General features: G+C 38.3%; 7 protein-coding genes across 22 annotated transcripts; 4 read left to right on the top strand and 3 right to left on the bottom strand.

The window, feature by feature from the left end:
- Nucleotides 1-30,330: 30,330 nt before the first annotated feature.
- GASK1B (golgi associated kinase 1B) lies at nucleotides 30,331-46,222 on the bottom strand. Its single transcript, XM_005148928.3, has 5 exons — nucleotides 45,997-46,222; nucleotides 44,123-45,404; nucleotides 38,604-38,818; nucleotides 34,810-35,036; nucleotides 30,331-34,531 (listed from the first exon to the last, which is right to left on the bottom strand). The coding sequence occupies exons 2-5, from the start codon at nucleotides 45,126-45,128 to the stop codon at nucleotides 34,324-34,326; spliced, it is 1,656 nt and encodes a 551-aa protein (XP_005148985.3). The 5' UTR covers nucleotides 45,129-45,404; nucleotides 45,997-46,222; the 3' UTR covers nucleotides 30,331-34,323.
- Nucleotides 46,223-50,739: 4,517 nt separating this feature from the next.
- Nucleotides 50,740-83,529, top strand: TMEM144 (transmembrane protein 144). Of its 5 annotated transcripts, none has more exons than XM_034064983.1 (14): nucleotides 50,740-50,814; nucleotides 54,301-54,356; nucleotides 54,541-54,737; nucleotides 55,899-56,021; nucleotides 56,410-56,509; nucleotides 57,060-57,140; nucleotides 59,052-59,133; nucleotides 60,266-60,339; nucleotides 61,246-61,364; nucleotides 62,753-62,872; nucleotides 63,343-63,440; nucleotides 65,476-65,529; nucleotides 66,651-66,751; nucleotides 83,478-83,529. In XM_034064983.1, exons 3-13 carry the CDS (start codon nucleotides 54,599-54,601, stop codon nucleotides 66,732-66,734), a joined length of 1,074 nt encoding a protein of 357 aa, XP_033920874.1. In that variant the 5' UTR covers nucleotides 50,740-50,814; nucleotides 54,301-54,356; nucleotides 54,541-54,598; the 3' UTR covers nucleotides 66,735-66,751; nucleotides 83,478-83,529. The 5 variants fall into 5 exon arrangements, with proteins under 5 accessions (XP_033920874.1, XP_033920873.1, XP_033920871.1 ...); XM_034064982.1 differs by lacking the exon at nucleotides 83,478-83,529 and adding an exon at nucleotides 68,572-71,373; XM_034064980.1 differs by lacking the exon at nucleotides 83,478-83,529 and having other exon boundaries at nucleotides 66,651-67,693.
- Nucleotides 83,530-144,031: 60,502 nt separating this feature from the next.
- Nucleotides 144,032-174,856, top strand: RXFP1 (relaxin family peptide receptor 1). 3 transcript variants are annotated; one of them, XM_013128998.3, is made up of 17 exons: nucleotides 144,032-144,172; nucleotides 155,571-155,675; nucleotides 156,510-156,615; nucleotides 157,961-158,032; nucleotides 159,439-159,510; nucleotides 160,455-160,526; nucleotides 161,298-161,369; nucleotides 162,017-162,091; nucleotides 162,362-162,433; nucleotides 163,341-163,412; nucleotides 164,157-164,228; nucleotides 165,378-165,449; nucleotides 167,984-168,055; nucleotides 168,291-168,520; nucleotides 169,833-170,243; nucleotides 170,731-170,949; nucleotides 173,101-174,856. In XM_013128998.3, exons 1-17 carry the CDS (start codon nucleotides 144,061-144,063, stop codon nucleotides 173,391-173,393), a joined length of 2,199 nt encoding a protein of 732 aa, XP_012984452.2. In that variant the 5' UTR covers nucleotides 144,032-144,060; the 3' UTR covers nucleotides 173,394-174,856. The 3 variants fall into 3 exon arrangements, with proteins under 3 accessions (XP_012984452.2, XP_012984453.2, XP_012984454.3); XM_013128999.3 differs by lacking the exon at nucleotides 155,571-155,675 and having other exon boundaries at nucleotides 144,061-144,172; XM_013129000.3 differs by lacking the exons at nucleotides 164,157-164,228; nucleotides 165,378-165,449 and having other exon boundaries at nucleotides 144,062-144,172.
- Nucleotides 174,857-175,320: 464 nt separating this feature from the next.
- On the bottom strand, nucleotides 175,321-176,655 carry C7H4orf46 (chromosome 7 C4orf46 homolog). Its single transcript, XM_031048743.1, has 2 exons — nucleotides 176,524-176,655; nucleotides 175,321-176,416 (listed from the first exon to the last, which is right to left on the bottom strand). The coding sequence occupies exons 1-2, from the start codon at nucleotides 176,638-176,640 to the stop codon at nucleotides 176,261-176,263; spliced, it is 273 nt and encodes a 90-aa protein (XP_030904603.1). The 5' UTR covers nucleotides 176,641-176,655; the 3' UTR covers nucleotides 175,321-176,260.
- Nucleotides 176,656-176,856: 201 nt separating this feature from the next.
- ETFDH (electron transfer flavoprotein dehydrogenase) lies at nucleotides 176,857-197,657 on the top strand. Of its 3 annotated transcripts, none has more exons than XM_031048740.2 (13): nucleotides 176,857-176,878; nucleotides 178,683-178,829; nucleotides 179,613-179,842; nucleotides 180,595-180,676; nucleotides 180,943-181,061; nucleotides 181,362-181,439; nucleotides 185,503-185,649; nucleotides 187,364-187,504; nucleotides 189,450-189,593; nucleotides 193,932-194,100; nucleotides 195,634-195,816; nucleotides 196,187-196,408; nucleotides 196,715-197,657. In XM_031048740.2, exons 3-13 carry the CDS (start codon nucleotides 179,621-179,623, stop codon nucleotides 196,876-196,878), a joined length of 1,671 nt encoding a protein of 556 aa, XP_030904600.1. In that variant the 5' UTR covers nucleotides 176,857-176,878; nucleotides 178,683-178,829; nucleotides 179,613-179,620; the 3' UTR covers nucleotides 196,879-197,657. The 3 variants fall into 3 exon arrangements, with proteins under 3 accessions (XP_030904600.1, XP_030904599.1, XP_005148982.1); XM_031048739.2 differs by lacking the exon at nucleotides 176,857-176,878 and adding an exon at nucleotides 177,007-177,086; XM_005148925.4 differs by lacking the exon at nucleotides 176,857-176,878 and adding an exon at nucleotides 177,007-177,086 and having other exon boundaries at nucleotides 178,680-178,829.
- On the bottom strand, nucleotides 197,646-211,759 carry PPID (peptidylprolyl isomerase D). 3 transcript variants are annotated; one of them, XM_031048742.2, is made up of 10 exons: nucleotides 211,472-211,756; nucleotides 209,710-209,850; nucleotides 209,164-209,270; nucleotides 206,291-206,479; nucleotides 205,106-205,228; nucleotides 203,389-203,495; nucleotides 200,905-201,046; nucleotides 198,545-198,631; nucleotides 198,418-198,460; nucleotides 197,646-197,881 (listed from the first exon to the last, which is right to left on the bottom strand). In XM_031048742.2, the coding sequence occupies exons 1-10, from the start codon at nucleotides 211,554-211,556 to the stop codon at nucleotides 197,790-197,792; spliced, it is 1,116 nt and encodes a 371-aa protein (XP_030904602.1). In that variant the 5' UTR covers nucleotides 211,557-211,756; the 3' UTR covers nucleotides 197,646-197,789. The 3 variants fall into 3 exon arrangements, with proteins under 3 accessions (XP_030904602.1, XP_005148983.1, XP_030904601.1); XM_005148926.3 differs by having other exon boundaries at nucleotides 197,646-197,878; nucleotides 211,472-211,750; XM_031048741.2 differs by having other exon boundaries at nucleotides 197,646-197,878; nucleotides 198,418-198,631; nucleotides 211,472-211,759.
- Nucleotides 211,760-219,246: 7,487 nt separating this feature from the next.
- On the top strand, nucleotides 219,247-270,404 carry FNIP2 (folliculin interacting protein 2). Of its 6 annotated transcripts, XR_004080549.2 has the most exons (19): nucleotides 236,278-236,500; nucleotides 241,526-241,652; nucleotides 244,999-245,133; nucleotides 246,155-246,255; nucleotides 246,338-246,409; nucleotides 247,076-247,176; nucleotides 247,326-247,415; nucleotides 248,551-248,622; nucleotides 249,221-249,350; nucleotides 252,718-252,919; nucleotides 253,486-253,574; nucleotides 254,440-254,586; nucleotides 254,704-254,873; nucleotides 258,195-259,512; nucleotides 260,228-260,384; nucleotides 261,481-261,681; nucleotides 265,307-265,422; nucleotides 266,610-267,048; nucleotides 268,036-270,404. XR_004080549.2 is itself a non-coding variant. In XM_034064630.1 (18 exons), the coding sequence occupies exons 1-18, from the start codon at nucleotides 219,256-219,258 to the stop codon at nucleotides 266,686-266,688; spliced, it is 3,402 nt and encodes a 1,133-aa protein (XP_033920521.1). In that variant the 5' UTR covers nucleotides 219,247-219,255; the 3' UTR covers nucleotides 266,689-270,404. The 6 variants fall into 6 exon arrangements, 5 of the variants coding, with proteins under 5 accessions (XP_033920521.1, XP_033920522.1, XP_012984466.2 ...); XM_034064630.1 differs by lacking the exon at nucleotides 236,278-236,500 and adding an exon at nucleotides 219,247-219,350 and having other exon boundaries at nucleotides 266,610-270,404; XM_013129012.3 differs by having other exon boundaries at nucleotides 266,610-270,404.
- Nucleotides 270,405-288,358: the final 17,954 nt, after the last annotated feature.

Here is a 288,358-nt window from a genome sequence, read left to right as displayed (position 1 = left end):
GAAATATTAGGTGAATGTCACTGTGTTCTACTGCTTTTGTCCCAAGTATATTTCTAAGTCTGTGAGAGATTTTAGCAAAGGACTGTGCCTCCAGTCTTCCTAGAAAAGTATCTTTAAGCATCTTTTTTTTTCCAAGGTTAAGTTTCCTAATGTGCCAGTTCTATTTCTAGCCCCAGGGCAGCAGTGGCTTTGTCAGTCAAGCATTAACTGAAAATCTACTAATGAAGTGAGACAGTCAAAATGCAGCACCATTTTATTGCTATCCAAGTTCTGTTCATTGTTACATCTATTGCTTCAGGACATTTTACTCAAAGCCACAAGCACAACTGCATTGGTTTACTAGAGACCCTCAGGCATTACAGGCAGACTTGCATACTGTGCATATAAATATAATACAGCCTAGGGGGCTATTTTAGACTGGGCATTGGAGTAAGTCATAAAGAATTAACTGAAACTGAGCCAGTGTGTCATGAACATGAATACACTGCTATGTTTGACGTGAGGCATGACCATTGCAGAAGTTCATACACAATCGTTTACTATGTTTCTTAAAGCTTAATGTGTTGCCCCATGTCACAAGAAGGGAAGAAAATGCATACCACAACTACATCAGACTTTCAGTTAAACACCAGTTGACTAACACAAAGAAATCAGTGATGGAGGAATGGCATTATGGAGCATGAACAAGCCACTGGTGTAGAAGGTGAATATCTATGCATGCCGTCCAGAGAACTGCTTTAGAAATAAAGATATGCTACAAGCAACAAGAAAGGAAGGTACACATGCAAAAAAGATCCTACAAAAATAGTTTCATGCAGTGACTGAACTGAATAGTTTTCAGAGAAAGATGCACTGTGGATTATAATGGTATGGTTAAAGTAGTAAGTAAAGTTTTTTTTTCATTACATAACTAAGTAATTTCATATTAATTCTAACAGAGAATGTGAATATTTGCCACCTCTTTCTGTTTGTATTATACTACCCTATGTTGTTTGTTGTCTAGACACAGGGTGCCTGATACTCAAATGAAGGCAACAGAAGTAAAGCAGAAACTCATAGTTTCTCTCCATCTCTCTTTTATGTAAGTTCTGTCTTGTGATTCCAATAAAAATAGATGAGAGAATTTAGCACCTATTCAGACAAATACTAAACTAATAAAAAATTCAAACCAATTAGAAAATCTGATGGGCACATTCACAGGAAAAAGAAGGCTGAAGTGAGAGCAGAGTGGACTAAAAAAATTTGTCTTTGATCTGTATCTTCAAGATGAAGCTCTGATAGGAGTTTGGAAACTTTAATTTTCACCCAACACAAGTCTGAAAATGACATTACTATTAAATTGCACAGCATATTTCAGGTCTGTTTATTCTGACAATGCTGGAATGTTTTGTTCTACCCTTCTTTTGTGTCACATCCTTATGTGACTCAGGGAGAAGGGTCCACTCCTTTTCTTTACCTCTGTCAAAGATAGGAGGTTTTAACCTTCATGAGTGGACGTATCTGCTGACAAATCCTATGCCAAATTGTCCAGCCCTAAATAGTGAACCTGCAACATTATGAAAATGACATAACTACAGTAATTCAACTAAACTATTTCCAATTTATATGAGCCACAGACAAGAATTCAGTGCCTTGATTTCACTGTTTCTTTCCTGACTTCAGCTCTCTTGAATTACAGAAACCCAAACACAATCAAAGCAATCCTATGCCAATATGTGTCCTATATGTCCAGAAGTCTAGATCCTCCTTGTCTATGTGGAACTGATATAAAAAATTATTATCGTATAGTAAATCAAGGACAGTAGCATGCGTAGCAAATGAAGTGCACAAAAAAAGACATTAAAAAAGTGCAATTTCATTTAACCCATTATCTGCAGCTCAGTATTGTACTTTGCAAGATTGAGAGAGAGGATTCATAGTGGTGGATTCATGCCAACTTTCATGCTCACATAAACAGAGTGAGCTATTCAAAACTAAAAATTGCCTTACTGAATTCAGCATGGATTTAACAGCAAATTCCTACTCCTCCCTCCATCTTTATTTTTCTCATAGTTAGAAGTTATATTCTGAAGTGTGCTTTGTGCACAGATCATTCCTTTCACACACTGCAACCAGTGCAATGCTTATAAAAATATTATCCTTGTGATTTTAGCCTGATAAAGGCCAATTAAGGTTTGACACACAATCTTCCTCTGAAAGCATCATAAATTTTTATCTCAGACACTAAATTCTGTTTACTCTAATCAAAACCTGGAAGACAAAAAGGTTTTCTCAACTTGAAATTGGCACTTCCTACTCATTCCTCAAAAATGCCATCATTTTGCCTTTCTTCCTGCAGATTACCTTGAGGTTACATTAGAATGATAAAAGAAATGGCTAAGCATTTCAAATGAGAAAAATAGGAAGCATATGGCAAGAGTGGCTCTAGATAAAAAAACACTAAGAAGTGCCTATAAAGTCACTGGATCCTCACTTGACCTGCTCTAAAAATATTTACTAACATTAAAAGCTATTTCCACTTTTGTAAAAGGACAGCTCAGTGTAGCAAAAATAACTTGCTATTCATAGAAGCAGGGCCAGGGAAGTAGCCACTTTGTTCAGTTATATGCAGAACTGAATGGGGGAGAAAAGCCTTTTCACAGAACAAGCAAGGTTTTCTACTAATCTAAATCTGCTAATGCTTTGGATAAGCCCATTAGCTCTAGTTTTCCTTATCCCTCCAGTCTTTCTTTACTGGCAGGTATACTTTGAGGTAACAGGTGGTTCTCATTTTCTCCTGGGACTTTGTCTAGGGCTGTTCCTACAATAGCCAAGGCTGTCCGGCAGGCAGATCCCCACCTCCCGCATCTACTATCCAGTCCCATACCAGATCCTGTGGTTCATCTCACTTTATAATTTTTTCAACCAAGTGCAAGATTTCATAGTTCAGTGCAGTAAAATTTCAAACTGTCTTTCATAGCCTATGATAACACTTGGTTTACTTGAGAAGGCTATCCTTTGTCCAATGTTTACAGCAGTAAATTTAAAAAGAAGTATTTAGAAAATGGCATTCTTATTTGCAGTCAGTTGTTGACTTCAGCAAATGCTAGTATTCTCCACAAAAGAATCCAGAATTAGAGTGAAAATAGACATAATCTCCTAATAGGGTCTCATTTCTGTGTATTCCAGAAGACTTCAGCAAGCTGTTAGCTAGCAGCTTTGAAGAAAACACTGCTGAACACAAACACATCTATTGTAATATTACAGCTATTCTAATTGTAGGAACAAAGCTTTGTGTTTTCTGTGCAATCACACAGTTCATAGGTTGAGCAGATAATTCAGTTCTAGAAAGATTGCTTGATTTCAGGAGTTCTGAAACTGTTCTGAAGTCATGAATATGCAGAAAGATCCAAAATTTATTAAGAAATCCTGTCTTCATGGTTGTAAAGGGTTAACAACATTTAAACACTTGATCTCAAAAAATTAGATGTCTTTCTTAATATAGTCTCAAATGCTTCTCTGTAATAATTAGTACAGTAAGTTTTCTTCTGGGTGTGGATATGAAGCTGAGCCAGCTTTCCTCTTTTGTTAGCTTTTAAGGTCCAGTTATGACTGAACTCATAACCTATATTTACTGTTCTAATTTAAGAAGCCAGATTTCTGAAACACTGAAAAATATAGAAACTTTTCCGTTCAAGGAAAAAAAAAAAAAAAAACAAAGAAGGATCAGTGGAACTATCAAATGCTTAGGAAAAAAAGAAAGAGAAGCCATGTAGCTAGGTGTCTGAAAATAATATAGGAGACTAACTTAGGCCCCTCAGGTTTTCTAAGTTTATTTTAGGCCTTTTTTTAAAAAAAGGCCATAATCACGACCAATGAATCCCCCAATCATGTCAGATATTTCCCAAACATCCAGTCTTAAAGGAAGAATATATTTCATTAACTTCAAAATTTTCTTTTATCCTTAACCTTCATTCAGTGTTGATGAGCAATATTTATTTGGTTTTTTAAGCTTGTTGTTATTACTTTAAGTGACTTTTAGGACACACTTCTACCAGACATTGCACTCTAAAGCAATGGACTTTAAACTGCTTAAAGAACTGTTGTGGTTTAAGCCCAGCCAGTAACTCAGAACCATGCAGCCGCAAGCTCACTCCCCTCCTTTTTCCTCCCCGTCCTCATGATACTATGAAAAACTACTTAACAAGAAGACTGAAATATTTGTGCATGTAGTAAAATAAACCATGAGCAAATAGATTCCAGCTCTGTTTTATATGGTAATTTTTCTCTTAATGAGTAGGAGTTATTTCAGGTATATGTTATTTAGAACCTAGGGACTTATAAATTCAAGTATCTTAAAAACTGTAGTGACAGAAAAAGCATTGAGATATCATTCCTCTATAGAGAGCTAACAAAAACCGAATTTCTAACTCTGCAGGTTCCTAATATCCCAGGAGACTTTCTTCATTAGCAGTGACATTAATTTTCCAGCAGCTGTGGTAGAATAGGTAAAACATTTGTCTTCAAAATCTCATCACTGTGGTTCTAGTGAAGCATTCTCTGATGGCCATTTGTTTGAACCTCTAGTACACGATTGGTCATGACAAGTAGCTTTTTAATCAGAAGTAAATTATAGCAGTGACACCACTTAGCTCTTGTGTGTCACTGCTGCCCCTTTCACCTCTTCCCACAGCTACTACTATTCCTGTAGTTTTCTTTGGCATTCACAAGAGACATTTCGTTACTTTCTGTTCTTTAGTCCCTAGTCTGGGAAACACTCTCATTTCCATTGCATGAGTATAGAACAAATTACCAGCAGACAGGCAGGTATCATTAGCAACAGCCTACATCTACAGGTTGAAATTTATACTTTTATATAGATTGTGCGATGGTTTAAGGTCAAAAAAATATTATTTTGGCAATTCTTACTGCCGAGGAAAAGTTTGTATTCTAACTTCTCAGAGCACCTTTCATTGAATCACGGAAAAATTCTTAAATTAGGTAAAACTGCAGCTGCTACAATGGTATTTTTTCAGTCCAAGAGGTGTGTTCAACAAATAGATGAATGAGCTTATAAAAGAAGAATTTTTCCTGTTTCTTTTAAGCTTGTTCATTTAATATGTGCTATGTAATTCACATCAGAGAAAGTGGAAAAAACTGCCCATCTGCCATAGACTAGACATGCAAAATCTGAGCTGGCATACAGAAATATAGCATATGTATACCAAACTCGGTCCTATAATAATAATCCCTTAAAAACTTAATTAGAAACCAACTACATTATTTAACCAACTATTCTAAGAAATTAAGGGGAGTTACTGTTATTTCAGAAGATCTTTAAATTGTATTTCCTATAAAAACTGCCTTACTGATCCATGATATATATCCGCCTAATGTAATGCCACAACTTCACTCGCATGTACTTGATGCTTGGGAAAAAAGCATAGAAAACTATTATATTCAAAATAATCTTGGTATACCCTTCTGTTTTCCAAATGGCAATGATTTAAGGGCTTCTTGCATGAGAGGCAGCATCCAGAACACTGTTTCCCAAAGAGCCCACCCTACTATTCAAACTCATCTAACCCTTCAGCCACTTGTGTCTATTACCCAGGCATAAAAGAGAATAGTGATAGGAAAAGTGAGGGCAGTACAGGACAGCTTCACAGTGAGATAGAGCTGAAGCTGACAGGAGTTACGGGGGAGGCACAGGAGCACTTCACTGATGTGAGAATTGAGAGCTAAACAAAGTCTCTTTAGCCATTAGTCTTTGCTCCCTGCCAGCCTGACTTCACAGCTGGTCTATCTGCTGTACATGTATGGTATGTTGCAGGCAGAGAGGAGCTATCAAAGCCCACTGAGTCAAGTGTTACGCTGCTATAAACACACAAATAACAGGATTTAGGACTCCTGCTGAGGCGCCCACAGCCCAGATGGAAGCTGGTGCTGCACCAGGGAACTGCCTGCCACCTGTATGGGCCCGGCACCACCATCACTAGGCCACCCGTGTCCTTATCCCACCCATGCCCTCCACCACCCGCAGCCCTGACAACCTATGTCCCTGTGCCACCTGTCTCTGTATCCCACCCGTGGCCCTCTGGCACTCTCACCCCTGACAACCGGGGTCCCTGTGCCCCCCGTGCCCCTGACAAGGAGTGTCCTTATCCCACGTGTGTCCTTATCCCACCTGTTCCCAGGGCCACCCATGTCTTCATCCCAGCTGTTTCCCGGGGCCACTGGTGTCCTTATCCCACCTATTTCCCGGGACCACCCGTGTCCTCATCTGACCTGTTTCCCGGGGCCACCCGTGTCCCTATCCCACCCCCATCTTACTCCCTCGCTCACCCCAGGCCGTTGCCGCTGGTTGGGGTGCTCCCACCCTGGCAGAACACTCTGCTGTCCCTTTCCCTACTACTATTAACTAAGTTTCTGCTCTCAACAACATAAAGAAAAGCAGCACAATATAACTCAATTAGGAAAAGTTTTACAACCTATGAGAGAGATTTTTATTCTTAAAAGTCTTGTTTTTTGAAAGTCTGTGAATGGTCACTAAATGAATACGTTTAAAACCCTTATGTTAAGTGATGCTAATTCTAAAAATTTATTTAGTTAAAAACCATAATTAAAAGTCATATATTGCAATTCTGAAATCAACTGATAATATAAATAGCTGAAGTCTATGACCTTACTTCTTTTTTCCTTGATCTTATGGGATACTGGACAGTAGACTATTCCCCTGATTAAAGCTATGCAATTAGAAAGATTTAGAAAAATGTAGGTGATAAAGAGTTACCAATGTTTACCAGATATATATATTAATATTTGCTCTCAACTTGTACTTTTTAATTTGATTTCATGTTTTCTTAAAAGACAGGCTATTGTAGAAACGTCAAAATTGTTCAGTGTCATGGTAACATGCTTTTATGTAGGGTTACATTTAACAGTCCTAATGTTACACTATTCTCTCTATCTGTTAATTATTGCACATAATGCTTTTCATGTAAGGATATAGCTCAGTCATCTCTAAAATGGGTATGTGAGCTGATCACCTCAGAGGTGCAGTTTCAAGTTGAATTACTGAATGTGGCAATGCAATACAGGCCGACAGCTATGAATTTACTGTTATAGTAATTGTTAAGCCGTGCCAAACAAAAGGGCAGGAAAGGTGTTTTGAAAGTGCTCAGTTACCCCCAAGAGTGGTTGGCTTCTCAGAAGTGCTTAGTCATTATCTCAATAGCTGCTGAAAGGAATGGTAGAGTCCATGAACTCCAAATGAATTCCCTCTAAAATCAGATTAGTAAAACCACTAGTGTTATCCTCTAGTGTTATCAGTACTGTAATGTCAGACAACTTGGTGCTTGCCAGACTCAGGCAGTAATTGCATCTTATGAAGCATAATCACAGTGTTGATTCTTAGCAAAGACTTGACAAGTTTTATGGCTTTCAAAGTTATATCTCCACAAGGCTTCCTTTGATAAGGAGTTAAAGTATGTGCCCCTAACAAGATACTAGCGCAAAATTATGTCCCATAACAATATAAAACTTTCATGTTTTCTCTCTCAGTTTTTAATAGGGATCAAAAATAATGATATAGTAAGTTACATTTTTATTGGTCTGCATATTTCCTCATAGGATGTGTAGGCTGTTATGCAATTATTTTGGTCTGAATATCATGTGTGGGAATAGTACTGCTGGGACTTACTGCAAAGCAGCCTGTTTATAACTGTTGAATCATTTTACATAGTCAGTGATAATAAACTGTAACTGATAGAAACCATTTATAATCTTAGCTAAATATGTTATTTTACCAGACACAAATACATATAAATAATTATGTATTTATAAAGAAAGTTAATAAAACCCCATTATTATAAACCCCTGCATCTTTAATGCTTTCCATCTTTTCTAGCAGTATAAAAACTTTCTCGGAGTTTTTTCAGACTGTTTGGTTTTGAAGTCCATTATGTTATTTTATCTTTTAGCACCAAAGAATAAGTTGCACTGTGAAGTAGGTTCCATACTATATGCTTTTTTTGTCTCTAAAGCAAAATCTTTTAATATTTAATTCTTTCAGGTTCCATATATTCCTATAAGCACAACCACAATACATTACCAACAAACACACATTACATAAATTTGTCTACAGGAATGAATGTATTTTGCCTACTTTCTAAACCAGTCAAAATAGTAAGTTCAAAATTTTCAGTGGATGTGAAGTTATTGCTGTTTTGAAGTAATGTTTTACATTTATGACAATGTATGATGTTTCTTGTCTTAAAACTACAGCAGGTTTTTCCTAGCTTTGTGTGTCCTTTCCATGACTTGTTAATTAATGCACAATAAGAAATCTGAAAATACATAACAGTTTAAGCCTGGCCTTGCATACAGGATGGCTTCCTCTGAAGCTCTAATCATAAGTGTCACATTGCTGTTCTCAGAGCAGTAGTTATAGAAGTAGTTATAGATGCAAGTCTCCAGAACTGTAGCAAATATTTTTTCAACTCAAATATAGCAAAGGTTTGCAGGACTTTATATATGATTGGAAGCAGATCTACTCTTCTGGTTTGCTGAGTTGCTATCAGCATTCACTTCATGTCCCTTTGAGTTTACATGCCGTTTAGCAAGCATAACCAATGTGCAGGACTTCAGAGACAGCAAAATTGTTGATATATAGTATTTTGCAAAAATATTAATGATGGCTGAGCTTCAAAAATTTATTGAAAACAGTGCACTATGGTGCTTCAAGCAATCAAATTGCAAGTATAAAATACACATAGCAGCACAACATAGGGCGTATAATTCTAGATCTAGTCTTGCTTTCAGAATGTCATGATATATTTTACCTCTCTGTGTCTTTATTCTGCTAATTTTATTCAGCTAACAGAGCAGACACAGGCTGAGTATTAAGTCTTTTTACCTATGGGACACATTTTGCTCTCTGTAAAATGTGACTGTTGTATGGCTATTCTTATTTAAACATTGGCTGTGTTCCCTTTTACATTTACTTTCCCTGTTTATGTGTGCTGCATGTGACAACCAGGCTTCATTTTGTCATAAATATCTACGTGCTACAGCAATAAGAAATGTAAACAATCTAAACTTTCTAAAAAAATACTCTATTTCCTTATTTCATGAAAATTACATCTGACTATTTAAAAGTTAATTAACTATGAAGATGATGCTCAAATTTTTGCTGCAAATAGAAAAAAACAAGTCAGTTACATGATCAGTAAACATAGCCAAAGAATTTGCTATTGTGATGATAACCAACATAACATGAAATATTTTTTGTTCTAAACACTAGCTCTGAAACTATGTCCACATGTTGAGTAGGAGTATTTGAAAATTTGAGTTGAAATGGTTGAACTTTTTTAGGTGATCTTTCCTTCTTTTTCTACTCTAAGGCAACAATTTTATTGAAATACTATTTCATGTACATATTTACAAAATACAAGATATTGGTTTTCCATGTTGCATTTTTTTTAATAAGAAAGAAACCTCTATTTAATATAAAGACACTTTAAAAAAATCAGAAAATAAATAAACATTGGTTTGGATAAGAGACAACTCCTGTCAAACCGAATTGATTTGGGTTTTCGGCTTGGGTTTGGGTTTTTTTTTTTTTGAGGAGGTCATAGAAGCAATTCTCTTAATTTTGAGTCAATTTTCTACTTGATCAGTGATATGAACAGTCAGCTTTTTGCATAGCGCCCTTCTATGCCAGGTGTCAATTTGCCAGTATGATACTAATGCTGTTTAAACAAAGCTGGTTTTGTTTCATCACCAGAAGCTGAGCCAGTGAGTTGTAATGATGGGAACTGGAAAATGCATCAGAGTAACTAATCAGGGACTTAACTAAATGCATAAATCTACCATATTTCATCATGAGTTTTTAATGTGCAGCATTTCAAGGAAAAAATAATGTTATTTCTGTGACCCATTAATAAATTTTATGGCCAGTTTAACTGTGGCCAGCAAGGAACTGTTTTTTCCTCTATAACAAATGGTAAGAAGTGTGAACACATAATTAAAGCAGCTTAGAGTACTGTGATTTTCTAGAAAATCAGCCAAACTGGTACAGCTGTCAGTGGCAAACTCTTTTTACTTCATTTAATAAGCTTTTAGTTGCTGGATCAGGTCCAGTCTCACAAAACATTGGACTTTGGCAGACATGTTTCTTAGTCATAAAGACAAACTCTGGTACCTCAAACACTTACAGTTTGCTAGCTAGATGGTGAAGCAACCAACAGATGTGATCCACACTGGCAGCAAAGCATTTTGTTTGCTGAATCAGGGCAATAAAATTCCATCAAGTTATATACAAAACTACAGCAGTAATTTAGAAAAACATAAGCATGAGAGCGATTCCTCTAGACAGTTTAATGGTGGGAATAGCTAAGCATCATACTGTCTAAGATGTCTTCCTTTTCAAGCTTCAGATTTGGTATTACATTCAGCTACAGCCAGGTGGTAAATACTTGCTTCTGGCAGTTCTTGTTTGGGTTAAATGATTTCACAACTGACAACAGCTGATTGAAAACACCTTGGGATCCCTCAACACACTCTCAAGTACTTTAACTTAGATTGTGAAAGTCTATAATACTCTGCTGTCTGAAATACAGGGCAACTGTAAAGCAAGACAAGAAAGATTAACAGGTGGTTTAGGGATTGCTGCAGAGAAGAGTCTCAGAAGCTCATATCTCAGAAGGTGAGCAGAGCAATCCTCCTGGTGGATGGGTTTCATCTGAGTACCCAAGAGAACCTTCCAGCCTTCAAGCTGTCATGAATGATAAGAGCTATGAGAGACACTTTTGTAACCTACCCTTTTAACATGAGAGACAGAGTGCCCTTTCAATCTTGTGTAAAACACGCAGCCTTCTTAAAAAGGTGTGTTAGAAGATGAATCTTCTTACTTGCTGTTCGTATGAAAATCTATTTATGCCTTTGATTATTCTCTTGTCTAACTCCATGTAACACTACAGGCTTGGGGGAGAGTAGTTGGAAAGCTTCTTGGTGAAAAAGGATCTGGAAGTTTTGGTCAACCACCAGACGAATATCAGCCAGCAGTGTACCCAGGTGGCCAAGAATGCCAACAGCATCCTGGCCTGCATCAGAAATAGTGTAGCCAGCAGGACTAGATCATCCCCCTGTACTTGGCACTGGTGAGGTAACACATCAGATACTGTGTTCAGTTCTGGGCCCCTGTCATGGTTTAAGCCCAGTTGGTAACCCAGAAAAACCACAGACCTGTTGGCTCACTCGCACACCTGCCTTCCCCTGCTCTCAGAGGGATGGGGGGGAGAATCGAAAGAATGTAACTTCCATGGATTGACATAAGACCAGTCCAGTAACTAAGGTATAACATAGATCACTATTGCTACCCCCAGTAATAATAATGATGAGGGAAATAACAAGGGAAGAGAATACAACCGCTCACCACCTGCCAACCGATACCCTGCCCGATCCGAGCAGTGATCTAACCGTTTTGGCTAACTGTCCCCAGTTTACAGCCTGGGCATGATGTGTTGTGGTATGGAATACCTCTCTGGTTAGTTTGGGTCAGGAGTCCTATCTCTGCTTCCTCCTGGCTTCCCCTCCTCCCTGGTAGAGCATGGGACACAGAATGTCCTTGATCAGAGTAAACATTACTGAGCACCAATTAAAAACATCGGTGTTATCAGTGCTGTTCCCAGGCTGAAAGTCAAAACCACAGCACTGCACCAGCTATTAAGAAGGAACCCAGGACAGCCCCTCACTACATGAAAGATACTGAGGTGCTGGAGCAGGTCCAGAGAAGGGCAATGAAGCTGGTGAAGGGTCTGGAGAACAAATCTGATGAGAAGTGGCTGAAGAATTTCATGTAATCTGGAGAAAAGGAGGCAAAGGGGAGACTATTGGTGTCTCCAACTACCAGAAAGAAGGTTGTAGCAAGGTGGATCTTGATCTCATCTCCAAAGTAACAAGTAATAGGACAAGAGGTAACAGCCCCAAATTGTGCTGAGGGTTAGCAAGCATTGCAAGAAGCTTCCCAGGGAAGTGGTGGAGTCATTATCCCTAGATAGGATGCAGGAAGAAAAATCCTAATGGAACAGGATACGGGTGCTAGTTAATCACCAAATCCCCATGTTACAGTTTATCACTAGATTTTGACCCATTGCTTGTCATTTTTAGGGCTGTGGCATCTTGTTAGGCAGTCTCGTTTCAGACCCATAAACCTGTAAAAATTTAGACCTTTCTAGTGTCACAAGTAAGCCCAGTCAGTGAATAATAGCACTGCTGTATCTGAGTCAACTGATCTGATTATTTGTGTGGCTTAGCAGGGATTTCAGACTTTCATAGTTGCTTAGACAAGGCAACACCTTTTTAGTATGCTAAAATTTCACATGATTATTACAGCTCAGGCTGAAATGTTGCCAGTTTATATTTGCCATCACATATTTGCAATTCATCTAACACTTCTGTGTTTCTGTCCTCCTCATCCTAATCACTACTTTTATAATATATGTTACTGTTCTCCCTAAGGCTCAAAACACATTCAACTCTATGGTCAGTACAACTGTGAGATATCTGTCATGACAGTTAGAGATTAAATATATACACAGTTCTTTGACAGGTTTAGATCTCTTTTATGAGAATTTAGGGTTTATTGTGTCCCCACATAATCTGCAGCAGTTACAGAAATGGTTCAACAGCATCTGTAGTCCCTTCTGACTTTGTCCCTCACTATGCTCTTATGCAGGAAGAAAAGTGGTGCCTGTTTTTTCCTCTACTGTACAATGTAGAGGTAAGACCTAATACTGTAATAAATAAACACCAATTGGAATTGCTGTCCCCTATCTTTCTCAACTGAAATTCTTGCTCTCAACAAAAGTTTCCTGTGATGGAAGAAGGCAAGGGGGTTACTATGGCATTCACCATGGGTACCACATGGATGCTGCCTGCCTCCACCTGGACATGCATGTCACAGGACCCAAAAGCCAGGTCCCAGCTTCCAGCTCTGATGGGGCCTGGAAATATTGTGAATTAGCTCCCAGCCCCAGTCTTGGCACTTGGCAGAGGCCAGTACCGGCTCCTGCTTCAGCTCTGGTTAGGCAGTGACAGAAAATGGGACCTGGACAAGTTTCTGTCAACAACCGAGCTAATGTGGTAGGTGTGCTGTGATATGAGAAGCACTGCCTTTACTGTCAGGTATTGTTTTACTTGCTCACTACCACTGCCGCCATCCTGTTCTCTCTAGTTACATTCTTATGAACATAGAGGTTCACTATCTCCCAGTTCGTAGGCTGTGATCAATTATCCTGTCCTCATTGTGCTTAGCTAAGGAATGCTGCTCTGGGATATTTTTGGTTTTTCCTTCTTACTTCACACCCTAACCTTCCACTTGGTTTTGCTGCTTCTTCCTGAAACCTTTCCAACTTATCAGTGCCTTTCCTCTAATGTAATGCTCTAAACTCCATGTGATTCTTTAAATTTAAATTTAGTCAAATAGTCAAAATTTAGTCAAACCCAGAGAAACACAGACCCTTTCTTGTTTAATCAGCTGGAATTCTGATATAAGCACCTCAGAAAGGATTTGCAACTATCTTTTGCAGCAGTTATAGTGTTTTGCAAAATCAGTTCAACTTTGGCATTCTCCCTCAGATTTAGGCTTTGTTCTTCACTTTTCATTAACATAATTCTTTTCTTGAGAAATCTTAAAACCCATGCAAAACTCCCATTTCCTCTAGAGATTTGACTTTAAAAATGCATAACTGTCATAAATACATGAGTCTATTTCTTCTCCATATATCAGCATTATATTCTGTTAATACTTGTCAGTCTTAGATTTCGTGCTTTTTCCCTTTCTTCATTTCTATTTTCATTGCTTCCGATAGTAATTTACATTTTTATTGATTAGTTTATTTTATATCTTAATTTAGATCACCCATTACCAAATCCATTACATGTGAGAATTAACATTAAATTACTGAATAGGAAAATTTGGGAAGAATATAAAGAATGCATAAATTTTCTCTTCATTTGCCTTGCAGTTTTCAGAAGGGAAAATCTAAGGAAGGAATTCTCAAAATAAGGACTTTTAAGAACAGGCTTACACTTCAACTCTAGATATATTATTTCTGGATTTGTTCTTGAGTTATTTAGGATTTGTGAAAAAAAAACCCAGAAGATTAAGCAATACAATTATCAATCTTTTCCTATGCTCCAATAGCGACTAATCAGCTGGTTTTTGTAATAGTAACAACTTTAAAGCCATAGCAGAAAATGGAAGTGAATATTGCAGGTGAGCACCTAGAAGGGGAATGAGATTCAGTAAAAGATAATTTCTTCCTTGGCAGCAGCACTGCTGCATGTAAGTACCAGCAGTAGGAAATAGAGAAATAGAGAATTGAGTAGAATGAAAATGGTAGAGATTCACATGTATTTATTGTTTCCCTTGGCTCAAAAGGGCACTCAAAGATGGGAAACCAATGCTGAGATATTCCACCAACTCATCACCCCAACATTTACATTACATAAAAAATGCTGAAGTGAGTATGTTATGAACAACTGTAGGTCACTAAAGGCATTAATAAGTATTGACATATTTATTTTGATTAGAAAATAACTAATAGCTTGGGTATCCCAGCATTATTTTTCATGTCTTGAATCTGTCCATAGAGGTGGAAAAGCTAACATACATTTGGTCTTGCCTGTGTGGGAATTTTTTAAATTATGAGATGACTTTATGTCAAAAATTAAGGCAGAAAAACCACACGGCTTTAACTGCCAGATTTTGTTCTAGCCCATCCTGTGACATTTCAATAGGAGCTTTAGTATGCACAGCTGTGCATCTTGGCTCCAGTTGTAATTATGCTTGTATAACTGACAAACTCTCTCTTGCAGGCAAAATCTTGGGTTTCCTAGATTTGATGCATGGTGAATATCCTGAAACCGTGACCCTAAAAAGTCTTGCCTAAAGAGTGTTTTAAACCATCTACTGGGACACATTAAATGACGTGCATCAACACATTAAATAATAGTGCATTCTTATCATTCCAATCAAACCAAAATAATTAAGTGATTAGCCTTCCAATTTTGCAGTTGCACCCTTCTTACAAGACCAAAAGAACCATGCCTGCTTGGATGAGCAATGACAAAGGAAAAAAACTCTCTTAATTTTCTCTGGCAATGAATGCCTCTATGTACTCCTGCTATACTTTCAATATACATCCTTCAGCTTATCTGGGATCTCCAGTGTATCATACATATTTCACTAGACCAGCTACTGCTCTACAACTTTTAAAATTCCAGCATAAAGAAAATGTTAATCATCAGTCTTAATTTTCCCGTAATTTTTTCTTCCCTGTGAGCAAGCCATTACATTATGTCTGATTATTAGGAACAAGGAACAAACATTTCCCCTCTGTGAAGAACAGGAAACAATGTTTGGAGAACAATCAAGTCAATTCTCCATGGAAAATAAAATGTAGCAGCAGGGGAGAGGCTTGACCCTTTTCCAATTAGAAAAAAGAAATACATTTTAATCTGAAGAAGAAGAAATCAGCTTATGTATTCACCCAATCTGACCTGTTTTCTAAAGATGTATTTCATTGTAAAGTATATTTAAATAATCATACATAACCATGAAAAGGAGCCAAAACACTAGTTTTAGACTTAAGTATTTGCTTTTATCTTGTGAAAATATTGTTTGTATCTGCCTGCCATTGTAAATTATGTTTTCAGCTGAACATGAAAAAATGTGCAAGATACATGGAGCACACATGAACATGTACTGCCACCTGCTTGCAGCTGTAGTTTACATGGGGGAGTTAGCCTGGGAAATAACATCAGCAAGGCAAAGCAACTGCTCCGACTGCAGTCCAGCTGAGGTCTTGTAAACATCAACAGTTCTCTTCTCTGATTGGAGTTTTTGATTTTGTTCTGTATTTTGTCCAATAATTATTAAAAATCAGGGAAAAAAAGAAGAAACAAATGTGCATGGTGCTGGCACATGCAGTGGTGCATTGACTTCCTTAATTTGACAGCAGTTTAGTTCACATATGTATGTATGCCTTCTCTCACCTGCCTCATCCTACCGCATTGCATACTCCAGATTTCTGCATCATTGTATACTTCTTCCATTTGGACTAATAATTAATTCTTCAGTGTTGGGCAGTATGTAATTTTGTTGCCACAGCAGCTAAGGAGTCACAATACAGTTCCCAGTTTGGCCCAAAGGGAGGAAGTAATTGATGCCAATTTTTAACTGATGAACAATACTTGCCTGTGTGTCAGCTCAGACATGTGGTTTGTGCATCTGGGAACTAAACACAAGGTTTAAATGTTCCCACTTGCACCCCACACAGCAGAAATGTGATGGAAATTTTTCTCCTTGCAGTGCTGTGCAACAGCTGCACTGACCGCCTCAAGACTGCCATTAAATCCCTGAGTCGGCACTCCCTCTCTGGCCCCACAAGTGCCATGAGAATACTGACATCTCAGTGCAGATTTACCAGTTATATGCAGCAATGCCATTGCCAGAGGTGATGGGTTTAGTACTAATTTTGTCCTGTTGAGCAGTATTTCTCAACTTACTGACCAACAACAGAACCTCAAGGAAGGGAGACTTTTTTTCCCCTTTTTAAAAACATATTTCTAGATGTTCTGGCTAGCAAAAGAAAAAAAAAGAGCTTGAAAAAAATGAAAAATATGTAGTTGTTGGAGAACAAAAAACAGGAGGCCAGAGGAAATAAGCTGATGTTAATTTGTCATACTTTTAAATTCACTGTTTTTCATCTGAACTCACTTCCATAGAAGAAATCATGTTTTTTTAGACATGTGAGTCCTGTGTCACTGAAATATCAAATGCTCCTTGCAGTCCCTCTGCGCACTGTAAGCTTACACATTTCTACCACTGAGCTCCCAGCCTTCATGTCTAAAACCAAGACAATGAAAATGGGCAACAAGATCAGAAGTGCTTATTCTAAGGAAAGAAAAACACATTGCAAAGGAAAATGCAATGAGTGGTGCCTGTCAGGTACAAATTCCTACTTGGAGTTCACAGGACAGTGAGGAAACAATGTTCTTTAAAAGGATGACACTTAAAAGTTACCATGAGCTTATAACCTAGGAAACTCATTGCCATTAGACATTACAGAGCTTAGAATACACCAAGAAAAAGACTACTTCATATAGGTGAGTTCAAAAACTGACATGAACAAAGACACAGAAGCTGGGGAGAATTTGACCTGGTAAGCAGAAGAGTATGAAGCAGTACCTGCAGCATGTAATGATTATTGTTTTTTTTTCCCACAGAAGATAATGCTCCACTGGGGCTTCCCAAAGCACTCAGCCACCATCTGACATCAGGCTGAGAGCTTGTGGATTAATATGCATAGGATAAACCTTCTGGCACATTTCTTTAAAATTACCGGTTGCATTGTAGCTGTGTTTCAGATTTTACTCCCTCTAGAACCAGACAGTCTGTCAAATGCATTCAGCAAATGATATATTTACTGAATTCCGTGATGTATTAGAAAGCTATGATTCAAAGGAACATTTTCAATGGTTCATTCAGCTCTGGTCAAGGATCTGCCATACAGGCTGCTGTTGATTGAATTTGCAAATCCTCCTACAAATGCAGCAAAATACCAAGGCATCAGAAGAACAAGTTAACTTTATAAATCTCAATAACCTTTTCCCCTTGATTAAAACAATGTTTCTATTGTTTTATTTGCAAAAATTCCTCATGGTATATAACGACCTTTAGTCCTAACATATCACTGTACTACCACAGAGATCCTAACTTTTGCAGTTTGCTGGCAAAATTACGCAATTCATCTTGCAAACCCAGAACTTCCCAAAACATTTTTCATCTCAGAAATCTGGTGTCTGGGGGCTACTATATAAAACGTAAAGAGCAAATTCTGTTGGTAGTTGTGTCACATTGAGCACAGAGCAAAAGACTGATAGCCGTATCTTAGAGATTTAGCTATACACTTATTGTAAACTGTGAGAATATTCTGGCAAGTTATAAACAGTATTCATTAATCACAAAACCAGATTAATTTCCCTTTTTGCATTCTATCCAGGTTTTAATGCATATTATGGACTGAATTCACATACTTTTGGGGTCTTTTCCATTTTAACTCATTGAATTTGTACAGTTAGACTTAAACAAAACACAAGTTGGAAATTGTACACTCTTTCATGTCTCTGTACTCATAAGAAATTATATATTATCTCAAAAGTTAACTTTCATTTTCATTGGTACAGGAAAAGCATTTCTAAATTAGCCTCACAGTAAAATAATCACTGTCACTCTGTTTTATGCTGTGAGGATTTATTGCTGGGTTTGTAACCCCTTCCAACCAGTATAAGACTTGAATACTCCTGGTAAGTGTCAAATATATTTTCCCTTTTTGTACAGTACAAAATTAGGGCTATCTATGGACCTGTATAACAGGCAACCCCCAGTCAAATCAATAGTAAAATGCTTGTGAGATCAGTTTTAGTCTGACAATGAGCCTGGCACCACAGGCTGGTCAGAGCCTGTTAAATTTGGCACCAATTCACAACAGAATTTGTCATAGGAACATGTCATAAAAGTTCTTAAAAGGAGAAACAATGTTTGCATTTCGTGTGCTAGAGGATTGAAGGCTGATTGAGGTTAGTAAAATCCAAAAAGAGAGCTGCTTTGGTCCCAGCCCTTGCTGGTACTGTTATGAGTGGTTGCATATATGGCAACATTGCAATTAGCAAGCATACCCCAGAGACAAGTGTGCTTCAGGACTCCAGGCATAATGGTGAGAGCTTGTACAAAACTCTCAGTTGCGGCTGGAGGAGAGAAGGCTGTATTCTACAGAAGCTGCACAGAACTGAAAAGCTGAATTTCACAGCAAAGCCGCAGGCCTGAATGACAAGCTGGCTACTGATGTCCACAGTGACAGGGGAGCTGTCTGGGGCATTTGAGAAAAAAGATTAAAATCTTCATTAAACTAGCTGCTGGCAAGAAATCCCTGAGATGGTTATCAGGCAGAGGCCAGTCAAAACAAACCGGAGGCTTCATATTTCAAGGCAGTTTAAAAAATACAGACAATGAGGAACTGTTTGAAACAATGGTAACGTTTCAAATTCTTTTTATAGTTTGTCTTGAATTTTTCCCAGAAGAACACTATCTTGGTGTGAAAAGTGGCATGCAAAAGTGAAATCCTCACGCATTTCTGCATTTTCAAACCATATAAAAGGGTACTGAATTAACATATATATTTGGTACAAACTTCTAAGAATAATCATCTCTATAAGGCTTATATTAAACATATATTGATTGCTTCAGACATCTGTCATTTCAATCATTATGCTGTTTACTATTTACTCATTGTCATGACTGAAAATCCTATAGCAAGAGCATGACTTTACCTTAGAAGCCTTTTAGTTACAGTTTCTTCTACCATTTTTTTTTTTGGCTTTTCCTGTCTTTCCCCAGTTTAGCTTTACTTCACTCCTACATCCCAGCCCTTCAGGGCCAGATCAAGGGAGGAAAACCTGTTTATACAGGGCAGTTGGAGAGGAAGTGGAGATGGAGACAGTAAGGCTCAACTAAAAGGGGAAACAGAGCTTTGTCTTCTAAATTAAAAAATTGCACTTTAGATTTACCTTAAAGGAATTGCACCTCCAAGTCCATAGGTAGCCATGACTACCAAACGCAAACTGCTGTACCCCCCTCTTGCACCAGTGCACACATCCTTGGACCTCCCATCTGCTCCTCTTCAATGAACCTGAGTGCCCCTCGATTGCTCTGTTGTGTGCCAACAGAAACATATATTTTTGTTCTCTCGCCCTAAACTAGCTTTCATTGGAGAAAAATTTGACTTTAAGCTATACTGTGCCTATGCTATACTATATAAATGCTGTGCCTGGCCTTGCACCTACCTTGTGACCAAGTGGACTTGCGTCATGGTCAGCACGCTGTTGGCTGAAGTTGGTTTCACAGGATCTGTTCTGTCCTTCCTGGCTAGGGATGGGGGGGACTGCGCTCACCCCTGGGGCCAGCCTCAGCTGCTAGCTTGCCTCCATTCCCTCAGGCCCCTGAGATAAATGGCTAGGGACAATCTAATCCTCCAGTGTCACTCCTCATCACTTTTCCCACTCTTAGGAAAATGATTATTTCTCTATGGCTAGTGCTGGGGACCTGACTTTCAATGTGATACATTCAGCTGTCTTGTGTTCAAATACTCTTGTTCCTATCTTTTGTTTCATTTTTGAGCTAGCTCTATGACAAGCAGCCCAGCCCGGATAAACAATCCCATACATCATCTTCATCTTAAAAAAGACAATTGTTTCCCAGTTCCTCTGTTGCTGGATGGTTACACAGATGGTGTGAACATCCTTCTGCATGAAGATTCAGGCTCTGGCATAGTTTGTCTCACAATTGCATGTTCACTGTCCCACGATGTCTCTTTCATTTACACTAAATTGTTTAGTGGCTTTACAAAGTCTTGCCTTCAGTGCCTCCTTCAATTCCCAGAAGAGCAAGAGGCTCAGAGGAAGCATTTTCAAGGAGATGCTTTATGGTACTCATTTTCCAGTGGCTGACATAACTTTCCATGCTCCATTAAGACAACCTTGTATACTAAGAAAGCCTCAGAAATGGAAAATTGTGTCTTACAGTAATTTAGAAACCAGCACCCCCAAAAAACAAGATTAATTCCTATAGGATATGTGCTGGCACAGCTCCAAGCAGCTGGGCTTGCACAAAGCAGCTCTTTTTTCTTTAATAGATTCTGGTGAAGTTTTGTCCCTGTCTGTAAAAATTGCTTGTATTATTCTGAAAATAGAAGCAATTGAGCTTTCCCTGACTTAGTCTGGAGGAAACATAAAAAAGCTCATTTTGTTCCAAAACCTAATGAATTTATTCTCTCAAAGTTCATCAAAAAAACTTTGTTGAAAATGATTTGGGAAAGCAAATGAGCCTGCTGTTACTTACCATCCACTGCCTGGCTGTCACCCATTCTGCTTCCCAGGGAGTATTCTGGAAGTTTACTATGTGTGACAATTGCACAACAGTATCCAAACCAGACATAGGATTTCCTAATGTTCTCCAGTTTCATGCTGGAGAATTACTAAAACCAAATATTTGTATGGGTTTCTGGGGTACAAGGCTAGGTTCACAGAACCATCACATTGCTTTTGCAACTGCTAGAATACGTGCAAGGCTGTCATGTACCCTAAACAAGGATGCTCATCTTGCATGGGAGTTTTGTTTTACACCAAGCATTAAAGTGTTCTGGTTTTTTCCATCCGTCATATTTCATAAATTCTGTGCTATGTAATAGAAATGTCTTGGATGTGTGAGAAATTTTACACAATTGAATTTCTGAACTCAATCAAAGCTCCAGAAAACAGGTCAATTTAAAAGGAGATAGTTCTGTGTATCTGTAGATAAACCACCTGACAGAAAAAATGCCTGCAACTCTGATGTTGGGCCTTAAAACTGAAATTGCTGGCTCCTGAAACACACTTTTGTCTGTTCTCAGAGCTACAATAAAAATAATCACTACAAGAGAATAGCTGCCTGTAGAGATACAGGAGAAGAAACCCACAGAAAAGTAGGAGACAAAGGGAAATGTGTGTTAACAAGAGCCAGTGGAAGCACACAGGGCTTCGTTAACAGCCTTCTGGTCCCTTAGGGACACTGTTTTGCAACCAAACACCCCTGCCTGAGACAACCAGCTGGCAAGTGTCACCCCTTCCAGACTTAGTTCCAAATCAGAATGGCCTAATTAAAGATTATTCTTTTTAATTAATAACTGCTTTACATATCTGAGAGAATGACCCAAAACATTCTCATATTTTCACAAGTAAATTGAAGCTGTCTAATTGGATTGAAGTTCCAAGGATTGCAGGTCTGGACAGCCTGTGATGACAGTTTTAAAGCTTATTTGAAGCTGTGTTGTCAGACACAGGGCTATTGTCATCACCCAGTTGATCAGCTTTCAAATCTGTTATCTGATTCTAAGTTATCTGTAACTCAAAAAATAAAATAGGAAATATTTATCAATAGTAACTTTATGTTTGTGTGAAATCTTTCAATTTGAGTTTAAAAAAATCTGTCACCCTCACAAGATGAAAAGTCAAAGGGAATCCAACTGGTTTAGTATGTCATACTTTTACTTTAAAGTATATGTAAAATGATAAGTAGTGGAGGTTCATTTCAAAGCGTTTCATTGCATCATTTTGTAACTAATTCATTAATTTGATGCAGCATCTGAGACTATGTCTTCAGTGGAAGAGAAATCAAGCAACCATATGAATGAGCCCAGAAAAAGGTATTATGAGGAGGCAGCATCAGGGTCAGGGCTCACTTTTGCCCCTTGCAACATTTGTTGTTTGTTATACCAGGCAGAAATAACTCCCATTTTATGGCTAAGTTCTGCTCTCAGGATTCATTGTGATGCTCACACACACATTGTCAGTATAGCTTTTGTAACAAACAGGAAGATTTTGACCACTCTGAAAAAAGTTGAGTTCAGAGTTTCTCAACATCTCTGTGTTGTAGGAAAATTCACCCACAGAAAACTGAGCTTTTGCCAAGAAAACTGCCTAGTTTCTATATCTGTTTTATTCATTCATCTTTTTCTTTATTATATGTAGACTCAGTTTGCTGCATTATTTTAAGCTTCTCTTTTGACTTTGGCTCTGATTGACTTTTTGGAGCAAATTTCCTAATGATCTTACTCTACTTTGGAAATCAGAGATCAAACACACCATGCTGGGGATCACAGATTAGCCTGACTCTCACGTGAGCATTCACTATCACAAGCCTGAGCCAATGGTTACCACATTCCCCGGGACTACTGCCATTAGTGTTCAGGGAATGTTCTACTAGATTTTAAAAGAGGAATGACCTTAAGGTAAAATGGCAGCATCCAAAGAGTTTAGATATCCTGTTTTAGCTGGAAATGTATTTTGTATTTCTGACATAAATATTCTGCTATGCTGGATGCATACTATTTTGCACCTAAAAACTGCAGCATTATGTGGAATGTAGCATGTACAGTTTAGCAGCTTTTGAACTGATTAGGAAACCTGAAAAAGCAGAGACCTTTCCTTAGACAAAAAATTATATTACATATTTTTATAAACTCAAAAGTGAATGATTTGCCAGAAAGCATTAATGTCCTTCCGCATGAACCATATTAGCAATTTTTACTTTATCATATCCTTCTACACAGGAGGCTGCTAAATTGGTTTAGATGAAAAACAATTCTAAATTGTATACGCAAAATGTGTGGAACAATATTTGTATTGTTTGTTAAATGAAAAGTATCATTAATATAACATGAACCACAAGTAATAACTTCATGTATGGATAAGAATATAAGGTGTTTATTTCCTTGGGTTCTTGCAAGACCCTCAGAGAGCATTCACAGCATGCCTCTGAGGGGTACATTCTGTATCTGGAGCTAATGGAAAGCTGTGTCACACCATGTCAAATTTAGCAATTCACTGTTATCCGTTGTGCTTCTGAAAAATCATTACTTAGAAAGTATAGAATATATCTTGGGATCATTAAACATGCTGAAAAACCTTACGTTAAAGTTATTGTAAAGAGCTCTCTGCTAAAAAGCACCAGTATAAAAGAGAACGAGAACCTCATTAGGAGCACATAAAGAACTAATGTGGATCATTCAAAGTTTCCATTCTTGTGAAATTATGCCCAGGGGTGTATTTAAAGATTGTTAGTATTTAGGGAGGAGCTGAGTAAACTGAGAGAGAACCCAGATACAACTTCACATTACCTAATCTTCCATTAGCTATCTTCTTTACAAATTGCATGGCTAGCCTCTTCTTTGTCCATGATTCGCAATGTGAGAAATTGCCACAAAACACAGCATGCTGACTGGACAATTTCCTAATGTTGCCAGAAGGAAATGCTGAAAACTGGATGTGTACATGCAAGGTGAAGGAAATCACCTATTTTTATGGGAATTAACAGCTGCAAGCTTGGTAAAAGTGGTACTTTTCCAAAGGATCCTAATGGTTAGAGCACACTTGTGAATTGAGAAGTACCTGGACTGAAATCCTCCACTGTTAAATAGTATTTGAATGTAGGTAACCTTTCTACAGGGCAATAAATCATTACAGTTGGGAAGCAACCACTACAATAGGTTTTTTGAAATGGATATTTCTGAATTTCTTCTGTGGACCCCATTCCAACTAGCACTCAGAAAATTCACTAGAAAACTCTTCAGGTCAGAGCAGATCCCTGACATCTGGAGGAACCAAGTTCTGGTCTCAGCAACGTTCATCATCCCTAGGAAAGAGATGCACTAGTTCAATTGGGCTTTAAGCACAACTCATTATAAAGACCAACGGTTTAGGTTTACAAGAATAGGAAAAGGTTTTTTTCTCCACTGAAGTTGCATGCTTCATTTCTGTCCAGAATGCTTGAACAGATCTTGGTGATATCTGTATGCCAAGTAAGAAATAGGAAACAAAGCCTGGGAATATGACATGTAATTACAGAAGTTTCTCTGGAGCTGGAGGTTCAGGTTTGAACCTTACAGGATACAACCTTTGCTGCCATTAATGTCAATAAGGACTTTGCTATGGAGGCGAAACATGAGACTGAGACAAAATCTAGCAAAGCTAACCATATACTGTGTTGCAACACAATCCTATGGTTGCTTCAAGAACTGAGATTGCTAGAGTGGCCCCATGGGAGGTAGTCTGGGGGAGAGGAGATTAGAGCCAGCTATGTGAGAAAGTGTGGCCTCCCTTTATCTAGATCCCACAGTGAAAGTCATCCAAAGTGCAGGACTTTTCCAGGATTTTGTCATCAGAGGTTGGCAGGGAGGATGGCAACTTACAAAAGCCTTTGTTCAAGGAAATTCGTCCTCTTAAACACTCATCCAGTCCTTAGAAAGTAGGCTAGCCATGATATTGAGCTTCATAAGTTGTTTTTGCAAAACTGAATGAATATCAGATCATGTTTTCAGACCTACACTTCTGGAGCATGCTTTTCTCTGATGATTTGCAGTCTGTCCTTACAAGACATATTTGCACAGTTTTTGGCAGGACTTCTTCCCCATCCAAGAGGGAAAACGGTTTATTTGTCCTTGCTAATTACGCTATTACCTATGCTTAAAATCAGGGAAAGTGCATAGGCTGAAAACTTGACCCTAAACTATATGTAGGAGGCAGGGTGCCAAGAAGTACTGAAACACATGTAAGTTCTGTTTTCTTAGCAGGAAAGGCAGCAATTGTGAAAGCTCCAGTAAATCAATACTGGGTGGTAAAGCTGACAGCAGAAAATCAAAGGAATCTTAGCACTAAAGCAACAGTGTAACAAAAAAATATGTGTCAGCTCTCCATGGCCATGCAGATTATCCTCAGATAAGACTGACAGAGGTGAAGAATTCTTTCCCAGTATGCTGTTGACACTGCGTAAGCTTTACTCTGTTGTTCTTTGCTTTTTGGATCTCTTGCTCGGAACACAAACACTAACAAGTTGACAAAAGCTGTATTTGCACATTATAGCTACTTGCAAACTAGCATTTCAAGTTCAAGTTTAGACATGAGCATGTAAAGCAAAATGAAGTGGAAAGCTGTGATTTTAATGGGGATTTAATCTCTTGTATTCTTTGAGCTTTTGTAGCTCTCAGAATATATCAACACTTCTGTCACATGAGTTGCCTTATTGGCTTAGTTCATGCTGATAACAAGCAAGCAAGCATTCAAGTATGACTAGGGCTGGGGCATCTCTCCTAAGAAGACAGGCTGAGAGAGTTGGGCTTGCTCGACCTGGAGAAGAGAAGGCTCCAGGTTGTCCAGGGAGCAGCCTTCCAGTACCTAAATGGGTAGCTACAAGAAATCTAGAGAGGGACTTTTTACGAGGGATGGAGTGATAGGACAAGGGTGAATGACTTTAAAGTGAAGAAGGGAAATTTCAGATTAGATATAAGGAAGAAGTTCTTTACTCTCAGGGTGGTGAGACATTGGAACAAGGTGCCCAGAGAAGCTGTGGATGCCCCATCCCTGGAAATGTTCAAGGCCAGGCTGGATGGGCCTTTGAGCAACCTGGTCTTGTGAAAGGTGTTCCTGCCCATGGCAGAGGATTTTTAAGGTCCCTTTCAACCTCAACCATGTATGGTTCTATGATACTATGACTAGAAGCATAGGTTTTGTTGGTATTTTGCACTCCTTCTAGCAGCAAGTACTGTAAGCACTATGCAACAAGGTATAAATCCTATGAATCAGCCCAGGCCCCAGCTCCCACCCCCAGTGCAGTGACTTTTGCAGCTAGACAGAAAAATCCTCACACCTCACTTAGAAAGCAACTCTAGAAAGCAACAGCTCAGGTAGCTGGCAGTGAGCTGACTATGGAAGAATCCCCAAGTCAGCATTTCCTCTCAAGAAGGCCAGAAAAAAGCAGAACAGCACTCAAACAGAACCATAACTTCTCATAATACAACTTTTTCAAGTCTGATTATTAAGAACATGACACACTGCATTTTTAGTGTATGTATTAGGAATTTTTAATTTCCCCTTCCCTTTTATGCTACAAAGCCTTCTATCCCCTGTAATGGAAATCTTGTAGTTAAAAGTGCAACAGGAACTGAATAACTGCAAAAGAAACTGACAGCAGAAAAGGAGCCCACAGCAGGAGGAATGGGCTAGCTGAGATCCCCTGCAATAGTGATCAGTCAAGATGGAGCCAGCTGTAATTTGTGGATTACCCATGTGATAAAAGGTTTCATATTCTCTCACACCAGACTCACCACAGCTTATCTCTCACCTGTGCCCCCTTTTCAGAATTTCAGCTAGATACACTCTAATAATGATACACATGAAATAAATTAGGAGATTCTATCCAGGCATTTACGTAGCCAAGCTGCAACTGCAATTTTGGATAGTAGCAGTGTCTGCTATAATAGGAATATTATATGGAAGGAAAAGATATGATAAGAAAAAAAGAAGTTGCTTTTGTATTTGAAATCTGAAAGATGACTGGTACTGATGCTTCACATGACTGAACATCACCAAGGGAGAAAAAAAATATGTATTTATTGGCTGCAAAAGAGGCTTACATCCTGTAGCAACCAGGTGCAAAATAAAAACTGCAGGTGCAGTATTAGCGGTTTTCATCTAAGTGGTTTAGCTCCAGAAGGAGGAAAGGTTAAGCCTATTACATCAGCAAGATTTGAGTGTCCTGAGTATTCAAACTTAAAGAGCTCTCTTGAATTCACTAACCTTCATATTATAGGCCAGTGACAGCTGCGATTATGGGATTGTCCATGTGATCACAAAAAAAGGTAGCAGAATGAGTGAACGAGAGTTTGGGGAGAGATCTGTTACAGCCATGCGGGCCTGGGCACCCTGTCTAAGATAAAGAATCTCAGATGCTTTTCTCACACAGTGAGAGTTTTTTAAACCTAGGTCTTGTCATATTTAACAAGATGAATCTTTTTGTCTTCCTTCAGCATGATGTTTTTTATAAGGCAGGTCTAGCTTCTGTTTGGGTATCACCGGTTTATGGTGACTATGCCACAGCTGCCTACACAGTATGCTTCAGTCAGTTTCATGTTTAACATTTTGACTGCATATTTCTTTCTCAGGAGACTTAAGGTAGGAAAAACCCTAGGCTACCAGAAAAGACCATGTCTTAAGTATGTGATATATCCATGTATATCTGAAAATTAAGATGTATGACCTGCAGTTGTTTCAGAATTCCCAGAGTAGCGCATCTCACTGGACTGCCAGCTTTTACCATCTGTCAGACACAGTTCTCACAGCTCATAAGGCTGGGTTTCACACTGGTGCTATTTTCCTTAACAGTTAATAAATTCCATCCAAATCTCAAAGTGTTTCTCATAGCCAGCTGAAAAATACCTCTGATAAGCCATGCTTGTACAGCTTAACAGACCTCAATGGAATGCCATGCCAGCTTTTCCATGGAAGGAAATACAGATAATGTTCCTCAACAGTGAACGCTGAAACCAAATGATTAAATAAGAAGTAAATGTACTGCAGAAGGCTAAAAGGAAATAGCTACTGGAACTGAAGTAATTTTTAGAGAAAGCCACTTATTTCAAGATCTGATTCAGTTAAATTATGGCATTGGTAAACCCAGTACCAAATACAGGTAAGACAATGCATCGCACTGGAGAAAAAACGTTTCTGCATTTTTTCTGCATTTTGTCTTTTCCAAAAGAACAAAATGCAATTGACTGCTTTTGGAAAACCGTTCTTGGGCATTAGATTATTGCCATCTGCTTTCTTTCTTTTCTTTCGTTGATGACAACGCAGACTCACCATACCAAGCATCTCTATTCTTACAAGTTATTATATATATTCTAACTAGGGAAAAGGTCTAAACATCTTACAACATTGTACCTGGTTGAATAGCCTTCAGGTACAAGAAAACATGGAATTCCCCTCTGGGTCCCACCAGTGGGCTACTTAGCCCAGTAATACTGTGGCAACTTGAGGTGAGCACATGAGCTTGGGGCAGTATATGTGACCCCTTCCCCTTATATTCCCCAGCATCTAGAACTGTTGTATTAAAAATTTTAGAGAATGAGAGCTTACCTAATTCTTACAAAATCCATATGTAAACTTTCTGTCCTTCAATCTGTCTAATTCCCTTTGAACCTCCTGGTACTATCAGTTTCTACAGTCCCTCATGGCAGCAACTTCCAGAAGCTCAATACCGCTATGTGAAGAACTTTCTTTTATCTGCTTAAAAGTGATACTAGTTTCACTGGGTGCTCCACATCTCTGGTGTTGCAAGATTTGCTGAATAACACTTTTTGTATTCACCTCATCCATCATCTTCATGATTTTGCAAACCTAAACTATAGGCCCCTCCAGCTTTCTCATCTTCAGACTGAAGAAATCTCTTCTCAAAAGACAGCTGTTTCAGAACACTTCAGTTTCTCTTCTCCCTACTGACTCTAACTTCAGTTTATACGTCTTGAGATGTAGAGACGAGGCTGCACACACAATCCAAGATTTAAAACCTCTCCAATGTTTTAAACAGTGACAAACTAAAGCCTTTATATTAACCCATACCAAATCTCATCTGCTGGGTTGGACCTACTCAGTTTCATGAGGTTCTTGCATGCCAAGTTCTATACCCGTGCTATAAGCTTAGCTTGTGCTAAGCAACTCTCCTTATTTGTCCCTCTCCTAAGGTCACCTTTTGGTCTTAGGGTTCAGTGCTCTGATCTCTGAGAATATGGATTAACCTAACTGACTTAAACTGTATTATCTGGAAAGGGGATAATTCAGTGGAATTGTAATGAATATACACAAATATATCTGATAGAATTTAGCCTGAAGTATTTAGTAATGTGCAAAAATAAATCATGTTTTTAATAAAACAAACTAAATTACTTTGTGTGGGAAAGAGAATGTTTAAAAATGTTTCAACATTTCTGTGTTTCCCATTAGTCTCTCTTGGATCATGGAAAAAATGTAAACTTCAGAGACCAGAAGTTCTTGAGCTACTTTATCTCTGTGCAAGTTTCTATTTGATGTGGAGTTCAGTGTCTTTCTCCTATTCCTGTACTTGCTCATGGGCTGTTATAACATTTACCAGTCATTGACCAATACTTTTGTTCTGGCATCATAAATGGGCATGGCCTTTTCTGCTCAGTGTTTGTGTAAGCAGGCATTGTCAGAATGGCTAAAGAAGGCAGTAAATGCTAGTGCTGCCACAACCAGAAGCTCCACAGCTACAGTGTATCAGTTTAGTAAGAAAGAGTTACAAGTCTTGTGAGTACACAGCTAGAAAATATTTCCACAGGAAGACCTTCATAACCTGGTTTGGACTGTGTCTCTGAGGAAACAGTTTCTAGGCCATAGCTCTTTATAAACAGCACCTAATGACCCACATATTACATTAGTATGTATTACAGTTTTATTAAAGCAACTTACAGGTCTGAACTGACAATCTGGTGAAAATAACTATTTTATTTTGTATATTCCTGGACATTATATGGCAATAGCAGCAGATATTAAAATAATTAATTACTTGTGATAATGCTTTTACTGTTACTCATAAAGAGACAACTAAATTGACTTCAAAATTCCAAAAGAAAGTGGAAATTCAGTATCTAATATAAAAATCAATAAAAATATCTCAGTTGATAACACTCTGGCAGTTTAACTCAGATAAAAACATATTGCTGTTTTTCTCTACAATTGTTAAGTAGAAAACTTTCAAGATTATAGAAATATCTTAGCAAGGGAAGAGTTAATTCTTTCAGAACGAAAGTTTCATTCGTAATAATGTTGTGTTTAAACTTCAACTTGTGTACACCCAAAATTGGACTTACAAATACAATTCTACAAGTAAACGGGAAATTGTATGAACAACTTTTTATTAGCCAAACTGACCATTTTATAGAAACAAGCCAAGGTATATATACATACACACGTATGTTTGTGTTCACATACATGCACTTGCATTAATGTGTTCCCAGAATTGCTACTGGAATCTTGTCCCTTAATGTACCCTAAATCTGTATTTGCTCATTTGAAACCATGGAATTTATCTTTTCTAACATAGTGCATTAAAGAATACACACCAAAAAAAGAAGGAAACTGCTCTGACAGTGCTCCACAAAAGTTTTCATGTCCTCAGCTTCTGAAACATTCAAGATTATTAAGTTGCTGGCAGGCTCCTGAGGAATTCTAAAGCATCTGTGCCTGTGCTACTTATTTTAAGCTCTGTCTTCCACTGTTATGAAATCAGCAAACTCTCTTGACTTTCTTAGTAATTCCATTTCATGTGGTTCTGGCTTTCAGGCAGACTCAAGAATGACATAACTGTCTTTTCCTACCCACAGGTTTTGGACTGTTGCCGTTGGTTACACCCTTCTGAGTAATGTGCAACATGAATCTTTGTCTGATCCCTTATGCCCATAAATGGAAGACAGCCCAGCAAAGATGGCTAAAACACAGTTTCTTGGCTTTCTGTCAGTCACCACTATAGGTAGAATAAGGCTTCTTTGGGTTTTTTCCTGTTGGTTAATATTACTTAGGCTACAGCGCAGGAATGTCAGTCCAACGTCACACTGCTTTAAAAGGAAGTGGACTGATTTCCCAATGAACTTTACTCCTGTTACTGAAGGGAGAGCAGATATCTTTAATGTAGTAGCAGGAAATAGACAAGCTCTGCAAAGTGTTCCTTTTGTATAAATTTGTCATTTTGAACTCATAACCACTATCGCAATCACACTTTGTGTTATTAACAATACTGGATTCAAGTACCAAGCTCCACGGCAACAGGATAAACACTATGGAGAAAAGGCACTTTCTGGAGTTCGTTATCAATGCTAGAGAATTAGAAGCAATTTACAGTCCAGTTCCACTGCCCAATCTCACAAAGCCTCTCTTGACTTCCCTGAAGACTAAAAGAGTGTTTGTATGCATAAAAAATACAGTCCATCAACACAGCACAGAAAGCAGAACCTCCAGCTGCACACAGGGCAACACTAAGATGCTATTGTAAGCTGAAAGAAGGATACAGAACTTTTTGCCCTAGACCCAAATTCAGACACTCAGAGAAAGTATTCCCTCACCCTTAGTAAGTGTCATGTGTGCATCGCAGTCTGCCTTGGCCATTCGCTCTGGACTCACTGGTGCCTACAGCAGCTCCGAGAAGATGGTGCCTTTATGTGCCTTTCTGATCCATATTGGGCAGCACAGGGATATGCACCTATCCTTCTCCTTGTACTTTTTATGTAAGTCTAGATATTGTTTTGCCCTGTGAATTAGCTTTAACAAGAACTTGATCTGTATGCCTCTGCCACCAAAAATGTCTAGTAAAAATTATCATTCATTCCCTAAGGACACTCATTTGCAGGATTTGTCTTCAGAATATCTTCTCTTTACAGTTACACTTTTCATGCTTGGTCAAATTTTCAAGTGCTGCACAGCATCATGGCTATTTGAACTTCTTAAACTCAGGACTACCGGGAGACATTGCTCCAGGGCAGCTTCAGGGAAATTACTTACTAGCTGGCAATTACATTGCTGCTTTAAGAGCTGGCACTGAACTGCCAGGCAAAAAAAAGAGGATGTATCATGCTGAAGGAAACGATAGCCTATGCCCAGAAGAAATGGAGAAGAATGCATCAAGTAATCACCATAAAAATAAATTACCTGACCTGAAAAGATAAAGAAGTCCTGATTTTTTTCTCTTCTTGGGCAATGAGTCAATTCTGGAAAAAAGTACAACTGGGCAGTGTGAGGCAATGACTTGGCATCAGGATGTGCAGTCTAAAGACAGGGAGAATCTAGAAGGCAAAGCTCCCATGGCACGTTTTTCATGATCAGGTGCATTCTTGTATTCTCACTTAGCCCTCAGCAGAGTTCAAAGCAGCTGAGAGTCATGCCTTTCTTTTACTCCCAGCAGCATATAATAATCCATTTGAACAGGTATCTAGCAGAAAGAAAACCGATAGGCTAAAGAATGAGATAAATTGATCATAATGATCATTAAAAAGTGAAATTTACTGCAACACCAATTCCATGTGAAATGGATCCTGCTGATTATTTCTTTTTCTAGACTCTGTTCACAGTGCAAGCTATAGTAATACTTTTGTTTCTCTGATAGAAATTGCCTGGCTAATAAATTACAATATTTTAAGAAAGGGATAACATGAAAATCCTATAAAACTCTACTTTGGTGCTATTAAGAAGTCCAAGGCACTCTAAAACATGTGCTCTCAAGGCAATAGTTAAGTTCTAGGAATTTTTTACAAATATATCTGCCTTTGCTGACAGAACAAAATAAAAGATTAATTAGATGGCCATGCTGTTAAAATTTTACTAAATATTTTAACTCTGCTTTTATACTGAGATCTGTTTCTTCTAGTAATGCAATTATTGTTAATACCTCTTCTGATACTAAGAAAAAAAATCTGTTTCAGCTGCAGTGGAACTGTAGTTACTTAAAATTCACCCATCCACATTAACATTGACACAAAGCATTTTAGTTTCTCATTGATATCATTACACAAGCACTTTTAAAAAGTATTTTAAAATTTTATACACCCTGTATTTTTTTACTATACATAAAGAAAAAATAGCTATGAAAGTATTCAACTTCTGGCATTATCTTATGGCAAGAAGATAATAGATATTTCTCTAGAAAGATGGTATGAGTATTTCTAAATAGATAGGTAAAAGGTATATGTCATGACAGACTATATCAGTTTGCATTTTATTTCTGGAGTAGATGAAGGTTAAGAATCCAAAGTGCTTATCCAGCCTTCCCTAACTAGTTTACCTGCAGCGATACTTGGGGTGTATAGTTAGAATTATCCCCCTGCAGTGGTCAATCTTAATGGAAAACCAGACCCTGAACTTCTGGCTAGAGATGAGTAAGCAGCACAAATGCTTTCTGTGCTGAGTTTAACAACTCTCACATCCTTAGTAGGTCTGCTTTTTCATAATAGTCTAAAAAAATAAGACAAGAATTCTGCAAAATGCACACTTATTTAGCACCAGATTCACACAAGGCTAAAGATGAACTTCTTTTTTAAAACTAATGGTAATAGAGGACAATTATGTCAGTTAATCAATAGACAACTAATCAATAGGCAGAATATCCACCTATACATCCAAACAACCTGTACTGAAAATAGTACACTATAACAAGCAACTCATGACAAATTGTACTCCATACTGGACAGGTAAAAGCTTTCTCAAATTAATTATTGTTGTTAAAGCCATGTTCTTACTGTTTTAAATTTCTCACCTGTCCAGTGCAAACACTCCTACAATTAAAATAGTCAAATTTAGTCCTCAGATTTCAAAGATCAAAATAAAATAAAACAAAATAAGCCTTTGGATATTTTGGCATTTTAATATTTATAATAAAAAAAACCAAATTCCTGTACTAGATATGTTTCAGCAAGATGAGACAGTTTTCATCAATGTATTAAGTGCTTAAAAATATCTGCTCCCATTCAAATTTGCAATAATACTGACTTGAATGAGGAAAGTAAGAGTAATTCAGTTTAATGTAATGAAAATCCCTTTGTTAATTTTCAAGCCGTTTAACAGAAGAAGTGTTCATGGTACCTACATACTATTATTACATTATTTATTTTACCAGTTGGTTATTTTTCATTTCATTTCACTGGTGACAGAAGAACCTGCACTGAGTTGAGTTGTAGCTGACATTTAAATGTTGCTCTAAAACCATGTAAGATTTCTTATTTAAAAATAAACTTCAAAGTTTGGGGGAAGAAAAATTAAATAATCTTATGAATTAAATTAATTTTACTGTCAGGTTTTGGTTCATACAAATTTTTTTAAAGACTCTCAGACAGAAACAAGACTGCTTCAATCATTCATGGGCAATATTTTGGCTCCATGTGCATTTATATAAGTAAGAAGAATTTTGGACCTTCTTTCTACTACATCAATAAGCTTTTCAATCCCATTTCTGCCTCCTTGGCTCTCCCAGTATATTTTGTCAAGGAACAAGGACTGTAGCAGCTTCTCACGTAAACGCTGGCTCCTCAGCACTGAAACTGCAGATTCAGGGAATCTGGAAAAACACAAAAGAAATTCATCACCTTTGCCATCACTATGAATTGTAATATTTATGTTATGGTTTAGAAATCAATTCTATGAATATAGACTGTGTCTCAGCTAAAAGTCCATATACATGTTAATTGTATCTTTTACAGCAGTGGGATTACACATACACTTTTAGACACACTCTGTAAATGTCTTAGGCCAATGATATCTATTTCAGTAACTTAGTGTGTCCTGCTCAAAGTGGGAAGAAAATATCAATCTTTTTACAAAATTAATAAAACTTACTCATTGATTCCTTGCAGTATTTTGAAGTCAAGATTGTCCTCGTTTCTGTCAAAGAAACCCTTATTGTCTATAAAGACCAAGTGCCTCTGGTCATGGTGTCTCTGAACTATGTGTGTAAGGTGAACAGCATCTTGATCACTACATTTCAGCTTCAGTCCTTGCTGCATGCAGGAATCCTCCCTGAGAGGTTTGAATCCACAGCAGTTTCTGTCTAGTCGACTATAGATCTAAAACAAAGTACAGCAGAGTGCCAAGTGAAAACAATATCAAAGTATTTGGGGCAAAGTGTCACTGTGAGATACTGCTCACTAACACAGCTGACAGGAAAACAAGCTTAGGATAAGTATAATTAAAGTCAGCAGTGAAATGGTATGAAGACCTGGTCCCCGTACTTCATGTATTGTCAGAAGAGCTTTCTCAGACTGTATTTCATCCATGCTATAGTCATGATTTCTGCCAGTAGAAATTCTTTGGAAATAGTGGAACAATACCACTGCATAACTAGAATAAAAAGATGGTGAATACAATCCCAATTTTTCAGAAGGCTGCAGTTCTTTTATGTTTTCTCTACTGGAGAACAATAGAAATAGCACAGCCTGACACACACACACACACAGAGTATCCATTTTGTGGGACCTAACAGACTAATAGTATGCAAAATAATTGAAAATATTAGTAAGGGGCACAGCAAATCACCAGAAGCTACAAAACACAAGATGAGTACATTTATAGTCACAGAGCAGACTCCCTGAGTTACTGTGGTATATACTTTAATGACATGAAAATCTAGGCTATTTTTTCCTATATGAACCCTCACTTATTCATTGCACAGCACTTAACAGGAAGAAATACATCTGGTCTAACTTTAGCGGTGTAAATGTTAAGCATCTCTTCTGACTTAGTTGTTTATGTTCCCTTTCATAAACAATGACAAGAGCAAGGCACCCCCCAGAGCAAAAGATGCCATTTTAGGATAATCATCTAATGCAGGAAGAATAAATCACTCCTTGAAAGTGCTTCTACCCTTGTTGACAAGACAGGAGTAAATACGCAACATTGCCAGGCCCTGAGCACACAGATAGGCCTTAATTGCCCTAAGCAGCTTCACCTGGGATCTACACACACACACCACACACCCCTTTTCTGATGGGCCCAGGAGTCCCATTTAAGTTCAGGCCTGGAACTGCAACCTTTCTTTGAGCCCTTGAGAGAGGTGGTGTCTGCTGTTTGTCCTGCTACCTGATGCTACTGTATTGCTGCTTGTTTCTTGTTGCTGCTTGATTCCTGTTTCTTCGCATTGGAGCCGGCTTGCGGCTCTGTCTGTGGCTTACGCTTACTCGGCTATCAATGGACCTGCAGCTTCCTTCCCTGTTGGGTTGCCTCTCCTGCTGCTGACCCTGCCTGTCCTGCCTGCAGTGGGGCTGTTCCAGGCTCCAGCTCCTGCTGGCAGGTGCTTGCAAAGTGGAAGCCTGGACAGTGCATCTAAGTCTTAATGAGCAGCTTAGCAAAGGTAAATAATTATTTCTGTCCTTGTTTGTTGTATGCAAACTCTTCAAACTGGTCTAAGCATAAAAGCATTAGTCTTCACATAAGACCTCTAAAATTATACTTTTACATTTGTGACCAGCAAAGGCTCTTCTGCTGATGTAGAACTATACCGTGTGTTGAAAAGGCCTCTTAATTTTCTTCCTCAAATGAAAGTCTGCAAGTTAGTTTGCTTTTTCTTAAGTATCTAGTGCTATTGGCACCAGTCTTGTTAGAAATGTTGGTTTTCAGAAGTGAAAATCATGATGAAACAGATTTCTCTTCCTCTTTCTCCTTCCATGAGCAGTATTTAGCATCTGCAGGTACCAGAGCCCTGCTTGCTTGCAGTGTTCTAGCTCATGTGATCTCATTCAACTCATCTAAAGGCTCTGCCAAAAGTGAAGGAGAGCCTCTCTAGATGCATTTTTGATGTATAGCCCTAATCCAGTTGCACCACACTTTACATGCATTAAATAGATGAGGAAACCATATTATTACAGTCATTTTACAGTATTTTGCATCATTCCTGTGTTAAGACAGAATGATGGGAACTCTGGAATTGATGCTGCAACCTTAATATTTTACCATTGCTTTTTGTTATATACTTATGTACATGAGAGGCTCAAACCCCCAAAATTAAAGGAGCCATTTTATTTTTAATGATCTTATTTTACTTGAGTTATTGCAGAAGGCAAGTAAAAGTCAGCTATAAGCATTTTTTAGCCTGCTCCCATGTTTGTGGTATTTGAAATCAGAGATTAGGAACACCTATCACAGGTACCAAACTTGTTCTTCTGAGGGAATTAGATTTAACAGAGAATACTTTCCATCATTCTTATTTCTGAATGGCTCATGAAGCACAGAATTCATTTTTTTTTCCTCAAACTTAGAACCCCTTCTTGGCATTTTTTGGTTTAGAGTCTTCATGTTTTATTGCTGATAAACTTTAAAGTTAAATCTGAAAGAACCCAGATAAAATTTTAGTCTTTAAGAAGCATAAGATCCACTTTCACTCACTTTCTGGTATGCACGTTCTTGTCTGGTATGCAGCTGCAGGTATGCATTACTCTGATAGCAGCTACTATTACAAGTGTAATTTTTTTGTCAGGTAAAGCTCAATCCTGTTGTATATTATTTTAACTGAATGTTCCTTCTGGATAATAGGAGGTTTATTATGAATAATAAAAACTTGTCTTAGAAGACTCTAAAATTAAAATCAACGCAGAACTTGAGAGAATCTTTAAACTGTTCAATAAGAAGACAATGGCATGAAAACATTGGCACAATCTGTATTATTCCTATAGGGGTATTACTATGTTTAGTATCAGAGTAATCCACATATGACTTTATACTTGTTTCTAAGAATTATTTGCTCATAGTGGGACTAAAGATGGAGTCATTAGATGAGTGATAATATATTTTTAGAGAAGACCTAAATGTTCTGGTTAACATAACGAGTCTGCAGAAATTTACCTAGTGCTAGCTGAAGTTTTAAATAAACCAGCAAGTGTTGCAGGAGGCTCAGCCACCTGGATCTGTCTTAGCAGGTAAGGACAATTGGAAGTAGTGCCATATCTCAGGAAGCCATAAAATTAGCTTCCAACCAGGTGTTCAGTTCAATCCTTATTACAGGGAGTGTATTAATACTCTGCTAATTGCTGTAACTGTAGCCACCATGATCCTACAGGACAGAGCCCTAGCTGGGTCTTATCTGGAGAGCTAATGATTACGTGCAATACCTAAGTAAAGAACAGCAGCCATATCATTAATCACTTGATGCTCTACTCTTTCCTTAGTCACTGGCTCTATTTTTAAAAGGAAGGAAAATTAGCTGCTATAGCTATTATCTTGATCCAGATTTCAGCTGATCAAAACCCTTTAAATGACCTCAGGGGACTGGAAGGGGCAGGAAGCACTACTTGGTTGAAAGAGGCTTACAGTGGTGAACATAGTCACAAACTACATTTGGGGAGACTAAGGAGTCAAGAAGAAACAGTATGCCTGCCTCAAGGTGAAGTAAACCAAAGCAAAGTAAAGCAAAGACAAAAGCTTTTGCTTCCTTTTTTTAAGAAAGTGAGTCAGTCAAGCCCCTGATCTCATTCCCTGATTATAAATCTAATTTTGGATATTTAAATCATAAGAAACAAATGAAAAAAAAAAAGTTCAAATGGTACAAATACCTCTCTTCTTCACTGGAAAAAAAAAAATAGTCTCCTATGTGTGCTCATATGACTTTTGAGGCAGATAGTTGCATTCAGTAAATATTTTACCTGCAGAAGAAAATCAAAGAGTGCCATCTTGGACCATTCATGATGATGAATTTCAGTACAGCCCCACTCAGCTTTTGGAACTTTACCATTCTGCCAGCATTTCTGCTTCAATAGCTGCTGATATTGCCCCCACGTTAATCTCACTGAAGAATGGGTACTGTTATCTATTGGACTCAGTGAGGAATCCCAGAGAATAACAGGACAGGCTTGACCATCTGAAAACAGAAAAACAGACCATCAGTATAGTGCAATACTGTCAGTCTTACTCGATCATTCCTTAGACGTTGCTCAAGACCAGCAACTATACTATATTACAGATGTGGCAGGAAAAATGGCCACAGACTAATAACTTGACATCCTTTGGTTAATGTGGTCTTATACTAGATCTAAAAGCAGATACCACAGTAATGGAAGAACTATAGACATGAATGCCTTCAGCATTCATATGGGAGGCTTTCTCTGTTTGAAGCAAGAGACAAAAGTACAAAGTCATATATTAAACCAAACTATTAAAAAGCTTATAGATAAGCTTATCTCACTGTGAGATAATGATGCAATTTTTCTCTGTTTCCAGTGAACTGATGATGATTTTTAAGAGTTGAAAACAAATGTCAAAGTATTTTTAATGCACAATGCACACAGAAACACTACAGGAACAAGCCTCAGTAAAAAAAATAAAATTGAGCTTTCGCAGTGTAAGGACTGATAAATATGTTTCATGCAATATTAAAAAGAAACACTGAGCAATCCTGAAAACCAGGCTTCTTCCACTGAGGTGCCTTAATAAATATTTAGGAAATTAATTTGTGAAATCTTACCTATTTCCTGACTTTGGCTCCATCACTTACAATGAAGATTACTTTAGCCAAGTCAGGCGAGCTATCAGCTAAGCTACTTTTCCAAGCCAGCTGAAGAAAGTCTACATAAACACTGGGAGTTGTCACAAGAAAAAGGGACAGCTTTCTACAGGATCAAGTCTGAGCAAATAACAGCTTATGTAGCTATTCATGAATTCTTCCACAAACCAAATGCATAAATGGTCTTCTAACAAAACAAACATCTCCTGTCTACGCAAAAGGGACATGATAAACAATAGTAATATAAATACTTAAAAAAATATGAATAATCTTGCCAGTTTCCATTAAGATACAAAAACATTTTTAAGACTGAGGTTAAATACAGGAAATGTTTGCATTTCGGAGGAAATGGGAACAGAAAAGATGAGCCAAAATAAAATCTTTCAACTCTGTAACATAAGCTGAATTACAGGAATATGAAACAGCAGCTTCAGTAAAGAGCAGTGACTCAAATTTTTGACACTTGCAGGAAAAACATAAAGGTGCTGAACTAAATCAGATAAGAGGTCTGATTCGTAGCTGCATGAATTGGCACGACACCACTGAAATCAGTGGAGCTTTTCTGATTCAAACCTCATGAAGTCAACTGAATGGTGAAAAGTAAGGGCTGGCTAAGAATTAAAGCTTCCAGACTGATACAGCCAAAACTGAGGAGGCTGAGTACACTTCAGATTAAGTTCATAATAAATGTCCATAATAAATGTGTTCTGCTTGTGCTTCTTTCCTAATCAGCTTTATATACAAACTCAAGGGGCTACTGCATTTCTGTTGCTGCAGCTGCATCTCACTGAATCTTGCCCTAAGATGACTTCATTTTATTTTCATCTGCCACTTTATATCTATATATCTGCTTCATTATCTAAAGATGATCTGCAAAATTGTATGGGAAAGTTTTTTCAAAACTTGTATTGGAACCAGCCTCCCAGTAATTCTTATACATTTTTAAACATAAAAATATTTCTAAAAATGTCTTAGGCCCTTGCTCAGGGTATTCTATGTTGAATAAGGTAACACAGATGAAGCCTCAAACTGCTGAGACTAGACTGCCTCAAATTACTCAAACTGGTTCAGGTGCAGTTAAGTAATGCATCACTGCATGGCGGCTTCAACATAAGCATCATGGTAGATATCCACCCCACATCAGTTTCAAAATAGTCAAATTTCAAACGTGCCCATGAGAACATCTCTAAGAAGAGCAAATCTTTCATGAGGTACTTTAAGTCCTTTCTCAAACTCCTCATTGTTCACAGTAAAGCAGTACAGCTTACCACTGCCACATTTGAAAGCAGCAGTCTTGTTGGTCATGTATCAGCAGGAGAGGAAAACAGTGTGTGGAAAGATGAGAGGGACTGACATACAGAGGGGGAAGGAGGGTAGTTGTCAGCGTGCAGTAGTTGAGGCCCTCTGTAAGTGGCACAACAAAACTGCACAGCAATAGCTATGTATTTTATACCAAAAGCTGAATAAAAAGCTCAGCCTTGTTGCTATTATACAAGGAGCCAAAGTCCTACCCCTACAGCTGCCTGGTGCAAAACAGACATAGACAAGTTCAAGCCTGCTTTACTGCAGTTGTAGCTCAAGCCCTTACACTGGTGTCATCCTACCCTGCAAATGCTGTTGTTGAGCTAGGGGCAGTACATGCAAACTAATTCTGGTGAGGCTATGGCACCAAGCAAAGTCACATATATGTCTTCTGTTCCTCAGGTTAGGGTGATAAAATAATGAAGATTCTAGATCCTGCAGTATTAACATGACCATCCTAAAACTCAAACACACAAGGGTCAACCTCCATTTTCTCCACATTAGACACAGTTTTATAGAATCATATAATGGTTAGGGTAAGGAAAGGACCTTAAGCTCATCCAGTTCCAACCCCCCCTGCAATGGACAGGGATGCCTCACCCTAGACCATGTTGTCCAAGGTCCTGTCCAGCCTTGCCTTGAACACTATCTGGGATGGAGCATTCACCATTTCTTTGGACAACCTGTTTCAGTACCTCACCACCCTCACAGTAAAGAACTTCTTCCTTATATCTAACCTGAACTCCTGTTTAATTTTGAACCCATTGTCCCTCATCCTATATGATTATTTCTTGTTAGTTTATAGGTTTATCTCTCTTTGTTTATAGGTGTTTTGGAGCTCTTGACATTTTTCACACCTTGTAAGTAGCAACTGGAGTAACAACTGCTTGGGTATGCCCAGGATCATGCTCTCCTAGACTATAATACTGCCCAGAGGTTTTATGTTTGGCCAATTAATTTACGTGAGGGAAAAAATCTTTACAATGATGGTGGTAAAACACTGGCACAGGTTACCCAGAGAGGTGATGTATGAACCATCCCTGAAGACATTCAAGGCCAGGCTGGATGTGGTTCTGGGCAACCTGATCTAGATGAAGATGTCCGTGTTCATTGCAAGGGGGTTGGGCTAGATGGCCTTTGAAGGTCCATTCCAACCCAAACTATTCTGTGATTGCAAAAATATGAGAGAATTATACCTGATGGAATAAAAGATAACATACAAAAATTTGGTTAGCACTTAAGAGGGTTTACAGCCAGGGAACTGAAGGGCAGCAGACAGAGTACTTGCACACAGTACTTTGCTAGACTTCATAAAAAGAAAAAATCAGTAGGGGATTTGTGAGAATAGGGGAAACAGAAGCTGCACAGGGATTTGCTAAGCAGTTCTTTGAAACTGCTTTTGACAAAATGAATGACAGTTTTGAAAAGCCCATTTTTTTAAGATTTTAATGCTACATCAAACATGTCCTGTTAGATCACATCACAACTGAGGCAAGCTAAAGGGATGTGTAGTGAAGAGAGATGTCAGCCCAGAAATTGTATACGTTTATACACACATGCACAGTCTCTTAATCCTGCACTGCTTTCAACTGCATGTGAATAACCATGATTCACAAAAGCTGCCCTGTAAAAAACTTTACAGTGCCCACCTAATCTTAACTTAAATGCCTGTGGCTTATAAAAATGAGCTCCCTAATTGTTCATACTATTTTAAAGAATATATTTTTGCTCATTTGCTCAACACAGATGTTTTCCAGATTATGCCAAACATAAGCATGTAAATAGAAATGAGTGCAAGTAGACATTAGGCATCTGAGCTCCAGCATATTTCCAGGCCAAAGGAATGGTGAGAGACAAGGTACAGTAACTGTTCTGAATGCTCTGCTCACCCTTTAGCTGGAAAAAATGAAGTGAGACAAAAATAACATTACTTCTCTTCATCACCTAGCAACACTCTTCTCGCTACAGGAACATAGCCAGTTATGAGAAAAAGCAAATTAAAGAGGGCAGAATGACACTCTGTCCCAGACAGTCCAAAGCATACTGTAAGGTGACAGACACTGAGCAACACAATGCACAATTAGCCTAATAGCAGTTTTCAGAGGCTTGCAGTCTGTCATCTCTGCAGCCACACTATGCAGAGTTCCTTCAACTGAACTCTCCTAATGCCTTATGACAGCCCTGTAGCAATAAATCTTGTTCCTAAAAATAAACTACGCATAATGTATCTTCCATTCTCTGGAAGTATGAATAATATTCAGAAACCTTCAAACTGTTTTCCTAGAGATTCATTCACGTTATTGTACAGGCTGCCAAAGGGATGATCTACAAAGCAGGAAAAAACTGGAGATCACTGGGTCATCTTCCTGCTGTCAGACTTCAGAAAGGCATTCTTTATTTTTTTTTTAAGCAGACTGATACAAAAGTATTGGTATAAGCAAGACTCAGCAGTAAGAAGTTAACAGAAAAAATATAACCAGCCACTTTAGCAATGATTCATTAAAATGCAACGTACTCCTTTTGGATTGTGATCTGTGACTTACAAAAATAGCAGTTAGGCTGAAGACATGTTTAACAAGATAACAATTTTAGAAGTTACATTACATGTCTGAAATCCACCTTTAATTTCACTAAAGGTTAAAAATCAAATTTCCAACTGAAAACTTTATGTCAATCATGTAACAGGCATATTGAGAGTATTATTGTATACATTTCTTTGCATTACATACAGATGTGACACGTAACAGCAGAATTCACTGAAATGTAAGTTTGGTTTAGGGAGAGGGAAGAACTTTTAAAAACTTTTTAAGCTCCCAGAGGCATTAGTATCAAGTCTCTGCAGGAAGGTCCCCTACCTCTCTGAGTAGGTTACCTGACTAAATACAAACCCCCTTTCCTACCACCTGTTTGAGATGAATTCTTGTGCTTGCCTTCAACAATATTTCATTAAAGCCAATTCTAAGCAATGAGAAAACTTAAAACCAGAAATATCCACTGAATCACAGGTTTTTCTGTTGTGTTTTTTTTCACCAGTTTCTCTCCAGGCAGCCTGTACATCATGCAATCTGCAGATGACTCCCTCTAGTTTTTTTTCTCATTCCAGACTCTCGTGGAAGGGAAACTGCTACTGCCCTCAGCAGCTAAAGGTATTTGATCTAAACATTCAGGTTCTGCATCCTTTGGACAGAATAACTGCACTGCAGAAATTGCACACAGACACCAGCTTCATTTCCCTATAATGATGGGGTTAGTACTCAGGCTCACAGGAGTTAAAGGTCACAGCTGTGGCCCCATGGTTAATGCAAGAGAAGGAAACCTCAGCAGCCCACCTGCAAGCTGAAAACCACAGGAATGTGTTACCTTGGAAGAACTCTGATCTCCTGCTTACAGAAGGTAAGCTCCTGTTTAGCCCCAAGATCCTATCCAAATGAAAGGCAAACACCTCGCTCATGTCGAGGGGTCTTTTGATGATGCCACAGTGTCCCTGATTACAAGCAGTTCCTGTGGTGCTGGTACCTCCTGCAAATACTGCTAGGACTGCTTTGTGAGAAGATACTTCTTGAATGCTTCCTATCCGAGAATCTGCTAGCATGCGCATGTTTAGAATGTCATCTTTACTCAGCCAAGGGGGAGAGCTCTCGCTGTAAATCCTGATATTGCTTTCCTCAGGCTGGGGTTGTGCCTTTATAGCTTCAGAATTCCCTCCAGGTCTCCAGTGACTCTTCTCCCTTATTGCCATTCCTTTATGCCTGTGTTCGTCCCTGTGCTTTCTTGCTTCCAGGGCTACTGGTGCTCGCATTGTGGCAGCAGAATGCATGGCCTTCCCTGGCTGTTGGGCAAAGGCCTCTTCCCAGCCAGTAAAAGTGGCTTTTGGAAGGTGCTGCCCATAGGACAAAGGAGTTGCATGTTTCTTCCTGCGCTTTGGCTTCACTGTGCCTCTGATGTTGGCAGGCTTGCTGCGCTTGGACCGCAAGGTGATATAAACTACATTGGGTGGCAGCAAGGTCCCATTGCCACCAAGCTGGGGTTCCTGGAAATTGGGCGGTGACAGGGTGCCATCCAGTGGGATGCCCAGAAAAGGAGTTTGGGCTGCATCTTGGAGACTTCTGGAACTGATCTTTTGGTGTCTTCCTTTGTGCTGGGGTAAAATGTGACCCACTTGACTGACGAGGAATCCCAGGTAGATCACGCATGCAGTGCCCACTAGCAGGTTCCTCCTCGTCCTTGGGCGCCTGCAAGTCCAGAGCCTCAGCAACCATGCAGGGCACAGGCAGCAAATAAACAAGTTTTTGATTTTACTTGGCTGATCAAAGGTGGTCATTTCTCTAGTGAATCCACATGGTGAAAACAGCATAAAGTCTTCCATACACTCCAGCCAGAATGATGATGCATTATTTCCCTTCCCCAATTTCTATTTCTCCTTTTCCAAATAGCTTCCAGCATGGGTGATGGACAGAGGCTACTGATATGCCTGGGAAAGTGTTTAGCACTAAGGATGCTGACACTCCACCTTCTCAAGCTGCTGAATTCTTATCAGCCACCACAGGGGAAGTGACTGGCTTCAGAGAATGAATGGAGCTGGCTGCGTAAGCAAAGTTTACTGACTTGTAGCATAAAAGATCTGAACTATCTTCTTTGCAAACTGCAAAAAAAGAAAACAGCAGTATTTCATTACCCACACATGGCATCTTTGGTTCTGTATTTTTAAGAGACAGAAGTTTTAAATGAGACAGTATGCTGACAGAAATATGTCAGGATACATCTTTCACTTTCTCATTAAAGTATAATTAAACACCAAAATCATTAATTAGAGGCTCAATTTCTAGTCTCAGCTAGCTGTTTTCAAGCATTAGAAGAAAAGCTTGTCAAACCCAGATTATCATCTTTTTCTTACAAGACAAAGCCTTCACTAAACCTCATGTTAGGGAAATGCTATAAATTATACAATATTATCCACCAGTAACTGTAGTAGTTAAATATGTACACAGTAATTTAAAAACACATTAGTAGTGCCAAATTTCCCTAGTTGAATATGAATATAGTTCACATAATTCATAAACAATTCAAAATTTATTAAATATGAAAGATGGTTAATTCTTGCTCTTGTGAAGCATAAACAGGATCTAGCTATAGTTTTTTTGAATAAAATGACAGGAACATATATCCTTTCAAAGAAACAAAGGTAGAATAAGTGCATGTTGTATATATAGCTACAAAAATATAAAATCTCTTACCTATTCAGCTTGACACATCCTTTGTTCTGGAAAACTCCTGAAGTTAATATAAGTAACTTAGTCAAAGCTGGCGTTCTCAAAGTATTCTTAACACATATTTCAGTTTTAAGTATAGTTCTCATCTAGGTCTTTCATTGCTGCAAGCTACATACTTTTTGGAAGCTAACTGTACTGAGAGGTGGTTTGCATATGAACTGCTATAAACTTATATGAACTCAGTGTTATTTAAAAAAAAAGAAAAAAAAAAGCAACAAACAAAACCAAGCCCCAGCAACTTCTATTTTCAATTCTGTAATGAAAAGTCCTGTGAAGTATGTGCCTTCCAGAAGTGCATTCCATCCATTTCTAACTCCTGAGGGCCCTCTAGTGCACTACACGCAAATGTACTGCACAAATTCCCACTTTCCACGCTTGGTTGTTTTGGGTGGGTTTTTTTTTTTTTAATTTAAAATAAATCCCCTGCCCCCTGAATTTTAGAACTGTTGGTAATCATATCTTCTTGTGATGAGAAATGAAAAACCGATAGTGGATTTTAAGGTGCTATTAAACATGCTATTAAACGGCTCAGGAGTGTTTCCTACTCATGCTTTCCAAAATGAGGCATAGCATAGTCACTACACAGCTGGAAAAGTTGAGGCAGAGAGAAGTTAAGAGCTTGTGCAGAGTTAAGCAGCGAGACACTGGCAAAGCTCAGACTTCTGCCTCCTTGAATAGTCTTAGTGCAAAATAATATAATGTATATGTTCTCTGAAATTTAAGCTGAAAGAAAATATTCCCTTCTCAATTAATACTAAAGAGAATAGACAGTTAAAGAGTTGGTTTATGTTTTAGATTGGTCCAATATGAATTTATAAAACCTCGTGATTGGATTTTTTCACTGGATATCACTTTACTTTTAGTAAAAATATGTACTACTGAGTTCAGACTCCTGCAACTGCGCCTGTTACCAGGGAAAGAGCCTTCATATCTTTATGCTTTTTTCAAATCTGAGGAATAGAGATTGTAAGAAATCCCTCTGGCCACTTAAGTGGTTTGTTGGGTTTTTTTCTTAGCTCAAATTTGAAGGGACATATCCCAAACAAAGATTAAGTGAAAATGCTCCAGACAAGTGCTAGCAATAAAGTCAGTAAAGATGTGGCTATTGCTGCTTAACGTTTTTATACTTTAAAGAACTTGCCAAAGATGAACATTATTAGATCAGCCTTAGATGCTTGAGGGTCCCTTTGAAAGATGAAGGGACATATTGAGAGCTACAAAATTTGCAGCCCAAACAGACACTGTACATGGCTCTCAGCGAGAACAGCCTTCTACACCCTTTTTAATATCAGTACAAAGTGAGTGCAAAATACCAGCAAAATCATATGGCTAAACCCAAGGTAAATACAGGTAACTGGTTATTGCAGCCTGAGAGCAGAATTTCATTCATTGCATGTGTTTACACACACTCACAAACAAACTGGTTTTAAATGTCCAAGACAGGCTCCCCTCCTTCAAGGATCAATAATGATTTTGACAGCAAATAATTCAGCATGAAGTTTTTACTCCACTATACTTCTTCTAAATGTCTTAGAATTAGTTTATTTTTTTTTATTTTACTTTGTATTGCCAGTGGCACAGAGTTGCTCGAGTTGGAAATGTATCCCACTGCAATAGCTGTTTTCAAACATCCAGTTCTTTCATGTAGACAGCATCATAACCTGTTCATTAAAATCAAGCAGTGCCAAAATAGCATCCATTCCTGTTACTAACTGCTTTCCTTTGCTATGACATTTTTCTTAAAAAAAACTTTGGAACCTATATAATCTTTCTACTGCAACTCTTTAATGATTACCTTTAAATTAGAGGAAATTATAAAAGGATATGGAGAAATCTTATTCACTCCTCATTTGATTTGTAGCCTTGAAATCAAAATGTGGTGTACCCACAGATGTACAGTGTTGATTGCTCAGGGGATTTTGAGGCTTTCTAAGTGTGATAATGGCAATGACATTTCCTTTATTTTTTCATGTTCAGAAGGGAGAACTCATTCCTTAAATGCTGCACCAGTATATTGTCTGGAATGGATGGTGGTAGTAATTCAACAAAATAGGATTCATTATCTTCTAATGTAGCAGATATTTGCCTCTAATTTGGGTTCTTTAAAAGATAACATATCAAGAGATGTTCCTTATTTCAGCTCTTGTGGTGTACTGCTCCAGTGTCCTACTAGTTTTCACAAAATAATTAAGGCTGGAATGGTTATGGACTTATGTGGAAACTCAACATTTCTTTGTTTTTCAGGAAAGAAAAAGAAAATGTTTATTGTTCAGGTGGGTAGTATTCTTCTTTCTGGAACCATTACTAACCCAGTGCTGCAGCAGGGCACTAACGGGCATTACTGAGCTGAAAGGGTTTTTCCTCTGTGGTCAGAAATATTTAGGACCCTTTTTTTAAAGAATAGACTGAAGAACACTAGTTTTCTGACCAAATTTTGACCTAGGTTATTGCACTTTGCCTACCCATACTTAAGCCTGTAATGTCAGTAGGATTCTGTATTTATTCCTTGCTCTAAACTCTATCTCTGGTATTGCCATCTGCATCCATTAAACACAACTCATGCTATTTCTTTCTATACACATATTCTGTGCCCAGTGTTATCCTTTCCTTATGTTAGGAACATGGGAATATCAAGTCCTGTGTTCCGAAACATAAATCATCCTCTCCTGTGCAATCTCCTATAGCCTTTCACCTTTGCATCCTTCATAATCCTACCAAGCACAGCTTCTTACTTCTTGTCTGAATTATTATTCATACTCATTTTTTACAACTTTTTTCATTGGTGACCTTCCTTTAATCCAGATTAAATACAGCCTTTAGGGACAGTGAATACAACAACTGGAGAACTAAAGAGAGAAAACAATTTATAACAACACAGTGATGCATAATTATTAATACAAAAAAGCTACATAGAAGTATGTTGTCTCCAGAATGCCAGAATGGTGTCAGTTTTTACAAGTATCAGGTTTGAATTTTAAATACATCTCCTATTTCTGCATCTAACCCTTTCTTCCTGCTCCACTCGCTCAGTTCAGTTTTAAGAGATACAGGATTTAAAGATACTTATTTTTTTCTTTTGTTTTTTCAAGATGTCTCCATGTGGTTATTCCCACTGCAGTTATGTCTGCAGAAGTTGCTGAAATTCAGAAAAGAACAAAATATTGTTTGTGCTGGTTTGTACAGCATTTTGCAACAAAAGACTCTCTTTAAGTGGACACTTGTTATATTCATAGAAAGCTCTGAAACATGAATGTGGCCATTTTCCATTTTAGTAAATACTGTGCATTCATGGTCCTCCTTTCCCTCATACTTTTCAATTCCAGTAACCTATGATTCCAGTAAAACCAAACAGCACGAATGAGTCAGAATCTCCCCATATTTGAGGTGTTTCACTTGAACCATCAGTGTCATGTCAACTGTTGCATTAATGACAAAAACAGTGCTCCAAAACCAGCACGGTTTGAAGAAGTTGCAAGGAATAGATGAACAGCAAGGAATGGGTGAGTGTTAGTTCAAGTGGAGCGGAGACAGTAACTAGAAGCCATTGACAATGACTCCTCTGAGATTCATTCTTCCAAATGAAACCAGAGGCAGGATTTTTGGAAAACGTTTTATTCAATATCAGGATTCTTCAGAAGCCAAAGGTCATCACCCCTCTGTCCCTGGACACCTGGAAGAATGTCATTTTGGGTTAGGCTCCTTATTACACATACTCTTGTTTTCTTTGTGAAGGTAGTTCAATGTAAAAAATTAATGTCTTTCTTTTTCTGAATAAAATAATGTAACACAAAGACACACATTGCCTTTATAATAATACTTCTTTCTCCCCAGACTACATTTGTGATTATCATATGGGATGTTGTTCCTCTTGGATGCATTACAGCTAAATTGTTTCCGTAGAGATGTTCTGCAGTTCATCTCTCTAAATGTTACATGGGCAGACATTTACATTAAAATGATTGATAAACGGTGTACTCCTAGCTTTACTGAATCCATGGGACTGAGAATTTACAATCTGGAGAAAAAAACCCGTATGTCCTTATTATGGATAATGAAGATTTGATTTGCAAAAGATGAAGCATTACTTTAGAAGGCTTGTGCTGTGCTCATAAGGAGATGAATTTGTGCTGCCATCTGGAAACTGTACACCAAGAAGACAGAGAGAAATGTTTGCTTTCTGACTAAACATGCTGACTAACAGTCTGCGCTTTAACTGGTCCGGGCCAAATCCTTACAGGGAAATCGGCAAAAATCTCTTTTGACATCATGCAAACCATGAGAGCAGCTCCCAGCGGGCGGGGAGGCCTCCGGGGCGAGGGAGGAGGCGCAAAGCGGACACCCGTTCCCCTCGGGCAGCAGTCCTGCCTTCAAACTGCGCCCGTGCTCTTCGGCCAAAAGCAGGGCACGCAGCACGGTAGCAGCGGCAGCTTGTTAAGTACACAGGTGCACTTCCACTGAGCATAAACAGCGGTCTCATCGGCCGCGTTTCAGCTCGGGGAGGCGTAAAGAAGCTCTTATCACGCCTTATTTACCCAAATTTAACATTCCTCTTAGTGTTTCCCCCTCCGCCAGATGGGCAGCCGGTGCCCCGGGAGAGGCCCTGCGCCCCGCTGGGCTGCCACAGTACGGGATCGCCGCCGCCACGGCTCACAGCCGCAGGGCATCGGCGGACGGGACGGCTCCGGAAGACCGCCTCACCCTCTGCCGGCTCGCCTCCACCCGCTCCGGCCCTGGGAGCGATAGGGAAGAGGCGGGCCGAGGACAGGGGCGGTACAGCGGGCGGTGAGGCCCGGGCGGGAGGCCGGAGCTCGGGGGGAGGCCTGGGGGAGACCTTGGCGGTAGCGCGGCACGGAGCTGGCACGGAGCTGGGCGGGCAGCAGCGGGGGCCGGGGTTCAGCGGCAGGCTCAGGCAAGGGAGTAGGCGGTGCGGGCCCATTGGTGGCCGCCTTCCTGCTGGCTGCGGGAGCGGAGCGGTGAGACAGGCCGCGGCGGCCAGGAAAGGTGTCCACGTTGGGTTGGGGCTCTCGAGGTTTCGGTCGGGGCGCGCTGCTGAGCAGTTGGCCTCCCCAGGACCTGGTGCTGCCTTTAGCGGCAGCCTCGGCCTGTCCCGCCTGCCTGGCCTGCTTACTGCCTGGGCCTGCCCTGCGGAGCCAGCCCTGGGCGTGTTGGCGTCTGTAGAAGCAACATCCGCTCGGCTGCATGTTTGTGCTTGTTTCTTTTACTGAAAATATTGCCCAAAGAATGGCCTTCAAATGCATTCATCTTAGGGAAGTGAAGAAATGTTTCTTGAGCAGCTAGCAAGGCGTTGTAGTGTCAGTTGAGGATGGCGCTCTGAGCCACCTGTGACTGATGGAAGTCTGCTAAAATAAAGATGAAAGTATCCACCCATGGTGGCAAACAGATGATAGGAGAAACATACAAATAAATAGTGTGACATGCAGCCTCTAAAAATACCTTTCAATCTGTGTAAACAATTTCTTTAGTATCTTGACAACAGCTTGGATTTGTCTTGTGACAGTTCTCAAGGGTGGGCTTCTTGATTTCATGCTCATCTGTGGAGATGGCAGCAATGTGTTGCTGTGAGTGTTGTAATTTGTTGTGTCTCTGTGCAAAGGGAGAAAATGGTGTCATATTCCTGAGGAAACAGGGAAAATACAGAGTACAATCTTCCAGTAAGATAAACCAGTGAAGTCAGTAATATAGGGACAACATGTGCCAAACAAATTAGATTGTATTTCCCCTGCAGCTTGAATTGCCTTTCAGTAAGGGCTACCTAGCAAAAAGAACCCTTCAATAACAGCAGCAATTCCAGTTGTCTCTGCTTGAGTTGCAGGTACAACTGCTATGTTGTAGTATCTTGGCAGCTTAAGGAAGTGCTGCTGGTTTGGCGTTTGGTAGCTTGTATGCGTTGGAGGCATGTATGCTGCAAGTCCACCTGGCAGTAACATAGGATTGTAGAGAAGAGGCCTTTAGTGATCTCTGAAGCTCTGTGATGTGCAAAGTGTGTGCAGAGATGAGCAGAAAAAGTCAATGCTGTATGCCAATTCATTGTTTGCTCTTGACACAGGAACATACAATTGTAGAATAACTCAGCTTGAATGGGACCTCTGGAGTTCATCTACTTCAACTCCATGCTCAGAGCAATGGTATCAACAGTTAGTGCAAGTTGCTTCAGGCCTTGTCTGGTTGAGCTGTTTCTTGAAGGCTTTAAAATGGAGTTGAAAGCCATGTCTGAAATTTAGACAAATTTGGAGTTAAATACCCCAGAGTCTGGAAAGTTACAGTTTTAAACAGTCTGAATGAAGCATGCTCTTCCATAGTTAGTTGGAAGTTGTGTTTCCGTTTTTGGTGTCATGATGTTGGGTCTCCAGTTATGCAACAATCTTTGGTGTGCACAACATAGCCATTTTTGGAAGATAAAGGGCAAGCAGAAAAATGTATTGCCCCTCAACATCCAGATTTTCTTTTAGTAGATACAGAACTGAAATACTTTAAAAGTAACATTTCTTTGTCATTAACAAAAATCAAAAAGGCTGAAAAAACACTTTAAATTAGAAAGGTTCTTAGTATATTTCCTGTATAGTAACTTGTTTATTTAAAGGCTAAAGTACTGAGTCCAGTGTTCATAGAGATGCAGGGTAATCAGATTTATTTCTATGTTCTTAACAGCATGAAGTTCTTCCCATTCAAAACCCACCTTTTGTGCCTTACTTACCTCTAAATGAATTGAATTTATTCACTCAGTGAAGCAAGGCTGATGGAATGAAGATAGTTGATGTAAACCATTATCTTTCTTAATCCATTTGTGTAGTATCACAGTGTTTCTTAGCCCGTGAAGTCAGTCTTTGAAGAAATCACAGCACTATTATTTGCACTGCTTAGTGTCTACAGGTCCTAGATAAAACATACTTTATAGAGAAGTCTTAAACACAGTGAAAACTTCCTGGACAAGCCTATCCTCTAAGTAAGCAGGAAAGATGAAGAGAGAAGGAAAAAATAAGATAAATGAGAATACCTGTGCTGTTGTACTTTCCAGATTTCTAAATGTCATCTGTGTTTTTCTTAAATACTCAAAAATATACTGATATCCTTTAACAGGAAAAAATTATAGAAACTAAATGGTTATATTAGTTATGGGATTGAACTTTTCACCTGCTAATGCAAATAAATAATTTCAGCTGACACTGATGGCCCTGTATAAAAAGCACAACATCAGCAGATGCACTTCTCAGTGTCTAAAGACTGCAGAGAAGGTAACACTGGAGGGTAAAGCAAGATGAAAGGATGTGCAGCAGCTCGACTCTTCCTTTTGTGCAGTGAGTGTAGTCACAGCATCCTTTACAAGACTTGGCAAAATTTCTGCCATCCTATTTCAGATTTTTTTCCTCCAGACAGTAACTAGTTCACCTACACTGGGGAATGTCAAACTGCATTAAGATGCCATTTGAGTCAGTATAAATAGCATTACTTCAACAACAGGATTGCATGTATTTTTCTATAAATATGCCCCTTTATACTCACAGCATATTAAGTATACTGCTGCCATTTGAAGGTAAATTTCCAAATGCTTTTCTTACATTTAGTCTTTTACATGTGTCTTAAGATTCAGTATGCAAAGATCATATTGTTATAGTTGTCCTTAGAGCCACTTTTTCTGTGAAAGTCACAATCTGTATCTAAAGTATGTATGTAGTACTTCTGTTGAGTGTAACCTCAAGATGAATCTCCCATTCAAAGAAAAGGAGAGGTATTACGGGATTAAAAAAAGTCTTTGCCATTCCTATTATAGTTATCTGGAATGAACTAAGAAACTTTAGAGGCAGCTTATTTTGTTACCCACAGAAAAAAAATGAACCTTTATTCCCATTTCGTATCAGCTACAGCAATCCCTGTGGTTATCTGATGATCCTATATTACTCCCACTGTGGCATTTATAGAATCTCTGTGCCAGTTCCTGACACCCAGGAAGCAGGGCTGCATGTTGCTGTAGCTTCTGCCAATTGAGATTTTGTCTAACCCCTGCTTTTTCACTCATTTCAGTGTGATCCCCTGTTTTGGCTACAGGAGTAAGGAATATTCTGGTACCGTATCTCACTGAAGTGTCAGGTCTCTCAGATTCAAGTCCTCATAACCTTTGAGTGCATCTGTACATTGGTATTGTGTGGTTTTAGACATGCTTTTCTGTGAAGCTGATTATGAAACACACGATAGTGATAATATGTGTTTGTGCATCTGTTCTTATGTTACTTTCTTCATGGTTTATGGCAGCTTTCGGTGGGATTCTACCATATACTTCCCTGTTCTGACCAGCTTCTGAGAGATTGGTAAGTAGGGTCCTTTAAGTTTCAGATTTCTGAACTAGATTGGTATTACAGAGTAATAGAATGGTTTAGGTTGGAAGGGAACTTAAAGATCATCAAGTTCAGCCCTCCCTGCCATGGGCAAGGACATCTTCTACTAGACCAGGTTGCTTAATACTCCACATGTTTAATTCCACTCTGATTTCAGAATCTGCCAGGTCCCTCAGCAAGACAGCTTCACAAAGAGAGGCACCTTCAGAACAAAGATGAACATTGGGAAATCTTACAGTACCTTTAACGTCAGCAATGGAACAGATCTAGCTATTGGCTTTACCTCATCCACAGTAGCTGTCCTTCTATTTGGGACAAACTTTGTGCCTGTTAAGAAATTTGATACTGGGGATGGTAAGCTTACTTATATTCTTTTATTGGTTTTGGTATTTTTGCTAATAGGAATAATATTTTGCCAGCAAATACCAGAGTTTTTGTAGTTAGATTTATAAACAACCTTAATGTTTTAATTTTCTTTGTTATTATTGTGGTATAAAGCAATAATGTAATGGTTTAGGATGTGGCAAATCTTTAGGAGAGCCTTTTTATGTGTTACGCACTTCGAGAGTGATTATGTGTATTTCATGAACATTTCACTATGAAAATTTAAATTTCATTTTTCCTACCCTTGTGGGGGTTCTCAAATAAATATGTTATTTATATTGTAAAAGTTTTTGAACTTCAGAGTATTGCCTTTCCATTGGGGACCTAACATAAAATCCATCAGAAATTGAAATTTCAATTTGATCTGGTGAGTCAGTGAGAGGAAACAATCACTTCTATTTCCTAATTGGAATTTTAACACTTTACTGGGTTTGTGTTGTATTTACATGTTTATGTGATGCATAGTCAATTAATAGATCCCTAGATTAATAAATCTGCCATTGTGTTACTGCAATAATAGTATCTGCATTACAGGCTGCATATAACCTCTTTCTCTTCTTTATGCCAATATAGTCCTAACAAGGTAAGGCTAGACTTCAAAAGTCTTTGCTCAGCTGGTATAAAATCAGCTGATCTGCCTTGCTGACTCTTAGAGAATCTACAAAGGTAGAAAAGATTGGTCCAGAGTTTTTGTCATTCTCAGTGTCTTGGATTAGTGGAAGAACCTGAGCCCTGAGCTCTGAAGGAGTTTTGTCCTGTGCAGTCATCTGTGCTACTTGCTACTAGGGTGGTGAGAGAAGTTTGCAGTAATTGAATATCCTCTTTGTCAGAAACCTGTCAAAAGTGTTTGAGAATCAGGGTTTGTTTAAACTTTATCCCGCAAAATATTTTTTGCAGCTGCATGTAAAGAATGCATGGTAAGGAAAAGATTGAAAGATGACAGAATTATAACATCACATCCTAAAATGTATCTTTTGAATACCTTGTAACATGGTTCCCTGAAATTCACAAAGGGGGTGGGCATCTTTCACATTTTTCTGTACTATTTTATCTAAAGTATAGAATAGTAAGAGATTCACACATGCATTATTCTACAAGTTCTCTTTTGTGTGCATTTGATTTTTTCCATAGGCATGTTCTTCCAGTGGATTCTCTGTGCCTCTATATGGATAGTTTCTTTGGTGGTCAATTTAATCCAGAATTGTCCACGGTTCTGGCCTCTGGCTATGGTTGGCGGTTTTGTGTGGGCTACAGGTAAGGATAAAGAAGTTCTGTTTCTTGAAACCCAAAGTAATCCTAACTCTTTGCAGAAAAACAGTGATAAAAATTTGTCTATATATAAAGTAATAGTTGCTTGGTAGCTATTTGGCCTTTTAAAGTTTTTCTGCTACTGGAGCTGTATCCTTATAGAAAACATTATTTTATTATGCTTATTTTATACAGCAAATTCACACAAAAATAACTTTTTAAATGGCATTAATGAAAAAAACATGTTTAATATATTTATTTTTATAAAATACTATTTCCTACCACCTTTGGTTGCCTAAATTTGTCTTCTGAATAGTCACAGAATCTAAAGAAAAAATATACAAGATTACAGTCTAGTTTTTCACTGATGTGAATTTTGCTTTTTCTATTTCAGGCAATGTTACAGTTGTCCCTATTGTTAAAACTATTGGCTTAGCTCTTGGTCTTTTGATATGGGCTTCTTTTAATTTGCTGACAGGTTGGGCAAGTTCAAGGTAAGTTAGTTTAAATCTCAAGTCATACATAATTAATATTGCCAGTTCATCATTGAAAATGATGAACACTATCAGTGTTCACTATGCAGTGAAAACACTATCACCAGTGAAGAGGATTTATTGTACATACAAGATCTTTTTTCATCTCAATGGAAAGTACACAGATTAACTATTTTATCTTTTTGTGTTTCCTCTGTCTCATTAGGAAGATGAATGCCCAGTGATGTTCACTAACATAATTGAGGGAATAAATAATGTATTTGTTAAATGCAAAACTAGTACACTGCTTGCATTTTTTGTTCTACAGCATGGACTGATAATATAAATAAACTTCAATTTTTAAATATATTTTTAAAAATCAATGTAAATTAAATTTAGTTTAAAGATTATTTTTGTGAAGTAGATGTAGCCAACAAGCCAGTCGAAGCACTGATCTGTTATTGAAAATATAAACTTAAGCAGAATTATTTATATGAGTAAAGATTTCCAAGAGTGGGTTATAATTTATTTGTATGCAGTCAAGGCAACTAAGTGAAACTGATTGTTTCAGGTTTGGTTGGTTTGGAATTGACCCAGAAGAAGTATCAAGACCAATCTTAAATTATATTGGAGCTGGGCTTTCACTATTAAGGTAAAAATCTATTCTTATAATACCTATAATGTAATATATATATTTAATAACCATAGGGACAATTTAACTAGAGGGTACATGTTTTGAAGTATTTCTTGGAAACTGATTTACTGCAGAATTTATGAGCTAGCCATACCTAGGTGGTCAGAATAGAAACATGTATAATACCCATTACAGTGGTGAAATGGTTGTTCATAAACACAGAAAAATACATTTTTATGCTGGGAGGCATGTTCAAGGCAAAGTAGTGATATGCTGATTATCTCCCTAGCAAAGCAGTTCAAATGGTGCACTTTCCCCAAATTCTGCAAGAGGAAATACTGACTAGAAGAATCTTGGTGAGGAAACTCCTTTGAGATTTCTGATCTGACTTCACTTAAAGGTACAAATCCTTCCCTCTGAACTGCAGAATATGCAACAGGACCCCTTCCCAGTTCCTTTAAGGTCCATGAGAAGCCAGAGGCTTTGTATTATTTCTTGTCCTTAATAGCTCCCTGTCTTGTAACTGTTAAACCACACTTACAGCAACCCCCAAACAGTGTCTTCCTTTAGTATCTTCCGAAAGGCCTTCTACACTTATTTTCTGTTTATATTATTTGTATGAGTGCACATGTTGGTCCAAACACATAGAAAAGATGGTCTTTGATATGTAGCAGCGTTCTTGCTTTCTGCCTGGGTGGCCAGGAGGGTCTTTCCAGGAACATAACGGTGGTCCTAAATCCAAGGGGCAATAGGCTTGCCGTAAGCATGCTAAGCAGTAGCTGAATGTCATGCCTTTAAGAAAAGTGTGTTAAGAACATGGAGATGATGGAGCCATTCTTGATTGCTAGGAGAGAGCCAGTGCCTTAGATTAATGAATTTTGCTTCTGTTCTTCCTCTTTTCTAAGAGCTGCAGCTATTTACCCATTACTGTTAAATGTAGCACGTGATTTTGTGAGGTACTTAGAAAATAGTAGCAGTACTGTTATTCCTGCTTGATGAGTTCATGCAGCTCACCACCTGCTTCCTTCCTGTTTCTGAGATATCATGGAGAAGCAATCAACAGGGAAAAAGATCATGACCAAACACGTTTTCCTGGCAAGCTGCACAATGCCTGTGTATGTTGCTCTGCAGAGTTCAAAAGCATGTATTTCATTTTAGCCTCCTGTGTGGAGCCTGTATATGGTTTTCTAGTCCCTCTGGAGGAAGCTGACATCTTTTTATACCTACCCTTATTCCTTAATAGGAGATGAATCATTCTTCAAATGGAGACATTCTCTTTACAGTTATGAGAAGGAATTTGTGTATCATTAAAATATCTTTCATAAAAATAAAAAACAGATCCTGTACATTCCGATTACATGTATTTACCTGCAAGCAGTAAAGTTACCCTTTCTTCTTTATTTTACTCAGTGCACTGGAGCACGACTGAGCAATACCTCTTCTCCTTCCACATATGCATGAGGCCCTGTAGGAGCAGTATTTCCTCACTCACATAGGACAGACAACTGAAAACTAACTTTTTTCCTTGAGCAGAAAGCCAATGCCGTGCAGGTCTAAGCTGTTCCATACAGAATTTTCAGGCAGATGTTCCATTCTATGTGTGGTTTAGTACAAAAAGACAGTGTTAACTAAAGCAACATTGTTAACCTGTGGTTTTAACTACACACTGTAGAAAGGAGACATTTCAATCCTGTTATGTAGAAGAGAGATCTGTGAAGTGATACAAAGACTAATCTATTTATTTGCTTTTGCTTGAGTTGCTTGTTAAGACTATTAAAAGCAATTGCATTTTTAAAATATATTGAAGTGATTCTAAGGCAATAATGAAAATAAAGTAGTATGCCTCCAAATACAGCTTTTGTCTCTGGACTACTTGTTATGTCCTTAGGAGCTGACCTGGTATTTATTGGTCTGTTTTTCTCTTCTAAGTGCTGTCATATTTCTTTTTATAAAAACTGAAGTCCAGAGTTCTTCGACTTCATTAGAAAGCACGCCTTTACTGAGAGAAAGTGTAAGTACTCTACAGTTGTTATTTTACAGCAGTGAAAATACATATCCATTTAAAAACAAAAAAAATGCTTAATGTTAACCAGATTGGTTAACATTTATGGTAGACTACATGAAATTACATAATTATGTATTGATTCCAACCCTAACTATTGTATGATTATATTTAATTTGAAAATCTTGTATATACAACAAAATGTGATCAACAGAGAAGGTTTTTTCAAGTGTTTTTCTCTATTGTGAGGTGTAAAAGACATAGAAGTCCCTTTTCATTATGACAGACAGTATATAAAAGACAGAGTGTGTTACTTTCCTATCTGAGAAGAGGAAGCAAGTTTAATTGAAACTTAACTACACAGCTGGGAGGGTACTTAGATGAAAGGCAACAATGTATAACTGTTATCCACCAAATTTTTGCCATGTTATTGAGCCAGGAGAATGTCTAGGAGAATTCTCAGTATCAGCTGTGGCACAGATCGGAGGTCAATGAGGGATGCCACATTGGCAACAGAAGATGGAGAACAATAGGTTCCTAGTACCATTGTCCTTTACTCTTGTAGGTCAGTATTCAGTTGCTACCTGAAGAGAGAGTCTCTCAAAGTTTTCTAGCTGTGCTTGATGCTCACTAGAGGTTCAAGTCTACCAGACAAATCATAGAAGACAGGCCAATTACAGGATTAGAATAAAATGGTGTTGCAATTTCTTTATGGTGCAGATGTGCCTTAATTTCCCTGTTTGCAAACAGTCCTGATACTCTGATAGTAACACCAGAGCTATCAACATGAGGCAAACCCATATTATAAATAAAATCTAGATTAAATAATTTATCAAAGTTAAGAAAGGACAAGTTCTGAAAGTCAAATCTACCCGCATACAGATTAAAACAAAATGATAGTGAGTGCTCTGTTATGTAGTAAATCCAAAGTGCATATCCAACCTTACAGACTTCAACATAGGTAGATCTAATTATTAGTTGTTTTATTAAAAGAAAATAATTCTACTTTCTTCAGAGTACTTCTGTAAATTCCTTTTGTTTCTGTTTTCTTTTTATTAGAGAAAAACTGTTCTGCTTAACACAATGTTTGAGATTATTTATTTTAAACTAAACTTGTGTGAAACCTCTTGGCTTTTTGCAGTCCATTAATGTTCCTGAAGATGCCTCTGATGATTCGTGGGTGAACAGACTTTCTCCAGCAAAAAAGAGGCTTGTGTAAGTTATTAACAGTTCTCTTACTGATACAGCCAGGTAGCCAGAGAAAGTAACTGAAGACAGCATTAAGAGCAGAATTTTCATTTTGTGGTTTTTCTAGCACAGTCATGCACTAATAAATTACAGGTTTTAAGGTACCAGTATAGTGTGCATACCTACGTATGAATAGCTGCACAACTAATTAGATTGTTTCCTTTGTACTGTTGAGTGTGCTTTACCTTACCAATTAAGTATCAGTTACTACTGTAAAAGAACAAATATTTGGCAAAGTAAATATCAATAGCAACTAAGTAATTATAGAGCTACTTTTTATCACCTGGTTGATTAGCACTCCAGCACAGAAGGAGCCTATGCAAATAGCATGATTCCAGGTGTGGTGTCCAAGTGAATACATCTGGAGAAGGCATGGTGGTGTGGTAGGGAGACAGAAGTGCTTCAAGGAAGAAGCAGCAGCTAGCGAGAGGCCAGCGTGTAAAATGGAAACAGTCAAGAATGCAATAATATGGGGATTAAAGAGGCAGTGAACCTCAAGAGTTATGAAGAATATATAGACTGAAACAGTGAAGCTTGGGGTGGGAGCATTTTAATTTGTTTGTTTTCTCCTAGGTTTGCTTTCAGGAAATCCTAGGTGCCTTTTTTTTTGGTCCTTAATCTATACTGCAGACTTTTGGGGCAGGAATTGTCTGTGTTACATGGCCACAAAGCATTGGAAAACTAAGTTACTGTGTTGAGCCATTTCTGCAGTAGAAAATAAAAATACGCTAAAATGTATTATTTTTATGGTGTTGCTAGCAATTTTCATATCCTACACAGTCTTTAACTGCAATACTTGATTTGTCTTAAATGTGTTACTTACTTTTCTAATTAACACTTGGCTATTTTTTCCAAATTTTGTTCTTTTTAAAGAGGATGTAGCCTAGCTGTAGTAGCTGGAATACTATATGGTTCCAGTTTTGTACCAGTACTTTACATCAAGGATCATGGAAGAAGAAATGCAACTGTATACGCAGGAGCCAGTCAATTTGGTAAAGGCTTATAGATTACTTCTACTTTATTTTCAGTCTGTTGTGTTCTCCTGCTTTTTCAAAGGTATAAAGTGAAATTCTTGATAAGCTTGAAAATAGGCTGTACAGCATACCAGTTTTGCATTGTCACGTATTGTCATAGTCACAGTATTAGCACTCTCATTGCACTGTTAAAAACAGTGAGAAACAGCCCAGAAGATACCATGCTTCACTCATAGCTATGTTCCAGAAGGTATTAAATACCAGCAATCTCAAAATGCAAAGTTTGTATGCCTGGAGCATGAGGCAAACAAGGGCACAAGCTTTCCAGTTACCAAATTAGTACACCAGTAAAGGAAGAGAAGAGGGTTGATCATAACTCATGCAGAGAAGAGATATATAGCAATATAAGTAATTAAAACCTTGTAGGTTTTGAAACAGAAACCTTTTTACATAAGCTTAATTGCCAATTTCAAACATTTCCACAGACATTTTTTTCTTAATATTTAGTGTATCATCTTATCAGGTAATACCAGCTGCAGTTTAAGAGCAACATATTGCGGAGAAGTCATAATACTGCCATTAAGAAATTGTTTGTTATGTCACTTACAATTTCTCTTGAATACTGGCAGCCTGTATATTCCCCAGCTAGACATAACAGATGTTAACATTACTATAGCTGCCTGTCCTGTTGAGAATTTACAACTCCAAGGAGACAGCAATCACCTTGCTACATATAATCATAGAATGGTTTGGATTGGAAGGGACCTTAAAGGTCATCTAGTTCCAACCCCCCTGCCATGGGCTGGAACACCTTCCACTACATCAGGTTGCTCAGAAACAATCTCTTTATCACATATGAGGTCCATAAAGGATTATTGTTATTGATTATAGTGACCGAAATTGTGATGCGTTCTTCAAGATAACAAAAAGACAAAACTCTGCCGTGTCTAGATTCCACAGTGTGTGCAGTTGTCTTGCACTTAAATATACAGTAAAGAAATAAGGCTGTATACAGGAGTACAAATTTAGATGGTCAGGAGAGGATGCAGTTATGTAAAATCCCTTCCCCCAGTTTTCTAGCCTCACCTGAGTATTTTCTTAAGGTTTTAATAAAATTATTCAGTACTTTGACTTACAGATTTCCAAAAATAACAACTCACAGAAATATAAAAGCCTGTAATAAATGTTAAGGTTAACACAGCAGTTAATTCACATTTAATATATATGTAATTGACCACATCCATCCAGTCAGCCTCGCAGCTATGTTGGTCACAATCACAACTGAATTTGAGTTGTTAGAAGTAGCACCATACGGGTTTTTTATCTATGTGAATGCTGTCAGTGAAATTAGTTAAAATTAATAACTGATGGTTTAGACTAATGTAATTTCATGATTTCTCTTTTAGATTTGGATTATGTTTTTGCACACTTCAGTGGAATATTTCTTACAAGTACTGTCTACTTTTTGATCTACTGTGCAGTCAGGAAAAATAAACCTAATGTTTATCCCCAAGCCATTTTGCCAGGTAGGACTGGTTTTCAAATTACAAATTAAGTTCAGTTACTTGTGACTGTTTTCAGTAGTCAGTTTAAGCCATGTGTTGGAATTGTAGTTTACCTTTCAAGTCTCTTCATTTGACCTTTGTCTCTTTTGAAAGATCACTTCTATTTGTTTAATTAAAAAGTTAGGAAACAATGATAAATTTTGTTCTAATCTGAAACTGGAGCAAATGACATTGCAGATTTTCAAAACCTGACTGCCAGAGTGGAGAGCACATTGCCCAGAAAAATATGAACTTTAATTAATTTGCTACTTCAGTTGATGCAGCTGATTTTGTCTCTTGAGCTTTGGTTTAGATTATCAGAGCCAGCTTGTTAACGTAGTTAAAAAAAATACATACATGCTTTTTCTGTACTATGCTATAAATATAAATGTTCCACAAATTGCTGTCTATACCTTGCTGTGCATGTTTTTGATTGGGATTTGTTTTTCTAGGGTTTGTCTCTGGTGTGCTTTGGGCAGTAGCCAATTGCTGCTGGTTCATAGCCAATCATTATCTCAGTGCTGTGGTCAGTTTTCCAATAATTACTGCAGTAAGTATATAAAAAATAAAATCTGTGACTAGAATTAAAAGTGAAAGAGGTTTTTTTTTCCATCACATTTGTGGAATTAAGTTGAAATTATGACATGTCTAGAGCATTTTAATTAAGAGTATATGTTACGTGTTCTGCTTGTCTGTGCCAGCCTTTGGGTTTTTAGGAACATACATGACTGTGACAAGCACCATATTGGTCAGTGCCAAGCATAAAAAAGACCTAGAAGAAAAGAAAGTGTGAGTCTTCACGGTATGTAAAAGTCAAAGCTGTGAAACCAGAACTATATCAGAACTATAAATAGTAAACTGAACTGATTTAAAAAGAAAGTATTTTATGCTTTCATCCCAAGAAGTAAATTCTGTTCTTGATGTTTTCATTTGTGAATTTTATCCTCTAGCAATCATTTTCCTTAATTAAGTCAGCTCTTTTTTCTTTTTGCAGTTCTTGAACAAACAGAACAGATTATGTATTGCTGAAAATAAGGTTCTTATGCAAATGAGGGAAAAATAGGTTGGCCCATTTTGTCTGGTTTAATCCTGTGTATGATACTCTACCTTTAAAGCACTGTTAATTTCCAGAGGTTGCATAAATTCCATCACTAGGTAAAAATAAACTTTGTATTTACTTTCTTGCCAGTCTACTAGATGGTGATGCAAAGGTGGATAACTTCTGGCAAATGAGAGTTCATAAATATCAAAGTTTACTGAACAGCAGTTATTTTGGAAACAAACTAATGAAACATTTATGGGGATTAAGCTTTGCCTCAAGATGCAGTAAATCAGAATAAACTCTGCAGTATGCAATATAAAAAAGAGACTTGGGATCTTTCTAATTAGAAATTGAAGGATTTGTGGAAAGCAGCTTAAGTAACTTAGTTATCAGCATGCCTAAAGGGCAAGGATATAAAATCACAAAATGAAAATTTAAGGACAGCACTGATGAGAAACTGCCTATCGGGACCACAGGTTCAGAATTGCTGCTTTCCTTCACCCTAGAGAAAATTTCAGACAGCTATTCATCACATGCCTTTAACAGTCTGTTTCATTTTAAAAATGCATTCCTCTTGCAATGTACATTATTTAGGAAATGAAATAACACCTTAGCTATTATTCAAGTAATAGTTGGCAATTTTACTAAGAAACAGCACCCACAAATACATTCAACATGAGACACTGTTTCCTGCTTGCCTAAATCTGTGTCCTGTCAGCTGTACTGAACATGGAGGGAAGATCACTATCCAGATATCTGTCAAGTGGTTCCGAAAACAGCTCTAATGGGAAGCATTAATAGAGCCAGTTTTTGCTTCATAGTCAGATAACATTTTCTCATCCGTCATGAAAATTCCAGTCATTACTCCCACAGGGGGAAAACTATATTACCCGGAGTGCTTGGAAATTATCATGTATCACTGTTTGCTGTTAGCTGGGAAATCTGTGCAACAGTATCACAGATAATCAGTAGTTTTCCTGACCCATCTATCTGGCTGGCTTTGTGCTTTGTCTAGATGCCTGCTATACAGGAAACACATTTATGTTTCAGTCTCTTGATATCATACTGTGTGATAAAATCAAACGTTGTCCAGCCAGTTACTCATGCTAATAAAGGAAATGTTAGGAATATCCATGGTACCTACCAATAAACCTGAATGGTCCTTAGAAATGTGGTAACATTGTCAACTCTAATTTGGGCTTAAGTGTGTCATATTTGGAGTCTACGAAAAGAGTATGTAACAGCCAGTGCAGACTCTACGGCATAATTTAGAAATAAATTGTGCCTTCTTGGGGGTGGGGGGAGGGGGAAATAAAATAAATAAATAAAGTCTCTTGCCTCTTTAGCCCTTCTTGAAGATTTTACTGTGTCTTACTTCGTAAAGATTGCAGTGATACTTATGCTTTTGCCATGAGCGCCATAATTATGTGGAATGTAAAGGACTGAATTTGTTACCCAGACACATTTACCCACCCTGAGAACAATAATGAGAAGATGGTGCATTTCATGATGTTTTAATATACAACTGAATCTTATTCTTTAGGGTCCTGGTCTTGTTGCTTCAATGTGGGGAGTCCTTGTATTTAAAGAAATCAAGGTAATCTTACTACGTCTCTTACCTAATTCTTTCTTGCTTTGTCTTTATCTCTAGGAACAGTATGAATCACTATACACCTCTATCTCTTAGATTTCTTCTCCTTACAAGTATTTCAGTATGAAGCTGAAAGTCATATCATGCAATATTAAGGTTTCCAAGAAAGCTGAAAAATTGAGCAATCTTTACAGGAATGAAAATTTAAATCCCATAACTGTATGAGCTGCAGTGGGAGTAAATGAAGACTGTATCAGGGCCAGGAGGCAGGATGCCAAGCACAGCCTGAAAACAGTATTTAGTATGAGCCAGTTTTTTCAGTGGGGCAGGGGAATGAGTAGCTGTCCTAGTAATCACATAGACAAGTAGATTAGACTTTTTGGGTCAGGTTTACAAAAGAACTGAAAAATGACGCAGTTAGCTGGCATTGCTAATTACAGTATAATGTAGAGACCCTAAACCAATGCAGCAGTGGCTGCCTAGAAAGAGCTAACTTACTGGATGTTAACATACATGGCAGATATAATTTTTCTAGTGGAACATCAAGCACTGAATGCTATCAGTGTAATTCTCAGGTTCCCTTAGCTAATCTCTCCAGGATCCACAGGTACCTAATTTGCCATTAGAGGTCATCTTTCCCAGTATTTTTGGAGACACTGTGAAATATGTTAGGCATCCCTTCATCAGGAACTAGAAAGTCTCTTTTACTCACCCACTGCAGATTAATGTTGCACCACAATAGAAGGCCATCATGTTCATTATCTAAATGTCTGTGATGCACTAAATCTTTCATCTTTTCCACGCATTCTTAGAATAGTGTCTTCATAACTGCTTACTACTTAAAAATAATCTGAAAATAGACAAAGCCCTTTAAAAATACTTTTTAAAATTGCTGAATTAGTCTTGTATTTTACTTTAGTGAACGGCATCATAGATTACTTGTATTAAACTGTTTTGAACAGCAAATATGTTACAAACTTACGAAATTTACCATTTCATGTAATAGATTTATAAATTTTGTCATAAAACGAAACCCTGGTTATTTATTTTACTTGGAGTTTTTTTATGAAGTTGTATCTGTTACAACAGCCTGATATTTTTCTTTTTCTCTCCCTTTGCCTATCCAGGGACTGAAAAACTACATTTTACTCTCAGTAGCATTTTGCATTATTATGGCTGGATCATTCTCCACAGCTTTTTCTAAAGTTTGAAAGGATCTTCTGGACCAGTAGGTGGTGCTGCTGTTTAATATACATAGAAAGACATATTGCTATTGATATATAGCAATACATAATGATTTTCAAAATGAATGTCCAACCTTAACTTACTTCAGGCAAGTGAAAAAGAAAACCTTTGCTCCCATTTGGCATGAATACCTGGAAATATTTACTTCTGCATTTCTTGGATCAGTAGCAATATCAAAGGATTTTAGTAAATAAAGCTAAATGATTTTATAGTTATTTTTTTCCGGTTCAGCTACCATGTCATCATAAATTGCAGTTCACTGTTGTTATGGTGGATAAATGGATTTTAATTCTTAGTCTATAATTATGTATTTGCAAGCTGATTTGTTTTATTATAATGTCTGTCTTAATGACTTGAATATAAAATACATCTTGAAATATTCTTTATGGAACTGATAAACATGAAGATATGAAGCATTTTTTAACTTAGAAGCATTATTCTTTAAAGTAATCAGTTCACATAAAGATGTTACTTCCAATCACTTCAGAATTTTGAAGGAAATGTAGGGAAAAAATAAATCACTTGCGTTTGCTGCTAAACTGTTTTGCTGCAAGAAATTATGTAGAAGTCAGGACCAGGTACAAAGTTTGGGTTTTTTTGGTAGCAACTAAACATTGCATTTCTGTGTTGAAATATTATGTGGTCCAAATAACTTCGGGCATTTTGTGAATACTTACTTTCTATGCAGCATATTGAAATCTTAAAAATTATGTATGGCAATATTTATTATATCAAAGCATTATGTTAAAACTAGCCAATCTGCACCATAAAGAAGATTCCCTATGAGAAATGTTGCATACTCTGTCCCATGACAGCAACTGCTTAGTTTCTTACTCATGGCAGCTAAGATCATTTATGCAAAGCATGTTGTCTGAACCTTCCCATAGTCTTTCCTTGAGTATATTAAACAACCCCAGCTCCTGCAGTCTTCCCTTGTTTGTAACGTGCTGATCATTTTTCTTGCTCTTTCCTGAACTCTCACTAAGTATCTGTCTAGAAATATTAGACATGGCAGTCAGACTACAGTCTTAGAAATAAAACGAGCAGCAGCAGCAAGATTTTTCTGTTTTCATCCAATTTGCAAGCTCTGTTCATGGTTACACATCATAGTATGACACTTGCTGTCACAGCTTGGTATTGTTAACGTGTTCGGTTTGCAATCATAATTTCTCCTCTCTCCCTTACACTCTTCTTTGTCTACAATTTATCAGATTTGATCTCGGAACTGTTACTTAGCCTGATTTTTTCTACTCTATAGTTATTCCTACCCACGTGTCAGAACTTGGTGTCTGATAGGGTTTTTTCCCCCTTAAGGCATTCCTCTAGTTTTGCTCTGTATGTTAACCCTATCCTCCAACAAGTTGGCAGCATTTTCCAGGCAGATGTCATCTCAAAATTTAGTAAATATACTCTCTAATTACTGTAAATAATTTATGAAAATGCTGCATGATACTGGCCTTCTCTTACTTTTTGATACCTAATGTAATACTTCTTTTCACTCTGTCAGGGAACAATTAACTACTCCTTTGAGAACAATTTTCCTGTCTTGCAGTGGTTTTATTTACACTGCATTCTCCCAGCTTTTATGGAACACTTGTTCAAGTCAAGATAGATGACATGTATTACCTTAATCCCTGATATCCAGGTCAGACACAAGTCCTTCTGACAGATTCGTGACTGTTACTTGCCTAGCCCTTATTTTATTGACTCAAATATGAGTAATTTGTTCCCATGTTTGTGAAATAACTTCAGTTAAATTGGATATTTATATTTCCCCTGGGTCTGTTTCCCTTCTTCTTAAAGATCACAAGAACTTCTATATTCCTGCAATGTACTCCATGCCAGAAAATTGCTGATAAGCAAAGAATTAACAAAACCAAAATACAGTGTTCTCAGGCTCCTCTACTTTGCAGGTAGGTTTTAATATGGCAGTTCTTATTCCTATATCACCAATTGCAGTTTGTTAACACTGTGATCTGTGTAAGATTGAAGGAACTGTAACTCACTGGTTTGCTAAAATAATTACAGTGCAATGCAGTATTTATAAAGATAGTGTGATTACAGCACCAGTCCACTTTGATACACCAGTCAATTGCTCAGCAAGGATCATCTGTTTAGTTTACTATTGTATGCAGGTCACCTTCCACATTTGGTTAAAGTCTGCAAGTACAGTCCACATTATTCAACGAGGTATTCTCTCACTAGTTTATGGTAAGCAAATTACTAATGCCATCATGTTGGAAGATGTGGAGCCAGAACTCTCAGGGAGGAGTACCATGTCTGCATGGGCTTGGACAGTGAACTAGCCTATTCACACTACCAGGGTAGAAAGCTAACTTCTAAGGAGCACCACAGATCTCTCAGGCCACAGACACCTTCAGATCACCTTCAAGGGAGAACAGGAATAAGCAGAAACAAAAGGTCAGGCAATGAAAAGATACAAGAATGCATGGCACGAGTAATAACTGAGCTAAAGCATCAGGAAAACAAAGACACGTTGTCTGGTAGAGCAAAGCCCTGAATGGAAATTGAAGCAGGAAACCAGACAAAGCTGAGTGAAGATGTTATGAAGTTGGGTGTATCACAGCAGAAATATATATGGTATCATCTTTTAGTTGTCTTCCAACAGCTGGGCAAGCCACAGTACTCACTGAAGAATCAGTGCAGAGGGGCTGTCATGCAATTGCTGGTTGCTCTGCAACAACTGTGATGGTAATCTGCATCTCCAGCTGTGTGAGGAATAAAGCAGGATCACTGAAGCCTAGATACTGTGGGACCTAGTTTATCCCTAACCTTGGTCAGCTGCTTCCCATCCTGTGCTACAAGGAAGTGCAATAGGCCTTGGCTACTACTGCTTTTTGGTGCTGTTGGTATCCCAAGTGAATGCTTCTTGGGTTTTTCAGAATTTTAGTGCACAGCTTACAGTGATAGGACAAGCAGGCCACTTGTGATAGTGAAAATGTTATGACAGGTTAGCAAGCAGAAAAATTTGTCCTGGTAGTACCTGGTTTTACTTCCCTCAGTTCAGATTCTGTCTTGCTCACTGCATTTGTTGTGGTTTGAGATAAATCTGAAAATGGACAATGAAACTGAGGCTGCACCCATTCCCTATTAAAGGAGTGGCTCTGTCACATGCTGTCATGTTCAAAAACTGAAGTTGATCTCTACCTTGGCAGTAGAGATACATCTATGTTTCAGGCTTAAAGTGTTTCATATGCTTCAGTTTGCTTTAACTGAAGAGTCTTTTCTAATATTATCTTGAGTTTCTACTATCTGTCTTGAGGGGTGCTTCTGAATTAATGGCTGTTATGGCCCCAGCATGATTACAGGGAACAGTTGAATCTTCCAGGGTGGGAGCACATTTACCTTTCCTGGTTTCTTTACATGGTCATTGGCTTTCTGAAATAAACGGGAACACTGAACTGACCATAGCAATTGCCACATAAATGTATGTAGTTTGATGCAGTTCTCCAGTCTAAATTGTAAAGATACCCAATGTGCTGAATTGCTGAATGCTAATTCTTGTTTGTGAAGGCTCAAGTATGACTTGTATTAAATGCTTTCTTAGATAGCTGCTAAGAAAAATCTCAAGACAAATCCTATCAGATTTGTCTTGATAACAGAAAAAAAAAAAAACCCAAGGCCACCTCTTGCAGCTCTTTTCTGTGGTAATTCATCAGGATATATGGTTTATATGTGTTTCGTGTTCAATATGTATTTATTCCAAAATATTTTCTCATTATGTTCATTTGGCATACATTGGATAACTATTCCACTCATTTCTGAGATTTTCTTCAAGTTTTGAGTTTGAAGTAACACTGGTATTTCTTTCATGTTAAAATGCTGTATTAACAGACATCTGTTTATAGAGCTTTTTATACAAAACAGTCTGGAAGCCACTGAGTTGAGTTAGAGAGAAATCTACAGCTAATAAATTATCATGACTCTGTTTATATCAGTGTGGTTTTGCATCAGTGTAAGAACTGACCAGAATAATTCTTTTTTTTTCTGGGGGGGAGAAGGTACAGGAAAAGGGGTTAATTCTTCTTGTATCTATAACTGAAGGAAAAAACAAATGTAGCACCAAGGTGAAAGAATCACATTTCTTGGAGAAAATTATACTTCAAATATTTGATTGTGCTTGTTTAGAAACCTCTAAGAACATATTTGAGCTTGCTTAAGATTTTTTTTTCTGGCAATACTTAGAGGCAAACTACCTTTAAAACAGAGGTAGCCTGGGAATTTCTAAGTAAGATTTTTGTGCAGTGTTGGGAACTGAGTGTCACCTTTTCTAGACATCCCTTACCTGCTCATTATCAGTTCATTTTCTGAGGTTCACGCAGTGCCCTTCTCCCACATTTTTATTCCTTCATGTTCTTAGTAAAAAATATTTTTATCTGGAAAAATAACTGAAATGCATTCACTCATGTGTCTTCAAATGTAAACAGTGAAAACTGGCTTCTTTTAATCCTTACAGAAAGTTTTATATTTTACCTATAATATAATGTTCTTCCTCAACTGATACTCAATGTTGATTAAATGCTTGTTCACCAGTCTGACCTGATCCGTGAGCTTTCTTGCATCTGACATGAAAATAAAATGACAGCCAAGATGATGCATGATAGCAATTCCTGTCTTTTTTGTCTTTTATTTATTTTTATACTTACCTTACTTTCGAAGAGAAGACCAAAGTTTAATATCTGTTCCATAATTACTGAATGCCTAATGAATTCCATTCTCCTTTAGCTGTATATAGTGCTGATAGGTAGTGACTGTGTATTTTAGCTGATATACTTGAGGTGATTTTAAAAATCTAAGATACATTTTCTCTTTAATGTAAACACCAAACAGTTTTTGTGCCTCTTACTGTACCAAAGGACCTGCTTGAGAGTCTAACCTGAGAGAAGGAATAAGACTCAAAGGAAACAGGAAGTGCTTTTGTCCTACTAGTATCCGTGATTGAGGCAATTGGACACCACTGGTCATTTTCAGATTGTGTAAATAACTCCTAATGATCTTAGGGTTTGGTATTTCTACAGGAACCAATACATTAGTGACATAAATTACACATGGATATACATTAGTTGTTTCCCATATCCTAGTATTTTCATGCAGTGGATCTTCTAAAAACATTTCCTGTAGAACTAAGAGATAAACCACACAGGCCCCAGGGCCAAAGCAGGGAAAGGGTGCAGACAGAGAGGATCTTCACCTGACTAGTTAAATTTGCTGATGACACCAAGCTGTGTGGTTCTGTTGATACGCTAGAGGGAAGGAATGCCATCCAGAGGGACCTTGACACACTTGTGAGGTGGGCTGATGCCAACCTCATGAAGTTTAACCATGACAAGTGCAAGCTCCTACACCTGGGTCAGAGCAATCCCAGGCACAGCTACAGGTTGGACAGAGAAGAAGTTCAGAGCAGCCCTACAGAGAAGGACTTGGGGGTGTTAGTCAATGAGAAAATGAACATGAGCCGGCTTCAGTGTGCACTCACAGCCCAGAAAGCCAACTGTATCCTGGGCTGCATCAAAAGGAGCGTGACCAGCAGGTCAAAGGAGGTGATCCTGCCCCTCTGCTCTGCTCTCGTGAGACCTCACTTGGGAGTATTGTGTGCAGTTCTGGTGTCCTCAACATAAAAAAGACATGGTGCTTTAGAACAAGTCCAGAGGAGGGCCACGAGGATGATCAGGGGACTGGAGCACCTTCCATATGAAGACAGGCTGAGAAAGTTGGGGCTGTTCAGCCTGGAGAAGAGAAGGCTGCGTGGAGACCTCTTAGCAGCCTTCCAGTATCCTAAGGGGGCCTACAGGGGTGCTGGGGAGGGACTATTCATTAGGGACTGTAGTGACAGGACAAGGGGTAATGGGTTGAAACTTAAACAGCAGAGGTTTAGACTTGATATAAGGAAGAAATTCTTTACTGTTAGGGTGGTAAGATACTGGAATGGGTTGCCCAGGGAGGTTAGTGAATGCTCCATCCCTGGCAGTGTTCAAGGCCAGGTTGGATGAAGCCTTGGGTGATATGGTTTAGTGTGAGGTGTCCCTGCCCATGGCAGGGGGGTTGGAACTAGATGATCTTGAGGTCCTTTCCAATCCTAACTATTCTATGATTCTATGAAATGGAAGAACTGGTGGCAGTAATGTTCCAGTACTGTTTGGTCTGCTGCAGTGAAGGAAATAACCGTGTCCCACTACTCCAACCTGCTCTGAGACCATAGGCAAGCCTCAAAGGACATTGTTGTCACCATTCATGGACCAGTGAAAAAAATACAGCCTCTAACTTGATGAGTCATTTTTGCTTTTCCTCATTTGTGGATGGAGAGTGGGGAGAGGAGCACTTGTTTGAAGCTGCAGAATGATAGCTGCTCCCACTTGTATTTACACATCTGAGTTTTGATCGTAGCTGAGGAAGAGTCCCAGGAATGCAAAGGTTACAGGTGCTTCACAGATCCAGCTTAGGAGAAGAGCTGATCCAGTACTTAATGGAGTAGAAATATTTCACATGAAGCAATGCCTTGACTCTGCCGTTCATTTTCCAATTGATTTGGTGAACAACTGAAAGCTTGAAGCTTGTATAAAACTGTATCATGGCTTGTGTTCTTGAAGCATACTGTGCTCATCAAGTTCAAAGGAAATAGTTTAGACTCTTGGCTTGTTGTGAGTGCTCCAGATGTACTTGCAGGGAGCATGCATAACCTCATCTTCAACTTCTGCTTCTGATGTTTGTGTCTAGCATTTTTAAGTGAAGTAGTTGAAATTTAGTTCATACAAGATGCTACAAATCCATACAAAAGCTGCTATTTCTAGCTAACTAAAGCTGTATATGATTAAAAAATGTTCTTATTTGAATATTTTTAGAGGTTGGCAGCATTTCATATTATGCAATGTTTATAATAGGAGAAACAAGATATTTTTTAAAACTTGTGACTCTAGCAATGTGCATTGTATTTTCTTGGCTTTCAAGAGGCTAGTCACCACAAACCTTTCTTTTTGCACTCTTCTAACTTTGCAGATGTTGAAGTAAAACGCTTGCCTTTTTTTCTTTTCCACTAATTATACTTGCTATAGTTTAGTGCCTGATACAGTCTTAATTTAGTGAGCAACAATCCATTCAATGAAGCAATAGTGGTTTTCACAAAAAGGAGGGTAAGTTGAACTAGGTACATATATTAATGCGTGTACAGTCTTATGTCTTTGGTGATATCAAGCCATGCTATTTTTTAGCAGATCATACTTTTTGTTTTAAATTACTTTTATTCAGCAATTGCCAGTCTTGCTGCATCCCCTGCATCTCCTTTGCTTAAGGGAAATAGTGGTATGTACCATCAAGATGGGCTGATTCAGCAACAGACTTCTGCCACTGAATCAGGATTTCACTTGTGTTTCTCATAAAGTGTGTCATATTAGTTTAAGATGCTGCCACTGCCCAACTGTTTCCTACTAACAGACACCTCACAGCAAAACCAGTGGATAAGATTATGAGGGGTTTTGTGTACTTATGGGCAAAAAATCAGGTAGATTAAGTTGCTGTGAAAAGGTCACCTAACACAATTCTGGGAGCTGTGAATAGCACCTTAGTTTTTCGCACATTAAGAAGAGTATGTCTTTGCTAATTCTTATCTGATTGTTGTGACAGAACTGCCCTAAAACTGTTCCCTAAAACTGTTTTTTTGTTTTCATTTGGTGACAAGATTTACGTTTACTTTTTACCTGAAGATAAACACTTTGCAAACATCTGTAAATATACTATGCCCTGCTTGGCTTGCAAATGTACTAGCTGCTTGTCCTATTTAGCATAATTTCCTTGCCTTTATAGATAGCATCTTGAATTTATTAGAAATTCAAAATCTTTGTTGCTGTAAACACAATTATTGGCTATGCCTTAGACAATATTTAATATGCAATGACATACTGCTGCTTAGGGCTGCTTAAGGATGTGATGTGTAAAGTTTGGTGGCCTCTTTCCATCAGTGTGATAACTGGAGCTGAAAATGCAAGAAAATATCTCTTCTCTGAGCCTCCATGAAAAATGCCCTGACCAGGATCTGGAGAACTCTTAACATTTCTTTCATAAGGGAGAACCAAAGCAGCATGGTTGGACTCCAGCAAATGTATCTTTATTCGGCTAGAATACATAAAGAGTTGCTAAACCATGAAATTGCTTCTGAAAATTTAAAACTGAGAAAATACTTCAGCAAAACTGTCCCCTCTGTCCAACATTAACTTGTTTTGTCTCGGTATGTGTTGCTCAAAGCATTACCTTTTGGATTATTGACAATTTGCTGACAGAAAATTATTGAGAATATCAAACTTTAGGGCTGCCATCAAAGCGTTGCAAAGAATGTCACAGGTCCAAGTGACTGAGTTGTGTGTATATAAAGGTGTGTCAATGTCTGTGTATAGACATACAGAGATAGATACACTCTAAATTAGATGCTCATGATTAAGAAGGTTCTAGGAATTGTTGCAAGTAGCTGTCTGAAAATGTCAACACGGTCATCAGGAGCAGTTGAAAAAATGTTAGTGTTCAAAGTTACTAAACAGTAAATGGAGAAATGTCACTGCCAGTGTACAGCTTCAGTTCACTGATCTCCAAAATTCATGTATAATAGATTTTTAAAAGTCATACAACATAGTCTTCCCTTGTACACAGTAATTCCATATTTAAATAGAAAAGGACTCCTCAGCCTGAATTATAGAACCAAAATGTGAAACTAAATGCCAATACATTAATAATATGAAATACATAATTAAGGAATGATTAGTCACTATAGGTTATGATGTAAGAACATTTGAATACACTGGAAAGTTATTAGATGAGGTTTGAAATACTAACGAAAATTATTTTTCCAAAGAAAACATAATCTGCATTTTGAAACTTCCTCTCTGAAGATGTAGTATACATTAGTATTATAAATAAATCTGTGACTACAGCTGATCAGAATGGACCTCTGGCTTAAGCCTTAAAGCCACCCTAATAGAAACTTTTTATGCCCAGTCATAATCACTCAAAGACTAATATTTGCAGACTGCAGCTACTCCATATACAGAAGACTTGATACTGATTTAATTAAGACAGTCATATCTTTAGTATAAAGATATGATATCTTTATACTGTACTTAATTATAAATACTTATCTTTATAATATAAAATGTTTCCTTTGACCAAGAACATTAAATTTAAAGTAATATTTTTACTAAAACCTTTGAAATATCCATTCTGACACAGAACCTCACACAACCAGAGACTGATTCTAACAGATGTGTGTAACTAAGACTGTACAGTGCCTAATAAAAGTTACACTGATGACATTGCATCTGATGCGGCTTCTGTCCTGCTGCTTTGCTGTGCAGTAAGGAATTCCTCCATGGAATCCACATGTGATATAGTGGCAGAAGTGAGGAACACTTTTGATTAGGGGTAATTGTATTTTTTCTGCAACTTCTGTCAAAATTTGTTATGCTGGTTTGTATTAATTGCGATGGTAAGCACGAGGAAGAGTATAAGTCAAAAGGCAAAACTCCAGAAAGTAATAAAAGAGAAAATATTAAAGAGAAATTATTAAGAAAATCTGAAGGAAAAAGCTAGTAGAAATGTGATGAGAAATATAAGCAGAGCATTCATATAGGACTTCAAATAGAAGGACAATGAGCTTTTAATTAAGATATGGGAGACAGGCATTAATTCAAGAAGTATGGATGACAGATCAGACCAAGAGGAAGATGTTAATATTCAGTACACTTGTAATAATAAAATTTAAAAACAACAAAGTTACAATAACAGTTTCTGATTACCCAAGGTGAGGGGACTGTCCTGGTTTGAGCAGTAGCAGTCATTTTTCTCCTTCTTGGTAGCTGGTGCAGTGCTGTGTTTTGACTTTCAGGCTGAGAATGTTTGCTGATAGCAAGCATGTTTTGAGTTACTGCTCAAATGTTTGGTTTGTTCAAGGCCTTTTTCTGAGCTCATGTTCTGCCAGGGAGGAGGGGGGCCTGGGAGGAAGGAGAGGCAGGACACCTGACCCAGGCTAGCCAATGAGGTATTCCATAACATAGCATGTCATAACCAGGATGTAACTGAGAGAGACCCGGAAGGGCTGGAGCTCTGGAGGGATGGAGGAGGTATCAGTCGGTGCTTGGTCGGGCAGGGTGGGGTGAGTTATGGGTCGGTGGCTGGTGAGGTGTTGTATTCTCTTCACTTGTTATTGGCTTTATCATTATTGTTTGTAGTAGTAGTAGCAGGAGTGATTTGTGTTATGCCTTAGTTATTAAACCGTTCTTATCTCAATCCGTGGGGGCTACATTCATTGGATTCTCCTTCCTAACTCTCCGGGAGTTTGGGGAGCGAAGGGGGGGAGTGAATGAATGAGCTGTGTGTGGACTTGATTTAAACCAGTTCAGCATATCAGCTTGAACCTGACACGTTGAATTGATTAGGCTTCTAATTTAGGAATTGTGTCATTTTATCATAACTGGGCTCAGCAGCTCTGAATCTGTTTCTTCTAGCTTTACACAGTGAAATACAGGATGCTGAAAAGAGAAGAACCTTTGTGCATTTCTGCTGTCTGAGAATGCTTTCAGACATTGTGATGTGTCACCAGCATAATTTTTTTTCCTAGTTACTAAAATAATAATTCCATTATTTATCCTTGTGCCTATTCTGGGGGAAAAAAAAAAAAAAAAAAAAAAAAAAAGAAAGAAAATGGACTCGGCACAAATTTCCATTGTGTTTTAGAATCTTCATTTAGAAATCTGTGGGCACTAAGGCTGGCTAATGGTGTTTGACCCTGTTAGAGAAAGGACACAACAGGAAAGAAAAATAGTGGTTTAGCCCTCTATGGCTACGTGTATGACTATTAGGAGCAGAATTAATTGGTTTGGAAAACATGTTCTTGTATGCAACAGAAAATAGTAATTTGAGGACTCTTTTCCTGGTACAGTTCTTAACAAATAGTACTGAACTGATCCATATACCATCAATTATTACTAAGGCAGTATCTCATGCAGCTCTCCTAACATTATCAGAGAAAAAGTAGTTATGGGGGAGGAAATACTTCTGTTGCTGGTGCTGTGATCTCAACTGCTCCTTTTATAAAGGTAGAGAAAGCTGTGCATGAGGAAAGTGAAAGAACTGGCCTGTTTGCCAACTTACCTTATCTTTTAACTCAGGCTCTACTACTTCTGTATAAATTTTGTACTTCTGTACCTGCTGAAGCCATTCTCAGATTTTTAAATACTTAAGTCCAGGCCCACAGTCAGTTCCTGGAAACAGCAGGTACGTGCCTGTGGACCACACTGATACCAGTAGGAAGGGATTAGCTTTTTTTTCCAGAATTTTGTCTTCCACTTTAAAATCAGATTTAAAAGCATGTCCCTCAGGTGGAGAAGTTTCACAAGAGGAGCCCTGATCTGAATAAGCTGTGTGACAGCCACACCAGTGGATGAAATTGCAGCCTTTTGACAGTCTGTCCACAGAGACGTTAATAAGGGAGACTAAGATGTGCCAGTCTTGACTGGACAAAATGTATATACCTGACCTGTTCCTGCAGTGTGAACTGGACTGGGAAAAGGAAAAATTATCTTTTAAGAAAGGATGCATTCAAAGCAACTTGACTGACAAGAAGCAAGAGCTCAGTAATTTTAAATAATAACTGTGGTTTGGTCAGGAAAAGATAAAAACTCTCTCAATAGCAGAGCTGCTTTAAATTATTAGGTAAAATATTCATGTCCATGGCAGGGGGGTTGGAGCTAGATGATCTTAAGGTTCTTTCCAACCCAAACCATTCTGTGATTCTATGATTTAATTAGAGCAACAGTGTTTCTGTGGATGGGGACAGAAAGAGATGCTGGCCTGGGAATGGGCAGCTATGAACACTTCTCAGAGCATCCATTCAGAAAAGGTCAAGCCTCAGTGGGCCCTGTCTCCTGGTGGTCGGTTTCCATGTTTCTCTGTGGTTACCACAACAACATAATTGTTTTGCTGTGGTTCACTAGGGAAACAGGTGACTTGCTGTCAGTAAATCCCAGTTATTCAACTTTTATTCTTTTATGTGTTAACATCCTCTCTTTCTTTTGATTATTAGAATGCTTTTTAAATTAAATTGACAAAATAAACATTAAATGCACACTTTCATTTAATTGCGCAGAGGAATACAGTAAGCAAGAAACCCAAAAATGGATCTCAGACAACATCTTTGGATTACTCTTCAAGAATATGAAGGAAATTCCCACCTCATAATTATTATAGGTTATTTGCAACAGTTATTTTCAGATCTTTATTATGCAAAGTAGAGGCTTGTCCTTTTGATGTTGGTAATATATCCTGAAGATGAACTTTTTTTCTATTCTACCACTGTATTTCCCTCTTCTCCTTTTTTAATAATTTCTCCAGGCCTTGGCTTTCTAGAGTATTAGTTTTAATTTTTTAGCCTCTGAAGTTCAGAGCTGTCATAAGCCTCTAGGTATCTCTACTCTTTCTTACCTGGAAGGTCAAGTCAGTATGCCAACAGCATGCTGGTTGTCAACTCAACCAAGAGGAGCTCAAATGAACCGTATGTTAAATCTCATCTACTGATCTACGCATGGCACTATACAGATACAGATGAACCAACAAACCAATCTGATTTTAAATTGCCATCATCAGAAAAAAAAAGTAGTCATATCTTTGAGCCTTCTACCGTCTCACTTTTTGCAGTTAGTATTGCTTACTATACAAGAGTTTAATAATTTCTGCTATGAAATGCAGTAAGAATGAAAAGACTTCTGAATAAAATCTTCATATTTTAGCAAAAATCTCAGAAACTAGTGGTTACCATAGCATGCTGAGACTTTGGGATCATTTTATGTCTTTTTTCCTTCTTTCCTCTCCTTGCTTTTTTAGAGTGCCAGCAAATGTTGGCACAAGCATTAGTCCCAGTCATTGCAACCTACTTCAGTTTAACACTTCTCCTTTATTGACAGGTTAATAGAACAGCCTTATACTGCTGTGGGGTGCAGAACATTGTGGTCCTTCTCCAATTGAATTATGCCAGCAGAAGTCCTTAAAATTGAAAAGCTGGACCAGCAAAACTGTTTTTCTCAGCAGAGCTTACGTAAACCATTTACCACATTGGTACAGTGTAACATCCTTAATGCACTTTCATGTATACCAAGAGTGTTTTGCTACTACAGTACCCCACTATGCTGATGTGGTAAAGCACTACTAAAACTGAATACATTTGAGAACACAAATGCATACCTTAAAAAGCCCTATGCGGACAGAACAATACACTCCATTGTGAATGACTTAAGCAAGAGGCATGTTTCCCCAGCTCTTTTTTTTTGTTGTCCTCATTTTAGCTCACAGAATTTTTATTTGTGGTAGTTCCCTACTAACATTATTGTTGCTATTGCTGTTGTTATTTATATTCATAGTCGTATTTTGAAGGCAAATTTGTTTCTCTAGAGGAGATTTCTGCCAAAGAGATTTTATCAACAGAAGGACTAGCTGCTTTTTCTTCATGCTTTGAAACAAAGTCAGCTTTGAAAAAGTCTTATCACCCACTAAAGATAATGTTGCAGCCTGTTATATCACATTCTGATTATTCAAAGCAGGTTAATTAATCTTCAAATGCATATTTAATCCCACATCCTATGCATTTCAGCACAGCTCCAGCATTAAGTACATTAGTCATTACTTTTCAGTAAAAGGTGAAATGAACAACATATAAGATTTCAGAAATATAAATTTTAATCAAAAATACATTAAAATATATCTTTTGGGATCTGCAAGGCTGAACCTCCAGATGACTGGCTTCATTACAGCATTGCTGAATGTTATTATTACTTGACAGCTGCTCTGTATCTGACATGAATGAGTTACTGATCACAGCTCATGTCAAGCTGACAAGTCTCTACCTAGTAATTACCACCGACTGCCACAAATCTGAAATTTACTTTGGCGATTCAGTCCACAGGACAAAGATCAAACTAAAGGCAGAGAGGAAAGGCAAGCAGGCAGGACAGTGCACGCTGTCTTTCCCTGGGATGTAGCGTCTCTTTCAGGGCCAGTGAGTCAGATTATTTATATTTTTTTTTGTTTAAAATTCACACAGAAACTCTTCAGCAGACAGAGGGTAGATTTAGATCAGACATTAGGAAGAAGTTCTTTACTGTGAAGGTGGTGAGGCATGGGCACAGGTTGCCCAGGGAAGCTGTGGCTGTCCTATCGCTACAAGTGTGCAAGGCCAGGTTGGACGGGACTTTGAGAGGTCTGGTGTAGTGGGAGGTGTCCCTGCCTCTGTCAGAGGAGATGGAACTAGATGGGCTTTAAGGTGCCTTTCAACCCTAACCTAATCCATTCCATTCTATCTCCATTCAATTAACTTTAGCAAAGTACATTGTATTTGATGTCCATTACCAATATATCCATTTATTTAATCCCTTTGCTTTAAACAGGGACATTTCTACTAATGCTTGTCCTTTTGTTGCATCTTATCATCTTTCTGCTATTTTAAAGATATAATATCAGGTCTGTATTTTTAAAAGAACCAATTTATAAACCTTTGGTTTGGGTAGAGCAACTGTTAAAAAAGCATCGGTCTGATTTTAAAAGTAAGTTACAAGGTACTTTCTTTCTCTTTACCATCTTTTTTAAAGTGTAGCAATTTTCTCTGCCACTTTAACTAATAACAGGAGCTTTTGCTTTTCAGCTTGATGACCTTTATAAAAAGTCTGCTTTTGACTACTCCTTATTTTAGTGAAATAACCTCCTAACATCTTTCACAGCAACATGCTATGATGTAGTTCTTTTTGGATTATGATTATTGTAAGAAACTATGAATAGAAAATATCTTACAAGCAAAGCAGTAACTAAGCACGTTTTCTTTGTACAAATATAGTATATTTCAAAATGTTTGTATGTGAAAGTTTTCCTTTAATAAGCATTGTACTACAAATGTATGACGTTGGTGGAAGATGTGCTTGTCCTGAGAACCAGGAAAATATTTAAATTCACCATTTCTTAGCACATCTATTCCTTAACATATGAGAGAAATGAGCTCTCTCCATTGCCAGCTGGAAAAGATTTAATTAGATTAGCAGCCACCTGTAGAGCCAATTAAGCTATTAGTTAGAAATAAGGCACCTGACAAACACAAGGTTTCTTTCTTCTCAAGATTTTATTTATGGTGTAGTGTTGGGGTTAGGAAGATTGTTATTCACATACACCCATTAAAACAGGTTCTTTAGGTTCGGTACTTGGAGATTTCACAAAGCCATCTGATGATTGGTAAGTAATATTTAGAAGATAATAGTAAAGATTTGGGTTATATTGCACCAGTCCTCTTTCATACTTGGAAGACTGAGGTATTTTAGTTCTGATACCATGTCTAAAATATAGCTAAGAACCTTCTGTGTTTTACATACATATTGTGAAGAAGCTGAAAGCTGTCTGTATACCTACAATAAACAAAAAAATCAATGAATTCCCTTACTGACTTCTTACCATTGCTTCAAGAAGAAGTCAGATCTTTCAGGGTACAGCCTGAGAATGCTTTTGGTTATTAAAGCTACTTAATTTGGAAAAGGAGCTGCAGTTACATATTTATGATGTTTTCTTAAAAATAAAGATGAAAGCAAGAAAATCCCTTATCTTTTACTAAAAGAGAATTAGGTTATTAATTATTTATTATAAAGCCATTCTAAACCATGATGCTTGTGAGTCTGCTGAATTTACAGGGACAATCCTCAGAAAGATATAATGGAAGAAAAGCTCAACAAAAAGAGGATGGCCTTTGAGAAGGATGAATTAAACAGAAGTTACAGAAAACGTTTTTGGTTTCAGTCCATGCTGCTTATTTAAGGGGATACATTTGTCGCTCAACATGGTTTTCTTTTTGCAAAACACTCCTTCAGTTTTAAAGAAGCAGGGATTGCTGCTGAGCACAACCAATGTGCTTGTTGTCACAACATTTCTTAATATAGAGCCTTCATTTCAATTCTTTGCCTTTTGTCTAATCATGTACTTTCAAGCGTAAGTACTAGAAAATCTGGATTTTAAAAGCTAACAGCTTTTGTAACTACTGAGATCAAAGTATCAAATAATTTGAGCAGATGCACAAGATTGTATACATAAATCTTGTGCATTATTTGCAAACTCTTTTGGAAATGTTTATTTACATGTTATGGAAAGTCTTGCTGCCCCTTGTTCTAAAATACCTGGTGCTGTTCTCAGATGGGCAAGTGTGAATTTGATAAGATAGTGGTATAATTTAATTAGGTATTGATTTGGACGATCATATCTTATGGTCCCTTGGCAGCATTCCTTCTTGGAAGCAATTTAACCTGCTTGATAAGTTCTGTTCTCTATCATTGCTTGAAAATCTATTCTTTGAAAACAATCAGCTTTCCAAAGTTTAATTGAGGATGAGTCACAAAGCATGCAAATCTTCCTTTGCTCCTATCGGAACACTATCCACCAGGTGTAATTGAATTGTTTTGCATGTGAATCTTCTTATGACACAAGAAACAAATCCCTAGGATCAAGAGGGACCTCAGGCAACATCAATGTGGAAAGAATAAAGTTGACTCTGAGAAGGTAACCTCTAAAGTTGCATAAGAATTTTTACTGCAGCAATAAAATCTTCTGTAAGTGGAATTTGCTAAGCACAGAGGTGTTCAACATCTGGCAGAATTAGACCTTATGTTTATGATCTATTTTTATTTTTACAGGGTAAAGGAGCATTTTTGTTTACAAATCAAAAGCTGGTTGCATCTAGAGGAGGTAAGCATGACTTCAAAACCCAATGTGACCCACTTTGGCAACTAATGGGAGTCACATAAGAACCTTTTTTCTAGGAGTTGGATGTTAGATTTTTCTTGTGTATTTTATTTGTACGTTTATTAACCTTACAGTACCATCCCCCAGTCCTCAGTTGGAAGCTCTTCTGGCACTATGTGGCTGTGTTCAGGAATTGCCTAATAGTACTGAAGTTAGGCTCAACTGAATGCAATAATTAGTTGTTACTATTGTTTGATTCAGGATAAAAGGCTTAGAATTAGAAAGGCATCAACACTATACAGTGTTTAGTCAGTTTTCATGGGTATCTTTAGTTGCTGTAGTACTGTACTGCTGTAGTAGTTGGATAGTTTAAAGAACAGCAAATTGATGTGCTTAATCTGAGAGACCACTTAGTTTCAGCTATACGGTCCTGCCAAAATGAAAGGTGACAAGGAAAACAGAAGTTGTGCATAAAATTAACAGTGAATGAAGAAAATTTTGAACAAATATGAAAAATTGAAAGTTACATTTGCATAGTTATAGAACTACTTATTCTCACCTCTGTATTGGATTTTATGTCTATTAAACTACATAAAAACAATCAAGTCTCAGCAGTTGGAGAGTAACATCACACAAGGTTTTTAAAGTTACAATGGAAATACTGGTACCCACACAGCCAATACGTAAACATTGCCTCTGAGGGTAACCGCAGGCTTCCTCTTCCATTGTTTAGTTCTAGCATACAGGCCTATTTTTCAACAACATCAGTGTTCCTCTACCAGACAATCAGTCAAATATTTCCTTTGCAAAAGCATTTTCATTCTGTCCCTCCTCCTGTTATCAAATGAGTAAACAAGTTTATCTTGTTTGTAGAGAATAAAGGTGCATTCTGTTCTGCTGGTTACCAAGAAATAAGGTACAGAAGAATCCTTCCAGCCATCCCGGTTTTGGATTCAAGCCCAGGAATATGAGAACTGATCCTTGAGCACTGGTTAGATCTCTGCCCTCTGTAGTACTTAAAAGTCAAGTTAACATTCCAGCCAACGGCTATTACTCTAAGACCATACTTTGAATGAATAAGAGGATAAAACACCCGTGCTTCCATCCTGTGTACTGGCTGGAATATTGGCGTGGACTAAGCTGTTGCTATACCATAAGGAGATTGTAGGTTAATGTCAGATAAAAATTCTGGTATCCATACATCTAAGGCAGTATTTTTACCTGTGTGTTTATACATGTATGTAAGAGTCAACATCAAGAAGTTCTTTTTATCCTTCTAAACTCTTGATAACACTACAGATAGAAGACTGTAGTAGTACTATGCAAAGAAAAGCACCAAACTCCAAACTTTTTTCTATATTTTATGCTTTTTGCATTTCCAAAACATAGCACACGCTAATATGAATCTGAGAGTTCTTAGACAAAAGTAATCTGATAACATCTTGCTGTCTTGCACAGCTATCTATATACCTTCTCTTTTTGATGCCAAATGTTTTAATACAGACTTTTCTTAAGATTAGCAAATACAAAGTGTACAGTCTCATCCACTGCCCACCAAATCCTGACATAAGAGTTTAGTTCCATAGGCAACATAAGCAATGCACACTTACTTGCTTTATTATTCTCTGTAGGTAAAGTAGAAAAAGTAAATAATTTTATTAATTTCTGCCTAAAAGCTGTACATAAAGGTGTCATTATTTAAGAATTCTGTGTTACTCAAGGCATTTTAAGTGTGGGAACTTTTTTCAATCACTGATCTCAGCCTTTTTAATCAGTCTCAAGTGATTCAAATTACTCCTACTGGAAGTATACACAGGAGACAGCACTTCACATTTTCAAGGATGTACTCCAGACCATAGGCTCTATACAAGTGCTTCTCAGAAGGCCACCTGGCTCTTTTTTAAGTGTAATAAATATTCAGTTGCTAGCAAAATGTTACTTGGTGCATGCTCTTCCTCTGTGCTAGGTCATCTCTAGCTGAAGGGGGTCACCTTAACATCAACCAACAGTGTGCTCTCCTTGTAGTGCAGTTAGTAAAATGGTCTCCCTGCAAGGAAAAACAAAAAGGCAAGACTCACTGAGATCTTTTCCACTCCCAGAACTTTTTGCTCAGCTTTGGCACAGAAATAAATCAGAAGTGTGCTGTTCCCAGTAACCAGTGGATATTCTAAAGTACTTGTAGAAACTTGGAGGTCTGCTGGGACATCAGTGATGTAGATAGATCTTGTATTTTGCTGTAGCCAGTAGTGAAAATCCTATGTTTTCAGTATTGGAAGATTTGGGTCATTTTGACAGATTTTGACTTAGTCAAAATATATCTTTAACTCAATATATTTCAACATAGTGGCCAAAAAAGTTGCATGGCCAACTGATATAATGTGAAAAAACTGTTTTGACCTTGACCATAATTCTAATCCAATTCATTCTAGTTCAGGAATTATATAAGTCCTTGAGCTATGTGAAGTTATTCTTCACCTCTCTCAGGTGAAATCAGTACACATTTCTTTCAGACTTCTTAAGGCTTTTTCCAGGTTTCCAGATCCTTAATTTGTATTGACAAGAATGGGAAAAATCCAAAAGGCCATGCATTAAAATAGAAGACTGGGACTCCAGTTAAATTTCTACTGATTTGCTTTATGATCCATACAGTATGAATACTGCAACAGATAATGGAGCAAATGTTGTCAGTTCTTTTTCACATCTGCTTTTGCTTACCTTTACCTATAAGCTTTTCACTACATCATGGAGCACCTCTGAAAAGCACTTTATAGTTCAATTACACATCCTTCAGATATGTTGCTTGGAAAGTTTTGTTGGTATGCAAATTCTGGCCTTCCGTAAAGGGAATAAGAAAGATGCAAATTTTAAAATAGCATATATAATGAGAAAACAAATTCTTAATCAGCACTTTAGTACATCAGAGAAATGTTTACTAGGCTAATGATCCAAAGAAGGCTCATTCAGGCCATGCAGGTGCTCAACCAAAGCATAGTTTCACATTTTATCAATATATGCTAAATTAAACCATTATTAAAAAGCACAGTCTTTAACTGATATCTAACCATTCATGTAAAACAAGCAAATATTTTCTTGCTTTCAAGAAACATAACTGAACTTGCCAGATAGGTAAGCTAAGCAGATACACATCTGAGCTAAGCTGCCGGATCTTGTGTCTTATCTGATGCTGGAATTGATCCAGTGCTATTTGCATAACTTTTGATTAATCAGTTATTCCATAAGGGTATAAGCATTCTACAGAATTATTTCTACAGAAAAGATATATTCATTGTTGCCAAAAAAAACCATCAAAAAAGTAGGATTAAAATGTGTTAGACCTAGTAGAGTATTAAATGCTTTAGCCTTCTCTTCATTCTGTATGTATGATACTAACAAAGACATCTCGTTTAGAAGATGAGCCCTTAATACAAGTCTTATTTTTGGTGCAGTTAGAGTATTGATTGCTTTCCTGTTTTCAGGACTAGAGAAGGATCTTTTTAGGAATAATCTGCGAAAACAGTAAGATGCAAAAACATGATAGTAAAAAATAAAAACAAAAGAAACAAACAACCAGTGTTACCTACCAACTATATTGATGGTTAATTAACTAAAAAATGCATTATTTTAAATCTTTCTTCTGATATGTCTAAATTAGCCTCTTCTGCTTCAAGAAAATATGGATGGCACTGTTTGATATCACAGAGGAGAGAATATTGCCACTGGTGTATTGGAGGATAAGGGTGAAAACAAAACCTAAGTTTGCGTATGTCTTGGGGTGTATTCCAATCTGCACAGGTTCTCTCATGAGTGGGCCATTTTTGCATTTTGGTGCTTCCCTGAAGTGCATTTAAGAATGTCCTTAGCGTCCATCATGTGACTATTTAAACATCTCTTCTGAGGAAGGAACAATGTGTTTTAGTTTAGTGGTTTGTGCTTAGGAGTTCTGTTTTTAGGCATTTGGTTTGGTGGTGTTTGTTGTTGATTTTCTTTTGGGAGGAAGATGATTTCCTTTACTGTCTTTGTTATCTTTCTATTATCTTATTCTATGATTCTATGATCTGTTTTTTTTTTTTTGACTTGTTCATTTAGTCATGTATCTGTTGGGCAAACACATCTTTCCTTCTTGTGAGTGGCTTTGCAGCATAGAAGTCAAGTGTAATCTAGTGGTTAAAGGGCAGGGGTATAGAAAGGAAGGAAAATAGAATAGCTGAAATCCTCTTAACCTCCCCCTTTTCAATTAGACCTGCTCTAATATAATGTGAGCATGCTAGAGAATCAGATCAAAGAAATAAGCCTTCCACTGTAACAGAAATTGAGAATGGTTTGATACATCTTTCTTTCCCAGAGGGGATACTTCCTTCTTCAGAACTTCTGAAATTGGATCTCTCATTCTATCACCATTAAGATTTCTCTGGTGCTTTGCATGAAGGTTTTATTTCTTTAATTTTATGAAAACCTTGGAATGTATTTTTACAGTAATGTTTGTTTTTTACCTGCCATCTTTCTCTATGTGTGTATGTAACTTCCTCTGGCATTGCCGAGGTAGAAATCTGAGTGTTTACATAAATGAAGCTGAGTTTAGTTTCAAAATACATAATTAACAAACTTTCAAGGGATAAATATTTAAATTAATTAAAATAATTCAGCATTAAATATCCCCCTGTTTTAAACAAAGCAGCAGTGATGTTGCTTTGCAAATCTTTTTCATTTGGTTGATAGGTTTTGAGGTGTTTTGTGCATTTCTTCTGGATAATTCAGGGTTGCTTTTTCCATTCTATAAAGTAAATTGACAATGTCTTTTCTCCCCACTCTTGACAATGAAAAACAGGGTTGGTTTCCTTACTTTTTACATTTAAACAGCAAAATCTATACTTACAATCACAACTCTAAATGCATCAGCAGTAACTAGAAGTATACAATTTTAACCATGAACGTAAAATATAAGGAAACTCAAGCACATATGTTATAAATTTCACTAAGTGTACTGGAAAAAGAATAGTCACCCAGACTCCTAGTATAAATCAGCATAACTTCATTATTTGCAACAATGCTGGATCAGCCCAGCTCACCTCATAGTATGAGCTCTAAAGTATTTGTTGAGAGTACGCTTTGGCCCCTGTTGGATCAGCGTTTTCAGAATGTATTTTCTAATGTGATAAGAGAGTAACACTGCTTTACACAGGTGTTGATATGTACCCTTTAATGAAAGGAAAACACAGCATTCTCTTAGACTGAGATTTCTAGGAGTTATTATGCCTGAATAACTAAAGGGAGTGAGAGAAAGACATCCAAATTGTAAGCAAACCTGTATTCTGAAAGGCTTTGTTACTGCTAATCTGATGAGAAATGTGAATTATAATGTCCTAGAATTGATTCCTAAATTATATGAATGTCAGCATATAAATATGCAGCTTTGTTGGTCTTAAGGGTTTGACTGCACAGACTAAATTTTTGCAAACACAACAGTAAAATGTAAATCTTCTGAGGGAGGCCTTGCAATACCTAGAAGACAGCTTAATGCTTGTTTGTTTGTTTGTTTTTCCTGGGACTATAAAATTTTACTGTTTGCAAGAGAATTTTCATTTTTGGTGCATAAATAACTGACCATTGTCAGATTCACACAGGAGAGAAACTACAGAGTTCTTTCCTTTCTTTGATCTGAGGTCTGGCTTAAGTCTGCTTAGATCCCATCTCACTTCAATTCATTAGATGGCTGTTTTAAGCAAGCTCATTCTGAAGGTGAGGGCAGGTACAAGTCAGTGATATGGTCGTATCAAACAGTCTCCACAAGCCAGATTTGGAAGGTCATAGCATAGCACTGACTGTGCTGGCTGCCTGCTTCCTTAGGAGTCTTCTAAACTGTGGAAAAACCCAAGAAACAGAATAAAGGATCTTCTGCTTTCTACCTGCCAGTACAGAGATAATTAATCTAGAAAAAACTGTTCTTGATCTGAAATATATGTTGTGGAGAAATCTGGAGAGGGACTTTTTACAGGGACATGCAGTGATAGGGCAAGGGGGAATGGCTTTAAACTGGAAGAGAGTAGATTTAGATTAGATATCAGGAGGAAGAGTTTTACTGCTACAGTGGTGAGGCACTGGCAAAGGTTGCCCAGAGAAGCTGTGACTGCCCCATATGTGGCAGTGTTCAAGGCCAGACTGGACAGAGCTTTGAGCAACCTGGTCTAATGGAAGGTGACCCTGCCCATGGCATGGGGTTGGAACTGGATGATCTTTAAGGTCACTTCCAACACAAACCTTTCTATGATTGTATGCAATTCTTTTCAGTCTATGGATCATTTCAAAAGCATTTGTGAGATATAACTGCTTGATAGTAGGCTTATATTTTCTGTAAATGATTTACAACTTCTCTAGTTAGTACTCCACAAATCAAAAACTGTTGTACACTTCCATAGAGAGGTTTTGGGATGTGTAGAGGGGGAAATCTGCAGCACAAAGCTGTTGTTCACACATGACTTGGGCTGCAGATACACAAACAGATGAGCTATTCTGAACAGCTATGGCAGAACAGTTCAAAAAAATTAACCTAAAGGTTTGAGAATATTGCAAATATTCATCCCTTGAGAAATAAGGATAAAAAAGGAATAAACCAAATATTTTTTCTTTAGGTTATTTTATTCCCTCCCTCTAAGCAGAAGCAAATAATTTATTCTCTAGAGCACTGAAAGGTTAGTCACTTGGAAAAAAAATGAGGATGTGAAGAATAGCTAAATAAATAGAGCTAAAAATGTTAAATGCCTGGGGATAAAGAAAGTAACAAAGCAAATACTTCTCTGTTTTTCAAACTGATGAGTAGTGTGTCTTTGTGAAGACAAGTATATTTGTTTAAATAATACATTACCTTCTGCATAACAGGAATTGTCACTGGATGAAAAGGAAAAAAATCAGACATTGTGAAAAACTGTGACCAATATTCAGCTTTTTAGTGAGCCACTACAATTCAGCAGACTGAGTTCCCCTGCTGCTGGAAGGCACTGTCCTATGCATGCCCAGCAACAGGCAGCACCAGCTAAACTCTTTCCAGAATTGCCAAACTGTGAGAGTCCTACATGAGAGGACACTCAGGAGGTTAATGGTAGAGTGTATTCAAAGGTTATTATACAATGCCATTCCTAACTATCTCACTGGGGTAGGAAAAGTAATTGGATCATTACACAGAGAAATCTGTTTCAAAAATACCATTTCTCTCCATGGCAGCCTTGTCTGGGTCTTTCCTGAAACGTTAAAAGGAATGAGTTTTGAAACTTGCTCAGAAATCCCCAGGGTAGATTTGCATCTGAACATTGCAAAAGTATCAGCTGGAGACATTGAACGTGTAGTATTTTATCTATAACTTCAGGGCAAGGGGCAAATGAAGACTTTTTCGAGGTATATAATAAAATTCCTGTTATGTAATCTCAAATGTCTCTCAAGTAGATTACTGTAGCTGCCTGAACTTTTGGTAGTGCTGGACACTGTAAATCAGTATGAAATTCACACATTTTGGATATGGGGCACAAGAATGAAACAGTATTTTTAAATTCTGGTTGATCATTTCAGGAAGCTGATGCTCAAGTTTCTCTAGCAAAAAAATGCCTAGTATTAGAGCCTTGTGATTTACAATATGCACTTGCTGTTGGTATTGAAAAATCTGGAGATTTGCAAGGCTTTATTTAAAAACAAAAATAAAAAAAAAAGGTTGCTATTTAACCACTTTCTTTGTGCTATTATTTTTGTGCTGCTCTCAGTCTCCATGACTCCCATGGACAAAACACATAAAAATTTGGAGAACTGTGTTTGCAGGAGTGCAGATTTGACCTCTGTGTTCTCCTGCTAATTCTGCCACTTTCTAATCTACAGCTAAATGATTGGAAAAGGCTTCCTGAGTTGTCAATACAAATTTAATGAAAGATGTTCTAAATCATGTTCTAATGATACACTCAAATCTGCTTTATAAGACTTGCTCCTGCTACACGTTGTAGTCTGCTTTCATTCACTTGATTCTTACAAACCACTTAGTATTCCTACAAACCAGTTAGTGTTCCTGCAATCCAAGCTGATTCCAAGACACGCAGAAAGAGAATGGAGGTTTGGCTGCAGGCCACTACATGGCTGACAATGAAGCCATTTGAACAGAAAGATGCTTTTTCACACTGTGCACTTTGTGATGGAAACCAGAATTGTTGCTTAAATGACCTGATCCTTTTCACAATTGGGCCCAATTTGGTTAATTTTGTCAAGCACTGTACATCCTAGGGCAGCGTGTCCTCCTGATTTGGTAAAAGATTTGTCCTACATCTTGGAGGTTTCAGAGCAACATTTTATTAAAATGCATACATTCTGTATAATGTAACAACAGAACTGAGGCCAGTCCTGGCTCCCAAGGAAATTATCTACACTGGCTAAAAGTTATTTTCCCTCTACACTGTGTAACTCTTTCTTTTATTAAACTTATTAAAACCACTTTAAGCTTTGATGTTCTGCAGCTTTTTGGCTGATGTTTTCATCAGATGTTATTCATCCTCCTACAGAATATATTCCTTCAGAGAAGATAGTGACATTACTTAATACTTTATTCTTGTTTAAATGCATTTAGAATGCATCAAAGTGACAGACCTGGAGAGAATAGTCTGCTATCCACTTTAGCCACAGAACAGAAAAAGATAGAAAAGACAAAAACTGGTCTTAGTTTTTGGTAGTACCTGTGAGATAGTGGTTTGTTCTTTATATTCTTGCTTATATATATGCAAGTCCTTCTTACATCATCCTTATCTGGAATCTTGACTGGTGTTCTCTTCTTTTAGCATCCGTTTAATGACGTATTGCTATGAATATCCTTGTATCTATTCTTGCTGTAAAAGCTTATCAGACAAATAGGTTTTGTACAGGCAGGAACCTAATCACAGAGGATGATTCCTTTCATTCTTCTGTGTGCAAGCACGAGGGAGAGGATTCTAAGGAACTGATTTCAAAGTAGTTCCTGGTAAAGAAATCCGATGTTCTGTGAGACAAGGGTTCTACATTGAGCACCAAGTTATTTTTGGAAGCAGTATGAATAGAGTCTGCAAAATTATTTCAATGATAAGATAAAAGTTTAGGCTTCATAGAAAAAACATTTGTCAAATTTTAAGACCATCTTATGAAGAACATCTAAACAGTCTTAATTTTAAAACCAACAAATGCAACTTCTTGCTTTGGAGATATGCATAACATTTCTAGGTTTTATAGTTGTGAGGATGATGTTGCAAATCTCCACATACAGATACAAAGCAATTCATTGTTTCTGCAGACCAAAGGACACAATATTTTTGGTGGAAGACCTCAAATGTGCTGCAGAGGTTTATGGCTGATGAAAGAAATTGGATTTAGGTTGCCAAAGAGCAAGCTGCATGTTTAAGTGTACAAAATACACTGGTCTTATGGTTAGATATCATATTTTCCTTTTCTAAGCCAAAACTGGCTACATGCTTGTTCATTGTCTCTTTTACAACTACAGATAACTAATAGTTAAAATGGGCAGCTATGTACTGTAGCACCTTTTAGAGCATCAGATAGCTTTCAGGTGGGATAGATTTCACAACAGACTTCACTTCTCTTTAAAGCACCATTAGTAATACAGCAGTTTTGTAGGTTTAGACTAGTATTTTCCACTGCCCTCACTACATGAAACAGTGCTGTGTTATCACTACCAAACATATAACAAGTACATCTTGACTACAATCAGTTTTCTCATCTCTGCCATTTCTAACAGATAGAGGGTTCCACAACGTTCTTTCCATCATGTTTAGAAACTTTCTTCTTATATCTGTCCCAAAAATGTGTATGACCATCATAAACTCATTTACTGGTTTATAGTTCTTCTTAAGTGTTTAATCCAGCAGATGTATCTAGAGGCATAAAGTTTATTCCCTTTGGCCTTCATTATTTCAATATTAAATTATCCCAGCTTCTTTTCTGTGCTATTATATGAATAGACTGTGTATCACTTCTGTCTGTCCTAATAGCTGTTGCACTGCCCTAGCCTTGCACTGACATTGCTTCAAAAATTATTGCCCAGAAAGCCAAGTTATTTCAGGTTATTATTTTTAATGTTGTGTTTTCAACATAAGTGAACTTTTAGTGGGGTGTGTGAACTGAGAAGTGTACAACAAAGGATTACCAGTCCTAAACTGGACTCACTAATCTGAATAAGGGGGCAGATCTGAAGGAAGCTGAGTAACGGAAAAGCAGGTAACGCTTCAGGTGCAGTAGAGCTGCTGCTAAACTGTGATGCTGGAGAGAAGCTGTCCTTGGAGGTGGGTGGGTTTGTGTGCATTTGTGTGTGTGTGTGTGTGTGTCAGTCAGAGAGAAGGTATCTAAGTGACCAGAAGCAAAGCCAGAAAACTGAACCAAGGTTGGAGTTTTTTCCAGAGCTGAGCTGTGATCCCAGAAAATATGAACCTCTTACAATGTGTGGAGTGGGTCTATAAAGGTTGTTGAGGGATGGGAGAGTAATGGGACACTGTGGCTATGTGAAATAGCTTTTTAATGTCTAGTATACTTTTAAAAATTGAAGTACACTCAAAACAACACATCTTAGAGGTTCCTGGTGGAGGAGAGAACTGAAAGTGAGCATAAGGAATTAGCTGGTCTTGATCTTTAAGAAGTCAAAATGTGCTGCATTTTTTCTTAAGAATAATTCTAAAAAGAATCAAAACATGTTTGATTGAATCTTAGCCAAATTCTAACTCAGGCTATTAACATCTGCATTTTCCCAGTAACCTTCACTAGAAGAAACAAACTTCCCAATTTGTCCTTAAGATCTTGTGGGCCCTCTTGAATTCTGCCATATAATGTGCCAAAGGCACACTGCTGAGGAATGGCTGATGTAATTAGTCCATGTTGCTTTGAGATGGGGAAGAGATCTTTGGAAGTACAAGCATTATGTAAAATGTTATATGGTATTTTCTTGTCCTCAGGGTAAAAATCTTCCTTAAGGATTATTTATGTCTAGACCATTGATAAATCTACCATTTAATTACCAGTATGTGTTAAATTTTATCATGTTCTAGACTTAGCCTGTTCAGTGGCTGTTTGTATTTCTATCATCTATTTTGACTTATATTCCTATTACAAAAATATAACAAAATTTACATATGGGTGCATACTTTTCTTAATTATGAGAGCTGCTGCTTGTAAACAGAGTGTTTTGGTGGCGTTGAGTAAGATCTAGAGTTCCAACAAACACGGACCACAGATTTGTCTATTTGTATTTTTCATAAGGGTAGACTTCATAGGAGACAGCATTCATGTAACTCTGGAAATGAATACCAGCATCTAAGTAACAAAGCTGGGTATGAATCAGCTGGTTATGCTGACCTAAATTCATAATTAACAACTCTCCATTTACAGAAATTATACTGGGCCTTCATCTTGACTTAGCTCTTCTAAATTGCTCTGTGGGAGTTTTGCTCTGTGGAGCAAAAAACAATTGTAAGCGATAAGGAATTCATGGGGCAAATTCTTAGCCTTCACAAGAGATAATAAATGGATATAAATTGGGGCAAATAGCAAGAAAGTTAGCTAAACCTCTGCCCCTTTCTCCCCTCCAGCAACTGCCCAACTCTTCAGACTCAGTCTTTTTCCTGGCACTGCAACTGAAGGTGCATCTTGGTCTTCTGCAAATGCGTTCTAGATATGGTATGAAATTAGTTAGCATGCTAGAAAAGAAACAGACTGAATGAATGCAAAGCTCGGAAGTGTTGCATGACTTCTGGCAGCTGTTGGACCTGCCCATAAACCATGCAGGCATCTGTGTGATGTCAGCTCTTTCCCTCTGTCAGCAGTGGATGCAGAACACATGGGAGGTGTTTCAGCATCCTTCTGCTTGTTTCTCACAGTCCCAGTTACTGTAGAGTTCATGTTGAGTGTCTCTGTGGAGTATGTACCAGGTGTATTTTCTGATGCTTACCTTTTAGGATGACATTGCCTGGGGATTCTTCTCTACCCACACTGCTGTTTGCTATCTGAGAACACTAACAGCCTCAAACATTTGACCTTTTCTGCTTTTCATTTCTGAAGAGCTAACAACAAATACTTCTCTCATCTAAATACTTCTTTTCCAAGAATCTGTCTTCTTTTTTTCCAACGAAAATAAACTGTCTTACTTTATAAACTGCTCATAATTCTGACTGGTGTTCTTCTGAACTCTATATTTGTCCTTTTCTCTAAGAATATGTTTCAGACTGGATGTTGCCTTAGCCAAGCAAGATCCCACCAGTATCAACTAGAGTAAAAGAATAACCCCTTTCTCATATGCTTATTAATATACCCTGGAGTGTCATGTTGAGATTTGCCTTTTTGGTGACAACTTATCTGCTTTGATTTCTTTGGTTCACTGTAACACCAGAATTATTTTCTGCCCTATGGCTCCTGGTAAATTATCTCCCCCTGCTTCATCTGTTCTTCTGCCTCCTTCTGAACTGTAGCTTTTTGTCGCTGTGGCCTTCCAACAGAGATGACCATTTCTGGGATATCAGTACCTTGTTGGTCATGCTCTTTACAGCTATTAAAAAACCATTGCCCGTTTTCTCTCTAAATGTGCACCTCTTTAGTTATTCAAAGTACTAAATAATGGTAAACATACAAACTCTTCCTCTCATGGGACATCTAAGGGCAAATCATGTTTGCGTTCCTTTAGGATGAGGCACATACAGTAACATTGTCCAAATCTTTCCACTTGCTTACACAATTCTTCGTGACATTCTTATAAAGTCACAAACAGGCTATAGCTACGCTTGCCCCTTTCCATGGCAGGAAGAAAGATGTATGAAACTTCATTAAGACATAATAATGTGTCATGAGTCATAATAATGACATAATACAGAAACAGATATAAATACTTGTAACAATAAACAGGGAGGGGGGAGAAGCTTATTTTAAGAATTGTCTTAGAAGCTTTTTTTTTACTGTGCATTTTTGGTTTTGTGATTTCGTTTTTGTAAGAGTTGGGACATGTGATACTTAAAGTTATTAAGAATTAATGGAAGAAAATCAGATTACTGTGGATAATTTACTCTTTATGCAAACTTGTAGTTCAATATTTAATATCTCCTGTTTTCTGCTAGATTTGCCAATAATTTTGTGAATAATGGTAACACATAAACACATGCTTGCAGCAGAGAGGTTGCACCAAGCAATGCTTTCTTGCTCCCTATGTAGAAATCATTTCTACATTTCCAGGAATGTCTTTTGGACAGCTCACTTATTTTCTTGATAGAGATACAAAAAAGAGTTCTACAGTGTTTTAAGGAGGCCATTATCTGGATAAATTCCTACTGCCTTCGGAATATTAGTAAACTATAAGACCTTACTGATTTTGCATTGGAGTCCATAAACTGTGTGTTGAAGGCTGGTTTGTTCTTGTTCCTCAGTAGTCAACATAAGCAATATTCACTGCAGCAGTGAACGGGGTTAGAGTGACCATCTCTAAATCCATGTAAGTGAAATTGTTATTTATCAGAATTTGTACGAAATTAGCTGTAATTTTTGAGATCATAGCTGAAGGAAAAAAAAATGTGGGTTTATGTCTTCTGTCTTTCTAGAATGATTGTGACTGAAATCAAAAAGTTCAGACTTACATTTGACCAAAGAGGAACAAGCTTAATTTCCTTGAATTAGAAAACTAGAGTTATTTCATTAATTCAGAATACTCATTCTCAAAATCCTTCAAATAAAAACATAACTATTCTTTTACTTAATCCAGTTTTAAAAAAAAAAAGAAAAGAAAAGCTCAAATACCTTAAACTTCACTGCCATTTCTGCTTTAACTGAATTTAATGAGATCTCCCCCTCTATGGAAATTGTATTCCTCCCTCCGTGAAACTAACAAGCAAGAGTTAGCATTTCATCTTGTTTGCTAATCATCAGTCATCAAGCAGTAATTTTTTTCCCTAGCTGCTTAGTTCTAAGTTTCACACTCAATATGCTGAACCTGATAATAAGAAAGTCCAGGTAATTTAATGTTACTTTTATCATTTTTGTGTGGTTGGCAATTTAATAACTAAAATAATCACATAAGAGTTGTTGCATTTAATGTCTCAGCTAAAAACCTTTCCATTCTTTAATAGATTTAGAGGGCAGCATGGTTTCTTGCACTTTGTCAAACTTTTCAGAGCAACACCACTTCATTTTCAAGAATCTTAAACCATGAAAACACCGTCATCTGCTTTCTTTCAAACCATTTTATGGGGTTTTAGCACAGAAGACAGTTTCTTGGAAAACTGAATATGCAGTTTTAGCCTGCTTTATCCTGTGAATGTTAGGGTCTAGTTTGAACTACATTATGCTTAATGGTGACTGTTATCTATTACCTTTGAAGGAGATTTGATCTTCTTGCCCCATATCTACTCTTTCCCCAGAGGGAAGGGCTATAAGGATAGATAGACATAGATAGATTATATTAATGTCCTGCTTATGTGAATTATGTTCAGAATTTTGCTGTGTGTCTACATATTGCATAGTTCATTTGCTTAAGACTAAAAATGTAGTTCCTGTGTCCATTGCCTATCCTGTGTCATGAAATAAAACAGAATTTCCTTCCACAATAAGTAGCTCTTTTATTGTGATTAATTGGTGGCAACAGAGCTGCTACTGTATATTGTGCATTGTTAAATAATAAAATGTTGTTATTAGAGGTTTTAGCATAGTTTCTCCAAAAGCAACATGCTGCATAATCCCATTTGTATAGTAGCTCCCTCACATTCTTGAAACAGAGGAAATACAATGCTATTTTGGTTTATTTCAGCAATTATGCGAGGATCTGAAAGAGTTCTCTGGAAACAGCATTTCCTAAAGGATTTGCTATTCGCAGCAAATCATACTCTCCCCAGCATGTTTTGACATGCCATTGGGTAAACAACCAAATCAGTACATTGTATGAAGATTAAAACCTTAAGCATTTGCTTAACAAATTGTATGGCTCGAGAAGACAGTTTGATCCCTAGCTGTACAGGAGAGCAGTGTTCTGTACAGTAAAACTAATACAAATAGCAAACAGCTAGAGACTGTAATAACAGGTATGTTACGAAATCAGGGAAGCATATGTCATTGTTAAAAGTGACTGGGCAATTTCTACAGCAGCGTGGAGGGTCAGCTCCTCCAAATCAGTGAAGCCAACCTGCTCACCAGACATAGTGCCAACTGTCTGGAAATGCCAACTGCGCTCATCAGTATCTATTTCCTTTTGTCATATACTAAAGGTTGTCAAGAAATTTTTACATAGATCTCAGTTTAATTTAAAAATCACAAATCTGAATACAGTTGTGCTTGATTTACTTTTTTAATTGTTATCCCTTTGTTTCCACATTGAAGATTTCCAAAGCCATTTACACAGAGAACAAAAAGAGGTGTGTTCCTTGTGCTCTGTGCATTGGCATAAGGGAAATTAAGCCACCATCCTTCTTCTTTTTTATGTTCTTTGTGACTGAAATCCATTTTTCTTTTACATCTACATCACAATGGATGTGAGAAACAGGAACTGAAACATAGGCTGCATTTTAAGATCCGTTTGCTACTTTTTATTTTAATGTGTGATTTCTGAATACTTGGACTCTGAGTACTGGAAGGAACAAAAGGAAAGAGCAAAAGGTATTAAGCTGTAAAATTGAGCTAGTGTTCAGTCTGTGATGTTTCCTCAATGGGGTGATGGGGGAGGGAGTGTTCATCTCCTCTTTCTGGTGGCCAGCAACAGGACACAAGGAAATGATCTGAAACTGCATCGGGTGAAGTTCAGATTGGATGTTGGGAAGAGGTTCTTCACTTGAGAAGGTGTTTGGTCAATGAAGCAGGTTCCCCAGGGAAGTGGTCATAACATCAACCCTGCCAGAGTCCAAGGAGTGTTTGGAAGATACTCTCAGGTGGATAATTTACCCTTAGGTAGTCCTGCGATGAGCAGGGTGTTGGACTCCATCAACCTTATAGCTCCCTTTCAAACTGAGGGAGTTGGTGATTCTGAATCTCACAAACAATTTTAAGGCAAAATGAGTGTAAGAGAACCCTAGTAAATTACTAAAAACAGCTGAGAAAGAAAATGTCCCATGTTTCTATCCTAAAATTATAATTCTCTGATTTTGTTTTACAGCTACCATTGCACCAAGGTGGTGGTCATTTAAAAAAAGAAATTCAAAAAGTAATAACTTGCCTATAAATTCTGGGCTGAGCTCTCTCATCAGGAATTCTTCTTTATTTAGACATGTATCCTGGATATAGATTTTTCTATTCCTGAGCATCACTCTTTCACAAAACTATGGCTTTGTAACTCTGCTACAGAACATCCTAAGGATCACTGCTGACAGCATCAGGAGTACAGCGTTTCCCACTGTTATCACCTTGTTGGCACTCAGGATTTGTAAATCAGTTATACATGTCAAGATTGAAGAAAATAAATGATTCATTGATACGCTTTGAGGATAATTTAAGAATTTTATTTATTTATGAAAGTTATATGATTAAATTTTGAGGGATTCAAATATTAATCATTCCTTACTCACAAGGAAAAAAATCATAAAGACATACAAAATATCTGTATATGTGTCCTACATCATTTCCCTTATCAGTTCTGATCATCTGAGACAGCTCAATCATCAGAAGTCTCCTCTCCTATCTGTGACCTGACAGAGACTCCCTTATCTTTCCGCAGCTGCAATCTCTTGTCTGGTTTTACAGCTGCCTGTTGCGAAAATTAAGCCTTACTCTTTCATTCCCTCCCTAAGTATTTGAAACTAACATCTTTCTAAGTATTTAAAAAATTAGATCCTTGAAATAATAGGACTCGAAATCCTAAATTAGCAGGCATCCTATTTGTCCTGTTTCTAAAGAAATACCATTGTTTTCTAAAGTCAGAGTAGACTGGACTGGTTTTCCTAATCCTAGTCATTCTGTTGTTCATATATATCCTTCTGACAAATGCCAGAGCCTTGGTGACCTTTCTCTTTCCCTGGTCTAGAGATGTGATGACAACAAATGATTGACTTGATATGCATTAAGAAAATGTATTCAAAAGGCTAGCAGTTTAATATCCTCAAACAATTGATAAACTGCACATGGGTATTCTTTTTTATTGGGAACTCCTGCATATTAACTGTTTAGTCATTTTTAAAGGGCATTCTGTTATCATGAGGAAAGAAGCAGTTTTATTTTATTCCATGTTTAACTTAATTTTACAGTGAATTATCTTGGAAGAGACAATCAACAGTTCTAAGACCTTGCAAAAGAAAATGACAAAAGATATTAAAATCATGTCTACAGCTTTTTAATGGGTAGATATAAATGTGCTAATCACTCTAGCTCCAAAACCATCAAAGCAAATACACATCAAGTAGTAGAGGTCCATGGGGCCTAGATAAAAATCCTTTTTCAAATATTCTGCTAGTCTATGTATATAAATTTACACTCTTAAATAGGCTTAGATATGCACAAGGAAAATAGATTCAGCTCTAGGTTATTATCATGAAATATTGTGGCACATCTATTAATAGGAAGTAATTTTGATATCTATTTATCTAAAATCAGTACCCAAATATGTCAACTTTAGCACAGCACTAAACTGCATGGTTTAATGTGTGTGGAGGGACTTGTTTTGTTTTTCTTTGCATCTTGGGGTGCTTTTGCAATGTGTAGGTAAATACTGGACTTCAAGAGAGCAGCCCTGAGGAGAAAGACTTGGGGTGTTAGTTGATGAGAGGCTCAACATGAGCCAGCAGTGTGCACTCACAGCCCAGAAAGCCAACAGTATAGTGGGCTGCATTAAAAGAAGTGTGACCAGAAGGTCAAGGGAGGTGATTCTCACCCTCTGCTCTGTTCTGTGACCCCATCTGGAATACTGCAGTCAGCTCTGGGGTCCCCAGCATAATAAGGTCATGGACCTGTTGAAGTGAGTCCAGCCACAGAGATGACCAGGGGCTGGAGCACCTCTCCTACGAAGACAGGCAAAGAGAGATGGGATTGCTCAGCCTGGGGAAGAGAAGGCAGGCTCTGTCAAGACCTTATAGCAGCTTTCCAGTATGTAAAGGGGGCCTTCAAGAGATCTGGAGAGAAACTTTTTACAAGGGCAGGTAGTGATAGTACAAGGGGGAATGGCTTTAAACTGAAGGAGGGTAGGTTTAGATTAGATATTATGAATAAATTCTCTCCTATGAGGGTGGTCAGACACTTGAACAAGTTGCCCAGGGAAATGTTGCTTCCTGGAAGTGTTCAAGGCCAGGCTGGACAGGACTTTGAGCAACCTGGTCTACCAGGAGGTTTCCCTGCCCATGGCAGGGGGGTTTGAAACTAGATGATCTTTAATGTCCCTTCCAACACATACCATCCTATGATTATATCTCAATATTCAGGTTACCTATGACAAATATATGAAAGAGATCCCTCTGCTATGCTCACTTTAACTTTTTTAATTAGCTTTTTTTCTGTGGCATCCTGGTTTGATGAGAATTCCTTCCAACACTAGATCAGCAATGCCTTGATAATCCTACAAATGCATCTGCATTGCAGTAATAGGAAGAATCTTTCTTTGCAGCTAAGTGCTACTTAAAAAATGAGGTTATGCACACTTGAGTTACGCATTATAGTAAACCTGAGGATAATGTATTCATCCACTTCTCACAAGTGCCTTTGAAGAACTTTGATGTAATAAGGATCTAACAGCTTAGTTTTGTTGTCTGTCTTTTGTTCTGTTGTAAATATTCAATCTCTTTATATTTTGTAGTCAGAGTCAAAATTATATGTCTTGTCTTCCAGTCAGAATAGTATTTTTCTACTCTGAATGGAAAAGCTCCCAAATCATCTACAGAATTATTAGCACATGGCTTTTTCAGTAGTGTCTGTAACAACACAGCTGGTTTGGTCATGAGAGCAGCCTCCCCTTCGCTTTCAGGTTTTGATGAAATTTCATGAGAAGACTCTTGGGGAAAGTCTTTTTAATTCAGACGCAGGGAATGTCAGAAGCAAAATAACTTCAGTCAGTCTTGGTGCATGATCTCAAAACCTCACAAAAGTCATCCTCAACGATAAGAAGGAATCATGCTCTGTGGCTAAAGACCAGATTTAAAAAAACTCTTTGCTGTTTTTTTATACCATTTTAAATATTTTGCCTTTGTATTCCTTTTGACAATAAGAAAATGTGGCCTGTAGCTGTTACTGGTTTAATGTGTCTATTGCCAACTAGCAGCTGCTTCTGCATTCTTTCTTATAATGCTATTTGAATACATATATGATTTCCCTTTATTAACTACTCCATTATATATTGTTATTCTATAGGCATTGCAGAGGGGACACTGTTAAGTAGTAATGTCCAAGTAGTACAAGTAATGTCCAAGTAGTATGACATCTCCATGTCCCCTTAAGCCTTAGCCACAGTGCTATGATGTTACAGATTAAAAAAAAAAAAAATCCTAGAATGGAAGCACTGAGAAAAAAAATCCTAAATGTTTCATTTATGATCTGTGATAGATTTCCCACATTCAGGTCCACAGGTTTAGAAGGAAGCTTTTGGGTTATCTGACCAAGACTCATGATGTTGCAGATTACTGCCATAAAATCTATCCCAAACTCAGTGTTTTTTTTCTTAAAATCACTTTGGTCCCCTTATTCATACTTACTGGAAAGCTGTTCTAGAAACATATTGCAGTGATGGATTGGCACCTTCCAAATAACACTGTATTATTTCTCTTTAAACTTTTTTATACCAGTGTGAACCATGTATTTGCATGTGAGTGTGGACTGTTAGCTTAAACTGGTTTTTCCCACTTTCTCAGTCTCTCACAAGGACTTCCATTAGTGAACCAAGTATTCTCAGAAAGTAACACACCTACTTTCTGCCTGTTGTTTATGAGGTGAATAAATAGGTTCCTTTTGCCTCTTTTCTCCTAAGGCAGGTTTCCATTCTGTTGGAAATAGCATTCAGTGAAATGCTATTTGAAACTTGAAATAGCATTCAGTGCATGAGAAGAGCTCTGAACAGCACCACCTATGAGGGTGTTAATATTTTCCTGATACACTAAAAAGTAATATGTCTGAAGAAAAATGATAGATTTTTTTTCAAAGGCTGCACATTTCACTATTGATAGGGAAACTATGTTTCTCCTTTACTTTAAATGTTTAAAGTGTAGACAAGCTAAAATCAGCCGCAGTGGTATCATTGGGTTCACCTGGTTAAACATAGGTTATTGTCTAAAGCCACACAGTTAATGGGTGGGGGGAAAAGAAACTTTTTTCATTTACCCAAATTGAAATAATTCTGCTTTTAAATCTACTGACCAAAGAACTTCATTGTTTTTTGTTTGGACGGAATGACTGTAATTTCAGCCAAATTCAACATGATTTCAGTAGCTGTAGTTTATAGCATGCCTGAAATTGGCCACAGGTTTCTTTTGTGTTTCTGCAAACCTATTGGTCAAGTTAATTTGTTTATATGTTCTGAAATACTGAAACTATTGGTAGAAAAGACAAGAGTTCTGACGGTGATGGGAGCAATGTTCTACTATGACTTTTTTTCCTACAAAACCTTAGCACAAAATAAGTTAGCACTGGTGTTGGGAGGGGAAGGAAAGGGGGAAATCTAGTGAGGTTATGTGATTCTGTTTTCTTACAGAAAAGCCTTTCATAAAGGCAACATAAAACCTGGAAGTTTCATACAACAGAGGAAATGACAACTTCTAATTTGTTCAATTTGTTAAATTTTCAGTTGATGTTTTTTTTAGACCCTAAGCTAAAGCTGCTTTTAGGAACTTTTAGTTATTTTTCATTTTATTTATTATCATCTCTATCTTAAAATTGTTACATTTCAACATGCAGCTTTAATCCACCTATAAATCTCCTGGTCACCTCACATAACTCTGGGCATACAAAGTTATTTTTGTATCTGTACCAGATGTAACAGTGTGTAACAAAACACATTGTGTCTAAAACAAAGATTGTAGGAAGGAAATAGAGCTTAAAAGAAAGTGGAGAATTATTAAAAGCATGAAGTACTGTGAATAAAGATGTGAAGTTTAGGTTCTAGGGGATAGAGGAGTAATTAGTAAAACAACCAAGAGGAAAATATGACAGATATAAGGTGCAGACAGTTGTTTAGGGAGTTCCAGGTTTGGACAAAATAGATGAAAATGCCATCAGGGATGATTTTAGCAAGAAAGTTTCAAAGGTAGGATTGATCTCACACCAACAAAGTTGTTATAATGCAGTGTCATTTTGAAAGAAAATGGGGAAGAAGAGACTAATAGAAAATTTTTCAGTGTAAGTCATAAGCACAACAAACAGCTGAAGAGTAACAGAAGTGGGGCTTTTTCACTTCACAAGGAAGGATCTGGTGATTTACCTTAGTAAGAACAGGTGGAGTGACAAAGACAGCATTACTGATTCTGTGATATTATGCATGAGAAGTAATGGGCACACTTGGAAGATAAAACCACACCTCAAACATTGATTTGAAGAGTCAAGTAGTGTAGGAGAAAACAATTTCAAGGTATAAATAACTCTGAGGCCAAAATGGAATCAACAAAGTATGGACCCTGTGCACAGGAAGAAAAATACCTTCAACCCTGGTGGGTGTGAGAGGAGTGCACCCCTCAAACCAAGCCAGGGGTGCAGGTCCCAGGAAAGGAACAAACAGCAACCAGGTCTTGTAGGTTTCTGGGACAGATGGTTCAGACCCTAAGAGCCTGCAGTTCATGCAGACCTGGGTGAGGGCACTAGCAGCTCTGTTTTCTGTATGTTAGACAAGCCCCTTCACAGAAGGTAAAAGGAAACTAGGGACTGGGGGGAAATACAAGAAAGGCAGGGACATGAAAACAAGAGAGCATGGGAAAGGGACAGCAGAGGAGAATATGTAGGCACTGATAAAAAAAGGGAAATGTTACAGGAAAGAGAAAAATGGTTTAAAAATTAAGGGAGTAGAATAAGGAAAAAAGAGGGTTTAGGAAGTAACAGGTTTCAATGGTAGAGCACGCTATTTCTGTAAATACTCTGAGAACTATAAGAGAGGTAAAAAGAACAGTCTGTATCTGGTGTTTGGGAGTGAGACAGAGCTGAATAAAAGGAAAATTAATCACTCATGAAAAACAAATGTTTTATTGAAAGCACAGAATTATAATAAATGGTTTAATTAAACATTGCTCACTCGGTATCTTGTGCATGCAAGTCATGCACACATCTTCTTTATCTGTAAGCCATTTTGTTAACCAGTTATTAACTTTTGACTGCTAGTTTCTGAGAGGTAATATTAAAAAGGGAATAAGAGACATATCTACCATGTCAGTGCCAATGCTCTTTAAAGCTTAGCTGCTGACATTATAAATTGCAAGCTGGCCAAATGGCAGCTATGTCCATTATTCTTGCTTTTTCCCTCCCTTCTCCCTATCCTTTTTGAGGTTAGCAATCACACAGCAAATAGACACAGCAGAAGGATTTGTTTATGGAGGCCACACTTCCATACCACCTCATTAGTTTCCATTCCTTCTGAGAACGTTCAGTAGGTGCTGTAGAAGGTCAGCATCTTCTAAGAATAGTTCAGTACTAGTCTGGACCCTCTGCTAACTGTTCTGTACCCTTAGTCATCCAACAAACAGCAAACCAGCTTGCTAGAGAGTGCTTTTTATTTTCCCTTGGGAATTAGGGTGAATTTTGGAGTTAATATTGATTTTTACATACCTAAATCCCTTTCAAAATTCTGTGTTGGGGGGGACACACAAAAAGTATAGATTCTAAATCAATTTATTCCTACTGTGCTGGCTTTATCCTGCATTTCAAATCATTGTGCTAAAATGTGGCTGCTGAGGCATGCAGTTTTTAATACGAAGCTTTTCCATATTTTCAATGGGGTCGAGGGAAAAAGAAAATTAAATAGTTATCTTTAAAGTGCACCTTGCACAGAGCCAGTATGTGACCTGAAACCTACTTTAGGGGAATTGATGAATAAAAATTGCATCATTTGGTTAGTACCTATTGCTTATAATAAAAGTCATTGAATTATATAAGGAGATATATGCAAATAAAGTATATAACGACAGCATTTGGTGTGTAGACGTTGTCTTAACATAGTTTTATGATCTGAAATCATAGTATTATGTATTGCCCCATATGCCTAACCAGAAACATGTGAACAGCTCTTTAATACTTGAAGAATTCAGGACTTAAGGAACCCAATAAGCATTAGAATGTGCATTATGCACAAATATTTTCAAATGTTTGTTGCAAGTCCCCATCTTTGTTAGCAGAGACATACTGTGAAGTGCTGACAGGCTAGACTTAGAGGCTGACAGGAAATGAATGCCAGGAGAGAAAGATGTTGCATCTTTTTTTGTCCCAACCATAATAAAGCAATCAGTGAGGATATAATTCTTCAAAATACGATTATGCCTTTTCTCTGGAGTCAGTTAAGTTCATTCAGATGAATCTTTCATTCTAAGCATGCCTTTAATGTGCCTGAATACTTTTGGCTGAGAAGCTTGGTGTTCTGTTCACTCTTGCACCAAAATAAAGCATAAATCATAACTATCTCTTTATATTGGAAGTCTTCATGACTTACAATTACTATATTCTATTAAAAGGTGAAGCAGATGTAAGTGCTAAATGATATTCAAAGTGCCAAATGACATTCAAGTGAGGTATGTCTCAATCAGCACACGTGACAGAGACAGTAGCATGAATCTCACACTGAGATTTCTTGGTTCACTTCACAGACTCATATAGACATCTGACCATCATTATAAAAGTTACCGTAACTGAGGCTGCCATTTTAGTGCACAAGCAAACCCTTTGTTAGTTACAAGGTGGAAGACTTTTGCCTTTCTCAGTCCCAGGAACAAAAACTGCATACTTCAGAGCACTACACATGATTGTGTGATATAGAAGAAACTGGTAAAAAATCTGTTTGTTTCGGTTTGATTTTTTTTTCCCTCTGGATGTAAGAACAAAGGAGAAGGGGGAAATAAATTTTGGAAAATTAAGGATTTTAAGGCTTAGTGTAGATAGGGAAAGGTTCTTGCTTGAAGGATACTTTCTACATGGCTAGTGTGAAGGAGAAAAACATCACTGAAAACAAAGATGAGTTCTATTCAGCTAGATTGGCAAGATGCTAATCCATTTATGCACTGACAAGGAAAATAAAAACCAAGTCCATTATCAACAAAGGAAATATTATGGAAAGAGAAAGATAGAACAAGCTGAGAAAATAAGGTGTCTGTGTAAGCTAATCTTATTGAGTATGGTCTTACAACTGAGAAAGGGATTTCATTGGTTTAGGGGAAGTTTGCACTAATTAAACAGTGTTGCTGTGCACTGAAAATTATAGTGTCCCCCCAGAAGAAAAAAGAGAAAGCTTATGGACAACGCTAAGTGATGCTCATGAGTGCAAGAAAGTTCCTAGCAGGTAGCTAGAAATTCAGGGGGAAATGGAAAGGGCAGGTTTTTTTATCTTGTCTGATTTCAGTCCCTTGAGTTAGTCAGAAAAGGTTCAGAGACATTAAACAGAATTTCTTGGATAAGCAAGTGGAAGGAGCTTTACTGTTCCTGGCCAAACTTCATGCTAATTCTAATAAAAAGTTTGGGGATTGAAAATCTCTGAATGGTTTAGTGAGAAGGTTATGATGACCCATTAAGGAAAAGTTTTGCAAGTCTGTCTGCTCAAATCATTGAACTGTTTATTTCTGTTCTCTTTGCTTTTAATGATATATTAACAAATTATATAGCACTGTGGGATCTGTATTTTTCACATACTACTTCAGTAAAGTGATTTAAGAGAATATCTGAAAGTTCCTGTGTAAATCAATGACCTTCATCTCCTGTGCCTTTATATAAATTAAATTATTAAATAAACAGAATATACTTTGAGATCTGGCAAAACCAAGGATAGGACTAACTTACAGATAGGTAGTTCATAAGTTCAAACCAGAAGTCTTCCTGTTCACATGTTATGATAACAGGCCTTGAACATATAGTGTCTATATGCAAAGTTGCCCATGCCTGAGTTGGGATACAGGAAATCAGTCTACTTTCTTTCTTTCCCTTTGAAGCCATGTTTAGGTATTTCTCATTACTAGTGTTTCATACACTACTAAGCTATATTGCCTGAAAACAAAACTAGTTGAACCATCTAGTACAAACATACATATTGTTGTTATAAAAATAACTGATTTGGGATAATTGTGACCATTCTTTCAATAGGCCAAGATAGTATCTTCTAGAAAAGGTATTCATCATTGCTATTCACCAGTGAGGTATGGGGAGGGTAAATAAAATAACAAATGTGGTTTTGATAGCTACCACTAGACCTATTACAAGCATATCTCTGTGACATAGTGTAGGTGTGTGAAAAAATACTCCTTTGGAAAATACGTGCTCCTTTTATTCTAATCACTTACAAAGAATTACCTTATTAGGTATCTTCTACACTATATAAATTTGTCTAGAAAAATGTAAATATATAAGTATCTTCAAATAGGATTCTGAAACATGGCTCGAATTTTTGTTACCCTAAGCAGATGGTAGAAAAACAGTTGGTGTAACCACCAACCATATGTACAAGGCTTTGAGGTTGATCTTTTTTGTGTACTGATCCTAGTGGCTCTTCCACAAAATGCATGTTACCTCCTGTGCAAGTTTTAGGGAGTAATGTGGGAGATCAACTTTCTTAACTCTGTATGAAACAGCTGTTACTTGCCATCATGAATGCAATAAGCACAATTTGCCTAAGTACCCATGTCAGTATTCCCCATTAAGCCAATGGTGGCTGAGTAATCTTACAGGAGAAAGACTTCTTGAGGATGCAGTTACATTACTATATAAAATGTTAGGTGATAAGTGTAGGTATCTATTAGAGGCAAAATGAAATGCTTTTTGAAGCATCAACCACTATTCAGATATCAGACAAAGAAAATACAGCAGAGTAAACAAAAATTAATATAATTACTTCAGATTTAACAACATTCAAACAAACAGTGCAATTATCAGATGCTCAATATTCCTGGTTCATAATCTTTCATTTTAATTAATCTCTATTACCAGAAGTTACTCTGTTTAAAGTACATTCTGCTGTAAGACACTGTGCATTAAACAGTTATTAAATATCTAAAACTAAGAGATAGCCACTAAAGCACATGAATGATGACAAAGCAGCCATTGTCCAGACAATGCAATACAAAATTATTGCAAGGAATGCCAGGATCACACTGAGGAAATACTGATCAGAAAATTATTTCCTTCAGTCCTTTCCCTCACTGAGAGCTGTCAATATAATTATTCTTCCCCAATGGGTTTGCTTTACATGTAAATGAACAAGAACTGTGCAAAAAGTGTTTTTAAAAGGCCTTGTTTTTTAATGCCTTAACTTTGTATTGAAGTCCTACATGGATTTCAGATTTTGCATCCTTTGTTTTGTGTCTCCTGTGGTCTGAGATTAATTATTTCTATGTCAAGGCAAGGGTGTTGCTGTTATTTGACATACACTTTCAACTAAGCACAAGAATACTCTATTTCAAACCTCTGGCATACTAAACATTTGAAGACAGCTCTTATAGTAGGTGTCCTCTTTCTAGACATTAACCTCACTGCCCAGATTAAAGAAATGCTAAATTAGCTTAATAGCATGGACTTTTACTCAAAACAATAATAAAAAGAAGAGGTAGAGGTTTTAACACTTTACCATAAGTACTGAAATTTTTAGGAACGGAAAAGGAATAGGATCATGAAATTCAAGTAAATTTAAAAAAAAATAAAAAGTTTACATTGATTTGCAAGATAAATTGCATTAAAAGGATATTTTTCTTGCCATTTTTTAATCACTGTGAGATAGATATCTATATCAGATATCCTGTGAAAATGAATTTTTTTAACATTTTTAAAGTGATTAGTATTTAGCATGAGATGCTGATTTTCTTTTTTTTTACCAATGCTAGTTAATATTTTATTTGAGATTTAGCATAACTTTCCATAAACCACATTGTTGGTGTTTTTATTGTGATAACAGGTTCAAACACATTGTATTCTTTATTTATGAAACCAATAAATATTCTGTGCTTCCCTATTTAAAAAAGTGCAACTATATGATTTTATTGATATCTATTTATTTATTTATTTATTTGAGTGCTAAAATCCTGGAACAGTCTTAAAGTGCTTGGGATTTTTTTCTCTCACTTTCTCTAGTGTGAGCAGAGTAGTCATGTAGCCCATGGAGCTACTACCACTATGACCAGCAGCTGAATCACACACAGGGACTTGAATCACAGCCCTCAAGAGAGAATCACAGTGAATTGATTTTTGATCAATAAGAAAATCTATTGAATATGTGGAGGCAGAAAGAAAGTATATTAAATAAGAAGATCCTGTAATCTTGTACCAAAGAGTCTTTTACTGTTTCCTTAAGATAATTATTATTATAACATTTTAAAATAAACCTAAAGGGAAATTCGTTAACTCTTTATAATATTGGATGGCTATAATTCTGGAAAGACAGCAAAACAAAATCAAGAGTTATTTCACATCTCTGCCAGAAACAGAGTATATTTAGCTACATAAGTCTAAGTCCATTAAGTCTGGAAAAATTACGAATGGCTCAAGACACACTGACTGCCCACCTCTGTCAGTGCTGACTGTCCAGTATACCTAAAAGAGAGACAGCATAGTGATTTTTCTTGATGGCTTTTCCTCAGTCTTAGAATTAATTAGCTGAGGAAAATGTTTGCCCAGGACAGTGCTGGCTTTTTTAAAGAGTCCAAAACAAATCTATTTTCCCAGTTCTACCATTTTGTATTATTGCAAATCTATGTGCTAGCTAGAATTTCATGCTGCCAAATCTGATTGCAGGATTGAAGTCATAATTGTTTAACTTTCCTCACAGGAGTATTGCACAAGGTATAATCTTTTTCATTCATGTATCTCTTGCACTTAAATTGTGCGTTCCAGGAAAAGAGAAAAGAAGAAAAAATTCAAATCTCCAGAATCTCCAAAGAACTCACTATAACTTTTTAAGCTAAAATTTTCCATTGCTATGTCACAGTAGTTCATGGCATTTTTCACCTGAAGACGCAAATATTGTTTCAAGCAAACCCTAATACTATTGCTGCGGCAGGTTATTGCGGGAAGCATGTGCCACCAGTTTGAGTCACTCCTTCTTTCCCCTGCTTTTCTTTCTCTTCATTTACACAGGGAAACCCAACAAGGAACTGAATAGCAAACTAACATAAAACACGTGCACCTGCTCAGAGTGGCTTTTGCACAGGTCCTGGAAGACTGTGCATTTGTTGTGAGAAATGGATCATGCCAGGACATATGTTGTGCTGTGGAGGACACACAAAGAGGGACATCTGCCTGGGAGACTCTGCCCCATCTCTTCTCAGGTGGTCACTAAGGTAGTTTTCCCTTTCTCTTTTTCCTTTGGCCTTTGTTTCTCCTCTTCTCTCTCCCCTTCCCCCCTCTCCCCCCCCCCCCCCCCCCCAAAAAAAAGAGATTTTCACCATTAGAGTCTGTGTGCATAATCAGCCACAAACCCTCCAGTTAGCCTTTGTGCACCTAAGCCTGTATAAGAAACAAATAAGAACACATTGTGATTGCTCTAAAAATTCATCTTGACATCCCCTAGGACTAGTCTAACTACAACAGCGCGATACTTTCACTGGCAAGTGGTGTCTTGATATTAAACTAATTTTTTATATTCAGATGTACTCTAAGGATAACATTTTCTTTCCATGAGTTATATTACATCTCTGCTATTTTAACCATCATTTTTTTACTTGTAATGTAGGTACCATGACTAACAGCTAGAAACGCAATGCAAAAAGTGCTTACACAACATGAAAATATGATTGCATACAGTCCCATATATCATGTAAAGCAGCAGATTTCAGGGTAACCAAACATGTTTCTCATACTCTTTACTAATACTTTCTCTCTGAGTCTAAACAAGAATCAAAAGTAAGATTCAAAATACAAACAGTTCGGAGGAACAATATTAAATAAAAATTATGTGTTGCTTTTATCAAAGTACAGAGACTTAACTTTATAAAGTTGATCATTATTTATTATGCTTTTATTATTCTTAATGGAGTGTCTGCAGACTTTCTCACTGAGGGAATGAAACCATACAGATGCAAAAGACTGAGTTGGAAGCAGGTGAAGTTATATGCCCTCAGCAGCCAATTATTCTTGAAAAGCAAATTTAAACCAAAGCATAGTTGTTCCCATGTTTTTATTACATACTGTTAAAATAATTGTGTACGCCCAACTATTTTACAACCCAAACTTGAACAAGTTATACTACTGAATGCATATTTAGAAAAGAGCTTTGAAGATAACTCAGTTGATTTTTTTCCAAGAAGTATGCTTGATTTAGATATAGTTTTGGGCAAGAGTGTGTATGGTTTCCAACACAAGGAGGCTATAATGTATCATACTTGCCAAGCAGGAATTCATTTTTCAGGAAAATGTATCTGGCATGTAAGAAAGGCTGCAATAGGTGGAGAGAAGAAAAAAAAAAAAGAAGAAATGTGATAGGAATGCCAAGATGGTTGTTTTCACAAAATAGGTTAACTCAAGCCAAATTAAAAGCAGTCTGGCAGACTTAATGTGCGACATTAGAAAGAGCATTTGGTGAGTATGAGTAAAAATGTAAACATAGTTAAATTTTACTTTGCACTCTTCAGCAGTCTCCAGTATTTTACAATGGCTGTCTAGAGCTTCTGGGTGTGCATATATAGAAGCTAAATACCCTACCACAGCTCACTATAGTCAGTATATCTTCTCAAAATAAGAAACTTTGAATAATCCTTGTAAATGCCACACTATACACAGAAACATGAGGTTCCTATGACAGATATCTAGATTAGGTGCCTAAAGCTGGAGTATTTGAATTACCTTTCTCAGTTTCATTAATTTGCATTGGCTTTTTTTGAGAGAACGAGCTATTGATACAAGTCACCACAAAGAAGTAATTGTCTGATTCTATACATGAGTAACCAAGCATGCTAAGTCTGCTACCCACATTTTTTGGCTTGGCTGGATTTCTTGCCAGATCAAATTGTCTAGATGAAACATTTAAATTGACCTAGTATCTTTACTTTGGAAAAATCCAGATTTAGAACCCAGTCAGGACTGTAAGACTCAATTTCACCTCTAGTTTCTGTGTAGTGGAGTTAGGAAGCCTTCCAGATTTTGCTGTCTAAATCTTACAGAGCAATTGAGTTTCCCCTTATAGCCTTAGTCAAAGAAATTATGGCAGAGCCACATATAAGCTTCATAGGCATGGTGTGTGAAGAGGTTATTTTATGTTATTTTTGTGCTGGGTCTGAGCCTGAGATCTCTTTAGAAGTGTTTTGTGAGAGCAAGTCCAGCTTTTTTTGATGGTTTCTTGATGAATTTACTATTAAAGTAGACAGTAAGGGTGCAGACATGAAATATATGAAGGAATGTTGAATGTAGTGATTTCTAGCTTAACACTATGCATAAACTCACATTTCTCTAGCAGGACAAACCTAATGGCTGTCCTGTCATCTCTCAAATCAAGAACACTTACTTATCATCTGTGTCCCAAAACTTATACTCAGTTAGGAAGCTGCATGACATTCAGAATCCCAGAACTATGGCCAGACCTGTTGCACTGCCTGCAATTGTTTTTAGACTCCTACTGGGAGAGGAAGACCTGGATCTGTCTACGATAGCATACATTAACTGGCTAAATGCCTCCTCTAAGGGGACCAACAAATGTAGTGACTGTATGAGAAGCTTCATGCAGATGCCATGGAAAATTCTGTTATGAAAACCTCTGAACAGTCCACAACAGTAAAGGTCTGAGGAAACCTAGAATTATGAGTATTGGCAAATGTTTTCTGTATGACTGTGGCATGCTGCTTCTTCCACGGTGTCTGTGTTCCCATCGTAAGTGAGCCTAGGAAACCAGTATCCAATATAATAAAACAGGTTTTATGTCTCAGGGTGGCAAAGGAAATGAGATACACAGCACACAATCACTGTCCATGCCACATGGGGAGATTCAGAATGATCAGCCACTGTGTAACTTGCCATTTTGCTGATCTTGAAATACGGCAAAACACATTGTACTAATATACTTCAAAGCTTTAAAAAGCCTGCTGATTGTATTTTTTATGCCCCTACAGAGAGGGAACTGCTAATCTGTATGGGGCATATTGTATCTGGTTAATTTGGTAGACCATGTTGAAGAGAGGCTCATGTGTTTGCTGAATAAAATTGCAATTTAAATGTAACTCTCTGCTTGTTAGTCTAGAAAAGTAGGGTCTTATTTAATTGGCTTACATTGATTGTTTGCAACTGCTTATTAGTTTAATAGTGTTTTGACAAAACTGTAGCTTTCTGCTTCCTTTCAAATAAATGGAAAGAGAGATTCCTACTAACACAGAATTCTGTTCAATCTCAATTTCCCAACATATGGATGTAAGAAAGATGTGTTTATAACCTCTGAAATTTGCTGTTTTTTTAAACTGTACACAAAAGTGGAGCCTGAAAAATGAAAACATGAAGAGTGACAGAAAAGCATTACTTTATTCGTCTTTATATAGTGCTTGATCTATCTGTATCCCAAGGAAGTACTAATAGTTTTGACCAGAGATGAGAGTGGTGCACCAAAAGAACGAGTGAATGGCAGCCTGCAATATCCCTTACAGGCAATTAAGCATTCATAAAGGGTTATGTGCAACACTTAAGACAAATAGATTAGTTCTATCTGTATAAAGGTTTTGCAAACCTCCTGACCATTGTTAGTATAGTGTTCAAGTAAAAGTTGCCTTGCCAACTTACTAAGCAACTAAATAGTCTACAAATAGTACCTGCCAAAATGGGGGAAGAGAGAAAACAAACATAAAACTGATGAAATAAGTGCCACTTGATTGCTTGGACTTCATCTGGTCTCATTTTAAAGAGCCTCTGCCAAAAAGGAAAGACAAAATCTGACTGGTCTGAACATTGCCACTAGTTTGTCTTAAGAAAAGCTACAATACTCAAGAACTTTGCTGAAAAAATGAGGGTCTGTTGGCTCTTTCCAAGGAAAGGATACACTCCCTTGAAGTCACAAGCTCTGCCTTTACTAGTGCTCAGTAACCCCTTCATTATGGTGTCATTGCACAACCTTTATATTTGAGTTATACACAAAGGAAGACACTTGCTACCTCAGTAGTAGTCTGGTTAATAGGGATTGTAAGAGCTCTTATCATGGTAATTTCTCCTTCAAAGCAAAATTTCAGTCACGCAGTTGACTTGATTGAAGTTGTTTGTTCTATTTTTACATCAGCCTTGCCTGCTGGCTCCACATAAATTACACATTCACACCTAAAGGTGCCCCAATCTTTTCTCCATCTCTTGTTCACACTTTTAATTGGCACCTTTTTTGTATTATTGAATTACAATACCCACTAAGTTATTATGTAGACTGTACTATATTTTAGCTTGTTGTATATGAAATATTCACTTTCATACACTAGGCTGGAGTTCTCCTGAAAAGGATTTTAAAAGTCCACACTAAAAGATATGGAGGTTTTTGGGGTAGCATTATTATGGCTTCATTCCTTGAAATAAAGAAGCAGGGTTCTCCCAAATTCTCAGTGGCATCTACTCAGCATCTTTGCATATATGGGATTCTATATATTATATGTATAATATATGCCATAACTATATATTCCTACTTGACCAATGACATTTCATTTAGGAATGAGCCTGTTGTAATCTAAATAAAATATCCACATCTTAGCTGGAAAGTTGTCAAACTCTGATCAGGTAATAAGCAATAAATGTGTATTCTCTATTCTGAGCTGCAGTCTAGGGCTCCTAAGTGGCATCATGGTCCCAGATAAAATCATACTTCTGCCACTGCTTGCCATGGGGGCAAATGAGACAAATTTTACACATTCTAAATCTACAAGCAATAGCTGTAGGGAAGAGGGAATATAGCATGCATAATTCTACAGAAAATTCCCCAAAATGATCCCAGATTATATGTGTGTTGACTAAAGCACGGTTTATGTATTTTATGTAAAAGGTTTATATATCTTCCTATGGTCATTTATTACACTAATTAATTATCCTTATTATTAGAAAACCATGTATTATTTCTTGTTTGACTTTACTGGCTTTCAGCTCTTAATTGTTGCTTCATACTACATCTTTCTTTGTTATATTAAATAGGCCATTGGTAGCCAGCAAAATTAACTGCGATGGAAAGTCAGATCAAGTTACCTTCTGATCTCTATTTTGACAAACTAGAAAGAATGACTCACTAAAGCCCTTCAATTATTTTTTAGCATGTTCTCAGCATATTTTCCTCATTTTAACACCATTTTACACAAATTTTAATTTATACAAACCATCAGGAAAGTAGGCCAAGTATTTATGCACTTGCTGTTTCCAGAGATAATCATTAACCTCTCCGATTGACACAGCCAGATGTTCAAGGCACTTTAGGGTGAAGATCACTGGGCCAGGACACTAGGAAAATTTTACTTATTTACATATGCCCCAAAATGTTCTTTACCTTCTTGACCTTTTTTGTTGCTTTTATATTGGCCACCTGATCACCTTGAACTTCTGAGTGAAAACATCTAGATAAAGAGCATTTAACACTCTAAAGCGCAATTATACTAAACAGCCTTCACAATACTTTTATCTGTAAGCACAGACCCAGCTCTATCCTTTCTTTTTAAGGAAAGTGTCCAGCAATTTCTTGTTCTTCTTGTTGTCCCTTGCTAGTTGTACTTCATTTTGTCCTTTCAGTTATCTGATTTTGACCAGCATGCCTGAGCTATACCTTTGTACTCGTCTTCAGCAATCTGATTTCATTTCCATTTCCAGTACAGTCCCTCCTTGTATTAGAGGGCAACAAAAAGTTACTGATTAAACCCAGCTGATTCTTTATTACTCTGCCTTTGTTCCCCACAGAATAATATTGTTTACACTTTCATTCTAAACACTGCATCCCTAAGGGGTTGCCAGATTTCTTCAGCTTTTTCTTTTAGATCAGTATTCCAGAAGAGTTCACCTATGAAACCTCTGATTTATGAAGTCTGCTTGTTGAAGCCTGCTATTTTTATTTCCTACTGCACCAGCTTTTGAAGACGAAGTTTTCCTGCAGCTGTATTTTCTCCAAACATGGCAAAAGTTTCAGCCCATTTTTGGTTTTGTTAAATTACATGTGAATGCTATAAAAAAGCAATAACAACTGAGTGCATGTAATAAGCGTACAGGGAACAATGACTGGCAAAAGACAGCAGCTTGTCAAAGTATTTTGTGGTATTTTTTATTCCACCACATCAGGAAATAAACAGGAGAGGGAAACTTGTCCCAAAAGAAAAACTACGTGTCATTGCAGCAGAGTTGCCACATTTAAAAAGTGCATGCAATAGTACACATGGCCAACACTAGACGGACCAAACTAAACTGGAATTGTATGCCAAAAAAACCCCACAACATTCATTTAAAGCAAAATAACATCCCACCTAAAGACTTTTCATGAGCTATGCATGAAGAAAATCTCTCAGAAAAATACTGTCTTGAGTTCTTTTAGTAAAAATTACTCAGGCATATCTTGCTTCATGATGAGCAGATTTGACAGTTAAATGTTTTCCACAGGAAGAGAAAGCGCAGATACCTCATGTAATATCTTGAACCTTCATTTATATGAGCAGTTTTTGAAAACTTGAGAATAAGTGCTAAAATTCTGAATTTCTCTTCCCTGATTACTGTCTTATACATACACACAAAGGCCAGACACAAATTCCTAGAATTTGCAACAATTACCAAGAAAAACCTTCAAAACTGTATTTTATGTTTGACAATCTAGTCCCTCACTCATGTGTACGAATTTTGATTATATAATACTTTATTTCCTTTATCCAAGGTTGATATTAATAAAAATACTTGAGTTTCCCAATCCAAGTCTCATTGCATTTGAGATGTTTCAGAAACTGAAAGTATTTGTAAAGCTAGATACTTAGAGGATAGGAAACTATTCCAAAATTAAAAATGAAAAGAAATTATAAGTGTGAGCCAGACAGTAAGATGGGACTGACTGGCATCCAATAGCAGTGCATTTCTAGAACAGTAGCATGGTGTCTCAAGCTGTTTCCTGTCAAAGTAATAACCTTCATGAGGCTGCAGGATGATTGAACTTAAATCAACTCACATCCCCACCTTCAACACAGAGGTGTTATTATTAGCAGCAAAGAAAATGCTATAACAATTTGTGGTTTATAGAGGGCCATTTCCAAGTGCTGCCTGCATTCCTAGAATCAGATAACAGATAAGATTATCAGTGTAACACTTGCAGATGTCTCACTGGAAAAGAGACCAAAGCATTAAACTAAATGCAGGCCAGAATATAGGGAAAATAATGAACTTTCAATCAGACCTTGAAAAAAATTGTTATATTGTATATTATTCTGAAAATTAACTTCCATATTTAATAATTTTTTACTTGTTTTTTAACCTCTTCTATAAAGAAGTAGAACAAAGAAACAATTTTATATCAAAGATCATGTAGAAATAAATTAATCATCACAAAAGAACTACTTAAAACCTTTCCCTCAGAAACCTTTCTTTTGACAAGTGAAAAGGAGATATTCTCTCCTATTTGTTCTTTTTATGTTGTTCTGAAATATAATTGTTCTTGGCTTAGATGTTTTTGTAATTAAAAGACAGTATGAAACATGTTCTGCAATCTTCTCAGCCATGAAAGAAGAAACTATTGATTTTCAGGAGCTGTGCTCATGGTTCTTAAACATGCTGTAATAACCATACTTAAACCTTCATCTGGATCAGCAGTTACTAATAAGAAACTGATTTGCAGTTTGCTGATGCAAGTAAAAGAAAAATGAGCAAAGTCAATGCAAACATATTGTGCTGCTTATCTCAAGAAATTAACCACTGACCTGGTACCTAGGCATGGTGTGTACTGCACACAGAAAACAGAGAGATGGTATTTGGGCAGTGTACAGGAATGCAGTGTATTGCCCTTGTATTTCCCAGCATCCAGAACTGCTGGACAAGGTGTGTGGAGGCATGCAACCCTGCCTAGACCTTCTGGAGACGACTGGTGGCCGTATTGGCTTTGACATTGCTAATCAACTGCTCCATAGCAAATTGAGTGCCTGCTGGCTAAAGGATTTGTGCTGAAAGAAAATGCTCCGGCCCTAACCAGGCCATGCTAACTGACCAGGACACATGAAACTGCTGGACACAGGATGAGAAACTGTTGGCTTCTCTCTCCCGTCCTAGGGCAGGATGGTCTGTAAGGCACTTCATTCTCCTCAGCATGTCCTAACGGCCACATCAGCAGGGTCCCTGCCTCAGAGGATGTAATTTTCACCTGCTTTCATTTCCCCAAGTCTTTCACATGGCTGTGAAGTCCAAAAGGTTGCAGTGGCAAAAAGGTGGTGACTGTAATTCTACAGTGGTTATAAGCATATAGCATCAGCTATGACAAAATGTATTAATGGAGTTGATAAAATGCAGACAGTAGCCTACATGACAGCCAAAGATGCTGCTTTAAGTTGTGTAGACCCACTTAAACCAGCTTTGCATTAACCAGGGTAAGTATTGCTGCACTGTGGCTTTGGGAAGACATCCCAAAACCCCAACTAGTTTTGCACTTCAAAGTATAACTGTTCTCAGTTCCAGCATTATAAAAATTTAGATGACTTTTAAATCAGGTACATGTTTGTGTGTATTCCCACCACATTTTTAGATCATAGGTTACAAATACTTATTTGAAAGGTGCTAATTTCCAACCTTGTCCTGGAAAAGCACCAATGTACCTCTAGCTCTACTGAATGTTGATGGTTCTTACACTGAATGTCTTCTGCCTAGGTTTTTAGATTTATACCCTATATTACTGGAATTCAATTTTTTATTCTCAGACTATTTCAGCACACAGTTATTGATTTATCTTTTATAATTAAAAAATTAATTGTTTTATATATTGATAAATACAGCTCTATAGCAATCCAACACTACAACCAAGGCATCTAACTGATGCCTGAATAAAGCATGCATAGGTCAGAAATACAATAATTGTTGCTGCTTCGAATTCTACCCATCAGATCCTATTGAATTTTTTTAACATTTGGGGCAATTTTTGTAATTGTCAAAACCAGAATAATAACTGATAATCTGTATTTCCTCAGAGGCTTGAAGATCAAAGCAAATGGGTAGAAATGTAGATAATAAAGAAATGTACATTAAATTGTGTGAGATCAAAACCTGGAAAAATTTACCATATCTCTTTTTTTTAAGCAAGCAATGAGGGCTGAAGCTAAAAAGGGCATCCAATTGTAAAAATAACATAGCATCTATACCAGTAAAATTCACTGCTAAATTGTGTCTTCCAGACCACAGGATTCAGTTTGTTATCTTCAGGTTAAAGCACCTCTAAGTTTCATTTCACTTCAACAGGCTCTAGAAACTAGATTCATCTGCCTGAGCCCTCTGAAGATTTAATTTCAGAGCACACCCATACACCAATATAGTCTCCAGACAAAGCATAATGATTGCCCCTGCTGTTTCTTTAGCATAAGTGTGTGTCAGCACCAAGCAGTACTGATTGTATTGCCTCCTTTCATGTCATAGCCCAGTGTTCAAAGCTTTTGAGCAGAATGTGGAAGATTTCATTCAATTTTCTCATACCTTACAGAGGCACACAAGGGATCAAGAGGAAGAGAATGAACAGTTTCTTTTACTGAAGCTACATTCCTGAGCAAAAAATAATCTGAGATTGAGCCAGAAAGAGAGCACAAGATACAGCATGCTACTGCAATGCTAGTGGTTCAAGCACTTGTCTAGGATTTTTGTTTTATTATTCCTACCACAATGATATTTGCTAGAATTAACATGGAGATCATCCTGGGATAAAATATGGAAACAGCCTAAATGTTGTTTTAAAGTTACCTCACTATCTGTTAAGATTATACAGAATATTCTTAATGGTATCAGTACATTCAAGATCATGAGGAAAAAATATGAAATGGAAAAGAAGATTTTTATAATGTTAGTCAGCCAAACACTGGGGGAAAAAAAGCCCAAATATTTTTACTTGAAATATTGATTTTTTAAAAAACTTATAAAGCCTTTAAAACCTTGTAGACTTGGCAATTTCAGCTGTATTTTTAAATAACATCAGAAAAAAAGAAAAAGGTGTAGATCATAAATTTCTATGGCTTCACCATGCAGTCTGCCCAGTCATTTTGAAAATGTTTTCCCTATTTGAATCACTCCCAGTGCTATAGAGCTGCATGATTAATATTGAAATCAATTCCTCGTTTTAGCTCAAGCTGCTCATAGAAAGACTGATTTATTTCATGCACAATTTAGTTGGAAGAAAGGAAGAAAAGCTTACCTAAATAAAAAACCACACTGCTAATATAAGCTACTTCACCACAGGCTATCAGCTGTTCCCAAAACCAAAATCTTTCCTAGCTCTGTCAAGCAATTTTCATTTTATGCTTCTCAAAAGCTGCAGTATTAGATGCAGATAAATGCTACGTTTTCTTCACTGATTTCATTAAATGTGTATCTGCATAAAAGAAGAAATCTAAATAGCACCAGCAACAATGAACTCAAACCCTCAGTCAGTTTAGGTCCTGGATATTCGCTAACATTAGGAAAATGTTATTTCATTGGTCACTTGTAATTATCTAGAGATGACCTTGGGATTTCTGAATTTCAAAGTTCCCTTCCATGCCTTCTGTTCTGTTCCATGTAGGCTATTGCAAAAACACAAAATTAGAATTGTAAATGAAGGTATTACAAAAAGGCACTGGATTGAAATTCATAGCTGCTTCACAAAAGACAGGTTCATTTTGCAGTTTATTTTCTGCACAACAGTGCGGTGGCAAACTGCAGCTATGATAGTCTACGAATAATATTTCAAATGCATTCTTCATTTCAGTGATTCCTACTTCTGATAGTGTCTTCTCATACTATGTATTTGCCCTTTAATAATCCCTGCTTCCTCATACTATAACTCTCCTCTTCTTCTTTCTTGAACATGAGGGGGAATGTTTGGGATTTGGAGTTTTTGTTTTTCACTATAGCACATGTTTATCCTACATGTCCTACTGGCTGTTCCTTTTCTTGAATCTCAGTTAAACATTTCCTCAATGCAGTTCATATCTTTCAGGGAATGTTGTGAGTTCACATGTAAAGGCGTGGATGAGTAAGCAAGCTGTAAGGAATACAGGAGGCTCTTGGAGTATGTTGAGGATAATTTCTTAAGACAGCCCAACTGTACGACCATTCTGGTATCACACATCTATTTTTCTCTGACTTTGAAGTTGGCTTTGGTTATTCCCTAACACAAAAACTCTCATAGCCAGGTTATTGAAACACCTTGCATCCTCAAAACTTTACAAACTGCATATTTTTAGAGTTGATTCTGTCAAAGTATGACTTAATTGTCAATGATCATATGTTTGGTACCATCTCATGTTAAAATGTGTTGCTAGTGAGCATTTTAGGAACTTCACATCTTCCAGTATTGTATATTTAGCTATTCATATTTGGGAAGTTTGCCTTTTCTTCTAGAAGCTTAGGTGCTGTAAACAAAAATTGCATTCCCCCCGACAGGAAAAAGATAACATGAAAAAAGAGAATGTCATGCTGAAAAAGGAAGGATGTCATATACAATTCCTATGATATTCTCAAATGGTAAAGTAATTTAGCAAAGCTATTAACATCAAATCTATAATCATACACAGTCACAGAAATACTGTTACAGTCATAATCAGTCAAAAGGCAGAAAATGGCTGATTAAGAGAATATATTATTGGCAAAACTTATATGTTTGGTTATTCCAAAAGAAATGCACTGTCTACATTCCAGCAGCAGCTTTGGGTCAGGCACAGTGGTGAGCTTTGATCTGATTTAGTCAAAACACACAGCTGGAACAGATATCTGGAGAAAACTGGGGAAAATAAGGGATGCAGTGAGTAAGTTTGCTCTGACTGAGAGCCTGCCTCCACACCAGCTATAGAACAAGAGCTGCACAGGGTCACCAAAGCACAGCAGCAGAGAATATCTTTTGCATGAACTCTTCAATGAGCTCAGAGCTTTCTAGCTACTGCTGCTTATTCACTATTGTCTGCAGTCAACCTAGTGTCCCATTTGCAAACAACAGAAGTCATGTAAGGGACAGTCAGTCATCCCTGAATCCTTCCTCTGCCTGCCTTTTTCCGGTGGAAAAGTGAAGCTCATTGTGTTCCTCTCTATAGCTACAGCCACAGACCTAGCAAGGCAGTTAGTATCTCTCTGCAGTTGAGAGCTGACACTGAAGCCAAACTTTGTACAATTGCTTTAGCTTAAAACAAGGTTGGCAGAACTGGCTTCTGTTTTGGGATGCTTGGTGGATATATGTATGTACTGAAAAGAAAAATGGCCTGTTCTGTCCCTGTAATAAAGCTCTTCAGGGGAGAATATCTAACTCAGGTAGTTTTTCCCAGCAGAGGAAAGTCTCTCCCATTTCTCCAGGTGCAAATGCCAGTAATCCCAGCTCAACTGCATCTGTGCTGATAAAGAGGGTCTGGAGAGGGAAGTGAGAAGTCAGGAGGCTCTGCAGCAAAGGTGCCTGTGCAGTCAGCCTGGCTTGTTGGGTGAGGTGTCTTGGGCTTTTCAAGTTTGGGGAGGTAAATCCTATTAAATCTGTGTAATGGAGGGGAGTAATCTTTATGGAAAGATTACACCTTACAGTACTGGTTGAGTCTCAAGTGTATGAGATAGAGAAAGGAGCTGCAGTACAGCCTACTGTTTGGAAAGAGCTGCTGTAGGTGAAGTCTTATCTTTCTGTACTTAAGCTGCTTAGATGTTCTTCCATTTTTATGAAGAGGTCTTTTAGTTTGCTCCAAACTCAGGGAACCTAGATGTAGGTGTTAAATAAGAAATATAATCTCCAAATGCAAAAGTAAAATACAGGATTCTTGTTCTTAGTTGTACTGTCTGCAAAGGATAGTGATGGAGCTTTGAAAGCCATGTAAACTAAATACAATTAAGCCAATTATGTTCTTTTCACAGCTAAATCTTTTGGATTGTAGGACTGACATACATAATGGAGGATTTACATTTTAAATTGTATGTTCTCAAGCCTTATCTGTAGATTAATTATTCACATTGCTATAATACAAAATCTAAACTTTGGTCATTAAATGGCTAAAACAGTAACAGAGTCACTTCTTGGGGTGTCGTTTCTAAATATGAACTCTATAGTCTTCATGACTGGATGGCAACATGGGCCTAGCTTTACTTTCAGTGCCTCATTCTGCACTTCTTGTGTTTCACTACGGTAGCAAAACTGCTGAGTCTAGTCAGCATTTACAGGTGAAAAACTTTTTTGTTTAATGTGCAGCTCTTGGTTATAAAATCACCATTGGCATACCTACTGTCTTGTGGGTCTTTGATCTGATACATGACACAAAGATTCCTTGAAACTATTTTTAATTAAACCAAGCAAATTTCCCACATTAGGAAAGAACAGAAATGTCTCTGAGCACTCAGTACATGGAGCACTATGGTAACAAGTAAAGTTTTTATGCATCTATCTGCCCCATGTAGACTAAAACCTTAGAGACACTTTTGCTCACATCTGTGCTGAATCTGCTTGAAGCTTATCAGCTGTAACATGAAGTATGCTAGAATCAGAGTTTAAGGTAAAATACTCCAAGGGAGTAGCTGTAGTCTGTAGGTAAGTAAACTTTTTTTTCAAGTTGAAAAGAAATTCCATCGTTTCTACAGTAGCAGTGATTTACAGCTTAGTCTATGCTTATTCTTAATGGTGATGCATACAACTATGGTTTGGTTACTTCTATGAATTTTCTTTTATTTAACATCTAATGTAAAATATAGAAAAGAACCCACAAGATGCTAAAACTTCACTAACAACACGTATGTGAAAGTGCATCATGGTTGTCATTATTCAACTCTAAGTCCTGTGTAATCAATTTAATTTCTAACACTTTGTAATAGAGGTGACTCTTTTCAACAACATAATAGCCATAATTATTGTGATTTAGAAAACAGTTTGTTAATGTCGACTGTTAGTTTGCAGTGTGGGTGGCACAATGCTGGTTTAATATCTGGGGATGAGAGGTGTCCTCCAGAGATCTGACAAGTAGGTACTCCTTAGGTACTCTTTAGTCTAGCGCTAGATAGCTGTGAAGACAGGAAGTGAAATTGAGACCGTTTATCAGTAACCACTAAAGTCAAATATCACTTTTTGATTGCAGTGAAGTCAGTTTAACTTGCTTATTTCTTGAAACTCAGAGGTAAACGTTTGCATCATAACCCATACTACAGATTTCTGCAGTGTTTTGGTGACTTCAACTGTAGAATTGCTGTAAGTAGAAATACAAGCAAGTGCTGACCATTCTAATGAAGTCAAGCGTCTTCTCAAAGTTATTTGAAACAAAGATGTAACTTTGGTGTGCTATTTCTTTGCTATGTAAGGAATTCCATATAAAGACTATTCTTTTCTTGAAAAGAGAGTTCTAAATCACTGAAATATTGTAGCTTTTTATGGTTTAGGCAGGAAGAAAGTATATATTGCCTTTCTAATGCACAGAAGTGTTTCTTCCCAGAAGTAAAAATACTTTAAAGTAAAGTAAGCCAAAACTATTTTTCAAAAGCTAGTAAAGTCCTGTTTAATGTTTTGTTCCAATAATGAACTTGCCTTTCCTCCTTTTTCTGTTCTGCATTCCAGAGTTCAGCAATGTGTTTGTAACTCTAGCTTCTTGGTTTAAACATAATTACGCTGAGAGGATGGGCATGAAAGTGCTGCTGCTTTTTTATGTATTATTATGAATGTATAAGAAATTTAGAAGATCTCAGTGGGTTTTCCATAGAGCAAGTGTTCACAGCAAAATTAACTTTAATGAATATCCTTGCTGAAGGTCCTTGAAAAAAGAGGAAGGCTGAAAATGATAACTCCCTTTGGGTCGGAGCTTCAGAAAATGTATGTGGGGTTTTTTTTTTTTGTTTATCCTGAGGTAGAAAATCTTTAGCTTTCATAGCGGGTCAGACTTCTTTTTGAAGAAATAGGTTGCTTGTTTTATTATTATCAGGTAAAGGTAGCCTATTCCAAATACATATGTTGTTCCTACATATCGTAAATAGAGGTGAGTGAATCAGAAGCAGAAAGCCACAGAGAAAACTATGCTAAAAATAACCCACAAAATTTCTCTAACACATAAGTTCTACCTCATCCTGCTGTAAAGAGGTAGAGCTTTTATTTTATTTTCTTTGAATGTATATTTCTCTTACCCTTTACATTTTTGGTACAGTTTCTTTTCCTACCTTGGAAGCCCTTTTCAGCTCAGGCATTAGACCTTAGATGTTAGCTTAATTGTTGAATAGTTGTTTGAGGCAAGTGTGGTTTTACTTGATATGCTCCAAAACTAGACCACACCTTATAAAAAAATCTTCTATAGGTCCCCAAATCTATTCTGCCTGTATGTTGCCTAGTTTTGGTGCTGGTACAGTAGATGCCAATATACTTCTTGGGCTTCCATAGATAACAAGCTTGTGGTTTAACCCCTTCTATATTTTTTATTCTTTTTATATTAGAAATCATGAGACTGCCAGTTCATAATATCTATTTTATAGACAACTATTCCAAGCAACAATGTGGACTTTACTTTTGACTATGATATAGATTTTTCCCATTCTCTGAATTCACCATTTCATGTATGTGTCTGTGCATGCACATATTTCCTTAGTCTGAGAGGCTTTCTTCCTTAGGTACCTGACGTAGCTGCTGACACGTTACCAATGCTCCCTGACCCTTGTCATGCTGGCAAGCTGTTGAATCTATCAAGCTTGTGTTCGATTGGCTTTTTGTTTAAAGAAAAAAGATATTAAAATATCTGAAACTTTTTGAGGAGAGGTAAAATTAAGATTCTTGTCTTGAGTTCATCTTAGTTGGCTGACTTATTTTGAAATATATCTTGCTGTGTGGATCAGTGTTAGACTTCACATCATTAAAAAGATTTTTAACCACATGACTGTATATATGATGGAGTATACTATGATCTACTAGTAACAGTAAAGTCAAAGGCCAGAAAGGAATATCTCAAAGTGTTTAAATAAGGAGAAAATCTGTGAAAAATCTTATTCTCATACTGTATATGTTTTGGAACATCCTCTTTTGCTCTTTCAGAATGATTTCTTCAGCATTAGTACTGAAGAAAGGTTAATATGTAAAAATAGTGATATATTGTTATTGGAAATAAGTTAAATTGTGCATTTTTCTGTATTTCAGTAAATGATCAGAATGCTACAGAGAGATTGTGTTTATAAATTTCACTTCCCCTTACTTGAGAAACCACGCTTTTTAATCTGAACTCTAGCATATGTTTAGTTTCAAACATATTTGCCTAAATAAAACTGTACTTTTCAGGCCTCTCATAGTATTGAGACAAGGAAAAAGAAAGGGGGGGAAGTGGGAGCAGAATGGACAGAATGGAGCATTGATGTCAATTCTCAAGACCTAGCTGTGTTTTGTGCAGCAGCAGCTTTCCTTGGGGCAGATCTGTGTCCACACACACAGCCCAGCCTTTGCCTACCGCAGAGTAGACCCCATTCTGTAAGGGAGAGCCTGAGGAGCCAGTGTGATCCAGGAAACTTCCGTATGTGTGTGCCGGAGAGGGGGAGAGAGGGAGACCTAGTGCAAAGGAGAGTAAGGGAGGAAGGCAGGGGAGAGAAGGGAGTTTGCTTCATGCACTGCTGAAGGCTGTCAGAAGCAGACTGTTCGAGCAGCGCGCTGGCTAGTGTGTGATTTAAGGGACAACGTTCACTGACTGCATTCATTGAATTGCTGAAGGACAGATATGACATCCAAATGCTACTTCTATGTGTTCTTGCTTGTTGGTACCAAGGGTAAGTGTACCTGGCTCTTTTTCTTGTTTTGAACATTGCAAAGCAGATAGCTGATAAACTTCAGCTGTGGATCTTTTAAAAACTGGTGTCTCAGTGTTATTTTACAGTTCTTCATGGAATCATTCTTTGATAGAATGAAAGTGTAATGCAGTCTCTCAAGGTTAGTAGCTATGTATAGGGATTAGATTTATTTTTTGTTAATGGTTTGAGAGTTACTATGAACAGTTATGAGCTGAAATTAAAAAACAAGAAACATTTTAAACATTGGATAAATACTTGCTGTAAATATTTAATGAGGGCACATATAGAACTGTCTTGTTTCAGATGCCATGAAATCCACATTTTAGACTCAGTTCAGTAGTTCACAGTGGTACTGTAGCTCTCAAAAAGTGATTGTGGCCAGGTAGCAGGAATTTTTACCCTCTGATTCGGCATGATAGACAATATAGCTTGCAAGATGGAGACTGAACTGAATCTAAGTTTTCCTTCAGGTGCAAATCACTTCTGTGTGGTGGGAGCTACACCTGAGCTTTTGCTTACTTTAGTAATGTTTTTCTCATTTCATCCAAGTATCCTGTCTGTAAGTGCTGCTTTGGACTTGGATACAGCTATCGCTGTGAAGCTGCTGATACTGATCTGTAGGTTGGATTTTTCTGATAGCTATAATTTTCTCTAGTTGCAATTTTATATTAAAATTTGCCTCTTTTTGTGCAATATCAATGTGATAGTGAAATAGCTACCGTTTGCAATAACAAGTGTTTTGTTAAACTAATAGGAGCATAAGGTTGACTTCTGCTACCACCTTCTGTGTTGAGCAGCAGCTTGTTCTCTCTCCTGCTTTAAAATTAAACCTTTTTCGGTTTATGCGTGCTTACTCTGATGCTTAACATAAGATTTGTAAGGGACATTGCCCTCCTGAGGAGTTTGGGAAATAGAGCTTCACTTACAGTTATTTTTACAGTTTCAAATCTTAGTTAAATCTGGGGGAAAACTCTAAGCAGTTCTACGATATTTGGAGGAATATGTAATATGTGAGCTGTAAGTGTAAAAAAACAGTGCTATTAATTAATTTGGAGTTAAGAAGGCTATGATAATGACATCAAGCCTGCCATGAGCAATAATCCAATATTTAAAGGTAGTACTTCAAGGTATGCAAAATAAAAGCTAAAAGATTTCAACAGATTAAGCCTTTCCTATTACTGTTTTTAAACCAAACCAGTAAAATCTTGAAACATTCATACAAGATGTGCAAATCATTGTTGGTATAATTTCTACTGGGTTAAATTCATCTCAGTTGTGGAATTTATGAAACGTATCAAAATACATTAAAGCATATTGCAAAATAGAATGGCATATGAGGACTGTGAATGACTAAAGGCCTTCTAGTATTACAGTTATGATGGCCATTGCCTTTTTAGGTATTCATTGGTTCAACATATGTAGCATGTTATAACATTTACAAGAAAACCATATGGCTCGTCTACATTGGTTAAAGAGAGAAGCAGTGCACTCACAGATTAAAGCACTGGCATTCCTGGAGTCTCTGCTGCCTACTAGTACACTGTTTTCCCCAGAAACTGTTCCTGTTTAGTGCCATTTCTCCTAACCTCAGTCAGTGCACGCTGAATAGCATCGCTGCCTTTCAGAGCTTTAGCCACCAATCTGAAGCATAAACACATCTCCAAGATGGTTGATTTCATCTACACAATTGATTTAACCTTTGTTCAAGTTTTTATGCTAGCTGATATTAAAACAAACACTCCTGGAGTAAGTAGAGCTGTACCTAGAAATTGGGTTTTGTTGCTTATGGACTGCTAGAAGTTCAGCTGCAGTTTTATTTTGGGTGGTGGGGTGTTTTTTGCTGTGGGTTTCATTTCTACAACACTCAGATGCTCCTAATTCTTTAAAAATTAAAATGAGAAATACCTATCATAAAAAAAATTACTCTTGCCTCACCCATCCATACCCATTCAATCTACATCTGCCTGGTTTTCCACTCAACAACTAAAGCTGCACAAAAATAACTCCAGTAGCTCTTTTATTTTACTGTCTTCCTTCACATTCTTGATTAAATCTTTTTATATGAAAACCTTCCCTTCCAAAATCCAAATAATCAAGCTAATCCAAATAATCATGCCTTTACGTAGCAGCAAATCTCAGCAACTACATTACTGCTTCTCGTGTGGATTATATTATTCCAGGTAGAGGGTTTCTTTTGAAACAAAGCAGCATATGTACCATGGTTTCCACCGGTGCAGCAGCATCAACTATAACATGGACAAATGTAAATTTCACACTCTGGTTGTTTAACTGGCAGAATTGGATGGGTAGTCAGGATAAACATCTGCCTGGGTGGCTCACCCCCTTGTGAAGCTAGCAGGACACATAGGCATGTGGCTGGCATTGCACTGGCTGCTGCCACATCTTGTCTTTTAGTAAAATAACCAGATAGTGTATATTTGTGTCGTTAGAGTCACTTTGATTAGCTCTCTGTGGACAAAAACGATTTTGCCTTTCTGGACTTTGGCTAAGTGCCAGACTCTCAAACAATTCATTAATCAATCATTAGGAAAAACAGAACATTTGTATATAAAACTATTCAAACTGAATTCCAACAGAGATTTGGCAGGCTTCTCATGGAAAACAATTGTGACTGCTATTTTAACCCTGTATGTTCTGTGCCCCTACATGAATTTTTCTGGTCCTATTTCTGCTTGTATCTACAGTTCCCCTTCCCTCCTCTTTCTTTTCTTCCCCTTGTATATTTTTTCCTTCCCTTGAGCTCACTTCAAAATGCCAAAGAAAACTGTCTTAAAGCCATTAGAAACTTGCTAGCCCTTCTGGTTCTGCATGCACGTGGCAGCTGTTTCCAAGGCCAAGATGTATTATACTGAATGCTTTCTGCCAAAGGCAGAGCGAAAGAGACCTTCCCGAATTGTTTGAAGTGTAAGTTCATGATTTTGCAGGAAACTGCTCTTGTTTACATAGCTTGTAACAAATTTTAAGATCCCTTCCAGGTTTGCAAATGGGAAAGTTAAATTAAGTCAGCCTTTGCTCAAGCTTAAATTACCATTGTGTAACAATAATTTTTGGTTATTTCTTTTGTTCCATTTAATTTGGGCATTAATCTGACTAGCTTCCCTGTGGCTAGAAGAATAATGTACATCTTGTAAATCTATGCGTACAACAAAAAAATCCTTATAGAAAATCAGGGATGAAGACTAGATTTCCTGAGGAAAATTTCCTTTAATGTCAGTTAGGAGGTAGTGAAAAATCAATGCAAAAATAAACTAAAGCTCTGAAAGGTAGATCATTGTACCTGTTCAGGCTGGGCTTCTTGCAATTGCTGCATGGGCAAAGGTGCTTTCACGCCTCCGTTGGGTGACACCAGGGGCTGTCCAACTGTCTTGACTGTTTATAGCAACTCTACCAGACTTGAACCATTTGCTCTGAAATTTTATATGCAATATGGACTTTAATTCACTCAGAGCAAGAAGACAAAATATACCAAAATAATTTCAGTTTTTCCTAAATTGAGGAATTGGTACTCTGATGATGTTGAAGGATTCTGGGAATCTTATATTAAGCAATGCCTTTTCTTAAAGGCGTACGTATTTCTGCACTTTCCTCCATAAAATCGCTGTGTCTGAGAGAAAGTCCTCTGACAGACCGTCCCACTAGAGCTAATGAGCCTGTTCAAGCCCAGTTGCAGTAGCATAAAAATTAACCTTCTCTAATGGATGCTACTGGATGCTAGAAGCCAGCAGGAATCTCATCAGAGGAACTGTCACCAGTGATCACCTCATCAGTGATCTCAGTGAAGGTTTCCTGGTGGTGCCATGTGTCTCATAGTCTGAAACCATCAAATCAGACTTTGAAGCAAATGAGTCAAGGCATTGAAAGGGACAATGGAGATCAGAAAGGCTATTAGTCTAAGAGGGTAGAGACTGAATAAAGAAATGTGTGAGATGGAGCCAGCAGGCAGCTAAAGGAGGACAAGGAGCTCTGAGAGTGGGGAGTGTCTGAAGAATAAAGTCAGAGGATGATGAGACCAGAACTAGGACCCTATGTGGACAGAAGGGGATGAGAGGGTGGGAAGCAGCTAGTGATTAGGCAAGAAAGGATGGATGTGAGGTAAGCAGTCAGGACAAGGAAAAGATGAAACTGACCAGAAAAAGGAGCTGTGCTTGGTGTGGATGAGCACTATGCTACAAAGCTGGAAGGAAGCTCAAGATTGTCCTGTTGCTTATTGTGTCCTTGCAAAATACCCCCTTCTCCTTAACACCTCTGCCCAATGGATGGTAATTAATGTTATTGGACCACTCTACCTTCTTAGACACTAAAGGTCTGAAGAGCTAAAGGTTCTGAACTAATGATGCAACATGGTGTTGTGAAATGTCAGTAGAAAACTGACTTCCTGTTTTAATAATCTGGGATGTTACTTATACCAAAGAACTTTATTAATTTTGGAAATTCAGTGCTTAGGAATCAAAAAGAAGGATACAATCTTTATTTAACCTATGTGCACATACTACGCTCTCTTCAGGTTATAGCTCCACAAAGACTTGTGCTTTCTATACTGCATTTGAAGAATGAATCAGAAACAGTGAATTATGCTGCCTGTGTGACCCTTTATTCATTTGCTGTGGAAGATAAATTGTGAGTGAAGCTGGGAATTACATAATGATAGCTGTGTGATGAAAGAAACTGAATTCTACTGTGGAAAGCTGATTCCTGTTCCTTTTCCTTGCCCCAGACAGTGATGCTCTAAGTACTTTGGAAATTGATAAGAATTATATGGCAGGTTTTCTAGATTTTTTGGCTTGATCATCCTGATGTGGCAGCGTTCATTTCACAGCTGACACTTGAAATCTGTAAAAGCTGTGCTTTAACTAATCTGTGAAACTGATTCTGAAAGTAGAAACCTAAAATTGCCAGAAACACTCGCCATACATACGTTAATGTCTTGGCTTCCCATCTGAGCAATAATACCGTATTCTAAACTGTAATCTAAGCAATCTGTGAGGATTTAAAAATGAGAAGTCTAATTATTGTATGTTTATGGCTGAATGAATGGGGACTGTAATACTGTAGCTTTTAAGTGGTTAGACCGTAGACTAAGCAGCAGGATGTCAGTAATCCATTAGAAGACTAATCAAAGTGTAGGTAAAATGCCTTTAGTATTGTATAGGGGTGTGATTGCAGGCATGTATGCAGTTTAAAGACCTGTGACAGAATTTTAATATATGATACTAATAACTGGTGTCACACATAAATTAACTTTGTATATGCAGAGGTAATGCATAATATTACGCTCATTGCCTGCTGTGTTGCCCTCAGTGCTCATGGGGGATCCAGCATGCAGTTGACTCATGTGGCAGGGTGACATACAGATACCAGGAAGAATTACTGATGGGAAAACATGGGTTTGAATGAGTCTCTGGAGCGACCAGCTTTGGCCCTGGAAGGGCAAGTTGTCCCCGCGTACATAACGATAGGGGAAGAAGGTGCACAGGCTGTGAAGGGGAAGAGCCCACCAGCAGCTGATCCTGAAGGACTTGTGAATGTGAGATCACTTCACAGAGTTTATCCAGAGAGAATGTTAAATCACTCAGCTCTTTATGTCACAGGTCATTGTGTTCCACCAGTGCACTCTCTACTCCCAAGGCTTTATTTGGTCAAATTTGGTCAAAATGTTCACTCTCAGTCAAGTAATTATATCCTCCAGAGCAGAGCAAGGACCACTGCGGCACTACAAATGGCAGAGGCTGTACAGTGACTGAGACTAAGATGTGAATAGGTTTGTTAAAGCAGGTGAACATTGCATCTTTCTCCTCTGTTCTGAAAAGAAAATAAAAGCACTGACTTGATCTGGGAAATAGGTCTTTTTCCTGTCATAGACCTGATTGTCAGTGCTGTGCTGAACCTGGGGGGAAAGGCACAGTGCTTGGAAAGTTTCTGGTGGTGTTCTTTTAACTAGAATTTTGGTTTTTTTCTGTTTTACTTTGATTTTCAGTTCCTATTAAAAACATATATATATATATATATATATATATATATATATATATGAAATTCAAAAATAGGTGAGATAGCAACAGACCACACCTTCTTTGGAATTAGCTACTAAGAGCACCATCCTTTAATGAAACATTAAGTTCTGGCCACAACTTAGCTAAAGCCAATGTTTGCACTGTATGGGAAAAGTGAATTTTAAAAACATGTCAGATCAAATGCTTTGATTAGCCTGGAGAAGTTAATAGTAATACAGTTGACAAAGATGAAAGTACACTTCCAGATGTCATTTTCTGGTCTTCAATTCCATGTTAAAACATGTGAATTAACTGTCTTACCTAGGAACTGCAGGCACTGGTTTTCAGACACTTTCATTCTGTTCTGGTATTGAAATAACACTGCAAGCTTCTAGTTCTGTTGGTATTTTCTTCATATTTCAAAACCTGTTGTATCATAACATTAGTTTCGGTGTTTCTCACCTCAGTCCTTACAAATTCCTCCTGTGGCTGGTTTGAAAATGTTTTCATTTAGAAATGCTGCTAAATCTTCAGTACAGATTTTTCAGCATCATGCAGAAAGGACACAGCCTCTCTCTTCTTTTAAAATACATATCAGAAATGGGTATTAAATAGTTGGGCTCTTTTACACTCCTAACAGTTGTATGTCACATGATGGTCTTCTTTTTCTTGATATGTTTTTAAAAATAACTATTTTTTCTAATAAGTACTGATTATTTCTCTAGCCTGCTCACCTACACATTTTTAGGTTTTATCATTATTTGTTCTTATTTTAATTTTTTCTTTTTTTAATCATTTACATAGTTGTTGCTTTCACATCATCTTTTAACCAGATTTGTTTCTTGCCCACAGAAATAGTCCTTGTGTTTATGGATGTGCAGTTTTGGAGAATATTACCAATATTTTTAAATTACCAGTTTTAAGTGCTGGGATATGATCTTGTAAGCTACAAAAAAAAATTCTTTTGATATAATTGCCTTTTTAGGAGTTACCTCTTTATTGAAATAAGGTATCACAACAAAATATATAAAGTTAAATGTGAAATTTTAAGATTTGCTCTCTGGACATATCCAGCAACATCCTGTACATTTTATGTAGGGAAGCATTAGGAGCTAAGAATATTTAATGCATCTTCACTGGGTAGGTTATAGGTATTTGCTTATACAGAGCATGGTTTCACCTGTTAACAATGAGAACACAGCGGCAGGCACACGCATCATCATGTGTTGATTTAGCTGGAGTGGGGTAAAAAGGAAGAAAAGGAGGAGCTATAGACAATGTGGAGGCAAAACTCATCAGTAATCCATGCAAATGTACTGTTTAGCTATATCTAAATACAGATAAAAACTTCTGAATATAGTTTCTCACCATCTTTTCTAACTTAGTTGGGAAAACTAATATCCAGGTAACTTACACCTATGTTCCGCTGTGTAACATTTCTTTATATACACTAATAATTTTATAAAATCTGAAAGTTATCATCTTAAAATCTATAACCCTCAATCTGTACACGTTTATATAACCTGAAAAAGAAGCAATAAGCCAGATGTCTCCAATCATGGTTCAACCAGCAAACATTATTCACTCTAGGAAAGTAAAAATCCTATTAGCCTGAGATAATTTCTGTTTTATGGCACTTTAACTGGCATGTCACAATTTATAGCTGTGAGTTATGTTTATTCATAGTAAAATACAGTAGGTATTGGAAAACTTGTGGTGGGTTTTAAATTGAACCAAATATTCAGATGTATTCATTTAAGCACAGTGCCTTCAAACTGATTTTTCACATGATAGTCCCATAAATTCTCAGGGGAAAAAAAAAGACCTCTAAAATACGTTCAGATTATATTACTTCAAAACAGAACAACAGTGGGTTCCATTTTTATAATACTTGAGGACAGATGAATCTCAGAGATCTGTAGAGCAAAGCAACCTCCCAGATGTGAACTTGTATGTCTATGTAAAATTTAAATTCTTGAGAGTTATAAATGGTTCTTGGTAACAAAAGTAAGTGAATAAATAAAATGTATCAAGTAATCGTATCTTGGGCTCACCAAGAAATACTATATTGTTGCAAAATTAATCTTTAGTATGCTTCATGCTTCATTTTATATTATGCTGGCTTAATTACATTGTAAGAATAATCATTAAAATCCTTTCAGTCTTTATTAAAGGCACAGTGTATGAAAAAAAATAGATTGTTTCATATTTCAAATATTAGGTATCCCAAAACAGTTTTTTTCCATTTCTTTCCATGAAGTCTTACATAGAAAAAGCTTACCTGAGAGTATTTTACAAAGATTTATTTAAGATTGTGTTACCTGGGTAAAGAGGACAAATATTGCAGCTTGCTTAGTTCAAGCAATTCAGTAGCAAAATAAGAGACTAAAGAGCAAAAGAAGATGGAGAAAGAGAGAACAAAATCTCCCACTGCCCCTCTTCAGGTTCTTTTCCTCAGCCTTGGGTTGGCCTGCCTGCTCTCAAATCTGTTTTTCTATCAACCACCAGTATTTTGTCTTTTTTTTCCCTGTCACAAGAGCATTCTGAAGTCAGTGTGAAAGAAGATACAGCTAAGTCATGGAACTTGAGGGAGACAGGAAGAGAGTTTTGCCCTTTTTGATCTAAGAAAAGCTAGGCAAAGTGTTACTTTGCTTAATCTTATAGATTGTTTTCTGTTATGAGAAGTTAATGATAATCAAGCAGTTCTTTGCTGTTCTGCTCACTTACAAATGTATTCTCAGAATGTCACAAAAGTAGAATATCAGCAGCTAATTTTACTGTTGCTGTCTGTCTAATTTCACTCCCTTTTCCATTGCAGCTTTTTCTTAGTGCATTGCTACAACTATTTTCTGTCTTATCTCCTAGATTTCTTTTTACTTCCATGCATGAACACAAACTCCTCCCCTCTATATGTTATTGTGTCATGAAAGTGACTTAAATCTGCCTTTTTTTCATGGAAACTTAAGACACATATTACAAATGTCTGTTGTTTGTCAATGTAAATAATTTAGTTCTCACTAATCAGTGTTTCACTTTTGCTTACTTTATATATGGCTGACTGGGTTATGTTGTGCAAAGCATCAAGTCTGAAGTGAACTTCCTTACTGTAAACTCTAATTATTGTCATTTTGTATTTAGCCTCAGAATGCTGGTTATTCAGATGAGATGAATGATTGTTGCTTGAGGGACACTAATTTATTGATAACCAGTTGTCCTTGATACTCTTCGCTAAAGTGCATTTTAAATTATTTGATTGCTCAGAATTAGAAAAAACAAACAACTTCATTAGGTTACTACTAAGCATGTTATGAGACAGAAAAATAAATGTAAGATGCGTGGCAGGTACTACCATATATGAAACTTCTTAACTCTAGGATTATGAAACATAAAAAAATGCCATTCCTAGTGTGTGAAATTTGAGATTTCTTTATTTTTTTTTATTCATGTCTTCAAATCATTAACTTACAAATGTGTTGTTTCAAAGGAGGAAATTAAATTATTATTTTAAACAGAGCTATTTTATCTTTGGGGCTCAAAGAACCAGTCCAAGTGGAGGCTTCAGTGAAGAAGAATCAGCTCCTGTGAGAGGAGTTTTCCATGATTTTAATGGCTAACCAACTACCTTTCTGGGCCTTTCAGGTGGGATTGTACTGACTAGTACTGTGAATTTAGCACCTTTACCTTGGTGCCTTCATTTTTGTTCTGTATCTAATGTTACCAAAACAAAACTCTAGCTTTTCATGTGTCCAGCTTTAGACTTGATATTGCACGGCTTTGAAAAAGAAATCAATGAAATCAAAGGAGTTACACCAGTGCAAAACAACACTAGGACAAAGGAAAGCCTAAGTGATTCTATTTTCTATTGGAAATCATGTCAGAATATAGGGATAAACTCTCCATACTCAGATATTATTTACATTCTGTGTATGTGGGGAGAGGAAAAAAAGGGGAAGAGGGGTGCAAAAAAAGTTTGACTCTGTCCATTAATTTGTATCTTAGACATTTTGCTGAACTATCTTGTAGCGGATCCTCTGGGAATGCACTATAAAAATTGAGTTTCCAGACAAAATTCATTATAGCACATATAGGGGCTTTTTCAAATAGTATTATCTCTTTCAGTTTTTCCTGTTCATCAGAATCTCTTTATTCTAAATTCTGTGTAAGAACAAAAAGACAAATTAGTAAAAGGTGCAAGAGCCAAATACTCTGGCAAGGTGCCACATGACCAGTCTGAGTTGCTCTACTGGTAGTTTCTGGCCCTGAAGTAGATTTATCTGGCAGTTATACAAAGATCTTCCAGCACTATAGCTGGATTAATTAGACTAAATTATCTGTGGCATAACTGATAACTAACCTCAGTAATGTTGTTATGAGATTGGAGTCTATAGTTTCAAAAAGATAGTACACATTTTCTGCTTTGGAAAACACTTCTGAAATCGAAGCTTTGTGAAATCCACAGCAAGACATAAAGGTACAAGGTGAGATTAAGATCCAAGATAATGACAAGATTAGCAAGTCATATACATCTTTTGTGCTAAAATCTTTTGTAGTATATTGTGTTTAATGAAAGCAAACATTTTATATAGTCACTCATAAACTTATGTGTTTACTACACATTGTTAAAACATATAAAATGGTCTACTAAAGAGAAATGTAATGCAAACAGAACTGAAAATATAATTCTGGTTGCAAGAGCAGCATCCAAAATTTAAAAAATCGCTTATGTTTTAGAAATGAAGCTGTTGTAACCATTGGGAATTCTGAATAAATGACACTGTCATTTTCACCCAATAAGATATAGAATAACATAAAAATGCATGTGCTACATAGATATTTAGAAAATGCTACAGGCATCACGGCTGAACAATTAGCGAAGGAGGAAAGGGGCAAACTACTGTAAAGGCAATGTAGTGATAACGGTATAATTATACTCCCATGGGGATCTTGTACAAATGCTTGAATCTTTTAAAACACTGATGCTTTGCCTCAAGGATTAATGTTAACATATCTCTCACCACTAAAGCAAGGTCTATTTCGGGCTACAAGTTTTGTCATAAATTGCTTCAAAGTTCCCTTGTTTAGTGGGGAGAAGCTGAATAATTCAGATAAAAAACCCAGAAAAGTTAACATAAGACTGAACTAAATATTATTAATTTCTAAATATTATTGGACAAATTCAGTCAACAAATTATTTCAAAAAAAGTAAGATCTTTTCAAGATGTTATATCTTTTTGTTTTTTTTTTCCTTTATGTGTTGATTAAAATGCTTCTGATCACAGTCAACCATTTGTCGCTATTCTTTTTAAATCATCAAGTATCTGTCTTTTAAGTTTAAGGAATTCATAGTTATAAACTTATTTTTTAACCTTGTTCTGATAATTTATATTTGAAAATAAAGGTTACAGGCCTGCGAGATCTGCTCCTCTATATTATGGTAAAAGTTTTTCAAAGCCAGTTCATGTGCCCTTCAAATACCTTCTAACAGAAGAGAATTCTTCTTGAATCAACTGTAATCTTAAATTATTCAGGCTAGCACAAAAGTGATGGGCAAAATCGATTTTAACTTTCATGTTTTCTTTGTTGACTCATTTTGTTTTATTTGAAGAAAACATTCTGTTTCCAAGTAAGCATTTCAAATTGATATTTTCATTCTTCTCTTCCTCTAGCCCATTTCTCACTGTGTCTAGAAGTATGGCAAATAAAACAAGTTATGAGAGGGCAGGAAAACTCCCACCACTTCATGCATTTGCATTGGTCTCTCTGAACAAACTAGGGCTTTTGTAGGTAAAATGGTTTTCCATCATGGTAAGTACAGGGTGGATTCTTCAGTGTCAGTTCTCGGTCCTTGTCATCTAAGGACTGTTTCTAAAAGCAACTGGATTTCCTCAGCCTTAGTACTTTTAAGCTGATAACTTTCTTAAAGTAAAGAAAAACATGTTAGCTTATTTGGCTGATGGAATTTGAGAGTCATTTTGGACTCATGACAATGGGTCTTCATGAGATCCAATTTTTGAAAATGTACAAATATTCTCTGGTTTTATGATATACCTTATTTGAACCTATGTGAAATACAGCTGAGGCTGTTGTGACTAGCAAGTACCAAGCAATAAATAATGGTGCTTTGATTAGTTTAATTGCTTATGACTCCATCTAATCAGCCCAGTATTGTTCCCATTACAGAGTCATATTCACTTGTTTTATGGAGTAATGGTTAAATTCATGTTCTTCTAGTGCACATGTCCCTTATTTGGTTTCTCAAACAGCATTTGTGGCCCATCTCTGCTTCCAAAACTTTGTGCCATTTTTCAAAGAATGCACAAAAACACTGAGCTTGATGAGTCAATTTAGTTGGAAGGAAAACCATGTTCTCCTGGGAATATCTTGTTCTTGGCTTTCCCAAATGCATTCCCTCTTTTGATTTCATTTTGAGAGAGCTTACAAAGGGGCTGTCATGTTCTTTCCCCAGTGATTCTGCATTCATGCAAGAGGAAAGAGCCTTACCATCTTATACTAGATGACAACCCAGCTCTTGCTTCTTTAAAAAGGAAAGGAGTGGTAAATTAATCTTGCATTTTAAAGACTAACAGGAAAAAAGTTATCAATTTTCTTCAAGTTAGAGGAAAGATCACAGATGCCTGACTTAGCAATAAATACCTTGAAGCAGCAGGTCTGGACAATCTTAAGAGGTGTATGACGCGAATTCTTGTTTTCTTTTTAAGAATAGGGGGATAAAGGTGCATTTGCATATTGATATGCATATGGAACAAAGACAAAACCTACGGATTAAAAAAGGGGTACTAATTACCGTTTTTCTTCTTCTTGATTTAGCACTGATGTGGAACATCCAGTGACATTACATGATGAAGTAATCATTAATCAATATTTTTTAAACTATTCTATCAGGACATTTAGCTGCTAAAAAATAATGGGCAATGAAACAAGATACTAGAAGACTGGTTCAATTTTTCATACTCAATAACAGGTAGAAAAGTTGACACCTTTAATACTGCATCACAAATATAGTGTGGTAGATCATTATCTTGACATGGTAGACTTCAGTGTCAATAAAGTTTGTATTTGCAGAATAAAAAGCATTGTTATTTGTTGCTCTTGTTGCAGTGCTATCTTTATCCATTTTCCTCACATAAAACACAGTTTTAATTTCCTTAATCTAAAAAAGAATTGTTTTAATATTATCTAGCATTTTACAATGGATTTTATTGTCTTATCTCCTTCTACCTTTGTCAGCTTTGCCAAATATTTCCTCAGAGGGTTGGGGGTTTTCCATTCATAAATCTTCTGTAATCTGCAGGGTCCAAACTTCTGTCTTTTTCTACATAAACAAAGTGATGTTAACAAGTCAATGGACAAAGACCAGTGCTTTCAACTAGGGTGAAGCTGTTAAGTGTTGATGCCTTATCTTCTTTGCCAGGCAGATATTTACATGCCGGTGTAATCCAACATTGCACAAAATGAGTAATGCAGAGATTCAGAACAGATATCATCAAGGCTATAAATTTATAGAGAATTCAAAACATTAAACACAGTAAAGGATTATGTACTGTTTTACAAAGAATTTCTAAACTGTTACATTAAATCAATTAGTTCAGGGATTAATATTATTTGACTAAGTAATAATAATTTCTGGAAAATGCTATGAAAAATCCATTGAATAGTGCTGTAAGAAGAGAAAGGCCATAATTTTAAATTTAAGCTGTAAAAGATCAGCCCCTGTAAGCCCAAAGTTCAGCTCAGTCGGAATACATCTCCAATGCTTAGGGTAAAAAGCTTAACAAAATGTAAGGGACTGTTTGGTGTTTGGGTTTTTTTCTATTTGTGTTTAATTTTTCCAGATTCTTGTCTTTTACCTAGCATTTCAGTAGTTACTCAGGTCATGACAGATAACTGCACTGAAGGGAACTTTAGTGGTCTGTGACATCTGTCTTTTTTGCAGCAAGAGACTTTAGACACCAAGTACTGCACGTATTCTGTTTGCTTAACACTAAGCCTACATAAGACTTTTTTGCTACTTGTTTTTGAGCGGAACAGGTTAAGCATAATGTTCTGAATATAAGAATAGAGCAGCAGAGAGGTTTATGCATGATATCCAAGTGTAAATTCACCCTGGGATTAGAATGTAGCCTTAATTTTGGTTACACAAATAAGAGGGGTAAGGAACTAAGGCAGAAGTCTCAGAAATTGCATGGGTTATACAGTCGTGAATAAAAGCAAATCAACTTTTCAAAATCATCTGGTTATGAAGTTTGTAGAGTATTTCACAAGCTCTAAGACAGCAATGAAACTTATAATATGTATTGCAATTTTTATCTTTTTCTTTTGTGACAGCATCCTTTAAGTCAGATGATAGCTATAAAAATGAGGAAGTAATATTCCTTTTCGGAAGTACTTCAAAATTTGAACTAGCAGGCCCTTGCAGAATGATACTTCACTAGGTAGTCTTACTGAAGCTTTGGGAACATGAAGAACACTAGGTAATGTTCTGTGCTGATGATGCTTTTCTCCATTTCCAATATACTGGAGACTGAACAAATTCAATTGTAGACTAATTTAAAATCCTTTCTATATTATGCTCCTGGGAAGAAATCTGAGTTGGCACCCTGCAGCCAAAGCAGCAGCTCAGCTGCACTTACCCTGGAAAAAGTTGTGGTGGCAGAATTTGTTCCTCAAGTGCATTGGAGGGATGGTAAGGCATCATGTGCCTGCAAACCTGGGTATTTGGATCTGCTGTAGTACTGAGAATTGAGTTCTCCTGCTGCCCCGGCTGTCACTCATCAGCATTCCTATACCTTTCCACTCAGCACTGCTTGAATGAAGTCCCTGTATTCTGTGGAATTACTTCCTATAAAGTGTGGTTTAACAGAACAGCATCTATGTACATAAACTTTAGACTGATAGAGTCTAAACAATATCTCCAAATTTTTTGGACCAAGCTGACAATTCTTCTGAAAGGATTCATAATGGCAATTTCATGTTGTCTTATTTCAGCAAAACTGCATCACAGATTTGAACCTACTTTTCTTGTTCTTTGATCCTTGATCAGTTGACATCTAGTAATTGCTTTAAAATTGGAATACATTTAAAAGCATAGAATTTTGGCTTTGTATAAAAGAGCTTATCCATTTGGTTCTAAAATTGCAGCACAAATTAATATAATCCATATCTGCACTGTTTATCTGGTATGTTGCTACAATAAATTAATTTCTAGTGCAAAGTGAAATTAATCCTTTTAAATAGTGGCCTTAGGTCAGTTGTCTCGTATCATTAGCATATCCATCTTATTGCTAGGACACATAGGGAGTCATTACCTGGTTGCTTTATATCAAAACAAATTTTAATCAGTTGATGATATGAATGGGTTTTGCCAAGAAGTTAACAAGTACTTAATATATTATTGTAATTGCATGCCCAATGGACTAATATGTATTTATCCCTTGATATTTACATTCAAATGCAAATGAGTATTTATAAAAGCGTAATCTGAAAGATCTGTCAACATTAAGAGCACATCTGAAAGTAAGCTTGTTCTTTCTGCTTCTATTTAGTCATCTGTGACTCTTTGGAAGATCATGTTTCTGGAGCTGGGATCATGTGCCCCCTGGGCTACTTTCCATGTGGCAATATCACAAAGTGCTTGCCCCAACAACTTCACTGTAATGGTGAGGATGACTGCGGGAATCGAGCCGATGAAGAAAACTGTGGTACGTGGTTGAGATTTCTTTGTGTCTAGCACCTGCAGTCACTGAAACCCATGTAGTGCTCACACTAACAGAATTGTGGTAGGAATAGGAAGTTAAATGTTTTGCAGAGTATACAACAGGTCTTTGGCATAGCTAATAAAGCCAAACTACAAGCCATTTGCTAGGAAAGAAGGATGAACCACATTTTTGTGTATGGTATCACTTTATCCAGTTTCATCCCTGTCTTGAACTTGTTTGCATGTGTCATTTTGATGTGTACAAATGGATGCATGTAATCTAGCAAACATCTCCACTGAGGAGTGGTAGATGTATGTGCTAACAGAGTTTGTATGAAGCTTAATGAACTTCATGTGGGAAGCATAACTTAGAAGAATTTTCAAGGTTTTTCAGAAAACATCCATGTCCTGATTTGGGAGAAAACAGCAACTGTGTGAGTGTGCTGTGCAAGCTGTGCTGCTACCAGGCTTTGGGGTTTGGAAGTGTCAAAATCTCAGGGAATACACATGGTCAGGTCATGGCTCCCTTCTGTTTCTATCCTTGCCACCACTGGCCCTGCCTGATGGTAGCCAGGAAATCTAACTCATTTGTAACCTTTACCCCTGCTTGCTACCAAGTAGGGCCAGAGCACAGGCTTTGCACTGGCACTTGCCTTTCCATCCTGCTGATTTGTGAGAATGGCCCCAGCACAGCTGTACTTTGTGCTGAGCAGTGTGTCTCACGCAGTTCAGAGGGTGGCATAGACCTGGGATAGCCTGGGAAAGACCTCCCTGTATTTTGTGAGAAGACAGCTTAGCCATTTGGTTGTGAGCTTTGAACACAGGGAGAGAAAATTGGTCCCAGCACTTTTTATTTAGTGGTATTGTCAGCTTACTAACAGCCTGGTTAGTTTCAAAGATACTCTCCAGAGCTACTGAGCCATGGCAGGTGGGGAAACTAGACTTCCTGTTCCTTGGTAGCTTTCCTGTAGACATGGAGGGCAGCCAGAATCATGGTGCCCTTCCTCACGCACTGCTTCCAGCTCCCTGGGGCCAAGCAGGTGAACTGTTTTCCTATCCCAGCTAGGCACATTGCCATCAGAGCTGGGGGTCAGGAGAGGAGAATTCAGCTGTTAAGTGAAACTTCCAAGTATGCTATGTATAACAAAAGGAATTGTCTGAAGGAAGTTTCAAACAAAATATCATATAGGCATTTTTTCACAAGCATTCTCCACAAAGTCAAAGAAGTTTTGAAAATGGTTGTTCTCGTTGTATGTCTGTGAAGTTCATTTTGTACCTGTGTAGCACCTTATTCTTATACCTATCAAATTTCAGCATTTTACTCCATATGAAAGCCACTTTTAATTCTTATCCCATCATATGGACCTGCAGGTTTTTCTAGTTTTATGTCTTTGCTGATGCCACAAACATACTTTCCATTGCCAGTAATCAAAATTCTGAACCAGACTGGTTCTTGTATTCTTCTCCTGTAATTATCCTGTCCTACAGTGACAGAAACTAACAGTGGTGCCCTCTTCTGTTAAAAGTCCAACCACTGTAAATTCGTTTTTTAATCCATGTTTCATTTCTGTATGGTACCAGAAAGTCTATTGTACATGGACTTGCTGAAAGTGTACAGCTTGATCAGATGGCAATTAGGATATTCACAGTTTTGTAATGGGATGTACGAGACAGTACAGCCTGCAGGACAACTCATCTGCGATATTGAATCCTCTTCTGGGTATAGTAATCCAAGAATGAATTAGCCTCAATTTCTAAAAGCCTGAATTACACAAGATGAAGAGTCATTGTATTAACTTACTGGGAATAGCATGCCATCAGTGTTTTTCTCCTGTCTTGACCTCATATTCCATTTAGAAATGCATGCCGTGTATAACATATTAAGGTCATACTCAGCAGTAATGGTTTCTCAAAAACTTGTGTTGCAGTTTGAATAAAGGAAGAGTTGCTTCCTTGCCTGAGAATATGGAATGTCCTGATGAGATTTTTTCCAATGCCCCTGAACTGCAGTAAGCATGGAGATCTTTGTGGGATAGGTCTGTTTAGCTCCCAAGGCAAAGAAACTATCGGCTATTTTTGTTTGCTGCAGTTTCTCAGGACCACGTTAGTATCCTTGCCTTATTGCAACGTTTATATCCGGTTCCTTCCACTCTTTTTTTTTTTTTTAATTTACAACTGGTTTTCAGTATAAATCATTGCTCCAGCTTACAGAAAAGCAATTAAAAATTAAAATATTCTGCTGTAGTAATTGTTGCATGCAGTACCATTGGAAATTTTAATCTTATCCACAAGGTACTCAATTAAGTAGCTCAACTGTTAAATTCTTGCACACTGTCATCTTGCATAATTTGAATAAGAACTCGAAGGCTGCCAGTCTAAAACATTCAACCCAACATGTGTGGGGATGGAAAAAATCACCACAGACCCTGAAAGGAACTGGGAAATGTTAAGGTTTTTCTAATACATGTATCTCAAACAGAGCTTCACCAGCTGCTTTACTTATGATTTCTTAAGTAATGATAAAGCACCACCTTAAACCTACAGAAAAATTCTACAGTGAAGACTTGCACATACCTTATGTACAAACTAATAGCATAATATAAGGAAACAAAGTAAAAATCTGCCATGGACAGTGGTTCTTTCTGTGATGGAAAGGACCATGCTGATGAAGAAGAAAAGATAAAAAACCAAACACTTCTTTTGAAAAAACATAATGCTGCTGTTGTGGGTAGGGGGGAAACAACAACAACAAAAAAAAACACCAGGTACTCTAAACATCAGAAAATCCAAAGTCCAGCTGCTCAATACAAGCCCTTAAGCATACTGAACACTAACAGCAACTGCAATTACTGAAATAACCCTTTTAAGAAACATCAGTGAATGAAACAAGCAGAGAGGCAATCAGTGTAAAAAGCACATGTAGCTCTTCTAAGAGAGTTACTTTATAAAAGCCTTTAAATGCCCTTGAAACAAAAAGTAAATGGCATCAGTACAAAAGAGACCAACATGATAGGAACCTCTGAATGTACTTGTAGAGAGTCACTCCATCTTGTAGCAGTTCTGTCTCTACTTTTTTAATGAGTGAAGTTCTCTCGTTCACCCTTTCACTCCCATAGAGATATTTATTGTGGTAATCTTTGAGAGGATTTGCAGTATTAGTCCTGTTTAGTGTACTTCATGCTCGGTAACAGCAAAAGATGACTAGAAGTATTTCAAACTAAACTACGTCCTCACTGAGGGATGTGTTTTCAGATGTGCTGTAGTCACTGTTCATATCCAACCTAGGCACGTAAAGATTGGCTTCATGGTGCGTTCTTCAAATCTGATTCTTCTTTCACTTCCACCATGCTGGGTTTCCAAAACTAGTAAAATACTGTGTGTGATATCCTGATGAGGAAGAGCTTGAGGCAATGTAAACTGCAGTAAGAGGAGAAGTCTAGCAATTTATCATGGCCAAAGTGATGGGAAGCTTTTTGAACTATCACTAGATAACCTTAAATGTGCATGGAAAATGCAATCTTACTTTTTGAACTTGAAAACATAGTCCATCAAGAGTAGTGTGTGCCTCTGCAAATTTGTCATGAATATGATGTTTTTAAATAAAAATTATTTATTTGAAGTTCCATACTTTGTAATGGAGGCTTACGGGTTTGAGGATTTTCCTTTTTTAGGCTTGAGTGTGGCGGTAAATTTTTCCCTGCTGCTCTGCCCCATGCTCACCCTTTCTGAAGCACCAAGTTCTCAAAAACACTGAGTGCATGGTTGAAGAGTTCAGCCTATATCTCATATTTTACTTGAAGGTTTTTTTTAATCTGTTACCAAAATCAAAATGTATGGGGGAAAAACCCCATATATATACATATAGATATAGATATCATTAATATATATATATATCAATTCCAGCATCCTTCTGTACTCAAGCTCAGTCCTACTGAAGACTGATTTCAAACATAATGGTTTTAGGCTGTTTTTCGAAGGAAGAGCTTTACCTCTTTCTTTACAGCTGCAACACTTGATTCCATAGCTACTTTCTGTTTATAGACAGGAGGTTAGAATATTTGTTTACTTCATTGCTTTTTAAACATGAGCAAGAAGGATAAATACCAGGCATAATCATGCATTCTGCTCACCTAATGCTATGGCAATGTTGACTTGGGAATAGTTCCTAAAACAAGCAGAGTTATTTCTTACATGGAAGACATTGCTGCTACAATGTTAATGTATTCTAACAACTCTCTAGGCAAAGCCCTTTGATGCCCAGTGACATAATAAAAGTGCCAAGTACATATTTCCAAGTACATATTCATGGAAAGAAGCATTTTGGAATCTCTGCTTTGACAATGATGCTTAATGATAAGCAAAGCTAAAACTAACAGTAAATAAAAACATCATTTGATTAATGCAAAACAAAAACAACAAAACAGTAGCATTTATGATGTAGCTTTGCATGGAGTCCACACGTGGTTTGTTATCTTAAACTGCGTGTTTGTTTGGATGAGCAAATTCTGGCAAATGAAAAATTGCAAAAACATATGAAAAGTTAAATCATAACAAAATGTACTCCACAAATTTGGACAGAAGACAAGCAACATTGCCAGTAATCATCTATTTTTCAAAATACCAACTATCTGAGTAGCTTTAGACAAAAATATTCCTTGATCTGCTGCGTAATTAAGTATTTAAGTTGTAAATCTTACACAGAAGCACTTTATTTTTATTTATTTTCAATTCTCTAATATGCCAACAGAACTCAGGGCTGAACTTTTACCCTAGATAAGGGTCAACTTTCTCTGAATATTATTTTCCTAGTATTACATGCAGTGATAAAAGTGTAATGCTACCAGCCTAACAATTTTTTGTGTAATTACCTCTTCTAGATACACCACTGAGTCAGTTATTTTGTAGTCCTATTATGCTAATTACAAAGTTAGGTAAAAATTCAAATGCATTTAAATTTTAAATCTCTGGGAGATTAAATCTTTGTTTTTCTTGAGTAATATTCCAAGATCTCTGTTGAACTGTCCCTAATATTCCAGCCATTCTGTTTGATAGTCAACATGATTTGTTCCTCATAACTGTAAATTAGCTGTATGTTAATATGATAACAGGTCTTGGGGAGAAGCCTTCCAGTAAATTGCAGTGTAGCTTACCTCAAGTTTTATGTTCCAAAGCCACCCATTAGCTCTTGAATTTAGTTTGGTACAAAGTTGTAAGTGGAGAAATATGGAAACAATGAGATCTGAAAAGTCACTCAGCTTTTCTCCTTTCTGGACTTTACATCCTACCTGGACACTTTGAAAGCCTGTTTCTTCTACGTGTTGAAGTCAAAGATTAAGTCCTACTGCTTTTTCTCTAATATATTCAGCACTATGCATCAGCATCCTTTAGTTAAAGGTTCTGAAAATCCCTTGGCTGTAAAGTACAGGTGCACTCATTTCTTTATAAATATGCCTGCTTTCAGATTTTAAAGTTTTTTCCTAACTTCCATTAGTGTTTGATAGTACCCAAACATGCAGTCAAAAATCTATGTGGTTGGTTGATTTATGATGTTCTGTTCTAATTTAAAATGCAAACAATAAGACCAATATGAAACCTTCAGTCACACCACCCAGGCTTTTGACAACAACATGTCTTGTGAAGCAAGGCTGAGCCTGATGAGAATTGACCTCCACTGACTTCACTAAAATCAATGGAAAGGCTTCCGCTGTCTTTAGTGAGCAAAAGTCATAATTTACCTAAATTAGGAAACTAATGAAAAGCTCAGATGTTTTAAAAAAAATCCCCAAAACCACAATGTTTTTTACTCATGTGTTAGCTTTCCAAAATAGTACTGGATATGACTGTTTGGAAGCACTGCTCTAGCAGTGATTTTCTTTCTTTCTCTATATAAGCTGAACAAATCTAGATTGTGATCTCCTACAACTTGTCACAGAAACAGGAGATACAAAACACAGCACCTTCCCATGCAGTCTGTGACATCTAAATCTCAAAAATAAATGTCTTGATTCTTCTTTTTTTAAAACTGAATTGGGAATTGAGTAGATATGGTTTATTCTTTGTTTAAAATTGCAGTTACTGCCATTTCACACTCCTGAACAGCTCTGATGCTCTGTTTCAGAACTGATTCTTGGAATAGGGTCTTCATTTATTACTAGTAAATCTCTAGAGGAAATGGTTATGTGCAAGTAACACAGGTGTAAGTTCATATTTAGGATTGGAAGTATTTAAACATAAGAATTGTTAAAAATGCAAATATCAGAATTCTTATTTATTTCAAAACCAAAGTCAGGTGCATTGAGTCTAATCCCTTGTACTTCTGTAGACCAGATTCATTCACTGTGAATGGGGCATTAAAAAGGTAGTGACTACTGTTACATATTTGACTACCACTCTACTTACTAGCAATAATAAACAGGCAATGGAAGGAACACCATGCTAGGGTGTTTCATTTTATCTTTTTTCACAAGCAGGGTCTTTAATTATGTAGAGTAATGGAACAAAGTAGTATGAGCTATTTTGAGAACATAAGTTTCCTTAGTGTTTAGAAATTTGTCTTCTGGACAATTTTGCTGATAGTTCTGCAAAGCTGATTTTTTGGCAGGTAGGCAACGGTTGTAAGTGTGTCTGCATTTGTTTTTTAATCACAGTGTCATAGCCACATTTTTCCAGTACAGTGAAGCGAGAACAGGCATGCAGATTTAATTTGTTTCTGACTCTCCAGAGGAGTTCTTCACTGGCTAAATGTATGTGCCATTGTGTTGCACCCAGGCCTAAAAGGTCTCCAAACAAAAGGCAGCATTCAGCTCCCCAGTGGTTAAGCTCAGTTATAGATGCTCGTTAAGCTCTGTCTAGCTCATAGGCTGGAAATCACAGAGGTTTCTGAAAGAACTGGAGCAGGGAGCGGCTGTTTGAAGTCTTGCACCTATTTACCTTTAAAAGCACAGGCCTCATCTGTTCCTGTGCGCCACACAGTCATCGGGTGACTGGCTTGCCTGATTAAATAAGTTATAACACACCGCTTCTTTTTTTTTAAAAGAGCCTATAATAAAATTCAACAGGATGAAAGTAATGACAATCTATATAGATGTCATGCTGTTTTCCTATGCGTTTCTTTGAAGGTGTATAAGCTTACAGAGATTGCAGTTCTGTAGGTTCATCAAATCATATTCTAGATTCCCATAGCAGAAATCTGCACTTCTGTGGGATGTTTCAAAACACTTATATAAAAGTTATATGCTTTTGAATCACAAGATTGCTCATAAAAGGTGAGAAATTTCAGGTGAGTTTCCCATTTTTGCCTCAGCACATTGCAGAAGGGCTTGGTGACTTTTTATTTCAAATTAATACAAATAATGAAAAATTCTATAGTTAGTCTCAGCTTTTCCTGACGTGGCTTTTTTTTCCATCATACTTAGAATGTGACACTTAAATGCATGAGACACCATTCAGTTTTGAGCTCTACATAGTAAATTCTGTTTATGAAGCAAAAAGAAAATGCTTGGAAGTCTGCAGCATGCTCAAAATGTAGTAAATATTTGGCAAAAGATCAGATTTTCAAGCTTCAGGGGGAAATATTTCATATATGGTCAAATTTTATTGTCTGTCATTGCCATTCATCCATGGTATGTGGGCACTGTAATAATCAGGTTTACACTGATGTGCAAATAGCAAGTGGAATAGCTTTGCTGAGGTTCGGGGGGGGGGGGTGTGGGAGGGTGTTGATTTAATTATTGAGATCTTTGAATATTGTTAATAACTAAGAGGAAATTTTGCATTTCACTGGACTTCTGTCTCTTCTGTCCCTGATAAAGGGACTTTCAAGCAACTCAAATTTTTATAGATGTATTCATTTCTCTGCATAATAATCCATGAAGACATGGCCAACAGAAGGCGAAAGTCGTATAGATAACGTCCTGTTCACAAGTTTACTAAATAGGAGATGCATCTTTAATTTAGCAAAGCTGATTATTTCCTTGAATCTGTCACTGAAAAGATTATTCAAATCTGTAGTTTGTCAGGATTAACATATTCTTTCTCATTTCTTTCCCATCAGAAATAGTAATTGACAACTTTTAGCCAGGAACAGTGTATTTATCTGTAGTTAGATAAGTCTAGTTTACAATTACTTATTTCATTTATCCTGTGTGGGGGAAGATTTCCTGATGCCTTCTTTTCTCAGATCTAATTTTTTACAGAAGTGCAGCCAACAATCTATTTTAGAACCGGCTTGGGAAAAAGCTATTTCTCATCTGAGCTCTACTCCCCCAAATGATAGATTTGGGATTTCAAGACCAGTACTATTACCAGTCATTCCTTAAAGTGTTTGGAGAACCTCGTCTCGACAGAGGTAAACAGGTCACAAACCTATCATATAAATTCTAAACGATCACAAAGTGATTTACAGTTCTGGCATTAGTGCTTCACCAAATGGTTGTACTAAATATAGTTATTTGCACAATATGTTCTTCTGGGATTCGACAAAAGAGTTTGTATAAAATAAAGACTGTCCCAGGCTTGGGCACAAACCTTGGCCCAAAGCAAACATTTTTGAGGGTCAGAAAACTTCCAATAACTTGTTTTATTGTGTTAAAATATGCCTTTGGATTTCTAATAGCGGGAAAATCAATGCCATGAGAAAAAAAAAAAAAAACAAAAAAAACATTCTTCAAAATGAACTGACCAGAAACTTGACAACTGGAATGCTTCCAGTACAAAATAATCCATCTTTTCTCTTCTCTGTGCTTTTTTCCCCTTTCTCTTTCATGGCCACCCAGAAGTACACAGCTGCCTCTTGATTTCCTTGGAAATGCTGGTAAACTTCCCCTTCATAGTGAACTGCTCCCTCATTCTCATTTATGTAGGAGGCACTGCTCATCCTTTTTCTCTGCAGATGTGAACTACAGTGATGGTCACCTCTTGCACATGCTTTGTCACCCGGCAAAGCATTTTAAAAATACTAAAAGGTGGAATAAAATCTCACCTATCCATTCTTCAGTGTCAGAAGCTGGGAAATGCAGAAAAATTATACTTTTTATGTTGGCTTACTTTTTCATTGGCTTACAGGAGGATTAGAATTTGTGGCTTTTAATTATATATTCAGAATCTTCAGATAAATGGTTAGCTGTCCAAAACTCTATGAATGTAATTATGAATTGGAAAGTAAAAAATATTTTGAGATTGTATTCCTGACTGCAAAATATTTATTCAGTATGATTATGCGCCAAGTATAATCTCATTTTCAATACATCTTGATAGATTTCTGTTAAAAAATTCTCAATGAAAGATTCCTTTCTTCCATCTTACCTCTTTTGCATACATTGTATTCTGCATTGGTTTCTTCATGCTTCAATTGGTGGGTCCAGTCTTGCAAATGAAAGTCAATGGATGTGCTCCAGTTAAATATTCAGAAACAGTGACTGGGGAAACCTTGTTACAGCACTAACCACAGGGCAGATCCGCTTGGCAAAGGATCTGTTTCCATCACTTCATCAATTACAGATTCCGTTTTGCAGGTAGTCATAAAAATGAACTTCCAAGCCCTCAAAATAGGCAGGAGCAATATTGCTGCAGCTTTGCCAACACCTTTCATTTTGTCCAAAATGTATTAGGTGGCTTCCGAATATCTGTAATGATCTAAACTTGCAAAACTGTTATTGGATCAGAGCATACCAAGTGCTTTTGAGGAATTTAGTGAAATGGACTTAAATGCTTTCTCTATCTGGGAAACTAGCATTCTTGCAAGACATAAACTAATTCACCTTAATTTCTGAGAGAAAAAGGCACTTTTCAAGTCTGTCTTTTACTTTAATGGAACAATTCCTGAAGACATATTTTTGTTTCCTTTGAATCTTTTATCTTTTGAATTTATGCATAAAAACCTAATAACTATATAAAAGATAGTTTGGCTGAAGTTACTTAATCTTTCATAATATCTATTAATCAGCTCTTCAGATTAGGCAGCGAAGAGGCAGGCATCTCTCGTAACAGCTCCATCTGCTGACACTCCGCAGGCAGGCTTCAGGGGATGCTTTCAAAGTAATTTCTCTACCTAGCTGAGAAAACAACTTCAATGAGACAAAAAATGAAACATCATTTCAGAGTGGGAAAAGTTGCAAAGAAGTAAATGCATTTATTTCCCCCTGGCTATTTTGAAGCCTACATATATAGTAGTAACGTTTATTTGAATATAAAGATTTATAGAGAAATATCCATGAGGAATTGTATTTAAGTTTAAACAATTACCACATGAAATTGGTAAGGAGGGAGGAGTGTTACTTAGACTATAATAAAGACGAAACAGACTAATAAATATCAAAGCAGAGCTATCCTCAGAGTTCTCATATAGATGTTGTTTGACAGTAGGTATCTTTATAAAGTAATGGTTTCAATTATCACTTGTGGTTTAACTCACAGATAGTGGGTGACAATCAAAGGAGCATTTCTGCCACTGGCACATATTCATTAAATGAGATGCTTTAAACTTAAATGGTATTGGTAAAGCTGAAGAACGTTCAGAGTTGAATTAATGAAGCTAAAATTGGATCACAGCTTCTGAAGGAAAGTTTTGGGGTAATCTCTCAATATCTTCTTTTCCTTCTGTGTTTATTCCTGCCCTGTTTTGGAAGCGGTTACCTGATCAGTAAATTTACTGATGTATGGCAGTATGTGAAAGGCTTCCAAGAAGTAGATCTGTAGTTATTTCCAGCACCCCTGTATGTGGAAATCCCTATTCGTGGAAAGAAACTGAAAGACCTACACTTCACTTTTTGCCTATATGGATATAAACCATTCTGTGCTAGTACATCTATACATAGTGACCAGACTGGTAATATGTAATACTTTCTTAAGAGGGTGAACATTAAGCTTAACTTAAAGATACTCACTTGAATATGTTACACCACATCACCCATTCTCTTGAAAAGCAGTGATGATTTGGCCTTCATCTAGATTTTCAGGAAAGAAATTATAGGCTGTGATAGTGTGAGAGAGCCATCTGAAAGAAGTAGTTGGAATCGTTGTAATCATTTGAGTTTTCGTGGACTAAGTGAGAAACCTGCATGTTTAAGCAGGTAGGAAAATATGGTTTCTTCTCATTTTTAGACTCCTACATAAACAAAAAGTTCTGAAATGAAAGATTATATTATTTTGGTGCAACTGTCACAGAAAATGTTGAAGGTATAACAAGCTGTTACAACTATGCAGTTCATAGTCTCTATGTATGCATGTGATTAGCAGAGGTGTAAAAATAAAGTAATTTAATGGTCTATGAGATGTTCTGGAAAAAAAATTATTTAGATAAACCTTGATGTACCTAAATTTAGTGAAGGTCGTTCTATCTTCTATTTCTATCTATTTCTATTCTAATGTGACTTCTATTTGTGGTTTGCTTATTTGTGTATTAGAGGACTACAATGGATGGTCTCTACAATTTGATAAACATTATACAAAGGACAAATACTATCAAATGAAATCTCTGTATGCATCTCAGACAAAGACACCCGAGTGCTGTAAGTAATTACAGATATTACTTGTGTGGTTATTACTGATGATTTCTAGAAAGAAGTGCACTTCAAATATGCTTATCAGAAAGAGAAATACATGGTTCAGTTTCATTTATAGTAAACCAGAATTTACCTCAGATGAATAAATGTATCAAAGCTAATTTCAATTCCATTTAGAGTGATTCATTTCCTGTAGGAAAAGTGTCAAATACATGCAAACTAGGAGGGCAATATAAATGTTATCTGAATATATCAGTGCTGCTGTAAAGTCCATGAAACACCCATCTTTCAGAGTGAAATGAAGGCAACATTCCTCCAAATCACTTCTTCATACATCAAATGACTCTTGCAAACGCCCTCCACTTCTGTGGGCATTTGTCACTTTTGGATGGATTTTCTGATTCTGTTGTCTACCATGAGCACTAACTTGAAGTGTAGAAATAGGGTGAAAGGGAGCAAAGATTTCCTGACACATTTTCACCCTGTTTTCACTTGGACAGAGCTATGCTAATTCTAGTAAATATGAGGACTGTATAACCTAAAAAAGAGACACAAAAAAAAAAAATCCATGCCAGAGTCCTGTGTATCAAGCCTAAAACTCAAGAGCTTTTAACAAGCTTTTTTCACAGAAATCAGGATGTAACATCATTTTTTTGTGTGTCCCTTTATATTTATTGTTAGGGTTTCCCAGATCTGAATCAATTATGTAAAAACAAGTGCCTTAATTTCTGTTCAACACAGCCTTGTATATCTGTCTTTTTTTCTATTACACCTCATTTCACATCCCATCACAACACTCATCCCACCTTTTGCCATGACCATATTCTTGTTCTCACACAGTGGCTGGTGCTGTGCCAGCAGAGTGTACATGCCAAAGGCTGGAGATCTTCTGTGATGCTGCCAAGTTGCGTGCTGTCCCATCAGTCTCTTCAAACATAACCATAATGTAAGTAGAACAAAAAAGTAGCCTCTTGCTCTGTTCAGGATTGACTACCAATCCTACAACATTTTCACAACTACAGCCTTGTAATTATGACAGACAGGTTGACTCATCTGGTGCTTGTGAAAGCATAATGTGTGTCTGTTGATAAACCCCTTAATATCTTAAGCACAGATTCTTCCTGCACAAAAGAAAAGGAACTAAAAAACGCTGTGTGAATTGATTGTTTCGTGTTTGTAGCAGTGATTGTTTCATGTTTGTAGCAGTGATTGTTTCATGTTTGTAACAGTGATTGTTTCATGTTTGTAACAGTGACTTGAACTAGCAACAGTTTCAAGAAATCTAAAGAAATCTTCAAAATAAATGCTTCCTTTTATGACACAATGCTTAAGACCTTTTTCTATGATCTTGGCAATATTCCTAATCTATGTTCCTGCCAATAATCAATATCCTTGAATACAGTGGAACTACTTACTTGAGCAAATCTTTTTCATTCTCATTTCATATTTCTGAATATGCCATTCTTTAAAAGAATTTAATCTGGGTTGGGTCATTATACAGACCTGTATCTGTAGGTCAAAATTTCTGAAGAGATCAGGGAATGTTGACTTTGCTCTTAATTTGCACATTACTGTTTGAGAAGCTGTTTTCTGTGTGACGAGTAGAAGGCACTTCTGTGTCCTTACCTGAGGATCTTCCCTGTACTGTAGGGGTATGAATCTTTCTATTTGGTACCAGTTTGTGTTCATTTGTGGCTGACATTCTCTTTTTTGTGTCCATGTTCAAATACCGCAGTACTTCATAATGAAGGCTGATGTGGAATGTCAAATATATATTTAAACTGGCTGTTGGTTCAGGGTCATCAAAGACTTCAAAAATAATGACTAAGTTCTACCTATAGAAAAATCAGTAAATTGGTTCAGCTGAATTCAGACTAGACTCTCTTCTAATCAAAACATACCCTGAATGATTTTGATCCTCAACAGGACACTTGAGTTGATGGCAAGTGGAGATGGGGGCATGAGGACACACACACTGGGAAATGAGCTGTCTATGTATTTGAGATTTGAAATAAATCTGTGGTTTAATATGTAGTCAAATCTTTTTAACTCTCAGATTTAATTATAATTTTGTCAGTTGCTCTGGGGACATGGAAGAGTAATTTTCATGATACAGTATTTGGCCTACTGCTTAAATAGATACAAATATTCAGGCAGAGGTAGCATATTCAGATGCTTTCATGTTGCTTTTACTAGTTAGCAGTATAAAAGCTGCTCTTACTGAGTAATAGAAGTGGTAGCACTGTAGAAAGCTGGGAGAGTAGTTTTACTCTGTGCATTCGTTCCTACAGGTCTCTTCAGAGGAATCTGCTAAGGAAACTTTCTGCTGACACTTTCAAGAAATACCAAGACCTTAAATATCTGTAAGGAGTGCTTCAATTTAATACATCTATTTAGTGTCTTAAATATTCATTCTTCCTCATACACATACACAGAGCTTAACATTTAAGTGAGAACTGTCAGTTTCCACACCAAATTCTGTTTTGTCTTACCCCTCATTTAATTGAGTAACTCATTTGGCTACACATTACTTTGGCTATTTGGCTAAAATAATTTGATTTGACATCTCTCATTTGCAAAACCATAATTTCTGTATATTCTGTTTTGTATCAGAAGAATGCTAAACTTTAATCATGTCTGCAGGAAGTTACTTTTATAATAAACAGTAATGAAAGTAATTTAATCCATATATTCTGCAAGACAGAAATCTTTAAACTTTAGCTTCCCATTGTCTTGGGATGCGCAGTCACATGGTGCTTTTTTTTTACTCCTAATTATGTCTGGTAACAATCTGATAACACCACAACTAGCCAAATTGTTATGTTTTATCATGTCTAACATATATGTTGTTCAAAAATCATAGCCTTTAACAAGATTTCTTTGTATAGAGCTACTGAAAATCAGAATTAAATGCAAAATTTAGTAGGAGTAGGGCTCGTATATCACCGATTCAAGACAATAGCCCTTGGGAACTTAGAGTGTAACTGTTATGGAAAGTGTGCTGTACTGCAGCACCATCTCGTGTTCACAAAGTTAAGTGCTACTATGACCTTACAGTCTTGAAAAAAAAAGGGTCAAATTTCTTATTGCTTTTGAACAGGAATGCTTCTGGCTGCTTTATTAACCGTAACTCAGCTAAAATGATTTATACTTAAACATTAACTAGAGACTGTCTATAATACTTAAACGTTATTTGAAAAGGATTTAATGTTTGCAGTTGATAAATTTTTTTTACTCATTATTTCATCAAAGGAGTTAGAAGGGAAAACTTAGTGGTCTTTAGTTTACAGATTAGTGAGATTTGTTTTACATTTTTATTATATTATCATAAAAATTCAGCATTTTGAAAATTCTCTTATCGTATAAATAAAAAAAATTCAAAATATATTATCATTTGATGTTTGCCATGCAAAACTTTGCTTGTAGTAGTGTTCTGGCTAAACATAAAGATCAGGAGACACAGGTGAGAACTTCAAGGTTAGGGCCTAAACCAGGAGGTCACAAACAACCACTTTATTGAGCATCTGAAGCAAACCAAGTTTTCCTTTGAATGAGATCTGTAATTCCTTTTAAAATTCCTTTTAAAACATCTAAGCACTCTTTGCAGCTGTAGCTGTGAATTATTATCAAATTTAAGGTATAACAACTTTGACAGCTTCTTTTCAAGTATAATGTAAATTCAGTTTAGTTGATAGATTTCTACTGGCTATGCTTGCTCTGACTTTGTGTGCTTGGAGAATTAACTGTTGATGGTTTTGTATCTTCTTAGGTATCTTCAAAATAATAGAATCAGAGCTGTATCTGAACGTGCTTTTAAAGGTTTATTCAACTTGACAAAATTGTAAGTATTGCTTTTTGAATACTTAAGTAAAAAGCAGCAGGAAAAGCTCCAAGAGTTGTTATGGAAGTCTCTCTCTTATTTGAGACAATGTTTAGGAAGTTGCAAAAAGGTCCAAATCTTTAACTCAATGATTGGATTGGGAAAGCATTGATAGATTAGGACTAAACGTTGACTAAAACAAAAGCGAGAGCATGTGATGGCTGAAAACTCCTTAACATTACATTTTGGTTTACAGAAGCAAACCAAAGTAACTAGTATCAGTAACCAAAAGAATGCTTTCAATTTTGCAGCAGCTCTTTGAAAAGTGTTTCTAGCTTTTAAGGAAAATGCTTAGTGAAAGAGACAACACATATATTGCATTGTTTGGTCCAGCTTTTTGCTCCTGCAATGTTTTTAAAACGAAAAATTTAACTTTTTCACCTCTTATGTTTCCACCACACAAGTGTAGTTTATTATCTGTTATTTCAGGTGCTATTATTACCTATCCAGACTATTTATACCATCCCTCCCCCTTCTTTTCTCAGCCTTTCTTTTTCCATGATTCTGGTATCTACATTTATGATTAATATCCTTGGCAAAGTCTGAACGTGATCCTGGGAACATTCATGGAACAAATCTGTCCAGGTTTAAACCATGACAGAATCACTCTGCAGAAGAAAACTAGGAAGGGCCGAAATATGACATAGTGAAAATGTTTAGCTTGCTGTGTTTTCCTATAGATAAAACAAAACATTCTACATAATTGCTCCAAAAGTCCTCACCAGAGAGAGTTTCACCTTGCTCTCAAAGAAGGGCATGAGAATTACTATAATCAAAACAATAATTATGATTCATTTTAATTGTATTTTCATAAATTATCAATGGGAAAAAAAATCTGAAGACCAGTTCTCATGCATCTGATACTAATAAATCTCTCCATTTATCTTTCTTTGGTCTTGTTTTAGATACTTGAGTAACAACAAAATATCTATTTTGAAGCCTGGTGTCTTTGCAGATCTCCACAGACTTGAATGGCTGTATGTTGTTTTCTTATTTTTATGTTTATTTTCCCAAGGAATAATTGAAGCAAGGCAAAGAAATATTTGGATTGCTTTCATCGATGTGCATAACAATATTTTATACTAGATAATAACTAAGGAACTCCTGTTACATTGTACAGGGTAAAAATTCAGCTGACTGGAGAGAACAGGAACCAGTTCTTGGGCATTAATGGCTCCAATGACCAATGACTTTTAAAATACTAAATAATGTTTATTAGTAATTGCTTGTTACAAATCAATACATAACTCCACTACTGTAAAACAGTAAAAAGAGATATTTTTGAGGACAGTTCTTTCCATGTAAATACTGCTTGAAATATGCTTTATTACTGTTTTTCAGTCAGATGAAAATGAAACACTAGTTCCATTCGGTAAAGTTATTCAAAATAAGCAAATAATGAGATGCTTTTGGAACTGAGGCACTGCCATAGAGCACCGTTATGTGGTGCTGCTTTGTTTTCACAGATAATCCATTCAAAATATCTTGAGCTAAGAATTTCAAAAACTCGCAGAAAGTTTTTTCAAAATCGAAAGCAATTATTTGAATTTTTATTATCATTAAATTATTCTGAAAATAAATTAATTTGATTAATAACCCGACCTGCTAAGGAGTAGTATGTTAATTTTTTAGTGCTTTGAATGGACATGTTAAGAAATCCACTTCAAAGTATGTTAGTTTTTATCATCTGTTCAGCTTAAGACTGCAGTCAGTTATCAATCTGATACATGCTTTGCTGTAATTTATAGGATAATTGAAAATAATAGGATAAATCGGATCTCTCCATTAACATTTTATGGACTCAAATCACTTATTCTCCTGTAAGTATGGAATAAAACCCAAAAGTTTTATTTTAAAAGAACAAAATGGACAGTTATATATAAAACCTTTTTATGACTGTGCTTGCTCACCTTGGAATGCTGCCAGTACACATGCAGCTTCTTCTTGCCACAAGACAAAATGTGCTGGAGTAGGAGGATTTTGGCAGCAGTGGACATGCAGTGTCTGGAAAAGTAGAGGGAGAAGGGTGGGAAAGATGGTAAAAAGATAATATCACTGAGAGGGCAAGGAGGTGACAGCTGCAACCATGGGTGCTGGTTGTCTTCCAGTGCAGGAAGCAGGGGTCCCACGGCCCTGTTCAGAACCCACTGCTGCCTGGTCCAGGCCTAAAGACAAAAGACCATCTTCCCCTGTGGCCAAGAGGGAAACCTCCTTCCATATTCCACTTCCTCTGTCACCCAGAGGAGTTACACGTTATGACTGAATAGTCAAAATATTTGTATCGACTTGCTACCTTTTATTTAAATGGCTCTGAAGTGAACATCTTTACCTCCTAATTAACAAGTCAAGGATAAAATACCACTCCACAGAATGCAAAAGTAAATACATAAGACACCTGAATATTTTCTATATGTAATTTTGGCAAATATAGCCAGCTATACTATTTCTCTTTTTTTTTTTTTTTCAGAGAGATGATGAATAATTCTGTTGCTCATTTGCCTGATAAACCTCTGTGCCGATATATGCCAAGGCTAAACTGGCTGTAAGTCTACCTTATTTCACTAGCAAAATACTACTTTGTTGTCTTTGTATGGCACTTCTATGCCACATTTTCTAATGGAGCACTGGATCTTACAGTGTGCCTGCTGGGTCACTGCAGGCTTGATAACCTGAAGTCATCAATTAAGTGTGCAGAAATATTCCCACCCTCTTCTGTGCAGTCATGAAGTTCTGGCAGTGTTTTTCTTCAATTACCTTAGAATAACTGCATGAGGTTTTTTTCAGTAATTGATGTTTTGTTTTTATATCCCAGAGACCTTGAAGGCAACCATATCCATCATGTAAGAAATGTCACTTTCATCTCCTGCAACACTCTAACTGTACTGTAAGTAATAGATTATGTTAGCTAGCCAGAGTGAGATATGCTTGTGCTGAACAGTCAAGTGATTCATTACAGCTACTATAAAAGTTTCCCAAGTATCATGCCTATTTAGATCTCAAGGACATTAAATGAAAATGCTTGGGTTTAAATTAGTGCCATATAGAACAACCACTTTTTACATTTACAGCAAAGGTCAGCACTGATATACACTGTTCACTGGAGCAATTTTGACTGATATTAAGATTTAGAAATTTTCATTCAAACTTTTTGTTTGGAAAGGAGGCCAAAATCTCATGATAAATAGCAGCAAACATACAAAATACATAGCTTGTTCCTTCATTTTTAAGAGTTTGATTGGCAGGTATGTTGGCTAGCTCATCACTTTCAGAATACTCCCCAAACCCCTTCCAATTTTTGAGAAATCAGTAGGCTCCCCGGTAGCTGTCACTTTCAATTTTTAATTTGTGAAGTGCTCATACGTCTTGGCTTTCCCTTTCCTTTTACAATACAGGTTGTTCATTTAAGCTGTTCATTAAGGGGCAAGCTCAGTGGCACATGAAATAAGGGTGAAGGAAAAGTTGCACAGCCATGGGCCTGTGCCTGTGATGTGGTTAGGTTACCTAATCTTCCATCCCTCTTAATGTTCCTCCTGCTGTCAGTCAATTTATACCAGCTTCATATATGTATATGTGTGTGCATATATCTGCACAAACACCTGTGTGTATAAGCACCAAATCTTACTTATCAAATGGTAAAATGGTAGGCTTCTAGATCTGATTAGCTTGTTAACTGAATTGGGCAAATTTTTGAAAATGCAGAGAAGAGAGAATTTTTCACATCTACAAAAAGTTTTCTCCAAACCCAAAGTGATGTGCAGAAGTAGCAACATAAGTTTGTTTTATTCTTTCAGGGTGCTGAGAGAAAATAAAATCAGCTCTTTAAGTGAAAACAGCTTTTCTTTTCTCCAGATGTTGGATGAATTGTGAGTAGACTTCTTCTTTCACTTGTCCAAGTCACAAAGTTTTGTAATTTATATTGCAAATATCACTTACTATAAATTCTGTTTCATATACCATGCTCTGGAAATAGCACCCGTCCTCAGGTTTTCTTTCTATATATTTAATAGGAAGAAATAGTTAATAAAATACATACTCTCTATCAATAACATCAGGAGTTTTGCTCACAAGATTGTTATTTTCTCTGAACAGAATAATTTTACATTACCACAGCCTAACAGGATGTGTGTGCTTTCCTTATTTTAGACCAGTTTTCCAGCTTCAGGCAAACTGAGGCTTTTTCTTCTCTGTCCACTGTTATTTGGATGTATGTTTGGTGAAAATAGGGAGCAAAGTAGAGAACTAAGAGAAAGATGTGCTGGTTAGTCCATGTAAAAGAATTCCCATCATTAAATCATATGTTTAATTTATTTCAAAGTTCCTACAAGCCAAGTTAGGGGTATTTTCTTTCTTTTTGATGTAAATAAAATACTAATAAATTATGGATATAATGGCATATCTGAACCAGACAAAAAGAGATCTGGTGGATCTAGCTTCCCACCTTGTTATAACAGCATTCATTTATAGTTCAAGTTTCTGATAAACTATATGGTAAATACTATCCTATTTGGCAAATAGAATAAAACTTGTGTCTTCAAATTGCAAAACTGTTGAGTAAAATTACTGAGTGATAAGAACTTACTGTTTCCAACCTGTGGTTGTTTCTGCAGAGATTTGGCTAGCAACAAGATTGAATCACTTCCTCCATATATATTTAAGGATCTAAAGGAGCTTTCACAACTGTAAGGTTTCTTCATTATTTTTATTATATTGAATCATATATTACTCATTTGATATGATACTTTTAGTCATGAATTCTCGGAAAGAGAAGAGCACATTGTTTTTATGCCTCATTTAAGCCTTGCCTTAAAAATACTAATCCCAAACATAATCCTATGTAACATTTTTCCCTGAGTAGTTTTGTAAGGGATGTGTATTTTCATGTCCCAGAAGATAAGTTCAAATTCTACCTTTTTCTAGATCTTTTTAGTATATATAAAGTCGCCCATGCTAATCATGAGAAATTGGTAATTTTATGGGAATGTTTAATGCGATATCAGAATTTGGCTCTAAAAATAAATTATAAACGTGTAAGAGCATCATACAGGTGCCTAGTTTGCAACCATTTTCTTCCTGTGAAAGAGTTCCAAAAAGCATAAGGTTTTTATAAAATGGGAAAGTCAGCCTCTGTTTTTCCAGTATATAGGCAAATGCTGCTGGAAAGTCCCAGTCTTTTTCACATAATCTGAAAGATGTACTAGTCACAAAATTGTCCAGAAGAGAGGAGGTAGTGTGTGGATTAACTTCTTTTTGTGTTTTCTCAGCATTGTTGGGATCTATCACAATACACTAGGGCAATCGTGTGTACAGCTGCATTTACTGAGTTTGCTCATTTTAGTTACAATATCAAAATGAAAAGGTAAAGAACAGTTATAGGGAGAAGAAAAGGGAATGTACCTAGAAACTCTTGCACATGAATGATTAAAAAAAAATCCCAGACTTTAGCAACTAGCAGAATCAATTGCAATTTATTTCTAACTACATGCAGTTCAGCTAGGTTCTTCTACTCGAAAGACAAGTCCAGGAAGTTTAATAACTACATATTGCTATAGTCAAAAACTTGAAGCATCAGGCTGGGGGAGGCAGTTTTGCTTGTGTGTGTATGTGCATGTGGCAATAGCATGCCTGTGAAGTGTCTGACTAGTTTTTCCACTGGCTTAGCATGCTGAATAGCACTAAATGAATGCACCCATTTGCAGTTGTAACTGCCAATTATACAAGTCCTTCCTTCAGGACTGGAAAATCAAATGGATTACGTAGTTTGACTTTATTTTTAGAATAAGCTGTAAGGAAGATGCACAAAGTTACTAATGTCTATGTTGTGTTTACAGGAACCTTTCTTACAACCCCATCAAGAAAATACAAATAGACCAGTTTGATTTTCTAATTAAACTCAAATCCCTGTACGTATCAAGTTTTTATATTTTGGCTGAATTTTCTTTGTGGTCATGCACATTTCCTTCAGAAGGATATGATTCAGAATATGTTTTAGAAGGTATTGCCCTTGAAATAGTTTATAGTTATGTTGATGATACCTAACAATTTAAGCCTAAAAAATAATTACTAGCAATAGTCAAATTCTCCTTCCTGAAAATACCAGTTTCATAATTATTTTTTTTCCAACAAAAAGAGATGATAAAAACATCTTAGATAGGGACATTATCTTTTCTGCTATTACAGGAGTAATGCAATCCTTTTTTGACCTTGCATAATTTGTTCACAGGGCTTAAGGGTCATATTGGGGCTATAAACACCATGGCAGGTACCATTAGGATAGACGGGAATTATAAAGAAATCTGGTATAAGTACAAGTTTGCAGACACACTTCCATTCTTACAGGCTCTACTGCTAACACCATGAAAAGAACAATGTAAACCAAGTATGTTTCAGCTGCCCTGTCAGAGCAAAACTTTAACAAATCTTTTAAAAGAGTTTAGCGGATATTTTTGTGGGTACACTAACACAGCAGCTCTAACTGGAATTCTGCCAGCAGAGCTCTTCCTAAAACTGCATGATAGTGCAGTGACAGCCTTGCAAATCTGAAATTAGCCTGTGGTAGATTTAAGTACATCTTCACAGGCCACTGTACATCTGCAAAAACCAGCTTGGTAGACCAAAGCACTGACTCTTGTCAGATCATAGAATCATGGAATAGTTTGGGTTGGAAGGGACACATAAAGGTCATCTAGTCCAAAGCCCCTGCAGTGAGCAGGAACATCTTCAATTAGATGAGTTTGCTGGTAGCCCTGTGGAACCTGACCTTGAATGTTTCCAGGGATGGGGCCTCTACCACCTTTCTGAGCAACCTCTGCCTGTGTTTCACCACCCTCATTAAAAATAAATAAATAAATAAATCCTTATATCCAGCCTGAATCTCCCCTCTCTTAGTTGAAAACCATTACCCATTGTCCTATCCCAACAGGCCCTGTTAGAAATACTTGTGGAGGTCCAAAGAAAAGATGTTTCCTTGGATGCGAACTTAAAAGGAGATTATGATCTGACCCCTGAGCTGTAGCCAGCAGTGAACATGCTTTTGTAGATCAGTCCAGCTTCTTCATAGTGATTTTGAATCCAGTGGCCAAATTCAACTATATTTGGTAAATAGCTAATGACCTGAAAATACTGAATCTGTACAAGTTTCATGAGAATAAGCAGCGGAGAACAGAAAAAGAATAATTAATCACCTCACTAACAGTCAGGCTACGGCATTTACTTCATCCATTTTTTAACACCAAAGAACTTGTACAACAGAGTGGCCACAACCTTCCATGTTTTTAAGTTAAGAAAGTATTTAGATTTTGAGATAGATCTATAGGAAACTATGTATTTCAGTTTGTAAAAACAAAGCAGTTTGTAAAACACCAGTTGCCTCTTTGCTAGTTTGAAATAGTAAGAATATCTGGGGAAACCACACCCTAAGATTCTTTGCAGTTCAAATAAAACTAACAAACTCCCATACTGGGGATTTTTTCTTATCTCCTAACTAAACTGCCTACCAGCCCACAGCAAGTAACCAGTAAGACTGGTTCTTTTCTCCACTTTTGCCTAAATGTGCTCAGAACTCCCATGAATATTGCATTCAAAGCATCGAACAGTGAATTCAAATAAGGCTCCCCACACAGAGAGCCAAAGACCTCTGACCAGTTGCACATTCAGCCAATGGATGGGATGGACTGGTTGGACAAGGCCAGGTTGGACAGAGACTTGGGCAACATGGTCTAGAGTGAGGCATCCCTGCCTGTGGCCGGGAGGTTGGAATTAGATGATCTTAAAGTCCTTTACAAACCTAACTATTATATGATTCTATGACTGGAAGAATGCAGAAACTGAAGTTCTAAAAGAAGAATTTGCACAGTTACTGATCTGGCACTGCAGGGAAAATAATAGTGCTATTTTCAATGTATTAAAAATTAATAATAATAAGAAATCCCATTTATGCATCACAAGAAAGCTAGCGTTTTTCCTTACATGCCTTGTTCCATGTCCCAGCTTCCTGCTGCTCTTGACACAATGAAGGCTGAACCCCTGCAGTGGTTTGTTTGTCTAGTAGAGCACTCCCTGAGACAAAAGACAGAAGAGGCATGCAAAATATTACTATTGGAAGAAGTTGTTAGTTTCCCAGAGATGATGAAAGAACATCAGTAGAACAATACTTTGGAAGGGCAACATAATAACTGGAGATTGCACTGCTGAGAGCAGCTTTCTTAATGACTTTAGGAAGAACAGCAAGTTTATTAGAATTAATTGCAATTTATTTTATTCCATTTGAGCTTTTATGCAGACCTCCTCTTTGAGTTTCAAAGGGATGACAGATTAGAGGCAATTCAAGTTCCTCTCCAGTTTCCTGTAATTACAGATGCACAATTAAATGTTCATACAGTTTGTTCTTTTACTGCTGACTTTCTATGGTCTTTTACTGAGAATTTATTGCTTACAGTGGCTTGGAAGGCATTGAAATTGCAAACATCCAGAGAAGAATGTTCAGACCCCTGAGAAACCTTTCCCACATGTGAGTAGATTATTCCAGTTTGCTTTCTTTGGTCTGAATTTTACAATTTACAGGATACTGGACAACTGAAAACAAAAGTGTCTGAAAAGCAACACATGAGCAGTTGTCAATTTTGAAAAGTTTTAATTCAAGTTTTATTCTTTCAGACTATGTTTTCTGAGTAGTTATTAGAGTTTTGATGTTCTGGTAACCAAACTAGAACCATTTTTTGTCTGTTTTTTTTTCTCACAACCAGATATTTTAAGAAATTCCAGTACTGTGGATATGCCCCTCATGTGCGCAGCTGTAAGCCCAATACTGATGGGATTTCATCCCTTGAGAATCTTTTAGCCAGCATCATACAGAGAGTGTTTGTTTGGGTTGTGTCTGCTATCACCTGCTTTGGAAATATTTTCGTTATCTGCATGAGGCCTTATATCAGATCGGAGAATAAACTCCATGCCATCTCAATAATGTCTCTCTGCTGTGAGTACTCCATGCATAAAAGAATATTGCTTTAGTCCACTCATAGCATGTATGACACTTGTTATTGTAATATAGTGACATACCTCCAGCACTGGATTAACTAGACTTTCATACTGCTGCGAATTACAATACAAAATGCTGTACCTTATGCACCAGGAGGTCTAGTTAAATGCTGCATTTGGCAGCTAATAAATTCCAAAGGTTTCATGTTTGATTTTTAATGCTGTGGGTATTGTGTCAAATTCCCACTTTCTTCAGCAAGAAGAAATAGAATTGCAAATTTTTCTAAGGCCTATAAGCCTAAATTTTACTATGCATTTTTGAATAAATAGAAATTCGCACATGAAATCTTGTGCTCAAGATACTCTATTTTTTGCATGGTAGAAAGTTACTTATGCAAATACAGAAAATCAATCCCCAGTATTAAAAATGGGGAGGGGTACTTTAGTCCTAAGTGCAAGGCAAGTTTATGGATTAACTGTTTGGCAGCATAGTCACTACAATCTTGAATACCCTGTCTCAATACAGGAGAGTCTGTAAGTATTAACAAACAGTTGGACTTGATGATCTTAAAGGTCTTTTCCAACCTAGTTGATTCTATGATTCTATTTCACAAATGCACTTAGTTGCATTTTGAAAGGTAATTGTCAACAGTGTATAAAAAGATAGCAAAGTTTTTAAATGCAGCATGTCAGTGTCAGTGATTTTGAAACTGTTGTTTCCATGGGAACAATCTGAATAGTAAGCAAAACTAGCCAACACATGAGAAGCCTCAGCTCTGTGTCGGCAGTTCCTCTTCCCTTAATAGACTTAGAAGACTATGTGCACCAGTTTTGAACTAGCATAAGGTGGACAAACCAAAACTAAACTTTGAATCCAGCAGAGATGCCCTACTTAAAGCAAATTATCTAAAGCCAAATGTCAATATCAAAAGGAATAAGACCTAGCTAAAAAAAAAGTTGCAATAATATTTCTATAAATGAAGCCATATCTTTTTCTGCTTGGAAACAAATTTTATCTGAATTTCAAAAAATAAGGTTGGAAACAAGTATGAAACATAGACTGTCAGTCCAAATGAAAATTAAAAAAGAAAAAAAGGGTGGGGAGATAGAACTGAATTATGTTGCTTTAATTGTACTTCACAATAGCATTCCAGCTATAACAGTGATTTATTTTATATCTATATATTAGCTGACTTACTTATAAATATGTGCTCATATATATGTATTTATGTCTGTTTTCCAATATACATATACACAGAGAATGGGAAATTCAGATGTGTAAATAATGATGTTAAGCACTGTGCCCACAGGTGCTGACTGTCTGATGGGGATATATTTATTTGTGATTGGAGCATTTGATCTTAAATATCGTGGAGAATACAACAAGCATGCTCAGTTGTGGATGGACAGTATTCATTGCCAATTGCTTGGATCGCTGGCTATTCTGTCTACAGAGGTGTCAGTCTTACTATTGACTTACCTGACTTTGGAAAAATGCATCTGCATAGTTTATCCCTTTAGGTGTTTGAAGCCCAGAAAATGCAGGACAATTTCCATTTTGATTCTTATCTGGATAATTGGGTTTGCTGTTGCTTTTATCCCACTAAGCAATAAGAAATTTTTCAGGAACTACTACGGCACCAATGGTGTCTGTTTTCCTCTTCACTCAGAACAAGCAGAAAGTGCAGGAAGTCAGATTTATTCTGTTGTCATTTTCTTAGGTAAGTTGCACTTCTTCTTTACATATGATTAGAGCTGTAATTGAACTTTATTTTCAGACAAATAAGATGGCTTTGCTATGATGTTCACACCTCATATTTAGATGTTCCATTAAGCACTTAAATACTTTATCCAGTCTGAATATTTTACTATATTTAGATACTTATTTACCTTAAATGTAAGAAGGATTGAAAATGTAGAAAGAAATTAATGACTATTATGTTCCTGAATGGTCAGGAAAGAAGAGACCAGAGGAGAACTATGTAGTTTGGATCAGATGGCAGCTATTTGTCAGGTGTCAATGAATGATATAAATACCTGAATAAAGGCAAAAATTCCATGCTCTGGTGAAAACAGACTCTGTCCACTTAATTTGATGGGGCTAGCAGTTTAGATGAAACATTCTTCTTTACTATTCACCCTGTAAATAAGTGATGTACAATTGCCATTATGCTGTTAAACTATAATGAGTTTTAACTTCTTAAACAGGTGTAAACTTGGCAGCTTTCATCATCATTGTGTTTTCCTACGGGACTATGTTCTACAGTGTTCACCAAACAGCTATTACAGCTACTGAAATTAAGAATCATGTTAAAAAAGAGATGATCCTTGCTAAACGCTTTTTCTTCATTGTATTTACTGATGCACTATGTTGGATACCCATTTTTGTTTTGAAACTTCTTTCTTTACTTCGGGTAGAAATACCAGGTAAGTCCCCTCTTTTGTGAGGCTGTTTTAACTATATGAAGAGTGTTGTTTCTAATTCAGAAGAAAAAGAATTTGGCATATTGAACTATATTACTATATTGAACTATATTATATATCTATATACATGCACACAGAATATAATGAACTATATGGTTTTACTACTGAATTATATAGATATATTTATATCTATATAATATATATTCATATATATTATATACATATTAGTCACCTTTGAGTCAGAAACCTGCCTTTCCCATAATTCAAATCATTCATGTTTGTCTCCATAGAATATCTATAAAATATATTTGAAAGACAAGGTTGAATTACATTGGCTCTTCTCCTTTTATGGTCTTTGCCTGTTCTGTTGCCTAAATTAGGTTCAAGACAATTCAGTGTTTCCTATCTAGAATTAACAATAGAATTGTTATCCTGAAATAACTTTCTTCTACAATTTGGTACTTATAGTTCAAAACACTGTTGTATAAACCTCTCTTACCTTCTTCATGCTATGAATATATTCCCATATAAAAATAACATAACCTAAAAGATTGAAAATTGCACCTTATTTGTTTTATTCTCTTCGCAATACCAGTACATGACAGAAAAAAAACAGCCCTGTTATGTAGGGCTTGTAAATCCTGCTAGAACATGTGAACATGAACATTATCTGCAAGAGCAGACCCAGATTCAATGTACAGATATGTGTCACAATACTACATTGGTGAGAAAACATTTTGTCTCAGAGGATGGTCTAGTGTGTGGTATCCCTGCCCATGGCAGGGGGTTGGAACAAGATGATCTTAAGGTCCTTGCCCACCCTAACAATTCTATGATTCTATGATTTTGTCTTCTGTGCTGACCAGGAGTGTTGGGAGTCAGTCACCTTTTCAAAGTTTTGATTGACATTTCAAATGTCTGAAAGTTACATTGATTTTGTCAAATATTTTCAATTATTTTAAATCTTCATGAAGTCATCAAACCACCTATGAAATTTTAAAGAAAATATTGTGAAAAGTAGAAGCAGATGAATACTGAGTCAAGAAACCTTGAAGAAATCTTTAAGGTTCAGCAAAGGGTGATCTTGGGTTTAACAAATTAATGTTCTGTGTTAGATAAGCCAGATTAGACAGGAATTACTCATTTCATAAAATTAAAGACATCACAGTTGCCTAAGTTAACAGAAGTTTTAAAGCCCATTTGATAACATTCTTTTTCTTTGTGGATTCACTGTGACAGCTTTTGAATTAAGTATCTTCTTCTTTCCAAAACTGTAACCAATGGGATAGGCATCAGTAGGAATGTATTGATATTGCATCAAAGTTGTAAAGCTGGGAGGCAGGGAGGGACTTAATTAAGCTTGGTGAGTTCTGTAATTGTTTTATAAAGCAAACAACGCAATGGAGGGCATCTGCTAACATCTTTCAGCACTTTAATTCTGTCCCTTCTCTGCCTGCCTCTCAGGTAACATAGCTCTCAAAGAGTAGGGATGACAAAAAGATGCTGTAGAAATGCACACAGACTCTGATATAGGCAGGATAAAAGGACACCTTCAGAAAGGAAGATGGTGGCAACACAGGAATTCTTACTGAAAGGGCAAGAAGGAAATGAGGAGGATGTGTACAGCGCCCTTTGTTGGGGGAAGACAGGAGAAGCCCTGATGCAGAGAAGAAAATCAGCCTCTAAGAGAATACAGCGACTGGAGGATACCGCTTTGCAGGATGGGACATCAGGGACATCGTTAGGACTGCATGTCAGTAGACATGGGAAGAGGATGGGGAACAGAGATCATAGGAAGAGACAGAGAACAAAGCAGAGACAAAAAGTTTTGGGGCAAGAAAGTGGAGTTTGGCAAGAGCAGAAAGTGTGCCAGGGCAAATAGGAAGCTATGGTACAGAAAAGTGAGGATAAATGGAACCACTGGGAGAGTAAATAATGTCAGGTTTTGCAGAGAGTCCTGGAAACAGGGAGGTAAGAGGGCAGTGCAAGAATAACAGTGAGAGGAGGACCTGTTGTGACGTGAACTTAGCCTAGAAGCGCAAAGCCATCCCTCTCACCAGGTAGCTGTGTACATAAGCATTAAGCGTGTGCATGAATTAACAGTACAAACACTGAAATGCATATTATAGCTTCATTTCTTTTTCCCTCCCTCAGGTACCATAACTTCTTGGGTGGTAATTTTTATACTGCCAATAAATAGTGCTTTGAACCCTCTTCTCTACACTTTGACTACACGACCTTTCAAAGAAATGATTCATCAGGTTTGGTATAATTACAGGCAACGAAGATCTAAAAAAGGTAAAAGCGGTCAGAAAACATATGGTCCATCATTCATTTGGGTAGAAATGTGGCCAATGCATGAAATGACTCCAAAGGTAATGAAGCCCATGCTTTGTACAGACTCATCTGATGCTTCAGTGACCTCGCAGTCAACAAGAATAAATTAATACATGTTAAATACATTTTGAATTTTCACGGTGACATCTGCACTGTTAGCTTCACATCTGTGGGCTTACAGCTTTACAGCAAAGAGGAAAAGGGAGGGAGGTATGGCACCTGGGCCCATGTGAACTAACACAGGGAGAAGAAGCAATGTATCTACAGGTAGAACTAATACAACAATAATTTCACCATCTCACAATGGTACCTGATACTTTGACAACTCATCTTAGACCAGAAGGAGAAGTCACATTGTTTTTTTTCATCTCAGAAGCCAGGAGCATGGAAAAAAAAAAACAAACCTGAATTGTCATTTAAAACATCTCACCCTGAAAGCAGAATGTTTCAAAATTCTCTATCTTTAGGGAGGAAAAAAATATTATTTTCATTAAACTTTTTATTTAAATTCCCCATTTCAATAGCTAATTTTTTAAAGAGTTATTTGATTTCCTCATTAAAATTTTTTTCTCTCCACAGAGTTTCTGACTAGGTCTATTCAAGCTATTAGGGAGCAACAGCCCTATGAAAAACATGTACATTTAACAACTAGACCAGTTTATCTGTCAAAGAAAATAAATTTAATCCTTTTAAAAATTTACAAACTTTTAACAATTTATCAACCATTTCACTTATGTAAAAACAGTCCTGAAATTGTAATGAGCATTCTAATTTAGGCAGAACCAGAACTGTGGGAAGGAAAAATAAAACAGATTTTCTCAACTGAGTGTCCCCCAGAGGTAGCTGCTGGAAGTTTCCCCCCTTCAGGAGAGGATCCTTCCCTGAAAGACTGGACTTGATTATCCCAGCATCTCAATGCTGCTCTCTTCCTCACTGGTTCTTCATGGGCTACTATAAATAGCCTCCCACAGCTTGCAGACCTCAACAAATTTCAGTCTTAAGATGTCTATCTCAGTGCATGGAATAATGGGAGATGGCCATTTAGAAGACTATCAGTCTTAATTTCAGTCTTAATTTCAGTCTCATTTCAGTCACCTTGTGCATTTGACATGATGCATTACGGTTAAAATGATTCAAGGACCAGAGCTACTCAGCACTTCTTGGAGCATTATTCTACTTCCCAGTGTCACAAGGGTGAAAAAAAGTTATCCCACCTGAAACAATCCTCTAACAGCAGTTCCTTTGCATATACTTCCTGAAGAGAATATTTTTCCATTATGTATCGCTACAACTTCCCTTCTATGTTCAATACCATACTAACAGTCCAATGGCCTAGCAGCCCACAGAGGTAAAAAGAATGCTGTGGTTTTGCATCGATTATTAGAAGCATTTTAAAATGAAGTTAAAAGATGCTTCCAGTGTTTGCACTTGACTTCTTAACAGTGTAAGAAGTAGAATTTAAAGTGTGACACTTCACACTTTAACTGTTTACAGAACTTTGGATTACCTTGAACTCAAAGATTGTTAGGCATCTTGTTTCCACTACTGTATGTTTTATTGAAATAAAAGATTATCTGCTGAACAAAATTACTTATTTTCCAACATTTTGTGTTATGGGGTTAAAAACAACTAAGTGAAATCCTGCCACATGGATTGCCGTTCAGTGGGACAATTATAACTCAGCGTAATAGAATGTGCACATTCTGAGGGACCAAGCCTTATCAATGTCTGTAACTGCTTCTGGTGAGATCTGGAAGGATGTCTGTCCCCATCATCGCCTCTGTTTTTCACTCAACTTGATTATGGATATATTCAATGTCATATTTGTTTGTATAAGTAACAGAAGAATATTAATTTTGGATTTTTAGGAACATCTTTATTGCTTTGCTAAGAAAACTACAATTTGTCTTTTAAAAAGTCATTCTACCAGTAAAAATAAGGCTTACTACTAATTCATGGTAGAGCCATGTTCTCCTGCAGCCCACCATTGCATTTCAGCATTATTCTTTTCACAATGCTCTGGTAAAGACACAGGAGTTTCAGTACAGGTATTTATTACAGATTAGCAATCTTGCAGACCAAAAGGTCTGTTAACAGTAAGCTCTAGAGTAACTAGTAACTGCTTAAGGCAAAGACAAAAAAAAAATAGGACCAAATGCTAAAAAGGCTTTATAGTGTTTCCCAGGCAATACATTTCACAGGTTCTTTCCCAACTGATGGAAGCTTTTACTTACAGGTCAAAATAAGCCATCCTATCAGCAAACAATGCTGTTAAACTTTTATCAGACAGAGATATATGGTCCACCGTAAGGCACTTTATTACAACAAAAAATATTGTGAAATTGTTTACAGTAATGAAGCATCTTGCAAAACAGCTGTAGCTTTATAGAAACACACTGCAACACTGCTTAAAATAGTAAGGTTCGGGATATAGGGCTTACCTAAAGCTTGTAAACTGAGACATGGCTTGCCACATTATCCCATCCTCGACACGAACAAAAATTGTGCTTTTTCACTGCAGGGAGTGAAATGAAAGTGAACTTCAGAGAGTGAAGTTACTTAAGCGAGTTTCTCTGGAGTTGGCAGGGTTTATGCTGGTGACAACTGTTAAAAAGGAGGACTGACAACAGCTCCTCGCAGGACACCTCTTCCCCACCAGTAACGAGGTTTGAATGTACCACACGTTAACTTCTTATCCAGCACATAAACGAGAGGAATTAAAAAGGGAAGGTTAAAGTATCTCATGTGTGAGATTGCTTAACAGTAACGGAAGAGTCCAGAAGTCAAAAGTGATTCCCTAAACAAAGTTATTCTACTCCGTGACTTACACACAGTACCCATACGAGCCATCAAGTGTTTGTGAGAGACCTCCGAGCTCACGGGGCGCTGAGGGAAAACGGAAACTCACGAGAACTCCCTTAAAGGCGCCGCTCAAGACAAGGCGCATCGCAGGCCGGGGAGCCGCGGCGGGGCAGGGTCAGCCGCTGGGCTTCAGGGACTCGTACCCCTCCCTCAGCAGGTCCCGCCATGTCCTGAGGAACCGCGCGTTCTCCGAGCACTTGGTGGCGAGCTCCTCCACCTGCGCCGACACGGCCGACGTCGCCTCCAGGACCTTTGCCAGCGAGCAGGCGGCCTGGAGGAACGGCACAGAGGTTGACGGGCGCCGTCACCCATCCCGCGCCCTGTGTGAGGGGCCCCGCCGCTCGCTCGCTCCCTCCCTCTCCCTGCGCCGGCACTCACGTCGCTGATCTGCATCTCCACCTCCTCCAGCAGCTCCCGTGTGTCACCTGGCAACCGCTCCAGCGGCCGCAGCCCCTCGCTCCCGCCGCACACCTCCCCAGGCCCCGCCTCGGCCATGTCCCGCTCTGCTCCTAGACACCGCCCACCGCCCAGCCCATCCCGCGTCTCCCCCCGCCTCCCGCCCGAGCTCTGCTGCTGGCTCCGCGGCGTGCGCTGAGAGGAGCGTTGCGGAGCCCCCGGGAGCGGTAGTCTTTCGCGGAGCGCCCCCAGCAGCAGTTGATCCCACCGCCTCCCTTCCTCCGAGCGCCTCCCGTTCAAACATCAGACAAGAATCGGTTCGGAGAGCTATTGTCCCGTGAGGAAGCTGAGATGGGTCTTGCCGCCGGGCACTCTGGGAGTTGTAGTCCTGCCAGTGAGCGGGGAGGGACGGGACGGGGGCCCTCTTGCCGGTCGCCGAGTGCGCAGGCGCAGCGTGACCGAGGGCGGTCGCGGGGTTCTGAGGGCGCTGAGGGGTGTGGGTGTTGGCGCCATGCTGTTCTTCTGCTGCCCGTCCTCCAGCCGAGGTAACACGCCGGCTCTCTCCGGGGGTGCTCACTGTCCCGAGGGGACAGGGCTGGGGCTGCCGCCGCCCGGCTGGGAGGAGCGGGCCTGGCGAATGGTGCAGCTGGGAATGAGAGCAAAGGTCGTGGCTGGGGCGCGCCCGGGTGTCCGGGCGGCGGGGGGCCGCGGGGCCGGGAGCGGCGGGGCGGGCGGAAGGCAGTCGGCGTCAGCGGAGGTATGGCCGTGTTCTCTCTGCCCCGGGGGGTCTCTTGACTGGTTCAAAGTGCCACTGAGCCTAAAGGCAGCGCTTACGGGAGCTCCGGGTGGGCCAGGCAGGGGGCTGCTGCGCCTCTGCGGCGGGCGCATGAAGGTGGAATTATCTTTAGAGCCATACTAGAGGTTACCCTTTTTAAGCGAAAACAAAGCAATTAAAGGCAGTCTTGGTGACTAAACAGATAGCGTCCTGACAGCAGTTAGTAAGAGCTGTGCGAAAGCAAAGTGCCTTCTTAGAGATTGTTTGCCTCACCCGAAGGTTTCACGTAGCGTTTACTGTGTCCTTAAGCTCTCAGTAAACTGGTAGCAGTAACTGAGTTCATTCACTGGAGAGATCTGGCCGTTGACGGTTTGGACCTGCCTTAGTAATTATCAGCCGTATTCCGGGTCGAATTTAACTTCTTTTACATGTGTGTGAAACAACTGACATTTTTAAACTATGCTATGTAATTCTTAGTACTGTCAGTTCTGTTCAGTACCTCAGAAATTAAGATGTCATGTTCTATTATATCTATATAGATGCAGTTGTTTATCGTGCTTACAAAATACATTGCTTGTTCTCAGATCCTGATTGCAAGTAAAGAATGATGCAGAATCATGAGGTAGTATGATAACAATTTTTATGTTACTGCTGGTTAAGTACAAAATTGCTGTTATAAAACCGGCATAGATAATACTTAGTGCCTTTGCATATAGAGGCCAGCATCCTTACTGTCGCTGTGCGGAGTTACAGTGGAAGATGTTTGTGCTCACCTTGCCAGATGCCATTCTCAACAAGACCTTTCAGTTGGTGATTTTACTTTGTGGCTTTGCAGAAATACTCTGTACCCTCCTTCATCCGTTAAACTAAAGGAAAGGAATCCTTAAAGGAAGGAAAAATACCTGTGGGGTGCATTAGCTCACAGATCTTTTAACTATAACTAGTTTTTGTGCTGACCATACTAGTTTTTGTGAAAAAAGAAAATGAGACAAGAATGTAACATGTAATAACCCTGTGAACAGAGCCTTATTTTGATAATTTTAAACTTTAATTTGGTCAATTTCCTCGAAAAAAATTCTGACTTGTTCTTACAGCAATTACTGTCTCTGCAGCTAGGATCAAGGTTAACTATATCCATTGTTCTGGCTTTAGCTAAAGCATACTTGGGCTTCAGCCTGAGATTTTCTTGTAGACCATGTTCATTTTAGGTGAACTCTCTAGTGTCAGTAGCCCAAACTCTGTCTCCACATGTGTTGAGAGGTCAGAAGAGATGAACTTGGGGAGGGGCTGTCATATTTGTTGTGTCTGAAAACTCAGGAAATGTGGAAAATTGCTGATTTTGCAAATTTGTTTATTGTTTTAGCAGCATATCAGTGCTTTCGTGCTCTCAAGTTGATACACAGAGATTGCCTTCCATCACTGCATATCTCAAGATGTGCATCTACTGCCTCTGTGCCTCGCATAACTACACATTATACAATTCATCCTCGGGACAAAGACAAGCGATGGGAAGGTGAGCAAAAAAAATTGCATTACTTAAAAGCTCCTTTGTTATTGCTGCTTTAAAGACACTGAAATATGTTGCTGTCTTTATTTCTTACAGAAGTCCCGTGCTCTTAAATATAGTAGTAATATTCCAAATTAAATTTTATGGTGTGTGTCTTTAGTGCTATAAAATGGCATCAGAATAAACTTTCTCCTAGTTATGTAAGTAAAATATATAAGCAGCTTTTGCTTTAGTGACTTATCTCAAGATTTAGTTCTATCAAGTATGTGCCTGCTGGATTTTCTCAGTTGTTCTTACAATGAGTGTTTGTGAGAAAATAAGATTAATACATATCTCTGGGCATTGCAGTCTCTACATTCAGCAATTTTAATGGCTTCAATTCCAGAAAAGAGTGATTAATTACAGTAAAATTAAGTTGTGTGTTCTGGCAAAAGGTATTTTTTCTTTCTCCCTTACCGAGAGTTTCAGTAACCATCTTTGATACAGCTGCCCAACTGGGCTCTGAATTTAAACATGCTAAGATGACACTTGTGGTGGATAGAGATTGAATACATGTTTTTATGGTATATAAAAAAAAGGAGCTAATTTTACATTGGGGTGCTGATGTCCTCCTGTGCCTCTTCCAAGTACTGAAGTGGGGACTCTGTTCAGTATTTAGCTTCCTTTTATACAAAGTAATACTTCTGGGATACCCAGCAGCCAATGTAACAGAGCAGAGAGTGAGAGAGAGACTGGGGGAAATTGGGTATTGGTTTATGTTATTATCTTTTTTTTTTTTTCCTGTTATAGGGGTAAACATGGAAAGATTTGCAGAGGAAGCTGATGTTGTCGTTGTTGGAGGAGGCCCTGCTGGTCTCTCTGCAGCTATTCGGCTCAAACAGTTAGCTGCTGAGCATAACAAAGAAATACGTGTTTGCCTGGTGGAAAAAGCTTCTCAGATTGGTGCACATACGCTGTCTGGTGCCTGTGTTGAGCCAAGGGCCTTAGAAGAACTCTTTCCAGACTGGAAGGAGCGGGGGGTATGTATGAGCATATCAGCCCTATCTTCTGTTTTAGTCTGTTACCTCTGGTTTGGCAATGCTAAAGTTTTATGTCTACACAGATACGCTGTGGTCTTTGCTCTTTCATGTAGTAGTTTTACTGCATATAAGCAGTGTGTCTGGTGCATCGTGGGGTGTCGTGCGCTGCGTTTGTGCAGATTCCAGCTCCTGTGTACAAGCAGCAAGATATGCAGTTCTTAGCAATGTCAGACTTCTTTCTGTGCAATAGTTCTTCATAGTCTTAGGAAATGGCACATAGTACACTTACATTTGTAAGGAGTTAGTGGTGTAACAGAGACCTAAGGTGCTTTAAGGAGGCTGGACATTAAGAAGTTCTCTTCCAGAACAGCCAGATGCCTGCTGTCACCTGGGAGCTGCAAGACCAGGTGTCAGCCGGTTGTTTTGTCTTGCTGGAATACTTACACAAGTTGAACTGCTTTCTTTAGAAAGGTCTAGAATATTTATGAAGTACAAGCCTGTGTAGAAACTGTAGAAGTTATTTGCAAGGCCCTGGTCCATTTTTTTTGTGTGTCAATAGTTGTGTTGATTCTTGTGTGATGGCTGCCTCATAAAGTATTTCTTTCTTGTGATACCTTCCTACAGAACTGCTTTATTAAACCTTTATTAGACTGTCAGTTGGATTGTTTTGTTTGTTATTGTTGGATTGGATAGAAAACATAACTTTTCTGTTTTTTAGAAACATACTGTTTCTATTTTCTTTCTTAACGTAGGCTCCACTTAATACTCCCGTAACTGAAGACAAGTTTGGAATTTTAACAGAGAAATCTAGAATTCCAGTGCCAATTATTCCAGGTAAAGTTTAGTGAAGTGATAGAGAGTCATCTTTCTCTGTGTCTTTTTCAGCTCTTTCATTACTCAAACAATTTTGATTCAGTGTAGGACAGCAAGTGTATGTAGAAGTAATAACTTAGTGATAGGGTCTATGTAGATGATGGTTATGATAATGCAGAAGATTTCTGTGACGATAGTAGTTGTAGAAGATATGACATCTGATGTATATAACTTGTGTCATTTTGCTTATTGTTCTGTGGTTTATATATGTATGTCTTCCTGCTTAGGACTTCCAATGGTTAATCATGGAAATTACATAGTACGCCTGGGCCACTTCGTGAGCTGGCTAGGTGAACAAGCAGAAGCATTGGGTGTTGAGATATATCCAGGCTGTGCAGCAGCTGAGGTAATAATGACATCACTGCTTATACGAAAAGTGGTTTTGGAACTCTCTTCACTCCTGATTATTTGTACAATCACACAACATTCCTTTTAAAAGACATATATTGTGAAAGCTGTGTTTCAGTGTCTAAATTCGGGCCCAGATCCAGCAAAGTGCAAGTGGATCATGCAGTATGTTACATAGTCTTCAAGTTTGACCATTAAAGACATAGAGCTTAGAAGTTCTGCATTATAACTTTTTGTGAGCTGATTAAAATGACAGATCACTAAATGTTTTTGTTTATTTGTTTAAATATTTCCAAAGGTTCTTTTTCATGAAGATGGTAGCGTGAAAGGGATAGCAACTAATGACGTAGGCATTCAGAAAGATGGAGCACCTAAAGTAAGTAGCTATCTTCTCTATAACTAGGGGCCTGATTATAAAAACTGTGATATATCTGCTTCTACTGCCATCAATCGTCTTGCTGCTGGCTAAAAAAAAGTGTAAAATTCAGTACCTGTCTTCCCTCTCCATAGATAAAATTGAACAAGTTGTGGCCTCAGAACATTGTAAACTTCTGAGATTAGTAGAAAAAGCCTTTGCAGAAAGGAGGTTTGCTTGGGAGTGACTTGAAGGTGTGTTGGCAAATGGTATATCAGGAAACAATTCCAGGGACTCGTAGAAGAAAGGCATGAAGATGAAATAGAAAGCTGTTGTCCAGCTGGTAACTAGCAACTTGTAAGAGAGTGTACTTCTGGCTGATTATCTTTCATATTCACAACTGCAGTCCCGTTTGTTGACAGGCTGTCTGCTTCACTGGGGCAAAGTACACACTGAGTCTTTATACCTTTTTTCTGGTCGTTCCTGTTTCTGTGTCTAGAAGGTGACTCGCTGCCCGAAGTGACAGGCTTTGATTTTTAGTGGAATCTAGAACCTGCAGTGTGTCTCTTCCTTATGCAATGCATAGGGAGAATTTGGCACCACAGCCACCCATAGCAGCTTTCTCACAGAATTATTTGGCTACAGAAATTATGGGTACAAGCTTTTTCTTAAGAATTACTTTTTTTATGAGCTTTCTTACTAGTTATGTAGTTTCAGAGAGGTATTTACTTTCATATAAAAGCATGGGCTATTTTCCCTATTTAAGGTAGGAAATGAGAATAAAAGACTTGTTTTGAGAGAATATAGACAGTGGAGGAGGGAGGAGGAAGTAGTGGCGGGGGAAGATATACTTTTTTCCAGTGTGATGTTAGCTCTCTTGTAGACAGATGTGCTCTTACTTTCAGGTGTACATTTTCTCCAGTAGGCGGCGTGGGTAATGTGTTTATCTTGCTGCTGTGATACGGACTTACTGGGAATTTGGTTTTAAAATAGGAAGGAATTAGTATTGATTTTAAAGCATTCTCAAAACCTAGATTTTTTTCCGTTTATTCTGGAAGAATGTGTGTCGGGGTTTAAACCCAGCCTGTAACTCAGAACCACACATCCCCTTGCTGACCAGGGATGGGGAGGAGAATTAAAAGAATGTAAACCCCACAGTTTGAGATAAGAACAGTGCAATAACTAAAGTATAATACAGCACTGCTACTACTAATAATGATGAGGGAAATTACAAGGCGAGAGAATATAAAACTAAAAAGGGAAAGGAAAAAAAAAACAATAAATAGCAGTGATAAACAATATAATTGCTCCCCACCTAAAGACTGATACCCACCCTGACCCAAGCAGCGATCTGGGCCTTCCATGTAACTCCTTCCAGTTTATATACTGGGCATGATGTGCTGTGGTATGGAATACCCCTTGGGCTAGTTTGAGTCAGGTGTCCTGTCTGTGCTTCCTTCCGGCCTCTTGTGCCTTTCCTCACTGGCAGAGCATGAGAGACTGAAAAGTCCTTGATCAGGGTAAGCATTACTTGGCAGCAACTAAAATATTTGTGTGTTACCAACATTGTTCCCAGACTAAAGCTGAAACACAGCACTGCACCAGCTACTTGGAAGGAGGAAAAAATGGCTGTTAAGCTGAAACTGGGACAATGTGTCTTTTAAATTCTTTAATGTACATCACTGCAATTTTTTGAGTATTTGAGTGTTTCAGCTGACAGCTGACTTGACAAGTTAGGTCAGCTGGTACTAACTCCAGTGCATAAAGGTTCAGGTAAATACACAGAGTTTGTATAACCTTCAAGGCAAGAATATCTTCAGTGTGTTTATGCAGTGCCTAATCAGATAGACTAGGGTTAATGAATAGAATTTCACCATGCAGTCAGCACCAGTCAAACAAAAATTCGAGTGAGGAGACTGTGTAGTAAAAAGTTGCACAGTGATTCTTGTCTAGATGCTGGAGAAGGATGTTAACTGAAATACAACTTAGTCACATTGCTGAAACATTTCAAATTAATGAATTTCTGATATTTACAGTGTAGAATTGTAGTTAATTCATTTATATAGATTTATGTCAGATTTGACACTATATGTTTTTAGTATTTAGATCAAGTAGTAAGTCCTTGTAGTTCTCTTAATATTTTATAAGATACTTCATGTAAAGGTTGACAATCAGAAATTCAAAGAATATACCAAAAAAACTGGCAAAATATTGTAACTCCTGTTTAAAGGTAATTCCTGCATAGAGGGAGCATTTTCATTTGCTAGCCTGTTTCAGAGGTTTCCAACCGGTAAGTCATAAGCAGATTGCACCTGAGAAACAATTCAAAATCACAGCAGTAAGTTTCTCATGGACCAGGTGCTTACTTTGAGATTGTTTTATTAGCTGCTGCTGGATATCTTAATCCAAACCTGTTTTCATGATCTTTTTCAACATTAAGCTTTCTGACTGAAATCAGGCTTTTTTTCTTTTAAAAAAGTTTATTTCCCCCCCCCCCTGCAAGTTTATATATATTTAGAATCGGTCTTTTTACACTGCAAATATAATCTATTAATATTCTCATCCAGTGCTCATATACGCAGGTGACATGCTCATACAAAAGTATGCTGATTCCCCTTACCTTACTCTCAATTTCAGTGTTGGAACTTTTAATGAGATTTTTTTTTTATATAGTGATACTTCATGTTAGTTTAATGATACTAGAAGTTTTAACACGTAAGATTGGTGTAATATTATAGTAACATTATTCTAATCTAATGAGTTCTTTTGAGGGCAGAGGTGATGCAGGTTTTTCAGATCTGGGGTTTAAGCTCTGTGAGGGGACACATAGAATAGTTAGGGTTGGAAAGGACCTTAAGATCATCTAGTTCCAACCCCCCTGCCATGGACAGGGACACCTCACAGTAAACCATACCACCCAAGGCTTCATCCAACCTGGCCTTGAACACTGCCAGGGATGGAGCATTCACAACCTCCCTGGGCAACCCATTCCAGCACTTCACCACCCTAACAGTAAAGAATTTCTTCCTTATATCCAATCTAAACCTCTGCTGTTTAAGTTTCAACCCATTACTCCTTGTCCTATCACTACAGTCCCTAATGAATAGTCCCTCACCAGCAACCCTGTAGGCCCCCTTCAGATACTGGAAGGCTGCTATGAGGTCTCCATGCAGCCTTCTCTTCTCCAGGCTGAACAGCCACAACTTTCTCAGCCTGTCTTCATACGGGAGGTGCTCCAGTCCCCTAATCATCCTCGTGGCCCTCCTCTGGACTTTTTCCAACAGTTCCATGTCCTTTTTATGTTGAGGACACCAGAACTGCACACAATACAAAGTTGAGGTCTCACAAGAGCAGAGTAGAGGGGCAGGATCACCTCCTTTGACCTGCTGGTCACGCTCTTCTTGATGCAGCCCAGGATACGGTTGGCTTTCTGGGCTCTGAGCACACACTGAAGCCGGCTCATGTTCATTTTCTCATTGATCAACACCCCCAAGTCCTTCTCCGCAGGGCTGTATTGCATTTCCTTTTTGCCCAACCTGTAGCTGTGCCTGGGATTGCTCTGACCCAGGTGTAGGAGCTTGCACTTGTCATGGTTAAACTTCATGAGGTTGGCATCAGCCCACCTCACAAGCATGTCAGGGTCCCTCTGGATGGCATTCCTTCCCTCTAGCATATCAACCAAACCACACAGCTTGGTGTCATTGGCAAACTTGCTGAGGGCGAATGAGCAAAAATTAAAGTGCGAACTTCTAGGTTAAGAGTCTATGTTCTGTCAGGATTCTTTTGCATCATATAAATGATCAGATTTGGTATAAATATTCTCTGATCTAGAAGAGATTGTCTCAGTAATAAATACTGATCCACTGTAGTGCTTGTTTTACTGGAATCGCACAGCAAAATTTGCCTGGGATGCATCACAGTTACTAGGTGAAGGCATCTGGACTAGAGTCATAACTTGCAATGGCTATAGGTTCTGGAGAGTGCCACAAAGTAGTGTAAAAATCACTTTATTGCCTTCTAGTTTCTTGCTGTGAATTTGGTGTGGCACAGATCTGACTGCTGATGAAACACTCTTCTTTTGCAGGCTACCTTTGAAAGAGGCATGGAACTCCATGGTAAAGTCACAGTCTTTGCTGAAGGTTGTCATGGACATCTAGCCAAACAGATGTACAAAAAGTACAATTTAAGGGAGAATTGTCAACCCCAGAGCTATGGTATTGGACTGAAAGAGGTATTGCCTGCATAATTATAACAATACTGTAAAACTATAAGGTAGTTTCTGTTTGCTTTCAAGTTAATCTGTGTAAGAAATGGGAACGATAAATTTTGAGTTACACTTTCAGACTTCAGAATCTTTGCTGTTCTGAAGGTCATCAGTGAAGATACTCTCTGAATATTGTGACTTTTGTTTCAGTTGCTTTTTCTCGTATATCTGTGTTATAACTAAAGGTACCTGTGAATCCACTTTGCTAATGTCTTCATTTGATTTCAGATTATGTTAATTTGTGAAATCCATTTTCAGTACTGAATGAGAGGGGGATTCATGCTGCCCAATTTTAGGGGGCTTTAGTGCCTGAGAAGGGGAGGGAATGCTTTCTGTGGGTTTTGATTAGAGAGAGGAGCTATTCCAGATGATGAGTCATGGTCTCTGAAACACCTTCTAGATGAGCTTTTTTTTTTTTACCCCCTAAATGTCCTTCACTGGGCTTATAAAATTGGGATAGGGATCCGGTTTCCTTTTTAAAATATTTTATTCTCAGGAAATATCAGTCATGAAAAAGACTTGTGCATATGGTCAGTTTGACTATAATATATTCTTTGTTACTCTAAGAAAATGCTTCTAGTAGCAGAATATTGATTAAATAATTAGTTTACACTTCTGTAGAGAATAACACATAGTCTTAGTTACTATTTCTAACACCTAAGTAGTAATTAAAGCATGGGATTTGTTGTAGAGTTCCTTTGCTTCCAGATGAGACTCCTTTAGCAAATAGTGCAGTCCAATAGGAATGGTTCTGTACGTGAAATAGCTGGTGCTGATGAGCTGATATCCATGCTAGACATATTTCAGGTTTATTTTTACGTAGGAGTAGCTCTGATCTAGTCTCATGGACTGAGTCCCTTCTGTGACTGGAATCCTTTAGATGGGCTTCTGGAGCCTGTCTTACAATTTAGTTTCGTGTGAAAGGAATCCAGTTCATGTCTTCCTGTTCGATGGCTGCTTTATGATGTGAAACAAAGCACAGTAAGTGGAAGAAATCAGGAGTCCTGCTCAAAAATACACTCCTTGATCTAACCCGAAACATTAATTTGGATGTACCTTCCATGCCTTTCTGTCATTAGACTGCACCTGGCTCCATGGTGAAGAGATGTTTTGTGAAATGAGCAGAAAATTGACTCACTAGTGGAAACATGAAGGTGCTTCTGTGAGTTCACCAAGGGTCAGATCAGCACTGGAGATGTGTAGGAGAGAGCAGAGAGAGGACAACTTGTTTGACTGCAGATATTTAGGTCAACTCAAACATATTGTTAAGCCTTGACCTTGTGAGGAAATTGCAGTGATTCATATGAAAAGATAATGTGTTTAAAGGAAAAAAAAAAAATCACTGTAAGTATTGCCTTCCTTAGCAGAAGTATTTATTGAAGTCACTAATATAAAGCATAAAATGACAATTTTGGGTATAGTACTGGAGCCTCAGTCACATTTTCTGATGCACAATATTTCTAGAAAGAGAAGTATTGTATTAGGAAATTCTTCAATGGTAACCAAAAAAAAAGTGTATTTATTACCTGGTATTTTGCTGTATGAATTTATGCATTGATCATAGCAGTAAATTAATTTTCTTCTATATGTAATTGCATGGTTTTATATATATATAATGTTATATTATTGAAAGGGCATTACTTTGCAATGTAAAGTAATTTTTTTATCATCTTTGTTTCAGTTATGGACTATTGACAAGAAGAAATGGAAACCAGGAAGAGTGGAACATACTGTAGGCTGGCCTTTAGACAGACATACATATGGAGGATCCTTTCTTTATCACTTAAAGGAGAGTGAACCTTTAGTTGCTCTTGGATTTGTGGTAAGTGAAGGTGTTTTTTGCATGCTTGCTTATTGTTGTTTGGTCTTTTTTATGCAATTTCTTTTTTCTGTTTTAATATGAAGATGAAAACACACGAATAGAAACAGACTAAATTTCTCAATTTTACATGCACTTATGTCCATATTAGGGAAGGTTAATTTGTCATATGAGTGTATCTTAAATCAAGGGTCTTTTATTAAGAACAAAATGGAAAACTTAGAAATAAATTTTTTTGCAAACAAAAAAGTTTTGGTAAACCCAAATCCAAATCATCAATCAAAACTGTGCTCACAAGAGTTTTGCAAGTTATGAAATGTCTAAATTGTGCACAGTTCATACAATTAGATTTTGTCATGTGTCAGTCTTAGGTGTAGCTGTGCTTTGAGAGAAGCATGTAAAGTGAAACTACTCTGCAATTCCACAAGCAGCGTTCCTTCTATTCCCAAGTTCTTCAGTATGTCCTTGCCATTCATATCACCCTTGTTTGCCTCCCCCTGTTTAGCAGTTGTCTCTGAGTTGAACACGCAGCTGCTTCTTTCTTACTGCCTCTTTGTCAGAAGAATTGAGATCAGTGTAGACAGTCTTGTGTCGTTCTGCCAGCCAGTGATGCAAAGAGCAATGGTAGGAAAATGTTTCTCTAGCACCTACAGTCCTAAATGAAGCACATGCTTATTATTATGTACATGTGCTTCACACACAGATGTTACATTAGTCAGGCACATGATCTGGGCTTTTACCAACATAGGATTTAGGTCATGTTTTGGCCTTCTAGATTTCAAAAGGGTCCCAGAGTGTGTGTGTGTATTTTTGTCTAATGGTTTTGTAACAAACTTGTTAGCTTTTCTCAGGCATGCATACTTGTTCTGTTCAGATTTCTAGTCTTGGAATTAATAAGTAGAGACAATAGACATTTAAATTCTGTTTGCTTTTAGAAGGATAGAGCATTGATTCTTAGAGAATGATAATCATTAATGTTCATATTATCTCCAGTTCACATAGGAGGAAATCAACTTTTGTGTGAACATACAAGCAGTTTTTATCATTGAATTTTACACCTATGTCAGTCTGAACTGATTCCTCTAGCAGAATTGTTTTGCAAATTGTTCATTAACTTTTACCTAGCAAAGAAATAAATACAAGCAGTGCTCTAAAAGCAGTCAGCTGCCAGAGAAATCAAGCAGAAATCAACTGTTTCTTTCTGACTCATGGTATGTTTTGTTATTTGCCTCAAATAAAGGTTACGGAAACCAAGAAGCTCAAAAGGGACAACTTGGCAGTATAAGAGTCTTTTTAAGAGTATATTAAAGATCAGAAATGCAGAGTATATCTTGGGGCACATTATCACATACATAAGATAGGAATCTGGGCATCCAGCCAGTTGGCAAAAGACTTTTTCCTTCAATTTCTGTTTCCATCACTGATCCCCTGTGCTTTATTAAAATGGCTTACCTAATTGGAAATGATAATTGACTCTGCTAAATGATGTGAAGAACTGGTTAAATATGTGAGCAGAAGGACATAACTATCTAGAAAGAATTGTTCACCTCTCCTTCCAGCATTTCTAGGGCAAAGAGATTTTGAAAGACAAATTTAAAACTATTTTTCTCCCTTATCGTGCCCATTAAACCATGCTTAATATCATTTCACTGTTTTATTTCAATGACAGATGGAAGATGTTTACAATGCAATTAAATGTTTTCCATGCTTCAAGTTTCAGTAGGGCAAAGAACAGTCTTGTAGCAGCAAATTGTCAGATATACTCCTCCTGTCCTATTAACAGAATGTATTTTTGGCAGTAGTTTCTGTAAATAGAAGGATCCTGAGGCTGGTTTAGTATAGAATAGATTTGAAGAGTTGATGTAATATGCAATTGTTTTCTTTTCAAGCTTCTGTTGAAATTTTGTACTTTGTTTTCATTAATGTTGCACACTTTTCTTTTTTTAAGGTTGGTTTAGATTATCAAAATCCCTATTTGAATCCATTTAGGGAGTTTCAGAGGTGGAAGCACCATCCTACTGTACAGCCTACTTTGGAGGGTGGAACAAGGATTGCCTATGGTGCCAGAGCATTAAATGAAGGTGGTTTACAGGTAACATTTTCATGGGTTTTTTTGTTTGTTTTTTTTTTTTTTTCACTTTGAGTTCCCTATAGCTGTGATTTTAGTGCAGTCGATTTGGGCTGTATGGGAAACACCTGAGCTATAGTAAAGTTGAATAAAGCCAAGAGTTTTCTGGGACAGAAAAACCTTGTTATCTTGCTTGATACTGGCTCCTGATATTTGCTAGGTTTAGGCTTTGTCATACTAAAAACCTTCTGACATAATCACTCTGTTTCTAAATTAAATACAGATTCATAGAATTGTTTAGGCTGGAAAAGACCCTTAAAATTATCCAGTCCAATTGTTAACCCACCACTGGCAAGTCCACCAGTGAACCATCTCATTAAATGCCACATCTACATGTCTTAAATGCCTCCAGGGGTGGTGATTCCACTCCCTGGGAAGCCTGTTCCAATGCTTGACAGCTCTTGCAGTGAACAAATGTTTCCTAAAATCTAGTCTAAACCTCCCCTGGTGCAACTTGAGGCCATTTCCTCTTGTCATATTATTTGCTACTTGCGAGAAGAGACCACCCACCTCCTCTCTCCATCCTCCTTTCAGGTGGGTGAAGAGAGGAAGGAATAATGTTCCCCCCGAGCCTCCTTTTCTCCAGACTAAACAAGCCCAGTTCTGTGTACTCACCAAGCCTTAAGTTCAGTTGAAAGGGCTGGAACAATTTGCAGAAGAAATAGTTTTGCTTTTATATTTAATAGCTAAAGTTTTTCCTACCTTCTCATGTGGGAATCACGGAACATAGGACATGGCTGCATGTCCTGCACTCTTAGATATATTTGTAGATGTTCCTTTTGGTTTGGAGTTTAAAATTAGCCTGAGTATTTGTGATTCACAGCCTGTGTCTGGAGCCATTCCACTCTACTCTCTGATTACATTGTTATTCCTTTTTGAATATCTTCTTTAGTATAAATGTGATGTCATGCAGTTCTTGCAATACAAGTGGAATTTCAGCAGCAGTGTAACACTTGTCTCAGTCTTTTGGGGTTAAGCTTTGTTACTAGAGTGCATGCCTGGGACTGAGTCGTGGGTTTGTGAAGCAACTTCCTGATTAAATGTGATTATTTAATCAATATGCAGATTGGTTACTTGGTCCATTATGAAGTGGAAAAATGTCATATTATGTTGTAACATGGCTGTGTTACTAGCTTATTTCATAGACCACTGTCTGACCATTATTAACACAGATAAGAAACAAAATCCCAAGGTGTTTTAATCTAGAGTTACATGTAAGATGAGCTTCTCCTTCCACCCTGTGCACTGATTTCTGTATCACAGATAATCATTGAATTTCCTCCTTTCATGAAGTAGTAGCCAGATTGTGACTTCAGTTGCATAGTTATACTACTCAAAACATACAGCTGAAAGAACACGGTAGTTTTTAAGTCACTTACAGACATTGTGATAAATTACACACATTAGGATGACAGCTCTTGTGCACCTCTGCCTAATCTTTGGACTTATTTGCTGGACTTAAAACAGCATGTACCTTACTTTAACTGTTCCTACTATAAAAGCATGGGGGGGGTTGTTCAGCTTTTGTTTTTAGTTTTACTTATTTATTTCCTGTAGATAAAATTGTCTAGTTAATGATGAAGTCGTACTTTAAATGGCCTTTTTTAATACAAGCTTTCAGTAAAGAATAAAAAAAGCTTTATTGGTGAATCACTTAAGATTTTAAATTAGCTCTTCTTTTGCATGTGTTGCTTTGATTGTAGCAGTCTGACTCATTTGCATCACTAGAGTCCAGGAATATTTTCTTACGTAAGTTGTTCAGTAACTCCAGTTTGCATTTTGGTGGCAATATTGCATCAAATAAAATCACAGAATGGTTTGGGTTGGAAAGGACCTTAAGAATGTCTTGTTCCAGCCCCCTGCCATGGGCAGGAGCACTTTCCAATAGACCAGATTGTTCAAAACCCTGTCCAGACAGTGTCCAACACTGACAGGGATGGAGCATTTACAACTTCTTTGGGCAACCCATTCCAGTGCCTCACCACCCTCACAGTAAAGGACTTCTTTATGTCTAACCTGAAGTACTGAGGGCACCAGAACTGCACACAATACTCCAACTGAGGTCTCACAAGAGCAGAGTAGAGGGGCAGGATCACCTCCTTCGACCTGCTGGTCACACTGCTTTTGATGCAGCCCAGGATATGGTTGGCTTTCTGGGCTGCGAGTGCACACTGAAGCTGGCTCATGTTCATTTTCTCATCAACCAACACCCCCAAGTCCTTCTCCGCAGGGCTGCATTGCATTTCCTTTTTGCCCAACCTGTAGCTGTGCCTGGGATTGCTCTGACCCAGGTGTAGGAGCTTGCACTTGTCATGGTTAAACTTCATGAGGTTGGCATCAGCCCACCTCACAAGTGTGTCAAGGTCCCTCTGGATGGCATTCCTTCCCTCCATATCAACCGAACCACACAGAACCGCACATAGCTTAGTCATTGGCTAACTTGCTGAAGGCTCACTCAGTCCCACTGTCCATGTCACTGACAGAGATGTTGCACAGGAGTATAGGTGTATATAGGTGTATAAAACTACCATCAATCTCAGCTGGTTTTGTCTGCTACAGGTAAGCTTATGACCATGTTTAGTCTTTAACATACAGTGAAGCTAAGTTGGGGGGGGAGAGGGAGAGTGCAAACTCTTGGATAGTTAGCTGATTCTGTAGCTGATTTTTTGGGATATGGGGAAGGAGGAAGAGCATTTAATAGGCTGCATCTACATAGCCTTTATTTCTTCTGTTTATTAAAATTGCAAAATCAAGCACTTAAGAAATTCCCGTGCAACCTCTGTTTTGTCTCCATTGTATCAAAAAACTTTGAAAATATTTCAGTTTTGTAGAAAACAATGAAGTGTTGCTCTTGTTGAGCAATGTTTTAAAAGTATCAGAGGGAAAAAACCTTACATATTGGTGACTGATGCAAGTGTCAAACATTAGACTCACTTTAAAGATTTTCAACCCTGAGTTGAGCTGAGGGGAGCAAAATAGGGGGTTCCTGGTCCACTGGCAGTGAGGATGCTGCACGGAGCAGGCATCTTCCCTTCTGCTGTCCTCCAAACCAGCATTGTTTTATCTCTTTGCTGCCAAGAGGGTTGTGGCTTCTTGTGGTTGAAAGGATTAAGCTGTATTTTCAGCCTAAATTACCTTTGCTACAAACCAAGCCATGAAGTCTCTGATTAAACAAATTGCCCAAAATGCATAGGAAATGCTGTGTAATACAACTTTATTTAATGACTACTATATGAATATTTGGAAGTAACCAGCCCTGGATGAATAGTAAACAGATGACAATTGAACAAGCAGAAGAAACAGAATGTTTGTTTCAGATTATCTTGAATTCCAAGGGATACTTTATTATTTGGACATTTTTCATTGACTAAAACTACTTGTTTGTGGTCAAATTATTTAGGCTATTAAAAATGAATTATTTTAGCAGCTTTAATAAAAGCAGGATGCTAGATTCACAAGTGCTGCTGAGTACTGAAGACTTTCAGAGAAAGACCATGTTCACAACTTACCTTCAGCAATTTGAGACCTAGGATATGATCACAGCTTTCTGCTTTAAGTTCTGCAGGCAGTCTGTGTTTTGAAGCTGTTCCCTGTCTAAAACCTTAATCTCATTGGATGAGGGTGAGGGTAACTCTCTTGATAGTTGGGGTATTCATTAGCTAATATAGGCATATAACATAGTAAATTAATACTATAGACCTGATGTTTGCAAATCATCTGTCTTAGATTTGTGAGTTGACTGTAGTCAATAACATTGTTTCTTACAGAACAGGGGATAAAGCAGTGATTTTGCATTAAATACCTATTTGTGGGCTGCTGAGCAACTTCTAAAATAAGTGGGGAGGAGGGGAACAAGGAGGGAACTCTGCAGTTACATAGGAAAGACGTGTGGTAAAAAGCACTGGGTGGTAAGCTGTGAGAGACATGCAACTTACTCTGTTGGAAATGGGAAGGCAATTATCTCTTTAAAAAAGAACTTATTTAAACTTCAAGGAGGAAAATGGTATCGGTGGGTGACATGACCACGGTCTTGTTGCAGAAAAAGCAACTAGAGAGAGGATATGAAGAAAATGTTGTCATTTTTTTATACTCGGCCCCAGTAAAATGTCTGTGTTGTTATTTGCTTACTATGCCAAAATTTCTTGGTAAGTAACCTGTGTATTTTTAGAAAGCGCACATGCAACTTTAAAAATGTGAAGGACACTCAAGCCTCATGCCAGTTTCATTTCCAGAAGGTTATTTTCACTGTAAAAACCAAGAACAAATGAAGAAAACACTTTTTTTTTTCTGCTTCCTCTTCAGTCAATACCCAAACTCACCTTCCCAGGTGGAGTATTAATTGGTTGCAGTCCTGGACTCATGAATGTTCCTAAGATCAAAGGGACACATACCGCAATGAAGAGCGGCATGTTGGCTTCTGAAGCCATTTTTAGCCAATTAATCAGTGAAAATCTCCAGTCAAAGACGAAAGGTAAGATTGTTGTACCTCAATTGCAATTACCCTGTGTTCAATTACAGTCACCAATAACTTAGCAGTAAGTAAATGTGTCTGAATAAAATAGTTGGGTATGCGAATAAATCATGAAACAAGTGTGCTGTTTTGAAAAGACATCTATTGTTTATTTACTATATATACTGTTGAATGATTTAAGAAAGAAATTAAGTTCTGTTTAGTTATTCTTAAGTATTGATCAAGTTTGCTCTTCACTCTTAATTGCAAGGATACTTTTTTCCTTCAATCCTCTTTTTCTGTCTTTAATTTTATAGTATTCCAACTGTGAGACTATGTGTATTTCTTTTTATGTGTAATACAGGCACACTGAAGTAATGACCTGATCCTGACCACATTGTAGCCATTTATTTAAGCCTTGGTTGTTCTCTTAAATCTGCTAACAAAGGCTGTACAGCAAGAAAACCCAGTTAGAATTTCAATTGTTCTGGACATGGATACTGTAGCCTGGTGTCTCATGATTATTATTTGTACTGGTGGATTCAGTCCTAGTCAGCTGTTGTTCATCTAGAACGTGCAATACAGTATAACAGGTTAAAGTACTTAGAACACCTCTGAAGTGATGAATGCTCTTACTGGGTAGTGTGCCGCTCGTGTTTGGTTATGGACAGGTTTTATATGCTGTCTCCAGTTTGGTCATGCAGTAGAATACTGGAGCCCACCTTCTTCTCTGTGCAGAGATAATGAGCTTTCTTCAGAGCCTTACATGCAACAGAAAATGTGTACTGAAGCATGTTTTCATGTACAGGCAAGGCTTTAAATTTACTACTTGGAACAACGTAATGAAGAATGGTGAAGGGGAAGGTCTCAGAATATTTTCATTTGAAAAAAGTTTTTTTTCTAAGATAATTACTTGGCTTTAACTACACTGCAGTAGGTGTGTCATGTGTCACGTGCAGTGTCTAGTATGTGTAAAGAATACAGTCAAAGAATTTAAATCAAGTTTGTGGTCAAATATATCTCATTAACTTGATGGTTACAAAGGGAGAAAAAAATGTTCTCTAGCACTGGCATCATCCATTGGGCTGTAGTCATAGTTACCGAAATCAGAATGTTTGTAGTCGCGAAGCAAAAGTTGTAAAGCAAAAACTTTTGAACTTGACAGTTTTAAAACTACAAACCTGGCTCATCCTAGGTAAACTCTCCAGGTCAATTCTTTGATTCTATGAGAGAACAGCTGTTCTCCCATAAAGGTGCCAATGCAGCCACCTAGCCAGTTATGTTTTACTGAGGTCTGAGGCAATTTAATGTTGCTCATGGGTCATTTCATAGAGGCCACAAAGGAGAAGTATATACCTGCTGATAATTGCCAGCAAAACAGATCTCTACAAGAGGCTGAAATACATTGTCTAGTATATACGTAACTTCCTATTCTGAAATTCTCATTTTGCTGCCTTCGTTGCTAACAGTTGTTTTTATACAGACATTTTTTTTTTTACTTCAAGGATAGTCTTTATGTGCTATAGGTACCTAACCAGTCATGTACTGCCTTAGGACTTCATGTGCAAGAATATGAAGAGAACCTGAAAAAGTCCTGGGTCTGGAAAGAACTGTATGCGGTTAGAAACATCCGACCATCCTGCCATAGCGTACTTGGTGTGTATGGAGGAATGATTTACACTGGTATATTTTACTGGCTGCTGCGAGGAATGGAACCATGGACACTAAAACATCCAGGTAATTTCATTCTCTCCTGAAAGAAGGTACTAAATTTTTATGACAGTCTTTTCTGGTCTCAGTTGAAGCTGGAGCACATCCGGTCAAGTGGTGAGTGTAGAAAAGAAATGTACTTAAGTCGTTGAAGCAGACTTTGTCATGATGTAAATGAAGACATCAGAACACTGTTCTACTTAGCAGAGTTCTTTTTCTCAGAGAAAAGGTTACCTTGTATGAAATACTTCATTGTGATGACAAGGGAAGTTACAATAGCTTAATTACATTAAGTTAGTTTAGTTAAAATAGTTTAATTGAATTAATTAAATGTTCTTGAGTAACTGCAAATTACAGTTATTCTATATGGAAACTTATTTATTTAAAATATATTTAGGACCAGATTTTGCTCAGCTCAAGCCAGCCAAAGAGTGCACACCTATTGAATATCCAAAGCCTGATGGAAAAATCAGTTTTGATCTCCTGTCGTCTGTGGCTTTAAGTGGTACAAACCATGAACATGACCAGCCTGCTCATTTAACCCTCAAAGATGACAGCATCCCTGTGAGCAGGAATCTGGCTGTATTTGATGGACCGGAACAAAGATTTTGTCCAGCAGGTGGGTAACAGAAATGTCTGAGCTGGTTTTGGAAGGTGAAAGACTGAGCACTTCAGTGTGCACCTGAGTGCACCTAGGCTACTATTTCATGCATTCTATCCAAATCCTCCTCCTAGAAAAGGGTTGAAGTGCAGGTCTTAATATGTTATGTGAACAGTACTTTCATGGTGAAATGAGCAAAGATGGAAGAAGGCAGCTGAATCACACTAGTAATACACTTCCCTCTTTGCACTTGCTGGTTAGTAGAGCATACATGCAGGGTCGAAACTGTTCAGTGAAGTGACAGCTCTCTCTTGCTCTTCACAGGAGTTTATGAATATGTTCCCCTGGAAACAGGAGAAGGATCAAGACTGCAGATAAATGCTCAGAACTGTGTCCACTGCAAAACCTGTGATATTAAGGACCCAAGTCAGAACATTAACTGGGTAGTGCCTGAAGGTGGAGGAGGACCAGCTTATAATGGAATGTAAACTGACAGAAAGTCTATTCAATAACTTCTGATCACCAACAGATAAGTTTGGGAGTATTTTATGCTGCAGTGTAATTAAAAGTACAGCACTGACTTGAATCTATAAGAGTTTGAGTCTCATGTGCTGTTCTGAATTCTAGATATGACCGTTGCATTAAATGGAAAGTTGGTGCCTTCTGGTCAAACCCTTAGCCTTATTTAAATAGGACTTCTTTACAGGAGTTGTGTGGCAGGCAGTAGAAAGTTCTTCTCAGAACTGATGCAGGAACTTAGGATCTTGGATTTATTGCTGAAGTTCAGTGATTAACAGGAGCTATATCCAGAACTGTGGGTATGGTGGAAGAATTTAGTACCTACCATTGAAAAAAGTATTCTTTATCTGAAGTGATTTACTATATATAATCCTACTTTGCAGTACGGGGGGGGGGGAGGAAAAAAACAGTGACAACTTTCTACACTGATGTAAAGTGTTACACATTTTACATCAAATTTACAGTTGAGAGTTTGTTTTCCCCTGATGGTAACATGGAACCCATCTGCAATACAACCTGTAAAGTGCTTTAAAAAAAACAAGTGTAATACTTGCACCTTCGTTGTATGTAGCATTTTTATTCCTTAAAAGACATCAGGCCTCCTCTAATAAAAATTCTAACAGAAATTGCCTAAATTGTCTTGGTGTGAAACTATGCTTCTTAGGAAGCACTGTTAAGCTGCAAAAACATACCTGAGTGGCAAAACACAATTAATTCAGCTTAAAAATAAAACCACTTCACCTTTGAACAGTTTGTCTTTATTATTAGATTTCTGAGTTGTAAACACTGAAAACTGCAGCACAGGGCAAATGAACGAAGCAGCTCCATTTATCCTTTTGCGTGAGTTAGTGCATAGATTTATAAGTTTAGGAAAAAAAAATCAAGCAAACATTTTAGCATAAGCTGCCTTCTCTTTCTCCTTCTGGGCTTTTATCTTCTGCTTGATTTTGAGTGTTTCCGTCTGGATAGCTGCTTAGAAAGAAAATCCACGACACAGTTATGGTAGTCTCTTTACAGTATGTCTCTTAATATGTCAAGACCAGCTCATACTGCTACACCTTACCTATGTTATTTCATTTAAAAGAACTGCATTAGTTTTCAATTAGGTCAGATACACTAGCAGCAAAAAAACTTGTCCCTATGGTAAAGTAACCAGGTAGAGGAGGATGTGGCAAGCACAGTACTGGTGCCAGCACAGAATTCATATGCCAAAAATCTTGTCCAATTAGATCAGGAAATTAAGTTAGTAAGACCTCTGTGACACAGGGAGATGGCTCAAGAGACGTACTGTTGTTGACCTACATAAACAGATTATCCAGAGCAACAGAAGCATCACTGCTGTATAAAACCAGGTAAGAACACTTCAGAGAGCTCTGTCAGTGCTGAAGTTGTTAAAGAGTCCAGCATTTTGGGCACAGCGCTGGTATGAGTTCCCATAAAATACTACCCTGGTTAATTTATTACATTCTTAAAAGTAAAGAATTTGTAAAGAAACAGCTTTATTTTACCTTTGTCTTCAGGGGCAATTTCATGAGCCTTTTTAAGATCAGCCTTAAATAAAAGAGAAACATAAATTAATGTTCTGATGAAGTGTTTAGCTAAGATAAAAATTCGATTAAATATTGTGATCATTACCAATGCCTGATCGAGATCTTTTACTCCCTGCCATCCTTGAGCCCGTCTGTAGAGAGCTTTAGTATTTGCTGGATCTATTTTAAGAGCCTGTAAATTTAATAAAATTGTCACGTTAACATTTCATATACTTCACAGCCTCCCATCTCCACAAATGGCACAGTTCACACCAGCAGACAGTATCTCCAGTTGGTTTGAGGGTAAGCTGTCAAAACATTAACTGTGTAAAATGGAATGCTCTAATGTAGCACACTGAATAGCCAGCTAATCAGTTCTAATACCATTGCACCAGGAGCAGCCTTTTGTGAAGGGCAAGCATACATTGAGGATAAAATGGAACATCTGTGTATGTATATGCACATATAAATATATGTATATATATGTATATATCTGTTAAGGCAAAGTTGTTACTGCGGTTCAAATTATCCTAACCTTGAGTCTCACAGTATAAGTCTGTATTGCAGCTCCTTCCTTCACACCAAAAAAAAACCCCTCAAATGGTGTCATAAATAAAACACACAGATTTCCTGTAAAGCTTTTTTCACTGTAGGCTAGAAAGATGCATCCAAGCAATCCATCTCATGCTTCAGGAACCTTGCCAAGTTCCAATCATCATGTCTCTTTTGAGCCGAACATTTTCACTAATGTCAGTATGGCATATCAAAATAGGAAATGGTGGCTGGGCTAAGAAGTTGTTCCACTATTTATGATTACTTATTTTCTTGAGGTACCTTAGTGAATTTGGCTAGCTAGCTGTTTCCTTTTCTTGAAGGAAAAATCACATTCTTTTTTCTTACTGCACATAGCTCTACAGTGTGTCTTTTTATTATTTTAAAGAATATATTAGAAATCTGTTTGCATTAATGTATGGCTTTATGGATTCAACTTACTAACTTTAAATCAGTAATTAAGAATTACAGACACTGGACAATGCATCCAGATTTTTTTACATCACTTCAGTACTGGCTGTTAATAAAAAGGCAGCATTACTCTGGGCACCCCTCTTGATCCCTCTGCTATAAAGCCTGCATCCTCTTCTGTGTCAAGAATTAGGAAATGAGGTGTATCCTGTACACACAGGTAGCATTCCTTGGTTTTAGCTCAACCACTGTGCTTACAGCTGTTTTGGAGTGAGGTTGGTTTGACTATATTCAGCCATTTGCAATTCCTTATTTACACCAAGTAACACATATATTACAGGTTGTTAATTTAAATTGCTGGGGGCCTTAGGAAATCACAGAAGTTAAAAGTGTATGGTTTCTCATTAACAATTACTTTGAACTCTCCTAGTTAACCTTAGGAAACTGCTGTTCTTATTAAAATTCTGATATGCTGTTTAACACTTGTTATGAGATGTAAGCTAAGTACCTTACAGAAATCTGTTGCAGCTATGGAGCTGCCTTTATCTAACAATTCTGTTATCTTAAAGTGTGGGGATTTTTTTTCCACAGTGGCACATATTGTGGTTAATAATTTCCATCTGTAACACTTAAATGCTGTTTCAATTTTTACCATTCTCTAAATGACAAATATCACACTACACCATTGTTGGTTTTTTATTTTCCTCATTTCCCACTTGTCCATTCTAAATACAGGTTTATGAAAGTTTTCCATGTGCTAACACCATCAGCAGGCTAGAAAGCAAGCCAACTCTCTGAAGACCCTCACACACAGATGGGCCGAGACACCTGCTTTCAGCATGAAGCCCTGGGAGGTTCTGCTCACAATCCTCTACTAACAGATAAGAACATTCTTCAATCAGTTCCTTCAAAATTTCAATTTTACTGAACTATTTGAAGTTTCCTCAAATGTACTAAATTCTGACAGTATGTCTATGTCACCATTCCTTCCTCTCCACTCTTTCATTCTATTATTTTTCAATGTTTCTGTATTTATTATTTCCTTCTTTCCTCCTATTCACTGATTTCATCTCACTACTAAGCCTACCTGAAAAGGGCTTTACTTAGAATAGGGTACAAGACCATCAGTCTAAAAGCAAATAGAATGATCTGCTCGTGCTAGTCTTCCAGAGAAAAGTATTCCTCTTTCACTGAAGACAGTTTAACTTTGTAATACAAGAATCAGCTCTGCAAACCAAACTGACAGCAACAGTGTGCATTTTATCTGGCAGTAAGCAATACCCCTCTTTTGTTTGATTCTAATGAGTCATTTTCCATTTCTTAAAATCTTTTTTAAAAGCCATGTACTGGAAAAGTCAGTAATAACTTCACAATCAGCCCTCCACTTTGTTTACTTCCAAATCATAAAGCTTGTGAGAAGACTCTGTAAAAAAGCTTCGCAGTTTCCGTCTCCATTTTCTATCTAGGACAACTCTTCATCAAAATACTAGATGTTAAATTTACCTCTGAACAACTTTCAATGGCTCCCTGCCAATCCGACAGTTTTAGTTTACAAGCGCCAATGTTTAGAATGCAGGTCAGAGCAACAGTTTTTAGCTTTGGTTTGTCTGCTTCCTCTGCCAGTGCTTCAGAAGCTTCTACATACCTGCAGAAAAACAGATTTACAAAGTACATGTATTAATGTTGCAACTCCCATTTTGTTCTGCCCTTAGCCATCTTTCTACACGTATGTGCAAACTGGCCTATCCAAAGTGGTATTTTTAAAGCAGCTTCAATTCCATTATTATAAGTATCTATTAAACTAAATATACAAGACCTATCCTGACAAGAAAGATTAACTCCCTGTGGTGAATGTTTTCCTGTAACTCCTAGCCTTCCACTGTACTAACAGCATTCTTTTTCTTAGACGAATGCACTATTTAGATGTCATGAAACCATTAGGATTTCTCTCAGTGATTTTTTATTCTCAAAAACATGTTCTCATTAGTGGCAAAAAGTCTGCACTACCACTGCACCTTCCATGTTCATGAGAAGCTTCATCTTTTCTTCAGCTCCCTCAGTGGTATTTTAATTGGTGTAGGAATCTATGGCTAAAATCAGAAATTAACTTTACCTTGTAAAGGAGGGTGGTTTATGAGCATTAATAACTCCACCTTCTTCCCACTGTCTTCACAACTTTTTTCCCGAACTTCAAAACTGACACTAGTTGAGGACTAAGCCACATCATTTAGAATATCTGTTTCATAGGAAAACTGGTAGGCAAACTGTATCTAATTCTTCTTGAATTATGATGTGCTAATGCTGCCAGTTTTTATGTCAAGTTGCATACGTTCACATTTTGAGCATGCCATAATTAATGCTCTCTTTGCAGATCAGTGCCTATGTAAGTTCTATTTTTGCATGCCCTATGACTGCTGCATGGTATGTATGCAACTTTGGATCACAGAAATAAGCAATACTTGAGAATCAGCAGAGAGAAAAGGGCAAAATGGTAAGGAGAGTTATGTTCAAAACAAACATCTCTGATATTTATAAATCACACCAAAACATGAAAGACAACAGGAAGTAATATGTTTTTTTTAAAGTGTCAATTCTTACATATAAAATAAATAAATAAAAATATTTAAGCACCAGTAGGACAGGAGAAAGAACATAAAGTTATAATGGTTACTGTTGGTAAAAAGAAAAAAACCACCACTGCCAGGATGGTTTGCTAGTGAGTTGTAGTTAAGACATGGGAGATACCTCGCCAAGAGTTCTTCTATGCTTTTCAGTTCTGATGCAGTGCCAGCTAACACACACCATTGTACATAAAGGTGTACACATAAAATACAGAAAATTTACTTTTTAGTACAAAACAACAGGGCATGTCCACAAAAGTCTGATCCATAAAGATCAGCTCGAAAGATCAAATTTGTTTACCCCACAAAAGTTAGTATGCTTTCAATCCACAGGGACAAACAGGGACTAAATAGAAACTGTTTACTCAAATTTGAAGAGACTTCTTCACTGGGTGTGCTCAAGAGTAAGCAAGGCAACTAAGTATAAGGGATGGCAAATTATACCTGATACTGACCTAAGAATGGGGAGAAGAAATGGAGAGATACAACACACAAAGCCCTAAAGATCCATCTCAGCCTCTTTTCCAGGTGATTTCTGAAAGGCTTACATAGAATTCCTGTTTACTTTAGGTTTTCTCTTGGTCTATAATGGACTTTTTGAGGGCAGGGAGAAACGCTATATCTTGTGTTAATATCTGTCATTAACAGACACACTTTTATGGCTCAGAAAGACATGATTTGTTTGAATCCCAGTCAGCTAAAAACTCAGCTGAAGCATTAAATATGCCCAGATTCTTTTTCTTTCATTGTTGTTACTGCTAGTTAACCAGTGATCATTGAGAAGGTAGGGATAAAGGTCAGTATAACTTGAAAAAAAAATATATATATAGTATATATAGAAGCTTATACACATAAAGCAAAAAGCATGAAAAAAAGAAAGGAGCAGTATCAAAACAAAAGCAAGACCACCATGAATTTGAAGGCATGATTCTGAAGTATACACGGAGTCAAGATGGTAGTATGAAGCCTCAGAAAAAATAATGGCAAATTAATAAGGGTCGCATTTGGGGTACTCAAAACTTACCCATTTGCTAAACCTACCTCCCTCCTTTTCTGTCGATTAACTACTCTGTCTACTATTGTGCTTTTTTCCCAGTTACACACCAGCACACCAAGAGTATTAAAAAAGAACATTCAGTCAGTTCTAAACTATACTTCCTGCCTATAGCTCTTACCTATAGCAATGAGTAGAAGACCTGCTTGAGTAAGTAGCTAAAAAACAACCAGATCTTTTCCAGATTTAGAAGGCTCTTTAAAAAAGAAGAGAGCATAGCAACAGGCATTTCTTAAAATGCACATATCATTGCTTGATATCAGTATTAATTTGGGTTACAAGAACTACCTGATTGAATGATGATAGCCTTACCGTAAACTTTTACTATACTTTTTAGCTGCCAATGCCCAATTTTGCGATTTGAAGAAAGTATTTCCTATATTCTTTATGTCTTCTGCTATGGCCACAATCTTGTCAACCTAATAAAACAGATGGAAAATATGAATGTACTTATGAAAGAAGTCTTGAATAACTTAATGTTTAACTCAGGTCCATCCTCTTTCAAAGATTATAAAATCTCAGAATAAAAATATTCCAATTGTAGACAAAGACTAGCTTCAAGCCACTCCCATAAAATTTTCTACTTTATGTAACACAATAGTCTAAAAGATTAAATTCCTAATGGGTTTTCTGCAGTATAAAGGGTGAGAAAATATCAGAAACAACACAGCAGTTCAACTCCTTCCCCTAGATGCTGCTACCCACAGAGAGCTATATATAAAGGTGTTGACCGTTACTCATGTAAAAGAAGACATGTTAACAACCAAAGTATTCAACCAAGAGTGACTTATTCCCCAGAAAAAAACTTGTCTTCTGCTTCTCAGAATGGTAAGAGTCCCCTGAACTCTGCCCACACTTGAACTAGAGGTTTTTTCAACACAATTCTTCTATCAAAACACTTAAAACACCTGTAGAAGGAGAAAAAGAACAACTGCCTGTCTGTATTGAATCCATCATTTATATTTCCAGAATGGCATACATTTCCAGTGTTAAGTTACTTTTCCAGTGGCAATGAAAGTTTATAATTACTGCTGTCTATAGCACGGCTGTCTTAAGCTCTGTCAAATGTATCTATTGCCATTTGTAATGCTATCAGTTTACCCTTCTACTCTACTAGAATCAGTGACCTTGGAAAAAACCTGATTACAGCATGCGACTGATGTCATCATGGTTTCTGTAATTAGTTTATATGAACTAGTTTAGAATTAAAGGCAGGCATCTGTCAACTTCAGTTCTGAACCACAACAAATACTATCCTAAAACAATTTCACAGGCTGAAGTTGTTCTCAGTGGCCTTATACAAGGAGTGTCTTGGTTTCTAGCTGTAATGTTTCTTTACTATTCTATTTCCAGTACTCTATTTGGAACCTACATGTGCAGCCTCCTTTTTCTGCCCCTCTGTAAATTCACTGATTTACAGTTTGTCTATTTCACTTCATTATGAAGTAGAGCATTCTGCATTATGCAGAAGAGCTGCTTTTACCAGTCTGCTCCCTAACTCTCATCATCAGGTCTTCCTTCAGTTTGAACAACCTGAACAGCAAACAACTACTGGGAATTGAAAACGACTGACTCTGATACAGTGAAAATCTTTTTTAAAGGTTGAGCTTTTACTATTTCTAGTACATGAAGCAAAATATTTTTAAGGGTGGATATTTTAAAATTTGCACAGAAAAAGTGTGTAAGTACAACATGTAGTCATCTGCAGGATGGAGTTCCAGTAACTGTGGTTTGTCACTACAGCACAAACAAGAGTAGAAAGAAATGAAGAACAGAAAAAAAAGTGCAGTAACTGTTAAGTAATTGTTGTTTAAGTTAATGGGGGAAAAATCAGCTGCAATTAGTACTGGAGAAAAAGAGAGAGCAATCCACTCCTACAGCATTCTCTTTCCTAAAACTGACTGTCACCATTTAATCGGGACCTTGGCTGATTCCTACCAAGAAAAGCTTAGGGAACATCATCACAGATACTATGTAACTCAGATTAGCTACCAGGTTTACATTCTGTAAAATACCTTAAAATACTTACATCTTTCAAGTCCATATCTGAATCTTCAGGAAAATCTGGATGAGCATCTCCAGATCCATCCTGGGGCACAATTCCCCAGTCATCTCCTTCCTTTAGCTCTCCACATTCTGCAATGATGCACAACTGAAAGAATACAGTATTAACAGCAGTGTTAGTTATTAAGACAGCTTACCCCCAAAACAAAGCTACAACTGATAAGTGCTCTTTCAAATTCAGTAAAAATGCTTTTTCATCAGTTGCTTGGGTGCACTGATTTCAGAAACCCACCGCTTCATTAGCCTACCCTCATCACAGAATGGTTTGGGCTGGAAGTGACCTTAAAGACTATCAAGTTCCAACCCCCTGTCACAGGAAGACACACATTCCACTAAACCAGGTTGTTCAAAGCCTGTCCAACCTGGCCTTCAACACTGCCAGGGATGGGGCAGCCACAACTTCTCTGGGCAACCTGTGCCAGTGCCTCAGCACCCTCACAGGGAAGAACTTCTTCCTAGTATCTAATCCGAATCTCCCCTCTTTCAGTTTAAAGCCATTCCTCCTTGTTCTATCCCTACATGCCCTGGTAAAAAGTGCCTCTTCAGATTTCAAAAGGCTTTTGTCATGGAAAGCATTAAGTTCAGAGGAGCAGCATTCCATGAACACCATGCCCACGCTCCATGGAGAGGCTGGAAGAGGAACTGGCAGCAGGCTGAGCTGCAGCAGAACACAAGACATGGAAGTTCTACTGCATTAAGAGAAGACTGTTCTTTCTTAATCTACTAAGGCTTTTAAAGTTACAGAGGTACTAATTTTTCAAACCACAAACTGAGTTGACCTACACACCACCAGCTTTTCCAGAAATACAACAAGAATTACATATCCCTTAGGTAGGATTGTGAATTCCACCTTTTAATTTCACCACCCATCCTACACTTCTAGCTGTGCATTTCCACCTTCACCCTGGTAGAGGCTCCCACCCTCACAGCTTTGCTGAACAATAAATATTTTTTTATGCAGGGGAAATTTACAGCAAAAGAACAAAAGCCTCTTGACAAGGACAGCAAAATGGAAATTAACACTGTTCATAAAAATAACTAGCTAACATTTAACAGTTGTAAACATTACATGAAGCATTTTGAAAAAATTAATATACATCATATAATGGAAGAATAAACATCATCTGTAGGTGCTCTGGATTTTGCTTACCTTAGCAGGAGTTTCTCCTTTGACTTCAACATTTTCCAGCATTTTAACTACGCCCATTCCTTTGATCACTTGGCCAAACACCACATGCTTCTTATCTAGGTGAGAAGTAGGCACCGTTGTAATGAAGAATTGAGAGCCATTAGTACCAGGTCCTGCATTTGCCATGCTCAGCAGCCCTGGTTTGTCATGCTGCATTGGGGAAAAGATCACAGCATATAAAAGATCTATTATGAAACCACACAGAAGATCCTTTAAGGCATTTAATATGTACAGCCAGGACAGCCATAATGGCAACTTAGTAAACAGCAATTAATTTTACCCATCATGACTGAAGAGGGCAAATACCCAGCTCTGCACCTTTACTTGCCACATAGCAGTCCAACAAGCAGAGCTGCCTGTGTGACTTGATGCTGTAACATCTGTCTGCTTCTGGTACACTCAATCCCTGCAGTGCTGCCAAATTTGGACAGATTGCCTGACAGACGTGAAATTCCTCCCTGGATTACTCAAGACCACTGGCCTTGAGAAACAAAGCTAAACACCACTTAAACCAACTTCAGAGTTACACTCTCAAGATGGGTACGTATTGTTAATTTTATAAAGGCTGCTCACACAAAGTATGTTATAGAACTGTGAAGTTTATGGGTCTGTGATCTTTATTACTTAAAGGTTGGGGGAGGAAGGGGGGAACGTTAACTCCTTCACTTTCATAGAGAGACAGTTTATTCTGTTGTGATTTTTATCCATCTAATTATATTGGCTTATACTACCAGGCCACAAGCTAACAAAAATTTATTAAACAGCCCAACATGAGAAAATATTGTTTATCTTGTTTGCTGCAAGTACTTTTTCCTTCTTTGAAATAAGAATTATCTTGCACCACCACACAGATTACTTCATTTTCACTTGTACTGCAAAAATGTACTTTTCATATGTCTTGTGATTCTCTTGTTAAACTGGCATGACACAGCCATTAAGATGTTATTCTCCCCAAGCTGATCTGTTATTAAGTGTAAGGAACCCTGTTTAACTTAAATCAGCATGTTATACCACACATATATACTGAAGCATGCAACTGTGGTATTCCTAAGAAACTTGATATTGTGGGGAGAAGGGGAGGGAGACCATCATAGCAACTGTCAGGCTTCAGAGAACATCTCTCCCAAATGTAATTATATCTATGATGAATGTTTGGGCTACATTTCCAGCTATTGCTCCAAACCTGGTAATGGACTTTGACACCTGACTAGTAAAGTATTACCATATTTTGTTTTCCTACAATATTGTTTGGAGGTAAACACAACTGCAGTCAGGGCTTTGCTTTAGACATGGGTCAACAATGCCTGTTATTTTTTTAGTCAGTATTATTGAGGAGTCATTCATATGATATCACATAATTAGACATATGAACACAGTTAATGCCAATGCTGAGACTGTTACACCCACAGCTCCTGGTGTCTTGGCTGTTATAAGGGGTACCTGAAAAACATTATTTTTGTTGTTTCCAAGTAGTGCTCCTATCCAGGTTCAAGATGTGATTACTCATAGTTCAAGCACAAGGGATTTTTTCATGCCACACAGCCCTTTCTGTACAGATGAGCACTCAGAAACAATTATTATGGTTGCAGTTTGTCTCCAGAACAGCTAAGTCTGCTATCCAAAACATCTAAGTCACAGTGTACAGGTAGTACTTAGATTTAAAGATCTTCAAATACTGTTTAAATTGTAGGCTTAAAGTGTGCATACCTGCTGCACAGCATGGTAAAAAGCAGTCTTCTTCCCTTCCTGGAACAGCCATTTTTAAAGCAATGTAAAATGCTTAAAAATTATTTTTTCAAAAGTCAATTTATGTCAAAAGACAGACTCTGGAGGTATCAACTGCATGTGGTTTTGATAACGACGGAGAAGTCTGAAGAATGGTAATGGACATTTTGAAAGTTATGCCTTTGCAAAAGAAACAAGACACAGGATACACCCTGAGAAAACTGCTGATCTAAAATTGTACTTGTGGTGTAAAGCACACGCACTTGCAGTCTCGCTGGTGTCACTAGATGCTGATTTTGAGGATAAAGACCGTTTTGGAATTTCATACTCTTGCAGTGCATCTTCTGCCTCTCTTCACACTGCTGGGCTGACAAAACTGCTTGTAGGACTACACTAATGGTTGTTAGTGAGTTCTGATACAAGAGTGGGAATAAGCAATGTAAAGAGTAGGAATTTCTTCCATCAAAGAGAGCGTCTCTTAACATCCTCAAATCGAGGCCTTTGCATATTCAAAAACTTGCTTTGTTCACAGCATGCTTTTCCAACATTTTGGGTGAAAAGAGCCACTTGTAAACAACCATTTACTTCTCCATTGAAAATAAATGTAGTAGGGAAAATGCTTTCTTTTGTCTTTTGGATTAATTCTGCAATCTACCATAGATTCCCTACTTTTTTAAGACAGGTATTTCTCACATCTGATCTGAATGTTATTAGTATATGAAAAAAGGTATAAAATCCATTTAATGCTAACATACTGTATATGTCTGAGTAACAAAATTTGCCACTTTCTCATAATAATACCCTTAATTTGATGAGAACTAAGATATTGTTTCAAATGAATTTCTGATGGTGCAATTAAAAAGAAAAATTGAGGTATGGTTGACTTTGTTCAGTGAGGTTGACCTCATTTTGTGTATTCATACACGTATTTGTTCTGTACTCAACAAAGACTTTAAGGACAAACTAGTTGGGGCTTTTTTGCTGCATTCGTTTGACTGCTTAAAAATACGTGAACCTTGGACTAAACAGTGCTAATTCTGAACATCAAGAAAAACAAAAATCACTGAAACTTCAAAAACTGAACACAACTAGTATTTTCAATGGAGTACCTTATAATGAAAGTTTTCATCTTCAAATTTTTCACCATAGATACTTTCTCCACCTGTGCCATTTTGGTTTGAGAAATCTCCACCCTGGACCATAAACTGCTTTATAACTGTAAAAGAAAATAATAGTAAAACATAACAGCAAGGCGGGAAAGGCACAAAATAAAAATAATTTGGAGATGATGAGCAATCCCTGTCAGCAGCACCCACATCTAAATAAAACCAAAACCCACCCTTTATTAAGTGTTCCCTAAGTACTCCTTTTCAGTTGATATTTAATCCTTTAGCTGAAATTCATTTCAACCAACTCACAGAGCACAGTAGACTAGTTTTACTATTACTAACTTACTAGTGCATTTATATTTTACTATTGTCAATGCATGGTAAGAACATCTTCTCATTAGGAGGATCAGAAAGTCAAAACCTTTACTTTCAGTCAAGCTATTTCTTAAACAAGTGCTCCAAAATATTATTTAACATTATTTCAAATACTGATAATGTAGGACTTCCGTTACCAACAGGAAAAAGAGAGGATTTCATAGAACTTACTTCTGTGGAAAGGACATCCTTTGTAATGTAGAGGTTTTCCAGTGGTAGGCCCCGTTCCTTTCTCTCCCGTACATAACGCACGGAAATTTTCAGCAGTTTTAGGTACAACATCAGCAAATAATTCAAAGACAATGCGTCCAACTGAAATGATAGACAAATGAAGCATATTTTATGTCCCATCCTTGGCATGGTGATGTGTTACTGGGCAAATGAAATCAATGTTTCAGGCTTGACTGTTATTCAGTTTGCATTTTGGGGTTGTTGAATGGCAACTGCTGGCACAGATACAGTAGATTTTTAGCAAGATTATCAGCAACAATGAATTCCACTATCAAGAACAGTTTAAAGGGAATAAAGACAAATTCTGCCAAAAATGTCAAATGCATCTTTTGCCAGGAAAATGTATGTAGGAAATTACACACACATGTATTATAGCCAAATTATGTACTTTAACATGTATACTTATGTCTGTTTTAACATATGCCAAACATGTATACTAGCCTTACTCCTCATTCTCTTAAACCTCAATTTTACTAAGACACAGTAATACCTGAGGATGAATAATAGCTATTTACAGTTACAGATGCTGCAAGCAATTGTTAAATCAAAAAATTGAAGTGTTTTAACTGAAGGAAATGAAGACTGTGTAGCTAACAGATCCTGTAATAGTTGATAAATGGATTCTGTGTCAGACTCTCATCTTTGCACAAAGTGGCTTCTCAGGGAGCTGTTTCTCACTCTTAGCAGCTGCCATCAGTTGATGATCCTGTTTTCTCATCAGCCTCACAGTCAATTAGTTAACATAACTTCACTCTACCGGAAGCTAAATGTAAATATATTAATTCTAATTAATACAGGAATGAAAACAAATTAAGAGAACTGAAAGTCAATAACCACAAATCCTCTTGCAGACTTGCTTCTTTTATTCTGTTGAGCAGCAGAACAAATACATGAGAGGTGCTGCTTTGACAAAACGGCAGCATCTATCTTCACCCATGCGAATACTGGGAACCTGCACTTTCAAGTACCACCCCAGCTCCCATGTTATGGTTTTTTTATTTCCGTTTTGACCGTTCACAGATTTCCCAGTGACCTCCTGCAACTGTGGCGACGGAGGCCAAGGGAACAACCAGGCCCGCCTGAGCCTTCACCTCTTTCCACCACAGCTGCCCGGCTCAGCGGGTACCCGGTGGTCACTGCCGGAAGGCAGAACCCCTTTCTGACCAAGGCCGAGCCCTACGGTGCGGTGAGCAGGGGAGCGGGACGCGGCCTGCACCCACATGGTGCGCAGCTCTGAGGGGAGCCTGTGGCAGGGGTCAGTGGTTGCGGCAGAGGTTCCTGCTCCCGCGCATCCCGCACGAGCACTCCCTCAGCAGGGCAGTCCCGGGCTGGGGTACCTGTGCAGCCATATGCCCCGTTTCCCTCGGGTCTGTCGGTTCTGAAGGGGAAACCTTGGAGGGAGCGCGCAAAGTCCCCGGGGAAGCCCCTCCCCGTCCCAGGGACGCCCGTTCACTACGGGCCGTGTTTCTCCTCCTTCCCTGGGCCGGGGGATACTGCAACCGGCGCGGTGCGGCGCCACCGGAGGCCAACCCTGGGTGTTCTTCCCCGTCGAGAACGTTCCGCTCCGCGGCCTGGCCCAGGCATGAGCCACGCAGCTCCCGCCCGCTCCCCACCACCCGGCCTAGCCCCCGCGCGTTCAGCACAGGGGTATCCCAGCCCCCCCGACCCGGTCCGGGCCCCACCGCTCCAGTCCCCTCCCCACCTCGCTCGCCCCCGATGTCCACATCGAAGAAGGTGCGGGGGTTGGAGGGCTGGCTGGGCCGGGCGACAGGCGACGGGTGCGACATATCGCAGCTGCCCGTCGGCGCTGTGGCTCCGCCTGCTCGGCCGCCCGCGATTCCGGCCGCCGCGGGGTCGGGGCCGCTCGCCGCTCCTCCCACCGGCGGGCGGGGGGTGGTGGAGCATGAGACCGCGGGGCAGGAAGCCTGGTCCCGACCTGACGGGGGCAGGGGCTGTTGCTGTCAGGCGAGGACGGGGAGCTGGGGCTGTGACGGTGTCCCCCGATGCCCCGGCACGGCCCAGCACCGCGGCCCCAAGCCGCTGGTGGTCTGGCTGAGGGGCCACCCGCGGTGGCGGCGGGCGGAGCGTTGCGCTGGGTACCGCACGGCGGAGGCAGGGCCCCGCAGATGGCCGCAGGTAAGGTCTGCCCCTGCGGCCTGCTGAGCAGTCTGAAATGACTGGGGGTAGCGTGCAAAGGAAAGAATGCCCGCTTCTTTCTTGAGTTTTTACACACAGAGAGAAGGCCTGGAGAGGCGGGTGAGGAGAGGGATTTCTAATTGTGCCTGGGTTCGTGTTTCGGGAGAGAAATGCAGACTTCGTGAAAATCTGCAATCCCTGGAAAAACGGGAGCATTGTCAAAAGTGACTCACCACGTGACTGTTCAGAAACCCCGAATACCACCAGTCTTCTTAAGGTCTGAAAACAAAATGCATTTCTTCCCAAAGTGTGAGTATCACAATAACTGCTACAAGGCAGTCTCTTTCAGCCACTTGAATTGACCAAGGGATGTGAATACCATCAGAGAACTTTGTTGGGGCTCCTCAAGGTGCAGAATTCCCAAGTGGATGAATGGTCAACATCGCCACATCCTGTGCTCACTGGCATCAGGAAGGCAAGGCATGTGTTGAGGGAAAAGAAGGGTGCTGGGGTTTGACTTTTGCAAGCTTACAGCCTTTTTGGGAATGCAGCTGATCAAAAGAAGACTCTCTATTACTTGGACTTCTCTAATCCATCCCAGAAAACTCTATATTAATCTTTTGATTCATTATATCATCCAGAGGCTTTCTCCTTTAATTCATGTCCTTCAATTAATTTCCTGTTAGTGTGGTGAGGCACTGGAATGGGTTGCCCAGGGAGGTTGTGAATGCTCCATCCCTGGCAGTGTTCAAGGCCAGGCTGGACAGAGCCTTGGGTGATATGGTTTAGTGTGAGGTGTTCCTGCCCATGGCAGGGGGGTTGGAACTTGATGATCTTAAGGTCCTTTCCAACCCTAGCTGTTAATTCTATATCATCTTTGTATGTTTAGATTTGAGTTTCACCAAGATGTTTTTCATCTTTATGTTCTTAATATTAGATATGTCAGAGGACAGTTGTAATTCCCAGACTGAAAGAAAAGTAGCATTGATATTACTAACACTGTAGCCCATATACTTCATCATGATCATTCCCACAGCCTCTGTGCAGATGTTGGATAGAAGAGGTGATTGGCACCAAGTACTGTTGCATATTGCATCTGGGAGCCCTTAACAGAAGCAAAAGCCGTCTGCTACCATCTGGGAAAGCTTAGTGAGGAAACAGTGGAACCATGCTAAGGCATTTCTCTCTCTGAGCCAGGTCATGCAGCTGTGTTGGAGGTTTCACATGCTCCACAATGTCAAAGGCACCAGAGCTCTGAGTCACCTGCAAGTCACCAGGCATCTGGCCATGGTCACTGGCTGAGATATTTTTATCATTACGCTCAGCCTAGGTGAGGTGCAGTAGTGTGGGAGAAGTGATCTCAGTGAGGCAGTTGCTAGCCAAGTGAGTACAGTCTAGAAGAGATTTCTTTAGCAGACATCAGAGTAAATTGTGTTTTGTTGAGTGTGTCCCCCGCAAGAGCTGTTGGCAGCTTCCTCTCAGGAAGAAGCAGTGATTCATGCTTCCAGGAGCAGGCTTACGTAGTCCCTGCAGGTTTTTTTCCGGCCAAGTTGGAATAGTCTAGATTCTACATTAGTAATTCATATTACAGTAGCTGCTTGGGAGTCCCTATGTGCAAGGTACTTTACAGGTACAAAGAAAGAGGCAGTCCCTGTTGTAATCTGGAGATGTGAACTAAATGACAGAAATCAAGCAACCTTCTCAGTGTTAGTAGGAGATTCTGGAAAATATGTGACCTGAATGAGTATCTCCAAAGCACAGCAGTAGCATAATTACATATTAATTTATAGTCATTGACAGATTGTAAAAACAAGTATAGTGTCACTTCTGTCAAGAATTTACTAAGTGATTTTATGTTCACATTATTACATTAAGTTATACACAAAATTGCTAGCCTAATGCTGCAGCCTGCTTGAATGCAAAGATCAGAGAAAGGGATCAGCCCATTGTAAAAATCTTTGTTTTCACTTCTTCTCTTCCTAACTAAAGAAGCTATCATTGATAAATGCTTAGAAATGCATATATTCTAAAACTTGCACTCTGTTGAAGACACAATAAACAAATTTATTTCATAGTCATTCTAGCCTGTCAAACAGCATTCATGAAAGAATAAATTGTAAAATAAAGATAATTGTTGATTGTGTAAGCTAGGAAAATATTTAAACATTCAGATTAGGATTTTTTGCTTTTTGTTTAATTTTCTTGCTCTTTCTCACCTCTAAGTCTGTATTTGGCACTGTGAAGAAAGTAGAAGCTTAAACATGTTCAATCCACCAGAAGGTGAGTGTTTTGGCTCAGTGCAGAACTGCCTTGTCTAGAGATATTAAAAGCCATTTTGGTCTGTATAAGAGTAATTGTCTGATTGTGGGGTTTTCACTGGATGGAACTGTAGCTTCAGAATATGGTCCAGCAGAGTCTGATGGGATCCACCTGAGGGGTGACTGAAGCACTCACCTCACTGGCTTTTCAGAACAGGTATTAAGAAACTTTCAGTAAGCAGGTTTTTGGTAACAGGCTTGGTAAAGACACTTTCACTGCCTTCCGTGAAATAGAGCAGCCACTTAGCCAGTGCTGTGTGACACACAGGGTGCATCATGTGCTGTTCCCATGTGACCTGGCACGTCAAGCATGTCATCTTCATGAGAGAGACATGAGACAGGAGAGAAAGAAATAAATCTGTTTTCTAATCATTAGGCTTATTGTTTTCCAGCTGAACCAAGTCTCTTTCTCCATAAAGCTGAATAAAGAGGTCCTAGATGAAACCCATAATGAGCAGTTACTGACTCTGAGATGATTCCTCTAAGCTGAATTAAAATGCAATGTTAAACAATGAAAGAACTGTATGTACTTATCTTGAGATGTTTTAAAAAGAGAAGTGTCTACATAGAGCTGACATAATATGACAGAAATTGAAAGAAGTCATGCATTTACTCATCGCTAACTTTCAGATACACTGATTCTAAAGAAATAGTTTAGCTAAAAATCAAGCAAAAATAAGCAGACTTTTTAGCTGTATATTTTAGCTCTGTTTAGAACATGTTTCAGAGGCAAATAACAAAGAGTAATATTTAAGACCTGAGGAAGTATGGTAGAGGGTGCCTATGACTTCTGCTAACAGTACAGCCATGACTTGCAAGGAGATGCCCAAAGCATTAGCAATCTGCTGGCCACAGTTGCCCCAGTGATGATGTGGGATGACAGTTTTGTTGCTGAATTCCTGCCCTCACTTCTGATACAAATGTATGTCCTGTATATTACTGCACTTTCATGTAGATGCATACTACTGTTTATCATAGTTACCACCAAAAGGTATTAAAGGGCTTGTTCAACCTGGAGAAGTCTCCAAGGAGATCTTAAACTAGCCTTCCAGTGCCTAAAGGGGACCTACCAAAAGCTGGAGAGGGACTTTTTACAAGGCTATGTAGTGACAGGACAAGGTGGAATGGCTTTAAACTGAAAGAGAGGAGACTTAAATTAGACATTAGAGAAAACAATCTTCACCTTGAGGGTGGTGAGACACTGGCATAGGTTACCCAGAGAAGCTGTAGGTGACCCATCCCTTTCAGTGTTCAAGGCCAGATTGGACAGGGCTTGGAGCAACCTGTTCTAGTGGAAGGTGTCCCTGGCAGTAGCAGTGGAGTTGGAATTAGAGGATCTTTGTGTTACCCTGGAATCCAAACCATTTTATGATTCTGTGAAAATATCAATTATGATTTTTGTGTGTGTGTGTGTAGAAAGCCTTTTTGCATTCATCTAATGTAGAATGGAGTTCAAGGTGAACTACATCAGCATGGATTTAATGACCAGAGTGCAACCAGAAATAGGAAGTCCCACAGCAGAATTTGCCACTGAAAATCTGGGACATGGGGCTTTCCAGCAAGACTTTGGATGGAGTCCTGGACCAGGAGGCTTAGACATTCAGTTTAACAATGTCAACAACTCTGTTGCAGAGAAGAACAAAACCAGGTTTTAAACAAGTGTATGAACATCCATAGGTATGTGCACATGTAAGTATGTAAGGTATGAACATGTCATGTATGTAAGTACAGTAGCGATTTCAGTGGACTGTAAATACCAACTGCCTTCACACAATCCATTTATCACTGTATTTCTAGGTATTTATATTGTAGTGATTAAAAGGAGTCATCTCTTTTCTGGTCTGTTTTTAACACCAAAGGCTGCTGAAAATTAATGTTTCATTACATCAGTATTTCACAGTAATTTTGAAACAATTATCTTGAATATTTTTCTTTAAACTATCTTTCATTTTCAGCTAACTGTATTTGCTGTGTAAAAAGACAGTGAAGCTGCTTATCTATATTAAGGCAGCACCTCTGTGGCACTGTTCCGGGGCTGGGAAAAGTTGCTGCAGCAACAGCTCAAGTTATGTAATACTCAGTTCCACGATGGATGAGTAAGCCAGTTTGCAGGGGGCTGCAATCCCGAGCTCTCCACTCCTGTCAGTTTCTGCCCCTGCTTGCAAAATGGAATGCATTTTATAATAGGTTTTATAATTCTCTGTTGAGAGTAATTTAGACTTGCTCTGCTAACTAGTAATAATGGCAATATGGAGAGAGAATAATTCTAGACATACTTGGTATCACTTTGTACTTCGCATGTTTTAAGTGGCAGTAAAAATTGGATTTTGTTTATTTTACAGAATCTGAAATGTTGCTGAAACAGTGCAAAGTGTAGCAAGACTTAACCTGTGTTCATGTGACTTACTGTGCATCACCACGCTAAGCAGTAAGTCATTAGTGAGCGCCATGGATTAACAAACTTTTTGTTAAATCTTCAGAGCTTACGTACCTGTTCTGGCCTCTGGCTTGTTCCTGTGGTTCCTCCAAAGCCTAGTTCTGACAACAAAGCTTTTGGAATATTTTGGACTTGTGCATTCAGGGGGGAAGGGAAGCAGCTATAACAGAATTCAGATTTCATCCAGGTCCTAGTGACAGGGAGGCAAAGTGTGACTTGGAAGACTTGACTTTTAGCCCAGCCTATCCTGGCTGTAAGACCTAATCCCTGCTTTCTCAGGAGAGAATCTTCTGAGAAATTTACATGCTATGAAACACAGGAATACTTACCTGAGCATTCAGATATTCCAGGTTTTGAATGACCTTTTTATGGTTTAGTGGTGGACTTGGCAGTGCTAGGTTAACAGCTGGACTTGATGATCTTAGAAGTCTCTTCCAACGTAAATTATTCCATGATTTTTATATGCCACACTTTTATTTCCTGTATTTCCTAGAAGAGGTGAGGGCTGTAAACATCTTGCTGCAAATGGTCTTTTCTTGCCAGATAGTATGGCTTTTTTCTTTATATCTGCTCAACCTTTGCACAACATTTTTGCTGTTCTTTAAGAAATACAATCCAGTGCATATTTCTGGAGCTGAATACCTATATTCTAATTTGCACTGACTACTATGTCAACCAGGATGTCTTTCATCGTGTTCAGCCACACCCTGCTATTCACTTCCCTTTTGCTGTACTGTCATCTCCATGCCCTCACTCTTTGGTCCTTCAGCTTTGCTTGCATGGGTTGATCTTTTAATGACTGGGGGCATTTGGTGATGATGGTGGAAGAATCAAAAGCTGCAAGAATACCCAAGCTGAAAGGTTTATACTGGGTATTCCATCTCACAGATGAAGTGGCTGAAAGCCTTCAAAATGGCAATGCCTTCTGAGAATAGACCTGGAGACAGTCAGCTGAGCACTACAGGATTCAAGCTGGGGTCACAGAGGGAGCAGCTGATCAAATTATCAGGTCAGTAGAAAGTCATCTTTCGATTTTTATTTTAGAAAGAAATCAGCTTCTCCAACCATGGAAAGGTTTGCTCTAAAGCACCAGCATGTTCACCACCTCCTTTGCTGCTACTGGGTGTTGAGTCTGCAGTCAGCTATTGTAATAGTCTGTTACAGCTATTGCCATGATCCCCATTCTCCATGTCATGTGTCTGAGTTTTCTGGAAGAACAGGAAGCTGTTTTAATTCTGCTACCTGTGTGGTTAAAACAGCATTTGGAGTTGGATTCTCTTGGTGGTTGCATGGTGGTGTTGACCTGCTGCTGGGAAAAAGCACACAAACAGCCCTTCCCCTCAAATTAAACAAAGCTCCAAATGACACACACACACCCTAGTACTGTGGCATTGTTTAATTATTTTTTTGTGAATGAAGTAGATCATTGTAGAGAAATGAGTAAAAATAGGCACCTTCCAAGCAGTGCTACCTTAATAAAAAGAATCATTGGATCGGAAAGGACCTTAAAGCTCATCTAGTTCCAGCCCCTTTGCCATGGACAGGGACACCTTCCACTAGACCAGGTTGCCCCATCCATCTTGGCCTTGAACACTGACAGGGTGGAGCATTCAACACTGTTTTGCGCAACCTGCTCCAGTGCCTTACCACCCTCACAGTAAAGAACTTCTCTCTGAATTTTCCCTGTTTAAGTTTTAACCCATTACCCCTTGTCCTGTCACTACAGTCCCTAATGAATAATCCCTCCCCAGCATCCTGATAAGTCCCCTTCAGATACTGGAAGGCTGCTATGAGGTCTCCATGCAGCCTTCTCCAGGCTGAACAGCCCCAGCTTTCTCAGCCTGTCTTCATATGGGAGGTGCTCCAGTCCACTGATCATCCTCGTGGCCCTCCTCTGGACTTGTTCCAACAGTTCCATGTCCTTTTTATGTTGAGGACACCAGAACTGTACACAGTACTCCAAGTGGGGTCTCACAAGAGCAGAGTGGTAGAATCACCCCCTTCGACCTGCTGGTCACACTCCTTATGTGTGTTTACGCGGGTGCTTACTACTGTGGACACACGAGTCAGCGCCCGCTGTACTCGCATGGGCACTGCATGGGCCCTCTCAGCACCTCCCCCACCAACGTCTCCAACCGCCGCACCCCAACGCGAGGCAGGCTCTGTCCCTTTAAGCGGGCCCCCTGCGCCTTACCACGTGCTGGGGGCGGGGCACGAGCGCAGCTCACCCAATGGGGGACGCTTGAGGGGCGCGGCGCGCTCGCTGTCCCAGTCTCCGTTGCCGTCGCGCGGCGGCTGGCGGGGTGTCTGTGGCGAGCAGTGCCAGTCCGGCGGGAGGGCGGGCGGCTGTCAGCGCCGCCGGGCGGCCGCGGTGGGCGGGCTCGGCCCCTCGGTCAGGTGACGGGCGGCCGCCGGGAGCGGCGCAGCTGAGCGGCGCGGCGCTCCAGTCACCTCACCTCGCTTCCCCTCGCCTCGCCTCCGCGCAATGCTGGGTGGCTCCGCGGCGGCGGGGATGCGGCCGCCGCCGCTCGCCGCCCTCTGAACCGCTGCGAGACGCGCGGTGGGGCCCCCGCCGGGCAGGACGGCGGCAGCAGCATGGCCCCTACACTGCTCCAGAAGCTGTTCAACAAAAGGGGCGGTGGCGCGGCGGCCCCCCATGGCCGCGCTCCGGGGGAGGGGCCCGCCTTCAGGTGAGCGGCGGGGGCAGGGCGGGTCCAGGCTCGCCGGAGCCCCTGCACACGGGCCTTGGGGGACCTCCTCGAAGGGGCGGCTGAGGATATCGCTGTCCCCTGCCTCCAGGCTGAGGGGCCGCTGCCCCCCGGGACTCCCGCTGCGAAGTTTCCGCAGGGGCTGGGGGAGCGACCGGCGAGGAGGGAGCACCCCGGGTGGTGATGGGGCGGCTCCTTCTGCCAAAGAGATCCCTCTTTGGATCTCTCAGCCATTTTATATTCGAGCTGGAAGTGTCACGCTCGGGGTCGGGGGGCGCGCTCAGTGGGGGACACCGGGCGGAGGCGCCAGGCCTTCTCTTACCTTGCGTTTGTACGGGATTACTGTGATAACTCGTGCTCAGGTCTCGCTCATCAGCGAGATGGAAAAAACAAAAATGGCTTGATTGTTGTGACCTAAATACACGTGCCTAGTCTGATGACCCGCTGAGCACTGGGCACCTTCCACTGCTCTCCCTGCTCGCGATAGAGCAAATGCTTAAAGGTGAGATCTAGTCACTATTGCTACTTTAGGGCTTGAATATGTAATCTTTATATAATACTGAATTATTACTGTTTTCTCAGCCCTCGGGAACAGCATTTTGGTTTGAGGCTTTGTTACTTTTAGCATCTGTTCTGTGCACAAGACCAAACTGGTCCTGGTGAGCACAGTGACCATCACATGCATGTCCAGTAGCCTCTGTGTCTGTTTTTTCTGTTCGGCATGAGTTGACGGATCTTGTGATCAGATAGTATATGAGATTGAATTGGAATGTGGGCTTTCTATACTGAAACTATAAGAATGGTAAGGGAAGGAGAAGAGTGAAAATTATCTTGATCCACATAGTGCCAAGTACAAAAGATGACAGTCATTGAACCCTTATGATTTCAAAGATGGTCTGTGTGGGCCATGGCCATATGCTTAGCCAAAGCTGGAAGATCTTCATGAAAAATGGAGTAACAGCAAAATGGCATTAAGATATTTGGGTTATGAGGCAATTCATTTGAAAGTGGTAGTCCCAGTGCTAGTGCTGCGTTCATATAGGAAACAGGGCTGGTGAATTTCAGGAGGCTATAGTCTATGTGTTGTGCTTGCTAGTTACTTTTTGAAGTACTTCCCTTGTGACTTAAATAGTCTCTTTAATTGAGAGAAAACATATTTTCCACATTTAAACTGAGTAACAATTCCTGACTAACAAACATTTTGCCATATACTTAAAATCTTACCAAGTACTCTGTATCAGAGAGCAATGCTGCGAGTTCTAGTTTTAGGTTTTTCAGATTTGTCAAGGATCTCCATGAAGGCCAAATTCCTTGTACAGTGTGTCCCCCCATTAAAATCAGTAGGATTGCTCCATCTGGAGTATTTTGTGATTGTATTAATTTTCTTCCCGTTCCTTGGGTAAGATATTCAACACTTGGTTTTCAGTTTAAATAACATCTAATGATGTGACACTTCAAAAAACCCTGTTATAATTAAAATACTATTGTAGAAACTGATCATGCTTTTTATCCCACTATTTTCTCCCCATTCCCTTGCTATCTGGTTTGTTTGTTGGTTGGTTTGTGTTTTTTGTTGGTTTTTTTTTTTGCAAATTTGATATAGCTATTTGAACCATTTTGCATATGTTTGGGTTTTTTAACCTGTTAATACTGCATTAAGCTTCTTCCTTATGACTTCTTCCTCTGAATATGTTGCAGTTCTTTTTCTTGTGATCTGTTCATGACCTGCAGGAGCATACTTACAGGGTCTTGGAAGCTCATCTGTAGTGTTTGTAATACACTTTCTGTTGAACAGTAATCTCTTGAATGGAGAGATGTGATTGATTTTAAGTAAAATCAAAGGCTTGATCCTTTGGTAGCTTCTGTTTTAAGCATATGCTGCTGGTCACTTTTAGAGGCTAAGTGGCAGGATCATTTTCTGATCTAATGACAAGCTTATATTTTTAGGGATTTTAGTTAGTTTTATTCCCTCTCTTTGGGTTAGTGAGATTCTCCTCTACATTCAGTATGCCTTGCTGTGTATAGCTCTCTTGAGTGGCCCTGTAAGACCAGTAACACTGTATCCTTGGACTTTGAATTGTCATGGAAGTCTGGAAAGTTTAAGTGTATTCAAGCATCATCCTTACAATAGCAAAATTGCCAACAATCTTTTTAGTAGATATTAACAACTCAAATAAGACAGCTTTTTTTTAGTATGCTGGTAGAAAGCTTTAAATTTTCCAGTCTTCCCAGGAACACCAGGAGAAATTCTGTTGCAAAGGGCCATCAACCAGGCTTGAGGTTTGCCTGTAACAAGTACTGCAGGTGGTTGTTCTGTTGCCTTCTCTGCTTTGACATCTTGACCAAATGTTGGTGCTGCTTCCTCTCTGGTTCTGAAGAAAGCAGAAAGCTCTAAGGTTCATGTTGCTTATTGGGATGAGCTGGCATAGGCTCAAAGAGAGACATGGTGCCTATAACTGAATGTGAAGCCACAGGAAATTGTTTCTTGAGTAAATGAGCATACCATCTTAATTTGGATTAGGAGTGCTCTTTTAAAGAAAACCTCTCAATTGTCTCTACTTACTGAATTTTGGCTTATGTAGCCAAGTGGCTTCAGTATGTAAACTTGATTCGTATTGAAATGAAATGAATGAAATAATTAGAAGGTGTGCTCCAACTACTAATGGACATTCAGTCCCTGGGACCAGACTATGGCTGGTCAGAAGCAGTACTCCAGTGTGGTGGGTCACGTCCTTAGCACCAATTAATAGGTCCTTAGCGCTGTGGTTCTTGTCTTGTTGGGCTGTGTTAATATAAACACAAGCCTTACTTGCTGGTGAGGAGAAAGTAAATATGAGGTGTAGATGTTAACATAGAGCTATTTAGATACTAGGACTTTTTACTGGCCTGTACCTCCTTCAAAATAATGAAAGTATGAAATGGTTGTAGTTAGACTGGTAGAATATCTTTTTTTTTTTTTTTAAGAGAAATTTTAAACCAGCTGGAGAGCGGATGGGTATTAGTGACATGATACTGTATTTGTTCTAAGCAGTTTTATACACAGATCTTCAGTTTCTAGTTTCTGTTACTACTGCTTTTTGCTTCCTTTAACTGAAAATATCTATATATGTGTTTGTGTATGTAAGTGTATAATGCACACATACAAATATATATGTATACACCCACCTTTCAACTGAGGCATGTGAGTGACTGTAGTTCAGTGTATTTCTTTGTAGCCTCTAACACAGAAAATCCAAAATACTTGGTCAGAAATGTGCATTTATGTGGCTAAATTCCCCTAATATTTCTTATTTCTTTATCAAATGTTACTTCCCCTACAAGATTGATTTAGAGTAGTTTCTACAGGTTTTTGGAATGCTACCAGGATTATGTGCTCAGCAGAATGGTATCTATTAATGCAAAAATAAAGCATCCTACTCCCCATGAATGTTTAATTTTAGGGATTAAGTAGAGTATTTTATAAGCACACAGTATCTAAAGACTAGAATGTCTCAAGTCCTAAGCACGTATTTTACTGAGGTGCTGGGTGGTGGCTTGAAGGAAATGGATATAGGTTGCAGGTAGTTTGGTTGTACTTAAATTTATAGCAGTTCTTCTGTGTCCTGGTTTCAGCTATAACAGTTTTTTTTTTTTTTATTCCTAGCATCTGGTGCAGTGCTGTGTTTTTGCTTTAGTTTCGGAACAGTGCTGATAGCACACAGATGTTTTAGCTGTTGCTAAGTAGTGTTACCTGGAACAAGGACTTTACAGTCGCACGCTCTGCCAGTGAGGAGGGACACAAGAAGTGGGGAAGGAGCAGAGACAGCACACCAGACCCAAACTAGCCAAAGAGGTGTTCCATACCACAGCACATCATGCCCAGTGTATAAACTGGTGGAAGTTACCTGGAAGGCCCAGATCGCTGCTTGGGTTGGGCTGGGTATTGGTCAGCAGGTGGTGAGCACTTGCATTGTGCATCACTTGTGTTTTCTAAGTTTTCATTTTTAAACTTTTTTTCTTCCTATTGTTATTATTATCCATATTGTTTATTGTTGGTATTATTTCTATTATTATATTTTTACTTAATTGCAATTATTAAGCTGTTCTTATCCAAACCCATGGATTTTATATTGTTCTGATTCTTTTTCTCAACCTACAGCATGGAAAGGAGTGAGTGGCTCCATGGTACTTAGTGGCTGAGTTAAAACCATGGCACTGTAATTGTGTTTACCTGACTATAGAATGAGACTTCACATCAGTGTGTTTCTGATCCTTTCAACATGAAAGATTGACATTACCCTTAAACTGAGGGCTCAGGCTTCACACTAATTTTGGTCTTTGATTCTTACTTTTTTTTAATGACATGCCTATATCCAGGGAAGTAAGAGTGGAAAGAAATACCTTGGAGTTTCTGGAAGACAGTGTTTTCATTGCTGAATGTGTCATTTCTGCTTTGCAGCCTCTGATGGAATTTCTTTGGTATTGGTATGTTTAGTGAAGGAGTGTTGTAAAACAGGGAATAACTTCATTTTATGTGGATTCTATATAAAAAAAAAAGTTTGTGTTATTTCAGCTGTGTTTGAAACTCACAAATGGGCTGTTTCTTCAGCATTGAGTATCAGCTGCTTCTTCTGGTGTCTATAATAGAGCGGATATCATGTTGTAAATGCAGGATATCTATCTTGTAACAGTTTGTTAGCTTTGGTGTATGAGATCATTTGTTTGGCAGCTGATACTAGTAATTCCTTTGGTCATAGTGCTGAAATGCTTGGTGAGATCCTATTTGCTAAGCATTATTTCACAGCATTTATTACCAGCCTGGCAGTGTTCCACCTTCTGAAAAAGGAAAGAAAGCGGTAGTGAGCTTTGAGTCTGCTTGCTTGTCAGTTATATCTTTGTTAGAATGAAACACTCCTCAGCAAATTCTTGTAGCCTAATTGGGCTTCTCTTGAGCTTCTTGCAGCTTTGTAGGCATCCACACAACAGGAACACTACTGAGCACTCGTTCATTTTCATACACGGAAATATCATTAAACATCTGGCTGTAAACCCTTCAAAAAGTATTTGGAAGAAAAAGCATTACTTTATATGCTGTACAAAGGGCAATGCAGCCCAGGGCCAGATCTGAGCATGGGGGCAAGGAAATTTAAACAGCAGGTCTAAGCCACATGTCTCTTCACTGACAGCTGAAGGTGAGCCTTAAGGTGCAGTATAATACCTCCGCTCTCGCATTAGCCTTTCCTCAGTCAGTAGAAAGAGAGTAAGTTCTGCGGAGATTTATTATACTGTCAAGAAAACAACTTAGAGATTAAGTGATTGAAAGTATGGTAGAAACCACATTTCCAGCCTGGAGCTGTTTTAAAGGAAAACAAGCAAATTCCAAGTCCTTCAGCTTCGGAGCTTTACGGGAACCAATACCCTTCTTCTCTTTAAGTTGTTTGGATTTTCCCTCCCCTACACACTTCTACATTTCTGTCACTGAACAACCTGTTGGTTTCCTCTAGTTTTGCTTTGAGACTAACTCATTCTCTCTTAAAATTGCAAGAGACATCCCTTTGCCTTCCCATATGGCTTAAAAAACCTGTGTGGAAATGCATGAGTTATTGATGTGGTGAGAAAGATGGATGTACTTTGGTTATTTCTTTTAATTCCATTAAAAATACATTCTTGTTTGGTCAAATTAGTTTTGCCAGGGGGTTATTTCTGTTTTACAAGTAACTTATCCATGTGGCATAACCAGCTAGAAGTGTTATTTCTTACTGTTTAAATTGTTGTGCAGTTGGACAGTGCTTGTTTCATTATTCTTGGGGTAGTTTTGCTCTTTACATGTCCAGAACTGAGTGAGTACTCTACAAGTACTACACTCAGGAGAAAGTGATTTGGGAATAGTAGTGACAGAAAGCCTTGGAGCTTCCTTCCCTTGTCAGAAGCACATCTTGAAGCACAATACACTACAATCTAAAGTAGTGATGCTAATACCATAGGAAAACACTTGTCTGTTGACATAAATGGACATAAGAATACAGAGCTGCTTGGGGCTGAAAAGTGTGGACATTCATTCATAAAAGCAGAATTCATAGAGAAACTTTTTAAAAGCTGATGCGGAGCTGTATTGTCAGTAGAGGTTAGCTTCATACAAACTTACGTAAATATTGTAACTTCTTATGTGGGCTTAGTTGAAGTAGCAGAATAGCTCTATTAGAACTTGAAAGGAGAATGGAAGAGGTTTGACAAAAATGTTGTAATCATTGTCAAAATAGGATGGCATGATGACTGTTGTGGGATGTAGGTGTTTCAGTACATGGTAATAGCCTTTATCTGTATCTTTGGTCTGAGCAGTGAGTAGCAACAAGCTAAAAGCCCAGAGAGTGTAGATGTGACAACATAGCTGGAGTCAAAAGGGCTAGAAAATGCAGTAGTTGTTTTCATAAAGTCAGTTTATTACTGGTTCTGGCATTTCAGTAATATTGAAGCTGCTGAGGACTTCTTTTGTGAAAACAATTATTTGGATTAATACTGACTACATGTGCTGCAAAGCCTGGTGACATACCCTTTCCTTTAAGTATTCCTGCTGACACTGGCAATTGTGTGCTTTCATCTGTAATCTACTTTGCATCTTAGTGATGTTCAGGCATGGCTTCTGAAGAGTCAATTTTAGAGCCATGTGTTTTATATTTGTCAATAGTTGTTTCTACCAAGTACCCTCTTAATGTAAAAGCACACTGTTGTCTTGCATGCTGCTAGACAGTGGTGCAAGAATGTTCTTATGCTACCCTAATTATCAGTATTTGCTATGTGAAGGTTTCCATGGGTACACTTGTTAGGCAGAAGATGAAGAATGAAGTTCTGTAGGATGGTGGTTAACAGGCTTGCTAGAGAGAATAAGTGAGAAAAGGAGGACTTTGAATTGGGTACCTCTTGTATGAGGACAGCAGATGTCTGCACCTTTGCATGCACTTTGCACAGTGTCAGATTACTACTGATCTAACAGGCATGGATGTGGTTGTTCACCTTTGCCTGTCATGAATCAGCTCCTCTGTATGCTCTGCCTCTACTTCTTAATCTGCAGGCTGGCTCAGGTGGTTCTCCATCCTGCTTTCTCCTGACATTAACAGTGCTTGCTGCCTTTCTTGCCTCACTCCATTTGCCCTATTTGTATGGGTTTGTTGCTCAAATACTGTAGTAGTGTCATTTTTGTATGTTGAAGATTGAGGTCACAAGACAAGCTCCTGTGCCGGCTGCCAGACAAAGCATTCTTCTGAGGCACTGAGAGGACTAGCTTAGGAGTTTCATTAATGGTGCCTGTGCCTTCTCCACTACAGTTAGGGCAAGTATGGGTGCTTATTTATTTATTTGTTTGTTTGTTTATTTATTTATTTTTACATGACCAGCAGCCAAAATGTGTCTTGTCAGTCAGCACAATTCCTCGATATTGGTGAGATTCTTTGAATTGCACAGATAAATGAGCATGAGGGCTTTACATCACACTTGCTGCTGCTAAAACTGACTCATGATTTTCCTTCCGTAGACTGTGCTGAAGTGAAATTTGAGCCATGTGTGATGTAATTGCTGAATCAGTATGGAGCTTTCTCTGCAGCATGCTCTCAGCACCGTGCAATGCACTTCAACTTTTCTCCTTCAAGGTGCTCACTGGAGTTTCACACCTGCTAAAGAAATCAGCTGTTTAAAGTAAACAATCTGAGAATATTTACTTTTCTAAGGGATGTGCTAACAGGCTGAATTTGGTATTAGGGCTTTTAGATTCCTAATTTGAACACTCTAGTATTTTATAATTAAGTCAAGAAGATTCTGACAATAACTGTTAGATTTTATTGTCAGTAAATTTACTGAGTTTTATGAAAGACATCTGTGGCTTGAATGAACTCAGTGCTCTAGATTTTGAGTCTTTGCGCTGAATTCTGAGTCTGGATATTATCCAGCACCTGAAATTGCTCAGCTTTTGGGGCTGGGTATCTGAATGCACAGAAAATCTGAGCAGAGTCTATTAGAAGATGTTTTTGAAGGAAACCCCAGAGAGCATGATCTGCAAATTGGTGAATACATAGTTATAAGCAGGTTATTCTTAAATTTATATTCTTTCTCCACCTTACAGATCTTAGTATAATGTTGTAATGTTAAAGCCTTCTGTGATCTGAGAAAGACAGTTACTGAAGTTTTTAAAAATATGCAGCTCAAAGGAATTACTTTATATTCAGACAAATTTTTGTGTCTTCTGCGTGGACACGAGAGCTCGTTCAGCTGTTGCTGATCAGTTGAGTGCTTGTATCTTTCATCGTTTCTTGCCTTTCCTTTCATGTTCCCACAAAATGACCTTCTAAAATCTTCACATTGAACACTCAGTTCCCTAACTTGTAGTCTAAAATGTGTTCTGATTCTTGTGACCGATCCTACTACAAGAAAGGTCATGTGTCTTTTGCTTCTGAAATCCTGGCTTGTTTAACATGACTGGGTTAAATAAGCTGAGCAGAGACCTGTTAACTTACTGGAAAGAAAGGTTGGTAACTTCTAGTGCAAGCAACAAGGAAGAAGTGTATTAAGTGCAGAAACCACTTTCCTCAGCTGTACAGCAGTGGGGTTTGTGTGTTAAGGCTCTTGTCTTGGCAGACGGCAGCAATGGTGCAAAATGCTACTGCATTCTCCTATGCTTTGCTGTAATAGGTTATTGGCTGGACATTTGTCACCTCCACGATAGTGCTGATCATGTGTTTGTAAAGGTATAGAACCAGCTATTGCAGTAGTTTGTGTGAAGCTGTCAGGTTGCATGCAGAATTGGTTACAGAGGTCTCGTGTTCTTGTCCTCAGCTGTGATGAGAAAATTGGAATAAAGAGCTGTGAATTGATAACCACTTCAGTTCACTTGGCAGACAACTATGGTGACATGCATCTGAGTTCTTACTTGATCTTGGCTTCTAGCCTGGAGGAAGGTTGCTCTCACATGGTAGCCAGCTGAAGCAGCTTCAGGAGTGCCAACCTCTGCCTCATCAACTGTTAGAAGAGTTTCTAAATCACTTCAAGTTAGAATTGGGTAAATTAACCACCTCTGATTAGAAAAATATTTTACATCTGGCTATAGATAAAAAACATGCTTACTGAGCGCTAGATGATCTCCCATATGCTTCCAAGTTCTAGAGTAGATAAGTCACACCTGACATGTTGGTCATCCACTGTGGATTAGATCAGACTACAGCTTCATTTGAGTACTAAACTTCTTGTGTTCGGAAGTTCCTGTGTGCAGGCTTACAGACAAGAATGTTAGGGTGTGCTTTTGAATGGAACTAGGAAAATAATGTATATTTAAAAGCTAGCTTTCTGTTTGTCACTTGGTGACACATGGTAGCTATGCAATGCCTATGTACAGCTGAACTGGATAACGGGTCCAGGAGGAGGTATGTAATGAGGAGGAAAATGAGAACAGAACATTGTATTTTGCAACAGACATGTTTTGTTTTTTTTTTCAGAGTAATCAGTTAACTCATTGAAGCTCTGGACAGACTGATACTACATCTGCCTGATTTCTTTGTTTTTAAGCAAAAACAACCTGGGTGGAATGTCAAATATAACTTTAATCTCTGAATTAAACTTTTAGTGCTTAAAGAAATAACTGCATATTTGTATTAAAATCTGATGTTGTAATGTGAACTAGAAATCTAATTGAAGCAATGGCTTTATGTTTGCATTACGGAAGCATTAAAAGTTGGATAGAGTATAGACTTTGGGTTATATCCTTGGGCCCTGTTTTGACTAGAAAGTGAGAGTTTCGTTTGTTTTTTAATGAAGTTGACCTGAATCTGTGATTAAGAAGACTCCCAGTGAGTCTGCTCTGGTAGATTGCATTGCGGGAGAGAGTCAGGTCCATTATAAACAACTTTCTTATGCAGTGTTTTACTGGGGAACGTGGGAAGAACTTCACCAATTCTTGCCTTCTCATGAGGAGCAAGGTTCCTAATTTGTCTAAACAGGTAATTGCTACATAAACTTGCTGACTGACATTTTAGTTTGTTTCTATCACTGAATCTTCAGTGTGTGAAGCATTTTCCTAGTTGCAAGGTTGTAACTGTCTCTTTTTCTGTGACTTTTATTGTCCAGGTATTTCATGATTGCTGGACTGCTGCTTGGCAGCCAAATTTTGGCATGTTACTGGGTGTGGTCAACTGTAATTATGTATAAACCTGGCTGTATAAACTTTTAGGTCTAATAAAATACCAGTATTTATTAGAAAATGCTTAGGATCTTATGTGAGCAGTCAGAGCAGTTGGCCTGCTTTACGGAGGAGGCTATTTCATAACTTAATGACTATTTAGACATTCAAAGTCCTACGTAATTGCTGGTAAACAGAATGTAACTCTCTTGCATAGTGTCTTGCAGCAAGATTAGGTTTTTCCATGCCAGTCAGCTGCAGGACTGTGGTTTGTTTGGTTGGTTTTGTATGTAGTCTTTCTCACTGAGAAGGTATTATGGTATGAGTGATCTAATTATGCTGATCTTCATTTTTGGGGTCCTGAGACATGGCTCTTCCTTCCCCTTCCAGTGAAACTTGAAAATAATGTATGTAAGCCTTCTAGGTTCAGTGCAAGTTACTGGAAAGCTGCCTTCCATGCTGTATACCAGGGAGGGTTAAGGAAAGCATTTTGAATGGAATAGACAAATTATTGTAACAACAAGAGGAGCAAAACATATTTTTGGCTGTAACTGGTGAAAAATGCCGGAGCTGATGTTATGTCCATCTGTTATCACTTCATTCAATCTAAGTCAGGATTTCCTGGCATTCATCTAGACAGAGGCAATGGACTTTGCTGTTCATGCTATAGCACCATTTGGTTGATCAAGCATGGCTTCTTGTGTATGTGTTCTTTCCCATATCCTTGCCAGTTGGATAAATCAGAAAATTTTCACAAATATTCAGTGTACATAGTTTTCCTTCATTCCCTTCCTGAATATTGCAGACTGCCTTTTCAGTAACAATCACTATTTTGAGGGAATCAGAAAATGTCTTGTTTTTACAGCAGCTTAACATAACCACTTACAGAGGACTTACCAATGTTATATTAGGTGATCAAAAAATCCTGGGCCACTTCAGCTCTGAGCACTGCTGGAGAGCCACATCTGATGTGTTTGATTTCACATATTATGAATATGGAAGGATGCACATAGAACTGGGTAATTCTCAATCTCTTTTAGTGAAGTCATGCTGCTGAATATACACTTCAGAGTTAGTTGCAACTGGCCCTGTCTGAAGCAATTTCCCTTAAAAGGCAAGCATGGGTCCCTGGGTAGCGCTTGCCTCTAGCCCTGCTCGAGAGCATTCTCTTGTGTGGTGCGAGTGCGTGTTCAAGAACAAGGGAGAGGAGGGTATTTGTAGTGCTTTCTACGTCCCTGGAGGGAGTACCCTAAACTTACTTGACTGTAAAGGTTGAGAGAGAATGCCATATCCTCTGAAGTTTACAAAACCCTTCTGTGAACATAGCCTTTTCATAGCAGGAGTGGAGGAAATATGCCAAGAAATTGTTTATGTTAATATATGGGTGGTTTTAGTTACTTTGTGAGAAGGTGTTTGTGTGTCTTTCAGCAAAAGATTATTTTCCAGTTAGCTATAAAAAAATGGGGGGGGGGGATGTTGAATACCAAATGTTCTTATCTCTCTAAATATATGTAAATGCCAACTGACACAATATCTAATCAATAATAGTTGGGGTTTTGTAATTTTTAATTCTCATGTTTGAAACTGTTCCTTTGAACAGAGGCTTGAAAGCTGCATATGGGCTTTTTCTTATTAAATAATAAAAAAAATAGGGCTTTAGAGAAGAGGGAGAAGGAACAGGAAAGAGCAGGCAACCAAACCCATGCCTCAGGATACCCGCCCCTAAGGTGTGGTAGTGATGTCTGTGCTGGCCTGCTCTTTTACACAGGAGCTGAGATCTATCGGTACTTTCATACAGCTTTGAAAAGCAGTAGTGTTATAGATACTACATTTTGCTTTGTGTTATTGTTCCGAATTCTTCAGATGTGCAACATGTAGTTTTTTCTTCTGTTCAAGGGAAGGTAGGGAAAAGCAGAGGCAGTAAAGCTGGTAGGATAAAAGATTTCTATTCGTCTCACTTTCTGGCAGAGGCAGTTCTCAGACGTGCCTTGGCAGTGTGTATTTAGTAGCTGTGCTCCTGGATGCTGGCCCAGTCACATGGCGCCGCTGGAACAAGTGACATGGGAATGATGCATTAGAGCTGAGGCCTGGCGTTGCTGCCAGAGGAGGTGGGGTGGCCCTGCTGGCCAGACGGCCTTGCGCCCCGGTGCTTAGCAGAGATGCTGGACCGAGCACCGCAGCTGCTGCTGTTTGGCTCAGCCTGTTTGAGTCCAGTGGAAGCTGGATGTTGGTTACAGGAGATGCCTTTAAAAAGATAAACGGGGGAAAAAACAGACACAAACACCAAACCCTGAAGAGAGTTAAATTAATAAGTAAACCTTCAGTTCTTTGAAATGATAAAGATTAGTACTATGAGAAAATTTCTGCAAAATATTTGACTTAATTTAGATGAATTGAGCTCTCCTAGCTGTTAGAAGCTGGGGGGGGGGGGGTTCCGGGGGAAAGTGGGATGGAAGGGGAAAAGTTGATTGAGACTAAACAAGACTTTCTGTACTGAGGGAAGGATGAGGTGGTGTGATGCACAGATAGACTCCACAACTAGTTAAAGTTGTAAAGTAGGTATGCTTTTATTCAGCGCTGAGGTGCATGGGGATAGCTCCTCCAAAGCATGCACACCTCAGGTTTGTTCTCCCTTTACATTTATACTCTTAAGGTATACATAGACATGAGGTTGCTCAATCCACCTATACATATTTATTATCTATCCCGGCTTCGTATTATAAAGAGCTGGAAGGTCCTTTGCACCTGCGCAGTGCCCCTTCTGGTCATGGGCAGGGGTCTCAGGATGAAGTAAATGAGTCTTCCTCTTGTGGGTAGGGGTCTTCAAGATGAAGTAAATGAGTCTTCCTCTTCTTAAACTTTACACCTTTTTAACCTTCAGACATGGCCTTAGGGTCTGGTCTGCGCCCAGTCTGCTTCTCCCCCGCTTCTCAGTAGGACCAAACACCTGTGCTTTTGTCATGGTCCTAAGATTTGGGCGGTGCCCAGTCTGCCTCTCCCCGGCTTATCAGTAGAACCAATCATCTGCTTTTGTCCCTTGTCAGTAGAACTAGCATCTGCTTCTCCCCCTCCAGCAGTAATCAATGCCTTGGCAAGATGGCAATGGCAGGTACTTAGGACAGACAATACTTTTGTTTAAGCAAAGGAATTCCTTTAACCCCCTTGTACAATTTCTCTGTATTACCCCCCTGTACATTGGTTACCCCTGTATCAGGTGGATCTAGGGTACTAACATTATTGCATACTTCACCTTTCTCTTTTCAAAGTCCTAGTTTAGCAAAAATAAACACACTTTTCTTAATGGTAGAACACAAATATATGCAATTTTTTTGTGCAGTTACTAGTCTTGAGCTATTCTCATTGCTAATGAGGAATTCAATTTCTGGGGCTAGCAACTGAGAGCACTGTCTTTGTGCTGTTTATGGTACTACTTCAAACACTTTTTTTTAAACACTGTTTTACATTATCACTGAGAGACTGTATGAAACCAGCTCCCAAACTTCTGACTTGTAGATAAGCCCATGAACAATGAATCCAACCTTACGAAAGTTGACCGAGTTGTGAAACACTTGTTTAATAGGTTGTTCTTGATGTTTGAGGAAAGCTGATGTGTGCAATTTAAGGTGACTTTAACTTGTATAGTTCTGTTCCCTTGCCTCTCTCAGGTGCATGTGGTTTTTGTGGTCTTTTTCTGTGCATGTGTGTGGTGGTATTGCTTTCTAGCAACAGAGGATGAAAAAATGCTTCCAACCTTGCAAAAATCCAGTGTATTTTCCTTCCCTAAGCAGGGAGTTTGTGGAATTCTAACTTTTCAGTGAGCAAAAGTATCGGACATTGTTTGGCTTTTCATACAGTAACATACAGAATTATCTTAAAAAAAAAAAGGACTTTTTTTCCGGTGATCTGATATAAATAACTTTATTTTACTTTGCCAGAACTCTTTCAGAAAAACTGGATTGAGAGAAGTGCTGCAAATAACATGTTCCTTCACTTGTTGCATGACTAATCTGCAATGTATCCCGCCTAACTTGTGTGAAACTAGTAACTATGTATCATGCTTGAACAAGGTGGTTCACCTGAGGTTAATAGTTCTTCACCATATTAGGACTACTTTAAACAATTGTGGAAAAAGAATGTGGTGTGGCATCAGCACAGCTCTTTCATATCCAAGGTTTTAAGAAGAGGAGGAGCAGTGCATGTTAAATGCTTCAAACTGGGATGGAGGAAGGGAACCCACATCTTCCACATAACATATTCTACAGACTAAAGAGGGAAATTTGTCATTAAGCTATCCAAAATAGATTCCACTTCACCTTTAAACATGTGTTTTGGCGCTCATTCTGAATGTCTGGGTTGAAGGCGTTTTTTGTATATCAGTTTTGCTAAGTGTGTTTTGCAAAAACAAATGCTCATTGAAACAGCAGGTATGATTCAAACTTTCTGTCTTCCTATGTTTCTCTAGCCTGCTTCTAAAAGCTGTTAAGAAATTAAAACCATACAGAGGGTTCTGCAAGTATTCTGTTAGATATGAAAACAGTGCTTTATTGGACAGCTGTAACTTATACAGAATATTAGTCTTAATTAGGTAAGTCCATCATATATATTTCCTCTTTCCCCCACCCCACATTTTCTTCCTGAACTATTACCTTGAGTTGAAATAATTTCAGCAATTGTCTTGCAGTGGAGATGAAGGACAGGAAATGACCTACAAACAAGAGCAGGTGACATGCTGTCACATAGCCTAGAAAAAGTGATTGAACTCTGCTTCCCAGAGGATTGTATCTGGAGAGCAGGACACTTTCTTCCATTTTCTGTATTACCTACTTCTTGGTCTCAGGGTGTTTGGGGTGTTTTCTGTGTGCGGGTGCACACTTGCTTTTTATTGTTGTCTTCTTGTTTGTTTGTTTTCCAGAATCTGTTTTGTGGATTTTCAGTGGTAATTCCCCAGGTATTTTTGGATTTATAGTATTCCACAGATGACTTCACCTACAGATGAGGCAGTGTTGGGAAACATGTCTGTTTAGTGAGTTTACAGGAGTTCCCAGTCCTAGAGTATAATGTAAATCCGATACTGTGGTCATTTAACTGAATGTTTCAGGATTTTGTTTTGGTGGTTTCTGGTTGGTTGGTTTTTCTTTTCTGCTAGGGGAAAAGACCGGACTAAGTAAAGGCTGTCAATTGCTGTTCTTAGTCCTAAGTGTAGGAACCTGGCCATTAGCTATGTGTTTCATTTGCACTTCAAAGGTGACCGGGAACAGTGATGTTTAAAGTAGTTTTTCTCAATGAGGTGATGAGTAGGAGTCACCCTCTCCTAGATCGTTTGGGTAACTTGAGAACAGGCCAAAACTTTTCACTTGTTTCCCTTGCTTGTGGGAAGGAGTGATTGTGATCTAGTACTTGTCATTACTCTCGGGATTGAAACTGAGCTTTTTTTATTGTTATTATTCCTGTGGGCTTCCCTTTGCAACCGAACAAGTTGTTCAACCTAACCTTGCTCTAGTTTTCTGCTTGACTTTTGCCCAGTGTTTAGAGGTTGGGGTTTACTGAGATTACAAAATCCTTTTAAGAAGGCTGCTGTGCCATTTAGCAGGTAGCACGTCGCACTGGGTTTTGAAATCTGTGTTTTCTAACTCTAACGCTCTATTTCTGGGTGACCATTAGCGAAGTTATTTTCCCTTTTTAATCTGGAAGGGAAGTAGCGCTATGGCTGTCATTAAAATGTCTAGAATTTTACTGGTGGGGGGAAGCTGTGTAAAACATGAATTATGAACAGAGAAGTATGCATCACTTTTTTTTTTTAAAGTAGGGATGGGAAGAGGACTTTGTTCTGCAGTGGAATTACCCAAGCCTGAACAAAACGTCAGCTTACTTCGTTCTGTTTTCTTGGTCAGGAATATTTTAATAGATGTTTCTGTCATCGGTACTGCCATTAAATTGTTTTAATAAGCACATGACTATAAATTCTCATCAACCGATTTGATATCTGTGACAGACTTCTTTTGGTTGGTGTTTTCTCTTCTATTTAAAAAAAAAAATACTTTTCCAAATAGTAGCTTCAGGTTCTCGGCCAAGTGCAAATGCTGTTTGCCCTTAAAAGTAAAAGCATTACAGCGCAGGGCACCTAGTGTGCTTCTTGGTGTTCGTCCTTTCTTTAAACTGATAACCATATGGCGATGATGGCAGATGCTTATTTACTCCTAAACTGTATGAGGTTGCTAGGGGTTGTCAGATGACACTTGCTCACATGAGGGCCATTAACAGGGTGTTGTAGCCAGTGTTAGAACAACCTTGCAACTAAGGGCGAGTCACTACAAAAGCAACTATGCTTTTTTTTTTTTTTTTTGTTTTAGGAGGCCATATGGTTCAGTCTTGTGACTACATAATTGCCAGCTACCTAAATCACATACCAGGAAACAAGCATAGTTAAAGTCAATATTAGCTGTTGTATCTGCTACAGCTTTAAGCCAGGCTTGGTAGGAAAAAACCCTAGCAGCAGCAAGAGCAAGTCTACGGTGGCTTCTGAAACTTGAAAGTCATGTCTAATCCTCTGTCTGGAATAATCACAGCAGTACGTTAGCTTCAGCTGACTCCTGCATTAATGGCTTATAGAATATCTGAAGATCTCTTTGCGTTTTTTTCTCCTAACAGGAATTGCAGCAGACTGTGCTCCTGTGTAGGGAAGAAAGCCAATGGTAAATTACCATTGTTAATGGTTGATCTATAGTAAAGAAATCTGCTTGAGCCTGTCTGTTCAGTGGGTATTTAGTTTCTTTGAGGGACCTTTACAAGAAGATTTGTAACAAAAGAAAATGTGTGGGGGTACACCAAAAGCTACAAATGGCACAGGGGGGCAAATAGAAAAAGCAAGAAACAACAGCGATGTACCACTTGGAAATAATCTCTCTTGTACCAATTTGGATGAAAGGATTAGAAAGTCTTTGAGAGACCGAAGTGTCAACTGTGTGAGCAAAGTGACTAGATGGCTGCAAAACAGGTATGCATGTGACTTTTTCAATATATATAATTTTTGACAGAAAATTGATGTTTTCAGTTGATATTAGATTTACGATCATGTGCCTGAAAGACTGTTTTGTAAATAATTGGTAAAGTTCTGTTAGAAGCGTATTCTTGATTGTGATGGTGACTGAAACTCCAGAAAGCTTCCACTGTTGTTTGAAACACAGTTTGTGTTCCTGACTCTGATATATAAGATTTATGTATACGCAAACTGAGGCTTGAAGGATAATTTCCTTTCTTTTTAGTTAAGGCTAAATAATCTTGCCTTCTCTTTCTAGCTTTCTAATTGGTTTCTCTTAATTTTTTGCCACCTCCTGTGTTAGTGGGTCAAGTAGTAACAGTGCACAGAGCAGATAGGAGATAATGCTGTGAAGTGGGGGGCATAATATAGAGGGGAACCCTCTGCTTTATGTGTAAATGACCTCTAGATCAAACATTACATAAAAGTAATCTGGAGTATGAATAGTGATTATTTGACTTCTGTGACATCTTTATCATATGTGTAGCAGCATATCTCCAGTATCTGAGTGTCTATTGCTACATAACCATGTTGAAAATATGGTTCAGGGCAGCTTTTTCCTACCTTCAGGATTCCTGATCGAAGAAGCAGAAGAATATAGACAGATACCTAAGGGTATAGATATGTTTAAATTTTTTATTTATTTATTTCTCTAGCCTATACATGGTGCACAGAGGTAGTGAGTGGTTAGTAATTTTCAAACATGCTTTAGGGTCAGCTGAAGTAGGTTTTGAATATAAATTAATAGGTCACCCTTCAGTTATGCATGCCTGCTGAGTATTATAAAGGTGAACCAGAAGCTTCTTTTGTAAAGATCAGTATTTGGAGATCTGTATTAACTGAAAATACTGATTCAGGGCAGAATAGGGCAAATGTTTTGTGACTTTTTACCACAAATAAATTACTCTGCTTCCCCCTAAGTAAGAGAGATCTCCTTGCCTCTGTCTCGTAACTGTAATGGAAAAAATGCTGTACAAGCCAAAGGAAAGTAGCTTATGCACCATTGAAAAGAAAATAAAGCATACCTAAGCTTAATAAAAAATTCGGGGAGAAAACTTGGAGTATCTGTAAGCTGTTCTGGACTTGTGGCTTTCTTTAAATAAATAAATAAATATGTAATAAATAAAACAGTACAGATAATTTTTTTATTATCCTTAGACCTGATTTTCCTGTTGTATGAATGTAGACAGCTTGATTTTACTTATTTTGATTTGATGTTTGTTCAGTTCTAGCATCTTCCATGTGCAGGAAAGATCCACTCTGAAGGTGAGGTTAGATAAGCTGAGCTGGGCAAACAGACTGCTGATGCAGAAGGGAGTAATTCCATTGCCACCTCTTTCTTTCTGGCATCATGCCATTGTACTTTTTCCCCTTCTGCTGGCCTTGGCCTTTCCAATCCTTCTTGAACTGGCTTCCGTTAGGGAGTCAGTTCAGCGTACTGAGCAGGCAGAAAATTGACTTGGGGAAAGAAAACTCAATTAACATTCTAACTAGCCTCAATACTTATTTGAAATGCATAGGGAATGTTTTCTTTGTGCCCTTTTCTAAAGGTATATAGCTCCACGGATGAAGTGAATTAGAGTAACTCATGCTGCCACCAAGAGGTGGAGGTTCCATTGCCTTCTACATCTTTCCTTTGTCCAGCTACATTTCTGATCTATGTCAGTGTGCTGGGACAAACTTCTGCTGCAGCAGAGAGTTTGGTTAGTTCACAGAATAGTCCAGCAATTACGGGAGTAGATGTGTAACAGGAAGGGTCACACAGTTACAAGAAGGAGAGAAAGCATATGTGGGGCTCTTGTTTTTGTTGTCAAATAAGAAAACATTATGTTTGGTCAAAATAGCCACATTTAATCTGAAATATGAACATCTGCAAAATATGATATTTATTTGAGCTAATTTTTAAGAATGTGAAGGACTTGGTGTTACTAAATAAGCAAGAAGCTGATATGGAGATAACCCTTTAGGGTTTTGTCTTTTATGAATGTGAAGGTAGAGCTGATCAAAGAAGTCAGTGTCCTGTCTGTATTCTCCAACACTGCTTCTAGGAGATGATCCCACTCTCCCAATTTTGGGGGCTGTATATTGTGTGGGCTCGCTTAAACATTAAAAGGTGTAAGTACTGTGAGTAGTGCTCATTGACTTTTGTGGCAGGGAAAAACATCCCAGTCATCAAGTAGTCTTGGGCCTTGTGCTAGATTCCACATGGAAGTTATGGGACTATAGGCTTATAAGGTGGTATGAATTGCCTATAGGTATACCTGATCTTATCAAATGAGGTTTTAGTAGGATGGGTCTCTTCTTTAAGGACTGCTGCAAGAGCTGCATATATGTTCTGGGTAATGCAAAGCCTGAAAGGAAAGAATTAAAGCATGTTTTATATTTTGTTAGCACTGTAAGAAGCATTATCTGAAGTTACTTCCCTAGATTTGGTTTATTAGTCACACAACACTTTTTATGATAGATTTATGTAACTTCTCTAGCTTGTTGCCGTCTGCTACTAGAATCTGTTTGAAGTTCTGAAAGATTACAGCAGTCTTTAATTCTAGCATGCTGTGTGGGAAAGGCATCTCAGCAGGTTATGTTGAATTCTACTTCAGTGTTTGTTATAACAGGTGAACTGGATTTTATACAGAGATTGGCGCCACATGAGCAACACAAAATTTGCTTTAGTACAGAAAAGTGGCAGTTCACCTGTTCATACAAAACCTAAAATTATGCAACACAAGAACTGAGCATGCTTTTAGCAGCATGGGCAGATGCAGGGCTGAATTGTCTCAGTCTGTGCCTAAAATCAATCTTTCTCAGTTTAGGTTTGCAGTCCTGTGGTTTGAACTATAGATCTTGCTGTGATGGTCCTGAAGATAAATAAGGCTTAGTTCTTGCATGCAATTTAAGTTGAGGCCATAGAGACTTACCTTTGTTGTTAAAAGGGCTGAAGACCTGTGACCTTTTTAAGAAAGCAGCATAGTTACTTCAGGTGTTGTCTGTTGTAGAAAGTGTGTAATTAAATAGATAGCTGTATAACTGAAGAGGGATCAGTATCTGGTGCTGAAGAGCATCAGGTTCATGCGGCAGACTAGAACAAAATCTATTGATGGCTCTGACTTCTCTTGCATTCTGTATAACTGGATTTTGTAAGAGCTTTGCACAGGCAGTGGGCTGAGAAGCTAGTAACAGACTCTTTAAAACAGATGGTGTAGTTGCAGCTCTCTGTATATGTGAGGTGTGTAGGATCTTTGTTGGGCAACTATCAACAATGGTATCAGGTCTGATCTCATGCAGGTTAACTTAAGACTGTGACTCCCTTTGAAAGGGAAGACTTGAAAAGAAATCTGCCTGGCACTCCTAGAATTTTGGAGGTAATGTGCTACATATCAACAAGTTTCCTCAGTGTTGGTGGCAAAACAGCCTTTAGCATCGTTCTATGATATGGCTTTGATGTGTACTGAACCCTTGTATATTATGCACATAGAGTATGCTTGTATCAGAGTACCTTACAATAGAGATTGTTATCTAGCTTGTTCTGTCCCAAGGTATTTAAAAATAGAATAGAACCTTCTGGCTTGATGAGGTCATACAGCTTTAAAAAAAGGGTGCCAAATTCAGGCTTATTTATGACTGTGTAGAGAGTTGATGTCTGAAATGCATGATGAAGCGCAAAGAAGAAAGAAAGCTGGCTTTACGTATAATTATTTTAAATTTGCAAGTCTCTAAGTGTGCTCCTAAAGCAGTTGCCCATGGTTACCTTTCTGACTTTAGTAGGAGTTTATGGTGTTTACCTTCCTATTGATTTATGGCTATTAACAGAGCATGGAATAAGATAAATAGTTTCAGAAATTCTTGTCTTTCAGCTGTGTAGAGTTTTTATGCTCTTCCCTCAATTTTCTACCTGGCTTCTCTGTAGGACATAGTTTGGGAAAATTCCAAAATGAAACATCCTTTTGTCTGGGACATCAGTGTGGCTTTGACTGAAGTCTCTTAGGCAATTTGTTCAGCCAACAACTATTAATAACAGTTGTACTCTTACCCCCTAGATGTGGTCCATTCAGGTCAGGGATGAGGCAATATGACTGAGTACCAGTGCTGTGTGACACTGCTTTGTGCAATAGTAGGTTTCTTCCATTCATTCCGACTTTTCAGCTACGTATCATGAAAAGCATATTCTATAGCTGAACCTGAGGGCCAGGCAAACCTCCGTGCTCTAATGTGCAGTCTGACTCCCTTTGGAATTAGGAAATAAAGTCTCTTGCCATTACAGCAGTGATCAGGTCTGCATCTCAGCCCCCTGCAGTAATGCACGGAAGCAAGTTTTGTGCCGTGGTGTATATCTGAGGAATGGAGAGGTTCTGGCTTGAGAGTTGGTTTGCTTCAGGTTGAATTTCAGTGGTATCTTGTCTTCAATTTATTAATGAGTTTCGTCATAATTACAGATCAAGCCTCGGTAATCTATGATTGCTCTGTGAACCCTAAAACATCCCTAAAAGAAACCTAAAAGAGGAAAAATAATGGAACAACAGAAACCTTGTCTTTCAGTTACAAGAATTAAACTTTGGAAGATAATAACTTAAACTGACAGGAATAGATCAAAAAGAATTTGTCTTAATGTTGTTTAGATGACAGAAGGGTGAGGGAGGGTGTAAGCCTTGAGTTTGTGAAAGGCTATAATAAAGAGGACGGTAATCTGTTATTCTTCATTGCCACTAAGTGAATTGCACAAAATAGTACACCTGCCTTGCAATGAAGATGCTCCAGATTTTGAAGAAAGGTTGAATAAAAACTATTCTGGTTATGCCTGTCTATGTATCAGTGACACTGGGCTGAGATGCTTCTTTGAGTTCCTTTTTGGCTGGAGTTCTGTGCTTATAGTCTGATTCTTGCAAAGGCTGAGTAAAAGACATATTTGTTGAATACCTATTTGTTCACTTAAAATTTGTGCTTACTTTTCAGGCTTATTTAATATCTTGTGTTTATAACCTGCAGCTGGTCCACTTCAGAGTTTGACTTGAATGAAATCCGCCTGATAGTTTACCAAGACTGTGAGAGGAGAGGCAGACAGGTTTTATTTGATTCCAAAGCAGTCCGCAAAATTGATGAGGCTGTTGTTCAGGTATGAAATGCTAATATTTCATTTGTCCTACTGTTCTTTTCTTTCCCTTCCCAAAAGCAGGAATTTTAATATGACAATGTGAACTTCTTAATCTTACTTGTGATCTTTCATTTTATTTCAATTCTGCAATAGCTGCAACAAGAGTGTTAGGTTCCAAAAAGGCTTTGAACACGTTTGGTATTTGTAATATAAATATGGTGTTAAAACTTAGATCTGATTTGCTTTCAAGCAAATCAATCCATGCCCCTCTAAACTGTGTATTTCCTTAGCCTTTTTAATGTCAACTAGGATTGCTTTTTTTGTTGTTAGCCCTGGTTGTGCAGTCCCATTGTTCAAGTGATGTTCATCATGTCTGTAAGTGTGCTTGTCTTCCTTTGGTGTTTTGTTTATTAAAGTTGTTATGTTTTTTGTGAATTCAGATAATTTCAATTTGGCTAACCATGCTGTAATGTGTAAGACTGATGTAGGGCAATATATGGCCATGTGAGTTTTGGTGACACATGTAGAAGCAAGAGTAGATGCTGTCAAGATGCAGATTCTTTGTGCTGTACTTAGACAATACCAATGTTTTACTTGTCTTAAAATCAACTGTTTTGTGTTTGTTTTGTTGGTTTTTGTTTTCTACTAGCTCATTGTTTTATATTTTACATTGAATTATTTTGATCTGGTTGTTTGGTTTGAAACCTTTGTACAAGCAGCAACTTCAGCCTGTCAGACTAGCATGGTTTATTGTAGCTACATACAGATGACTGTGATTTGTAGAAATTCTTTATGAAGGTGCTTAAAACCCAGCAATCTCTATTTCAGTCACAGTGCAAATATGCCATTGTGCTAAATCCGTAAGACTGAGCATCATCAGCTGATGACTGATCATCTGCTTAAGAGGGTAAATGGGTCAGAGTGGTCTGTTAATCTCACTCCCACTCACCTCCCCCTCCACCCCAAATCAGGGGTGTTTTGTATCTTAAAGTTGGTTTAAAACGTGACATGTGAGGAAGAAATATATTTCTGGCTTCATTTAAATATTCAAATTATTTCTCTTGCTTGAATACATTAAAAGTTAATGACAAAATGTTCTATCAGAAACTCTATGCAACACTAGCATAGAACCTTCCTCATAACACGTAATAAGGGCTATAATCTTTTCTAGCCAGACGGTAATCTAGGTGCTCATATAAAACAACCAAAGCACTTTGAAAAGCATGCAAACACATAGATGTTACAAGTGATCTTCAATGTTGGCTATTTGTCTGGCATGTTATCAAATGGCAAGCCTAAGACTAGATTCATTTAAAGTTAAGGCAAGATTGGTCACAAGCTCAGTCCTGTTAAAAGAATGTGTGTATGTATGTGTATATTATGCATTTATCCATTTTAGTGATGGACTTGGCAGCCCTGGGTTAACGGTTGGATTTTATGATCTTGGAGGTCTTTTCCAACCTAGTTGATTATATGATTTTCACGGAATACAGTAAAGCTTATTCACATTGAGTATTTAAATAGATTGTTTGGCTTTAAAGTATACAGTAAACTTACCTTGGGGAGCTAACAGGTCTGTATTCCATTTAACCATATGTTTGTTTAATATACTACATTTATTTTCAGTGTTTTTGATCTAATCTCCAGTTCTTTCTGTAGATGGTGTGTGTCAAACCACTTTTTTAGGCATTTTTTATCAATAGCTCATTAAACATGTGACTACTGACACTGGTGCATTTCTAAACCCCTAATGACAGTCACACTGGAATTAGATAAGCAATAGTACATGAATACTATTCCAGGAAAAAAATGCACAAAAGGAGTGCAAATATAAGATAAAATATAGATGTCAGGATTTTACTTTTTTAACAGGCTAGTAGGCTTTTTTTTAAATGGGTAAAGGAGCTTGTTTGTATATATTTTTTTAAAATGACTGATCATCTGTTCTGCTTTTCTTGGCTTGTTCTTCCTCTTCTGCATCTTTTTTTTTTTTTTTGTTCATTTCATCATCTTGTCATCATGCCAGTATTCTAAAACTATGTTTATTGTGCTGTAGTGTTCATCTTAAAAATCAGTCTTGTGGAATATTGGATTTTACTTGTATTTCTATTTAATTTCCTGTTATCCTTCCTTTCTTATCTTGCTGAGCCAAAATACATGACGTAAATTTAGCTATTGAGCTTTTTACTAGCAGCTAGTTTATTACTATTTCTTTTACCTGCTTGCTTGCTTTCTTTTCTGTAAGCTGTCTACATGTACCTTGTTAACATTTGAAAAAAGTTCTTGATCTCTGCTGGTACATGTCCCTGTTGAAATAAAGCTATGCTGGTACAAAATGAGACTTAGAAAAACACATTTCATTTTGATGTGCAGCAAGTGAATGAATGTTTACATTAATACATGTCAAATGTATGTTAACTTAGGGATTTTGAATTTCTTAAGCTTAAGTGTGAGAGGGAAGCTTTCTAAGACTTACTAAGCAATTTTCGTTGCTGCAAAGTTATAGTTTTGCTCCCTTCATATAAATTGTTTCAAGTGCCTGTGAGAAGTGTGTTCAAAATAATGCGGTGGTTTTAAGAAACATCTAATGGACATTAAAATTGAAAAGAAAAAAAAAACAGCTGTCAAAGGAAACAAACTCTAACTGGGTTTTGTTCAACAGAACTGTTAAACTCCAGTGTCTTATGAAACATGTACAAATAGCTTTAATATAATTGGTGTCATTCTGAGACTTCCTTTACACCTTTCTGTTGTTAAAGTGACATCTTAACACTGACTTGGGAGTAAACTTGAGTTAAACAGTCAGCTGGATTTAAGCATTTGCTTGCCTATTTCCTTCTTTAAACAAAGGTTTAACAAATAACTTTATAACCAGGTACTTGTACCAAATGATGCTTTATTCACCCCTTGTTTGTGTGTGCTGCTCTTCTGTTTAAGAAATTTGTTAATCATTTGAGCAGCAAAAGTTATATGCCATTTCAGTGATTGTGTAAATGATTACAGAAATCAATTTGTAAGCAATGAACAAGTTCAGGTTTTGTTCACATAAACTTTGACAAATGTTAAGACAGAGGGATTCATAATAATTGTGAATGGTCTTCCAGTGAAACTTTGACGAATAAGTCTGTGTGTGACACTATGAAAACTTGTCTGACAATACAAATATGAGAGTCGTTCTGCACTTTCTCTGATGCTGGCCTTTTAAAAAACATCTTTTAAATCTGATACCTATTTTTTGAACCCAATAAGTAACAGAAATAAGAGATACTCTTATCTGTAGTTGAATAAAAATCTTGTTATGCTATGTTTGGAGGTGGGAGTTCTCATGTTTGCTTTGTCTTCACCATATTGCTCTATTTTGACACAGAAAATGGTAGAGGATGCTTCTGTAAAGACTTCTGCCAAGAGCTGCCAAGCAAGCAATGGGAACAACAATATTTCTTCAAATAGTTCCTCTATAAACTGCATGCACAGTATCAAAGAACAGATACCGAAGTATCAGGTAATGTTCATTACTTTTCTTGCTTATATTTATCCATTTTTACTGAAGAAGGTTGTATTTAAAAGCCTTAACTTACATGCATTGGATGACTAGTTTTATTTCTGGTGCATTACAATTTAATCTGAACCTTGTGATATCTGCCCTGTCTTTAAGTTGTTGTAGGCTAAGAACATGTGGGTATATCTTAACCTTTTGGTCTATATTGGTCTTATCTTTGAAAGAGTTACAAAAGATGTAGCACTATTATTTGTGAAGGTCATAACAAGCACTATACTGTTCTCTGTGCTTGGTTTGAAAGATTTCTATCTATGCTTCAGGTCAGTTCTAAAGAACATGTTGAATGTGGTATATTAAGAGATTGTCTTAATTAATATATTAATATAATGAGTATATTAAGATTGTCTTATTAGAACATGAAATCAAGAGAACTGTTTTTCAGGTACTCTGGCTGTTTTTCAGTAAAAACATAAACATTTCATCTAGAAAAATATTTGCTATTGCAGACCAGTCTTTGGAACAAAATAAAAAAAAAGTCTGATTATTCTTAGAAACACAGTCCTCACTAATATTTAATCAAAAATATTTCCAAGAAACTTTCTGCAAGGGCAGGGTAGGAGAGCTTACTCACTTGAATAAGGTCAGTTTAATGCTTGGGCATCCAGATTACAGGGTGTAAGTCCTGTGGACACCTCCAGGTTACATCGAACACTGTATATGGGAACATTGCTATTTCTTTGCAAATACAACAGATCTTTATTTCTCCTTGGTTTTTTTTTTTTTGCCTTTGGAGGTCCCCCTGCAGGCAAGAGTAACAATGCCCATCTAGTGAGCAGAACAGAGTATGTCTTCCAGCTGTAATTGCTTGTACTTGCACTATGTTAAAACCATGTAGGATCTTAGTCTGTATGGAGAAGCAGAACTTACTTGTAGTCTTTATTCAAAATGTAGCACTAAGGCACTATATTAGATAGTATGCCAACTTATTATTGACTTTGCTCTTCCCATCTTCTTGTTTGTATAGTACACCAGACCAGCCTCTGATGTCAACATGCTGGGAGAAATGATGTTTGGCTCAGTGGCAATGAGTTACAAAGGCTCCACCTTGAAAATTCACTATATACGGTGAGTGTCCTTTTCTGTGATGCACTCTCTTGTCAGGCACTTGGAATTGATGACTCACTGAAATGACTGTTTATCCTTTCAGCTCTCCCCCACAGCTGATGATAAGTAAAGTCTTCTCAGCCAGGGTAGGAAGCTTCAGTGGAAGCAACAATAAGTAAGAACTTTATTTATATCTTTTTTTTTTTAATTCCCTATCCAATGCAATTGGCTTTTATTTTTTTATCCTTTTGTAGCCTGTCTGTCACTACTTCTAAAGATGACTTATACGAAGTGGAAAACCTAGTAAAAAATACGAAATGGAGATTGTGGAGAAGGATTCGCTTGGTAGATCCCAGCCAGGCCACCCACATTTAGAAAAATAAAATCTCTGAGTTTCTGCTTCTTTATTTGCCCAGGACGTGTAATAAATTTCAGAGGTTAGGTGCTATGGACAATCAAAGCCTCTTACCTCTTCCTGCTGCCCCACGGGTGAAAAGGGGGTATATGCCGAGAAACCTTTATGTCCCTGTACTCCACTTCTGTTTCCTTCAGCAGTGAAGATACAGTTTCTTATCTGTTCTATTTTTCCTTGTCCCAAAACTGAGCAAATGTGAATAAACTGAATCCCAAGGTGTGAGGTAGAGAAACTTCCAGTAAATCAAAGGGGAACCTATGTAGAAAATAAATGTCTGTTTCCTTACAGTTTCAGAAAAACTTACTTGAGTTTGTTTGTAATCTTCAGCCCTCTTTTTTTTCCATAAAATGAGCCTAATTGTCAAGCTAATAGTAATGCCTATTGATCACATTCTTAAGGAATACTGACTTTATTCACACTTTTTAGCTTACAAGATAGCTTTGAATACATCAACCAAGATCCTGGCCTGGGAAAGCTGAGCTCGAATCAGAATGGTTTGGGAACCTGTCGCAGTGGAAGTAACTTAGGTAAATATTTTCAGGTTCTGTGTCTTTCTGACAACATGAGGCCATCTGTTCATTCAGTTTGGTTTTTTCCTGTGCATCACCTTCTTGTCTGTGTCTTTATTTTAAACTTTTTTGCATTGCGTTTTCTCTACGTTGCTTTTGTTTCCTAGGTGTGTTACAGCTGTGTAGCAGCAAACTGCTGCAGGGTGTGTCTGAAGGAGGTCCCCTCCGGCTCATCCGCAGTGCTTCTTTCTTTGCAGGTTTGTGTGGAATGCCAGCCACAGTGTGACCCATCCATATGCACACACAAATCCAGCTCCTTTTGAATCTTTGCAGGACATACATAACCACTCTATAGAAACAGAAGGGGCTAAAATACTGACAACAGTTACATCTGGCTTATACTTAAAAATTCTTCCTGCTGAAAAAAGCTAAATTAATTACTTTTTGTTTGTATTTATTTTCTAATTCATGTGTTTAATTTTAAAGGTATTGCAGTGTTTTTGATGATAAATGAGCCCTTATGTTTCTTAGAGAGCTTATGTTTCCTGGCTTATAGCTGGTTTCTTGCTAGTGTGCAGGTGTCTTGGTGGTGTACAGCTTTTTCTTCTCTTACCTCTTGCTGCTATTTTTTAATTTGGCAGACATTCAGAATTGATTCTTGAGTTCTTGGGAGGCTTTAAGATTTGGGTTGGATTTTTTTTTTCTTAATATCTATTTCTCTAATTATCCAAACTTTGATGTAGTTTTAAGTCTTCTTTTACAGGCTTACTGATGACCCATGCAGATCTTAGGCCTAATTAGTTCTGGTAATTGCAAAAATGTGAACTGGAATACCAATGCAGTTTCTTTGTGAATCTTGCATGCTCCTTAATTTGAGTGGCTCTGCACTACTAACATTTCAATGTAATACAGCATAGGCTAAATGTTTCTCACTGTGAGGCTTTGAATAATAAATCTCTGCTTGTGGAGTGAATCAGAAGTTTAATGAACCTCCTATTTGACTATTTCATTATGATGTTAACCTGCATAAAATTAGTCTTGCACACGCAAAAGAATGACAACAGTGACAGTTGGGGGGGGGGGTATCACCAGCCCTCATTTTCAAAGCGTACATGATTTCTGCTAATGTAGACTTTGTTCATATTCTTAAGCTTATTAGAGATGTTTTACAGACTGGGGCAAATAGCCACCTTCCTCCAGTAACACAGTACTCAGTATGGGAATACTGTTTGCTGCCATCTCTGCTCACACCATATTGTTTATTTAGGGTGACAGTACAGGATGTAACTTTGCTTCTTTATGACCTTTAAATGTAAACATTTTTTTTAAATGCTGACAAATAGTATGATGAGTTTTGTAATATTTTCTATTGATCTGATCTGTTTGTTTTAGCACACAGCACGCCTGTTGATATGCCTAGCAGAGGACAAAATGAGGACAGAGACAGTGGCATTGCTCGGTCAGGTATCTGCTGTCTGACTTGTTTGCCTACTTTTGCAATTACGTTAAAATTCTTTGGTGTAGTGATTCACCTGAAATGTAGGCACCTTATGACCCAGAAATCCAAAATATTTTGGATCTTCTGAGTGGTTTTCCTTCTGCTTTTCCCCAAGCCTTGATGTGAGAATATTTATAGTGAGGTTCTTTGTTTACAGCAATTATTTTCTTGGTTTTCAACCAATTTATATTATGGAGAAAGAACTGACTCAAGCCTTTACTAAAGCAAGGAAAGAGATGATTTGTTTTGCACTGAATAGGAAAAGGAGGACAGGAGATCTGTCTTCTGTCATTGGAGGTCAACACATCTTATGACAGAATGCTTCTAATGAGAATAAGATGACTTTTAATATGTGCTAGTTGGGAATATCTGACTAAGAAAATAATATCTCCAGGCAGCAAGATTTACTTAAAATTTGTCTTTCCTGTTGCAAATGAGTTATGTGAGGAAGATCAGCAAGCAAGAACATTATTTTGGGGAAATTGTTCCCAGTTAGAGTATGAAGAAAAATATTTAACACTCTTTGTAATTCAGTATATGTGGGGTTTCTTGCTTTCTTGATAGCATCTCTGAGCAGTCTTCTGGTCACTCCTTTTCCATCTCCAAGCTCTTCATCATCGTCTTCTAGCAGCTACCAACGTCGCTGGCTCCGCAGTCAGACAACCAGCTTAGAGAACGGAATTATTCCAAGGTGGTGAGTGCAGCACCTTTCTTCTTACACCAGCTGTTTGGCAGTATTTTAAGCTAAACAGAGCTTAAGCCTCTTTTTCTTTAGAAGTACAAATCCTGTTATTAAATGCTCTCAGTTCAGTCTAAGTTCTGTGTGTGTTACATAAGATTGCCAGTATAAAGACAGATCAAGTTCTGGCTGCATAAGAACTACAAGGCCTGATTTGAAATATTTTATTGAGCATATAGGCTGTGTCTGAAGCCACATTCTGAGAAGTAAAATAGAAGTAAATAATTTCTGAAGAAGCAGAGCATCCTGTTGAAATGAAAGGTACAGTAACAGTACTGCTGCAGTAATTACATTATGCTATGATGAAGCCTGACTAGTGAGCAGTTACTGAAATTTTGGAGTAATAGCCCATGACAACTCTCTTGGCTGGTACAGGATGTTCCTCATGTGACTTCTGCCAAAACAGGAAGGAAAAAAAAAGCAGTGATCAAAAAGCTTGGCTGCTGGTTCGGAATTTTATTAGCTTTTGTAGCTCAGTGGCATAACAAAGCATGGAATGTAGCAGACCTTTCATAGCTAATAAGCAAATTCTTCCCTTGACAGTTACGAAATACAAATGGTTCTTGATTATCTGCTCATATGTACTCATCTACCTGCACACAAAGACAGCATGGAATTAATGCAGAGCTACAAGAAATTCCTGCTGTTTGGCCTCTTTCCCTCATCACTGTTTTCAGTTAAGTGAAGCTTAAAAGCTGCCAGTTAAAATATGTGGTCAGTAAAAAGAAAACCAAAACCTTTCTAAAAATACTTCTCTCCCTAGTGTCCATACTGAAAGCTTTTTCCTGGATATTCTTACAGAATAATTTTCAACATTAAGAATAATGCAGTAATGCTAATGTAGCAGTCATGCTTCTTAAATCATGTTTGCAGTTGAGAAAAAGCTAGTAAGCATTTTCCTTTCAGTAAGTTGAAGTAATTTTTAATCTAGTTTCCTAAAGAAATAAGGCTAAAAGCAGTGCAAAAGTTAAAACATCTAGGGCAAATAAGATAATTTCATCTCAGTTCAAAAAGTGGCCAAAGTTTCACAAACAGAAATTTCCTCAGTGCTACTAAAGTAACAAACACTTTAGAGGAAAGTAGCCTTTTTGGGCTGCTGCTTCACTGTAAGGACTAAGTTGTTTTTCTTCCACATTGGAGAATGTATGCTGGGGAAAGATATTGGAAACGGGGTATTAATATTTCCAGTATCTAGAACTACTCTTGAATTGTAATTCTTTCTAAGCCAAAGTAGATACTTGTTTTCTGATTACTTGCTAAAAAAAACAGTAGGCTCTTGGTTGAATACTTCAGTGACAGCAGAGTTTGTACTTCAGTTTGTACAGCCAAGATTCTACAGTCTCTGTGACTTATATTTTAGGCCAGTAGCTCAAAGAAAATGAGCTGTCTAGCTGGAACTCCATGTAGTCAATTGGCAGGCAAGATAGATTAGCAGCTTTGTTGAAAAGGCTTCTCTCACAGACCTAAATTCCTCAATTTCTGTTCCTGGGAAGCAGTACAAAAACTTGTGATGTTTCTTAGATGCTGACTGACCATCCTTTCCCAACTTCCTTGGGAATTTGTGTCTCTGCATGCAAGTTCCTGAAGTTCAAATGAGGTTATGTTTTTGTCTTGAACTCTGGTTTCCCACAAATTTTTTTTACTGGGTTTTATTGTGTGTGTTTTCCTGTATTCCTGAACTCATACCTCTATGATGAGAAACTTTTGAATGTTTAGCTTTGTCAAACTCTGTAAACCACTTATTTTTAGAATGAACTTAGAATGAATGCTTAGCATTCTGGCTTTCCTCTTGTTAATTGCTTCATAGTGGTCTATAAATGCCACAGGCTCCATTTCAAGATAATTCTAATATGAAAAGCCTTCAAGCTTTTAATTACCACTCACTGATACTGCAGTCTTGACTTACAAAGAAACTCCAAACCCAAGCTATTTCCATATAAGCTGCTGCTCTGAATGTCTCCATTTATGTTCTAATGGTTTCCTTGTCTGTACTTACCCTTCTTCCCCTATAATTTCCCAGAGGATTAAAAGCCATTATTCTATTTAGATTCCTTCCAAAAGACACTTGATCATACTGTGTTATTTATTGAAGTATATACTTTTTTAGATACCTTTTTTTCTTTTTTTCTGTGGAATTGATCAAGGAACTTTGAGCAAGAAAAAGTAATAGCTTTGTAAATCCAGTAACATCAATATTCACCACTGCAGTGGAAGTATTTATGGAGGAGCAGGATGAGGGGATTGCCACCTTTTTGTGTAATAGCAGGAAAACTTATGCTGGGCTAAGACTTGTGGATATCATTCAAATCAGTTGCCTGTGTAAAGGACTAGCTTAGAATTTTGATCAGGTTGCTGTTGAACTTGTCTAATTGAGTTTTGAAAATGTAAAAGGATGGGGATTACACAGCCTCCTTGGTCCATTGACCATTTTTTTACCCCTTTGGCATCATCTACAGACTTACTGAAGGTCTGTTTTGATCCACATGCCAGGCTGATAACCAAGAAGTTGAGCAGTGTTGATCCCTGTATCAACCCATGTGTAATATTGAAAAGTGGCATAACTGTTGAAAGAGATGTGCCAGAACCATCAAGTGGATAAACAGAACCTGGGGAAATAATAATGGTTGTAAAATAACCACTGTTTGGTTTTTTTGGGTGGGTTTGGGGCATTTTTTTAGCTGAAAACATTTCATTTTAAACTGAAGTATGTGTAACTTTCAGCTAGTCACACATGTATTTGTAGGCGTTAAGTTTGTGTTTTCACAGTAATTACTAAGTGGTGACATTTAGTCTTCTGTTAAAATAGAAAGTTTTATTTTGCATGGTTAAGTGTCTTAAACATCCATTTTAAGATGCTGGAGCAGCATAGGTACCATGTTTCCCAACTTTGCTAATGAAGAGCAGTATAGACTGAAGAGCATCACGAGCAGGAGCGTGAGTGCTGGGTGCAGTTCAGAGCTCTGAAATTACTTTTAACCTTTATTGCTAATGATTTTGTGCACTGTGTCTCCATTCTATTAATCCCCTTTAAAGTTAAATCCAGAAGGAGGGATTTTGTAGAAGCTGTGTTTCAGAGGAAGCTGTTACACTACTTTAGGAGCTGACCTCTTCAGGGATTGCCTTCCTCCTATCTGAGCAAGCATTGGTCTTATCCATCAAAATGTTGGGTATCCTCTGTTCAGAGACAGGTGATAGCAAAGTCTTCTGTAGTGAGTCAGAGTAGCCCAAGAATGAATTATATTCTACTGCATAGAGAAATAGGGATAGAAGACAATTTACCTCTCAGTACATTGGTAACTGTCTGAACAAATCTGTCTTACAGGTCCACTGAAGAAATGTTTAGTATGGCTGATGAAAGCTGCAGCTCCAATCCTGCAATAGTCCGGAGGAAAAAAATTGCAATCAGTATAATCTTTTCTCTGCCTGAAAAAGAAGAAGCACAGAGAAATTTCCAGGATTTCTTTTTCTCTCACTTCCCTCTTTTTGAATCTCACATGAACAAGCTGAAATATGCAATAGAAAAGGTACAGAATACTAGTTTTGTCTTAATGTGGAAAAGTGTCAAACAGCATGAAGTATTCTAGAATCTGATAGATTAAGAGTGGGAGAAGGTGCGTGGTTTTGAGCCTCCCTCCCTCCTTACACATGTAGTCTTGAGCCTGAGCCCAGAGAAGGAATTCAGCATTTGCTGAAAGAGATGCAGTTTCTTTTCTAGTCAGAATAAGAATTGAGAGTTTTATGGTATGGGTGGTTTTTCTTTTTCTTCCCTTCTTACCATATTTCACTGTGAGGTTTTCTTGACTTGGCAGAGACTGTGGAAATTATGGTTTCATGCAGTCACTTAAAAAGAGGCACAAAATGTTTGTTGCTGTCTTCTCCATACTCCCAAAAAATATTTTCTCTCCCTATGCCCAGTCTCAGGGATTGGCCTCTCATGAGGCGGAGGGAGGTTGGCAGCTATTGACGTCCTTGAGCGGCTGTGTAGCACTGGGGCTAGACCTTAATTATTTTGACATGTTAATGAAGCTTAAAAAGATGAAGAATGCGAATCCCTTAAGAAGCTGTTTTGTGTCTTTAACTCTTAATCAAGGCCATGATCTCATGTAGAAAAATAGCAGAATCCAGCCAAAGGGTGCAGGTTTATATCAGCCGTGTCATGGATGCCCTGGGAGAATTCAGGTGAGTTAACAGAATTCTGAATTACAAGGAGAGCTCTTGTCATGCCCCTCTTAAGATATTTGTCATTTCCAGTTATAAGCAACTGAATGCAGGGTCTTGTAATTTAGCCAGTCTTGATGTTAGAGTGAATGAATTTTCTGTGTTGGGTATTGGGTAAGTGTTTTTAAAAACCTATAGTAAAACCAGCTAAGCCATTTTCAGAACAAGAGCAAAAATAGTTCTGTTAAGCTCAGCTATAGCTGTGGTTGTCAGTCTTTAAGATCTCATCAGGAGTTGGCTTCTGTTGATGCCTGCGCAGATGAATGGATTGACTGTTACATTTACGCAGATGAGTTGCCTACTCCCAGCCATAGAAGCCGAACAGTAACCTAAGTTGCTGACAAGACAGTTGCTGTCAAAGACCACAAAGGTTTTGGTACCTAAGAGAGGAAGTATGGCTAGAGGCCAAGAAAGGGAGGCTAGGAGAGAGAGAGACAAGTCTTTGGTGGGATGGAGTTTCTGTAATGTCTGGAATGTGGAAATGAATCACTGCAATGAATAGAATAGGTTCTATTCCCCCTCAAAATGATTTCTGAATCATTTTTCTGAATGCAAATGCAAGAGGAAATGCAAGAAAGGGAAGACATGTGATTCACATGTAGACACTTAGTTTCTGGTATACCAAATCAGACTTGTGTTCTGGGGCACAAGTAATTACTGGTAATTACCCGAAGAATAAAACTCTTCCAGTTTGTTCAGTCTCCTAGATCTTACAAAAAAAATCAATAAAAATCAGTGGACAACAGAAGAGGTAAGGGGCTACTTTTGTTTGCCAGATTGAAATGGGCATGTTAACACTTCCTTTTGTGGATTTTTCTTTGAGCAGAGTTACCATCTGGAACCTATATTCTGTTCCAAGGATTGCAGAGCCTGTGTGGCTCAATATGATGTCCAGCACCCTGGAAAAGAGTCATTTATGCCAACGTTTTCTGAAAGAATTTACATTTCTGATAGAACAGATCAACAAAAATCAGTAAGCTTCCTCCACCCTTTAAAAAAAAAAAGCTTTCGTGCATCCCAGTGCATGTGTTAAAGCACTTAATGGGACATTCTTTTGCTGGTGTTACATTGGTCGTATTCTTTTTTCTAGGTTCTTTGCTGCTTTGTTAACTGCTGTGCTGACATACCATCTGGCTTGGGTTCCAACAGTAATGCCGGTTGACCATCCTCCCATAAAGGCCTTCTCCGAGAAGCGCACATCGCAGTCTGTGAACATGCTGGCAAAATCCCATCCATATAACCCTCTCTGGGCACAACTTGGTCAGTAGGAAATGGAAAGCTTCAGACTTCACTATAACTAGCACGTTCTTGTGTTCACTTCTCTTATTTGAGCTCTTTGTGATCCAGATCAACACTTACAGATGTACCTGGCTGTAAGCTGGGCAGAGCTACTGTAAAGACTGACTACCTGGTTAAACACAGAATTTGGAGGCCAGCTTAAATAGCCTGAGTTCTGTGCTTTTTTCCCTGGTCCCTCATTGTCATCCTCTGTTACGCTGCCTGGCTAAGTAACTTGGTATAGAAGTATTAAGATGGTGCAAGTACTGTGAGTAGTCTGAGCAGTTTGGGAAGAACAAGACTGGATTGAGGAGTTTTCTGGGCCCTGGGGGCCATTTGTAGTTGAAACTGTCCTGGCTACCTCTTTTCATCTCTTTTTCACAGAGCTAGTCTGGACATCAAGATTAAGAGTGAAGTCTGGCAACTGGCACTACCTTCATTAATTCAGTTATGTGAGTGGGCTTGGGCCAAGATATTCTTTCTGTGCCAAGGTCCTCAGGCTGTTCTTGGTCAAATATCTTATAGCTTTTAAGTTATTTTGATGCAGGGGATTAAGTAACTGCTTTCAAATGAGTAGGTAAGAGCTGAGAGAATAATGTTGCCAGTGGTAAATCCCTGGAAATTCTTCTTTTTGGAACCAGCTGCAAGTCTGATGTCAGATTGGCCTTAACTTTAACTGAAAGTTATATGTATATTAACTGATATATATGATTGTAAAGTAACACACATGCACAGTAAAACAATAATGTAACATTTATACTGTGCTGCTGATTGTTTCTTTCTCATTGTCTCAGATAAGTTTGTTTTTCTCAGCTGTCTTTATGAAAGTAAGAATTGCTACCTTGGCAGATGTGTTTCCTGGTTTAGGATGTCTTTAAAGTGTTATGCAGAGGACTAATGGATTAGACTTGGAGGGTAAAATAGTAGCTTTTTCAGGTTTTTGAGGATGGAGCCAGGCCTGGAGTTAAAAAAACTCCAGCTGAACTGGACACAGTAGCTCTTATGATTGCTCCCAGAAGCTACCGCTGGTGACTAATCAAGAATCTGTTTCTGTTCTCAGCTCCCCAGGTTGTATGTTGCTACCAGCATTGGCCTAGCCAATTTCTCAATGCCTGGACTCAATGATTTCTAGTTTTCTTTCGTTCTTGTAAAGTCCAAAAGCCCTTATCTGGCAGTAGCAGGAATTGATAATAAAGTAAGATGTTGCCCTCTGCTGGTGGTCTTTAGAAAGAGGTGGAGGGGGAATAAAAAAATCATTGAGTGTAATGCTTTAAAATGGAAATTACTTTTTATTAAGGAAAAGGTTTTTCTGTACCTGTATATTTCCACCGTCAGCCCCATGTTTTTGTTATATATTAAATATCAATTACAGTTACATAAAATAGTAAGTACCACTATCAGGAAGACATAATGCTGTCTTAAATGTCAGCTTTAATGGTTTTAGCAGTTAGCATTAGTATGTTTTGAAGACCACAATTTTGAATTTTTGTACTGAGTTATTGGTAATGGTTTTATATAAAAGTCAATTGTGCAAATGAACATAAAGCCTGGATCTGATTTCCATAGCAACTGTGCTCAACTTAAAAGTAAAAATACATCTTCCTGTTTCCTTTCCTAGTGCTAGTCCTTGTAACCCACCTGGCATTGAGGCAAATTCCAGCAGAGCAGTCTGTAGCCCACTTTCCATTAGTGAGGAGTGAATTTGCTTGTGTGTTAGGCTATGGGGCTAGTTGTAGAGGTGTTCTTAATGAGGGGAAGACACTGAAGCCACCACACAGCAGCTTCTCCAGTGCATTGCTAGCATTATAGGAAATGGCAGATCTTGGCAGGTGTGACAGTAACTGAAAGAAGTGGAATTACTGTATCATTGATCCTTGTCTTATAGGAATGGAGTCAGGAGCCTTATTCCTTTTATGTTATGTATGGTGAAGAGGAGTCTGAATATAAATGTGTTTTTATTTTTGTTGTGTGGGTTTGTTTTTTTTTTTTAATCTCCTCATATTGAAACCAGAGGTCCTCTTGCCCTTGGCAGAAACCTTCCTGAAGCTCTGATTTTAACTTTCATTTAGTGTAGCTTCTTGAGGTCTAGCACAAAATCCTGGTGGCAAACTTGGTCCAAAACATTTGAGCAGCCCTGTGCAAGGTCTTGCCACCTGGACAAATTGGGTGGATTAGCAGGTAGCTGATAAAGCCATGCTTCAGAGAAGCCTGATTTCAAGGCGAACACTTCTGATGGATAAAGAAAATTGAGTTGGTGGTTGCCTCCTGGCTGCTGGTGATATCAGCCATAGTTTGGTTAGACAAAGACAACTTGAGTGTTCAGTAATGATTGTCAGATGAAGACAACTGGGTTAACTGAACGTGGTAATAGACATTTCTTGAGTTAACCCATCTTTGTCTGATAAGAGATCTTGCCTTATTTACTATCTATGCTTACCTCACCCAGAACTTCGGAGCAGAAACCCTTCAACTGATAGAGGATTACAAGCAGCTAACAACAGTTATACTCTCCCAAACAAATATGTGGAAAGCAGGATATGTATGGCCTTAGTTCTGTTTAAAAAACAAAACCCCAACAGTTCTCCAGGATAAATGAACTAGCAAGTAGGTAGTTCCTGGGGGGAACTGAGAGGGGGAACACACTTCTGTTGTAGTTTTTACCTCTCATTTTACAGTTGTATTTTTAGTGAATACATTTTCTAGTTCTTTGCTATCCCATGCCAAAAATAAATGCTCATGTTAGTGAGGTTGACTCCAAGTACATAGAAGTGCATGTGCCTAGCCCAGTAGGGTAGTTACATGCCTCTTTTTTCAGAACCTTATTTATTAAGCTAATATTGAATCCTTTATTGCTTTTCTTATATTGGTCCTGAAAAAAGTAATTTAGATTTTATCTGTATGAAAATTCATGTGTTTAACAGAAAAAGTTACTGAAATAAAATGACTAATGTGAAAGAAAATATGTAATAAAATAGAAAACAGTATAGCGGGATCTATATTCCTTTTCACCCCCTGTTGTGTCAATTTCCAAGTGATCATATCTTGTAAGCATCATGTAAATAAAATCCTTAGTGGCTTTGAACAGAAAGAAGCTGAGTAATAGCAGCTACTCACAAAACCATTAAAACCCTTCTGGACAAAAAACAAGTAGAAGTGCTTTTGTTAGTCTTTGTTTTAAATTTTTATGAACTTGCTGTGAAAGAACTGTCTGATTTGTGTCCATAGTAAATGCTGTTTCAAAATATGTTGAATTTAGGCTTATATCACAACCAAACATAAACATGTGATTGTTTTCCTGTATAGGTGATCTCTATGGTGCCATAGGCTCTCCAGTGAGATTGACTCGAACTGTTATTGTTGGAAAACGCAAAGAGTTGGTGCAGCGCTTGCTCTATGTTCTAACTTACTTCATTCGGTGCTCTGAGCTGCAGGAAAATCAGCTGACATGGAGTGAGAAGGCTGGGGTAGAAGATCAAGTGCTAAATGGAAGCAAGATCACAACTGCCCTAGAAAAGGGAGAGGTAGAGGAATCTGATTATGTTGTTGTCACTGTTAAAAATGAACCTGCTCTTGTGCCTCCAATCCTACCTCCAAAGAATGATGGAAGTAAGCACAATAGTGTTGCAGAGTGGGCACATGACCCAGAAAGCACTCATGCTGTCCCAGCCTCTTCAAAAGAAAAGAAAGAAGCAATAGGAAAGGCCAGTCAGAACTCCGAAGCATCTGTTGACTGTCTAACTAGCAGTTTTCATAAGGGAACATCTGATGGTAGGAAAAGAATTGTCACTGATACAGGAGTTGTATCCTACCACTTTGAAGAGCCATCTAAATTGGATGACTTAACAGAGATAAAGAAGAATAGGAACCAGAATGAGAGTAAAGTGGAAAACCAGTTGTCCGTTAGGTCATCTGCCTTACCTTGTCCTGAAAGGTCTGGCCACAGGAGCTCACACTTGGAAAAGGTCACTTTTCAGATTGGAAGTTCAGCATCACCAGAGTCAGACTTAGAAACTCATAGAAGAGAAATGGAAGCAAATCTGAAAGCGTTGAGAAAAAATACAGAGGTGATACATTGTACCTCAAGTTCCACAAATCTGCCTGTGAATGCTTCTCAGAATCAAAAAGAAAGTTGCGAAGCTGCCTTTATACCCTTCAGTAAACATGATGTTTGTTACGCACAAATCTCGCCTTGTGTGGGGAAGGAGAATATACTTCACCAACATACAGGAAGTAAAGAAGCTGAAATGAATTTTGTGAACACAATATCTAGTGAACCACTTTTGCCCACAGATAATTTGGAAACTGTAAAATTGCCAAGCCTGAAAGAAACTAGAACTTTATGCTCTGGCAATCTGGAGAACTATTCCCCTAGCTGTGTAGAAGTAGGTTCTGCTGTCAAACAGGATTCCCCTAAAGTAGGTGCTAAAGATGTCCCCTATGGGGATGCTGGAAGTAAAAGCTCCTTCAGAGCTGAAGGGGACATTCCAAGGAACGAGAGTTCAGACAGTGCTCTTGGAGCCAGTGATGAAGAAGGTGATTGTTGTATTCCTGATGAAGTACATCATGATAATGTCAGCAAAAGACTTGAAGAGTTTGCAGAAGTGGAACTTCCTTTACCAAGGTAATCTAATTTGGAACTAAATGGAGTCAAAAGCTGTTGCTACTTCAGAGGTGTTCAGGGTTTAAAGTCTGAAATCCTCGATGATCTTGAGTAAGTTCCTTGCAAACAAATCCATAGTAGACAGTGATGTGGTTAGGATTCTTGTAACCAGAGTTGGCAAAAAGAAAACATAAGATGGAGCAGGGTTAAGTAGTGAAATTTGTGACAAAGATGCCCTTCATATGTCTAATAAAAAAGGTTGATTACTTTTTTATGTAAGCTGCCTGAAACAGTTAATGTAGACAGAACATCCGAGGACAAGCAAATTTGCAAATCAAAGACAGATATTAAATAAATAAATAAATGCATCTTGTTTGAAAACTTTGGAGCTTGTTGATACTTAAGGTAGGTAACTAGAAAGTTTGCTGCTTGGGCTGAGCTGGAGAAAAAATTTTGCAGTCTTAGCTGCAGAACATGGATCTCGTACATATCGCAAGCTCTAATACATTTAGCTTTGCCTTTTTATAAATTCAAAGGAATTGATACCTTGTTCAAGTTCAGCTTTTAAAATCTTTCTTTCAAAGAGCACCAGTAATTGATTTTGTGTATTTTGAGTACAGTGTTGATTGATACTTACAATAGAAGCAGGGATGATAAACCAAACTTCTCATTCATTTAAAATCTGAATCAGTTTGTCAAGCAAGAATCTTACGTGCTTTGTATTTCTGTATTTCAGGTCAAATACAATCAGCAGTCAATGTGTGAAAAATTTTGGAAGATCACTTCTAGGTGGTTACTGTCATACGTATATACCTGATCTAGTGCTGCATGGGATAAATAATGATGAAAAACTCAAGCAGTGTCTATTAGCAGACCTACTTCATGCAATGCATGTGAGTTAATGTACTGTTCTGAGTTATAGCAGTAGTGATATTACCAAGATCTACAGAAGCAGGTCCTTTGGATAGCCTTCTTTCTACTTACTGTTTGTAACAGCCACACCTGTCTTCCTTCTTGGAAGATGTAAGCCATTAATGCGTTGTGTACAAAGCCTGTTCACACAAGAATCGTGTGCTTTCCTTTATAGTGTCTTAAGCTTTCTCTTCAGAGATAAGCGCAAGGAAAATTGTTTGCAACTTCAAGTTACAAACAAGGAAAAAACTTCAAACTGCTTCTCAGTCACAATAGCTGGCAATTATTTGTCATAAAATTATGTACAAGTTGAAACAAGTTGGATCTTATTTTGCCATTGGTGGCATGTGTTGCAAGGGAGATGAAGTCTTGTGGAGGCCTATATTATACTAAACTGTAGCAGAAATGACTGACTACAGAAAAGTGATTGTCTATAGGTAGAAACTTTGCCATGTTCTTACTCTACTTCAAGTACTCCTAAATTATATAATTATATAATTAATAACTAACCTTTCACTAACGTAACTGTGACCTTGATGTGCAATTTTAAATGTTTATCTAGTAATCGTCAACAGCTGCTCTGCAGCAGTTGATCATCTTGCTGGAATAAGTTCATATACTACCTGGAACAGTGATGCACATGTATGTAACTTCTTTAAACATATCAGATTGGTCTGATTGATTGTGCAGAGCAAAATCCTTCGTATAGCTCTGAAACTTTAAATATGCTTTCATCATCACTGGATCAGTAAAATTATTATTCTTTCCATTTTGGAAGAAACTTATCTTCTCAGGAAGGGTGGAATATTTGAAAAAAGTATTGGAGTAGTAATTTTGAAGCACTACTTAAATGCCTTGATCAAATTGTCAGTTAAGACTTAACTGACCCAGTGTTGAGAGATGTAAAACTCTATCACTGAAGCTGGTATTCCTTGTCATTTTTGAGATGGCTTTGGTTTCCTGTTGGTTCACTTTCTTATTCCCTGCCTCAGTGTGACTAAAAGTGGAACCTCAAACTGAGTTGCAAAAATGTATGTGAAAGTGTCACATAATGTTTATATTCTTTATCTGTTGCAGCATCCAGTGCTAGATGAGCCCATAGCAGAAGCTGTCTGCATTATTGCAGACACAGATAAATGGAACGTACAAGTAGCTACAAGCCAGAGAAAGATGATGGACAATATGAAGTTAGGCAAGGATGTTTTGGTTTCAAGTCAAGTATCCAGTTTATTGCAGTCTATTTTACAGCTTTACAAACTCAACGTCCCAGCTGACTTTGTAAGTATTTCTTTACTGGAGACTGTAGGTAATGCAAATTGCTTAGCTTAAGTAGGAAGAGCAGAGTTTTGCAAACTGTGTTGCTGTACCGATGAGCTAATCCTGAAGTGATACAGAGTTGACACAATATATTTGAGAGAATGAATGGTACAGGCCAATAACAGATCCTGTTTTATCTGTAATTTACATGTAATAGGTCATATTAAAGTTAACTATTCAAATGCATATGACAAAACTGAAGTTGTTCAGGCAATTTTAGCATGGTTCTCGTGTGTTTATGATTAGGGCTCTTAAATTTGGCTTTTATTTTTTGTGTTATTTCCACACTTCCATTTACGTTGTTGAAGCTTCTATCAACCCAAGCCTGTTTCTAGCATGCAACTTTCTGTTCTTGGGCTTTTGATCCAACTCCATGCAGGGGATGCCTCTTATCTCTCTTTCCCAAATAGTTGTGCCTCTGTGTTTACTTGATCCTTCTGTTTTATGCATGTTTTAGCCAACTCTGTCAGCAAGTGCTGTCTCAGATAACCTTGCCAATGTCTCCATAGAATTGCTGGGAGGAGACTGAAACCTGAAAACACCTGGAGGCAGATGGGTTGCAGCAGGGGATTATCCTATTGCATTATCCCTGTCCCACAACATCCGTTCCTGTCCTCATTAGTAGTTGAGTTCATCAGAGCAAATCAGTAATACTGGCTTTGCTGATTACAGCAAAATTACCCACAAGTCTCACAGTGGTAATTACAATGCAGTTTTATCGCACAATTGTAGGTGAGGGGAGACAGGGTGGATTTTTCAGTAGTCATCCCTTTTTCAACTAACTGAATTGGTTTGTCCTTCAGCAGATAGTCTTGAGAAACTTTGTAGGAGCCTGTGTAACGGCTGTGCTAGCAGATGGAAGAGGAAGATAGAATTAAACACTAACAGCTGTAAATGGTATTAGTTGCACTGTTTTGAATAAAATTAGTGGTATTGATTACACTAAGTTCTTGAAGTCAAATGCTAGGCAAAATATGTGGTATGCTGTCATTGTCTCTGGATTCTTCTGGACACTGAAAAATACACAAGTTTGGTTAAAATGATATCGTAACATTTGCATAGTAGCACCTTAAGTTTTGGCATTTTTAATCTGAATAGTTGATTCTGCAACTGAATTGTTCTTTCCTATGTTGCCCTTGCATTTGTGTATGCAACTTTTGTATGCATTGTATGATGCAAGAGGGGTTTGGAGGTAGAATATTTTTCAGGGATCTTTTATTTTCATTTTTCTTGGAAAAAGGCACAGTGAAGTGACAGTGCTAGAAGTTTGGAAATTTGCTATAATCCATATCAGAGACACTTTAATCCTTATGTTAGTGGCTTTTGCAGCTCTTTACTAAAACAAAACCATCAGTGCATGGAAGCTGTATTCCACTAAACTCTAGGGGGAGAAGTGTGACTCTTTTGTTGTGATTCTATTGATTTAAGCTTTGACAAAAGCATATTGATCAGAGATGAACATAATGCAGTATGTTTGAAGTTTCCTTTAGGAGTGCATTCTTTTTTACATGCAGTTACTGCTCAGATGAGTTAAGGTTTTGAGTTTTGTGGTGTAACGAAAAACAAAGCCCAGCTTTTGAAACTGGATGAAAGGCAAGTGGTGATACCTTTGTTGTGGCACGTCAGACTGGTAACTGTACTGCAGAGCTTTGCAGCACACCAGCAAGGGAAATTATGATCATAGCTGCTGCATATAAGCAATATGTCAAGTTTTACCTGCACCTTTAAACTCATTTTAGCTACTTTCCTAGAAGTGACTTGATGTTTGTTTTTTTCCATTTAGTCAATGAGGAAAGCTGCAGAGGAAGCTGACAGTACAAAAAAAAAAAACCAACAAAAACAAACCCAAAACTTGAACATGTTGAACAAAATGGATTCATGTACTAAACTTATGGGGAGGAATGTCTTTTGATTCTTTGTATCAGGAGGAACAGATAATCTTGCATATAAAGAATCTTAGAATAATGTGGGATTCTTCCTTATTATTTCCTTGTTTACTCTCTCACATATTAAAAAAATATAAAAATCCATAATCCTTTGGCATAAGTACTGAAATCAAAATATGTTGAACTGCCACTTTGTGAATCAGCTGCATGCTCCCCTCAACCACTGGGGAAGTGCTTGTGGGCTTTTTGTGTTAAGGTTGCCTGTAATGGAAAAGAATATTTCCCTTTCAGCTAGAATCAGAAGTGTTACAAGTATACTGACTTGACTGAAAACTCACTTGAAGCAAACAGATAAACTACACTCAAAAAGCTTTCCTCCACTGGTGTCAGTGATCTTGTTCTACTACTATGTAGCATGTTTTTAAAATGCCTCTTTATCTTCCATGGTTAAGACCTAATATAAACTCAGAGAATCATTAAAAATCTTCATCTTACTCCAGACCAGAAAATACATGGCAGACTACTTACAAGTCTTTTCTTTGCTTATTATTTTTTAATTACCAAAACTGGTTTCACAGGATCTCATTTCTAATACTTACGGCTTTCATTCAACTTGAAAAGCACATTGGACGATGGCCTGAAGCTATTTGCTGCTACTGTTTCTAATTGCTGTCTATGCCTGCCAGATGATTATATATGTGATAATACAAGGTTCTGCATGCACTTCCTGCTTTCATCTCCTGGAGTTTGGAGAGCTGAACTAATTTAACTTTTTTGAAGTGGTCATCATGGTGGAAATAAGGAATATATCGATTTGAATATACCTTTGTCCTAGAACAAAATACCTGATAAGGCATCCTACTACTCATCTTGTGAAGACATCATACCTACTGTCCTTGTCTTATGAAAATAAACCTCTCTCTTTGAAGCTAAGGTTCATCTACTCTCCTGCGGTTGGTGTATGAGAAATTACCATGCATCACATGACTATATTTAAAGATAATACATGTTTCTAGCATGCTACTGCTAAAGTAAAAGGGGAGTGATTAAATTGTTTTGTTCAGTTTGAACTATTACCTTTTGGCAAGCAACGTCAAATGTCTAAGCCATTTTAAACTAGAAGTACCTAAAACTAATTAAAACAAATGTTTAAAGAGGATTTGTAACCTAGCTTATATTGTAGTGAGTAAAGAGCTATGAAATTACAACAGATAATAGTGTCTTCTAGTACTTAGTTTCTTGAATGCAGATCCCTAGAGTGCCAATTTTAGGAACTGTTGTCTAAGCTGAGTCATTCATGAAATATTATACTGACAACAAACATCAAGTATTGATCCAGGTATTCTGGTTTGATTCTTAGTAAGATGTCTTGAGTGTCTTTGAACCTGGTTAAAACTATTTAAGTCAGCAGAAACAATGTGGCTGACTTTAATGAAAAATGGATGTGCTGTCTATGGTGCCTGAAAAAGCTAGGATGCCCCAGTTTTATGAGGGGGTTCCCCTTTGAGGGGTAGTGATAACTTTTTAATGGTGCCAGCACACTTGTAACAAAACCAGTTGCCTCTTCTAGATTTTTAAATGGAGATTTAGTTTGAAAGACATTACAGCTAAGATAAAAGATAAAATTATATGCTTACATTCCTGTAAAGTTTGCATGCGATTGTTAAAGCCATTCTGAGGTTTTTGGTCTGTGTTTACAGTGCATAATGCATCTTGAGGATAGACTACAAGAGATGTATCTCAAAAGCAAAATGCTTTCAGAATATCTGCGAGGACATACAAGAGTGCATGTAAAAGAACTAGGAATGGTATTGGGGTGAGTATTACAGGTATTGCTTAATGACAAAACCTGGGGCTGTTATTTTCCAGTTTCTGATGTTGGTATCTTGTTCCCATGAGATCTTGCTTCTTCGTATCTGGCACTTTATTGTGTATCTAATAAAACCATCTGGAAATCAGAAGGAAATAGTTCTACAGCAAGAACCAGTTACTTGTCATTCCTAAATGTTCAGAATGAAGAAAGTTTGGATTTTGGGCATTAGGGTGTTATCCATGCATTCATATGTACTCTTTCTGTCTCAGTCTCCTTAGTGAAAGCTTCATCCCAACAAATACTTGAACATTTTTGTGTAGGTGATGCAGTTGTATCTTGAGCAAAGACAGCTTCTCAAAAAGCAAATGTAAGAAAAGCAGATGTCCTCTTTGGCAGCTGTCTTCTAACAATAGTACTTGATTGGCATACAATCTTTAGGGATGCACCTGCTGACAGCAGAAGAGGGGGAAGGGGAAGAAGTGAATACACATTCCCAAGAAGATGGGTTTTAGCACTGTAGGTCAAAATTTATCCAGACTATTCAAGACTTCATACTGGGAAATGTAGTTGTCAGTAGTGAAACCCAGAAACAAGCACTTTCTTCAGTGTGTGCATATGTGTACAGATATATATAAATATATAGATATGTCCTGGCACTTGAGCAGCTTTACATTTGAAAATGGTTGGAAACTGAACATAGTGTTTGAGAGAGATTCCTGGTACTGTTATTACATAATAATGAATTAATTCCAGCTTTTAGTCGTCTTTCAGTAAGAGTCCTACTCCATGGTGAACTGAGTTATACTCAAAACATGAAATGCAGAATCTTTCATAAGCTAATGTTTAGTACTTTCTTAAACTGGGCTTATTGATGCCTACTGACTGGTAAGACTAAAGCTGAGGCTTATGGTTTGGCAAATAAATAAAAATATTTAAACCCCAAAAGATTATATACTACTAAATGCAATACTGCTATCTTTTGACTTAAAGGACAGCATACTTCTTGGTTTTAAACATTATTACCTGTGTTTACTGGTATGTAAGTAATGGGAATAAATAATAATGTAACAGTTAACTCAGCATAGCAAGACACTTCCACTTTCTTTAAAGTGGATAAAAAATATCTTCTTGTGTTTCTCTTGTGAAGTTGATTGTATATTTTACTGTCTGTCTCTCTTTTTAATTTGTAGGATTGAATCCAATGACTTGCCTTTGTTGGCTGCTATAGCAAGTACTCATTCCCCGTATGTTGCCCAAATACTCTTATAAATTAAAATCTCAGGATAGTCATTCCCTTAAAGTGAAACAAATAAAATGGGAATGTTGAATGAAGAACAGAGGTGCCAAATACTGGTAAAGGGGAACACTGAGGAAAGCAGGTGATGCCTGTACCTTCTACACCTTCTGATTCTGATTTCAGCTGGATGTTTTATCGGAGGACTTCAGTTTACATGACGTAAAAGGCATTCAGGTTTTTCTTACAATCTGACTTCTGACTTAAAGCAAGAAAGTGACTGCATCCTTGCATTTTATTTTTATTCGAAGGACAAAAGTTAACACTATGTGGCAGTCCAGGAGCTGCCCTCCAAAACGCTGCTTGAAACCATGAAGTAACAATTAAAAGAACAAGTGAGTTAGAATGGATTTTGTAATACTACACTTGTGAATGTGGTGTGATGCATGTTTCTTTGCTGGGGAGGAGGATGAGTTGTAAAATATGTATATAGCATTCCTATACATACACAAGTGTATTAGATGGGACATTTTTTTTCTAGCAGAGCATACACATGATTTTGTATAGTAGACATCATGGGCTCAGAACAAGGAACCTGGATTCAGCAGCCAAATGCAGTGTGGGAATGGAGGTGTTCATGAGATCGTGTGACTTTTTCCTTGAAGCAGAAGAGGTTAAGAAAGCTGTGGCTGCTTCTGTTTTAATGAGGAGACATTCAGATGAGCCCATGGCTAAAAGTGGAATGGAATGGACTTCTGAGATAGGGATTTTATGGGAAAGCCTTATGGAATTTCTGCTACAAGTTTACATTTGTTGCTGATGCAACTTCAATAACTCTCTGAGTTTCTGTATGACTGTAGTCCTGGCAACTAAACCTGTGTCTTAGTGTCATCGAGTATTACTATTTCCAAGCAGTATGAATTTGACAAACGTGTTTGTCAAATACCAGTGCTATTAGTGCGCATGCACTACACCAAGCAATGGGCACAAACTGAAGACAATCTTACTGGGGAAATAGAAGACAACAATCAACCCCTCACCAAACCTTTAGTCACAAGTATTACTTTTTTTCCAGCTACTAGTTGTCTCTAAGTAGGAATAAAAGGAGCATTGTTTGAAGTAAAATGAAATGTAGGGGGCAAACCCCAGTATTTGATATTATTATGAATGTTTGCAATTACCCTCTTTGATTCTGCAGAAATGTTGAACTATCATCTGGGTGCCTTTCCTTAATAGGTTAACTACTTTGAGACCAGAAACTACTTCTCCACTAGTTGATACTGGCCTTCTATGTTTCTAGAAAGCAAAATAAACTTTTGTATTTCACTGTTTTCATCTGGTTGATAACATGAATGTAAAAATTGACTCTTTTTTGTGTAAAGTACCGTTAAGCTGGATATGAAACTATGGACCAGACTGAGGAGAGAGAACAAAGGATCAGAACAAACATTCTTGAAGAAATGGAAAACTCGGTGTTGGACTGTTCTTTTGTGAGCCAGCATGAATGAGCTGTCTGAAATGGTGAGCTTGCAAGCAAAATGCTAGCAACACAATTGCTTGAGAATACTGAATTCTAGTAAGAAACTCCTGGTCATTCTTTGTGAGTTCTCCTCATTGGTGATGACAGTTTTTTAAGACTGAAGGGACACACTTTTATTAAAAGTGTTTTTATTTACCTTGATGTTTGGACTTTTCTACAGTAAACTTTCAGTGATTTGAAACAATGAAATGTGCATATTGTGAGCTGTTTAAATGTGATAGGGGTCTTGATTAACCTTGTGTTGCTTTTTGAGGGAAATAGGTAGACTGACCTACTGTGAAGAGAGGTTGTTTCCAAGTGGAGGATTGCTTAATATTCTGATACAATGCTTCTAAAGCTGTTCCTTGTATGCTGGGTTTCTGATCTGACATTCCAGATGTTTCTTTTATCACATTTTCATATTTGTCCCTAGTATTCTGCCTAAAAAGGCTAAAATCTCTCTATGGTTCATGTTTTCTTTTACTACTTACAGTTAAGAGAGCTTTCCCTATCTTTTGTTTGTGACTCCTATCTGCTGGAAAGTAAACTTACCTCTGAATATAACTGTCAGCAGATACCACTCTATTCCTTAAGGTTAAGACAAAGTAAGAACCTTAGAGCAAATCACATATTCCTAAGCTACCCCTGTGATGGAAAATGTGTGTGTGCGCATGTGTAAGGCTACAAAACTGCTTCCCTGAATGTATATAGAAATCCTCATGTACTTTCTCTATTCCATGACACTCTTAAATAGTAGCTGGGTTCATTAAAAGTCAGTTTCGGTTCTTTTAAGTATTGGGCTTTTATCTGAACAGACTCTGTTCAAAGAAATACGTGCTAAATATGGAAATATGTGCTCTTGTTATCACGGTGCGCTAGGAAGTCAAAGGTCAGCCAACATTCAGTAATTGCAAGACTAATGCCATGATCAGTAACACCTGATTTTACTATATCAACTATTAAAATTAAATCTGACTTTGGGCAAGACTTCAAATTAGCCAGGGGGGTGGCATGTGAGCTGATGGTCAGAAGCACTTGGATTTTCTTCAGCCCAAGCTAAAACTTTATAGTTCTTGCTGCTTTCTCTAACATTTTGCTGCTCTTCAGAATTTACCTGATGAACTATCTCTTTTCTCATAGTTTTAGTGTGGGAGGAAGAAAATCCAGGAAAAAGCTGTTTATTACCTTTAAAAGGCTCTGGACTACAGAAACTTAAATACATATTTTCCCCTCCACCAAATGTACTACCTCAGTTGACAGGATTCCACCTTCTAGGGCTTCTTTTGACTCTTAAGTCTTTAACTTGTTTTTGGTAGCATCTTGCTGTTTATGTAAATTAGTGTGGCATGACAGGGCAGTAAGTATTTACAGATGTGTTGTTAGACATCTTTAGGGCATGTTTCTGTTTTTATTTTAATAGGATAAAAAATTATATGAATGTACAGATGTGTTTAAAATTGATAATGTAGCTTAATTTTCAAATATTCCAAAGTTGGTTTTATCAGTATTATGTAGGTTTTTGTAAACTTCAATACATACTTTCTTGGTTAAGTGGGAATGCACAGTCTTTCCAAAATCCCACGTAAGTGCAGTTTACACAGTGCAATTTAAAGAATGTATGCTTTTTTTCCAGGCAAGACTAAACCTTCATACACAGAGGCAAGGAATAACTGCTAAACCATAGTATTTAATCTAAAAGGAATTTTTTGACCCCAAATGATACCAAGATCTAAATATCTTAATTATCTAGGTACTCTCTTTCATCTGCCCAAAAGAAACATATAGACACTGGTTCTGTAATTCATATTTCTTATGGCATCCTCCAGAGTTATAGATGATCTTCCCCATTCCCTACTACATGCTTTTTTACTATTAAAGTCAAAAACCCTTTTCAGACACACCAAATTCTTGTATATAAAGTTTACACAAAATGAACATTTATCCCTCAAAAATGGAAATCAAAACTGAGTCTGAACTGCTGAATATACTCTAGACCGGGGGTGTTTTTCAGGTCAAGTGGGCTAATTTGGCATACATAGCAGGTTTTCCATAGTAGAAAAAAAGAAGTGTGTTGTTATTGCATGTTTGGAGCACATAGGCTTTTTTTAGGAATGACTGAATACCAATGTCGAGCTACATGGATTTTTTTCTTATAGTTGTTTATGTACGCTTTCATTTTGGTCTATTTCTTTGCGGCATTTGGTGCAATAAACTTTCTGAAATCAACAAAAATGGTATTTGGTATGTTCCTTTTTAAAACTTCTTAAGTAACTGTTCTAGTTATTGTAGAATAGATCTAATAGTGCATGGACATCCGATAACCCAGTACTGGAGTAAGTAAATGTTGCAAGAAATCCCTTAACAGGAAGTCTTTGAAAAATTTGGAACCTAATTGAACACTATTCCCATCTTTGGAAGTTTTACCCCACTTAGCTGTGAGAACAAGAGCTCTTAAAGTGTGAAAACTAACTGCAAAAAATAATGGACAGGGATGACACTGACTGCTGGAATAGGTCCTGCAGAAGTTCTGCACACCTGTGTGGCTGGCATTTAACTCAAATGCATATGAAAAGAGCTCTCTGAAAAATGTGTATATCCCATTTTGAAAATTACTCAACCTAACAGGAATGAGTAACACTTTATGCCTACTAAGTTATTAATTGGTTGGACTTGACATGAATGAGCTTAAAATAATGAGATGTTCAGTTTATGTCCAACTCCACGCCCATGACCTCAACTTATACTTAGTATTCTGCAGCTTACTGGAAAGTCCTTATTTATGGAACAAAAACAGAGAAGAGATGGTCAACTGTAATTGTGCTGAACACCTTTGAATGCATCTGAGGTATAACCCTACTTGTAGGGTGTAAGTGCTTCTTACCTATAGACTGAAGAATTTGAGGTAGGTTTGTCAGGCAAGCAAGGATTGGAAAGAAAAAAAAACCCAAAATGAGAACTTGTGCTGAAAGGTGCTAAATGCTTGCAGTCACACATTTGAAATAAAGGGAAATGGCTGTTAGGTTGTCTACTATGACTCCTGTGTAATTTGTGCTCCTGTTACTGCTCCTGCAGAAATGGTGGCATGTTAACAGAGGTTAACCAGATTTGTTCATGAGAGTGAGGTTTTTCAGTCTGAAAAGTTCATCAAATGATGGTGCTGGTGAGTTGTAAACTCACCCCAGCTGTCTTCTTGCAAAATTGTGTAGCTGCCTCTGTCTTTCTACTTCTGTGATTTCATAAAAGGGCTTGAAACAATTTAATGGCAAAACTCTGTAACAATGGGAAGACCCCGTTGCCCTGTCCAGTCACTCCCTCTGTTGTGCTAGCTGCATCTGCAAGTTGCTTGTGCTGTGGCTTGTTTTGTTGCTCATTGAATTGCTTAGAGAGTGGTGCAGCTTAACTCTGAGGGGAAAAAAGCTGCTGATAGTTGCCTGCTGGGTTAACAAGTTTGTCTCCTGTCATTGCTAGTGTAAGGGCAAAGGAAGAGAAGGTCTCCTGCAGCTAGGAACAAGAGAGAAAAGGAGTGAGATTGTTCCAGTTCTTGCTGTCTTCAATACTTGTAGGCTGTTGGGCTGTCTCAGCATTTTGTACAACTTGGGCTTTCACCCAGGCTTTGTAAGACTCCGTGAAGCTCCTCTGCTCTGATTTCACTATTTCTAAGAAAGAAACTGTAGTGAAGCAGTTCGGTTCCGTTGGTCATATCAACTGGTTTAGTCTTTTTCTAAAGGATGCTTGCCTAGTCTCTGTCAGAATTCTTATGACTGGGACTGTGCAGATAAGCAAGAGGCAGGTGCACAGGCTGACCAGCATGAAATGGCCAAGCCCTGGCAAAGAGTGCAGACCTGTATTAATAAATCCTTATGTGGTATGGCTGTGAGGGCTGTCAAGGAGGTTTTGGAACTGAGAGCTGCAAAAAAGAAAATAATACCTAGATTTGAAAATACAAAACTCTGCAGTCAAATTTTGTGATTTGATCAAAATATGTGACTTGAAATAATATAAATATTAAAGGTAACTGTTTTAACCATTTTCATTTTCACATAAATGGCAACAAGGATCACAGAACTGAGGAAGAGATTTGCCCTGTACATAATGAGGAGTTCAAGGCTACAGCAGATGTAAGTAATCATTAACTGTATCACAAACTAAGTCTTGCACCAAAATTCTGCTAGTCTTCCTCACTCCTTTTCATAACAAAGCCTGATAATCACCCATGCACCATATTCTTTGGTTTTCTCTACACATACAGTTGGAGAGAGCCTGACTGAACATAGGATGCAGGATTTTTGACATAAAGGACATGCAGCTGAGTGACAAACCATGAGACTGTGACCTATAAGGCTTCTGATCCCATATAAAATTAGCTTAAGTGGCCACATGCTAGTAATCCACATGCTGGAAAATGACTCTTATAATAGTTGCAGTCAGTTGTCTGTCTGGCACAATCCCAAAGCTAAAACTGTTTAAGCAGTACAAGTAGAATAGCATTTTGTCTTGAAGTCCTAAAGGTCAATACAAGGCCAAAGGGCTTAGGAGTGACAGTCAAGCACTTAAAAATAAATATAATCTCATAAACTGGATTTCTTCCGTTGGGAGCTACAAGATATTCCACTGCGATTGGACAAAATGCTGTTTGAGATAGAGTAAAATGCCCTGAGGAAGAAGTTTCCCACCAAGGAAGAAAGCTCCCACTCCTACAAGCAGAGAAATGGTGGAAGTGGAAATAGGAAGTGATACATAGGTCTGCTTGAGAACTTTCCAGGGGGTGCTTGTGCTGTTTGATAAGGTTGCCGTGAGACCAAGGGCTGGGATATTTGGCCCACAAAAAGTTTTACCTTCAATTGAGTTGAATCTCAGCCTTGTATAAGACCCTAACAGGTCCTTAACTATCATTTTAGCTTTTACTACCTCATCTCTTTTTCCCTAGGCAAGATAGCTTGGGGAGATTTAAACTACCATTTTAGCTTTATTCTACTACTTTGTCTCTTTGTCCCTAGGCAAAATGAGCCTGGGGAGTTTTTTCTTCTTTTTTGTGTGCTATAGTCACATAAATGTTTTCATTTTTCATTTCCTACAGTATTGTATGACTTTTTTCTTTTTAAGATCTGCACAGGCTCTGCTAGCCTTAAGATGAACAAGTCTTCTAAAGTTGTTCACTTCAGCTTTGAAAATACAGGCGTTTTGAACTGAGCATTTTTTGTTGAACTAATTATGATTACCTAGAACATGCAACTTTTTGGACCTAGAAACACAGGTGCATCATTAAAAATCACATTTCTAGACCCCTCTGGAAGGGACTGGTTCGTGTAAGGGCACTACAGTTGTGGTGCAAGCACTTTAATTCTTAATGTTTATTTCTAGTAGGAAAAATCATAGGTCACAGAATGGTTTGGGTTGGAAAGGACCTTAAGATCATCTAGTTCAAACCCCTGCCATGGGCTCATTGAGCTGGGTCTTTTCATGCCTTCCTGATGTCATTGCCAGAGCGGGCAGTGGTCTGACCTGTTTCAGTGCAATACAACTGGGGACATAACTCAGACACCAATGTTCCAAGTGAGTTTGTCAGGCCTCTGCTATTTAAAGTATTTGTGTTAGACCTAACTATGGCTATACCCCAAGGTAGACAGCTGCCTCTGGTTTTCCATGTGCCATTTTCTTCCCACAGGAATGCGGATGTCTCCCGTGTTGCTCAGCAATGAATAAACACCAAAAGCAAAAGATGCAAAGCCCAGTTGTAATGTTGCTAAATAAATTCTGAGTGTTGTAGGTAACTCACTGGTTAGAGGGAGTGGTTGTGCATTATTATATGTTTGAATTAAATAAGCTGTGAAGAATACCTGGTGGCTTCCCAGGTGTGAGTGGCTATGCTCTTGATAGACAAGGAAGCTGGTAATTCAGGGACACTGTCCTCACCTTCAGAAGGCTTGCTCTTCCAAGTCTAGTGATGTTTAAACTACCTGCTGCTAAGGACCTAATCTAACTAGTTCATCTCTGGGATCATACTGAACCTTTCAGGGAAGCTGGCTTGTCTCTTCCCACATCCCCTTGCTTCTTTTCAAATTAGTATTGTCTTCTAAACACAGGAAGTTTTTTCTGCATGTCTGTTTTTGTGGCCAGCAATTGCCCTGCCAGTCTGGAGAAAGCTGGTATGGACTTTGTGACCTGTGCTGAGGAGATTTCAAACCTCAGTCTGGTTGGAGAGCGAAGAGCTGAGTGGGCTTATTCTGGGAAGCAAAACAGTTGAAGCAGGTGTCTCTGTAAATCACTGTCCCAATGAGCCCAAGTGGCAAACTGCACCTGCAGGTCACCTTGCTGCTGGTTGCCGAGGATCACAAAGTGTCCCTCTTTCAGGGACTATGCTAAAACCCATGTAGCTACCATTTTGTACATAGATGAGGTTGTTAGTGGTCCGGGGCACAGACTCCAGCATCATCAGACTGCCCTTTGCATTGTAACACTTCTAATGCTTTGATGATGGTTAGCTGTCAATGTGCTTTTTTGTCACAGCTGTGATGCTGAGCTGGGTTGTGTTGTACGTGAGATTGAATTGTGACTGTGGAGGACTTGCTTAAGTTAAATGCAGTTTTATGTGCTCTGAGATGATATATAGCATAGAGCTTCTTAATAGCACAGCTTGTCAGCATCATACAGCGCTGTGCAACAATACTGAGATCATCTCTGGATTCACTAAACCTGTCTCTAGTCACTCTGTAACACATCTTAATCTCAGCACCATGGTGAATTAAACACACTGATTAACCATTGCTAATGGGTAGGAATTCTTGACTAAGCTTCCTGACTAAGCTTGGCCAGTGGCAGGTCAGGAATTTTCACCTTGTGTCTGTGGCTCAGCATAAAATCAGCTTATGTTTGTTTTCTCAGCATTCTGGTAATTGCCGCTGCTCATTACAGAGGGATGAGGCGGCTGGCCAAAGGTATGTGAGGAGGCTGCAGCAAAGGCTACTATCTGATCTTCTGAATCCCAGAATAATCCCTTCGTCATTGGACAGTCCTACTGGCCAAGCTGGGGCGGAGGTGTGCATACACCTCCATTTTCCCTTCCTGACAATTGCTTTAAAGAGTCAGAGACAAGTGTCTGGCTCGTGTTTTGGGAGAGAAAAAAGAGAGTTCTCTCATTCTTATGTGCTGCCCCAAGGATTTATTGTGTATAGTTATAATTGGGCCTATAGTTTTGCTGAAAGTATCTGCTGTGCAGATGCTGCCAAAAATGTATTTTGGCTTTCTAAACACCTGCTTCTTTGCTCTTATGCATCTTTATTTTTTGCTTGGGATGCATGAATGATGTGGGGAAAAGTAACTCATGACAAGCTGCTAAGCAACACAGTGAGAAAAAACAGGAGTCAGTAATCAAGAGAAGTGCTAGTTTTCAGAAAAATGAAGGCAGAAGTGAAAGATCAAACTTGTCTCAGTGAGTTTCTTGTTTGAGGCAGTGGGAAGGTGTTACAGGCAAGCATGTGGAGCGTAGAAGATGTTAACTTACTGCTTCACAGAAACAGCTTATGCGTGAGGTTTTGCACATTAGCCTGCAGGTATCTGTAATGAATGTTCTGCCATGGTGATGCAGTATCTTTATATCTGCCTGTTTTGATTGCAGAAAATAATGCCGTGAAGTACGAGCTGAAATTCTGTAACCAGTGGAATGGCTTTAATCTATGTGAAAGGACAGGGGCAGGAGGAAAGGTGAGAATGAGCAAAACATTATAATTATGGGTGATAGATGCTATTTGACTCTGTACCAGTGCCTGTTATGAGTTCCTGATTCACTCTTGGTGCTGCTTATTTTAATCCATGTGGTGGGAATCAGATGATGAAAATCAACCATGACCAGACAAGATGTGACTGTCATTCTCTAAGAGGATAAATAGCTATGGTAATCCTGCCCGTTGCTGGTGGGGAGCCGGCTGACTTTGGCCAGCTGTTGGGTAGCTGGAGACGGTGGGTCCCCCTTGGGATAAGGTGCCTTTTGGGTAATTAGACAAATGCACAAACTGTGTCTCAAAAGATATTAAATGATACTGCTGCTTGAGATTTAGAAGTGGCTCTTACTGTAAAAATGAGTGATTGAGAGGCAAATGCCAAACTCAGCTGGAGCCTGAGGTTTTGCTGCATGCCAAGGAGAAGAAATGTAAGGTTTGACAGCAAGAGAAAGAGAAGGCTGGGCACCTGCTATGGGAAGAGATACTGTTCATAGAATCACAAAATACTTAGGGTTGGAAGCGACCTTTAAAGGCCAACCAGTCCAACCCCCTGCAGTGAGCAGGGACATCTTCACCTAGATCAGGTTGCTCAGAGCCCTGTCCAACCAAATAAGCACATTTGTTTTGATCGTTGTGGTCATCAGATAAGGTTGGGTCCCCCAAGTGTGAGGGTGCTATTGCCAGTGCAAGGGAAGTGGCTGTGGCAGATGAAGAGAGAGGACAACAGGTCTGTCCCTTTCAGGATAGTCTGATTTAAAGCAATGATGAAATGGGCATTCTGGGCAGTGGGTTTCACATTATTTAAGCCAATCTGATCACTTGTGCTTGCTGGTGGAAAGCTGCCCTTACCTACCTGCTTGCAGTAGGGGTCAGATGAGAGCTGCTACTGATATCTTGAGAATCCATATCCAGGTGTGGATAAGAAGCACAACTCCGCTTTCCAGCATTGCCTACCCATTACTTCAGCTGAGCTGTAATATAAAAACTGCACCCTGAAGGACTGGTGGAGCTAACAGAGCTACAGCTAGCTATAATGCCAAAACGTGTTCTGCAGGACCGATGCCAGTTCAGTTCTCCTTTTCCCCAGCTGCAGCTAGTGTAAAAGCTGGTTTCAGATGGCTTGCCTTCCTCTAGATTGACATCAAATAGCTCAGCTCTGCAGACCCTATTACCCTTCACATTATGTCCTATTGGACCTGATTGCTATTCCACCAGACACTAAGGTAACCAATTGAAATATATCCTAATTGTTTCCTTCCTCACTGCTAAAGCCCCATGTGAGGGTAGCTGATGTTATTTCTGACCTTAATACCACTCTAAGAAGAGAAGTAACTCCTGGGGAAGTGCAGAATATATTCAGTCTGTTTCCTGTTTGTGACTCTGCCCCCTGACCATTACAGAGCGTTGGCACAGACATGGGGCTGGTGGTGGGCATCAGTGGGTAATCCAGCTGAGCATGTCCCACAGCTGTCAAAGCTGTGGAAGGGCATTGTGTAGTTCCCGTTCCCTTCAAGAGTGGAGTCCTGGTTTTGTGTGAATTACGACCATGATTGTCACTGCTCTGAGAACCAGCAAAGGCAGCTGCAGATAAATTAGGTACAGAAGTAGCAGCTGCAAAATCACTGTCCTGCCTGCTGAGGAAAGGCAAAGTTATCGGAGAATTATGATGAACTGCTAAGCATATTTTGCACTCAGAAGGCATTTTTGAAGGCATTATAAAGAACACAACACCATAGATAAGGTTTTCTAGCTTCTGCTGGAGCAACCCTTGTTGTTCTTCAAGCCTAATATTGCCGTGCAGAATGAACCACCCCCACTCACCTTCTCCAAATAGGATCAAAAGGGTCAGCTGGAAAAATCCATAACGAGGTAGAACAACTCAAAGAAGAATGCAAAGACTTTGAGCAGTGGTTGCTTGGAAATCAAGGTCAAATAATGCCTTAATCTCTAAGAGTACAGTCATGAGTTCAGACATCTTAAATCAGACCTAGCAATCATGATTGGGCAGAACACAAGAGTTCATATCTCTTTCTAAACTCTAATCTTGTGCAAGGAAAAATGGCTGTATGCTGCCAACAACTAATAAGAAAGTGTTGTTTTCCTCTTTCAAAGCTTTGTGCTCACATGAGGCTGGGACTTCACACTAGCCATCCTATTGAAGAAAGTCAGTAGGGAACCCCAGTGTATCAGTAACCACAACCTGTGCAGTGTTCGGAGTGCCACTGGAACTAGCGTATTAACAATATCAGCTTTTAAATGGCTTTTCAAACTTGTACTTTTGTGTGGTTTGTCCTCAGTTATTTTGTGTCCCTCCAGTTCAGTACCTGTGACCTCTATAGTGCTATTTGCACCTTTTGCAGTGTATTATTTCAGTTATACATTAAGTGTAGCAAACCTGAAGTTTCTGTAATTTACTTTGCAGCTAGCTTCCTTTGCCCAAGCTAACTGGAAGCTATTGAAAACTTGCTCTAAAGCCAGCAACAGAAATAAAGTTGCCTTCTGTTTTTCACTCTTGCTGGGACCCAGTGCTTCCTGGTGCAGTAAAAATTCAACTTAAAATTACCTGTAAATGTGACCAACTGAACTTTGAATCACTAAAATTTTGAATGAAAAGCATTTTGTTAACATGGCTCTGATACTGTGCTGTCTTCAGAAATAGCCCACAGAACCTGGCAAAAGTCTGTTTTGCTGAGCTGCTGTCTTTTACCTGGTCAACATGAAGTAGACTTAAGTAGACCTGTAAGACTAGGTCTTTAAGACCTAGCAGAACTTTAAGACTTACTCATTTCTTACTCTAGAGGTCATGAGCAAGACTGGAACCCATAGGCTCTGAAATCAAAAGACAGGACTCTTCTATATCAGCTCTTTTTGAAGAGCAGATGCCCAACCACAGCCTCTGCGTCAGGTAGGACACAGTTTTCTCCTGCATATTGTGTGTCTGCAGGATTTCAACAGAACTCTGGGATTAGGCTGAGTCTTTCTCCCTCAGGTCTAAAACTAGACTTCGGCTACCAGCACATGGCCTGTTGTAAGTGTGTGTGTGTGTGTTTCCCCTCTCTGAGGCCCTAGATGAATCCTGTTCTCTTTCATTTGCAGCACTGCTCTCATAGCATAGAAAAAGGCAACCCAACTGCAGGCAGGCAGGTGGTGGCTGCCAGAGGCACGTGACCAGAGCAGTGATTTACTCCATTAACTTGACAGATCCAGGCTCTTTCACCATCTCAGGCTGCCCTGGGATTGTGAAACCTCTTAGCACACTGCAAAATTCCTCACAATAGTAATTCCTCTTTCCCAAAGGTATAATAAGGTGAAAAGCTGGTCTGTGGTTCAACATAGCTTCTGTGAGGCTACAGGGCAGAGTACATGGGGATTAATTTCTCTTTCACAAGACTGCCTGTGCCGCAATAAGAAACTGTTATTCCCAGGGGCTGGTCTTGCTGAAGTTAAAGACATGCCTCCTTTATCAAACTGCTTTGTGTGATTCCTGCACGTTTCACAAGACAGTTGAGTTACTGGTGAATAAAATTTACAATCAGAAACGTTGTTCCCTTTAGAAAACCCAAGAGGAGTTGCAAGGCATTGTATGCATTTCAAAAATCATTTTCTAGGTGTTCTGACACACAAGTGTAACTTGTCAATGGCCCTTTTTAATAAACTCCCCGCAGATGAAAAATGTGAACCTCTAACAAAACGAGAAGCTTAACCTGCAGAAATGAAGTGTCTGCAGCCGGCAGTTTGGCTCTTTAATAAACTCCCTCGGCTAGCAGCCTGTATCCGTGCTGTCTTAGTATGTGAAAAATGTGCTTGGTGCCACAGTGATGTCATGAGCCCCAGGCTGATAGCTGCTTATGGCTTCCAGCTGGGCTGCTGAGTGCTGGGAGGCACCACGAGCCAAGCTGATCCCTGTTTTGGGTGGAAGCAGCATCCAAAACCTACCTCATTTCCAGCGTCTCCTGACCCAGATTCCTGATTAGACAGGAAAACATTGACCTTTTCTCCTATAGCTCAAAAGCAGCAGCTTTCTGTTCATTTTTCTGAGCACGCACACACCCACCCCCATCCCTTGCTGACTGCTGCAGTTGGTTCAGCTCAGGCAACCTTTCTGTGGTGACTCAGAGTTGGTGTCCACTGCTGCAACTACAATCTGTATTGTTGGAAGAGGTCTAATGTGAGGCTGGCTAAGAGAGAGGGGCCAAATTTAGGAAGAATTCCTGTTCTGATGAGAGCACAAACCCCAGGGAGATGTTGAATCACTGCAGATCAAGTGGTATTAGTAGTAAAGTTCTTCATCTTTCGGGTTAGTATCTAAATGTCGTGCTGCTTGGATGTGCACTGATTTGAGTTACTCAGTTCTCTTACTGGCCAGAATTCTTTCTTTGCTAACCTTTCTTTCTCTATAACATTTTTTTTCCTCCTGTTCATCTTGGCATGTCTAAAATTAGATAACCAGCTTTCCCAGGCAGACACCTGTCCATGCTCATAAAGTTTCTGGTGTAGTATCTGAAGGCCACAAATAGATTAGTTAGCTCTTTCCCTTGCTGTATACAGTCTCAAAAGGGAAACTGCTGAGACAAGATCTCACAGGAATGTAAATGGCTCCCTTTGTCTATGCTACAAATGAAAAACAAAGATAAATGTTACCCACGGCTGACTCCGTTGGAGACTACTCAATTTCAGCCAGATTGCTCTGGTTCAGGCATTCCAAACCAGCACTGCTTTCATGCCTGAATTAGGAAATCAGGAACTTAACTGATGAATGCGATGCAGGTATTTTCAACAAATCACGAATGTATTTGGGGTTCATCTACAGTACAAGGTTCAGGGATTACTGGAGTGCTTCTCCCTGGTCAGGAGGCTGGGCTGGAAGGCAGAAGAGCCCTGACAGTGAAATCCAGTTTTGCAGGCTGGATGATGTGGAAAGGGCAGTGTGCTCTGTGACCTGCCCATGAGCAGGGCATGCAGGTGAGCAGAGCTTAGCATACATGTGTGCACACTAAAGCTGTCACGGATTCTGACTCTTCTCCTGTGGTGGATGCTCTTCATTCACCTTTATCACTTCAAACACAAAGATCCCCAATGTTTGTGGGTTTTCTTTCTCTGAGATAGTCAAGGCACACGCTGTGGTGGTGCATCCAGGCTGCAGCCTCACAGAAATTGCTTGAGTTTAATGTAGATGAAAATCTGATGTTCCAACTTTGAGTCAATGCATCATGTGTCAGGCTTTCAGCAGCATTAACTTGCCAATACCTATAATAAAATCCTTATCCATCTGGCTATCCTTAGCCATAAAACCAACAGAAAAAAAATCTCAGCTACTATCCAACCCTGAACCTGTTTTCTTACTGAACCAATCTGGATGTGTCATATGCCATCTAGAAGCTCATCTCAATAACAGAGTTATAATCAGTGCTTTTATTTGAACATTTTGCCATTTTGAGCAGTAATTTTCTCTGAGAACTTGCCTTGAGTAAGAGAGCACCAATTATTATAGTTCTAAGTTTCATGGATAATTGGTGTTTAAGATTTATATAGGCAAAAAAGTCTGTATGTAACAGATATGAAGAAGATTTTATATCCACGCAGCGGTTATTCTGTAAGGGACCAGAATTTCTAGGTTGTCAGCTTTTTGTTGGTTATTTGCATTCCTCCTGTGCTTTGGCCAACAGTCAAATCTGATTCTCTTTTAATGCTGCTACTGTTAGGATTTTTTATTACATTGAAAAAAAAAGAAATTAAAATAATTTCAGTGTTGCAGATGACAACATTGAAAGGTAGGACATGAGGGGAGTGAGCAAGCATGGTTTTCTCCTTTGGGTTTTGTAGCTGTTTGCTAGACAGCAGAGGTATGTTGAGGCCTAAGAGTTGTCTGTTCATTGTCAAATTCTGTAACAAAGTGTGAGAGGACTGACTAAAGACCTCTTCAGCTCCCACCTCTGCCTTTGTCTCCTAGTGGCTTGCTGACTTCTCCCCCATCCTCTGCTCCTCCTGTTGGTTTGGGAATCCTCTGCTCTCATCTTTTCCTATCTTCACAGCCACCTTCTCTCACTTCATGTTATTTTCATACCTTCTTATCTTTTCTGTCTTTTCCCAGTTCAAAGGGCATGTAGCACATGCAGTGCTGGGGATATTCACTGAATGTAGGTGACAAATTCTTATAGATTGCTTCTGAGCATGATAAACTGCTCTCCCCAAGCTGGAAGGCTTGGTCAGGTGGAAACTGCAGAACTAGTCATATTGGCAAACTTGAGGAATTTCAAGTGTCCTTTCTGGAGTTACAAGGTGTAAGAACTAGCAAAACACATTCATCTTATTTGTTTTTTTATATAAGTAGAAAGCAATGTATTTTTTTTATTCCCATTATAGCTGAATCTTAAAAAAAAAGAGACAGCCCATTCACTGTCAGCCATTTTAATTGATTGGTTTCTATGGAAAATACATAAACCACCATAAAGCAGTTCCTTAAAGAGGAATAATAACTACAGGTGCTTCTGCCTGTAACACCTGACATACAGGAACCTGACTTACTTTAAAATATCACTTCAGACAAAAAAAGAATGTATAAGATAGGCAGTACTGTATTCCTCCCCATCTATCTGGGCTGATGAGTATTCATCTTTTTACTTGGACAACATTTTTAAAAAGACAAAAATTTAGCCAATACAATCAGCAAAATTTTCCTCTTCCATTAACGAAGTGTCCAAGAGACAAATGAAGAAAGAGTGAGGCTTTGCTATCCAAGAGGAGGTCGTAGATTAAATAATGCAATAAATTTAGCCCTGAGTTAAAAGTGAATTTTTCTCTAGCATAAAAATCACCTTTCAAAGATGTTGGAAACTTTACAGGATGCAGACTAAAATGATAGGAAATAGTGCTTCAGAGCTATGGATGAGATAATGCCGGAGTGGTGTGCATCTATGGCAGTATCCTTTACAGCATCACTGGAATGACTGCTATGACTGCAGTCATTTAGGTGGAGAAGAGAAACTCCCTGAAATGGCAGATTGTCTTTAAATACTTAAAGTTTAGTATCAAGTAGCTGTCTTCTAAATAAATGCTGTGGAATACTGTGCACAATTATGTAAACTGCTAAACCCCATAGTTCCTGTTTTTTTCCAAGATTACTGTTTTTCACAGCAAGACTCATAACAGTGCATTTCCCATATGTTATCCACTTTATGGAACTGTATGTCTCATTTCACATGTGCCTCATTATAAATATTCAGTAGTATGTATTTTTAGTTTATGATCACATATTTCATCACCTGAGAAGGTAGGTAAATGTTATTTTTCTCATTTTTGTAGCAAAGGCTGCTAGGGAACAGACAAGTCAATGCTTTGTGATATGATATATTGGCATTTTGCTTGTGACTAGCAGTCTCCTCAAAACTGAAAGCATGACCTTTTGTGAAATGGCATTCTTCTATTGAACAAATGTGGTTTTAATGTATTTTGTTATAGCTGCTTGCTGTTGTGATTATGTGAAATTGAACTGCCTTTTGCAACAGTGAAAACAGCAGTGGGAACAAAGGGACTGAGCTGGTTTTGACTTTATTCTCCTCTGCAAATCTACGAAAGGATTTTTTTTTTTTGTAGCCTGAGCAAATCAGTTGCTGCAAATATTAGATGGCAACTTCCAGTTTTGCTGTGGGGTAGCCTGAAGCCATGAGTTAGTGACATGAGAAATGAAAGAAATTCGAGCTGCAGTTTCCGTTTTTTTTTCCCTTTAAAGTACTAACATCTAGTCAAGCCAAGCAAATCCTTACTCATTTGCTTATGATTTTAATTCCAACTACAGACCAGCAGTGGCTGAGAACAGGTTATGTGAGTTCTTTGTGAAGCGCCTTTATGCAAGGGACAACATCCTCTTTCCCTCAGCTGAAGGCTGAGAAAGCAGCAGGTCAGATTTCTGCTTATACCAAAGCCCCATTTCCCAGTACTCCTGCAGCAAGCACAGTGTCAGCAATTGTAATTCCTGACATTTCTAACTTGGAGGAGGGGCGTGAGAAGGGTAGAGAAAATCTCTGTATTTTAGAAAGAAACAGCAGATATGTTCATCAATGAGAAGGTATCAGCAGGGGGCACAGACAAGGAAATAATTGTAGTTCATCTCTTAAAACAATATTCTAGGTCTGGTACATAAAGAAAACCTTTCAGATTTAATCAGTGTGCAGCTGACAGTGTGAGGGTAGGAAAACTAACTTCTCCATTGGGAACAGCACTGTGAACAGTGAGACATGACAGCTATGAGCTGGAACTACAGCCTTCATCTCTGAACATGTCTATGTTTTAAACTATTTTGCTGCTGCTCACTTTGATAGATATAGCTAAATACACGGGCAGATCTCAGAAGAGTATCACCATAGCCTTATCACGAGTCTCGCTTGCATCCATGAAGGAAGAAGCTGCTGAGAATGTACATGACCTCTTCATTACAAAGAACTGTGAGATGTTAATAATTGAGATATTTGTTATTCCTTCTTATGTAAAAGGAATATACGAGGAAAAATACATTAACACTGGGAGGATAAGGACTGTCATTAGTACCTTCTGGATTAAAAAATTGAGGTAATCATTCTCTTAGCACACGTGGAGGGAAAATGAAGGCCAGATGGACCCAGCAGGGGCATCCCAAGGCATTTATGACTTGAGATCCATTTAAGATACAGCTTGGGTTGGTGGTTCCTGGGTCTGTTTATGAGGATGTGTCTCCAGAACGTGTCTGGCTTTGACAGATCCTTTCTCTTCCTTTTCCTGAATAACTCACAGCCCATCCGGGGAGTATGCAGTCATAACTGACCTCTGCATAGTGAGGCAACTGCCATCCTTTCCTACAACAACCAGCCGTGTGATGGCTGGGTATAGTTTGGCAGCTTTGTGTGTCTGACTCATGGTGAATCTGGGCCTGAGGTTTTCTTTCTTTTGTTTTGTTGCCTTCTTATGTCTGCATCTAAATTGAATGCTGAGGAAGGGGTAAGGAAGAAGAATGGTCTTGTGGTTAAACGTATACAAGTGGAACTGGGAACTATTTCTAGATTCACCACATCTATAACAAAGGACAAATAATTTAAGGTTTCTGGGTTTTCCCATTGATGAGGATGAAGATGAAAGCTCTCTGTGGGTGACTGAAAGACTTGAGTGCTTTGTTTCCCGCAGAAAAAGGTGGAGAAAATAAAAAAAAAAGGATTTCCAAAATGATAGTAACAGTAACTAGCAGATAATTATTCTGTTGCAGGCCACTCTCCTCTCTGTCAGAACAATTCTGATCCTTGGTGAGGAAGATGATGCCCTGCACTATCCATCCCACGACCAGTTTGCCACAGCTGGTCTGCTGCATGGAGGGACAAGCAGGTGCCGATTTATGTGCCAGTGAGATCTGAGTCAGAAAGTAGTATACACATAAAATTATTTACCTCGCTCTTTAGGTGTATCTGAACAAATAGTTTATTCTGTCATACCCTCGGGAACAGTGCCAAACAAGAGCAAAGAAAGAGTCCATCTTCCCTTTCCTCTGACTACTTCAGCAGGCTTTATAGCACTAACAGTGAATAGCAGAGAAATGGCGTACTTATTCATTCTGATTTCACTTGCTCTAATGGTAAGTTATTCACCTGAAGGCAATGGGATTGCAGTGGTATAAGAGCTATATCAATTTCTGTGCCCTCAGGCTGATGAGAAAAATAATGTATGACCATACCACAGCCTCAGGGCAGGGAAACATTCTGTAAATGATATAAAAGCAACCTATTTAGCAGAGGAGCATTTAAAAAGTAGGAGCATAAGGAAGGTTTGTTGCTTGGCCAGTGTACAGAGCTCTCCCCGGTATTTTACCTTCCCACCTCAGCAAGAAGAGCTTTAGCACTTCTAGAACCAAGTCTCCTTCACCAGCCACCACTCATGGGCCACAAAACGCCACAATAAGGCAAAAATGTCCAATCCCCATAAAAGACAGATCTGTAGGAGAGGTAGTTGGAAAATGGGAGCAGTTGTCTTTCTGGTTACTCTGTTTCACGCCAGTGTGGGAAGGCAGACCAAAAGTGGGAGGAAAAAGAGGAAAAAGGTTGAGGAAACTGAGGAACAAAACCAATTGCTGGGGCAGAGGGTGATTCCCTCATACAGTAAACTCATGAGGTCCAGCTGTGGCCCATGAACTTCCCCTCCCTGCAACCACAGCCCCACATGGTGACCTCCCACCATGACCCTCTTGCTCTGCAGCACCAGCTCTGGTGCCCCAGCAGCTGGAGGTGATTGAGCAGGTAGGGAACCAAAATGAGGGTAGATGGACGATGAGAAACCAAAGAGTTGTTCAGTAACTTGGGGCTATGTGATAAGGATGAAATGAGGAAGATAACAGTGTTGCTTTCTTGGCTTCAAGAATGTGGTGTGTGTCATTGTTACTTACAAAATAAAAAAGGGATTTGATCCAGCTTCCCCAGGGAGACATGGCTATGGTTATTCAGAGGAACTGAAGAAGCCACAGGTCACTAGGAGCAACCAGGATGATGCTTGTGTCAGGCAAGTGATGGAGCACAGGGTGGGCAGTAAAGGAAGCAGTAAAGAGACCATGAAGAAAGGTTTGCATCACATACAGAACAGCCAGGTGATCAGACTCAGTCAGCATAGGCTTATGAAAGGCATGAACTGCTTGACTAACCTTACATCCTTTGGCAAGGTGACCTGCTTAGTGGGTGAGGGAAAGGCTGTGGATGTGCTCTACTTAAACTTTAGTAAAGCCTTTGATGGTGTTTCCCACAGCATTCTCCTGGAGAAAGTGGCTGCTCATGGCTTGGATGGGTGTACTGTTCACGGGGTAAAAATCTGGCTGAGTGATGGTGGATGGAGTTAAATCCAGCTGGCGGCTGGTCACAAGTGGTGTTCCCCAGGGCTCAGTACTGGGGCCAGTTCTGTTCAATGTCTTTAGCAGTGATTGGCATGAGGGGATCGAGTGCATCCCCAGTAAGTTTGCAGATGACACCAAGTTGAGGAGGAGTGCTGATCTGCTTGAGGGAAAGAAGGTTCTAGAGGGGGATATAGACAGGCTGGTTCAATGGGTAAGGGCCAGCTGTAGGAGGTTCAACAAGGCTCAGTGCTGTGTCCTGTACCTGGGTCACAACAACCACCTGCAATGCTACAGGATGGGGGAAGAGTGGCTGGAAATCTGCCTGGTGGAACAGGACTTGGCAGTGTTGTTCAGCAGCAGCTGAACATGAGCCAGCTTGTGCCCAGGCAGGCAGGAAGGCCAGTGGCATCCTGGCTTGTATTAGCAATAGTGTGGCCAGCAGGACCAGGGCAGTGACAGTCCCCCTGTACTGGGACTGGTGAGCCTGCACCCCAAATCCTGTGTTCAGTTCTGGGCCCCTCACTACAAGAGACACATTGAGGTGCTGGAGTGGGTCCAGAAAAGGGCAATGAAGCTGGTGTACGGATTAAAGCACAAGTCTGATGAGGAATGACTGAGGGAACTGTGGTTGTTCAGTCTGGAGAAAAGGAGTCTGAGAGGAGAGCTCATCACTCTCTGCAGCTACCTGGAAGGAGGTTACAGTGAAGTGAGGGTTAGTCTCTTCTCCTAAATAGCAAGCAACAGGACAAGAGGAAATGGCGTCAAGTTGTGCCAGGGGAGGTTTAGATTGGATATTAGGAAACATTTCTTCATGTAGTGAGGCACTGGAACGGGCTGCCCAGGGAAGTGTTTGAGTCACCATCCCTGGAGGTATTTAAAAGACATGTAGATGTGGCATTTAGGGACATGGTTTAGTGGACTTGGTAGTTAGCAGTTAGACTGGAGGATTTTAAGGGTCTTTTCCAGCCTAAAGTATTCTAGGATTCTTCTATGCTGGCTGTGCTTTAGTGCAGTAGGGTCTGCTTTGGTTCTGAAGGGGGGGGAGGTTTGAGAGAGTAAAAAAAGAAGGCAAAGTTCACATATTCCTTTCTTCGCAGCTTATCACTATTTTTTCTTCTAGTGAAGAGGATTTGAGTACATTCCACAGACAACTCACAGCTGATTAGTTAAAGGTCATTATATTAATGCAACTTTGACTGTAGGAAGTCTTAAATCAGCTTTAACTTTACAGGAGCATAACAACCGCAGTGATTTTTAGTTTTATTTTATATATGTAGTATTACAAGCATGCCCTCAGAGAAGGTTGCAGCAGTTTTAATGCAGTGGCTGAAACCTTTGTGAAGGAAAACTCTGTGCTGGTCAGTTCCACAACCCCACTCAGGAAAGCCCATTTTAACTTCTTAAGCCCAGTGAGACTCACTCAGTAAATGACAGTAAGAAATGGGTTATTCTGAGTGGTGCCTGTGGGAGGAAGGGACAGCTTGCTCCAAGGAGCTGCGCATGGAAGTACTTCATTGGAAAATCACTGGGGGAAATACCAGTACTGGGCTGAGAAAGCATGACTGGGAGATGGGGGAAGCATTTTTACGGTATTGAGGAAATAAGTGGAGCAAGCCCAGAGGAGTGATTGG

This window comes from Melopsittacus undulatus, chromosome 7 (genome assembly GCF_012275295.1).
Source record: "Melopsittacus undulatus isolate bMelUnd1 chromosome 7, bMelUnd1.mat.Z, whole genome shotgun sequence".
Taxonomy (NCBI): domain Eukaryota; kingdom Metazoa; phylum Chordata; class Aves; order Psittaciformes; family Psittaculidae; genus Melopsittacus; species Melopsittacus undulatus.
The sequence above is the reverse complement of the archived record's forward strand: the minus strand, read 5'-3'. Positions and strand labels throughout refer to the sequence as shown.

Coding starts and splice junctions, on each gene's coding strand:
- GASK1B (XM_005148928.3), bottom strand. CDS start 45,128: ATGGAAGACTTTATGCTGTTTTCACCATGTGGATTCACTAGAGAAATG. Junction 38,819..44,122: donor GAGATCAGAGTTCTTCCAAG/GTAACACATTCC, acceptor TTCTGTTTTCAG/ATGGTCAAGCCTGTCCTGTT. Junction 35,037..38,603: donor TCTTTGATTTTCTTCTGCAG/GTAAAATATTTA, acceptor ACTTTGTTTTAG/ATCTATAGTCGACTAGACAG.
- TMEM144 (XM_034064983.1), top strand. CDS start 54,599: ATGAACATTGGGAAATCTTACAGTACCTTTAACGTCAGCAATGGAACA. Junction 57,141..59,051: donor GCTGGGCTTTCACTATTAAG/GTAAAAATCTAT, acceptor TTCTCTTCTAAG/TGCTGTCATATTTCTTTTTA. Junction 65,530..66,650: donor TTGTATTTAAAGAAATCAAG/GTAATCTTACTA, acceptor TTGCCTATCCAG/GGACTGAAAAACTACATTTT.
- RXFP1 (XM_013128998.3), top strand. CDS start 144,061: ATGTGCCCCCTGGGCTACTTTCCATGTGGCAATATCACAAAGTGCTTG. Junction 161,370..162,016: donor CTCAAATCACTTATTCTCCT/GTAAGTATGGAA, acceptor TTTTTTTTTCAG/AGAGATGATGAATAATTCTG. Junction 162,092..162,361: donor ATGCCAAGGCTAAACTGGCT/GTAAGTCTACCT, acceptor TTTATATCCCAG/AGACCTTGAAGGCAACCATA.
- C7H4orf46 (XM_031048743.1), bottom strand. CDS start 176,640: ATGGCCGAGGCGGGGCCTGGGGAGGTGTGCGGCGGGAGCGAGGGGCTG. Junction 176,417..176,523: donor TGGAGATGCAGATCAGCGAC/GTGAGTGCCGGC, acceptor CCGTTCCTCCAG/GCCGCCTGCTCGCTGGCAAA.
- ETFDH (XM_005148925.4), top strand. CDS start 177,053: ATGCTGTTCTTCTGCTGCCCGTCCTCCAGCCGAG. Junction 177,087..178,679: donor CTGCCCGTCCTCCAGCCGAG/GTAACACGCCGG, acceptor TTATTGTTTTAG/CAGCATATCAGTGCTTTCGT. Junction 187,505..189,449: donor TAGTTGCTCTTGGATTTGTG/GTAAGTGAAGGT, acceptor TCTTTTTTTAAG/GTTGGTTTAGATTATCAAAA.
- PPID (XM_031048741.2), bottom strand. CDS start 211,556: ATGTCGCACCCGTCGCCTGTCGCCCGGCCCAGCCAGCCCTCCAACCCC. Junction 209,271..209,709: donor AGGATGTCCTTTCCACAGAA/GTAAGTTCTATG, acceptor TTTCTTTTACAG/TTATAAAGCAGTTTATGGTC. Junction 205,229..206,290: donor AAGGAGAAACTCCTGCTAAG/GTAAGCAAAATC, acceptor GTATTCTTTCAG/TTGTGCATCATTGCAGAATG.
- FNIP2 (XM_013129012.3), top strand. CDS start 236,316: ATGTGTGGGGGTACACCAAAAGCTACAAATGGCACAGGGGGGCAAATA. Junction 245,134..246,154: donor AACAGATACCGAAGTATCAG/GTAATGTTCATT, acceptor TTGTTTGTATAG/TACACCAGACCAGCCTCTGA. Junction 253,575..254,439: donor GATGCCCTGGGAGAATTCAG/GTGAGTTAACAG, acceptor TTCTTTGAGCAG/AGTTACCATCTGGAACCTAT.